General features: G+C 41.9%; 7 protein-coding genes, 2 long non-coding RNA genes and 1 other non-coding gene across 32 annotated transcripts; 4 read left to right on the top strand and 6 right to left on the bottom strand.

Moving 5' to 3' along the window:
* Positions 1-12,217: 12,217 nt before the first annotated feature.
* LOC129212878 (uncharacterized) lies at positions 12,218-50,409 on the bottom strand. 5 transcript variants are annotated; one of them, XR_008579309.1, is made up of 4 exons: positions 48,873-50,408; positions 46,662-48,083; positions 44,402-44,558; positions 32,732-32,865 (listed from the first exon to the last, which is right to left on the bottom strand). It is a non-coding gene; the product is annotated as an uncharacterized LOC129212878 (long non-coding RNA). The 5 variants fall into 5 exon arrangements; XR_008579310.1 differs by lacking the exons at positions 32,732-32,865; positions 44,402-44,558 and adding an exon at positions 12,218-15,254 and having other exon boundaries at positions 48,873-50,406; XR_008579311.1 differs by lacking the exons at positions 32,732-32,865; positions 44,402-44,558 and having other exon boundaries at positions 45,331-48,083; positions 48,873-49,050; positions 49,210-50,407.
* A 5,013-nt stretch (positions 50,410-55,422) lies between these two features.
* Positions 55,423-60,421, bottom strand: LOC129212879 (uncharacterized). Its single transcript, XR_008579312.1, has 4 exons — positions 60,029-60,421; positions 58,393-58,446; positions 56,707-56,938; positions 55,423-55,538 (listed from the first exon to the last, which is right to left on the bottom strand). It is a non-coding gene; the product is annotated as an uncharacterized LOC129212879 (long non-coding RNA).
* Positions 60,422-78,081: 17,660 nt separating this feature from the next.
* PTTG1 (PTTG1 regulator of sister chromatid separation, securin) lies at positions 78,082-103,267 on the bottom strand. Its single transcript, XM_054841631.1, has 8 exons — positions 103,086-103,267; positions 87,337-87,531; positions 82,347-83,110; positions 81,411-81,510; positions 80,950-81,125; positions 79,949-80,042; positions 78,622-78,771; positions 78,082-78,234 (listed from the first exon to the last, which is right to left on the bottom strand). The coding sequence occupies exons 4-8, from the start codon at positions 81,487-81,489 to the stop codon at positions 78,155-78,157; spliced, it is 579 nt and encodes a 192-aa protein (XP_054697606.1). The 5' UTR covers positions 81,490-81,510; positions 82,347-83,110; positions 87,337-87,531; positions 103,086-103,267; the 3' UTR covers positions 78,082-78,154.
* SLU7 (SLU7 homolog, splicing factor) lies at positions 82,694-94,884 on the top strand. Of its 3 annotated transcripts, none has more exons than XM_054841627.1 (16): positions 82,694-82,761; positions 83,318-83,494; positions 84,137-84,290; positions 84,585-84,665; positions 85,606-85,770; positions 86,537-86,602; positions 88,051-88,098; positions 88,610-88,741; positions 88,990-89,087; positions 90,462-90,529; positions 90,732-90,871; positions 91,757-91,918; positions 92,374-92,478; positions 92,663-92,737; positions 92,992-93,096; positions 94,111-94,884. In XM_054841627.1, exons 2-16 carry the CDS (start codon positions 83,331-83,333, stop codon positions 94,288-94,290), a joined length of 1,743 nt encoding a protein of 580 aa, XP_054697602.1. In that variant the 5' UTR covers positions 82,694-82,761; positions 83,318-83,330; the 3' UTR covers positions 94,291-94,884. The 3 variants fall into 3 exon arrangements, with proteins under 3 accessions (XP_054697602.1, XP_054697604.1, XP_054697603.1); XM_054841628.1 differs by having other exon boundaries at positions 82,725-82,742; XM_054841629.1 differs by lacking the exon at positions 88,051-88,098.
* On the top strand, positions 102,394-111,314 carry C1QTNF2 (C1q and TNF related 2). Its single transcript, XM_054841630.1, has 3 exons — positions 102,394-102,886; positions 107,575-107,823; positions 109,139-111,314. Exons 2-3 carry the CDS (start codon positions 107,583-107,585, stop codon positions 109,750-109,752), a joined length of 855 nt encoding a protein of 284 aa, XP_054697605.1. The 5' UTR covers positions 102,394-102,886; positions 107,575-107,582; the 3' UTR covers positions 109,753-111,314.
* A 7,050-nt stretch (positions 111,315-118,364) lies between these two features.
* Positions 118,365-146,834, top strand: CCNJL (cyclin J like). Of its 6 annotated transcripts, none has more exons than XM_054841573.1 (6): positions 118,365-119,290; positions 119,824-119,935; positions 132,692-132,902; positions 142,378-142,677; positions 143,510-143,669; positions 144,712-146,834. In XM_054841573.1, exons 2-6 carry the CDS (start codon positions 119,858-119,860, stop codon positions 145,145-145,147), a joined length of 1,185 nt encoding a protein of 394 aa, XP_054697548.1. In that variant the 5' UTR covers positions 118,365-119,290; positions 119,824-119,857; the 3' UTR covers positions 145,148-146,834. The 6 variants fall into 6 exon arrangements, with proteins under 6 accessions (XP_054697548.1, XP_054697546.1, XP_054697545.1 ...); XM_054841571.1 differs by having other exon boundaries at positions 118,365-119,686; XM_054841570.1 differs by having other exon boundaries at positions 118,365-119,686; positions 119,821-119,935.
* LOC129213024 (U6 spliceosomal RNA) lies at positions 130,328-130,434 on the bottom strand. The gene has a single exon (XR_008579338.1). It is a non-coding gene; the product is annotated as a U6 spliceosomal RNA (small nuclear RNA).
* Positions 146,835-146,915: 81 nt separating the features above from the next.
* FABP6 (fatty acid binding protein 6) lies at positions 146,916-194,596 on the bottom strand. 7 transcript variants are annotated; one of them, XM_054841578.1, is made up of 7 exons: positions 193,778-194,596; positions 193,390-193,462; positions 192,632-192,719; positions 153,960-154,064; positions 152,926-153,101; positions 150,911-151,000; positions 146,916-147,035 (listed from the first exon to the last, which is right to left on the bottom strand). In XM_054841578.1, the coding sequence occupies exons 3-7, from the start codon at positions 192,660-192,662 to the stop codon at positions 146,946-146,948; spliced, it is 492 nt and encodes a 163-aa protein (XP_054697553.1). In that variant the 5' UTR covers positions 192,663-192,719; positions 193,390-193,462; positions 193,778-194,596; the 3' UTR covers positions 146,916-146,945. The 7 variants fall into 7 exon arrangements, with proteins under 7 accessions (XP_054697553.1, XP_054697554.1, XP_054697558.1 ...); XM_054841579.1 differs by having other exon boundaries at positions 194,332-194,596; XM_054841583.1 differs by lacking the exon at positions 193,390-193,462 and having other exon boundaries at positions 193,778-193,810; positions 194,438-194,596.
* Positions 194,597-194,632: 36 nt separating this feature from the next.
* Positions 194,633-226,806, top strand: PWWP2A (PWWP domain containing 2A). 5 transcript variants are annotated; one of them, XM_054841569.1, is made up of 3 exons: positions 194,633-195,362; positions 208,223-209,190; positions 224,079-226,806. In XM_054841569.1, exons 1-3 carry the CDS (start codon positions 194,674-194,676, stop codon positions 224,090-224,092), a joined length of 1,671 nt encoding a protein of 556 aa, XP_054697544.1. In that variant the 5' UTR covers positions 194,633-194,673; the 3' UTR covers positions 224,093-226,806. The 5 variants fall into 5 exon arrangements, with proteins under 5 accessions (XP_054697544.1, XP_054697541.1, XP_054697543.1 ...); XM_054841566.1 differs by having other exon boundaries at positions 208,223-209,920; XM_054841568.1 differs by lacking the exon at positions 224,079-226,806 and adding an exon at positions 220,826-223,729.
* An 11,473-nt stretch (positions 226,807-238,279) lies between these two features.
* Positions 238,280-271,216, bottom strand: TTC1 (tetratricopeptide repeat domain 1). 2 transcript variants are annotated; one of them, XM_054841927.1, is made up of 9 exons: positions 271,170-271,216; positions 270,214-270,543; positions 258,855-258,915; positions 256,924-257,036; positions 254,863-254,899; positions 253,002-253,150; positions 247,761-247,859; positions 246,889-246,943; positions 238,280-238,922 (listed from the first exon to the last, which is right to left on the bottom strand). In XM_054841927.1, the coding sequence occupies exons 2-9, from the start codon at positions 270,532-270,534 to the stop codon at positions 238,789-238,791; spliced, it is 969 nt and encodes a 322-aa protein (XP_054697902.1). In that variant the 5' UTR covers positions 270,535-270,543; positions 271,170-271,216; the 3' UTR covers positions 238,280-238,788. The 2 variants fall into 2 exon arrangements, with proteins under 2 accessions (XP_054697902.1, XP_054697903.1); XM_054841928.1 differs by lacking the exons at positions 247,761-247,859; positions 271,170-271,216 and adding an exon at positions 271,126-271,166.
* Positions 271,217-271,606: the final 390 nt, after the last annotated feature.

The following is a 271,606-nucleotide window of genomic DNA, read 5'->3' as shown; positions in this document are numbered from 1 at the left end:
TAACGGGATTTCCAAGATAGTTTATTTCAAGACATATTTAATAATACCGTCAAGATGCCTGTTCCATTAGTTCTAATGTGAATGCTTCACAACAGAACAGCTGTCTCACTTTTTAATGTATCCTCTGGCGATATTCAACATTTCATAGACTTGGATTATAAAACACTAAAATTAATGGGGGGGGGGGTGTTTGTGAAATTACTGCACACTTTTTATTTTGGTCTGTGATATTATTATAATAATGATACTGCATATGAAACAGTTCTTTGAGCTACACAGAGCTATACTACGTGACAAACTGAAGGTGGCCTCTCATACAGAGGTGAGCAGGACCTGACTTACCAAGTCTGTTGGCTGAGGAACAGACGCGTCGCAGGCTGCTTGCACTGGTCAGTGAAGAGTCATCTGGCATGTTCTCAACAGAGGCAAGTTGTTCGGGGCTTTTTTAGTACAAGGTGCGGGAAATGCGTACACACATCTACACTTTTTTTGTGTCTGTCTTAGCACAGCAAGTTGGAGGTGTGGTCTTTGACAGTTATAGCTGATTATCTGCTTAATATCAGCAATAACTGTTCAGTTTGAAATCCAGAATTATTCAGGTGGGATAGAGAGAGGAATTCAGTTTGTTCTCTTTTCTTATATATCTCAGAAACATAAAACCAGCTTTTAAACCATGTAGAGATAGGCGTGCATCATGCGCCAGCACACAAACCACTTTTCCCAAGGATGAATTGTGTATATTTTGCCGCTTTGTTGGCTGATGCTGCAATGTTTAATTCATTTGTTTGATTGCAGTTCGAGGTGGTGTGCAAGTACAGAGCTATTTGCCTTAGGGGTAAGGTGACTGCAGGCAGGATGTAGCATGATTAGGTACTTGTGAGCAGCACTGATGAGTAAAAATATAAATGCGGAGACAAGAGACTCTTGAAGATAACTGTCACAGAGGGTGGGATTTAGAGAGCTGACCAAATAACACTGAAGATCTATAAAGTACTTTTGACATTGCCGGTGATTGGAACTTGCTGCAATTATCAGTACATGAGACAACTGTGAACAGAACTTGCTGCCCGGCTCTTTAATGTAACACCTGATTATTCTCAGCTGCATAAACAAGACTGAGATTGAATAGAGTCTGAATCATTATTTTTCCAAAAATACCAGAGGGGTAGCTGTCTGTTGTCTGAAGGCATTGAAGGGCGATGGTTATTTATCCACCATCTCAGTGCAGCTCCTGCAGTATACCCCCACCTCCAGGTATACTTTGCAGGTTTCTTTCCACGTTAGTGCCCAAAGAACTCGTGGTTATTGTGTTCTTCAACAGATGAGCAGGGGCCTATAAATGATCATCACTATAACTAAAAGGTCAAGTTTTGGCTCCATGGAAACTGACTTTTGACCTTGACTTCACAGAAACCAAGTCATTAGCTGCTGCTTTGTTGTTGCCATCGGTTCAACCCCACAAAGCTGAGTCAAGGTCATTATGGGATTATGGACTGGGCAGTTTAACACATCCTTGCTGCCAGCCCTGGGGGCTATTTCTCTGCCATGGTTTATTGGCCTCATCACGAGGGTGACACAACAGCCACAGATAATCTCTTCAACTGCTTCAGATAACCCTGACAAGCAACTCTCAGTCAGAGCTCTGGTTATGCTTTCCGTTGTTTAGATCTTGTTCTCCATTTTGCCTGAGTCCCTGTAAGAGTTTGAAGCCAGCCAGAAAGCAAAGCTGGGCAAACCCTTGGGTGGGTTACCACTCAAACGGCAATAAAACCTTTCCAAACAGAATCGCAGTTTAGAGAGCCAACGTTGGTTTATTCAGCACTGGGTGCATGGGGGATGTCTCCTCCTAGCGTGCCCACCTAGCCTACAAACGTACACATATTTATATTCTCAAAACACACATAGTTACAATTACATCACATAGTTACATAGTTACTTGGTTACCATTGGTGTAAAACTTTCTCGCTGTGCTTTTAAAGCTATAGACTTAAAGAAATTCAGAGAGCATGCCCAGTGAGGGGTGGTTGTACCTTGGAAGCGGGTAGCTTTGACAATGGAGGTGTGTTTTGGTATTATAATTAGATTATAATGAACAAAGTTCACCCATAGGACATGATTTTGACAGAAAATGAAATATTGCTTGGCTCATGTACCAACTACACAATTTATCAGCTCCATGGTACCACCAAGCTCTCAGGTTCTCATTCTTAAAATGCTTGTATTAGTAACCTGTTAGGTTGGGGCTGTACAGGGACCATAGCAGCCAGACTGGTTACTAACAACACAGTCATTTGACCGTCACCTTACTATTGCTAATAATCTCATCACCTTGTTTACAAAGACTGTACACAACCTTTCCCATCACCATAATTAAAAAAAGTCAAACACATTGGTTACAAGTGCATTGCTTTATAGCTGCTGTGCTTATAGTACCGCGGGCTGTTCCAGCGGGTCAGCAGACACTTCAGTCTTCCTCGGCATCGTTCTTTGCGTGAGATGGTGGGCATCCGAAGAACCTCAAATGCAAATAATGTATTATTCCCAAACACTAAAAAATATTTAAAATAAGTGGCCACTACGTTGGAAGATGAGTCCAAACACAGCTGGGGCCTTCCCTTTGCATGCTGGTATTCCTCCTCATTGCTTACCTCAAACAGAGCAGTTGGGGAACTCCTGTACATTTACTGGTTTTATACAAAAAAGGACAAGTGTAAATCAGTAGGCTGCAGGCAGGTCAATAGAGGTCATTTAAAAGCTGATGGATTCAACCGAAATTTTATTAGAGCCCATCTTGTTTTGTTAATACTTTAAGGACTTTTGCCAGGAAGAACATCTAGCTGTGCTCAATCTGAGTGGTTCCTCTTTCACAATGTTTAGGCAGCTTGTGGCCAGTAATGTCATGGTCTAAATCAAGATCTGAAGGAGAGAGCAGATTCTTCATTCTGTTGCTGTGTATACGGGACAGAGCAGGAGATGGACTAATAGGTACCAAGATCTGGAGTGCACCATAATGACAAAGGAGGAACATGAACATGTCCAGGGCCTTCTGGAGATTTCCAAAGTAAATCCTTAAACTACTTTCAAGCATTGTTCAGAGGTCACTCAGGGCTTTAAGTGTCTATCTAACATGTTTTAAGAGTAAAATGAGTAAAGTATACATCCACGTATGTTCTCGGTTAAGTGCAAAGGACTGTGAAGAATGGCCCCACGCTTGTAATAGGCTAAAATGACTTTGCTTTTAATCTGGTTTTGAGAGGAGGTAATGCTGTAAAGATTCAAATATGATTTCTCAAAAATTTTGAATGTGTATAAATTACGGGAATCTCTTCTTAAAATCCTTTGCTCCTTTTCATAATCTTCAGTTTCGCAGTAAGGAGGGAATATAGTCCAGAGACATCAAAGACCCAGACCTGTGCTTGCAGCTATTGGTTCTCAGATGAGAAAAACCAAAAGCTAAAATTTACAGCCCAGAGGAATCTAACTCTCCAGCACCTTTCAATAAAGGAGTCCAAGCACACACCAAATAAATATTTTAAATCCTAATACTGATTTGGAAGGCAACTTATTTTAAAGGAATATTCTGGCACCACACTTGCATTTGACTTGCAGTCATTTAAAATTTAGACTGATACGCAGTTTCTTGAGATTACTCCACATAACTGGTTATTTGTGATATAGTTTCACAGAGATGTAAAACACTAGAGCATCTCAAGATCTCTTTGCAGTAAGGAGTTACAGACAATCCCCATCAGCTATTTATCTACCCAAGTCTTTATTAACAAAAAAAAAAAAAAAAAAACCACAAAAAAAACCCCCAAACAAAACCAAACCACCAAACCTGCAAGCAATGAGATTAGCACTATAGTGGGGCTTGGTTGAAGAGAGCCTGCTTACTGGACTTTTGAAGATTCATCCACTATCCATCATCAAAATGAAGCTTTTCTTTACTTCTACTGTATAGAAATACATCACAATAATGGTAGGGATCCAGAGCAAGCTCATATGCTGTGATAAATGACAAGACTTCCATGGTGTTCAAAGCATTATCAGAATCCATTTCATACCTCATCTGTTATTATAAGCATAAAATGTGCAAATGTTCTCCGCTGCTGTAAATGTCAGCATGCTGGGGGCAAACGCTTTGATTTTCTATCAGCAAATAATGTTAAATTATATAGTGTTTAATCACGCTTAGTGAGAGTGATGAACTTTAAGAGTGAGTTTCTTTCAAATCACTCCATCTTCAGTTCTCCTGGAAACGGACATCATCATTTATAAAATTTATATAAACCCTGAAGATAACTTCTCCAGCCTGGAGGCTGCACGATGGTTCAAGGCTGATGGCAGAGTACTAAAATACAAAACCATTTAGACATCAAAATTGTTTTGATTGAGGTGATCAGGTGTTTGAGCATAGAATTTGCAAGCTAATTTTGAAAATCAGAACCCTCATATAAAATAATTCTGGCATCTTTTAGGGCAGTGAAGTTATTTGCATTTATAGAAGAGTCTGTGTTACCTGGTATGACACAACCTCAAGACTGTTAATTTCTAAATAAAGCAGTTGCATTTCCCAGGCCAGATTGTAAGTGGTTGTAAGGTAGGAGTGCTCCGCTGGAGTAACTGGAGGTCTGTGGCTTTATACGTGCGGAGAATCTCACCTACGCTCTCCGCCTGCTCTTTCTGAAAGGAGAGGTGCAGGTAAAGGTATGGATGCAATACCTGGAGGAGACTTTTACAGGGGGTAAGGGAATATAAATCTTCAAATCCCAAAGACATAGTGAGAGGTAATACTGCTAGTATCTTAGCAACCGGAGAAACTAAAAGGCAAGCTGTACAGGGAGATCAGCTATAGCCCATCTTTAAGAGCTCTCTCTGGTTTGTATTATGTGTTTCTGAAACTGGATTTTTAACCACCGCATTTGAAAATACAAATTTTTTTGTTGGAGAGGTTCATCTTTTTGTTGTTGTTTCTGCTGAGGGCAGCTACCTTTTTATATCTGGATCAGTAATCGCTAATTTATTAGAGCAATTTTATTAGCACATACTAGACTTGAAGGGCAGGTTGGAAGAGACGGTAGGATTCTCTTGCGAAAGGCGGGCTGGGTGCTGTGCTGGAGGGAGCGCCCCACCGCCCTCGGGCATCAATGGCGAAGCCTCTACCGCATTCAGTGGCATGGAGACAGGTCCTGCACATACTAAGAAATGGGCAAGCCTTTGGTATTTTCACATTTTTTCTATTAAATTGGCTTCATCGCTTTCACTACAGTCTAGATTTTCTAGATCTCTGTATCAGCCCCAGTATATAGAAATAGGTAGTTTTTTCTATATTAACTGAAATAGAAACATATATTTCACAGCAGTCACGTGGGTTATGGCAAAATTCTTATCATGATGCAGAATTACTATGAGATCAGTCCATTTCTAAAGCATCAGCTTTCCATATAATGCTTTTGGTATAAAAATGCAGAAATCTGGAAGCAAAATGGAATTTGTGGAGTTAGTCAAATACTAGGATTATAGATGCATACAAATGTCAGTACATTAAAGCTTCGTATCCACTTTGCTGCACTTTTATTGTAAGAGTTTCGGCACCCGTTGACTGCTATTATTCCTATCGTGATAGGATAATGGCTACAAACATCAAAAGTTTGAAAACTATTTTATTGAAAGTATGTCCTTAAATATGCTCTATTTGTTGCATATAATAATATTTTATGCTTATACTGGAAAGTTACAGACACGTAAAAAAAAAAGCAGAAAATAGGTTAAAGTCCAAATTGTGTTTGAAAAAAGCAGATGGTCAAAATCAATGGTTTACAGGCACATCGCCGTTTTGCAATTTATTTAGCTGTGCTGTTCAGTGATTAATGAAAATCCTTTTAAAGGTTGATAAGGGATAAAAATTATTCAGGATCCCCTAAATGCTCACATTCAAGAAATATTTTGTCTGCTTAGTACTGTTTATCTAGCTCTAATCAATTGTCAGCATCAAAAAGATTCTTTCAGCTCACAAAAGGCAAAACAGAGAATGTATTTTAAAAATACAGTTATTAGCTTGTGTATAGTTCTTTCTTTGTTAAGCCAGTACAAGTCTACTAAATAATCAGATCCTTGGGGAGAGGGAAGTAACTCACCTGTATTTCTGAAAAAGAAACTGTACGTAAGTGGTTTTAAACAAGTTTCAGTAAGTCTTAAGCTCTCTCTGTTGCAATTGTCTGCCTGTCACCAACACTAAGGTCTCACAGGTCTTGTTATTTACTGAACATCCATCCCTCTCCAGGCTTTTCGGGGCCTTTTGTTTTGTTACCTGACTTGGAGCTGGCTCAAGGGCATTTTTTAATTAGTATCTTCAGGTTAAGAAGTCACTGGCTGGCTACCCCGGCTTTCCTGCGCCAGCCCCTGGGGATGCTCTTCCCCCAGCGCAGAGGTCCCAGGCTCAGGCAGATGCAGGTGCCGGGAGCAAAACAGAAAGAAACCGAACTTTGGGGAGTGTGTATTTTTCTAGACTTAACTGTGCAATGGACGGTTTAATAGTCTCTCCCTCTGCAACAACATTCTTAAACGAACCCAAAATACATAAATACCGTAAAACCACCAGGTTGAGGCTGCTGTGCAGATGACATCCTCCAAGGGGGTCTGGTCCTGGGCAGCTCTCACTTAGGAAAATAAGCATTCTGCTTCGGGGATCACCAGTTGCAGGTGCCGCTCGGAGATGCTGACCGAGCTGAATACCTCCCAGGAGGTGGGGAGCAGGCTCTCTGTGGGTGCCCTCCCACTCTGTAAGTGGGTAAGTGGAGATAATAATCCTGTGCCCTACCTGGCTCAGGTGATATGAGAATAAGGATGCTTTAAGTCGCCGGCGGGTGGGATGCGGGCAGAAGTGGGGGAGTCGGAAGAGGGCAGGAAATATCAGTGCCAAATAGAGAGAACCCAGATCGGCTTCATCGGGAGAAATCCCTGCTGTTGTACGGTGGTTCCCTGCAACGTTACAAGAGCTAACAGTGAGTGTTTCAAAGGGAAATCTGAACAGATTCATGAAGTGCGAGTTTTAAACGTTATTAATTTCCATAGTTAACACCTCAGAAAATAAACTGGAATTAGCTTCTTGTGCATGTACAAATATTTATCATCACTGCTGCATGTCCTGCCGGTCTACCAGCTGACATCCATGGCATTCAAATTCCTTTAAGTCTTGCCAGTCAATATTAACAAGACACTAAATACTCAGATTGCACCTGTCCATTAGAGTAAATTGACTAGTTTATTGTCTTCACAGTCTTTTGAAGAGTGATAAGCACCAGCTTTGAACAACTTCTTGGAGAAGATTTCTTGATTATAGCCTTTGAATCCATTCTGGGAGGCGGCTGACAGCTGTCCTTTCTGGTTTGGAAACAATCAAATTAGACTGACTGCTAACAGATGATGCTACTCGGAGAAAAAGCTGATGCGATGCGATAGCAGATGATGCCTCAATTCCTTTATTCGAACTGTAAGGCAAAGATTGGCAGGAGAAATTAGTGTTAATACCTGGAGATCCATAAATAGCAGAGAGTGAGCTGCTCAGTATGACTGGAGGTGATCTTAATATAGAAGACAAAAGTTTTCATTTTAAATAATTCTCCCGAGTTTCCACTCAGGGCAACAGGCAAGTGAGCAAGGGGTGTAATTCAAACCGTTCGGGGTGAGAATCTCAGCCCTGTCATACAAGGTACTAAAGGTCTTTTTCTTGTGGGATCGGCTATGAAAGGAGATGCCCATTCATTGAGGGTTTGCATGTGAAACAGTGAGAAATATTCCCCATACTTTTTAGTACTATCCAGGTGCCTTTCCACCCCCCCCCAGCAAGAATTACTTTCTGCAGACTTCTGCTGCACCCACAAGCACAGATTTTTACCTGCTCACCTACACTGGGAATAATCCCAAGCTTTCCAGAAAGGGAATTCTCATCAGCCAGATGGGCAGCAGCGGTGGTACAAAGGTACAAAGGGTTTCATCTTGGCCAGAAGTGCTTTTATTTATATATATGTGTGTGTGTACATATATATGTATATATATATGATGAATGGCTAGAAGAACAATGGCTGCATAAGGAGGTTTGATATCCCCAAATAAAGGTGAGACGAGCCATGGGAGCCCACAGTGCAGTTTCTCTGGACTCACGCTCCGTGAGCACCAAGAGCCCTGCTGCGTCGGAAGGGAGGGAAAACGAGGTAGAAATTTCAAATATGAGCTCGCAGTGGCCATAAACAAGGGATCCTTGTTTGTGAAAGTAGGCGCATCTCGGAGGGAAAGAGGCTACCAAGTTCTGCACCTTGCTCTGAATTTGTACAGATTTCTCTTTCTGGGTCACTGTTCCTTGCACAGATGCCGCCCAGCTTTATGTAAGCTTTGTGAAATGAGGTCTCTCCTCATTAATTTTTCACTTGCAATCCCCATCCATTTCTTTTCCTTTGCCTTCTGATTCTTCTGCTTGGATGTTTTCCTTCTGCTTCTTATTTCTGAAGGAGGTATCTAGACATGAAAAGCAAGAACAGAACAGAGCCGAGCTAATTAGCAGCTGCTTTAAGCTATTGTTTACCCTGCCCAGGAACACATCTCAAATCAATGCCAATTTGGATCACAAAAATGTTGCTAGAGAGAGCCAGGCCAAAGCCTTGAAAGCCCATCGCAGCCCCTTTTCAAGCTCACAGTTTTGCTGCAGAGGAGCCCCATGAGAGACGTTTCCCAGCTCCATGGGTCCTGCCTCAGGGAAGTTGTTAGGAGCACGTTTCTCACCAAGTCCATGTAAGTGGAAACACCTGGCGAACACTCCGGGTCAAGGTAGTGTTGTTACTATTTCAAAACAGGGAGGAAAGAAACCAGGAATTGTTTAAGAAAAAAAAAAAAAAAAAAAGGAAAATTATGTGAAAAAATAAAAGAGTGTTTGCTCTTTTCATCCATTTCCCTGCGATAAAGCTCTAACCTTAGCTATGATGGTGCCAGCCACTGGGAATGGGCCGGAAAAAAATATGCTTGTTCTGATTAAGGATCCCTGTTGCCAGAATTGACTCCTCGGACCTGGCTTCACGAGCACATACGTACACACGTATGTTTCTGGTGTGTACGCGGGACCTGGGCCCTCTGTACGCACGAGGTTTCAGCTCGTCTCCCTGCATGCGAAGGAGCGTTACGGAGACGCCGCGCTCCCCAGATCAGCTGTACTCCCTTTCGGTGCAGGCAGGAAAACAAAGAATTAGCTACCTCTTTGATTTGGGTTAGAAGTTGTAAAAATGTTTTTTTCTCGATCAGTCTATGAATCTTGTTGCTCATGCAAATACATGAATTTGCTCTGATTTCCATGAAAACAACATGGAAAGATTTACATTGACTTTATGAACCAGCTTAGTTATGAACTAAATCATAACTGGTGAATAGTATAATTTGAGCTTCCTTGCAGTTCATAACAAACCTACAATGATTTGCAAAGGTAAAAAAAAAAGCCTCTATCAAAATGAAAGCTGGATGTTTGGTTGAAGTCACTGCATCAATATTGCGAGCTCTCATTTGTTCATCAGACTGAGGTATGACAGCGTCACCTAGCAACTTTCGAAGGGCATTCAGACTTGATGGTGCTGAACTCCATAGAAAAGCCTATAAATAAATTAATTTACAAATTAATACTTTTTATGACTGTCAAAAGCGTCACATTTGACATTAAAAAATTAACACTGTACAAGAGGAAAGGAACCAAAATATAATTTTCATCCTGGCAGTTATGTAGTGGGAGGATTTAAACTGAGTAATCATGAAATACTTTAACCCTGGGAAGCAAAGCTGTGCACGTCCAATATCCCTGCTTTGAAATATATACACGCATGCCCATCAGACTTATATACCTATATGTATGCATGTATCTATGTATTTATTTTAGATAAGTTCCATGTTTTTCCAGGTACTTATGTTAACAAAGAAGAAAGATTAATCTGTAAAGTTTTGCCCATACTATTTAATACCTCCTAGTATGTACAATTCCTTATTCTTCAGTAAGTTCATAACCTCCCCCGCTCTGCCAGCCCACCTGAAGGTCATGGCAGGGAACGCCATGGTGGTCTGTAGCATCGAAATCCAGTAACTTCCCATTGAATTACTGCTGGCAGAGCTGCCCGGGTGGAGCAGGTAATTCTGTGTCCACGGAAGAGCTGAGCCAAAGTTAACAGGCGCGATGGTCAGCAAAACTTAGGCTGATTTTGGCTGATGGCTCGGCCGTGGTGAGGATCATGTCAACCAGCCAGTCTCTTTGGTATGTGAATTAAAATTAGGAAAATTTGGAATTAATAAAAGCTAAATTAGCCCTAATAATTTGTAAGGACGAGTCTTGAGTAGTCCAGCATCAGAGAGGCAGGGTCTAGGCTCTCTGCTGCACAGCTGAGAAGACAAAGTGTCCCTTGCGGTGAGTTTCTAGGTTGGATTTGAATTATTAAAAGCTTTCACAGAAGAAAAAACTTTAGACGGGGAACTTTCCTAAGAATTATCAGCCATGTAATGCATCAGTGCGTTTCCTAAAAGTAAGGGAAAGAGAAGTTGCATATATTCTAGAAAAAGAGAGAAGTTGCAGTGCATTGTCTGGCTATTTATGATATTTTCTCTTTACCCACACGGTGTCTGTGGGTGAATTAGTTGGTCCCTGCATGTGTGCTCACCGCTGCAGTCACTGGTTGTCTCTGAGTTTACACTTCCAGCCGTCCATCACCCTCCAGGTCACGCAAAGGGACTTCACCAAGGTGGGAAAGAGCAGGTGCTAATGGGATCTGCCTGCAGGCTTGTCTGAACTGGCTCATCCAAAATAGATCTAAGCAGCCTAACAGCGCTTTAAATCAAATCTAAGCCTGGAAAAGAGGAATCAGTTTGAGTGTTGTTTGTTTGTTTGTTTTAAAAAAAACTTTAATATCAGCAAGAGTGGAAAATATATTTTACAGGGATTCGTTAATGGCTCTACCCCAAAACCTTTCTTTTCTGCTTTCCTCCTGTCTCCTGTGACACTTGGGCTTAACCTGCATTAAAACTGCAAATCAGCAGCCTGGATACCTGGCAGCTCCAAAGCAGCCCAGCTCCTCTGGGCACGGCGCAGCTCCTCTGGGCGCAGCCAGCCCCGTCACTTCTGCCCTGTGCAGGCACAAGCAGTACCTTTGCTGCTTTTTGGGTTTTTTTCCACAAGCATATCCCTGGTTTGGCAGAGGGGCAAACGACTCCCGCGTGCTCCCTTCCCAGCGTGGTGCGGGTCAGTCACTGGAGAGAGGGAAGGGTAGCCAGGCAGGGCAGCCCGCTGCCTACCTACTCACCAAAAGCCAGACAAGCGTCAGAGCTTGATTTCTGCTAGATTTAATTTCTTGATCTTCATGCATATCTTGTAGTGTCAGGGCCAGGGCAGGTGTTGCTGACTATTTTGGCACCAACCAACATCTTTCCTATACGTTGATAAACCAGGTCCCGGTCACACAGGTTTTCCCCTTCCCACCTGAGCGTAAAGTTTGTTCCCAGTTTCCTGGACAAAGCTGCCAGTGGTGTCAGCCAGAAAGTCTGGCCGGGAGGACAAACCATAGAAAAATAATGTGGTGAGGCTTTCTGCTGCTTCTGGGAGGACTCTGGTTTCTTCAGCCTCCAAGAAAACCGATGGCAGGTGGATGACCTAAAAGCCTGGCTGGCAGTCAGGTGGGCAGGAACGGGTGGTTGCCTTTGGTGCCTGCTGACCCAGCACAAACAGATGTTTTGTTAAACATCATTGGCACAGCTAGTCGTCTTTCAGCAGCCCAAAATAACTTTCAAATTTCGTGATTTCTGCTCCAGCATTCAGATGCTCGTGGTGCTGGGCTCATCCTGCTCAGGCAGGGATGAGAGCATCTCACCCATGCTCCGCTCTGCACAGCCCCAGGGAGCCTCAGGACCAGGAGAAAAAGGAGCAAGAAAAAGAAATGACAGACTGAGGAGCTGGTTCCTCAGCAGGAGAACAACGTGCTGTGTTTTGCAGCATAGTCCATGGGACGTGGTACTCTGACGTGCCCCAGAAGGTAAGCACGGGCACCTGAATACAGCTGGGAGAGCGAGCCCAAGTTCATGGCAGGACTGTTTCAGAGCGAGCTGCCTCTGGCAGGAACTTGAGGAATCACAAAAAAAGCCACTGACTCCTCGTGTCCAGCCCCTGTGCGGGGGCAACGTGGCTTTGTGCACGTTTGTAAACCCACCAGGCTGCCCCGTGGCTCCCCCCTGCAGGACGTGCCAGCAGGATCAGACCTGTAGGGCAGCAGGTTTTACTCTCAGATTCACTCGACAAATGTAATTGAGGACACTGACTATTCCTTGAGTGTTTCAGCATTTTCAGTTCTATCTTCATCAATGTTTGTTACCGCAGCTGGGCAATGAGCCGAGCTGAGACACCACCTTCAGCACAGGTTTGCAGGGCACACGGACACGCCTGCGTGCCAGGCCTGCGAAGTGCGGCAAGGGTGGCGGTGTCTAGGACAAGATAAAAGCACTCTTACTAGCTTAGTGATTAAATATGATGATTTTTTTTCCCCTTAAGAACATAGATGCCACAAGGTCTGACACCAATGTATACATAGCTATTTATGCTGCAAAGTTCCCATAGCTTCACGAAGCAAAAATTTTATTGAGCAATTTTTCTCTTACACTGGCTATATAACAAACATATATAACAACTGATGGTAATTACAGACTATCTAACTCTGTCATTGCTGCATGCAGTCAGAACATTTCCTACTCCACAGGCTAGGATGACACCAAACCAGATCAGAGAGGCAGTTCATGCTCGTCGTGACGCTTTCTCTCTCCCCATTCTGGCCTCAGCTCCCTTCCAGACATGGGATATCTTTCAGAAGAGAGAATGAGCAACTTGTTTTGTCCTAAAGTCACCAAGCAAAAGCCTTGCTGCCTCAAAACAGAGTGCAATGAAAGGTAAGTTGATAACACTCCCCAAAAATAACTGTTCCCCATAGGCGCTGAGGTTTTTCTGTTCTCTTTCCACGCTCTCTGCAGGCGGGAGCAGCCTGGGACTGAGCAGAGGGCACCAGAACAAAGTGGTTTGAGACAGACAGCAGCGGAGGGTTCCCCTTGGGATCGTCAAGAGCGTAACATGGGATCCGGCAAAAGAAACAGTGAAAAACACAGTTTATTTGACTTTTTTTTTTTTTTTTCCTGACAAACTAATTAATCACTGAGGGAATCTATCTGTATGGCATTTGATCTGGCTTTCTGGAGTTTGTGGTTCCACCTTCCATCTGTAACAGAAACTCTCTCTGCCTTTTTTGTTTTTTTTTAAATTAAGCTTTCCCTTTCTCACTTCACCCCTCCTTTCACTGACACAATAAAATACCATTTTCTACTTTTTTTTAGCATTACATTTCTCCACAGCTACGGGAGAAAAGCAGTGTTGAAGCAAAGATGTAACCCCAGTGGAATTTTGGATTTCTTCATCATAGGGAAGTTCCCTTTTAGGAGACAAATGGCTTCATTTCGGAGGAAAAGAGTTCAATTCATTGTTCAAATACTTTGCAACCCATAGGCCGATGAGGTGATGAGCTTCAGTTTAATATGTTCTCTCGTGGCTGTGTCCTAGCACAAGGTAGTTGTGTTTCATCTCTTTGATAGGAGAAAAGTGGCAACTGTGCAGGGAAAATACAGCATTGATAAAATGATTCCTGGTGGGTGGGAAACAAGCAGGGACGCCCTGAAACGGGCCTCGCTGACTGCACAGTGCGGTACCTCCGTGAGCTGATGGGCACCAGCCGCGCGGTGGGAACAGAGATGTCTGGAAGGCAAAGCAAGCCCGACGTGCCTTCGTCTCCAGGCGTCGTGTGCACAACGGCAACAGAAAATCAGTTTCCGTTCTAAATGGATAAAACCTCTTTGTATTAATCAAATCAATGCAAATGATGTAATTTAGATGACTGGCAGCTGTAATGGGCTGTTCGAAGATACTCTGCCAGCTTAAGTGGAATTGGGAACGCAATCAGCTGCCTGGGCTGAAGAAACAGCGCACAGCTGAGGTTAAATGGACAGAGATGAGACAAACCCCACTGAGTATCTCTGGATTAACGGGGGGGGGGGGGAGGGGTTAATGGGTCTTTCCAAGAGAGACCTGCTATTGAAGTGTCCCCACTTCTGCTCCCTAATAGCAGGGCCGTACTTGTAGGCATCCAGGGGCTCAGATCAATTCACAGTCCCGGATAAACTTGGCTGCACTGGTGGAGAAGGCAACTCCCTTGTACCCCAGCTAAATCCATCACTAAGATTAAACGTACGTGGTCTGAAGGGTCCTGTCCGCAAGCTTATTCACAGCGTGTCTGCTAACATGCTGACACCGCATTTCCATCCGTAGTTACTGATGCCGGGCTGGAGCTGCAGTCAGGTAATGCAGCGACAGGAGAGTCGCCAGTGAGATTCCCCGGAGAAGGAGTTTCTCCTCGCAGCTATCCCTGCTCCGACATGCACGCCTGTTTGATCCACCTCTGGGCAAAGGCACATCGGCTGATGTAAGCTGCCAGTGACGACGATCAAGGTCATCCTCTGACTTTGCCTTGAAATAGGCTATGTACTCCTTAGGCTATTTATAACCCACACAGAGGTATTCGTCTGCTTAATCAGTCTCCTGACGCTGTGAGTCACTCCACAGATGGGTCGAGCTCCTACCACGCACCAGAGGATGAGCAGCTACTCTCATGTCTCTCCACCTTCCTGCCCTTGCACCTGGAGGCACGGGACTAAAGGTCTTCTGCAAGCCCTGCATCGCCCAGGAGGGTGCAGCCACCACCGGGGTTTCACAGCAGGAGGGATGGAAGTGGAGGGCACTGGTTAAGGAACTGGCTGACGTGGGAGAGAGGGACTGAAGGCAACACCAGCCCAAAAGCAAGCTGAATACAGCTGGACGCTTGCATGGCAGTGAGCAATTCTTTTTGTCCTTCCAGAGAGGGCTCCCGTTGTGTTCTGCGTTAAGTAACTTCTGGGGCTGAAAAGCTGTCCTCGCCAGGTACCATGAGGTGCAGAGATGCGTCTGTTCCCTGTGCCGCTCAGGGCTGTGGCTGTGACCCTGAAGTCTTGTTTGACTCAAATCTTGTTGGTTCAAGGACAGTCCATGGGGCGTTTCTCCAATTCTAACATCCCGATGCTGAGTTCAGCTGAAGTGTCAGTCTGTATTTAACAGACTTCATCTACGGTGAAAGGGCCCCCAGCTCACCCCAGAGCACAGTTTCCCTGGGGTTCTGTAATGGAATAAGAAAAACACTTTAAAGACAAGAAATTATATTGAGCTGTCTTACTCCAAATTAGATTAGCATTTTAATGGTGTTTAATTAGTTAGTTGCAGATTTTTTGTACAGCAGTTTATAATGTTGGGAAAGTGTATTTTACAACATTGCATATACAAATAATGAATTGTGCAACACAGATGTTGCCTCTAATTGTAATATTTTAAGTGAAGAGGAAAACACTCTGCTTAGCTTTTAATTGGGTTTATTCCAAGCAGACACAAAAATAAAAATTTACTTGTCTTTTAAGTAAATACCATCTGCAATATATTTCTATACCACAGTCTAGCGCAAATCCTATCTGCAGCCTGCTACGCTCCTGCGTTACCTTCTTTATGGTGGAAAGCTTGTTGGCGCAGTGAAGGCGAGTCCGTGGCAATGGTTCTGTGGCAGCGTAGCTCTGACGTGAAGCTGCCCCCAGCCTGTTTCACCCGACGTCTCAGAGACGTTTTGGGCTAGCGGTGCCCTCGGCCTGGCAGCAGGAGCGCACGGCAGGTGTCTGCCTGTAACCCCTGCCTGTACGTCACCCGGCATGGGGGAACAAGCGGCGAGACCGGCACACCGCGGGCCAGAGAGGGAACCATGTAATGACGTGCTGAACCACACACACCCGAGTTTTATCGTTATTTGAGTGGTGTGAAAGCAGTAAGTGCTGCAGGAAGCAAGCTAAAAGCACCCGTTGCTTCTTTACGGCTAGCGTCTCTCAACGTGCTGCACAACCAGGGAATTTCTTCCTTTTGTAAAAAAAAAAAGGTAAGTCCCACTGAAATAAACCTGAATACTGGCTAATTTATTTTCCCATTCCCATTTTGTGTTTCCAGCACACAAAAGATACCAACTTAAATGCCTAACACCTGAGGAATCAGGCCACATTTGTCACTGTTTACTGATGTACAATTTGCATATACACATTCACTTCCAGCAGCACAGTTACAACGTGTGTAAAGCAAGAGGCTTAGTTCCATGTCAGATCATTACGAGAGTTCTTTATGCCCTGGGACCAGCGGCTGGCAGACGGCATCGCTGTCAGGAGAAGGCTGAGCCAGCTCCCAGGCACTCCTGGCATCAGGTCTGCTCATTACCAGAAGCCCTTAAGCTCGGCCCAAGGGCGGAAAAGCAGGAGGTGCTGCGTGCACGGCCACTGAGCTGGCCCCTCGGTCGAAGAGGACGGGACCTTCCTCCTTTTGCTGTGACAGTTTAAGCCTCTCAGAAACATCGAGCCTAAAAGATGTAGCTGCAGTACAACCTGCGGCAGCTTTGCAGGCTGAATTTCCGCAGTGATGCAATTCCCCCTCACCTCACCAGCTCATCGGACTCGCTGACACCCTCCTCTGCGGGTTAATGCTAGTCTCGCTCATCAAAAGTAGACCTGCTGCAAAGGAGCCTCTTCATGGGTGGGTCTTTTCTATATGTACACACACGCCCTCCCTTGCAACGCAACAGGAGACAAAAAAATAACGTTACCTACCACTGCTTTTCTTAACAGGGAATTTTACATCTAAAGCCTCATATCTATTATTCCTTCCAGACTGATTTTAAAACATCCTCGAAGCCAAAGAGGCTAAAGCCATCCTGAAGGCACCTTCAGCTGGTGACAGACTGATGGGCTCCGGGCTCCTGCACATGAATGTCAGACACTGGGGAAAGGAGGTGGGTGGCTGTCGTCATCCCCTCTTGTTGCACTTGTAGTACTGGTCCATCTCTAAATCAAGGAGAATTGAAATCTGGAAATAAATTTTAAATATGTTTATTTCATCCCTTGCTTTCCCTTCTACTTAGTTCTTGTTCTTGGGAAACGAGAGGGGAGAACGGGAGGAAATTATTAACTAAAGGGCTGCTTGTGCTCTCACATTGAGTAAATCATTTTAATCTGTTTTAATCAGCTGCCTCTGAAATCTTGGGGGTGGTTACAATGCCTGGGAGCATTCAGCTTGCACTCACCGTGGCTGAGGTGCACGCGGACATTTCTGCTTCCCTGGTGCCCCCAGCTCCAAGATGCAGATGGCCGCGTGTCAAGCCCGAGCACCCCGAGCACCCCAGCAGTGTGGGGTGCCCTCTCTGCCGGCGAGCTCCAGCCTGGGGACCCAGGGACCCAGCCATCGGTGCTGCTCACCCACCAGCAGCTTCTCCTGGAGGCCAGCCCTCCCGAATTGCCACGCAGCAACCTGCACACAAAATAATTAGCTTACAGACACTTTCTTCTTCTTTTTAAGAAATCTCATAGAATTCCAGGTAGCCCTACTTTTCTCGTCTTATTAATTTTGCTCCAGTTAAATGAAAGCTGATAAAATAGAAACTGCTGTAAGACCCAGAGAAAATTAGGTTATGTAACCTCTTATTTATTTATTTATTTAGCATGATATCAAAGTTGTTTCTTATCATTCTTCAGGTACATTGTGCTCAGGAATAAATTAAACTGTCTATTCAACAAAGAGGAGCTGCTTTTTCTACTGCTAATTTTCTCTCTCAATTCTCACTCTATTATTAGGGAAAAAAAATAACAAGCTTAGCTGAAGCCAGAGGAGACCTTCCAGCTCTGCACATCCACACCGTGCGATTACCTCGCGTAATCCAAGTGGTCCATCTATCGGTCTCTGGCCGATACAACAGCGTCAAAGTCAAAAGTACAATGATGTTTTTCTTTACATAATTACTTGCTGATGTTGACAAATGGAGTGACAGCTGTGCCCTTTTTAGGGCAAGATTTGTGCAGAAATCAAAGTCACGTAAATAATTTCCCTGGGTGGGTTTGGTTTTTCCCCTCTCCGGTCCCCCCCTGCTCTGCGCCCGCAGCCCCGGCCGTGTGCCGAGCTCCTGGGGAGCAGCCATGCTGGCTGAGGCCGCAGGTGGGCCCTGCTCCCCCGGGGGCCAAATCCTGCTCCCCATGGTTTCGGCCGCATCTTGAATTGCTTCCACTGCAAAGTGGATTTGTTTTGGTTTTTTTTATAAATTGCGATGGGAACAGCCAGCAGAGACCTCTACACCCCTGAAACTGAGAGGGGGCAAGGAAGGAGGAGAAGGGGGAGGGTAGCTGGAGACAGAGCTCCCTCCTTGGAAATACAGTGGGGCCGTAGGGTTTGGCGGGTTACAGCCCCTTGCAGCTTTGCCCCTTGCAGCACCCAGCCCGGCCGGCACGGCAGCGTGAGCAGCATCCAGCCACCGCTGGTGGTGTTTGCAGGCAAAGCGCAGCACTCCCGCGGGGCTGGGTCTCTGCTGGAAGCATCCAGCAAGGTGAAGCAGGTACCAGCGGGGTTCGGGGTACAGCCAAGAGGTCACCTTGCTGCCCTTCCCTGGGGCCGCAGGCTGCCCTCCCTGCCCCGTTTCCCCCGGTCCTGCTGCACCCCGGAGCCAGCGATGACTGGTGCAGGAGAAAGCTGTTCCCTCACCACACATGAAAAGCACAAAAGTACAAAAAAAAAACCCCCCTAGGAAAATCCTCCTCTGCTCCTTAATGAGTTCACGGTCAGCAGGGCAGGTCTTCCAGAAATCACGTTGTATTTCTGGGGATGGCAGAGGCACAGGTGGACGTGACTTGCTCCGGGTCACCAGCCCAGCGGTTACTGGTGGTTGCAACCACTACAAGTTTAATGTCATGTCGACCTGTCTGGAGCCGTTTTATTGCTCCGTTTTACCCAGAGGGCAGCAGGCTCTCGAGTCACCCCCGCAGGCATGAGGAGGAGCCGGGGGCTCCGAAGAGGCAGCTTGCTGGGTCATACCGTTTCCTCACCACGCAAGGATGCGTGATGCCCACAGTTTTGGCGAACACCAAAGAGTATGGCAAAGCATGTAAATCATGTGTGCACACTGGGGAGGGGCTGTCTCCCTGTGCATGCTGTGAAGGGCAGGACCACATAAGTAGCTCTATCGCATGACATCGCACTGCAAATATGTAAGTGTTAAAACAGTTAATCAGAACCTGACCCAGCAAATAGATGAGCAATTCCTGAAAGGCACCAAGGTTCAGCTCCTGTACTAATACTTGAACGGTCTATGTTAATCTTAATTAGGCAGAAAAGTCTACACTTACTAAAATTGTCAGCTTTCTATTTTATGTGTGTAAGGGCAAGAAAGAAGCCAAATAAATGTGTGGGTGACACTGCTGAGGGAAAGCACAAAGTACAAAGGGACAAAAGTCTTTTTGTGTCTTTTTTTTTTTAAATATACTAAAATATTTTTTTTAAAAAAAGGCTAGTATGCCATCAGGGCTCCTGAGTATGACAAGAACCTGTCTGCCATTGCATGGCGTGCTGCTGTTCCAGAAGCACCAGAGACAGCAGAAGGCGCCATGAAGGTCTCACCAACCTGCCACCTCCAGCGCGTTATTCCAGTGTTAAGCTGGAGGAGAGCTGGTGTCTAATGGTGAGAGCAGGAGAAAGAAGAGAAACTGAAGTGGGGGAGGGACACATGGCAGGTGGCAAAGGCTCTAGAAAATAAAACCAAATTGCTAAGGAAGGAAAGGGGGAATGGGAGAAGCCAGATGTTTCTTGGCCCAAGATAAATGATACCAGAAATTTTACCCAGCGTATAGCAATGAAATGTTACAGAACAGAAGCATTTTTCTGTGTGTATCTGTGGGTGCTTATATGTGCTTCGGTGCATCAATGCAGCTAGAAATGGCACTAACAGGTAGTGATATTTTTTCATCTTATTTTTAGCGTGACTTTCTTGTCTTGCTTCTTCTGCTTCACACCTGCTGGCCTGAAAATGGCAGTTCACCAGTTCAGATTTCACCATCAGCTTTGGTAGTTATCACATCCATACTTGGATAAAGGCTATGAAAGACTTCTGTTTATATCAAAAATAAAATCAATCCTTTTCTTTCTTTGTTTTTTCTTTTTCCAAATGACAACAAAACTGTGAACACAGGTAGGAAAATAATTGATGCATTCTAAGAAACTGTCAGGTGTGAAAAATGTTGAAGGCTCAACAACCCTATTAATGCTATGAGAAGTTGTTAGACAGCAGATTTATGTAGCAGCACCAACACAACATAAGATATATATGACAGAAATTAAGACAACAAAATTCTGTGCAACTACTCTGCGTTTTTTTCTTCTAGAAGCAGCGCTGCAACACGTGACCTGAAACCCAGCAGCTGACGGAGGGACATGGGGCAGGTCCACCTGGACAGAGACCCCCACCAGTAATAAGCACCCCTGGGCATTCCCACGGCGCTTGGGGCAGCATAGCTGGAGGCGGCAAAGAGAGGGCAGAGCTGTCTTTTTGTCCTTCCTCCACATTTCTGTAGCTAGCTCATTTGCCCAGGAAGTAGATGAGAGAGAGGTTTAAGTTGTTTCCCCGCTTAAGGAGCTTCCTCTCTCCTGCCCTAGGCACTCTGTCCTGCCCAGGAGCTAGGCTAGGTGCCCACATCACCAAAGGGACTGTCAATGCCCTTCTCCCGTTACCAGCCATGCACATGGTTGGCCAGGTCCAGGCGCTCCCTTTGCCTCATCCCAAAGAGGGGTGGGTTCCTATGGCCATGCTTCTTTGTGAAGCTGAACATAAATACCCCAACCCAACAGGAAGGTCTGGCCCTGTTTGCTTTCCAGTATTTGTAACCAGGCCTAGAGAGCTGAGGGCACTTTTCAAAGATTGTCTGTGCTGCCTTTGGTGCCCCCGGAGGAGCTGGTTTCAGTGATTACCTCTTTCCATCTCCCCATCCCTCAACACCGTGTCCTTTATTTTAAACGGCACGGTATCCTGCCCTGATCAGGTTGAGGAAAGAGACCTCCTTTTTCCATCCAGCTCTGGATAAGCCCACGGAAGAGTATCTGCTGTGTTTGTCTATAGATAAAGCACCATGACAGAAAAACAAACTTTTCTATAATAGCCTAAGATTTTTTTCTTTTAATCAAAAACAAAACAAAACCTCTGAAATGCATCAATTTCCCATTAGAACTGGAAATGTTCTGACATCCTACAATATTGCCTTTGCATTTCACTGTTCTGCTGGCATTTCAGAAGTTTAAAATGAAAAATTAGCTTTCAAAAAGTAGGATCTTCTTGATTAGAAAAACTTGTTGAAACTGTAATGGAAAGATCAGAACAACTTCATTAGTCTTCATTAAATAAAATAAATGTTATTTCTATTCCCTTTACATACAATCATATATTACAACTATTAATATTGCCGAGATGTTTCTTTTGTCCCAGAATTTAATGTATAAAGCTGCAAACCTCCTTGCATGAAAAACAACTTACGATCACTAGAATGACGTGCAGTTCATCTTTTTTACGTTCATTAATTTTCTGTAAATAGAGCACAGTCGTTTTGCATTGTTTGCACTAATGGAGAGCTCAGAGCAGTTTACCCTGTTACTGCTTATCATTTATTTGGGTGATAATTTTAAAAAGCTTTTAAATTAAAATGATAAAGATGGTTAGGGGGAAAGATACAGCCTTTCAGAATGTTTTGTGTATGATAGATTATCCCAGCAAAAAAGATGGTTCTCATTTAAGAGACGTGCCAGGGCTGGCTGCACACCTCAAGCAATTTCTCAAGCCTCCCACCTCGTGTGAGGCATCTTGCCCAAAGCCATTTTGGAGCATAATTACACCAGCCTCCTGCTTGTCCCTGCTGCCGGGGGCTCAGCCTCATCCAGCCGGTCCCTGGGGCACCTGCCAGCACACCAGGGTGGCTTTACCCTGCTGCCGGGGCTGCGACGAGCGACCCACCGCGGTCTGCTCTGCTCTGCAGCTTGGGGTGTCAGGCAGCCGCCACCAGCAAGGGGCTGGTGACGCCTCCTGCTGAACCCACCACAGGCTTTGGCCGTGCCGGGTCCCTGGCCACCGCTCAGAGCAGGAATCAGGGCAGAAGGAGTCAGCACGAGGTATAGCTCCTGGCATACTTGGACTCATGTTTGCACCCTCTGTGCACGTTGTCCAATATGCATGGTCGCATTGTGAAAAATACCTGTGTTTGTGACGGGGACTTTGTAACCAAAGAGCCTGAGGAAAGGAGGGACCCCTGGTGCCTCAGCTGCCACCCTTCTGCAGTGTTCAACCACACAGACAACTTCCAATGCTAGATTTAATAGTACGTTCCCTAGATTCAATAATTTTGAAATAACAAGTAATACTTTTGTAATTCACACTTTGCAGAAGCGTGCCCAGCAGGTCAAGGGAGGTGATTCTTCCCCTCTGCTCTGCTCTCGTGAGACCCCACCTGGAGTACTGCATCCAGCTCTGGGGTCCCCAACACAAGAAGGACATGGACCTATTGGAGCGAGTCCAGAGGAGGCCATGAAGATGATCAGAGGGCTGGAGCACCTCTCCTGTGAGGACAGGCTGAGAGAGTTGGGGTTGTTCAGCCTAGAGAAGAGAAGGCTCCAGGGAAATCTTATAGAAGCCTTCCAGTACCTGAAGGGGCCTACAAGAAAGCTGGGGAGGGACTGTTTACAAAGGCTTGTAGCAGTAAGACAAGGGTTAATGGGTTTAAGCTGAAGAAGGGTCAATTTAGATTAGATGTTAGAAAGAAATTCTTTACTGTTAGAGTGGTGAGGCCCTGGAACAGGTTGCCCAGAGAAGCTGTGGCTGCCACTGGATCCCTGGAAGTGTTCAAGGCCAGGTTGGATGGGGCTTTGGGCAACCTGGGCTAGTGGAGGGTGTCCCTGCCCATGGCAGGGGGGGGGGTTGGAACAAGGTGATCTTTAATATCCTTTCCAACCCAAACCATTCCAGGATTCAGTGATTCATTCAATTCATGCTCTGGTCCCATTCCAGTTGCTCCTCAAAGCCCTCCACCCCCTCAACCAACGTGGCAATGCAGACCAGGCTGGGCCTCCCGCACTGCCTTGAGCAAGAGATGGGACATTGCTGGTGGGGGCTGTAGTGATGGCTGTCACCCAGAAATGTTCGTTTTTGCTCCAAGTTGTTAAAAGGAGACAAATAACTTCACAGCGAGCAGCGCTGTTGAGTAAATTCAGCCTGGACAAAGTGAGTGCCTCCGGTAGCTCAATAAGGATGGTCCATTGTAAGACACAAGGTGTGGTCAGTGTTCCTGCACCTAGCAGCACTCTCTCTAGCTGGCGTGGGGCTAAGACGTAGCTGAGGGAGCTCACCTATTATACCCAAAATACACTTATTCCCACTGTCAACCTTATGATCTTTGCTTACCAAGTCCTCCTGGGTCTGTGCACTGTTTGCATCAGGTGTCCCGATGCCCATGGGAACTTTTTGGCCATGCAGTGTTGTTGGCATAACAGCAGCTGTGACACTGGCTGCATCCAGCTCCTCTGGGGAAGTGTTCGTCAGCTGAGGTTTATCAGAATTTGCAAAAAAATAAAAAAGATACTTCTATATTTCTGGCATTAATGGTTAATTTGTGTTGCTAGCTAGATCTGCCCATTTTATCAGCCCAGGCACTTTTTGAAGAGGGAAGCTTGCTTAAAATAGTGGAAGTAGAGATGACATGAGTCAGTTCAGCACACAGCAAGGCAGGTGAGCGTGTTTTGCCATGGGCAGGAGCAAAGCCATTGATCTAACAGGTTGATCTAACCTAGATTAGAAATACTTTTTTTTTTTGTTTGAAGCTGTCTGTGACAGACGGCACTGGTTTGACATGTTAGCTCTCCACCTAGCATGTCCCTCTGTTCCTACAAGGGCTTCAGTTGCCTGCCAGAGAGATTTGGGGTGGGTAGGAAAACCTGGCCAGCTCTGGGGAATGATTTAATTTCCTCTTGCTAGTCTGGTTACAGGCTCTGAGACAAGGAGGATGAGGAAAGGCAGGACCATCTCAAATAGATGCCCACAGAGGCAGCCTATCTGTTTCTGCTGACTATGGAGGGAGCCTAAAAGCCTGGCTGTCTAACTTAGACACAGAACTTGTGGGCCTAAAAAAACAAATGAAATAAAAAGCCTCCAATACTCTCTTTCTTCCCATTGACCTCCTCATGTATATGCATCAGAAAACAAGCTGCATGTGTTAGCACATCTTTGCTACTAAAATCAAATCAGGTGCCTCCCGTCAAGACACAGAAGTGAGCACCTTAACCCTGCCACGTCATCTTCCATCTTGCTGCCTCCTCACCTGAGGCTGATGGCACAGGACTGCGGTGTGTTGATGGCCACTGTGCAGAAGAAAGCAGGTCTAAAACATTATTACATTTGACTTGCCACTTATGCCTCACTCAATATACTTTACATATTCATTTTTTCAAGCCTTTCCTGCCCATTAACTAGGACACCTTGCTCTTATAAGGCCAGCCAGATCACTCATCTAAATTTACTTCAGCTATCCATCAGCATTCATTATCTTATTACCATGCCTATATTATTGTTCTTGCGGCTTAGCCTGGCAATTACTTACTAACCAAAAAAAAACCAATTCCAGCAGACAACCCAAACAAGTCTCATTTAACAAAATATCTTTTGTTTTCCTTTTTTCCCAACTAATACATGCAAGACCACTGTAATTTCCTCTGGGTAATAGGCTTGCTTTGACTAAGCTTCTCAGGCCTGTATTTCCCTGCTTGCATTTTTTGCGAAACTTAGTAACAAACATTTAAAAAAAATTAATCCAGTCAGTAGCATGTTCCCTTTTCATCTCCAGATGCTGGGAAAAGAGGTAGGCTCTCGCTAATCTGAAACAACTAACACCAAACGCCATACAGTCAGCTGAGGAAAATCCTTTATGCTTATGTTAGCTTACAAAATCACGGCCGTTCCAGCATCTGGATGCTGAGAATGCTTCCATGCATTATGTAGCCAGTGAGGCACTGCTATAAACTATAAACCTAATGTAAATTTAATATGCAGTCATTATGCAAATCAGTATTCTGCGAGCTGGGCAGAGACAGAGGGGTCGTCGCCATTCCCCATTTTTTTCAGGAAACACTAAGAGCAGGTCAGAGTTTAGTATCCAACATTGCTAAATCCAACCTCTTTCATTCCTCATTTCAGCAGATTTAATAACGTACTTCCATAGGAAAAAAAATGCAGACTATACTTCCTAGCAGCAAGACAGTAAGAAAGAATTGAATATTATTTGGTATGAGTTGTAAATTGAGTTCATCATAAAGCACTTAGGAGTGGGTTTTGCTCGCAGTATTAGATTTGGGAAATGGCATATGGCATATCAAGTGATTAAGGCTCTAAACTGTACATTTAAGGCCTGCACTTAATGAAGTTCTTGAGAGTTTTGCAATTAATGGGAGAATTGGGCGTTTCATAATCTATTTAAGTGGAATATATCATGCACCATGATCATCTCCACAGGAAACAAGCTGTCCAGGCATTGGCGTCCCCTTGGAGCCCAGAAGCCCTGTGAAAGGCGATGGGCACCGTCCCCTCCTGCCCATGCAGGCAGAGCAGGGGGCAATGGGGCGCAGGCAGACGGACATCTGCACAGATGGCCAAGCACTCTGAGTGACGCAGCATGATCTCCCCAGTGCCCACCTTCTGCAGCCTGACAGCCACCCAGCACCGTTGTTTGCTTTATACAAAGAGCCTTTATCATTTTGGTTTTGTGCGCTTTTCAAAAATTGGTGCGAACGACTTCATCCTGGGAGCTCCGCTCTTGCACAGTCGTGTCCTGCTCTCTTTCTTTTCACGGACAACTTATAAATTCCTGAAAATAAGGAATTTTAATGGGAGTGCTGATTCAGCCTGAACTTTGCTGTACCAGCACAGAGTGCATTGAAAGGATAAAATAAAAGGACTTTACAAACTCCAGCTCTGTGTGCCTGATGATTTTCTCTAGGGAACAACCTGGCAAGTTATCTGACAATACCCATCCAGAGAAGCTTTTGGTTTGCCTGTGTGCTATGCATGCCAATGAGGTCTGGAATAAACAATCCATGCAGCAAAGTGGTGTATTATTTATGCATCGTCACATCCATCTATACAGAAAATTGGCCCTAAATTAAAAAAGCAGGTATCAATATTGCCTACGTGCTGGCTCCCAGGGAGAAGCTTGAGGGAAGAAGGCAAAATTTCAGTAATAAGGGCTCTTTTCCTTCTATCGATGTAAACAAACAGCCTGTGCCACTGGAGCAATGTTTATGTTAGCAAATACCCTGAGGTGTTTCACAGAAATCAATCTGTGGAGAAAAATTGCCTAAGATAATAAAAATTCAGCAACTCCCCAACTGAAGCCCAGGCCGTGATACATGTTTGGGGCTGGGGGTGAAGGGTGAGGAGAGCAATGGGTCAACTCTTTCAATTTTTTGGAGCACAGCTCATGAAGCCATATCCTCCGAGCCCTGAATATTATGCCGGTTACAGCTTGGTTCGATCAAATTCAAGGACAGGAGAAATTGCAGGAGGAAAAGCAAGTGGAATTGGCTGCGAGCTGCAGGAATACGTGTTTAGAGAAAACTTCTGCAGTGGAGTGAACTGGGAGGAGACCACTCGTACAGAAACCAAATGACTTGGTAGGTAATTTTCCATCCTCCTCCTGTGGTTACTTATTCTCGTTGCAGCACAGCCAGGCCAGGCATGGTAACCTGGAAAGAAATGTCATCCTTAGCTCTGTCACCTCAAGGAGCTTCGTGCCCTGCAGTGACTGTGATATAGAGGACAGAATTATGGATTCACTGTAAAACCAAGCAGGGTAAAACTGTGCTTCACTGTCAGGCCAGGCAGTGGATGAAGGAAGGAGCTGTCTGTGATGATGGTAATTTGTGTGGCTATTCTGCACGTTGGCCAGGGGGTCTAGTAAAAACAAGTGAAAGAGTCAGCTATCCTTAATTTGAACAAGCAGAAAAATCCAAGTTTTGCTCTGATTTTCATATAAAGCTCCCAGCATTCCCACAGCAGTGACATACCGCCCTTACTCATGCCACCTCCTTTTCCGTCCATCCGTCCCCCCGCTACTGAGCATGCAGGGCTACAAGCATGCTGGCTTCTGGGGTACAGGACTGGTCTCTGATCACTCAAACACAAATCAAACACAAATCTCTGTATTTTCCTTTATCTGCTCCTCAACTTTCCTCTCCGCCTCAAAAATCACAGCAAAGCCAAACCTCCACTGTGCAGAAACACTGGGGAGTTCACGAATGGTTATGAATAACTCTGAGACCACTCTGACCTGGAGCCGCTATAGGGTCCCCATGCTTCATGATGCTCATGTCGCTAGACAGAGCCGTGAAAACCCTGACACTCCATCCCCCAAGTCCAAACACCCCTGAAATCCCACAGATCCTTTAAACATTGATCTTACCACTAGTGATGTCCATGAAACTTCCTGGGCGGGTGGTCTATATAAAGTTCAGGTGAGGTATTCCCTTGGGTCTGATGTAATGAAGCCTTGAGCCACTCTGTACAGCTGGAAAGAGTCAGAAGGGAGCAGGGTGGTATGAAACAGAACTGTAGAGACAAAGTCTCCTCTGACCAAGAGGTGACGGTGCCTCTGGAGAGCCAGCTCAGATGATTGCTTCAGCTTTTCCTTGGTCATTCAACACTTCCAACTCTGTAAATCTCAGGTTTCCTGATCACACATGTCCTTATGAGGTTCTCGGTGATAACAAAGGGCAAGGCTGGTGCTGCTTGCAGCGGTGTCAGAAATCCCATGAGAACTCATTGCCCTCTTGCCAGGCCCCTCATATTACCAAACCTGGGCAGAAACCAAATATATTGGGGGGGCAGGGGAAAGGCGTTGGGTTAAGGACGAATGATCAAAACTTTCTTTTCAAACCTCAAACTTGTTTTTTTGACCAATTATGAATGAAGATTGAAGTTGGCTTTTGTTCTATTGATTGATAAAGGGAATGATGGGTGAAACTCATAGTGGAAAGGACGTGAGATTTTTACAGAGGTGCTCAGATATGATTGATTCATATCACAGGGATTTAGAAGGCTAAAGAAAATCCATAGAAAGGATAGGGAAGGTTTTTCAGATCTCAGAGACCATCAAGGCCAAAAATGCACTACTGCTTTTGGAACGTGAAAACCCCACACACTGCAAGGAGCCTCTGGATGCCAGCATTGTTAGCTGAACTACTCTGACTATAGGTTTTAGATTTTCCTTTGCACTACCTGTCCCTCATTATTTCATCATCCTTTTCACTATAACTTAAGAAAAACAAGAAACAGGAGACTCACAACTTACAGTCCTGCCACTCACTGCGCTTTGTAGCATCTTCTGAGTATATTTATTTAGAAAGAAAGAAAAAGAGACTTTTGATAGTCAGGAAAATCTAGAAAACACAGTCCCTGCAGTTACACAGTCCCGGTCCTTAGGCCAGGTTTGTGCCAAGGACTGAGCAGTTCCTGGCAGTCTATCATCAATCACATCCAGATCCCAACCAGATCCAGTTTTAAATTTAGATGTCCCACAGGCTTACCACTTTTTCTTATGTGAGTGCCTTTAACTTTTGACATTGTATATATCTCAGGAAATCAGAGTTTTCTTTGGGTAGTCATTTCCCCAGCACCCTGCTAGACTTGTACCCATGTACAAGGAACTGGTCCAGCAACACCCACACCGCAGCACCGCAGCGCAGAGTTTAGCCCCCCCACTGTCTGTGGATTGGCCATGGCAGGGCTGTGCCACGGCTGCCTTTTCTTTTGATAATTTTTTTATAGCCAGCCAAGTTTTACAATCACTTTGATTTTCTGCAAGTCTGGTATTTGGCCAGTCTCCCTGTGCCCTCTGAAGGTATGTGTTGCCCCAGGCAACTTTGGAAAGCAAAAAAGCAAAAGTGTTTCAAAACACGTTTCTCTAGGACTGGGCAGTTCAAAAGCTATTTGTCCCTAAAATGCAGTAATTAAACCCAATTTACAGCTCGGTGCAATTCTTGGATGGGTGAGATTAGCTGGCTGGGTCTTGCCCTAGCTATTAGGCTGTAAGATGAAACTATGTCCTGGGCGAGCTGAGCAATGACATTTGTGTCTGCAGGAATCACTTCTAGTAGTGACTCCCGAGTTCACCTTGGCTGAGACGCACAGGAAGCTGCCACAGATAACCCTTCCCCACTGATTTGTGAGATGGCTCAATGCTGCCGCCACTGAGGAGCCCAAAGCGTTTCACCGGTTTTGCTAAGGGGACCCCTTGGCCGACAGGCAATACCACAGGAATTTGCTCACTATTTTTGATCCTCTCTCCAAAGGCAGCTCCCCTCAGATGATTTCTAACTTTGCTGACTTTCTTTAAACTACATCCCTCAGCATGAATAAAAAAAGCACTGACAAATGAGTGTGATCAAGCTAACTAGTCCAGCAAATGCCTGAGAATATGTTGATTTCCTTAGTCTCTAATAACATTTAAACCTAAGAGGGTTTCATCCTTTTCAGCACATTTAGACTGTATTTCTTTTCCCATTACTTTGGCTAAGATACAAGGTGGATGATATTCAATTTGGGTGATAAGGAACCAGAAGGGGGTTGTTTTTCTGCTCCTGGCAGTCTGGCAACCACTGCAGCCCCGCTGGGAGAGCTCTCCTCTTCCCGCATCCCTGGAGAACTGCCCACGACATGGAGCCTCCGGCAGGCTCTGCTCTCCCATTCCCAACCCCGCAGCACTGCACAAGCCTTTGGGGAGGGGGCACGGCCCCTTCGCAGGTAGGCAGCACGCCTGAAAAGGAATCACAGCAATGCTCAAAATCTCCTAGAGGATCTGGGGAGGGTCGGCACCTGCATAGGTCCTGGGGGCTGCACCCCTCCCCGTACCCCAGGGATGCCCATCAGCCTGCCCACGTGCTTCCAGCAGTTGCCAGCCTCCCCCAGCAGCTCAGGATCTTTCACTCCAGTACTTACTTGCAATATCTACCAGCTCTCACTATTTAAAGCAATCGGAGATTTACATCAGGAGACTTTAAATATAGAAGTAATTTTGTGTAAACTCTTGCCTTTATTGCAGCCCAGAAAGGAGAAGGGAGGGAAAAGCCTTTCTTTTTTTAAACTTGGCAGGAAACAAGCAGTTAAATAAGTGAATACTATAAAATGAAAATCTTAAAGTGATTACAAATATGAAAGGAGTGAATACCAAATTGAAACAGCCGTTTAATCAAGATAAAGTACAGAAATCCAGCAATTGGCCTCCTTCCATGATCCTGTAGCGCTGTGCAAAGGAGGCAGCTTACTGTAGCATTACCAATATCTCAGTTGCTCTACTGCTGATACCCCAAAGTCTTCCACCCTTTGCAGCTTTTCACATGCAAAATGCCTTCTTTTATGGATCACCCTTGATGTAAAGTGGCTTTAATTATTCAAGAACTGAAATAAAGATGAAAAAGCAATTGCATTTTAATTGCTCTAATAATGGCAGGAAGCTGCACTGTGACTTAAATACTGAAAGGTGACGATTAAGATGCCTTTCCTTCAAATACAGCTTCTTTGTGTTTTGTGCCAGTCTTACGCCCTCTCTCACCCCATAACCAGTCACACCAGTGTACACCAGGTTTATTCTTACATTCCTGAGATGGTTTGGTCTGTTAGACAGTGATATCTACAAATTGGAATTTTTTACCATAAGCAATTTTCAGGTTGAGGGATTTTCTTGTAATATACCAATACCAGACTTCTCAGCTTGAGATACTGACCCCAAACATCTACAGACTGGGCAATAACGGCCCTTTGGAGATGGGTGCCAGCAGTGGGAGGTTGCAGCAATGATGTCATATGGTGGGGAAATCAAGTTGTTGTTTAAGGGGCAGCTCTGGCTGCCTGACAGTATGGCTCTGGTGGCCCCTGCCAGGGAGAACCTTGACCGGTTTTCCTTGTTATGTGCAATTAGCACACAAACCCCCCAGGATTTTGGAATAGGAGGGAAGGGCATTAAAAAGGATTTGTTTTCTCTTTGCTGTACTTTATGTGTCCGCTATGCTATAGCGTGGGGGGGGGGGAACAAATCCCGACAGCCAGCTGCAGTGGTGGGAAACAACCTCACCAGGCAGCCCTGGGCAAGGAAGCTTCAAGACCTGACCTAGGCTGACATTAACAGCACTTTGCAAATTAGTGTGAAGGCTATTGCTCGATACCTATGTATCACCTCTGAAGGTCTTGGTTATCACAAAGATGGTTTTTCCTTCTGCACGAGGAAGTTTTCTCCTTTTGTTGCCATCTCTGTCACAACAGGAGCTTTAATTCCTCACACCAGCTCCCTACCAGAAACCAGAGTGCTCTCTCCTGCACACAATTCCTCCTGTGACTACACCACCCGGCACTATCAAGTCAGACAGAATAAGCTCAGGAGAAGAAAAGATGCAGGCGGAATATAGAGTGAGGCTATTGACTTGGCGTGCCAGACACGGGCTGGAGTCGACTCCAGATGTGAGCTGAACAATAACGAAAAGCTTACACGTTATCACCTTTTAAAGTACATGGAGGGATGTCCAAACAATTGCTTTCAGTGAATGATTTCAGGCAGTCATTAGCCTCATACAGAGAGAATAACACACATAAATACACAGGCAAGTCTATTGTGCACAGAAAAAAGTTATCAAAACAATTTTAAAGAAACAATCTAATATATGGGGGGAAATGAACTTCACTTTCTCTCCCCTCTCCCTCTCACTATTCCTCTCCTTCTCCCCTTTCTTTCAATGCTTATGATGCTCAGTACGAGTTCAGTACTGATGGAGATTATGCAGCATTTTCATAAGCAGTCCAAGAAGAAGCCTTGAGGTTATAAAGATGTTATTATTGGGGTAGCTTATTTTTGCTGGAAGAATCATTAATTCAAATTGTAAATCAAAATGGAAGCAAATTCCTCTATTTATTAATTAAATAATTGCTCATTTAAATCAAAGTGAAAATATACCAGATACTGGCTATGCCTCAGCAGGCCCCTGCTCTGTGAGTATTAGACTACTGCAGGTTGGACAGACCCCGTTCCCAGCAGGAATGACACGAGAAGGAAGGGAACTGTACGTCACAGTACATCCTTTCTGGTCCCTCCGGGTGTCCAGCAGACTTATGGCCCTGGCGGTGCTGCTACCTGGACAGGCTGCGCCGACCCCTCGGTGCAAAACTGCAAGGTGAGGAACAGCACAAAAGGCTTCTACGGGATGAGATGAAGCTTATTGAGAAAAGATTTTGCTAAGTTAAAAGCAAGAGTAAAGTAAATATTATAGACATTCTTCAGCCCTGTGTAATGGGAATACTGCCATAGTTAAGGCTGAATTGCAATTTGCATTCAAAAGTAGGAAGAAATTACTCTAGTTCGCATTTCAATGAATGAAATTCATCTAATGAATTAGCATATGTTGCTGTGAGACAATTTCCCGTTTCAGAGGAAGCCAAATTTTGTGCACAAGGCTTTAAAAATAAAAAATATTTTCTGTTTTTTTGCAGCAATACTCTCAAATGTTCCTTCCATAAAACATTGCCTCCTCCCTGCACATCACTGGGGAGTCCTGCCCAGGGGAACCCCCAAATTCCTGTTGCAACATGGAAATTTTGTGCAGTCGCTTACCTTCTTTCCAAGCAGGGGAAAGACTGATGAAGCTGTTCAAGCGTCTGTCAACAGGAATGTGCCGTTGCCCTGAGGAAGGGGGGTGGTGTGGGGCCAGGTCAGGCTGAGAAGGGGCAGCAGCTGTGCAGGCAGAGCTGAAGCCCACCATGAACAGAGGGGCTGATCACCACATCTGAAATGCCACCATGCTTCTCTCCAGGAAGCCTGATGCCCCTGCAAGGCAGCGAAGCTTTATGCATAAAGCATCCTGTAACGCTGTTTATCACTGGCTGTACCTCCAAACTCCTCGGTAAGGAGCCAGCCAGCACAGCACCTTGGCAGCATGGGATGCTGCAAGCTGCTACACGCTGCGAGGACCCACAGCCGGTCCCCTCCCTCCTACCCTGCTGCAGCTTCATGCTCTGCTCCTTGCAGGATACTTTTGGGACACTTGGTAGAGTTTCAATCTCACGATTAATTGGACACATCAGACCTGAATATAGCACTCAATAAACCAGAAGGAAATAGGGGAGATGGTGCCAATGGTCAAATGATCTGGAAAACCCAACCCATGCATGTGCTCCTACGTCAAATTTAGCACCCCCACAAGAAACATCTCTGCCACCAATGTAAAGATGCTTTGAGCACAGGCACAATTGCCTCCCTCTGCATGCAGCTTAGACCCTATGGCTGGCCAGACCCGCTCTGCTGGGCTGTGAGGATAAAGGTAAAACTCACCCGTGAAACACTTCAGAGCCCCTGAAGTATTTTTCATAACACCCTTAAATGACAAATCACCTGTAGTAATTGCAACATTTTCAGGGTCACCTCAAAAGAGGGTGCTGCCATGATCCAACACAGCTGTAAAACTGAGCTTAGCCTCACAAAAGCAAGCTTTCTCACAAGGTACTTGTGCTTCCTGCTCCTCCTTCAAACACAAATAAAATAAATACCTTATTGTTAGCATTAAAAATTCAGCACCTATATTGTTTAAGCCATCAAACCTATTATGAACAAAGTGCTTACATATTTTAAAGTAATGAACCAAGCACAGCATCTAACAGTGAGGCCATTGCATTGTTCTTGGCAAGTGCAGTAGAAGGATGAAATTATATTTGTGACAAGGGACATCACTCGATTTGAGTATCAGCTCAATTAAACAGAAAATAGCGAATGCATCAGCTCTACACCACCTCCGATGGCATGCTGAGGAAAGTGTTTGGTAGGGTCAGTAGGTAAGAACTGAGCAGAATAATTCTCCTCATTGCTGCCTTCATGGGAAGTTCCAAAGTAATATGCATTTACAGGGAAATTTAACTGAGTCTATGGAGATTTATTCCATGAGAATTTTCCTTTCTTCCATGGTAGTTGTTTGGGTTTTCTTTTCAGTTTCAGATTATGAAAATGATTATTCAGAGGGGAAAATAGCATCGTACAGATGCCACTGTGCAAACAGTAACTTTCGGAGGAGTAAAACATTATCATCAGAGAGCATGGCAATTTGATTTACAAGTGAGCAGACAGCAAGAGAATAAAGACTAGCTCTCACGGGGTGAAGCCACCTGTAGCGCTGACGTGGGCTGGTTGTGCAGCCACTCCAGAGCCTCCTGCTGTGCTCACCAGCTTGTGTGCAGTCTCTGCCATTTGCAGAGGACACAGTGCTCTCTAGCAGGTTAACCACGGCAGATAGGAAGCTAGCCCCAATTTCCCCTTGGCTAAAGCTTCCTTGAGGCTATACAAAGCCTACTCTGCTAAAGGATAGTTCAAAGCGCTGTATGTTACACTAATACTCCCTAAATTCAGCTCAACCATTTTAAGAAAAGTTTATGTCTCTTTCTAGAGCCCTCTGCACCTCATCAGGTTTCCACTTCTAAGGCAGAGACCCTTCAAAACCCTGTTCCAGTCTCAGCCTCTGCTTGTGACTTGCCTCCACACCTCGCACGCACTAGCCTAAGGCTGTAATATAATCAGTCCACAGACAATTTCAGTAAAGACATAGGGGAGAACACTTTTACAGAAAGCATCATCAAACTGTCAGTGGCCTCATTAAGCAGAGGGCACCTCAGTCCCCAGACACACAGGGAGCAGCACGTGGGCCATTAGCAAAGCCAGGGCTGCCCAGGACACGGTGCCGGCTGCTGCGGGGCTCACGGCAGGATAAGCCTCACTGCCCTGGCAAAGGAAGAGGCAGAGAGCAGGGAGGCTAATTAGTTCATACTTTTAATTAATTTACCATTCCTAATAGATGATACAGACAGAGTCCTGAAGCTTTGCTTATTGACAGGGTAAATTTATTACATGTCAAACGGGCAGCGTATGCTTTCCCAACTAGCTGTGCCCATGTGTGTACAGACTGAGTTCCCATGAGCTGGGTCTAACCGAGAGACGGTATTTTGGTCCCCAAGGCTCATCCTCTTCTTTTCAGACTGATCATTAATCTGGTCTCAGACAGGCTCCTCTGTGCTGGACTGTGATGTGCTGTGTGCGCGCACACTTTGCCTGTGTGCACACACTGCTGGGGTTTCTTGTTATTGCTGGAAACAGTCATGTTTGAGTCTGCCACTTTTTCTTCTTTTCTGCTCCCCCTTCGGCAAAAGAGGGAAGGAGTTGTTCACTGCCTGCGGTGAGAGTGGGCAGAGCTGCTGGCAGGGCAGGAGCTGATTTCAAGTTCCTCCCAGATCCTGACAGCAGCCTTTCGTGCACCGGGCTGCCAACACCAGTGCTGCTCCTGCCACAGTCAGACACAGCTCCACTGTTTCTGCCCTGATTGCCCATCCTCCCAAAGCACAGGAGTTGCTTCGTTTAAAGCATGAGAGACATCTCACCAAACATAAAGAGATGGACATGGATTTGGAATTAATCTTCTGGACAAATGTCTGCAGGACCACATTTCTGCTCCAGTCTGCACAGCCTCAGGAGGCAGGCTCTGATACCCCCTAAGCTGTCACACCCCCATCAGACTTGTGGCACAAACCAGCAGTGTTTAGTCCCGCAAATTAGAAGCTCACCACATTAAAATGTCTGCCACGCTTCCCGGCAGCTGAGGTATTGTGGTTGCTTACAGGTGAGCCAGTGGTATGCTGGATCTGTAGTTTAGCACTAGAGAGCTGCCCCTTCACAGCACTGAGAGAGGATAGAAATCCAATGTTCGACTTAAGAATGGTATTTCTGTTTCTTCCTTGCTGTGTGAGGGGAAAGGGGAGAGAAAGAAGAGGTGAGAGACTCAGACCTGAATGTTTCCAACAATAATTAATAGCAAATCTGGGCGGCACACACGGAGAGCTCCGTGGCATCCATGCAGAGGAGCTTGTTTGAGCCAGAAAGCTGGCCTCTGAGACTGTTGAATCAGCTGGGAATATTGATGTGATTAACAATGATTTGATTTGGAAATCAATGTGAAGGAGATTGTTTGCTTGCTTTGTCCAATTTAGCCCATGAAATACTGGCTTCAATACAGGGAAAAATTCAGCCGAAGCAGGAAGGGGATTTTGAGGAGGGGTGGAATGGGGTGTGTTTGTTATTTTGTCAGACATCCGTCTGGATTCTAGCTGGTGAAAACTTGAGCATTCAATCAAATGTTTTATGTGTGTCTATAATAATCCGAACAAAGGAACAGCTGACAGCTCATGATCATTTAAAGATAGACCAATTTCTATTTAGCAATCTTGTGACTGCATTTTCTGTATCTACGTGCAAGGCTTCCTAATCATTATGTGGGTTTTGTTGCAGTTTGGCTGCAAATGAAACGCTGTGAATTTACAGGAAACCCAACACAAACACTAAGTCTTTAAGAGGAATATTAAGAAGCCATTCTCTTGGGTCGCAGAGCAAAGAGGCTGCATATGCACATCTATTAAAGGTTGCCAGGTATAAGTTGTTGTGCTTATATTCTAACCCTAGGAGGAATGATAATTCATCACAGATAATTTGTATTAGAAAGGAGAGAAGCATTTTTTTAAATGTTAGTCACATTAAATTCTTTTCCACTTTAGCTTCAGGGAGCTGCTTCTGCCAATAACTCCTGGGAGCATTGCAAGAACCCCTGAGTGAAATTTTTGTGGTATGGGCTGGGAAGGCAACTAGTAAGTAACTGATAAATGGTCTCTCCTAACATTAATATGTTTTTTGAAATACGTGAAAATCTCAGTGATGAACTCCCAGACCCCATATGAGGGTCTTATTCCGCCACATTAATTTTGCAAGTAGCCACTTGCTCCACAGAAACCACTATAAAAAAATCAACACAAAGAAGAGCAATAAATGACACACCAGAACTGAAAGCTTGTCACCTTAGTATTGCCCTTGGGAAATTTATCCTCCTCAAAAGCAGCAGCTTTGTCAGTTATGATGTAATTATTTCATCACTCACTGTGGGAAACTGAGTTTTTTTCCCCCTCGCCATCCAACAGGTTACTCAGATTCCCATGAAACACTTGGTCTTTCCACTTAGTTACCCTGGAGCTGCAAGCCTCTTCCTGGCTTGAGTCAAAATTAGATGCCCAACACCCAGTCAATTAAGAGCAAGGAAAGTTGATGAATTACGACAGCGAGACAGCCCTGCCTTCTGTGCAGGTCCTTCCCACAGCCCGCGGTCGGCACAGGCTGAGAGGATTGCGGGACATGGGCTGTGCCAGGCAGCTCTGCTACTGCAGACAGAGCTGGCTGCCGATTCCCTCCCTCCCTGCCAGCCTCCCAGGCAGCACCTCTTTTGGGGCACAAATGGAGGTGTGGGGGCTGTTTGCTTTGCTGCTGGAGGCTGTGTGAGTTCTGCTGCGCAGAGAGCTGAGAACTGGCTTACTCAACTGCACAGAAAGGAGCAGGACTGCCTAAATGGCTTATTGGAGTCACCGATATCTTGGATACCCTCTGTTGAGACTGCTCACAGACATCCCTGGTTACATGCCCTTGCCATCCTTAGGACCAGCTTCTCCATAGTAGCTGTTCTCCTAAAAGACTAAAACTTCAACCTCCTCTGAAAGTCCTCACCTTTCTGATCCAGTCCTTGACCTGCTAGGAACAAATTACCCCCTTTTGACACAGGAAAGCTCATCTGCAATGTTACCACCACAATTTTGGCATGTCCGTATAGATCTGGACTCCTTTGACCGAAGAGTCCCACCAGCTGACCATACCTCAGTGCCCTTAAGCAGTGGGACTGCTGCAGCTCTGCCTTCTGTGCCAGGACACATTTCCCCTTCAAACTGCTGAGGAGAGTTGAAATAGCTACAGACCAAAGGAGTTGCCAAAATATCAGCTTATAGAAGATGCTCTGCTGCTTAGAACAGATTAACACATTTTACATACAAAAGCACTGAATGGAATCATTGAGTTACTCTATATTTGGACACTGGGCAATACCAATGTAATCCAAAGAGAAGTAGGAGAACAATCTTGCAGTGGAAAATGCCATCAGCAGTGAGGCTGAGCCCAGACTGCAGCAGTTAGCAAGTTAAAATGATTACAGCAGTTTGGGCTGTGATCGCCTTAGACCTTAGAGGTTTTTCACTAACCTTTCTCTGCAACTAAATTCTCCACACAGTAGACAATTCAAGTAGTGATTCAATTCACTGCAGTCTCCTCCGTGAGTCATTACTGAAGCAACTCTTAAACAAAGGTTAAACACTTTAAACAAATGTCTTTACCTTTCAAGATGGGATGCAAACCCCAGTTGGTCACAACTAGACACTCAGACAAAAGGGACTTACATTCTCACAGGTGAGATCTGTCTACGTCCACTGATGCATTTTTATTCAGCAATTCAATGCTATCCTTCAGTCTCTTTGTGCAGCTATTCAGTGAGGCTCGTTATCTCTCTGTCGTATATTTGTAATATTTATTCACAGAAAAAAGACCTAGATGATTTGGATGGCAGCCACAGCTTTTCAGATCCAAAAAATACCCCTACCATTAAAATTATTAACTATTTGGAGTAGTTCTGCAGTACTGGCAGCACAAGGGAGTAGTTCTGCAGTACTGGCAGCAGAGGAGACTGTTCTCTCTCTTGTGCATGAGGAAGGAGCATTTTTTGGTGTTTCTGTGCATTGTGGAAAGGCATTCTACCCACGGGAGCACAGTGCCAGGTGAATTGTTTCTCTTTCTGTAATACGTTCTCCTAGCAAAGCACCTGAAGAGCTGCCTCTTTCTCTTTTATTTCAGCAGCGTGGATGGAGAGTGGCAGCCACACAGTACCAGCCCTCACTGCACTCCACACCTCCATGGTGACAAGGTCTTTCAGCCCCTGTGCCCCATCTGAGTCAGCTAAAAGCCTTCTTTTGCCACAATACTGCCCCGAAGATCTGCACCCATAAAGATGCTCTGCACCAGGTCTGGGTTCAGACTACAGCCCTGGAGGCAATCGGCTCTGCAGCTCAGTGTTAAGCTCAGCAGCTATCTAGGCTTCTACACAGGCCCAGTTGTACTTAATTCCAACACCATTCGAAACTAATACCACTGCTGCCCTGTAATGCAATAGCTGAGCCATATCCAGACTTCGCGTGTGTGTGAGATAAACACAACACGGGCTCTTGGCTTGCCTATTAAGGTGTTTGCCCTGTTGTTCTTACCGACATCAGCACTGCTGACAAAAAGCAAGCAATGCATTTTAATAAATCTGGAGAGCTGTGTTTGGCTTCCCAAGTAGCTCTGCAGTCTGCTTGACGAAAGGGAGCTACATGCTGCTGCAAACCGGGCTTCTTCGGGGAAGGGGATGAAGCAAATGTTTCTGAGGTTCAGATGAGCAATCTTCTGTGCAAACAGACAATCCCTGAAGCAAAGGCAACTGCAGAGCGATGTTGATTAAACAAGCCTGGGATCACTGAATTTCTTCTCCTGCAGGGTCCAGGAAAGGAATGGGACAAATTCCCAATGCCAGTCAGTGGAAGTAATGGTTTTGAGAACACCCCTTACTGACTCTACCCCTTGTTCCAATACCACCTGTAAATTCTTAGCAAAAACTAATATTCTTAAAGCAAACACCTTCTCTTTCACAATTTCTACATAAGAATTAACTGGCAAAGGTTCATTCTGTTTTGCCCCATAAATGCTTGACAGACACTTAGCAACCTCTTTCACTGGAGGTCCACACTCCAATCTGCACCCCTTTCCCTTCCTTCCCTTTCTGAAACCAAGAGCCTTTTTTATTTTTTTTATTTTTTTTTATTTTAAATAGGAGTGCATTAACACAGATCCCAATCCAGACTACACAGGCTTTGCTGTAGCGCCTGGGTTTGCCGGGCCAGCGCGGCATGGTGTGGTGTGGTGCGGTGTGGAGCGGTGTGGTGCGGTGTGGTGCGGTGTGCAGTGGTGCGGTGCGGTGTGCAGTGGTGCGGTGTGGAGCGGTGTGGTGCGGTGTGCAGTGGTGCGGTGTGCAGTGGTGCGGTGCGGTGTGCAGTGGTGCGGTGTGGAGCGGTGTGGTGCGGTGTGCAGTGGTGCGGTGCGGTGTGCAGTGGTGCGGTGTGGAGCGGTGTGGTGCGGTGTGCAGTGGTGCGGTGTGCAGTGGTGCGGTGCGGTGTGCAGTGGTGCGGTGTGGAGCACTGTGGAGCGGTGTGGCGTGGAGCGCTGTGGTGCGGGCCGCTATCACCGCCCCTGCCCGGCCCGGCAGCTCGGCGCGGCTTGGCGCTGCAGGCGCTCCACACCCCCCCGCGCTCTGCACGGTCTTTGCTGTTACATTTCTGCCCTCTAATGGGTAAAACGAGTTTCGCAACTTTTCTTGCTAGCCTGAGGAAAGGGAGGAAAAGCCCCGAAATATTCAAGGCATTTAATTCTTCCCAGTCTCGCCGCGGCTCTTGCCCAGCTCCCACCCGCACACGGAGGCGAGGGCCAAACACGCCGGGAAAGCTCTGGTGCCTCTGAAGCAGCGGAGCCAGATGGCAGGAGACAGAGCTTAGAAGGCTCCTATAAATATTTGTTCTGCTCAAATAAATATGCACGTTTTCAGTTTCTCAGCCAATTTTGAGGAGTTTGCATCAAAGAACTAGGCTTTATCACAAGATTTCTTGGACCTTAAAAGGGCTTTATGCAAGATGGTTTTATTTAACCAGAAGTTCAGAGCACCTTCCCCCCCCCCCCCCGCCGCCTTTTTTCCCCCGAGGATGCAAACTGCAAGATTAAGGGGAAAGAGAAAAATCCCTGAAGGAAAGTAAAACCAACCAGTAGAAATATGAGGCCAGAGCTTGCCCTGTGTCTTCCCAGGATGGAGCCATGAAACTTTAAACACTAAGAAAATTACAGAGATGAATTTCAAAGTTGCCAACCTACCAGATTTAGCTGGAGAGCTCCTATGAAATGATGGAGAGTAGTGGGTCTTAAAACTCTTAATCTACTAAATTAGAGAAGGATTGGATATGTTGGAAACATTGCATTACATCTGAAATAAGGAAGCCAGATGGGTGATAGACAGATTTTTCAAAGGCTCCTATAAATACTTGTACATTTTTTTCAATGTAAGACACCCTACAAGAGCTTGTCCTGGCAGCTCCACCGGGCCATCGGTGCGACAGGGCAGAGCAATGCAAGCAGCCACAAGCTGCTCCAGCAGCAGCAGCACCATCCGGTGAGCGATGAGGAGGTGCAGTGATTCAGTAGGTCCTTCAAAGAGTTTTTGAAAACAGATTTCATAAGTTGTAACTCATGTATTTACTTAGTTAATTCCTTAATGTTGTTAGAATTTGTTTCCATGTTTTGAGTAGTGGGGGAAAAAACCTCCTTTTTTCAGTGGGAAGCTACAGAACAAAACAAACATTGTTGGTTCCTTTCCAAATTGCTTTTTTCATTCCATTATAGTTTTGCAGCTAAAAGCACTGAATTGCTGAAAAGAGTTAGATCTATCTACATCTTCTTGTCCTAAAAATTGACGGAGAAAATTCCCATTAAAGTGAAATCTAAGCAAAGGTGCACTGCCAGCTGCAAGTTCACTTATATAGGGCACAAATCCTACTGAAGCAAATTATCCCAGCATCATTCCCTGTCTTTGGCCTTCTAATTCGTTCACTTTCTCTAACTGCTGAAAGAAGCCAATTTGACATTAAAACCAACAAACAAAAGAGAAAAACACAACAAGGTATGCTATAACTTCTATTTTTTCTTAAGTCAGGAAGATTTGGCTCATGGTATGACTGCCTCAGTACAATGTCCCGAAGTAGATGGTGTTAATGCTATTTTACTCCACAGTCTGGTGTTGATCCTGCTGTATCCGCAGCATACGGATGGCAATGCAGCGAGGCCCTGTGCATCTGCGTGCTGCATGTGGCACTTTCCAAAAAAAGGCAGAAGAGCTTTAATCCTCAGGGCTGACCAAGTTATTCTCTGCATAAGATCCAGTGGAACAGAGGATGGACGTGGCTGGATGATGACTCTGCAGCCCTGTACCTCCAGCCTCTTTCATGCTGCCCTGGTTTATAAAAGACCTCGCTGGTACTCAGCAAAGGACCGGCACACCCCAGTTCTCCTCATTCCTGTGCCTTCACCTCCATGCCAAAGCCATGCAGGGCTGTGCAAATCCTTTGATATGTGGTTGTACTGTGATAGGGAAATTTTACAACATAAAACTGCTAAAGCCCAGATCCAGCCCTGAACCCAAGCACTGCATCTCCTTGATGTCTATTAATGCCTCTCAGCACATTGCATGGTCTAGACTAGAGGATTCCTTAAGATCCCACCCAGCCTTATTTTCTTCGATCCTTCTAATTTCTTATTGAACCAGAAACTTCCCATTCCAATACAGATGTAATTCCAACACCTTTGGCAGCTTTTCCAACCTCCGTTAGAGCTTCACAACCCCAAATAAAGTGTAGTTGGTTTAGCGCAGTCAATGGACTGCAAAGTTTCATCATTTAATTTAATCTCTTTTGCAGTAGTGCAATTCCCCTTCAAGAGCCCTGCCTATCTAATAGGCGTATATTCTTCTGTGTCCTGGTCCTGTCTCATCTGATCACGGCAACAGCCGTGGCATACAGATCAGACACTGGATGTCCCTTGTGCCAGGAGGAGGGTGGAGACAATACCACTCATCTGAAACACGGAATAGGAGGGCCAGAGGGTGTTGAATGCTTCACATCCCTTGCGTGTTTTCTCTTAGATGTATTGTAAGAAATGTGATCAATTAAACTCTTTTTTCTACAGATTAAAGAAACACAAAAATCCTCTTTGAATACCTTGATAACACCTCCTCAGCTGGCTCATTATAACCTATTGTGAGGCATTTCCAAAAATGAACATTTCCCTGTATGGGTCAGGAATAATCCCGTTGATATGGATAAAAGGTGCCAGTACTCAGTTATAACAACTTGTGCTGGCTGAGGAGTGTACCTGTCCACACTTCAGGCACCTTCCAATGCAAACCAGTAGCTTCAAACCTGCCCAAGCAAAAAAAACAACCACCCCCCCCCCCAAAAAAAAAAACCCAAACAAAAAAAAACCCACAAGAGTGATGGGGCAGTCACGCACCTACAGTGGCAGGAGGCCAAAAAACCCATCACTAGGAGCAAACTTCCCTGCTGCAGCGCTGGGAGCTTCCTAGCAAACAGCCCTTACTGTTTCAGCTGTAATTACATAAATCCCTTTGATGCGTTTGTGTCAAAACCATTGATCAAGAAAGAGTATTAATTAGACCTAATCCACACTTCGGAGGCACCAGAACATATCATCACGGCTCAAGGGGGTTTAGGGCAGCAGAGTGTATGTCTCAGTAAGGCTTCCTTAATTTTATCCTCATGATTTTGAAGGTGTGAATGCGCAGAGAAAAAAGAAGAGGGAAGAAAACAAAAGAAAAATAGCAGGTTTGCAAATTTAACTCTTCCGAGGTGCAGGCAGCACACTGAGTTGTCTGTGAGGTTAAAACCTACTGTGGCTGTACCTAGACAAACAGTACACCCTGAAAGTTTGTGCCTTTGAGAAGAAACATTGAAATATCATTGAGGTACTTAACAATCCAACGGCAAGTACAGCTATTTGCTTCTCTGAGCAGGCAGACACCTGGCAACTGCATGGGCAAAGGGCTAAATAAACCGCCTGGGTTATTTACTGCGGGAAGGCAAAGTCTGAGATCCCTGGCAATGCTCCGGCCCCACCAGCCTGATCCCAACACAACCGGTTGCCATGTCCCTCCACTGTGCCACTACAAAACCAGCTGTCTGCTAGAGACAGCAGGAGGCCAGGTGCAGATAGGAGGAGCAGGCATTTGGAAACTGCCCCAGGGCTTAGGATCTCAAGAGTTAAAGCAACCAGAGGAATCTTAAACAACAACAAAAAAGCAAAAAAAAAACCACAAAAAAGAGCTAAGCAGCAGCTCTCACCACAAAAATGCAGTTCCAAAATTAATGAGATTTTGATAACCCCCCCTTTAAAAATGGAATATTTCCATTTTAAAATGTACAAAGACTAAAATGTTCATAAATATCCTATTAAGAAACTTCTGCTGCTGTTTCAGAGTTTCAATTGAAATACAGTGCATGAAGGTTGCCATAGCTACAAGCAAATTTTTAAATAACTGTTTTTCATCAGAGCAGCTGCAGTATCGTGCAGAAATGAGGGTGAAGTAGGGAAGCTGGAAGGAGTCCGACCAACTTCAAGCTCCTAATCAAGTGACTCTGAGATTTTCACAAACACAGCATAGAAACTTTTAATACGCTTTCTGCTTTTTAAAGAAGATATTGCCCTTTGTTTTTTGGCAGCACCCCAGCAAATGCTGTCAGCGCTGCGTGAGATCTCAGTCAAGATAAGAGCTTTGTTTTCCTGCTGGAAAAAATAAAAATTTCCACTGCCAAGCACCTACCATGGTGCAAGTGCCCAGGCACTGAAGGATGTGCTGCGGCCTCGGGTCTGCTCTGGGAGGGCTTTCTGCGTGAACCGGTTCATTGGCAGCAATGTGCCTAAAAATGCCATGAGAGCTGCAGATTTCTGTATCCAGAAAAAACTCTTCCTTGCCTCAGCTTGCACAAGAAAACACAGAAAGGAGGAAATGTGAAAAACAAGCAAAACTGTAAAATGTTAGCAGGAGGCTTTTGAACTGGGACTGTGATTTAGGTGGTCCTGCACTGATGGTAGTCGGGGATTTGTGGGCATCGGGAGGCATGTTCCTCTCCTGTAAGATCTCTCCCTGGCAGGAATAGGCAGAACAACTTTCTGAGCAACAGTGCAAGCAGAAAAAGGACATTTCTGCACTGTGGGCGTCTGTTCAGAGGAGGGCTAGGCTATGGACAACACTGACAGCCTCCTTTATACTCAAGCCTTTCAACCAGTGATACTAACTATGGCAAAATTCCTAGAAAACTTCAAATAGATTCATTTTGTGTCCTCAGCCAAGTATGTCCCTCTGCCCCAGTCTATAAAATGAGAATAAATAAAGAATAAAATTTCTCACAGGAATACGAAGAGATTTAGCTCCAGCACAATAGTAATTGAATTGCTAGCTATAGAAAGTGGAAATGCTTGGCTGAGTTAGGGGTTTTTCCTAAACAACAAATTAACAATCATTATTTAATACACTATTATGACTCTGAAAGAATCATCCCAGTGATGATTATTCTTATACAAATTGGTTCATTTATCTATGACCTGCTTCTAAGAGGTCCCTCCACATTGCTGCCTGGTACTTCAGCAGCGATGCAGGAAGGCTTGTGGTGCTCTGCCATCACCTGCACAGCAGCAGAGTTCAAGGTTTGCAGGCAAGCAACAGATATTAATCAATACAGACAAATCTTCTGGGCAGTGTACTTTTATTTCAAATCTGATTGAAAAATTTCCTTCACATCTTGAAATGAAACAGCTGCCTTTCCCGATGACTGTAGGTTTTTTTGTTCCAAATATATAGTTTTTTCAACAGGTAGTAGACAACAAATTTTTTGTGGGGTAAGAGAATGAGAGGGGAAAACAAAGGAGGACATTTGGAAAAAAAGCTTTTAAAAATTGAGAAAAATGAAAGTAAAAAAAAAAATCTTATCTTTGCAGGTTCTTCAACAAATGACATTCTTTGACCAATTCCAAATGTTATCCTTAAGTGCTGAGGCAGTGTAAGTCCTATCTTTGGCACAGAAAAGAAGTTAAAAAGTCCCCCATTTTAGAAACTAGATACTTAACGGCAGCCATAAACATCTCAGTGCCTCAGTGGGATAAGGGCCGGCTTCAGCTGGCTTTGTCCAACAGTCCTCCTCAGGTCAGCAGTGAGCATTCAGAAAATGGAAAATAAGGATGACTACCAGAGAGACAACCCAGCAAATATGTTTCATAATACCTTAATGCAAATTTAAAAAGTGTCTCTTTGCCAGTGCAAAAATAGGTTAGTACAGTAGAGTGAGGGAGGGATGCCAGTGAACAGAGATGTCTGTACCTGAGTGCATGTATCCTGTCAAAAGGACAGACCTTCCAGGATATCTTTAGGTATTAACTTTTCTGATGTAGACTTTTTTTAAAGGAAAGAAACGGAAGATAAAAAAAGCACAACCTGCTGTATAGTTGGGCTGCCAGAAAAACAGATTGTGAGTCACTGAAAACTAGTGACCTTAGTCAGCATATTGTGACTCCATAGCTTTTAAGCCCTGCTGTTTCTTTTCCAACGCAGATGAGAGGCTTGTCAAAGCTGTAGTATCCATATATACACATGCACGCTCACATTAAAGTGCTATTTCTCTCAGCTATGCAGACATCAGGATTACTGAACCTGACATAAACTCATCATTTTCCTGGAAGCAAAAAGGGATGTTAGCCAAAAATATGAGCCGCAGTCAGCACCAGCTATCTTGTCTTGGGGTACCAAAGGGCAGTAAGCACAGAGCCATCTCTAGAGGAGTGTGCAATGCACAGCCACTCATTTGAAAAGGCCTAAGACCATTTGCTGAGAATAAATGCCTGTCTGCAGCCTGCACGAACGCCTCTCATCAGCATTCACTGGACAAGGCACGCACAGTATAAAGGAGAAAAGCAGAGGCTTAAGGAGATGATGATGGGTGGGAGGCAGCAAAAGGGAGCCATGCTTAATGCCACAGGGCACTTTTCTCACCTTACTTGCAATGCAAAACATGCAAACACCTACAGACCTGTTATTGCGGTGCTAGCTCCTCTCTCCCTTTGTCCGCTCCCCTCTCTGTATTGCTTCACCATTTGTTTCCATTCTACTTCTGAAGTCCTGCACAAGCCCCTCCAGCACTCAAGGTTTGCTTTTTTCCCCACCAGATTCAAGCACTATCTTGAATCAGAGAGAAAAGAGTCCTGGGGGATGAGCTACCAAAAAAAAAAAAAAGGAAAGAAAAAGAAATCAAAAAGGGGCAATCCCACAATATACAGGGAAGAAAAGGAAAAAAAAAAAAGAAAAAAACAAAACAAAACCCAAAAACAAACCACAAGAGAGAGGCAGGGAGGGATCAAGGACCAAGAAGTGGGGACGGACTGTCAGCCAAGGGAGGGGGAGGCAGCAAACTGCACACAGTGGCAGTGGGTGACACTGGGGCACGATGCTCATACCAGGAGAAGGGTGTAGGTGTTTGTCCTCATTTGTTTGTTGTGAATAGTAAGCTGAAAGCCACAAGTGAAGAGCAACGAGCATGCAACAGAATTCAGGGCTGCTTCTCCATTTTAAGTGTTTGGACGGTTTATTCATCTGCAAAATGTAGGTAGCCTTGCTGGTCTGCCAGAGCTGTGCCGGGGGGATTCAGCCCATTGATTTATTCAGAACAAAATAAACAGAGTAAGATCTGTGAATAAGCACCAGAAGGTGGCACAGATCAGATTGAAAAATATATAGAGAGGGTCTATCTTTTTAGCAAATGCTTTACTTGCTCGAAAATCAAGTTTCAAATCTATAGCAGCACTAACAAATATAGCTGAATTCACCTGAATGATTCTGCCAAGAGGAAAAAGAGCACAATCAAAAATCAGAATTTCACTCCAAAATGAACCATTTAGAGGACCAGATTAAAAAGATCAGTTCTGTAAGTCAGGGAACAGGAGATGAGAAAATCCTTCAGAAGAGATGCAGTCGTCGGAGTCATGTTGCTTTCTCTTCTGGTGCTTGTGCACAAAGCTGCTGAATTCAGTAAGGACTTGTATCAATTAATACACATAACATGTCGTACATCTGACAGAGCATCAGGAAATGAGTCACTGAGCCGCTTTACCTTCGGCACTGTGACACTGCAATACTGCAGTGTGCTGAGAGGCACGTATCCCTGTGCGGGCTGGCTGGGGCGTGAGCTGCAGGCTGGGGCATCCTGAGGACTGCCCCGGTTACAGTGAAGTAGAATAAACGTGTATTCTGCGAGGCAGCATAATTAGGCAGACGGAAAGTTCATTGTTTTGAAACCACATGCTAAAAATACTTTCTAGTCTGCTGGAAAGACACAGCACTGTCAGTAGGACAGTCTGGGTCTTGAAAACTTACTGGTTTAAAGATCCCAAGAATATCCAAAAAGAAGGTGCTTTGTCATCCAGGGCAAGCAAGGTTCAGGAGTAACTCTAGTAGCCTGTAGCAAAGGAAGAACACACTCAGTGGCCGGTCACCACGGGGCTGAAAGGCAGGCTTCTGCTTTCAAAATATCTCTGTGCCTAATCGTTTTAATCTGTTCTTTCTCACCCAGCAGCAGTTGTAGAGCACAGAAAACACCTAGACAGCTTTGAGAGAAAAAAGCCTTGAGAATAACAAACTCTGGGAACAGCTCTTTCCTTCACCATTTTTCACATGAGCAACTATGATCAGAACGTCTACTTGCTCAGGACACAAATATCAACTACTTTTTAATTACACATGGGTTGTGCAACTGTTTTCCTAATGCAAGCCCAATGTTCGTGGAGAGCTGGAGCTCAAGAGCTAGACAGAAGTTTCACGACTTTCGCTTAGACATAGGCAGTCCATGGCACTTGGGGAGGTTCAGCGCCGTGCAGACGTAGCTACCAACTATAACTAGTATCTAGTTGGTATAGTTGGTATGATATCCCATTTGCAGTTCACCGAAGGTGTGGTAATCTGGTGTGTGAATTTGTATGGAGTGAGGCACTCCACTCTGGGGGTACACACGCATGGCTCAGACCCACCACGGGGAACCCCCTCACCCTTCCTACAAGTACAATCGCAGGCGTGAACCACTATCAGAGTAACAACAGCCCTGTATCTGTTCTTTCACTTACATGATGGTGACTTGTTCACCCCTCCATGTTTTAACTACTTAAGCTTAATTTGAGATAACATCAATAGCACTATTATTAGTTCACAATTTACTGTAGACTTCTGAGGAAAAAAAAAAAGCATTACTTACACCACATTTTGAGGACTGCCCTCAAAGAGATGGGACTGCAAAGACTCCTGTAACCAAGGACCGTCTTGATTTCATCAGTGGCCTTGTGTGGTTACCACCATACACACACCATCTTCTCTGCTGCATCACTGCCTGGAGGCTGGGCTTCATAGTGAAGGAAGTAGATGAAGTTTTACACCTTCAGCCAAATAAAAAAAAAAAAAAAAAAGAAACTTCAATATCATCCTTTGCTTTGTGTGTTTCTCCCTCTTGTTTAATGGATATTCCTGCAGCAGGAGCTGGTGGAACTGGTGAGCTCTTCCAAGAACTATAATCTCTAGACTGGTGAGCATGATACCTTTCAGACAGCCACAAAGAAACTCTTCAAAACCTAGAATAAAAATTTATATGAAAAGCACATCAGTATAAAGGTACATCTGTATCCACAGGCAACAGTGATTATATCTGATTATTTTTAGTGTAAATACATTTTCAGAATAAAAGGCACATGACAGTTTTAAGCTACTTAGCTGAATGCGCTGCTCCTGCACCTGTGGGATTTTAATATTTCTATGCTTTTAAAAGCACCACAGGGATAAGATCAGTGCATGATCCACTTTACTGAGTTGGAAAAATGTAATTTAGGAAGGTGTTATTATTGCAGGAAAGAGGTGGAAAGCTCATTGGTAATAATAACTTTTTACATGCTTAAAGACCACAAATATTACTTTTCCTGATGGCTGAACAAAAAATTTGAACATAGATCCTCTGAGGAAAAAAGAAAAAAATCAACCTGTGACTTGAATGAATCCCCCAATAAGGGAATGCTTATGCTGCTGAGCCTTCAAACAGCACACACACTGCCATCACTGATTACACTAGATGCTCCCTGCTCCAAACACTTTGGGAGCACATCACCATCTTCAGCAAAGCAAATCTGTGTTTATGTGAGTGTGCTGGTGACTGGTACAAATGCATATTCTTTACAGTCACAACTCAGTGGTTTTGTTGTCTGAAAATGGGTCTTTGGCATAAGACAAAGCAAGAGAAACTGTACAGCAGCAGTACCAGACAGAGGAGGTTACAGCAGATTATCAGTAGGTAAACATGGCCTTCAGACCGGGGAGGTCCAGGGCTTGACTGACCTAGTGCAGCTCACCATAGGTGCCGTTAGGAGCACTGCACCTCTTTGCAGTATTTGGGGACCGTCATTTAATCAACGATATCTCAGGGACTTACATGTAACCTTCATAAAACTGAGAGGAAAGAACAGAGTGAATTAAACAGTGAGCAGCAACACGAAGCATATCAGCTAAGGAAAGATTCAATCACTACATAGCTATTTAACATGAGAGAGCCTGGCTTTTGCAATGAAACCTCCCTGTTAAAAGTGATTCACATCAGTTATTCTTTCTCTCCTACTTGCTGCTATCACCATCCAGAAGAGTCAGCGAATGATCAAGTGCTTCTTTGATCTCCTGTGTATGTGAAGACAGAAATATCCAAGCTGAAGAACTGAGCCCCATGGGTCTGACAGCGGATTCAATTACAACCCATGGAATTCAGTTCTCAAAGCTGAGAATACACGACATTCATTTTAGGGCTGTCCTGACACACAGTAGTATCTCATACTCCTGCTTGCTCTCTCCAGTGCCTGGCCTTCTTCCAGGTGCTGTAAAACAGAAGAGTGAAACCTTCACTGCAGCCAAAGCAACTCTACCCAGACTGTAGGTCAGATGCAGAATAATGGCTTGAGGGCATATATATTGAAAAATAGGCTATTTTATGTTTTCTTTTGGCACCAGAAGTGGCCACACACATAGACAGAATGTGCCCTAACACATAGCAGAATTCCTAGTAATAAAAAATGAAATTTATAGCCAAGGAGTATAACAGTATAACATTTTGCACTTTTCTGGAAGCCTTTGAGAATTTCAGAGAGGTAAGTTATAAATTTCCTTCCCTTTTTTTTCAGTACAATGACACAGACATAGAGGTAAAAATCTTCCAGAGTTGCACAGCAGTCTCTGTTAACAAAATAATTCATCCAGAGGCTCAAAAGAAGGAAATCTGGCACTGGTGCGGCCCTTCAGAGTCATCAGGGCCTGGGTGGCAAAAAGGCAGGCAGAAGCCCCAAGTGTTGTGGCTGCAGGGTTCTGCCCTGACACAACTTTGTCTGATGTGACAACCTCACCCCAAGGCAGAAATATTGGACTACAGATAATTATTGTTTCAATGCATTGAAGATCAAAGCTGACGTCTCGGACAGGAAACACCTCATTGCTTCTGACAAACCTTAGAGAAGTCACAAGTTTCGTTAAACTTCATACCCTGAACTTCGAATATTTGAGAAAAAATAGATTGGATAAGATGTTGGATGATGCATTCATCTGTAAATTAGATGTTATGTCTTCATAGCACCATGTATAAACAGTGTTGTTTTAGTTATAAAAAAAAAAATTCAGATTTATTTGGAACATTTTAAACATATTTCTTTATGTTCCAGTGAGATCAGGCATTGCAAAAAAATCCCTTTGGGCTCAATGAAAAAAAAAAAATTTGGTCTGTAATAAAATATTCAGAGGTCAAGGGGATTTCAGATTAAATCTTTTAGCTTTAAAAACTAAATTTAAGTAAATTTACTTAACAGAATGGTTCAAAGAGAATGAATTATTTTGTTTTAGCATTGCTTTTCTTAAATTATAAATAAGTATAATTTTTTTTATTAAAAATGTTGAACAAAAATTAAAAAGCATCAAGGAGTTTCTAGCTTTTCCCTGAGAAAGTAATTTGATTCAAAGCTGCAAAATATTTCCAATTTTCCACCTAGGAAAAGCCCAACTTAGTCCAACCAAAAATTTGCCCAGCCCTGGCAGGAATTCAGAGCTCCCCCAGTAAAGCTCGCTACTCAAGCTGAAGACAGGGGTACCTGTGACTCTGCAGCCAGCACTGCGTGGATATGAAAACCTTATTCCTTGTACAGCCTGTCCTAGAGCAATTACCATCTGGTTTTCTAAATAATTTAATTTAACTAGGAAACCACTCAAATTTATCTCTAAAACCTTCATCTCAAATGAACAACGTATGTCTGAGAAAATTGCGATGAATGATTCTTGATAATGCCCAGTGTCACTTTTTCAGCTAAATTAGCGACACGGGCAGCCAAATCAGCAGAGCTCAGCGCAGAGCGCGTTGTTTGGCAGGATATCCAACAGCTCCGCTGCTGTGGTATCCAACAGCGTGCCCACCTCTTTAAGGTTGTAATTGTTTTCTTAGGCTGTTGATTCAGTCAACCAAACAACAGAAATTAAAAATATGCTTCTTTAACTATTTCTCTCGCTGGGAGGGAAACCTCTGAACAAACATTTTTGCAAAGTAACTGTCTTGTGGTACCCACAGCCCAGTTCAGTCCCACCAATGTGTCAGTTGACTCTGTGAGACTGCCATTACAGGAAAGAAAAAACAAATTAACAAACAAATTAACAAAAGTAACATCTTGTTAAGGCCCTCAAATAAGAGGCAACTCATTCTGCAATTTTGAAATAGGATACTGTAGCAATAAATTTTGCCTGTCTGACTTTTCTGATTGGTGACTGGAGTGCTGCTTGCTACGAAGACCCTTGCTGATGTTAAGCAAGACTTTTGCCAGCAGCCCAGCCCTTCTGTCGTAATCACTCCTCCAACCTCAAGCAGGAAAAAAGAAAATCAAACGATCATCAGTGAAAACATAATATGGTAAAACGGAGAAAGGGTCAGGAAGAATAAAGGGTGGAAGTGCCCAGCCCTTGGGGCAGTGCCCCCGCCTGCGGTAAGTGCGCAGCATTTCTATAGAGTTTCTATAGGAGCTGGCACTACCTGGGCACCAGCGTGGTCTGCACGCACTGCTGGGGACACCTCACCTGGGCAGGGTTTGCATTGCACAGTCAGGCGCACTAACGACAGGGAAAAATATGAAAAGCCCCTCCACGAGACGCAGTAAATGGACCTGTGGTAGCTCTAAGCTAGCTCAGGCACTGCTGGTGGCCCCACTGGGGCAGCCCCCACCCAGGCCAGGAGGGCAGCTGAGCACTGGGGTGCAGCGTGGGGTGCTGCGTGGGGTGCTCCCCAGCCCCGTGCTCACAGGAAGCTAAACCCACCTCTCCCACTTCTGGGCTGCAGAGCTGCCAGCTTCCCGGGAGATGAGGATGGAGAGCAGACGTCCCCAAGGCAGGGACACAGGTGAATGTGCTTTAAGATTGCGATCTCAGACCTGGGAACCTGCAGCACCTGCTGCAGCAGGCAGCTCCGCTCCTTCCCAGAGCTCTGGGATGGACCTGTCCCAAAGGGCTCCCTGGGGTGGACAGGCCAGCTGAGCTCTCCACCAGCACAGCCGGTGTTTCAGCGAAATCCCTGAAGGGCAGGTATGGACCGGTGCACCCTCATAATTCCACAGTCATTTTCAAGGTAAGTTGGCTTTAAAGTTTTTTAACTAAGTAGGAGAAAAGGTCAAACTCACTCTCAATTTGCCTGCAGAGTTTAATATCATCGCAGTGCATTAGTTCTCTCTGATCTTAAAAAAACACAACACTAGTTTCAGCCACATTCTGCTTTGACCCTTTATCAACATCACGTGTGCCATCCTCCAATCCTTTCAGTGTCATTCCTGGAGTTCCCCCCTCCCTCTGAGAACTCATTTACTCAAGGATTAAATTCATGCATTTGCAAACAAGAAGACAGCCCATAAAATTATATTGTTCTGCCTTTGCAAGAGCAGTGAGGAGGTGAGTCTTTTCAACAGGCCATAAATCTACCTTTTGAAAAAACATTATTTTTACCTATTCCAGCAAGGTCACTTAGTACCTCATAGCTTGGAGATCTTATTACACCAGAATTAACTATTCCTACAGGACAGATACTTAAAAGGCAATCATGATATAAAGTTTTACTGCTACACCAAAAGGCAAACCTTTTTAGAGTGATTAAGTAATGTTAAGTGCCTGAAGACTATTCTTCCATAAGTTTCCTTTTGAATTAAATATGTTTTAACAGGAAAAGAACATAAAGATCCTAAAGCCAGCAAGTTAATGGAATGTGTAAATTCTTTGCATTTTCCTTATCATCCCCTACTTTTATTCTCTATGTTGCCATTACTACTTTTCTTTTTAATACAACATCTACGTTTGTCTGAACATACAACCAAAGATTGAGACTTTAATGCTTCTTAACCAGTCAATGATCTACTGCAGCCTCACATGAAATCCAGATACTATTCAAATGAGCTCATCATGGGTGGTAATTAATTAGCACTGATGGGGAACTTGAAATAAAATATGAATATGGTCACATTTCATTAAAAGCATAATGTATCTTCTTCACCCTTATTTAGTTAAATACATTTTCCCCACAGCTAGTGGAAAAATACATCTCTCACAGCTACTCTGACATCTGGTTACTTGAAACAAGAGGGCAAAATGGAAGATGAAGTCATTCTAGAGATCTTGAGATTAAAAAAAAAACGGAAAACTCGCAGCCAGGAAGGATGACAGTGACAGCAGAGGCAGCCATACACTCAAACTCAGCAGAAGCTTTCAGGTTAAAACTGGCCCCCTGTGTCGCAGGGCATGAGAGCCGAGGGTTTCGGAAGCAGGGCCGTGGGCTGCACGCTCTGCAGAGCAGTGGGGCGTTTTGCTGGCTGGGCAGATCTTGTTCATCCCCTGTGACAGCACTGCCAGGTGCAGCCGCAGACCGGCCTCACACCCGCCTGCGCGTTTGCTGGTAGGTCACCGGTCAGCGAGAAACTTCTCGGCATGATGAACCCAGATCTCAACATTTAAAACCCAGGCCATCAACCTGTAAAACCCCTACCTGACCTTTCTGGCCTTCTCCATTTAAAAGTTCCCCATTTCTTGACTTTCCCTCTTTCCCGCATTTCTGCAACTTTCCCACAGAGGAAGGGTCCGCAGGTCCCCACATCCCCCAGCCGGGCTGGCTGCTTGCCCTGGCCCGTCTGACCCACTCAGCCCAGGGCAGGCAGCCTCCCCTGCTCCGCACAGTAATTCAAATTCCTTCCCCGACTCGTTGCTCTATAGGAGCTGCATGGTATGCTGGGCCTTGGTGAGCCCACCTTGTCCCCACCCAGGGTTATACCACACCAAAACCAACCAAGCCCTTTCTGTACTGACTGGGTCTTCTTCCATCTCTCCTACTGACAGCAGAGCAGCTCTGCTCACAAATTAAGGATCAACAAAAAAAGTCTTGACTCCGTTGCTTAGGTACAAGGCAAACGCTGCCCATATCTTAACACACCTTAAATATTGTTAATCCCTTTCAGTAAAGCTAATATGCATGTTCACAGGCAAGGAGTGTTCACATGCAGAGAAGTCATTAATCTTTCTTTGCTCTATAAAATTATGTTCACCACTGAAAAACCCAAGACCAAAGTTATGGTGCAGGCTGAAAGAAAAAGCACACCTAAGCTTTGTTCTTGAGCTAAACTCTGCCAGTATCAAACAGTTCACATCAGACACAGATACACTGGTGCTAAGCACACCCTGCTCCAAGATTACATCCCGGGCTCTCACCACATCAGCGAAGACCAGCGGCAATGTCAGATGAGGAACTGCCTGTAGGTAATTCCTTCTCCTGAACCCTTCAAGATGATGAATGCATCAAGTGCGTAATGCCTTCAGCCCAGCAACTACACAGACACTTTCATTGTTCCCCCACCAAAACAGGAAAAAAGAAAAAAGGGGAAAAAAAGAAAAAAAAAGTTTAAAAAAATCTGGAATGGTTAATTTGTATTTGAAAAAAAAATTCACATCTCATGATGAATCAGTATTAGCCCAAGCACATATTTCGGGCTTGGCAGAAGCAAGTGCATTTGTTCCCAATATGCTTTCTGAAACTCTCAGTTATTTTCTGGATGCATTTGTAATTTCAAGCAGTAGTTATATTTCTACTGCCAATGTCTATGTCACGAATAACAAACATTCAATTTCCTCTCCTGTAGAATTATTCCACTCTGCTTATCTGGAGGTTCAATTCTGTTGTCTCCATTTTAATCACATTTTCCAACAACACGGTACTTTGTGCAACAGAGCATTTTCCTTCATGAAAGATAAAAATGATTGCACATTCCATTTCATTTTTTGACCTAAAACTTAATGATGGTTTTTGCATTTTTTCACTAATTTAAAGAAAAAATACATGGCAAAATACATACCAGGCATAAATCACTAAGAAAAACATATATTTACACCTAGTTGACCATCTATGTACGTTGCAGCTGGTTAAAACAGTAATATGGAAAATTGCATAATGAAAATGTTATTTCATATTTTTAAAAAGTTCTAGCCACCAGCAATAATAATGGAGACTTTAACACTAAGTATTATTTTTAGTAATCTCTACAGCATATACGTAAGTATAGTTACAACATAGTATAGTTTCAGTTATACTCACAATAAGCCATAATAAGTCAGAGCCCTGGAGACAATTTCAGCAAGTTTTTTGCATTGAAAAATACAGACATTTATGGGCTGCATACTTTTTTTTTAATATTTTCTCAGATGACAGGATGAAACACAGTGTAGAGGAATGTAAACAATCTAAAACACGTATCTTGCACGTTGACACAACTGCAGTAACAGCTGTATTAACAGTGCCCAGATGTTGTAAGAAACAGGAGGGATAGCTGGAAAGCCAATTTTCAGCATGCTAATAAGGGTAATGAGAACTGAGAAGGTGAAAGCCCTTCCAAGTCTGTGAAACTCCATTTCTCTCTATTCTTTATAATTTCAGCAATAAATTTTTACTCTAAACAACCAAGAAGTTCCTGACGAGCTGACTAACAATGAGGACGAAGGAAAAGGCCTACCTCTTTGGATACGGAGCTGTCTCCTAACCCAGCAATGCTTTCTCCCTTGGTCAGGATCTCAGATCACTGTAACCACGGCAGATGCTGGAGGTGACACGCACGCTGTCTCCCAGCCTGTGAAAAGGCAGGCAGGGTGGTGAGATGAACTGTTCATCTGAACCAATTCCTGATAAATGTAGTGGAACGGAGCGAGCTCAAAATGACTGGTCAATCCATATGTTTCAGATGTCATCTAAATACTCAAAAATAGAGGAAGAGGAAAGAAAAGTAAACACAACAGAGTAGATGGCCATTTCTTGTTCCCTTCCAATTTCCACATTTTTAATAATTCAAAAGAACTAGCAATGTCTCAACGGCTGAAAGTACACAGATATTTACAGTATTTGTCACTGCATAACTACTATACTATATAATACTAACCCAAAACGGTTGGGCTCTGTATAAGCAGTTAAAAAACAAACAGGCAAACATCAATGAACGACCTTTTTGTAACCCTCCCATTATTTAAGAGAGGAACGTGACGATCACCCAGCAAGGAGTTTATTCTGTAATAACTGTGATGTTAATAATCCATTAGAAGGCACAGATTTTTTTATCCTTCAGACAGGTTCAATATACAAATACTTGAAATAGATTACTGTATTTGTATTTTATATTGTAACTATACTGTAGTTATTGAAAATAAAGTAGTCTATGAATAGCAAACAAACTTTCAATACATACACGGCCTGTTTCAATATTAATTCACTGAAATAAATCAATGTAATATTAGAATAATGAAACAGCTCAAGAAGCGTGGAAACTGGTCACAGTTGATTCAGACAAAGGTATGTGACGGTTAATAAAGTAGTCTGAGAGCAATGAATTGTGACCCAGTTAAGGCACCCGAACCACTGCGAGCTATTCAGACAGCGTTACACAACCTGTGGGCTGTGGACCACTGCTGTCAGACACCAGAAACTGGTCCATGAACAATCTCATTGAAGATGATGAAAAAAATCACATCTTTCGCCACGCTGTTGGCAGCGATGCACGAGTGCTGGCAGACAGAGTTGGGAGCCAGTTTCGGGATGCTGCCAGGGACTGCCTGCAGGTGCAGACGGCTCCTTTTTGGGCACATGAAATGGTCCAGGATTTTTGTTTCAAAGGGGGTCCATTAGAAAAGGCTGAGAAATGCTGACACAGCCAGCCTGCGGGGACCTGGCGCTGCCTTCCCTGGGACACGCTCGCCTCCAATTCAGGATTTGAAATCTTGTTCCCCTTGAGCTCACCAGATCTGATTTTAAAGAAAATAATTTTAGGTGCTATTTAGATTCAACATAGCGACATATATTTAGCCAAGTGTGTTGACTACAACTAATGATTGCAGGGAAAAGTAAAAGACATTGTTTGATGCATGCACAGAGTTTTAACATAAGATCACTAGAGTTGCCAGTAGGGACTGGGCTATCCAGTATCCGCTAAAGGATTAAATGCAGCTTTGGATCAATTTTTTTCAGACTTCTTGTTACCAAATTCTCCCAAGAAGGTCACAGGTAGTCACTGACATATTTGAAACCTCTGTCTTGCAAAAGAGCCCCCATTGCAACCTCAAGCCCTTGTCCTGCTATCACGGCAATCCTCAAAGTCCCTCTCCCGCGGGAGCTCCAGGTCCCACCTATCCAAGAACAAAACTGTTTTAAGCACCTGTGAAGCCCTGCTCCTGAAGCAAATTCAGATGGAGTGCAGATACCTGAAAAGCTGCAGAAGAGAGAGTAGCTGAAGGTTTGCTCACGACATTAGGGACTTGGTTCAAAAATCATACACAAAATTTCATTACTGAAAATTTAATTTTCTCCTTTCTTTTTAGTTATGGAAAAAGATGGAGAATGTGTTTAATTTGACCAATAAAAAGACATAAAAGTATACATATTTATCATCTAAGTAATTCACATTTCATCACCATTTCCCACAGAAAATAAGATCTCAACATCCTCCCAGATGACTGTGAAATATAGCCGGTCCCGATAATGGTCTGCACCAAAGCTATGGCAATTAGCAATTTTTTCATCCACTAGCTAAAAAGAAGAAAAACAAGGCAAAAGAAAAATGGCATTTGGCTGAACCTGGAATGATTTTTTTAAAAATTAATTTCTGAAGAGAAAATACATTCATTTTAGGTACATTACAAGGTATTTTTTGGCCTAAAACAAACAACTTTGTTTCTTTTTTGCTATTATTATTATTGCATGAGGGCAATTAAAAAAATGAAAACAGTATTTTTAAAGAAAAAAATTAAAGTTTAATTCTGAAAAATGTTAAAATATTTTTACTTTTTGCTTATTTGCTCGATATTATTTGCTGCACTCAGTTGAGCTTTGTAAATAATTTCAGTTCATTCAAAACTGTGTTTTTCAGCAAGCAAACTATTCAGAAAAAGACAAGAGTAACTGCCTGTCTCTAATCAGGCTAATAGATGGAGGGATGGGAGCTGCCTTATCCTGCAGACTCCAGAAACCCATCTCTGTACCTTTCCATCCCAACGGGGAATTTGTTGGAAATTCCACCACAGAAAATTGTGGCGTTTCCTCCATCCCTTTTTTCCATACTGTAAAACAAACTTTTGGATGCCTAGATAAGCTCAGAGCACGTAGATGAAAAAATAAACAAACCGTCTTCAAAAAAGTAAAGGATCAATGCGAAAGAAAAGCAGGTATAGCCAGTCAAACCCCTCGGCTGCAATCAAACATTGTACTTTCAAAATCAGTGGCATTTGATGGAGAGAGAGAAAAAATATGTACACCAACTAACTCACATCCTCTCCCCATTTAAATAGTTGTTATTTAAGTGGGTTAAGATACAAATTTAAAAGAAAAAAATGAATATACATAAATGGTAATGCAAGGAAAATATTAATGCACTTAATGCTACCACCACCCCTTGTTTCTGAATTGCCATTGGATTCAGAATAAAGTCATAACAGCGCTGGAAGGACAATAGCAAAAAATTCCTGCCCAGTGAAGCGAAGCATTAGAAAATGCGCAGCTTCCCTGATATAACAGTATTTAAAAGTCATTCTAAATTTCTCATCACTTTAGCATAAACATAACTCAAAATTACTTAAAACACTTGATCTTGAGTCTGCTGCTGTTTACAAAATGTAAATCCATCAAAGCTGACAGAATTACTCTGTTTTAAAGCTGGAGGAATTGAGGAAGAACTTGGCATTTCGATTCAATCTTTAATGTGCAATTTACCTTTCACTCATACAAAGCGTACTGGCTCTCAGGCAGAAGATAAGCATGTAATAAATCAGCTTACTTTTTTTTCAGCTCTTACTCACAGTGGAATCCCCAAAATTCATTTTATTTTATCTTTTTCCCACTCTTCAGCTTTTTCTCTTTCATTTTCCTTCCTCCTCTTCAATCACCACAGGTTTGCATTTCTCATTTTCTATTTTACATCACTCCGCTTTGTTCTCTACAATGGAAAGACAGGCAGAAAGGCAGGCAGGCAGACAGACAGACAGCAGGGAGAGAGATACAGCCAGTCCAAGGTAACAATCTCGGACACCCACATTCTGGAGGATCTGTTTCTCTCTCAAAAACATTTTAACTTTATAAAGGGAAGGGAATCAAAACTCATTTGCATACGGGTTCATTCCATCTATTCAGCTCACATGTTTATAGCTCTGGAAAGTCCCTTTCTGATTCCCTGGTTGATAAAGAGCCAGGAAGGTAACGCAACAGCAGGGAGAGGTGAGAACTGTTTTGCTGACCTTGCAAGCGGGGCTTAAATGAAGCGCTCCATTCGCCTTGCTCGGAGGACCCAACTGGGAGATTTGGGTGCTTTTTATCCTTTAGATTTCAAGGCTCAGACCATGCATGTAGAGCTAAAGATTCAAGTCGGAGAAACCCCCACTCTTGTGCAGGAGGAAGCTCTGGTCAGGCGCTCAATACTTCAGCTTCCTGTCTGTACACTCCGCGGTCTAATCTGGGGAAATCCTGAAAACATTATCAGATGCCTGATAAGCTCTTTAGCTTTCAAGTACATAGTGATTCAGTTTCGGTCAAAACCTCATTTGAATACAGTTTTAAAATCTAAATAAAAAGTGAGACCCTAATGGAGAAGAGATTAGACTTGTAGTCTAACATCACTGGTATCCAGAATAATTTGACAGATGTTTAAAACTGGCATAAACAAATCTACTTTTCCATACCTGCTTCAAGATGCTCTGTGTGTGCAATTCAAGCTTATTAAATAGGAGTGGAATTACATCTGCGTAATTAAATGGCTTTGTTTATCCACAAATAAATAATGCAGCAGAAGCAGCGGCACGGATTGCTTACTCCATCCATCCTGATGCTGTTCACCATTGACTTGAGGCAGATTGTTTCTGAGACAGAGTGACTGCTTGAAACTCTGGTGCCCACTTATCTGACAGGCTTCTCCAGCAAGGCTGGCAATCCTTGTTTTGTTCAGTGTAGACACACGTTTCCCGGGCATTAGACAGATGTTTCCAAACCCATTTCACAGCCACTCATCGCAGGCTAACAGCAGGCTCTACTCTTTGTGGATTTAGCCCTGGAAGAGAAAATCACCACCACTGCAGTCTGAAGCCCCCAACGTTTCCCCGTTCAGACGGGTACTGAATCAGGATTCACCCACAGGAAATCACTCCCACTCCACTGGTCTCCTTCATCTCAGTCAGGCCAGGAGCTTTTCCTGGATACGTTCATGGAGGTTCTCCTTCACAAACAACTTCTGAAGATGTTGGAGGAACTCACTCCATCTATGAGTCTGGAAGCAACTAGGAACATTTTCCCAGGTGCTGCAGGTCTGCAAGCAGTCAGGGTTTAATCTGCTTTCCACTCCCAGAGCATAAAACATATCAAATGCTTTTCATGAGAGCTCTGATGTTTTCTGCTGCACTGACCCTAAGGGTTACCACAAAAACAAGCTCATGTATGGACCAGCTACTTTGGAGAAGAGGAAAATTGGGAAGACATTTATTGTTAATAACCACATTCCTCCAGGTCAGTACAAAGGCTCGGGTTGTCCATATTCAGGGCAAAAGTATGTACCATCTTTTGTTTCATCCCAAGATCTGGTTTACAGATCTCCAACTAGGTTAATACACGAGATACATTTCACGAGAGCAGAGGTTTCAGACACAAAACCACTCATCATTTTAACACCCATATTAAAATATATTAACACTGGAAGGCAGATCCATTGACGCTGAGTACAGATTCAGCTGGGAAATAATCCCAAAGTTTCGAAAGCATCTAGAACTTGGATTTTGTTTTTCAGCAGCATGAGAGACCTAGTGCTGGCTAATAAAACACCATGCCTGAGCTTTCAGATGCTGCCCTGGGTCAAGTCTGGGCACGGAGAAGCAAAAGCCTTAGTAAGACTTATCAATAAGGATGCTTAAATGAATTTGCATGAGTCATTGCACAGGAAGAGAGGAACAGTCATACTTCAGGCTGGGATTCAGCTGTATTTGCAGCGCTCACTGGTACAACTTTCAAAATGCATCCTTGTTCTAGCCCCAGGTTTAAAAACCTCTTTGTAAAAGACACTGAACTAAATTAATCTGTTCCCTGCTGACCAATACATCCTTGCTGGTTCTTTAAGTGACGATTATTCATGTTTCCTCGGTCCCAAAAGGTAGGTTTCATTATGTGCGTGTGTCACAGCTGGATAACCTAAAGCAGAAAGTAGCTAAACACAACCTGAGTCCCACGGCGAGAGAATCACATTCCTCAGTCCTCGGCACATCTTCCAAGCAAAAGCAGAAAAGTGACCAGTAAAGCCTAAACATTTACACAGGCCTTTAGAAGGGAAAGATGACAGGACAGTCACGTGAAACAACAGCAAAGGCTAAAGGGGGGGCAAAGAAAGCTGGTACCCAGTGACTGTTAAGGGAAGAGACAGACAATATACTGTGTACTGCTCTTGACAGCTGACATCAGTTAGGATGGTTATTATCATTTTAGCATCTCATCTAGAAAGTTTTGACTAACTTGAATTTGTTTTTAGACAGGAAGTCTAGATCTTACCCTAATTCAGTGGCTGGAATTTCTTGAGGCAATATTATGTTAGGCCAAACAAGATAACACTACAGCCCTGAGTGCAGCACTATCAGAAACACAATGCTGGTCATGCAGTGCTTTCTAAAGACATAAAATCACAGCCCAGGTGCTGGTATCATCACCACCAGGTAGTTCCAGCTTATCTGCTTTATTTATTGGTGTTCACTGTATTCTGTATAAATATAATGCTCTGACTTCCTTCTTTCACTGGGAAGAAGGTCCTCCCAGAAGGCAGGATCTCTCCCAAGCTAGTTAAAAATCTTTACAGCAGTATAAAACATGCAGGCATCAGAGATAAATCAGGTCCTGTATATAAAATATCTTTCACAAAAATATAGCCTTCAGAAAGCACAGTAGACATATAGTCACTTCTTGTATGATTTCATAAATCTTCCATCCCTGCTTATAGTATTTCTTTGTGACAGACAGTGAGATAATACCGTGAGTTATGAATTCCAAGAGGAGCTGGAGCTTGGTCCCATTGAAAACTACGGCAAAATCCACATTACTTTTGAAGAAACTTGAATTTCTCCCGCAACACTGTTAAAAGCAAACTTTCGCTTGGCTTCCCTTGAGAGATAAGTTCTGTGGGTCTTTTTCTACAATATAGAGCTTTATACAAGCATATATATTATTTTTTACTTTTGTGCATCTAGTTGTCAAGTTTCTTTAAACTGAATTGACTTAGGAATTTTATGAGCTCTTCCACTGATTAGTCTCATTGCTTTAATACCCAATACACTGATTCCAAAGAGATTGGGCTGACAGAGAAACCTAGGAAATACTTTATAAATCATGCACCTTTCACAGACCACATTTACAAAGGCTATGGTCATATCACAAGCCAGGTAGGATTTGATTAGCCAATTCTTATTTTGCACTGTGATGGGCATATAAATTAGGACAGAGTGCTCGCACCTCTTATGCAAGCAGTGAAGAGCTATGTCAGGCATACTTGGGCAGCAGGGTCAAGAGGGGATGGTAGAAACAGCCTTTCTGCACGTTCCTGATGACCCGTGCAGCCTCCAGAAGCCGCAGAGCTCCTGGACATGGCTCACAAGAGAGGGAGGAACATGCCAAGACAGGAGAGCTGCAGCTATCCTCCATGACATGTTTTTCTAAACTGGGAAGCGTTCCCAGTAGGAAATGCCTGCAGAGATTAATACAAAGGCATTAACCTTCCCCCCAGAGTCTGTTTGTGTACGTGAGTGCATGTACATGCACATATTTCTTATCCTAAAGGAAGAATTTTGCTCCATAGTTGCACAGAGGGCTTGGATGTGCCCTCCACCAGCCCACCACCCCTGCAGCTTTGCTCTGGGTCCCCCACAACAGCCAGATTATCTGTCCTGGAGTCTTAAAACCCTGCCAGAGTTATTCTACTCAGGTTTATCACTCTCTCAATTATTTTGCTGTGACTGGCTTTAACATCTGTGAAAGCGAGACTGTGAGAGCCAGCACAGAGTCAGACCCCACACAAACTGCAGCGCGCCCACAGATCTGCCGCCACACCTCAGCCCTGGCTTGCAGCACCTCTGCTGCCTCGCTCCTGCCTGTGATAAATCCTGGGTTCGCGTGCACCCTGCGCTTGTGACAAATGGCTCTCCCGCAGATGAATGCAGCATTTCAATGGGTAAAAAATTAAAAAAAAAAAAATCTACTGCTACCCTATGAGCCAGCTTGAGTGAAAAGAAATGATGCAAAGTAGTATCAGGCAGCACAGTACATTTTCTGTAACAAGCTTCATAGATGGCTTCACTCGATGCTTTGCAGACAGAAGTTAAAGAAAACAGGAAGGTTTAAAATGAGTTACGAAGGCAGGAAGTGAGTCAGCCCTGAGCAGGAGGGACAGCAAACAGCAACCCCTTCCACTGCAGACTCCCAGCCTCGGGACACCGGCCCAGACGTCCAGACCCAGAGTAAATGAACCTAAGAACAGAAAGCATCAGCAGGGCAGGAACAGAGAGGAAGAGATGCTTCTTCACTGACCACAGCCCAAAGGAGGGAAGATTTTCACCATGCAGAGGATTGTCTTCTAACCAGTTTGCCTTCTCCTTGTAGAAGCAGCCTAACCACCAAGCCAGCAGCTCATCCCCTCCCCGTCCAGGCACACCGAAGCCTCCTGCATGCTTCTGCTCAGGAGGAGCAGCTAAGAAGAGTCCTCCAGAATAACTCAGCGGGGATCAGGATTTCAAGTCCCCTCAAGCATCTTGAAATTTGAACACTGGCCTCTCACACACACAGATGAGTATCGTGCTATTGGAAATAGAAACACCAACACCTCCTCCTTAGTTGCCATCCTATTCTGCCTGCGTCTCACGTGAGAAGAAATTGTTCTGAAAATACTGTTACATCAGCCTCCACAGAACAAGGAGGCCAAGGAACATCTTAGCAGGGCTTAGGGATAAATGAGACTCTAGCTGCTTGCCTAGAAACAGATGCTTATCAGAGAATTCATCTGGAGTAAACAGAAGAGCCATAAGCCATTACTGCTACCGCAGCTCAGCAGCATTATGGCAGGAGTTCTGAGGATCTGCATTTTGGGGATAGGCCCAGGTCCTTTTGTAGGTGTATCTCCAGGAACACAAATTACATCTAAAAATAGAACCTGGGTTCTGAAGTCACACAGACAGCTTTGAAGATTATACTCTAGATATTTGACAGTATTGCCCATCCCACAAAAATGCTGCATTCCTGGTTGCAGTACCAGAAAAATCACACTCAGCCCTTAAGCCTGGACAGTCGCGCAAGCACCGAGACCCCAGACTGGTAACGAATTCCCACCAACTTTGCAAGCTCCTAAACAGGGGAAAATAGTTAAAGAATTAGCAGTTCCACAGGTAGTGCATCAGGTTCCTAGTATGTTGGCCTCTGCTTCAAGCATACTGTTGAAGCTAATAGGAGGACAAATCATTTTTTGCTCTCTGTATTAAAAATAGGATGCTAGTTCCAACAGAAAAAAAAAATCTGGAGAAGGGCAAACAGAACTGGCTGAGTTCCAGCACTAGAAAACGCCCTTGCCCCTCTGCTTCTTCCGAGAATAATCTGTAAAGCAGCAAAGCACTGTAGCAAAAGACTTAAGAGTCACAGCAGGGTCACATACACCAGGTTAGGGAACCAGGACACAACTGAAGTACAATATGAGCTTCCTCGAGGCAATTAGATTTCAATGCAAAGCATTTCCAGATCCTTCCTAGTTTCAAAAGAAACTCAGAATAAGGCGTGGGAAGATGGGCACAGAAGAACAAAACACTTCAGAGAAAGGTTTACTAACACTGAAAGAAGCTGTTGAGAACTTCTTATCTGAAAAAAGGCTAGGGTGAGACTGGGTAGAAGGTAAAAAGCAAAATCCAAGTACCTGGTTGCGACTTGCAAGTTTTGAACTTCTTCCAGTGGAATAATTTTCTTAGAAAAGTGCTGTGCTGTTGGAATCAATTTCCCACAGGAATGTTTCCATTTTCATTTTGATTTTTTTCTCTCACACGTGCTTTGATAGGTCAGCACACTTCTGGAACCAGGGGACATTGCATTTACAAAATGAAGTTTCATTCCTAAGTTTTACAGAGTAAGATTTTGTGAGTCAGCTTGGGAATTAGAAGTCTTGGTTTCATAAGAATGGGACACTTTAAATGACAATTTTAAATACTTTAAAAGAATTTATAAGCTCCTTCACAAAATCCAGGAAATGAAACATAATAGGCTCTATTCCAAGCAAAGGATCATGCAGCTGCTAAAAAGAGCTCTCAAGGGTTCTGTATTTTTCAAGAAAGAAGGTGATGGGCAAGGACCTTAGGAAGAAAACTGCATGGACAAACCTTTTAGCTGAAAAGAGGTTCAGAGCAAAGAAACCGTCACTCACCATTTGCTGCTGGATATGTTTAGATGAACAGAATTTGGGGTACGTTCCCTGAAAATGAACAGAATCCATCAGAGAGAATCACAACTTATTTTTCCTGCTTGGAGTTTCCACAAGCAGCAGGTACAGAGAACCCCAACTCTGGCTAATCAGATTTTTAAAAGGAGGTTGCTACCATGCTGAATGAAATGCAAAACCCTCTGAACTAATAAATTCCAGCAGCACCTTGTATTTGATTAAAGAACAAGATGATAGATTAGCTAAACACGATGTTAGTTTATTGATTCCTGAAGCTGGAATGGTTCTGCTTACCTGGCTTACAGAAAACTGAAGCCAAACAATAACTGATTCAAGCTTGGTTTTGTTGTTGATTTTTTTCTCATTCCAAAACTGAGTCATAGAGACTTTGCAGAACTTGCACTGGAACAACAGCCAAAGACAATGTTCCTGCTGAGGAAACAGTTCCGCTGAAAGCTGATACCCCTGACGGGGACATCCCAGCGCAGCACTGTTTGTGCCTGCTGAGATCTGCCACTGCCTGTCCCTCTTGAGCCAGACGATTCACGCACACGTGGCACGGCCGTTCTACCACTGCTGTGCAGATGTGCTGCTCTTCAGACCCCAGCAGGGACCTGTTCACCACACAGACGGCTCACACCTGCCCAAGCTGCTTCAGAAGGCAGACTCACCCACATTACCCCACAGGCTGCAGAGCCCTGTATTGCTCTGCAAAGCAGTAAGGGGCTGCAAGGCCCTGCAGTTGGGATTTCCCTGCAACAGTCCCAGGGACATCCCTCGCTGCAGGGACAGGCACACATCGGTGTCTCTGTTGATAGCTGGGAGTTTACTAGAGAAGGAAGAACAGGACACTTCGTGTCTCCAGGAACTCTGCTCACCCTCCCCTGTGCTCCCACTGAGGCACAGCTCATCTTCTCTCCATCTTCTGAGGTGCACGCTCATGCTGTAGCTGGAAAAAAACCACTGTGCAGAATGTGAACGTTTCCAAGGATTTTAGCTTAAACCCACTGATATCCAGTATCCCAGCTAGCTATTTATGGAAGATTAACAGCAGCATCTTGCTTGGATGTCAGAAGAAATTTGAGCAGCAGCAGTGGAGAGAAAAGTGTCAGAAAAATGTTATCAGGCACTCTGTTGTTGCACAGCAATCACATTGTCACAGTTCACAAGAATGTATGTTTGTTTGGGATTTAAAGAAAGGGTCAACCTGTGTCCTGTGGGAAAGCAAGGGTCTATAATTCAGGATCAAGGAGGATTCTCCTTCTTATTGGGATCCACATCGCACACACAGACTGCTGTGGCCACAGAAAGAGACAGCGATGGGAAACACGGGGAAGCCCTGCCGAGAGCCGTGGCTGGCGAAGCACGCGGAGCAGCACTGTCCGCAGAAGCCATGAGGCAGAGGCCCTGCGCCTCTCAGCACTGGGCTCTGCGCTGCAGCTGCACCCTGCAACAAGGCCTCAGAGATGCAGCCCCGCAAAGAGAGGAATTTTGGAAAAGCTGATGTCTGTCCTTTCCCGCTGTCGGGCAGCAGGGCCTCCCTCTAGCGGCTCAGCTTGCCAGGAACGGCTGACTGACAGCCCGGAAAACCCTGCCTGCCAAAAGCCTCATCCTCCCCGCATCCCCTCCTGCTCAGCCCCTGGGCTCGGTACAGGGGTGCCCCTTCCTATCCCCGGCTCCTTTAGCCCCCTTTACCCCTCCTCACACCCAGAGCTGTCAGCCATGTCCCTACCCCTCCCCTCTTGTCTTTCCACCGCACCCACACCAAAGCCCCTCAGATGCTGTTACCAAGGTCTCTGCATCCTTCCACAGCCATCCTGCTGATCATTCACAGTGATAACACCCTGTTTCACCAGTGAAATACACGCTATCCTCAAGTAACCCAAACTGTGTCATCAGCCTTTTGTCCTCTTCCTTCCAAGCTCCCACCCTGACTTTTCCACCTTTACTCAGGGTCTAGCTCTGCCGTCCACTGGAGACTTGTTTGAATGGCAACACAGCAAGTTCAACACCTCGCCAGACAGTAAAGGCCCTATCTTGTGACTCCCATGCCAATGCACATATTCATGATGTTATAGGAATTATGAACAATTATCTTTGCAATAAGTACATAGAAACATGTCCACACTTAAATTCGTATTAGCTTCTGTATTCACAAGTGAAGACACACACACTGAGCTCATGCTCATCACTACAGTAGGAAGGGCCGAGCTTTCCCCACAGGCAGTGGTCTGGCAGGAGGGGTCTTTCCTCCAGAAAGGCAGCCTTGTCCTTCATGCAACCACAGCAAAGGGCTGCCCGTACCAAAGGGATGAGGTCTGTCTCTCCTGTCAGCATCAGAAGCTCCCAGCTGGTGGCTGCAGTGAAGAAAACCCACTTCTCCCAGTCCCACCACTTCCCAGGTATCACAAGGGGCTGCCTGTGCAGCCCTGACACAGCCCCTTGCTGTTAGTGTGGTGGCATCCAATTATGCCTCCACTGCATGAAGTTCACTCTGCAGCCAGGAGAAGAGCCAGAGAAACACGGTGTGTAAGCCATGAGGCTCAACAGGTCTAGAGCAAGGCAAAAGGAAGCTTGGACATGTCCCCCTAAGCTGCAACTACCCCCTCCTGACCACAGCACTTTTGAGATGCCTGATTGTTTTTACTCAGTGCTCTCCAAAAATTTTGCTTACAGAAATTTTGTCTGAATTAGGAAAGAGCAGAAGATGCTAGATCTGGTCTGCAGGAAACACTGGAGCAGATTCCACAGGGCTGTTGAGCAACCACATGAAGGTAGGGCTCAGCCAAGGTGTCAGCACTGTAAAAGGCTGGATTTACAGCATGCACCCCAAAGGTGATTTTTAGTTAGAATCATAGAATATCCTGAGTTGGAAGGGACCCATAAGGACCATTGAGTCCAAGTCCTGGCTCCACACAGGACCAGCTCAATCAGACCATATGACTGAGAGCATTATCCAGCGGCTTCTTGAACTCGGTCAAGCTTGGTGCTGTGACCACTTCCCTGGGGAGCCTGTTCCAGTGCCCAACCACCCTCTCGGTGAAGAATCTTTTCCTGATATCCAACCTAAACCTCCCCCATTGCAGCTTCATTCCATTCCCTCGGGTTCTATCCCTGGTCACCAGAGGGAGGAGATCAGCACCTGCCCCTTCGCTCCCCCCTTGTGAGGAAGCTGTAGGCCACCATGAGGTCTCCCCTCAGGCTCCTCTTCTCTAGGCTGACCAAACCAAGGGACTTCAGCCTCTCCTCATACATCTTCCCCTCTAGACCCTTCACCATCTTTGTTGCCCTCCTTTGGACACTCTCCAATAGTTTTGTGTCCTTTTTGTACTGTGGCACCCAAAACTGCACACAGTACTCGAGGTGAGGCCTCACCAGCGCAGTGTCGAGTGGGACACTCACTCCCTAGACCAGCTAGCAATGCCACGCTTGATGCACCCCAGGATACGGTTGGCCTTCCTGGCAGCCTGGGCACACTGTTGACTCATGTTCAACTTGCTGTCGACCAAGACCCCCAAGTCCCTTTCAGCATGGCTGGTCTCCAGCGTCTCATCATCTGTATGTATAGCCAGGGCTGCCCCTTCCCAGGTGCAGAATCCAGCACTTGCCCTTGTTAAACCTCATGCGGTTGGTGATTGCCCAGTTCTCCGGTCTGTCCAGATCTCTCTCCACCCTCAATGGAGTTATGCTGGTGTTTTACCTCTGGACTGCTGGGTAAAAAAAATGAGGTCAAATTTACCTTCAGAGCTGCCCCAATCCTCATTTTTTCCTGCAGGACCTTTTCTCAAGTTGGAAATATGACAAATCTGTTTGCTACAAAAAGAGGCTGTCTGACAGTTCAACTCCAAAAGACATTTTTATCAAGGAGGCTCAGGGTTAATTGTGAAAATTAAGCCAAATGCATATACCTGAAGCCAAACTAAATGCCCGAATGTAAAAGGTTCTTTCCTAAATGTTTAAATAGCTCAAAAAACAGCTGTTTGTCAGGAATTTTCTCCAGGAGTTGGCTTCTTGAAAAAATATTCAGCCCCAAAATACTATGGTTGTGAACTGAAACATGAGTGACATCTAAACTGGGCGCTGCTGCCAGAACATGCCTCAATGGTACAGCAAGGTAATAAAGGTTTTTCTCAGGTCAGAAATCAGTTTTTTCCAGGACATTGTTGGCTGTTTTAAGATCTATGAAGCTTATTGTGCTGGTTCTGCCTGGGATAGAGTTAATTTTCTTCACAGTAGCTAGTACAAGGCATGTTTTGGATTTGTGCTGAAAACAGTGTTGATAACAGATGTTTTCACTACTGCTGAGCAGTGCTTACACATAGTCAAGGCCTTTTCTGCTTCACACATCACTCCACTGCTGGGGGGCAGGGGGAATGAGCTGTGTGGTGCTCAGCTGCTGGCTGGGGTTAAACCACAACAGTCCTTTTTAGTGCCCAACATGGGGCTCAAAGGGTTCAAGACAGTGACAGGTTTGATTGAAATGTGCTAAATCAGATTTATAGCAGTTATTGCTGTTTAGCTATTAATTGGCAGGCTCCTGTGCTTGCCATGGGGCTTGCTTGCCTTACCGGATATTGGAGTCTAGTCCTTGTTAGCAGCTGCTTTTTGCTTTCACTGCTTGCTGTAGTGCTGTACAGCTTATCATCTGACTCTGCTGTGCCTGGGAACACTGATAAGAGCAATGGTGATGTACCTGGGCTGGCAGATGGCCAAGGCATCACTGCTGTTTCTGTGCTGCTGTACTAGACACGCTGGAACTCTAGTGTGAGCTTGAGTTGAAGAGACTGACCTGCGGATAAGTCCACACCAAAGCATCTGTGAATATGGATAAGTCCACACCAGAGCGGGTACATCTTGAAGAGTTTGTGTCCATAGTTATATCTGTGGTGCAGCAGGTATACCTCTGAAGGGATTGTGGCCCAAGGATGAGATCACACTGGAGAAGGTACACCGCAAAGCATCAGTGGCTGTGGATGAGGTCATGCTGGAGCACCTCAAAGCACATGGCTATGGATAATCCCATGACAGACCAGGTACACCCCTAGAGGGACTGCAGCCATGGGTAAGGCCATGCTGGAGCAGGTTTACTTCTGAAGGAACTGTGGCTGTGGGTAAGGCCACACTGGAGCTAGAAGTTGAGTTTAAGATACAATGAGGAAAATGTCACCAAGAAGGATATGTCTCCATACACATCTTGTCTATCACCCTGCATTGTTCTGGCTATTCTTTGAATCTTCAGTGTCCCATGCAAAAAATCCCCAAACTTTCCCGCTTTCAAATACCTCTGTGTATAGCTACACCAATCACTATACCATCTCAAAGGAAGCATCTCTAATTCTGCTTTAAGTAACTGAAAAAAGAATACAAGAAAAAATCTCCATCACCAAAATGGTACCTCCATCTTACTTGATCTCAGAGATCCTCAGAAACTCTTAAGACAAGTTCAGCATTTCAGTGATATCCTTGCAGACTGGATCTTAGATCTTTTTCAGTGCTATGTAAGTCATCATTACTAGTCATAATGAGATCAAAGTCTGATCTTGCTCCTGGTTTAAACTTTTCCAAAGTTAGTATTTGGGATTGGTTCAGGTCACTTCAGACAGTGATATCAAACACAAAGGACACACCTGATATATGCCCTTAAACAAAGGATTCAGATCTGCAAGAAAAATACTGACTCTGAACAGTTTTCAAAGCAAGTATATATATATTATAGAATCCAAGCTCTCCCTTCTCTCAGTCTTTACAAGTTCTCCTCATGCATAATCATCTCAGTTTTGTCCTGTGACTAATAGAAATAGGAATCACTTCTACTGGAGCCTGTAGCAATTAACTTAAACTGGCTATGTAATACAGAGAGACTTACAAGATGCTTTTACCCATTGGCTACATATTTTGAGCCACTGAACACCAACATCTGAAGGCCTCCAAAGGCTCCACCTTCCATACGGCTTATGGAAATACTTTGGCTAGCACAAAAGACAAACATGATATGTAGAGCTAGAAGTATGCCTTCAGCTCCATGAACCTCCCTCCAACTTCATTAACTGAGACTACCTCATCTATTAGAAAAGCATGAAATACCCACCCCAGTAAGTTGTTTGCACATTCCTTTTTCATCCTGGCATTCTTCATAGTCTGACTGCAAGAAAATACACATTAACTTTTCCCTCTAATTTTGTAGGTTGTTCAAGCAAAATGGGCCCACCATGCTTTTAACTTCTTCCAAATTGCAGTTAGAAGTAAATTTAATTTATCAATTATGCTTTTCTTACATGCTTTGCAAAGTTATATGCAAAAACACATGCTTGCAGTCAGATCCCAAACAACCCGTTACTAAATATGTATAGACATCATTAATAGACATGTTGATCTGATCAGTGCCTGTGTCTCTTGGAGCACACTGAGTACCACTCTGGGGCTAGAGGCACCTTATTGCATTTCTATACAGTACTTTGCTAACACTAATAAAACTACAGTGAAACAAAAAGTTACAAGATTCATGGCTTTGCTAACCCTAGAGAGACCAATTGCCTCTAGGCTTTAATTTCTGTTCTTTTTAAACAACAAAAGATAAAAATGCCCTTGGCTGATATACTATTCACTGTAGTCACAGGGCAACAGCACACTGAATTCCTTAGTGCTGACTCTTATCCTCCTTCAATGAAGCAATAAAACCCATTACAGATGCCTGCACTGTGCATGATGTACCAAAGGCAAACATTCTCACACCACAGCTGTCAGGTTGCAGGAGTGAGAAGCCATAATACATGCTGTTACCATGGTGCTACACACTGCCAGAACATTACAGATAGGATGAATTATCTGATGTGCACTGAAGTAATTTTACTTAGCTTGCTAAGAGATTATTTTTATATCAATCTGAGCTCTCCTTACAGAAATTCAGGCAAGGATTTGAAGTGATTCTCACAACCAGAACGCTGTCAAAGAAGATGCTTTACAGAATGATAACCAACTGAAAAGGTACCTGCTCTATGTACTTGGTTACAGTCCAGATTTTCCAATCACAGTACACAGTTACACTGCCCTATTAAGGTTTGTTCAAACTGAGAACAAGCCACCAAGCAAGCACTTGTTTTCACAGCCATAGATTTAAAATCCCAAATCTCAGATCTTTGCAAGGAAGCACAAACTGCTCAAGCAAGTAAACCAAAACACTACAAGCAATTTTAAATAGGACTTTTCTTCTGCAGGGTAGTGTTCGGGCACTTTTTTTAAACTAAAATTGCATCTATTCCTGACAATATCCCAACAGAAAATAAAGCTTTTTAAGTATAAAAAGCCACATATGTTATATCAACATTAAAACAGTTAGGGAAGTTGATTTTTCAGGCACCAGTAGAAGTCAGTGTTAATGCCTAACTGAAATGGTATAAGCAGTGCCAAATTCCCAGTAGCCATCCAGCCTGCGTCACAGGAAGCCAGCACTTCATGGGCCAACACAGCTGGTTTTGCAGCTCTGAGGCTAAGAGAATCTTCTATTTAGAAAACGTAAACTATGTTTCTTAACTGCAACCTCCTCAACTCACTGCAGGCAGGAAGCTCAATCCACAGACTGAGTCTTGTCACAGCTTTGTTCTCCATGCAAGTCACAGAACACACATTTCCTTTTAACCCCAGCCAGCTGGGTTGAAAAGTACATGAAATGGGGAAAAAAGCCAGCTGAAACACTGATCTTTCTGATGAATGTTTACAAAAAGCTTTGTAAGAACAAAACCATGGACCTGCATTAACCAGAAATCCCAATGAGAACAAAAAGCCCCAGATGAATCACACTACTGTACAAAACAAAAATATTCCCAGTCACCTAAAATTTGGTGCTGAGAATTAACACCTAACCAAAATTGAAGTTAACTTTATCATTCATCTGCTATAGAGACTTCTTAACTCTAGGCTTTGTCATGGATGTGCCTGAAATTGGACATTTGCATTTATTTTTAATCTTTTAAACCAAAAGGATCATGGCTAACACTTTAAAAAGCTAATTGATCTTTAAACATTAAGTATTAGTTAGCTGTAGCAGTACTATAAAGAAAACTGATTTTTGCATTGTGTTGCTGAATACACATTTATATCCCATACACAAAATTCCTAGCAACCCTCCTGTTTTGACTCAGAGATGGGCTACATGAAGAAACATACCTTTTTGATATCAACTACTTACAGATAAAAATCTTGAAAACCTTGCTTGCTTCAGACCTAACTGCGACTGGCTTACATTGCTTGCCAACAGCTATAAAAGACAATATTTGTAGAAAATCAGACAAAATCCCCCAAAAAGGGATCCTACAGAAAATGTTCCTCTGCACCCAGAACCAACTTTCATAATTTCAGAAAAAAGATTGGGGTGGTGAAGGAAAGGACAAAACCTATGACTCTTTCCCCAGACTTTGAAAGGATAATAATTTAAGTAAATATTATACTAGTGTGAACTCATTTAGTTTTAGTATTATGTTCTATACTGCAGCAGCATTCATTCTCATGCAGACAGACCAGCAGTATTCCCACATCTGACTCATGCTGTGCTTTCTGCACACCCATTCCACTGTCTCCATAAGTAACAAGTTTTGGGGCTTCAAGATTGAAATCTTATCAGTATCAAGAGGCCTATCTGAATCATTTAATTATCACCTTTACAAACATTATACAAATGCTTGTCCATTTTGGTATGAAATCCTACAACTAGCAAGCAGGTTTTAAGTGTTTTGTGGACATGGCACAAAGCTTATTTCTAGAAGTTTGAAGAATAAATCTGGGTGCTTGATCACAGTGACTATTTTAATTCAACAAAAATATTTTGCCACAATAAGCTTCTACAACACATACAAAGTACTAGTGTCTCCAGACTAGATGTCTGTTTGTACATACAAAAAGTTACTACCTACATTTATGTTGATTTGGTGTCATATTCTTCTGGGATCTCATACCACTGATCTAGAGTTTGGCATCCCAATGACTATTTTTACCTGTGTGGTTTATAACAAGCAGCCACATGATGGCACTGTGTAACTAGTTTCAGTGCTTTTGCTACAGGCATTTTTCTGTAAAAGTAGGCTTGAACTGTTTTCTCCCAGCTCATTTGAACCAGTAAAGACAAAAAGTCAAAGGAAGATGCGTTTTGTCACTTTTTTATAGTTACTATGGCTTAACTCCTGTGGCTGGTAGACTATACCCATCAGTTTAAATCTCAGCCAAAATGGCCAAGTTATTTCAGAATTAAAATATTAAAATGCAATTAAGGATCAGCCAAAGCCAGAAATCTTTATATAGAATTTCCTTAATCATATTTTTTGTTTAGTTTGATATTCCTCTGAATTCTTTGCGGTTTCAAACCAAAGACAAGAAAATGGAGACAAAGACCAGCTATTGTATAATTCATTACCATTTAACACTTTGACCAATACCCTGACAACTTTGAGGAAGAAACAGAATGTCTGTTCTCACTTCATCAGATATCTGATAATTCAGAAACAGCAACAGCAAATTTCTAGTCCTAACAGATTAAAAGTCAGAATTTGCAACAGGTCAGTTCCCAAAAGGCCCATCTACCTCCTGTGAGTAAAAAGCATTAAGGAAATAAAACACATCTTCAGGAAGCATCCAAAACTAGGAAACGGTGAAAATGGGTATTCTCTGCTTGTTACCCTTTAGCAAGGGTAAAATCAGCCTTCATTACTTACATCACAGCAGGTCAAATGCATTCCCTTCAGCACCTACAAAACAGACAATATCTTGGAAAACACAAGGCCTCCTTTCCTGCCTGCATTTTTAGGTTTCCTAGAAACGACAGCATGAAGGGAGTATGGTTACACATTCACATCTCCTCTTCACATGCAGTCAGGTTGCAGCCATGTATGCCCCCAAGAAGCAAAACCATGGGATGCAGCACTGACCTACACCAAATTAACCCTGTTCCTCAGCTAGAACATTTTCATCTTTTAGTCAACTTACTATCATGAAAGCATATTTCTTGTTACTTAAGACACTACTGAAAGCATGCTGAAAAGCTGGTCTTGCCACTGCTTGTAGTTATGTAGTGCCACAGTGAGTTAATGGTACATCTGACATGGCCATTCCTCCTGTTCAGAGCTCAGGTGCATCATGAAGACCAGAAAGGCCTTCTTCCTTAGCAGATGGGCAGAACACAGGCACAGCATTGACAGTCATTTTAAGAATGAGCTAAAAGCTGAAGGCAGCACAGGCTGCTGTAGTCTGACTAGATCAGAGTACTGACCAGGAACTACAAAAGCATTTTAACTTCAGTGAATGCTGACTACCTCTACAACTGACTTGTCTTATGTGATGAACTGAAGTTGAGGACTTTACAATGCAAGAGAAAAGGTTATTGAACCTGTGTGCTTTAATTTGAAGGATAGGGTTCCTCCAGCCTTTCCTCACAGAACACAAACAGCATCCAGCAGCTAGAGCCACATAATGCTGTGACAATTAAAAGTAGTCTATGGCTGCATGAGAATCCAACATATAGACAACCACTGTGAAGAGCAAACAAGTTCAAGAAAGGAAACATCAGAAGAGTACTAGCTCTAGTACTGAATTTACACTTATGGTTTAACCCATGCCAGCAATTAAGCACTACCCAGCTGCTCACTCACTCCCCCCACAGCAGGATGGGGGAGAGAATTAGAAGAGTAAAAGAAAGCTTTTGGATTGAGATAGAGACAGTTTAAGAGGTAAAGCAAAAGCTGAGCACTCAAAGCAGAACAAGGAATTCATTCACCACTTCCCATTAACAGGCAGGTGCTCAGCCATCTCCAGGAAAGCAGGGCTCCAGCATGCTTAACAGTCATTTAGGAAGTGAAATGCCATCACTCCAAACATCCCTCCTGCCCCCAGCTTTAGATGCTGAGCACAACATCATATGTTATGGGATATCCCTTTGGTCAGTCAGGGTCAACTATCCCAGCTGTGTCTCTTCCCAACTTTTTGTGCACTCCCAGCCTACTCACTGGCAGGGCAGTATGAGAAGCAGAAAAAGCCTTGACTGTGTAACCACTGCTCAACAATAACAAAGCCAGCTCTAATATCAACGCTGTTTTCAGCACAAATCCAAAATATAGCCCCATACTAGCTACTTTGGAGAAAGTTAACTCTTTCCCAGCCAAAATTAGCACAACACTAGATATACAGATCAGTTTTAAACCCTTGCATGTTTAATGGATAAAGTTATGTAAACAGTGAAGTCAGAAGGGCCTCTTAACTTATCATGAGCACAGTCTAATCAGCAGGTACTAAATCCTGGATATGGTTCACAACAGTGAATTAGTCTTGCTTAAAAGCTTATCCAGGCTCTGCTTAATTGCTTGTCAGATAGCCTCCTTTTTAAAGCACTCTTTCACTACTTGTATCTTGGGTCTACTGAAAATAGACAAGTCCAGTATTATACAGGTTAGATTAGCCTTTATTAAAATCTAGAACCACATAAAATTTAAACTCAGTAAAAGCTTCAGAATATGCATTAAAGGTCATAATTTGGAGGTGGCATGTCAATGATCTCATCCAGGGTAGCAAGGAAGTCAGTAGTTGATTGTAGCAACTCTGAAAGTTAGAAATAGAGCAAATCAGTTTTTCATGAAACCCAGAATTTATATTCTCTAACATAAGCTAGCTCCCAGCAGATTAGCATAAGCTTCTTGAATGACCAAGGGAAATAGATTGATTGCATAAGCCAGTTCCACCTAACTGATCAGTTGGCAATGCACTGCAAGAGATTGCTCAGCAATATCACTTTGAGACCACTACCTCTACTACTAGGGTTGACAAGTTAAATTCAGCTTGACTGTACACCAAAAGCTGTTTGATACTAGCGTGCTATTGCTGTAGTTAGGACAGCAGTGGCAGTTCACTACTGCAGCCAACTAGCTTCCCTCCCAAACCACTAACAAGCCCTGCATGTACTGAAACTCATGCTAAGTTTCCACTTACTAGACTCCCATGAAATTTCTTCGATCTTCACAGGTGAAGGAACCATGTTCACATATCTGTCATATGTACTTTCAAATACCATGAGGGGAACACCATGCAGGTTGATATTGCTTACTTTGTGCTCTTCAGGAAGATCAAAACTCTCAAAGTCTGTTTGAGAAAGACACACTGTAGTTTAGTAACAGGGTACAGCAGCAGTAGCCTGGGAAGCTGCAAGTTCTCCAAGATTAAATGAAGTGGGAGCAGGTCCAAGACACAATCCAACAATCTACTCTTATGGGGTATTTACTTGCAGTTACACTTTTGTTATCCATAAAATCACACATACTAATACTTGTCAAAAGAAGTATGACCAGCAGGTCAAGGGAGATGATTCTGCCCCTCTGCTCTCATGAGGTCCCACATTCCCACCTGGATTACTATATTCAGCTCTGGGGTCCCCAACATAAAAAGGACATGGACCTGTTGGAACAAATCCAGAGGAGGCCATGAAAATGATCAGAGGGCTGGAGCACCTCTCCTGTGAGGACAGGCTGAGAGAGTTGGGGTTGCTCAGCCTGGAGAAGAGAAGGCTCCAGGGAGACCTTATAGAAGCCTTCCAGTACCTGAAGGGGCCTGCAAGAAAGCTGGGGAGGGACTGTTTACAAAGGCTTGTAGCAGTAAGACAAGGGGTAATGGGTTTAAGCTGAAGAAGGGTCAATTTAGATTAGATGTTAGAAAGAAATTCTTTACTGTTAGAGTGGTGAGGCCCTGGAACAGGTTGCCCAGAGAAGCTGTGGCTGCCCCTGGATCCCTGGCAGTGTTCAAGGCCAGGCTGGATGGGGCTTTGGGCAACCTGGGCTAGTGGAGGGTGTCCCTGCCCGCAGCAGGGGGGTTGGAACTAGATGGTCCCTTCCAACCCAAACCATTCTATGATTCTAACTATTATACCCTACAGCAGTAGGAATTTTTTCAGTTACAAATTACCATCTTGGCATACTCTTGAGAGGGCTACTCTTCAGTACTGCTTAGGTATTCTTTTGAATACTTGTCTACTAGTTGCTATTTAATGAATTAACCATGCACACTATAGACTCTTATTTGGAACTAGTTTCCTGCCACCATAATAATGGACTCCAACTACTACATATTAGGAGCACAGATACTGCAGTTAGAAATAAACAAGACTGAGATGCTATTTCAGAAGACACAAGCATCCTTATGTTTAAGAAAGGACTCTAGAGAAATGCAATGCTAGCTTGTTTACCACAATAGCTTGGCCAAAGCCTTACAACAAATGTCACTCACGAAAGCCAGATTGTTCATTTAAATACACTATAGTTCTTACCTCTAGGATCAAAAGGAAACATATTTTCTATTTCTGGCCAGTCCTCTTCAGCCACTGAATCACAGCTTTCTAATCCAGCAGTCTTTCCAGTAACCTTAAAAAGAGAAAGCCACATTTGAGCTACTGTATTTTCCCATTGTAGTGGCTTTCCTGTGCTATACAGGTCTACAGACAAGAATGGCTGCCATAGAGTCCTCAGTTATGCCTAAATTCTAATACCTTCAATAAATAAGCTGGAGATGAGCCAATGCTTCAGTTGAGTTTGTGTAGTGCAGTATTATATATGGTGGCAACAAGTCACTGCACTAGAACATATACGCTCATAACACTAAACTCCTGATACTTAACAGGTGAGCAAGACACTAACTCAGACTATTTTCTTTAGAGCCACTTGCTTTGCCATTAGGTACCCCCTAAGCTGTTGTACTCCTTGTGCCTATGTAGGTGTACTGTTTCAGCTAGGATACTTATTTTTTTCTTTGTACCTCATATGATACCATGTTTTGTATTCATGACAAACACAGCATTGATACACACAACTGTTTTAGCTGTTGGTGAGCAGTGCTTACACAGAACCAAGGCCTCTTCTGCTTCTCATGACCCCACCAGAGATTAGGCTGTGGGTGCAGGAGGAATTGGGAGGGGACACACCTGGGAGAGCTGACCCAAGGGATATTCTGTATCATATGACATCATGCTCAGCAATGAAAACTGGCAGGGAAATTTGCCAGGGCTACCATTGCTCAGGGACTGGCAAGGCATCAGTCAGCTGCTGCTGAGAAATTTGGGGTTTTTTTTTCCTTTGAGATTTTTAATTATTAAATTGTCTTAATCCAACCCATGAGTTTTCTCACTTTAACACTTCCAATTCTCTCCCCCATCCCACTGAGAGTGGGGTGAGCAAGCAGCTGTGTGGTACTTTACTTACTGTTGTGGCTTAACCCTGGCAGGCAGTTAACTATGCATTTCCCTTATCTCCCTTAGAAGGGTGTTGTACTCACTTTGTTTGCAGTACAAGGCTGATTTTTTGGTCCTATCTTTTCCATCTTGCTTGTGATTCCTTCAGGTCTGTTCACATTTCCAAGAGCCTTTCTGACAGAGAGAGATGTGGCTGGAGATGTACTGATTTTTTTAGGAAGTGGAGTGTTAACTTGTGTTCTTTCAGATAAAACTTTTGCTGGGGGGGCAGAGAAAAGCAAACTTTAACACCGTATCAACCTAACTCCTGCTTCAGTATGTGCGCTAGAAAACTAGTTGTCAAAAAACATTGTTTACCATTTAACTCAGGAGCATAAGCCCTATCTATGACAAAAGTACAGACTCATTTTTATAGTAATTGACAATCTTAACAGAATTGGTTGGATAAGTAGATACTAGAAAGCTATTACTGTTCAAAACAGTGATTAACAAAACATGATTTATGCACTTGATCCCCTACTAGCTTAGGGCAGCATATACGCACAGGATCCTGAAGGGAATCTTAGCTGATTCTTAGCACCAACTTCACCATTCTCCTTATCAATAAGGATTAGCGTTGCCATCTTCTGGCTGATGAGACCACTCTGGAAAGCCCATACAGGAAAGAAGTCAGTTTTGTCATTTCTTCCACCACACTTTTTGAACAAACAACATTAAAGACAATACAGTTGCCATGTGCTGGTCCCTAGAGGAGGGGAACAAATCCATACTTCACAGCATTTTGTAGTAGTTTAGCTACAGACCCTTATGTTTGACAGCATTATTAGTGCACACAGCAGGCTCTTAGTCCTAAAGGAGCTTATATGAGTTTGGGGAAGTAGCAAGGTCTCTAGCAATCCTACATCAAAAGGATCTAATACCTTTGGTTTGCTTAGTCACTTCTTTGTAGTGTTTAACTGTTTCCTCAGCACAAGGAGAGAGTACATCTAGCTCAGCAATCCAGTCTTTAGTGCAACTTGTAGCACTTGAGCAGCCAAGAGTAATGCCATAGTATAGTTATTTTACTAGCAGAGACATCTTCTCACCAGATAAAGAAGCCATTAGAGGACACCCTATACAGACATATTACTTGGCTACTGCTTTTCAGCCCCACCTGGGACAAGAGATCCGAGCGCTCCCCTGCGCTGTTAACCACCGCCGGGCAGCTCCCACCTGGAGCTTTATCGCTGCCACTACGCGTCACCCTCACTCAAGAGAGCTCTGCAGGAAAAGCTGCTTTTAATTAGCACAGCTTGAGGTCAAAAGCTTGAGCACAAAGTCAAAGCAAGACTTGCAGCCACAGAACTCGCACGCCCCTCGCTGAAGCCGCGTTCTGGTGGCAGCTCAGGAGCGTTCTCCTGCACCTGGGGAGGCCCTGCCTTTCACCGCGTCACACCAACCGCCCCCCCGGCCCTGCCCGACCAGCCGACGGAGGGCTCACCTCGAGAGCTCCGGGCAGCTCCGAGCGCTAAGGCAGGACAGCGGCCCCTACAAAGAACAGAGTCAGACACGTTCCAGGTGACGCAGGAGCGACCCCGGCCACAGAGAGCACAGCGCAGTACTCAGCACCCCAACCGCGGCAGGTTTTAAACCGTCTCCGCATCGCCCATTGGCTGCCTCGATTCACGCGCAGCAGCCGATTGGCTCAGCAGCGCCACTTCCGCTCCGGCTCACCTGCTCCACCCCGCGGCTCCACACCCTGCGTTTCGGGGGCGGGGCAGGCGCCGCGTTACTATGGTGACGGCGTGGCACCGCCCCGGTAGTGACCGGTCCTTGCCGGGGCGTAGCTGGAGGCGGGGCCGCCAGTGCATTGTGGGGTGGCGGTGCGGCCTAGCTGGTAAACAAGGCCGGCGGAGGTAGGGGGTGTCCGGGGGCCGTGGGGATCGGCTGCCGGGGCGGGGGACGGTCGCTGAGCAGCTGCTTTCGGCTCCGAGGAAGTATCTGCGTCCTCGCGGGCCGGGCCTGGGCTCCGGTGGGGCGCTGCTTCCGCGTTCCTCTTGCCTTCGGGGTACGCGTAGGCCCCGGTTTGCGCGTTGCGCGGGGCCCCGGCGGGCTGGCAGGGCCTTCCGGCAGCCCCGGCGTGTCCGCGGGCTCTGCCCGCCCTGCGGCAGTGGCTGAGGCCGTGTCCCCCTCCGCGCGGGCGGGGAAGGCCCGACAGAGCGTGTCCTGACGCTGTGTGCAGAGCTGCTGCTCTTCGTCCCCGTCCTGTGTCGTGTTAGAGAAGACAAAGATTAATAAGAACTTTTTTTCCAGCACTGGTACTTATTTTTGTGAAAAGACATATGTCGAGAATGTGTAATACGGTGCTACTGGTTTAACTGAATGATACAAAACCACGTTGAAGAACTGTGCTGTCAGATGGTATTGATCTGTAAGGCTTGTTCTATTTTGTTTATTTTTTTTCTGTTACAGAGGAATAAACAAAATGGCATCAGGGACAGTAACGAATGCCACTTCTTCAGGAGGATCAAATGATGTGAGCCTGGAGGAGCCAAAGAAGATGACAAGGGAAGACTGGAGGAAAAAGAAGGAATTAGAAGAACAAAGAAAACTAGGAAATGCACCTGCTGAAGTGGATGAAGAAGGAAAGTAAGTTTTATGAAAGCTATGATTATTCTGAAGCTACTGGTTAAAAATGTCTTTTTTCCTGTTGTGATTACAGAATAATCACCCATGAGGGTGATACATGATTTCTACAGGAGTCATTGTAGAAGTAAATAGTTGAACTTTGTGAGTTTGCTTTTAACATTCTGGTCATCCTCCGAAAACGGGTATTTGTCAAAAAAAATAAATGCAGGTTCAGTGTTTATCTACTGTGATCTACTGATGGTACTGCTAAAAAGTCACATCTAGGCATGTACTTACAAGTGGTATTTTAAAAGTGACCAAAATGTAGTACTGGGGAACTTTACAACATACTTCAACTGTTCCCTCTTGCTTCTACAAGGCTCCTTGTTTCTGAGAAATGTTACTAATTTTGTGCTCAGTAACGGCACGTAGAATAAGGTGTTTGATTCAGAGGCAGGATTTTAGGTGAGTTAGATGGCAACAAAGTCTCAATGAAAGTTTGTGTTTATCTACACAAAATTAAATTAGATCTTATTTTGCAATGTATTGTGATAATTTCATTATTTTACATTACATGTAAAGCACTGAACTTTATTTGTTAGGCTAAGTTGTTGTGGAGTTTTTTCCCTACACCGTGTATTAATTACACAACATCTTTTACAGAGATATCAATCCTCATATTCCTCAGTACATATCCTCAGTACCATGGTACATAGATCCCTCTAAAAGACCTACACTAAAGCATCAGAGACCTCAGCCAGAGAAGCAGAAACAGTATAGCTCCTCTGGAGATTGGTACAAACGAGGAGTTCAAGAGGTATGCAAAATATTTTTGTCATAAAATAAAGATTTGGGTTGATTTTATGAGGAAATAAGAGACACTGACTCCCTTTAAAGACGTAACTCTGATTACATGGTTTTGAGAGGAATAGGAGCTGGGAATTCTTATTCAGCAGGCAAGTCACAGTGTGTGGTAACAATCGTGATATGTGTTCTGGATTTGGGTAGACCACACACACTTCAGTTGTATTGAAAAAAATGAATTAATTATTGGGAACATGAATATGAATCTTGCCACAATTTGTACAATGCTCTCTTTTTTGTTGTTTAGCATTCTGTAGCAACTAGATATCGTAAAGGAGCTTGCGAGAACTGTGGTGCATTGACACACAAAAAGAAAGACTGTATGGAGGTAAACTTGACTTTTGTTGATGTTTTAATGCTTTTGAAAACAATGTGAATTCTAATCTTATTGAAAAATAGCTAGCTATAGATAAAATAAAAATTACTAGTTTTGAAAAAGCTTGTCCTGGTTTTGGCTGGGATAGAGTTAGTTTTCTTCCTAGTAGCTGGTATAGTGCTGTGTTTTGGATTTAGGATGAGAATAATATTGATAACACAGTGGTTGTTCAGTTGTTGCTAAGTAGTGCTTACATTAAGTCAAGGACTTTTCAGCTTCTCATGCTCTACCAACTGAGAAGGCTGGAGATGCACAAGAAGTTGGGAGGGGGCACAGCTGGGACAGCTATCCCAAACTGGCCAAAGGGATATTCCATACTATATGACGTCACACTCAGCATATAACTGGAGGGAAGTTGGCTGGGGGGAGGGACCGGGCTGCCTGTCAGGTTAAACCACAACAAAGCTGTTTTGCAAAAGGTTACAACTATTGAAAGGTGGCTTGAAAATTTCTGAAAGAAATTGCTATGTAGGAGAAAAGAAGGGAAAAAATGCTACTAATCAGGATTTTGCTTATCAGTTCAGTTCATGATAAGCGCTGCAATAATAGATGAAAATGTTAAGCTCTTCATGTTAATTTGCTTTAACTCAAGTGCTGCTGTGCCTTTGTTTCTGTTTCATGTCAGCTAGAAGCCATCCCCTGAAACCGTTTTAATTGCGTTCTTAATTGCGGAAAATAGAGTTAAAAATTGATGGGGTTTGTAGTCTGTTGCACAACTTTAAAATACAGAAATGAACTCCTTGCATTTCTTTACAATTCACAGGCTTATAGTGCTGAATTTAACTGGCTTTAGAAGAGCTCAGCCGATACTGTTTTTTAAAGGGATATCTGAGTGAGTTAATGTATTTTAGTCTAAAGGACTGATTCGACCATTTATTTTTTTTCCTTTCAGAGACCCAGGAAAGTTGGAGCAAAGTACACAGGTATGAATATTGCACCAGATGAACATGTGCAGCCCCAACTGATGTTTGATTATGATGGAAAGCGAGATCGTTGGAATGGTTATAACCCAGAAGAACACATGAAGATTGTAGAGGAATATTCCAAGGTTGATTTGGTATGTAGGCGCTATGGTTTACTGGGGAAAGGTTCAGTGTCTGGCCTGGCTGAGAGGAGTAACATTTGTTGTGAGCACATGTGTCTCCATTCTTGGAGTAATCAAAACCTGCATAGACACGGTCCTAGGCAACCTGTTGTAGGCAAGCCTGCTCTGAGCAGGAACATTGTCCTTGGTGGTCTCCAGAGCTACCTCCAACATCAGCTGTTCTGTGGTTCTATGATACCAGACACATGCAAAAATTCACTATGTGCTGCTTTAGCATCTCACTTCAGATGGTAAACTTTGGTACTTGCTGGATGAAGCATAAATGCTTGCAGCGTCAGTCATGAAGTACCTTAAGCACTGAAGTTCCTAACTAGATTATGAGGACACAATAATAAAACATGTTTGTTCTTAAAACACTACTGAACTAAAATAAGCTATCTTTTTCTTAAATTAGGATGCACATAATAATGGTATAGCTTCATAAACTCTAGAAAACTGTTTTATTTAACAGTATAATATAAAATAGTAAAATGGTTAGTGTATATATAGCTTCCTTTCCTTGAAACTCAAAAAGCAATACGGTAAAGTATAGGAGCAGAGGAGAAAACCTCTAGGCTGCTGATTTTTTTACAAACACCCAGTGAATTAAAACCTCATGTTTTTATAATAAGGAATACATTTAAATGACAGCAGTCACAAGAGATGCTTATGATAAGTATTACTACACACTTGCTATTAAAAAGAAATATTAAAACAAGTGCATTTTCATGATACGCAGGCCAAACGTACACTGAAAGCCCAGAAGCTTCAGGAAGAGTTAGCATCAGGAAAGCTGGAGCAAGTGGTAAGTAAACAAAACCCTAATTTATTTTTATTTAGGCCAAAAAAAAATGCAACAGGTTACTTCTGCTCTCTGATGCTTTTATTCTCTATACAGGGTCTGCTATTGTTTTTTGTGCACTTCAGTAATTTAAAGATTTTCCTAGTGCCAGCATATTCTGTGTCACATTAAAAAATTTGAAGCATCTTCTTTCAAGTGAGAGTGGCTTGGTTTGTTTTTTTTTTTTATGGGCAAAAATTCTATGTGATTATTATTATTGCTAAAATTAATGACATGGATTTTTAGGTCAGAAAAACTTGTTTTCCATGTAGTTTTGTTTATGTACTGAAATGTTTTTTTGTATTTAAAGATTGTTACGTCTGACTCATGTTGAGGTAATGACTGTTACATGACTGTGGATTGTTTTAGTCATGCTTAGCATAAATTGGAATAGGAAGGTATTTTCTTTATCTTAGAACAAAACTTGTTTCTTATTCAGTCATTGCTATGACTATTTGCAGTGTCTCTGGTTACTTGAAGTCTAAGCATATGTATTTCTCTCTGGCTCATAATTCTGCAGTTTGCATCTTCCACTAACTTCTACAAGCTCCTCTTATAAAATTCTAATCTTAAAAGGCATTTCTGATAATATTCTGAGTTTATAAAATAGGGAAAAAGTAGAGACTGCTCCTGGTCAAAAGTAGCTTTTTAATAATCAATAGGGTAAGAAAGAAAGCACCAAGCAAAAGACTACATACAGTTGGGCCTCCGTCTTCCAGAGGTTGTCAAGTGGCATTTTGTCACTAGATGGCAGAGTGAACTTAATCGCCAACCTAGCACAAACTACAGCGTTCTGATCTTCCTGATAGAAAAGATTCTTTCTGGTTTTGATGTCTGTTTTCACCACAAGGCAACATTGTTGGCTTCATATACTTAGTCCTTACAAAATGGAGCTGAAAGAAGAAAAGTATATTTGAAACATAAGTACTATCTCTGATGGAGAGGGCTAAGACTGATGCTACTTGCTTCTGATTTGTGCTCAATATTCCCATCAATCCTAACAAAATACTTGCATATGCATATCTTCTTAATTTTTTTTTTAAGCTTTCAGAGTTGAATCTTGGTTATATTTGCATGAGATTAAATATTCTGGTCTAAACCATTAGTGTTCAAGGGCATAACAAGCTCTAAATAACAGTGACAGCTCTAGAATTTGCTGTTCTTGCAAAGGCTTGGAAATTTAGTTGGGAATACAGTGAAAAGGTCTCCAACATGCGTCTGTAATAGAGACACGTACAAGCTCTTTCCTAGAACATTCAAAATACAGCAGTCTTTGTGCATGTTGTGCCAGAGGTAAATTGTATTTTGCATCCAGCATCAAAGCTCTGCTTTGATTGTCCTTTATTTCCCTGCCATCTTTGCGCTCTCCACTATCTTGTCTTCTCTGCTGATGTGCTCTTTGTTTGCTGCAGAACTCCCCAAGACACCAGTGGGGAGAAGAGGAACCAAATTCACAGACAGTAAGATGATTACCCACTGCATCACACCATGGGCAGGAAAAAGGACCTGTAGTTAGTGCAACAGTGAAACAAGGGTGGCACAAGGGTTTCAGTGTCAGGTTCATGCCACTAGCTGCCTATTCTTTTGGGCAGAGGTTGTTGGATTTCATAGAGGGGTTTTGGTTTTAACTTCTGTGTGCCGCCAAATATTAGAGATGCAAGCACATAACTAGTTTTTAATAAGTGGTATATTTTGCCCAAGATAACTTTTCTTAATATCATCACGCTTGTGCTTTTGTAACTGTTTCCATGTGAGGAAGTGGAAATCCTTTAACAAGAGTATTTCTGAAAATTGTCGAATATTAGGTTAGTATGTTACTAGCATGACAGCACACTTAAGCCCAAGAAAATGATGCTAACTTTTAACTGCATGGATTGCAGAATTTTTAATGAAACCACTAAAGTCTGATTCTCATACTTGTCTCTAGAGTGAATGTCCTCTTTTATTTAGAAGTTTCCCATCTCTTCTCAGGAAAGAGATCATAACAGTGAAGATGAAGATGAAGATAAATATGCAGATGACATTGATATGCCTGGGCAGAACTTTGACTCTAAAAGACGTATCACAGTTCGAAATTTACGTATTCGGGAAGACATCGCAAAGGTGAGCAAAGAATTCTTTTCAGATGTTCTTTTGTATTCATGAGAGTTAATTTCAAAGAAATTATACGCTCAATTATTGAGTTTGTGTATGGGTCTTGGGGTTCTATTCCTGCTCATGTTACGACTTGGTCAAGGTCATCCTTTTACACATCTTTTTTAAAATGCTTAAGCTGGGGGAATACAGTAGCAACTTCAGTTCTTTTAAAATCATAAATATGAAATATCTTGTGTACTGTTTTCTTTCCCTAGTACTTGAGGAATCTTGATCCAAACTCTGCTTATTATGATCCCAAAACAAGAGCAATGAGGGAGAACCCGTATGCCAATACAGGCAAGAATCCAGATGAGTAAGTTAAAACAGGGTCATGCTTGTATATCCAACAAAACTCTGCTAAAAATGAGTTTAATAGTTTTGTATTTTCCTTTATCTGTATGTCCTTTTAATAATGAATCCGTAGTCAGTTATGGGTAGAAGTAGTAGTAAACATGAAAAGAAATTGTTTTGTTTAGCAGCACTTTTTGTTTTAGTATATAAAAGTGGTATTTTAGTAATACTGGCCCTTAATCTTCAGGTTTAGTGTAATGATCTGTACAGGGATTTAGAACACTTTGCTGTCTCTAGAGGTGATACCCGTAAACAATAATGATGTTTACGTAAAGTATTTCAGTAACCAAATCTTAAATTTCATCCCTTGTTTCAGCACTGGAGATTAGCATGGAGTGTCTGTGGTACCTAACTAACATCTGAATTAGGAGCAAAAACTCCTCATATATTAATAGGGCCTGCATAGAAAAGGTCTGAAAGATTTGGCACTGTCTAGATAGACAATTAAAGAATGCCATAGGCTTGCTTTTGGCTGCACGTAAGGCTGTCTCATTCGTGACCCTGCCATGACCTGTGTGGTGCTGTGGACACACAGAGTAGACGGGCTATGAGTAGAAACATTTATTTAGAGTACAGTAATTGGATTAGCTTGCTGCCTGAAATAGACTGACAGTGGCTAAATGCTAGCAAATAATGTTCTTTCTACCTCCCCTTGCCCCCAGCTAGAATAATGCCAGTCAGTTCTTTTTTTTTTTTTTTTTAAGATTCAGATGCTTTCACTTCTGTCCAGAGTCATAATTTGACCTTTGTTGAATCTGTGTTCCTGCCACAGCATTGCAGACTGTAAATTTTTCAGAGTGGGAGATGAAGAACATAGGAAATTGGATTGTTAACATTATTTGATTTCTCAGCCTGTGTTTCATACACTCATTGTGAATCTCTTCAAAGGGTGTGTAAAAGGTAACTGAAAGCAGTAAAGCTGCTACCAGGCCTTAACCCAGTAAAATACAGTGGGTCTGGGCAGGAGGAGAGATTCACAAATCCAAAAGCTGGGAATCACTATGCTAGAATACTACCTACCATTCATGCATATTTATTGTGCAATTAGATCCAAGTTTGAGTCATGGTGCTTGGTATCCAGACGAAGCTCCAGGTCTGTGTTACGTTTCCATATAAACATAGGCATCAAGTATTCTGAGTTGCTGTCTAATACTTTCATGACTCTATGGGGAGCCTAGACTTTCATGTCTTGAGTTGAATGCTCCTTATTCTCCCTCCATTCTTAACTCCTAGGGCACAAAGGAGAATTTTTGTTTTCCTGTTGGTGTTCTGTGATTGTATTTAAAAAGAAATTACGTTACTTGAATGCTAAGAATCATATTGTTCTTTTCTGCAGAGTTGGTTATGCGGGTGACAACTTCGTTCGCTACACTGGAGATACCATTTCAATGGCACAGACTCAGTGTAAGTGGGGTTTGGTTTTTTGTTTTTTGGTTTTTTTTAAGGAAATGGACTTAAAAGACTTAAGGTAATGCTTCTTTCTTGGAGAAGAGAAATAAATCTTTTTAGATTGCGGCTTTCTTTCAAATTACTACAGAATTAAAGATCGTAATTTGAATGCACATGTTTTAGAATAAATATTGAGTGAAACCTCTTGTGTGCACAGTGTTTGCTTGGGAGGCTTATGACAAAGGCTCTGAAGTTCATCTTCAAGCAGACCCTACAAAATTAGAGCTACTTTATAAATCCTTCAAAGTGAAAAAAGAAGATTTCAAGGCACAGCAGAAGGAAAGCATCCTAGAGAAGGTAATAGACATTTGGTTTTACTTAATAAGAATTCTGTTGAGTTTGAAGTTTGGGTCTTAGGGAACAAATAAGATTACTAATGCTGTGTGAAAATGCATCAGCTGTTGGCAGCAGCTTAGATTTATAAAAAGATTTTTATATCTATACACGCTATCTTGTGAATTGGATTCATTATGTTATTTAATATAGGAACCATTGAAGATCTGCTGGTATTTCTTTGGATTATTGGGAGCTCTTCCCTTAACTGTCAGAATTTCTCCAGTGAAAACTTTGACAGCAGTATGTAGGAGGAGTGGGAATTTAGATTTTTTTTTTTTTAAATAATACAAGTGATTGAAAAAGGGTTTTTGCTGTTTAAAAGTGGTATCTTTTGTAAAATACCCAAGTAACTGTCTCCCAAAATTATTTTTAAATTTTCTTTTCTCTTAAATGTGAAAAGCAAAATTTTCAGACTCAAGTTTTGGGTGCAGTCTTCTAGATAAATATTTATTTTATACTTTACTACTGGCTTTTTGGACAACTGATAACTAAATAATCCATTTAGATTCTAACCATGTTAACATTCAAGTTTGGAGGGGGACAGGAAGTACTGCTCTACTTATGCCAGAGGCTTTTGGTATGGTCTGAAAAATTTTCCTGCTTTGAGTGAGGAATATCACTGTTGTGTTACCTGGAACAACAAATAAACAAAAAATAGACCACCAAAAAACTCCACAGTGGCCATAGGAGGAGCTGCATTTCTCTCTTAACTATTCACTAAAGATTAAACTGTCTCCATCCACTTCAGAAGGTACTGAAGGTGAAGATTTTGAAATGTATGCTTAACTACATAAAAGGTGGGGGATTTTGCAAAACTGTTATATGTCATTTCTATATGCATTTCAGTATGGAGGACAAGAACATCTAGATGCCCCACCAGCTGAACTGCTGTTAGCTCAAACAGAAGATTACGTGGAGTACTCTAGACATGGAACAGTCATCAAAGGACAAGAGAAAGCTATTGCTTGCTCTAAATATGAAGAGGATGTAAAGATCAACAACCATACAGTAAGCCCCAGCTTATGCAAAATTATAAAAAAAATAGATTGCTTCCCTTTGGAAGGGAATGAGGTGTGGTAGGATACAGTACAATGCAATTAATACAGCAAATACATTTCTCCTGTCTCAAATGTGACACTCTCCTTTTTCTACTAAGGATGAATTTCAAGTTGCCATGGTTGCGATGTGAATTTGAGGAATTGCGATGGCAATCTTAAACTGATGGGGAAGTTACTGTATTTCCCTTCGACTTTGAATATGAGTTGACGACATCCTGTTGCATTTCTTTTTTTTTTAAACTGCACCTGTAAGGCTAATGTCAAATTGCAAAAGTATTTCTCCTAACTTTCCCTTCTGGCTTGTTTGAATAACTTGCTTATCAGCCTATAACCTCAAGAATAAATTGCAGCCTGCCTCTTACGCAAGTATTGTGGACATAACTGCTCTGATGTCTTCTTTTGCAGTGCATTTGGGGTTCGTATTGGAAAGAAGGCAAGTGGGGTTACAAATGCTGCCACTCATTTGTCAAATACTCATATTGTACAGGGGAAGCTGGGAAAGAAATTGCTGTAAGTATTGTCTTATTTAGTCACTTGGAAAGAGCTAAAAAGCATTCATCTTCCTATCTAAGTTTCAGACTGTTTTGCTTTGGGGGGGGGGGGGTTGGGTTTTGGTTTTTGGTGGAGTTTTTTTGTCTTTCCCCTTTCAAATATGCTTAGTAAATGGGTATCCTTCCTCTTGTCTATTGTATAGAATACTGAAGCAAGCTTACTGGAAGAGCAACCCAGGGAGGAAGAACACATGACAAAACCCAAAACACTGATGGAGGTAGGTTGTTTCCATTTCTCAGGAAGGCAGATAGTTTTCCTCAGCATTTTAAGAGATGGAAAGATATGTATAACTACAAATTATGTAAGTCATAATGAGTTTGAAAATGATTAGACTGTCTTATTAGATCATTAACATCTCTATTGAAAACTAAGCTCTCAAATAGCATTAATAGATGCTTAGGACTTAATGGCTTGAACATTACTGATGTTTGCAAGATGAATCTTAACAGTAGCTGGTTTTCCACCTTACAGATCCACCAAGAGAAACAGAAAGAGAAGAAAAAGAAGAAGCACAAGAAGAGCTCAAATTCTGACAGTGAGGGTGAAGAGAAAAAGAAGCAAGAAAAACTTAAAAAGGTGTGCTATATTCTTCAGTGGTTTTGTGGCAAAAAGATCTTGAAATACATTTTACAACAATGTCAGTTCTATGAAGTCTGTAATGCAGTTCTTGTGGTATTCCGTGGGATGTTCTTTGATGCTAATTTTAAGCTAAAACAAATGTAAAATGCTGTTAGATGTTCTAACGTGCATTCTATATTTCTCTGGCAAACATGCAATAAATATTTAGTTTTGGAATAATTAGTTTAGAAGATTTAGAACACTTCCTTTCTAGGCACCTGTTACAGCTATAGAGCTATAAAAGACATTGCAGAACACAATGATTTGGGTACTGAAGAAAGATGGAGAGATCAAAGGCACTGTCAAAGCTTAACTTAGCACTTTTTATCCCAGATCTGGGCCCGGTCTCACGGTTGATGCAATAAATCCATCCACCAAGCTGTCTACCAAATGCTGCTAAACAGCCCTTCCACAAGCACAGCAGTCTGCCTCTGGCTATTCAGAGTGTGAAACTAATGTTAAACTATGGTTAATTGAAGCATTGTACAAATGCAGCTTCTTTTCAGTAGCAAGAAGGAGCAACAGTAGCACTTTGAGGAATGTGAAAACATGTATTTCAAAAAGCATTAAAAAAACCCAAAATGCAAAAAACACACCCTGACTGAAACAAAAAACCCACCAACAAACCAACCCAAACCCCTGAGAGCACATGCCTGCTTATTTGCTTTTGTACTTACTCGATCATGATTACATTTTAGGTAAAGCCAAGGAATTTCTTACTTGATTTGGACAGTTGGAAAGAGGTTGAAGTATCTTGTTTGCTAAATATCATTTTACCATCATTTTATGTTAAAAAGCTAAAAAAATTAACATTAAATGTAGTGTGCTGCAGGTGGGCTGGCAAATGCACGTTGCTTAACCCGCCATTCTGCCTGCTGCTTGTTCATTATACTAGAATCTAATACAAACTTTCATTGTTTTTTTTGCTTAACTTCTATTGTGTTTTTTTTTTTTAATTTGCTTTTGTTTCAGGCACTAAATGCAGAAGAAGCTCGTCTTCTCCACGTTAAAGAAATCATGCAGTTAGATGAGAAGAAGAGGCCATACAACAGCCTGTATGAAACCAGGGAGCCAACAGAAGAGGAAATGGAAGCCTATAGAATGAAACGTCAGAGACCTGATGATCCCATGGCCTCTTTTCTTGGACAGTAGTCACGGTGAAAATCATTCCAATACACGAGATTTTTTTTTCATACTTGTTTACAACTCTGTAGACACTTGCTTACAATCCACATGTCTAATTAAAGTGCCATAAATGAGACTTTTTTTGCACCAAAAAAATTGGTGAAAACTTTCAACAGACATAAGTTGTCTGATACGGCAATTTTATATATGTGTATGTGTATATATATATTTGTGACTATATATACACATATATATGATTATATGTGTATATATATAAAATAAATACACTTACTCTGTAAATTCTTTATTGGGAGAGAAAAGATCTGATGCTGGCTGGAATTCTAGGTTCGTTTGGCCAACTAATATATGCATGAAGTCATGCTACATTCAGTAAAACTGACTACTCAGAAGAAGTGGTCAGCAGGTGTCAATATAGAAACAAATTGCTGAAAAAAATTGATACAGCTACTGAAGCCTCTTTGTAAAGGGAGTTGCCTGTTCAATGGGTTTAAAAGGAGAAACAGTTTCTTTCTTGATCGCTTTGTAGTAAGTTATTTTGGAAATGTAAAAATTGATTGTTTTGTACAGTTTTGGTTAAATTAATAAAAAGGTCTTAAATGCCGTCCAGCCTTTTTACTGAAGAGGTTTCTGCAGCTGCTAACATACAAATTTCAGTTGCAAAGTTCTTTGGTTTTCTGTTTGATAGCAGTATTCATCTTTCTTACCCCTGTAACTTCAAGAATCCTGTTGCACGGTGTAATACCAAGTGTCAGGCTCTAATACCTTGTGATCATGTGAAGCAGCATCTGCTTTGTGTTTGGCAATATTAGTCCTTCAACTGAGAGCTTTCCCCTTTAACTATTAAAAGTTGAAGAAATGGGTGAAAAACTTCACAGCATGACTTCAGAGTTGGAAGGCTTGAAAATTATTTCTGTTATAGCCTAAGCTATCTTATTTAACATGGCTTTTATAAACACATTTAATGTGGTTATATTAATGGTAGGACAAGGAAGACTCTGTAACCATGTCTTTTCTTCTAAAAATTAAGAACTTGATTAAAATTTCCATTTTGTTGACAATGAAATTAAAGTTACTGGAAGAAAATGAAACAGTATGTTATGCCTGTAACATGTTGTACCTGTAATTTCCACTTGTAAAGCTGGTTTCCTTTTTTTATTAGATTTTCTCCAAGTCTGCTTCCCCTTTATTTTTGTTACAGAAATACTAATTCTGAACACAGACTTTATTTTATAGGACTTCTAAATCTGACTGTGGACTTTTATTTTATAAAACTTGATTTTAAAATCCTCCTAGCACTTGCAAAAAATACAACCAACTAATGAGATCAAAGATCTGGGGGTGGAATTAATATAATCAAGTATCAGGAAGGAAAAAATTTTAAACAGTAGAAATCAGCTTTTGCAGAAATTGCTTTTATGTTTTCACAAACAATGTGGATTTAGGCAGAAGGGGAAAATATTAGGGATATAGTTTTCCTTCTGCTACGCTAGTGACTCACATTCTAGGTTTCCACATTAGCTCATGTCCTGACCTTTCTAGGTTATGGATAACTTCAAGGGAAAACTGCTCTTTTCCACAAGTAATTACATACACCAAAGACACATTTAAGTGTCGTGTGTGTGGTATCACAGCCGCTTTGAGGGTTGAGTATTTTAATTTAGCATACAGAAATGCTAATAATGGAAATTCTGCATTAGTCTGCAATGTAGTTATGTATTAAAACTATCTCTGATACTCTTATTGATGATCAAAATTTTAGGTTGAGTATTGCCTGTGTTCCAGAGCTCCTCTAGTATAACCTGAATGCAAACTGTCCTTGGGTGATTGTTCGGAATTAGCTGAACGGTAAGCTGTTATTCTTCTCAGGGCTGTAACACCTGAAGTTCTGGCCAGCATCCCTCCAGCTGCAGAGACACCAACTGCCATTGTCTTAGGCAGGGCCAAGTTCAATTTGAGGGGAGAAGAGATGTCAGAAGGGTCCATGTTATCAGTCCCTTGAGCTATTTAAATACCTTTCTAAAAGTAGCTAGAGACTTGATTCTTTATAAAGGCGGCAATTCAGAAATAACACTGAAAAGAGCAATTTAGAATGAAGAACAAATAATTCACCAGTCTAGGCAGCCTGTGAAGTTCAGATTTAAACTCTTGTTTAGTGAGTATTTTTCTTACACTCGAGAAAAATTGAGAGAGTTAAAGGTGCATGTATTTTAGAAGCCAGTATAACCTGTTCAGTGCTACAGGGAGCTAAGTTTATTTCAAATAAACATACTGAATTCCACTTTAAGCATACTCACATGGATGGATTTTATTTCACTACCTGAAGACACAACTGTAACTTACTTTCCAGCTTGCCCTGTCTCGCTCTGCTGGGAGAGAGCCCGTGGGGAAGGTGGAACAGTTCTCTCTGGTGAAGCAGAGAGGCTGCTCCAGGGGAAAAAGCAATTAGTAGTGTTTTATTCAAAATACAGTTCCTTGAGCTTGTGAATGATGCAGAGGAGATCAGTCTCAACAGTTAAGAGGACAAATAAGGCTTAAAACATGTTGTCCTATTTATGTCATAAAGGTTAAATGTTAAAGAACATTGTGGATCTGATCATGAGGATTAATTTTCCTCCATCTGCTTCCCCTGGGATTTGGCATGCAGTATGACTGTGCATATCCAAAGACCGCTTCCTATTGCACAAGAAGAATTTTTCCTTTCTAAAATGAGTTTGAAATAAGCTCACGACAAGCGAATTTACAGTGAAAATGAGCATACTCTAGCAGAGGCAGCTGAAGCTGAGAACTCCTGTTTCTTGCATGCACAAAGGTAGAAGCAGGCGAGAGGAAATTCCTTAGCCTGGTAACACAGACTAGTCCAATTCTCAAACCACAATACAAGATGGACCCTCCTGGCACAGTCAGGGTAGCTTTCACTCAGTCTTGCTCTTGGCAAAGCTCAAAAATTATTTTCTCAGCTCCTTTTTCAATAATTGCTTTGGTTGCCTCATTTCTTATCCTGTTGAGCACTGGTTGTCTGAGGCATACTCAGGCTGCAAACTCTGCACAAGCCAGCTGATTTGAAGACGTTTGCATTTTTAAAACGTAGATTAAAACATCCTCTTTTTTTTTTTTTTGTTGAAAAGTTTAGTGTTCTGTGTTATCTTTCAAGGCATGCCAGAAGGTAGTGCTTTTACTGTCTCCACATGTCTTTGTAATTGGATCTTTATGGCTTTCCTGAGTGGGTTAATGAAAGAGATGCACTGTTCTAGCGAGCTAATTGTTTTAGGCTGTTGAGGGATCGGAAAAAAGCAGGAATGATAGCAATTAGTTGAGGATGAAATGGAGTTCAACTTTTAAAGAAAAGAAAGCAACAGAAGAGACAGGATTTTCTGTGCTCACTAATGCCTAGTACAACCCAGTAACTGCAGATCTCTGTACCGCTTTTGGGTATAACTTCGATTACTCTGTTCAGGGCAAAACACTGTGGCCTAAACTACGTGCAGGCAACTCCTCATTGTTCTGTTATCACTCCTGTTTGCATTCTTTTTGCCAGATACAACAAAGAAAGAGACAGAAATACCTTGCTAACTTAGACTAGAAACTACCTGAGACCAGAAACCCACCGGGATAGTAGATAGTGATGAATTTTGCTTCTGCAAAATGCATTTCAGACCTCAGTGGAACAGAGAAACAAAATCACTTTGCCTAAGAAAACCTTGCTCGGTGGACAGATTAGCAAACTCCAGATTTCTAAGCTACAAAGTCTTAAAAGTCCAGTAATTCCAGAGCATTTTAGAAACAGCCTCCATCCCGCCACTCATTTGCACTGCACTTGGATCTAAGCGCAGCCCTCGGCCCGCTGCTCTATAATCTCCCACCACAGCTCTTACGAGTGGGACCTTTTTTTCAGATGCATTTACTTCCTGAGCACATTTGCACATGCATTTGTTCTTCATTTTTAATATAAAGCCGAGAGCTGCAAATTTGGCTCTAACACCACAGCAGAGTTTTAACCCATTGCTGCTCTTTATTCATAAGCTGCTACAACATATGCTAAAAGCGCGTCGGGAAGGTGGACGCGGGAGCGCGAGACCCGGGGTTAAAGTCGCCTGCTGTAGCGCCCTGTTAGCGAGGCGGCTGTTAGAGCAGCCCAGGCAAAGGGGGAATTCCCTCACTCTAGCACTGCTCCTGGCTCTGCACATCCCGGTTGGGAAGGGGTTATACCACCGGGCTGTGGGCCGCACGGGAGTCAAGCTGCCGGAGCAAAATGGTGCCTCCAGCTGCCTCCTGGTTTTGCTCAGCTTCCCTTCTTGCCTTAACAAGTCTCACGCTGGGCATGTGCAGAAGCCAAAGCTCCGGGCTGCAGGTTTGAACAGCAGAGGCAGCACAGCCCCGCAGTATATTCTGCCGATATACTAGGATTTTCTCAACATTTTAGAAAGAGCTGGAAGACCCTTTTTAGCAAATTATCAGTTCTCCAAGAACAGAAAAGCCAGCTCTAATGCAAAATTCTCTACTTGGAAAGCAGCAGCAGGAGAGGGGATTTTATCTGTAGCTATTACTACCTGCGCAGACTGTCGCTCTGTCACTGCTTGCACGCAATGGAAGTAATTTTTCACTCGTCTCTGGAGGCTGCTGCTTTGCCCTGAAGGACAGAGGCACTGTGCCGTGACACGGGTAAGTGACATTTGCTGGCTTTCCCAGCTTGGGCCAACGCTGCCCATGTCCCCAGGTACTGGGATTGCTGCTGATGCCACAGACTCCAGAAGTGGGGCTGGAGTTTTTTGTGTTTTGGGAAATACATGGCATTTTCAGAAGGGTCTTTTCTTGTCTAACTACATTATTAGAGACCTAGGCAGGAGCCGCTTGTGGCAAGTCAAAAAGATTGCCAAGTTTCAGTTTGAGTTAGAAGGTGCATGAGACAAAAGAAAAACCCCAACCTTAACACATCTGCACTGTGCTCGTGGTGGCTCACTGGTGCTTGGGCTGGTTCCCACTTCCCTCTTCCTAAAATAAGCTCTATTTATTTTTATCTTAATGGGTTAGGACTGCAGTTCCTACGCAGAGCTAATGGTCTCAAGGGCATCCTTTAAGTTTAAACAGAGATTTGACTCATTTTTATGGGGGCTTTTGGAGAGGGACAATCACTCTCTGAAGACTGCTCACAGACTTCCAAACTCCTTTTAGGCAGGGCAATAAAAATTACTCAAATCACGGGTCCACACTAAGCCAGGAGGCCTGTCGGGTAGAAAAATGCTTTTTCCTTCCCATTAGTATCTCCCAAAAAAACCCAAAGCACCTACGCTTATCTTTGAAGAGAAGGACGCTTTAATTGCCGTTGCCCCGTGCAACGGGAAGGCTGTATTTTAAGCTGCCTCCAGCCTCTGGGTGAACTGCAGCTATTTTGGCATTTGCCCAGTCATTTTGTTTGGTTGCAGAGGCATTGCTGCAAGGTCGGTATCCGTAACGGTACAACACGTTAGCGCTCAGAAAGCAAACGAGGGAAAACCCTTCCTCGCCGGGATGCAGCCCTGTCCCGCTGTCCTGGGGTGGGAGCCGGCGGTCGCTCACCTTTCGGCACGTGCACGCGAGATAGCGGAACTGCAATCACACTTCTCACTCTGTAGGAGCTGGATGATGCACCTTTCCCTTGCCACACAACCCACGCGTTCCCCCCAACAAGCTTTATCTGAAGGGTGTGAAGCCACAGCGCGCTGTGCCGGGGGCACCGGCGGGGATGTGGGCAGGGGGACGGGACCACGCCAGCCAGGAGCAGCGCTGAGGCAGCACCTCCCGGGCTGCTGCGAGGATTGCAAGGGGCGGCACGGGCGGCACGGCTTTGCTGCCGAGGAGGGAGCACCAGAACAGGCCCCAGCAGCCCATCCACGGTGGGGACCCCCACTCCCAATCCTACGTGTGTCCCGTGGGCGTCTGCCGAGACGGACGTCAGCCCGAGCCAGCTCCCTGTGCTGCAGCAACGAGCCACCTTCCCCATGATCAATGGTGAAAACTGCGTTAGTCATGGCAGGAGGCTTTTGCTAAAAAGCAGCACAGACAGGACACTATCTCTTGTAGTGCTTCCCTGCAATGTCTAGCTGAAAAAAAAAAAAAAAAAAAACCCAACAGAACCGAGTCTCAGGGCTGCTCCGTTTCACTGTGAACGCGCAGTTTATTTAACAAAGCGTGCTGCCAAACATGTTCTCCAGCAGAGCTGTCTGGGACCCCGGGTGAGCTCGGCTCGGCGTCGCAGCACAGACATATTTTCCATCTGCCTGGCAGGAGCTTCCCAGCGCTGCCTCTCCCCACGCCAACAAACTAGGTCAGGCTCTCGCTGCCTTCAACACACTGAGGATCCGGGCACAACATCACCAGTAACTGCGACTTCCCCAGTTACACCCTGAGTCGCCCAGCAGGAGCTGGATTTTCAAGCATCATTTCACCCCTGGCCCATTTCACATCTGTCCCGAAGTCCGGGTGCCCCAGCACTGCTGTCATGGGGCAGGTTTGGGACAAGTGTAAGAGCTTTTCCTTCTCAACACCGTAGCATCTGAGGAAATTGCTGTGGTTTCCCAGGCCAATCGGACTGGCACCCTGGCAAAGCCCACGGGAAGTTTTCATCTGGTTTCGTAAGAAACCCGAGGCAGGACCCGTGAAGGGGCAATGCCGTGAGCCTTTTGGCTGCCTCCAGCCCCGCACCCGGGCGGGAGAGGCTCTCCGAGAGAACTGGGCTTCTACAAACGTTATGGAAACAGGCAAAAAGTGAGAATTCATATTCAGCCGATCACCAGAGCTGCCCCAGGGGAGAACGGCTCTCGGAACCCATGTCTGGGGGCGTCCCCACCTGCGCTCACCCCAATGCCGGGGGGCGGCGGGGCTGGGGGCAGCTCCCCACGGGCCGAGCCAGAGCTCTGCAGGCATACGGCCGCTTTTCTGGAACAGCCCTTATCCCAGTGAGACTGCCGGTGACGGCTGCGTGGCTGTGGGCTCTCCAGGAGGTTCTCTCTCCAGGAGGAGTTCAAGGGCCGGGAACATTGCCGAGCTGTCAGGGAGCTGGGGGCCGGGGTGCCGGCTCTGAAGGAGCTCTGCTGGACCATCGGCACGAAAACAGCCCTGCGCTTCCTCGGCCAGACATTCCCACCCCTCCCAGGAGCAGCTGAACTGACCATAGCTCACAAAGCACGCTGTGTGCACAGCGCATTGTTACACGCTATCTGCTCCCACCATGTTCCAACAGCAAGTGCAGGGGAAAGCTTAAAAAACCCCACCACAACAGCTCCCATAAGGATGAATTCTGGCAGAGTCAGGAATGATACTTCCAGCGTACTCCCAATCAGCTGATAATCTGCACTGAGCAGAAAATATTTACTGGCTGGAGAGCAGCAGGGCAGGATCCGGAGCCCCGGCACCGAGCACACTCCTGTCCCAAGCCCTGCGCAGGATCCTGGCCGGGGCAGAGCGGGAACCACGCACCCACACCCGGGACCCACGGGCTGCGGCCAGGAGCGCCAGTGACCCACTCTGCGTGGGCAAGGGGTCAGGCAACTCCTCGACCGCTGTTTGCATCTCTGCACCTCCCCGGGGGCTGTTAGGGAAGCACTGTCAAGTTTGAGAGGTGTGCGGCATTTGCAAATTCTGGGTTGAACGTGCTGGTACACTGCTCAGAGCTGTAACGCCGCGACTTGCTGCGGCGGGGAAACATGAAGGGACGGGGATTTCCTGCGCCTCAGCACTTCTGCGCTGGCAGAGCTAAAGCTGCGCTCCGGCTTCAGCCGCTGCTTCTGCTGTTACTGCTTTGCCTTAAGCGATTGCTAGGGGGTTATAATTACTTTGCAAGCTTAAAACAAAATCCCAACCCTTTCGAAAGGCAGAAGCGTTCCCGCCCGGCCATCCCCATGGCAAAGCCTCCATGTTTTGTCTCGCACATCCACCTGAAGCAGCGCTGAGGTACCTGCCCTTTCCTCTCGGAATTCGCATTTCCAAAGCTGCTGCTTCACACAATTTCCTTTAATTCAAGCCCAGAGTGATCTGCTTGTCGAAATTGTTTTAGAAGTGAGTTTCCACCCTTAGGACAATATTCGCTCCCCTTCCTAACGCTCCGGGATCAAGTGTCAAAGCTGCTCCCTAGTTTGAGCCGCATTACCTGTCCCCTTACAAATTCTGCTGGCGCGGGCAGCGGCTACAGCAGAGAGGGGCAGAATCGATCAGAAATGATCCAGGCAGCTCCTGAGCCTTTCACGCAGGACTGCAAGGAAGAGACAGAAAGGGAAAAGCTCCCCAAGCATCAAGAGCTTTCCAGCCATATGTGCGTAAAAATTTCTTCCCGTGCCACGTGACAGAGGAAGAGGCGCAGACCCATTACACAATAATAAAAATATGCCTTTGGCAACGTTGAGCCGAAACCTGGAGCTGCTGCAGGAAGCTAGCAATCCCCACAAAAAGGAGTAAAACGTTAATAAAAAAAGAAAGACCGAAGTCAATATTGCACACCCCTCAGAAGGACGCTGCTGCGGCAGGACGGGGCTCGGGCTCTGCGCGTGACAGCGATCTGCAGCAAAACATCTGCTGAAAATCCTGTAGGTTTCCAGCGCCTGTCAAGATCTCACTGAAGAGATTAGTCGTGGTGAGTAGATTCACTTTCCCTTTTTTTTTTTCCCTCCCTCCTCTTAACCTTAACTTTGCAAACTTACCAAATAAGGTCTAAATCACTGAGCACTCAGGTTTCCAACGCCTGCACAGGAATCCAGAAAGGCAACAGTCGCCAGTTAAAAGAAATACCCCAGGAAGGAAACATTCCTCAGCCTGTTGCTGGGAGCACCCACCTCGTACAGCCGAAACCACAGCCTCTCCCTTCGCTCTGGTACCGATCGGCTGCTGCTGTAACAGGGCGTTAGCTCAGGGCTAGGCAGGGTTTGCCACGGGCATCCCTGGCTGCCCGAGGCTGAGACGGCGATGCCAGTTGAGGCACAGAAGACGCATCGCTCTCCTTTGCCTCCCTTGACGTTGCTCTGTGCGACAGCAGATAACACAAACTCCTGGCTGGTATAACTACTGCACTGGCTTATAGCAGAAATTAAATACATCCGTTTCAGCTGCTGTCACAGCAGCGCACCTTATTTTATCTAAATCAGCCCTGCACCCCAAGGTGTGCTTCCATCCCAGGGACGCTGCAGGGCAACCACCGCAGCTGAGAATTAGGCTCACGGGGATAATGTCTGATTTGAAGACTAATTAAGACATCTTGAGGAGTGCTGGGAAATTATGAAGCAGGAAGATGGTTGTTTTGTTTAAGAAAGCCTGGAGTATTGAAAGGAAACAGAGTAGAAAGTCACAGTCATCTGTTTGCTGCTGGGTCCCCCCTTGGGCCATCAGACCACCCTGCTCCTCCCTGCCTCCCAGCAGCAATTCCCGCCAGGCTCTCTCCTCTCCTGTCCTGTCCTCTCCCCACTGTGCTTTTCCTCCCCCGGGCAGGCACAAGCCACCACCGCAGGGTGCAGGGCGGCTTCCCTGGCCAAAAATCATCATCCGGCCACCGCACGTGCCACCAAACCACCCCACACCTGGCAAACCAGATCCAACGGGATTTCAGCCCAGCTGCCCTGTACGCACCAGAAATTACAATGATCCTTTCTCCTGGGGCAAAAGGCAAAGTCTTTTCTTACACAAACACCTTTTTAATGCATATGGATCTATAGAATTGGTCTGGCTTCTTAACGGGGAAGCGGCTCAGGAAGGTCACCTGCAGCAGGGCTGGGATGAGGGTGGTCGCGCAGGGGCTTGCAGGACCCGCGCGGAGCAGGGACATTGTGGCCACCAAATCTATAGGGGAGACAAGTGCTGGTGCTGCCCCAGGCTCTGCTGGGGAGGAGCTGGGCCATGGCAGCTCCAAAGCCCTGGCCAGCCGTGCCTGCGCTGCGGACGCCTGAGCTGGCTTGTTTAAGTGAAGCTGGCCCACCGTTCCCCCGTGCTGATAGAGCGTGCTCTGCCCGGGTGCTGAGGGGCTGAAGATTTGCATTTCAGCTGCAGGTACGAACTACAGCCATGGCCCGGTTCCCACGCTGAGTTGGATGGCACAGGATCTCTTCTCCTCCCTAAGCAGTCCTCCACCTCCAGTCAGCTCTCATAACCCCCGGGCACGGTGCACACTCCTGCACAACAGGCATCGGTCATGGCCAAAAAGTTTCCAAACCCTATTAACAAAGACGTTAATTAAAATGTCATTAGAAGAGTAAGACCTCAGCTGAAACCGTGCTGCATGGCCTCCAGTGCCAGGCCTGCCGCCCGTACTGCGGAAAGATGCTGATCTGTTTCCAATTTGCTTTTTGGAGCTCATCGTACGTTCTACATCGAGGAGCAATTTTCCTTTTAAGGTGGAACAGCATGAGGTTTGTTTTCTTTCAAAGAGATTTCTTTAAGAGGTTATTTATAGATCCTCTTGTGAATGTGACTGTGCTTTGCATCCCACGCGCACTGCTGTGATGTGGGCTGAAATGTTCTCGTGGGGCCGTTAATTACCACCGAGTCAGGAGCTGCGCCAGAGCACGGCTCCAGGGAGTCGAATACTCCCCGTCTATCCAAGTGCTGGTACTACTAGCCTCCCAGCCTCGAGGGATTTCGTGTTGCCACTTTTTATCCCATCAGACCAGCTAGCTGGGTTGTCTGAAGGTAACAGAAGTGCTTACAGTACGAGACGTCAAGAGAAGAAGCTGCCCTCCCGCCCTGTGCTCCCTCTCGCCCGTTCCTTCTCTACGTGAAGCAGTCCCGGCTTTTTTCCAGGTTATGCTCCACAACGACATTTCTCCTTGCCACAACTTATTAGCGTCATCCACCTCCAGACGCCTCACACTTCTCTTCTGCCCCATTTCAGGTGGTTACTGGGAAGCAGGGATGTAGCTTTCCTTGGGATCTCCCCACTCCGTGGGCATTTTAACTTTTTATTTCCCTTTCCATGAACCAAGAAGCCTTTATTCAACTGTCCACATTACTACTGGTTGGTGATTTCCATCTCACAAGGCCATTAAAGCGACACCTTTCACCAGCAGCAAAGAAACTTAGGCATAAGGAAAGCAAAAGAGCCGAAGAACAAGATGGCTTAGCAGCTGAATCCAGCCCAGGGATCTGTTCTGCATTTCCCACTCCTCTGCATGTTCTTAATCATACATATTGCAGAACTGGGGGGCTCCCACTCAGCATTGATACGTAGCATACTGCTCACTGGATTTGGAGCGTGTAATACGCATTTCCACCCCCCTTCCGGAGCCAAATACCAGGATGAGAGCACTAATGCCAACATGATATTTATACAAGACTTTAAGCATCTGATTTCCAGTGCAGGAGTCAAACACAGCGCAACTGGGGAGATGCTAAAGCCTCCCAGTATTTGACTTAACGCCGAGCAAGACCTTGCCTGACCAAGAGGCCACCGATGGATTGAAAGGGCTGGGATAGCCCAGCTCATCTTCTCTTGCATCTGTGTTTAACTACAAATGTGCTTCAGCACCAAAGCTTAGAGAAATACGTGACAGGCAGCTTGCTTGGTTTTCAATCCTCACTTACATTCTGTAATTTCGTTAGCAGGACTTCAGGATGCGATAAGAAAGTCCACGCAAATGGATGATTCTTGTAAAATATTTAACCCTCTACCATCAGAGGTAGCTGTAATAAGGGAAAAAATTAAATTTCATAGCAGTCTTTTTCATCAAATAAGAGCATGCACCTCTTGCCTGGGGGTAGGAGTTGTATCGAAGTGATACATGGCTAATTCCCTTAAAAAAAAAAAGAATCCTTTGGCTTTAGCTTGATCTCTCCTAATCAAAGAGCTACCAAGCAAACAGTGAACCAGCCACAGATCTGCATGGGGCAGTGTCTCATTTCTCCAAGGGTACTCCAGCTACAGAAGCTGAAAGAAAGAAATTGGGCCAGGGGATGTCTTTCATCCCTCCACCAGCTTGCTTCCATATTCATACAACTGGGGAAAAAAAAAAAGCCTTCTAGTCTGGGGAGGGGATGGCAGGAGCACCTTTACCCACGGGTAGTCAGAAACTGATACCCTAGGGGAAATTATCTGTTTTACTACATCTGTAACCACGTGCAGAACCCAAATTCTATTTTAAATGCTTCTAATACCCAGAGTCTTGGGTGGGTCATGCAGGAAGATGGGCTTCTGTCAATCAGCCTGATTTTGAGCATCTTCTCTAAGCTGGTGATGCATCTAAGCGCTATTTCAAGATGCGGTGGAATCACTCAGGAGCTGCACATGGAGCATAGCTATTTGCAAACAGCTCCATGCCGAGACATCCAGAGGGATATTTCACTGTACAATAACTGCTCTGTAGCATTAGCAGGTTATGGGAATAGCTTTGTTCCAGAAATTCTTTTCTATCGCTATCTCCCCATCCAGGAGCGGAGCGGGAGAAGCCCAGGAGGCTCAGCCTCCCGCCGTGGATGCAGGCAGAGCCTGGCACGCTCCAAAAAGCTCTTGGCATTTGCTATGCTTAAAGCAATGGCTCACTTTACAGAGCCAGGAGACAAACGACAGCCGGAGTTTTCGCAGTTACCTTTCCTTCCAAGGTGAATGTCGGTAACAAACATAAACCCAGAGAGGCAGGTCAGCACGGCGAGAGGTTAGAAAACCACCGGCGGAGGCTGCGGCGGGGCCGGACACAGCTCAGGGGCGGCTGCACCCCGACACTGAGCCAGAGACTTGGCGGGCGATTCGGCTGCAGGTTGTGCCGCGCCGGGGAATGGGACGGTCTCGGCTAGCGAAGAGGCTCGATTCCTGTATCAGGCAAAACGCAGTAAGGACTGCCTTGGCCCAAAGCCTCCGCGAGCCCATCTTCTAAATTCAGCCCTGCATCGCACGATGGGCTTCGTGCTCGGTAAGAAACCCCAGTGACCCAGCCGCAGGGCAGGTCTTACTGGGGAAGTTCACACCAACCAAACCCCTTTCTCCTTCTGCCGCTCCGCTAGTCCCGAGCAGCTGCTTTCCGCACCCCTCTGCCATCGCTACTTGTGTTTGGGGGCAAAGGAGGCCCAGGGAACAAAACAAAACAAGGGACGGCCACAGATAAAGACTTAGAGAAGAGCAAGTTTGAAAAAAATATCGGTCAGACCTAGAAAACTCCATGAGCCAAATCCTTGAATTCATGGCACACCAAAACAAACAGGTCCCCCACCCTGCCAAAAAAAGCCTGATTACCTCCCACGTTCACGCAAGTCTCTACAGCACACTGTCCCGGTGGAGGGGACACCGCCGTCCCCACACCTGCTGGCTACCACACCGAACAGCCACGTCCCATCTCCTTTTTACAGCCTGCGCCATGATCTCTGCTGTCCTCCTCCTCTGGACCGTGCCCTGTGTGGCAAACCACATCCTTGGGGGCTTTGCCAAGGGAGCGCTGCAGGAAGGTCCCCAGCTGGCGTGCAGCCTGCCGGGACCCCCGGGGCCACCCGGCCCCCCCGGCACGCCCGGGGCTCCAGGGACGGTTGGCAGGATGGGCTTCCCCGGCAAAGATGGCAAGGACGGCAAGGACGGGGATAAAGGCGAGCACGGCGACGAAGGTAAGAGAAAAGCACTTCTTAACAGAAGGGTAAAGTGTAAAAGCAATAGTGCAACAGCCCACTTAACAGCAACCAGTCACCCCAAACCCGAGCCCCAGGACAGACGACATCTCAAAGGAAACTCTTCCAGAAATTTCCACTCTCCCTGCTCCAACATCTCACACTTGTCAGCTCCTGCCAGGGGGGTCTGACTCACGTTATTTGCTGATAGCATCTTAATGCTGCACGCAGTTCCTGCTGCCTTCATTTTGTTCTGAAGTGAGACTCTCCCTGTTCTGACACATGCTCACTAGACGAGAAAGCGGTGGGCTCTGGCTCCTGCTCTCAAGCGAAAGAGTCGGGTGAAAACGTTAAGTACTTGCTCCCTGGAGCACTCTAGCTGGGTGACAGGCACTGCTCTGACCATGCTCAATCTATATCAATGCAAAAATTTAATTTAATCCCGAGGTGGGGGCTCTTACATCCACCCTCACAGGCAAGAAGCATGAGGACCAGCTGTGGTGAGATGAGAGTGATTTCCCGTTGCCACGCTAGAGTGCACTCCTGATTCAGCGTAACACCAGCGTGCCAAAGCTGCATCTTATTCTCTTCTCCCACCCCCAAAACAGGGCATCTGGAGAACAGGTTTCCACCCACAGCTGCGTTTAAATCTAGACTTGCTACAGCAGGTCAAGAAACAGTATATAAATCCCCATGAATTTGTCTTATATCAGACACTACCGCAATCAGCACTAATCTGCAGTTTCAGCATCACCGTACCAGCCCAACTCGCTTCCCATCCTATGGCAGTCCCTGCACTGGGCGTCTTCTGGTTCGTGACTGGTTCATCCCCAGTTAGGCTGGGCTTTTTACCACACCTAGATTTTTTTTTTTTTTAAACAACAGTTTCATGTTAAATGTTTAAAAAAAAAAAAAAAGAGGAGATTAAAAGTACTCCATCTGCTCAAAGCTACGTTCCAAAAGCTTCACAAACCTGTCCCACTTCTGAAAAACCCAAACATTTAAAGCTTGTTCTTGGCTAGCTTTATAATTAATTACTCCTTTTCTCGAGTGAGCCAGATAACTGAACCAGCCTTTTGGTCCTTAAAAGGGACAGACTGTCCTGCTCCCGAGTCCCGTTGTTATCATGCCAACTACCTACCTAACCTAGTTAGTCAGTCCTGGCAGATGTCCAGCCCCCGGTGGTATTTCATCAGGATTTTCACCAGCAAGGTTTTCCTCCTAAACAAAAATATACTGCTGCAATGATACAACCCCTTTCCGCTTGCAATATCATCTCTTTCACTGAAAAATTTACTAGTTATTTGTCTTCTAGGTCCACAAGGCAGAACAGGAAACCCCGGCAAGCCAGGACCGAAGGGGAAAGCAGGAGCTATTGGCAAGGCAGGCCCACGAGGGCCCAAGGGTTTAAAGGGTAATCCTGGAAAAAACGGGGCACCGGGAAAGAAAGGGCCCAAAGGGAACAAGGGCGAGACCGGGATGCCAGGACCCTGCACCTGTAACACCAACAAAGCCAAATCTGCCTTCTCTGTGGCAGTCTCAAAGAGCTACCCAAGGGAAAGGCTGCCCATCAAATTTGATAGGATCCTGATGAACGAGGGAGGACATTACAACGCTTCCAGCGGGAAATTTATATGCAGCATCCCAGGAATTTACTACTTCACTTATGATATCACTTTGGCCAACAAACACTTGGCCATTGGCTTGGTCCACAACGGGCAGTACCGGATCAAGACTTTTGATGCCAACACTGGGAACCATGACGTTGCCTCTGGATCAACCATCCTTTCCCTGAAGCAGGAGGATGAGGTGTGGCTGCAGATCTTTTACTCAGAACAAAATGGGCTCTTTTATGATCCCTACTGGACAGACAGCTTATTCACTGGCTTCCTGATATATCCCGATCAAGATTATCTCAATGAAATATAGGACGAGAAACCAGCCTGTGGGAAATAGCAGGAAACGCATGAGACCTCAGTCCAGCAAAGTATAGCCTGTACATGGACATGTGTGGGATTATCATACAATTCCACATTTTTGGCGCTAACAGCCTGTTTTGGCTATTTTGATATTGACTTGATGTCATCAACTAATCCACAGGGTACCAGGACCAGTAGGACTCACCTTTAAGCAGCCTCGTGAATCTCTAAATGTCAAAGCCACCCGTTATGTTTTACATGATGATTCCAACGCTCCATGTAACTCAAATACTGGTGCAGAATGCTTTGATTATTATATTATTATTACAAAGCATCGAAGCCAACAACCGCTTCCTGAAATCTGAGCTCAGAAGCGCCACTGATGCTGGAGACCCCTCCACTGCACCTCCTCCCCCTACACCCCATAAGAGTAATAATCCTTGCTAACAGAGTTACACTTTGCCAGCTACTTAAGAGTCGGGAAGTTGTCAGCTAAAGTTGTAAGAGTAGCTCTCAGCCTCATCAAAGCAGTATTAATAAGCAAAGGCATCTGGTCGGAATAGGAAATGACACAAAAGAGCGAGCTCGTTTCTACGGTTAAAGGTAAGACTCCTGGTAAGACGCACGCTGCTGCACTGAGCCCCACCGGCGCTTCTCAGATTTCAGCCTCGATCTACCACCGCTGGAGTCCTGCGTCTGGTTTTGGACGAGCGTTGGTAAGCGGTGACCAGAGCCTAAACTGGACTGTGCAAGCCAAATACCTGCGGGCCTCCGAGCCACGGTGGAGGATCAACATTACAGATAAGACTCAACTGTCAAAGACAGCGTGAAGCTTCACTCCAGAAAGAGATTCATTGATAACCTTCTCCTTTCATCCCTGCCAGCTTTTGCTGGAAGGAGATACTTGTGGTGCTGCCAAGATCCTCCCCAAGGGCTTAATGCTCCAGCCTGACCCTATCTTACTGCTGCTTTGCTTTTTTGATATTGTATGTCAAATATTACAGACGCTCAAAAAAAAAAAAAAAAAAAAAATCAATGTTTTGGTTCTAAACTGTATAGAAAAAAACCCCAGAAAAGTCAAAAGCTGAACTTCTGCTCAGCTGAGCTTTTTTGCTTTTGCTAAGCTGAGCTTAGCAATTTTTTACCTCCTCCGATTCAGCTAGTGCAGGGCCACGTTCCAAACAGGTTCGCTATTACCAAAGAGCTCTCCTGCTATAAAGCCGCTCACTCATTCTGGCTGCCTTGCCCCAGGGCGTCCAACGCTCCTGTAACACAGAGGTCTCTGCCTCAGTAGGCGGATGGAAGGAGTCTCTTCCTCACTGTCAGATGCATCTTCTTGGTTTCCAGTCATATTTCTCATCTCCTTTATCACTTGGTGAAAATGCTCATGAACTTCCAGCTCCCCTAATCCTCATATTTAGGCATTGAAGAGATATCCCATAAGAACAAAGATTATTTTTTTTTAATCTTACTTTTACAAATCATAATATTTGCATGATTTTTGTAAACTACAGTAATAGCGATACATCTTACAAAAATCTTTTCAAATACATTTTATAAAATAAAGTCGAACAAAAGCACTGCTGGAATAGTCGTGGTATTTATAAGAGTGGCTTCCCAGAAGCTATTTCAAAACTGCATTACAGATTTCACAGACACCGCTGGGTTTAGCGATAGATTTTGTAGGGGTGCGTGCAGCAAGCTGCTCCCTGTGCAAGAAAACCTGCGAGGTGGAAGGGCAGGATCGGTCCCTTCCCCTGAAGCTGCAGGTGCCCTTTCCCTGACAGCGGTTGCTCAGATAATGTATCTGTCCTTCTAAAGCTCCCTCATTTAGGGTGTCCTGGGGTGCATTTGCTGGGAGGTTCCAAAGGCAGCGGCAGCTCAGGAATTGCATTTCTCCCCAAATGCCCAGCCCCGCGCTCCCACCCCGACAGCCCCGCGGGGGAACAACCGCTTTTTGGCTGGGCTGGGTCACACGCAGGGCTCTGCCCCGACACGGCTCCCCCAGCAACCATAGGTGTGAGGGGCAGCTCAGGGGAGGTGGTGGGACACACGGGGGGCTGTTGCCTCTCCACACCACCGCCCAGCTGTGCTGCACCCAAAAGGGAAATGGCACGGTACGGCTTGGCGCTCGCAGTCCCCTGCTGCCAAGAGACACCTTGCTTCCCTCCGCAGTTCTGTCCCCTTGGTTCAGTGCGTTACCCATCCCCAGAAGCGGGTATTTGGGGGTGGGGTTTTTTATGGTTTGGGTTTTTTTTTTTTGTAGTCAATTTAGTTCTGCACTGATTTTATGAGCTGAACCCACGTGACACCAGGTAGGTACCAGGGCTGGGAGGGGATGGGAGAGCACCGCAGGGAATAAGCGCGAGAAGAGGAGGGTGGAGGGGACGCAGCAGTGAGATCAGCTCAGCCGCTCTGCCTTCCCTTGCCGTCCCCAGAGAAGGCCCCAGCAGGGAGCGTTTCCTCCCAGTGTCAGCCCTCGCAGGGGGACCCCAGCTGGTTTCCCCAGATGAGAAGCAAGGGAAGTTATTAACTGTCTGGCAAAGTGTTCTTTTTATCCTCGTGAAAAGGAGAACCTGCAAATGAGTCTTTCAAGCCTGGAATATCAAAATGCAAATTATAAAGAGAACCACTGACCCCCGCTGAGTGCTCAGAGCAATGCGCTTGCTTTCAGCTTGGGGCTACGAGGAGGTCCTTCCCACAGGAGTGGCACAGGACCGCTGGCTCCAGCCTGCTCCCTCCACCCCCGGGACCCCAGCCACAACACCAGGTCACAGCGCTGCTCTGAGCTGCGCAGCTCAAACCCCAGCCATTGGCTGCCATCAAGGATGCCAAGCAGTGGAAAACCCAACTAATAAAACATAGCAGGCAAGAGGGAGAGGAACAGCTTCTCCAGATCGTTTAACCTCCCATTGAGTTGAAGTCATTTAAAGAAACTAAGTATTGTAAATATTTCTGGGAAAGAGGTTATGAGCATTTGAAGTGATACACATGGGTTCCTCTTGCACAGGTTCCTCTGAAAAAGATTAATTTCCTCTTATGATGCCTTATGGACAAATTGCATACTGAACAAAATGTCTTCACTCAGCCCAATCCTGCAGGAAGAATCACCGCGAGCAGCTGTGGGCTCCTCTCCTCCGGCCTCACCCAGGAGACGGAGGGAAGGGCAGCTGGCAAGGTACGAGCGTGTCCGGGTCACTACAGGGCCAATCATTGAAATATTAAAAGGAGGGGAGAAACCCACACAAAACGCAAAATGACTGGCTCAGACTTCGGAGAATTTTTAAAATAACATGTTCTGGCTTGCTCCTGCATCTTCAGGCTGCATTCTGGTTTATGCTGCCATTGTACTCCAGCCAAGTAGTTATTTACTTTGTTTTTAAACCAAAACTGAGATTTACATAAAGTCTCTTTATTCCAGAAACACCAAATTTTTGGAAAACCACCAAATAAAGAGCTCTGGTTTTCACAGCCAATCTGTCTCAAGAGAGCACCGCTCCCACGCAGGCCGCTCGCCCCAGCCCAGGCAGCTGCCTGCACCTCTGGCACGGTGGGAGGAGAGCTGGGAACGGTGGTAGCTGGGGACCAGGTGGGCAGATGCCATTGGGAAGGCAGGAAGAACGTCCTGGCTGAACAGGACGCCATCCACATCCGCCGCCCTCGCACAAGAGCTGTTATGCAGCAGCATCCTCCTTCACGGCAAGTGTCAGAGCTGCCCTTTGCATCACGTTTTAGCACAAGCGAGTCCCTCTGGTGCATCCAGCGTGCCAGGGCAGGGAGGCGAGGCAGGAGCGCCCACCTTCAGTGTTCGGTTCCAAGAGAGGAAAGGCTCAGCTGGTGCAGCTTGCGGCTCATTAGAGACCAGCACGGACCTGGCTGCGAACACATGCGCCTGCCTGGGTTCCCTCCCAGGCAGAGGAGGGTTTTCTGCCACAGGAGCTTGTCTCCACTCCCACAGAGCCCTCTCCCTCCCACATCCACCCCCGGTGCCCTGCACAGTGCACTTCCAGTTCAGGCGGAGCTGTGATTTCACACCGAGTGCTCTGCACCGACATCACCAGTGCGGGAAATGCTCGGCACTAGATGAGCTCAAGGACAACTCCTGCCTGGTGCAGCTTCCAACCCCCTAACTTGGCCTCCCAGAGCCCTTTTCTTTCCCTTCAGGGCTTGTCTACACAGAAGAACCTCAAGGGTGGGTTTGTTTTGCTGTTGTTTAGGTTTTGTTTTGTTTTTAAAAACCATACATTTCAATGCTAACAATGAAAAGAAAAAATAAACATAAAAAATATTTTCACTGTGGAAAATTAACATTAATCATGGACTCAATGTACATGGAGCGTCTGGAAAGTAACACTGCGATGTCACAGCAGGGAAGGCACCAGAGTAAGGCAGCACCGGCCGTCTGCCCGAGCGCCTGGCGCTGCTGAGCTCCAGCACTCACCCAAGCAGACCGGGCAGATCAGTGCCTTCAAGTCTTGATCACATCCTCCTTCTGGGGCACTGAGGAGGATCCAGGTGCGTTTAGCAGTCCCTCTGGTTTGCCCTGCTCCCCAGGTGAGCCCGCCCTCAGTTACACCAGTTAACACTCAACAGTCAGCACTCCAATACAAAAAAAAAAACAACAAAAAACCCAGCAAAAAACAGTCTCTTTTTTCTGTTCTTCCAGGTTTTGTCAATGCTGCCTTGCTAAGTAGCACCACACCCCTGAAGACCGTATTATAGCAGGCCCACGATAACATTACACAGCCCTGGGGGCCGCATGGCTGCTGGTGGCTCTCTGCCCCGTCCCCGCTGTCCTGCCCCCTGGCAGCCACAGCCCCGCTCCCAGCCCCTTCCCATTGCCCAGGGCCATTTCTGCACTTGAAACAAGCCAGGTCCAACAGCAGAAACTGCAGAGTTACATCAGGATGGCTCAAGCCCATGACACACAGCTCCCCGTGCCCCACTCCAGCACTGCTGTCACCTCCGTAATGGCCCTGTCATTCCTCCCTGCGTTTTTCAGCAACTGTGTACAGGAGAGGCCGTGTCCCCTGGGTGCTTCACAGCCAGGTCGAGAAGTGAAAGACCTCTACAAGGAAGGGTATGTTCATAGAGTTTCTAATTTCCACATAAACCACTGGCTGAGAGGAGGAACAAGGAAATGAGCACTCAGACCAGGAAGGAGCAGGGATGAGGGGATGGTGCTCTTCAAGGGGAAATTTGGGGGGGGCTGGCTTATGCATCGTGCCAGGTCTCAGGCACAGAGCTCAGATATTTCAAGCTGCTGGGCAGCAACTGGCCCGTGAGCCTCCCCAAGGCAAGGCACAAGCATCCCGACTCAACCCACCCAGCATCAGCAGAAAGCTAGAAACTGCAACCATTTAAAAGCCTTTAAATAAAACAGGCTCCTCAAGCTACATAGAAGCTCAGCAGTATTTTCCTGAAATCCAAGAATACCTCTGTAATATTGTTCTTTCATGCACCATCACAGGCTTAGTCTGGCGCACCCAACAGCAGCTCACTGGGGTTAAAGCCCTTCACACCGGCCATGCTTAATAATAACAGCTCCTAAGGACAGTCCCAATCCTGTAACACTGCCTTTAAAAAAAATAAAAATAATTCATAGCTTGCTTCCACCAACAGCAGAGGAAAGCAGGTTGCAGCTCTCCCAAGCCATGGACCTCTCCACCCAAGTGGAGAGGGGCAGCTCTGCTCTGCCCTCCACCATCTGCAAGGGCACTGAGCTCCTGTGCCCCTGATCAGCTCACTAATGGTTTTGTGTTAAACCTGACCCAACTAAGTCAGTAAAGCGAGGGTACAGCTCCACACGGCTCACAGGATCTTCCCCTGTGCATTTTTTACTGGCCCAGGCCCTCACCGCCCAGTCCCACCAGCGCTGGCTCTTGGAGGGAACAGAACAAGCCAGCTTTAGGTACAACTCCACAAATCACATCATCCCGGTTTAATGCTGCTGATGGAAGAGTCCCTGCTTACCTCTTGCTGCTCAGAGCCGTGCCTCCTGGCTGCTTGCTTTGTGCTGGCTTCAGATCTCTCTGCAAACCAGTATCATTCTCTAAAATTGCAGAGAACTAATCCAGTACATTAGGTTCAGTAAGATAGAGCAGGTAACAAAAACGCATGAAGAGTGACAGAAGAACCATACAGGCAGAGCAATGAAAGATATGGGTGACTGTGGAGAACCAGAGTTGATAGAGCTCTTGCCTTCATCAGCAGGAAACCATTACACTGTGCAAAAGCACTCAAATTAGCTTAAACTAGTGCTCAAGCTGTGGCTGAGCCAATTTAGCTTTGGGATGCTGGTGAAATGGGAGGCACCTGGGCAGCAACAAGCTGGGCTGCTCACCTGGGGAAGGAGGAGCCCTGGGGGTGCTGATCCTGTGCAGGTACTGGGTGGGGGGTGTCTCTGTCCCTTGTTTGCACTGGCCTCCTTGCTGGGTAGGAGGGAAGCTCCTCTCCACCTCCAGTAGCAGGTGAGGTTGAGGTGTAGAGGGGTGAACAGGTGGCTTCTTGATGTCTTCCTGATACACACAGCCTCACTGGCAGGAGCAGAGACACAAGCAGATGCTGGTGCTGCCTGTGTTTTGCATGGAACTTGACTAAAAAGTCCGATTTTTGTACCCAGGCTCAACCAAGCGTGGCCCAGCTCCTCACTGATGCAGGCACAGCCTCTCTCTGTGCTTGGTGCTGTCTCTTTACTGCAGTATTCCCACTGTGTTGCGTCCCCAGCTGAGCCCCGGCCTCTTCCGAGCTCTTCCTGCCAGCAGGTGAGATACGGGTTGCCTCAGCCATTTTTTGGTTGCTTTGCGGTTGGTGTCCTCAGTTATTTTCAGATAGCTTTGTCATCTAAAAGCAATTGCATTGCCCCAGCACCCAGAATGGTAGCACTAGTGGTAAAGATGTTACCTTGCTTAGTTAAACTGATTTTTAAGGGAAAGTCACTCACCATTAACAATTTCATTGACTTACAAATTCAACTTGTGTCAGTGAAATTTTACTGACTCTGCACCTGTGCTTTACCCAACTGTGACTTACTAATGATGGAAGAGTAACATAAAACTTCTCAAAGCTAATATAAGCTCTGTGCAAACATTCTTTGGGAATCTCCATGGGATTTTACTTTTATCTCTCCCAGTATGTTTTTTAAAACATTTGAAAATTAAATCAACACAGTTCTGTTGTGGCTAAAGCCTCTATTTTAGCTCATATTTACCTGTTATATCAGAACCTGATGAGGATTGGGATGTTCCCATTGGATGGAAAAAGATATACTGTAGCTGTAGTCAACTTTTACAACATCAACGAGTTAATAATAATGTTGTATGTTGTTCATTTGACTATCAGGCGGAACAGTACTGGATTCCCTGGTTTACGTAGGTGGCCTTGCTGGCACTCCCTCCTTCAGAATAAAGCAATTCCGAGGTTCAAGGCTATATCTGAGTTCTTATCGAGTCCAGAATTACTGCTCTCTCTAATTTGTTACTGTGAATGTTTTATGATAGCAAAGACAATGCTGGTTGGGTTGGGTTTTTTTTAATTAACAGAGCAGTCTATTTGAGCCCTGCTAACAGCCATGCTATGAAAGGAGAACCTTATTCAGTATTTGTTTCCATTTTTAATATCAATGCAGTTACTGAAGGCAACTTTTGATACATCATATTTAATTTATTTTCAAATGGAACAAGTGAAACACATGGACCATATTCTGGAAAAATAAAATCATTTGGCCGCAAAATTAAAACCAATGTTGTATGGAACAGTTTTCTATTTCATATGGAATTTCAAGATTTTAAATAATTCAGATTTTAAAAAAATACAAGAGTTTTAAATCAATAGATGCTATGGATATGAGTTTCTGAAAATCCATACCATGTTCACCTTAGTGAAACTTTATTTCAAACAACTGATACTCTTTCTTTCAAATACTACTATTGGTTTGATTTACACTGTAAAAAAAAAATTGAGAATTATGTCAACATAACACATGTATATAAAAACTGTTATAGAAAATTGATACATTATTGCATGAACCATGAACAGCCTACTTGTAAAGAAATGCTCTGGCTGTTATTCAACAAAATAGTTAAGCACGTGGTCAGTTTTAAGCAAAAAGACAAGATAGATTTTTCTTTGCCTTAATTTAAAGCACCTAAGTACTTTGTTTAAGGGACACCAGGATGTGCTTAAAAGAAAATAGAGGAAAATTATTTCTGATGGACACTTGGTGGCAGCTTTTATCTGTAGGCTTAATAGCTATCACCACTTAACTTCACTGCTTCCCTTTTACAGCAGGGGACAAGCCAGCAAACATAGACTATAAACAACAGGGGTATGTTTGCCCCAGAAGATTTGGTCAACAACTTTCTTTGATCACAGAAATATTTCCCCAGGAACACTAAAATCAACATAAATATTTATTTTTACTGAAGCAGGCAGATTTTTGTTCCTTTCCTTTAAGAAACCAACCGAGGAACAAATGTTTTATGATATTCTTTTGCAAATTCAAGTGCAGAACCACTGGCAGTTATTTAAAAAAAACCCAACAAACAAAACACCTAATGCTAAAAATGTAATTTAGTTCTGCGGAAATGGGAAAGCCATTGCTAGGCCTGGTAAACTTTCTCATGAAAATTCTTCTTCCTTAATGGATCAACAGTGAGATTTGGGTATAACTCAGGTTGCATGGTGACTTTTTTGGTTCCTGGAATTGCTGAAGCGGAGTGCTAAGAAAGACTTGCCGAAAGATGTCAGTTCAATCTGCTGAAACATCCACCGGACTATAAACATGGCCCTCAGAGGCTTGGGAATAAAGCTATGTGGTGCCTGACAGTTTCTTGGGCTCTTTGGGTATAAAGCTTGGAAAGGATGAGGGTCCCTGGGCTCCCAGGGCACAGCAGTGACTGAGACACAGCCTTGAAGCTTTAGCCAGGCTGAGCTCCGATGGCAAACCACGAATCTCCAAGTCCTGTGGCAGCATGCAGGGTCACGCCGTAGCTGGTGCTGCGCACTGCTGCGTAACAAGGATGGGACCTGTCCCGAAGTCACGAGCTGTGGGTTGTGTCTGAAGTACGGAGACCATGGGGAAGAGCATCCTCTGGTAAGTCCCAGCTCAGTGCCTGCACAGGACAGACTTGCTTTCTGGCACTGTGAGAGGGAAACCTTGACATGTGGCCTGAAAGGGAGCTGTGCTCCTGCCAAACCCCACGCTCAGACATAAGCAAGCACTTCTATCTACAGGCTTCTGGCAGCTTAAGATAAGGCGTCTTGTATTGGGAACCATAAACAAGGAAAAAGTCACTCTCTTCTGTTAATACTGAGGATATTTATTGAGTATTCAGAGCCTTCGTTACTGGGAGAAGCTTTGTATTCCATTTTCTCCGACAATTTTGCTTGCACTACTCTTTCCAGTCCAGCCAGGAAGACCCAAGTCAGCCGCGGCCGAGAGTTGCTGTTCTGCCCTAACGCCCCCCTGTCCGGCAGCTGCTGGAGGGGGCTCGGGGGGCTCCCCTCGCCCGCCCCGCAGGGCTGGGGGCTGCAGGGGGCGCGTACAGGTGCCACAGCTGCTGGAGGGGGAGGAAATGCCCCTGCCTGGGGCAGCCGGCTGTTAATTAGCGCCAATTAACCTAAGAGCCGCACCGGCGGCGGGGGCAGCGGTACTCCCGCCCCCTCCTCCCGCTGGCCCCGGAGCTCAGCCTGGGCCGCTCCGCGGAGGTTGCGCCTCCGCGGGCAGCGCTTCCGCCGGCACAAAGCGCCGAGCGATGGCTCCCGCTGCCGCCGGCCGCAGATGGGCGCTGGGCGCCCGCTGAGGAGCCGCTCCTGGCCCGACGGGCTGCTTCCCCCCGCGGCCCCGCTCCCGGCGTGGGGGCCCCGGCGCGTTCGCGGCGGCCGCAGGTCTGCGCGGAGGACGGGGGCGACCCGCGGTGGGGCCGTTTTGCAGCGCCCTAAAGGTAGTAAATAGCTCAGTACGTTAATGAGGATTAGCGGTAATAGTGGGGCGCGGGGGCTGGCGGGGCCGCGGGGAGGGCCGGCGGAAACAGCCGCGGGGCTTCGGGCGACTTGTCCGGTTTGTTCTCCCTCCCAGCAGAGCGGCCCCGTCTCTCTTCCAGACCTTTGTCTGGATGGGAAGAAAAAGGATGGAGGAGCAGTGGTGGAAAGGGGAGCTGGCGGCAGACATCCATCAGACCTTGAGGACGAAGGTTGGGTCCCACTTTGTTCCTTTCCCTCCTCCTTCTCGCTCTCCCCTCCGCGCTTTCCTGCCCTGCAGAAACGCCCGGGCACCCGCCCGCGGAGGAAGGGCTCTTAAACTGCCCGGGCTGAGGGTATTGGAAAACACGCCTTCGGCAGGTCTCGAAGGAGCAGCTTTGCACAGAGCTCTTCCCTGTACTCAGCTTTTTGATCCAGACTTGTTCCAACCTAAACCTGTGAAATCTGCTGCCTAACAATACATGCCTGCAACTCTTCAGTGGCTTTAACTTAGCTGGGGTGCTTGTGACTCATGGCATTACATGCTAAGAGGATGCTGATGTTGGCCCGTAAAAAAAATCTGCATGTTGTAGGACTTGGAGAAAGAGCGTTGCTGCTTTTCCAGCAGATAAATGCTAAAGTTCCAGTAAAAGGTAGGATCCTGGCAGACTGTAGAGGAGCTGAAAGATGTACAGACATGGCTTGTAATGACTTTTCTATAAGTTAGTGTTTCATTTACACATGGATTAGAAACCCAGTAAAATGTCCTGCAATAAGCAAATAGTCGGGTCACTGTTTGATGAACTGGCGTATGGAGAGCAGGCAGAACTGAGGCTGTCCGGTTACTTTTCACATTTCCTTCAGTAGACTCCCAGCTCTGGAGAAGCTCTAAATGCAGTTAGTTGGGTAACAGGAGAGAGCCCTCAGCAAATATTGACTCCCTGCACTTGACACAGCTTTTAAGTTACTAGAGTTATGGCTAGCAAAGTTAACACTCTGGATGTTCTGTTCCTCTTGTTATCTTTACAGGCATTTAGTAATAAATTATGTCAGGTGATTTAATTGCTATCAGGTCTCTGCAAGGGGGTTGGTTTGTTCTCATGTCCTCTAGCTGAGAGCTGAGGCAGGTCTCCTGGCCCTGCAGTGTGGGGAGGAGTAAGTGAGAGAATCCAATTGATAGGGCCTTAAAAGGAGGGGGGGTGTGGGGGTGTGGATTTTTACTGTATTTTTCTGAAGTGTATCCACTACCTTTTAATCAACTATTTAATTCTTCAGCCTGCTTTCTGGATGCATGTGATGACTCCAGATTGCTGAAACTTCTTCTTTGTATATGGATACTAACCTAGGCCAGCTGAAGTGACAGGAATTATTTAGATTTAAAGAACTTGCAAAGAGGGAGAAGGGTCTCTGGGCTGCTCATTTTCTGCTCTGAGGAAGGTCTATGACTTTCTGCCTGGATAATTTTTATACTAATTGTGACCACCTTGTAAGGATGATTTTCCTTTTTGAAGGAAGTACTATATGAGAATACAGAGTGCAAGTATATTGAGGAAAAATAATCACACCCCTAAGACTGTTTTCAGTTCACTTTCTGCGATTTTTTTTTTTTTCTCCAAGTAATTCTGCAGAAACGACTTTTAAGTGTATTGCTGAGGTTTGCTTTTTTGATGTCCAAAGTGTCAGAATTTACTGTAGAATATTGTGGAACTCCTCAAAAGGATCCTACGTCAAAGTCTGGGAAGATAAGTAGTTTTGAGGTACTGAAGTCAGTTTTGTGAGCATGGACCATGTTTTAGGGATGCCTATGGCAATGGCATAGAACAAAATAAGGTTCAGTAGTGGCATCTCCACTAGGGTATCAGTGTGTTAGTACATGAGCATGTTAATACTGGAACACAGAAAATTCAGGCAATGCTACCCTTAAGCCTAAATGACCTCTCTGGTTTAAGATACTTGCTGAGGAATCCTAGTCTGGAACAGTGTGTGTGTCTGGTCTTAGTTTTAGCATGTGACTCTGATAGGGAAGTTACTTAAAGATGCTTGTCAAGGAGGTTGAAATGCATGTTGCAGGCTATCCTGCTTTTTTTGAAGAACATATTTAAAGTCTGGGTTTAAGGTGAGGAATAAAACATCTCATTTAAATAACAAACTCTTTTCCTAAAACAACTGAAGGATTATTAGGAATGCTTTTTTTCCAAAATAATTTAGACACACAAATATAGGAGGGAGATGTATACCTACTATGAAACCAGGTTTTATGTTAACAACTGCAAAAAAAAACGTTATGCCATCCCCCTAGTTAGACTTGGGAGTTGTTCTTAATCTCACTGAAAGTTGGTGTCCTCTGTGACAGATGATGTGTGTTGTATCTGATGGATGTGTTCTGCATGAGAGCAGATACTGAATGCGTGTGGTATACCTGGCTTCCAGTTCAGAGAGGGCTGAAGGATGCTGTGAGGCTTTGTGACTTCCCAAAGGCTCTAGCTCAATGTGGAGGAAATTAATAGCCCCTGAATTGTCTGACTAGTGAAATATCTGTGCTGTGATTATTGGGATGTAGTGTTCAGCTTAGTGGGACTGTATTGTGTTAGTTATTGAGCGTGCTGGCCTAGTGGAGCAAAACGCTTAAATTCCGAAAGTGCTACACGCATCCTTAGACTTTAAATGAGAGGTTGAAGTATTCCCCTGGAATAGGCCAGAACATTGAACCTGTTGCAAGACTGAGCCAGGAAGGAAAATCAGAACTGGAGCCTACTGCATATGTTTGTACTAGGAAAGTCTAACACACACCAACCCAAAAAAGGTGCTGCGTGTACATGCTGATATTTTCTGGTGCTTCAACTACTTCTCCAGTGTCCCTGTGTTAGTGATAACAGAAAGGAACTGGTTGTGCCAGGCAGCTGACTTTCATGTCAAAAATCAGAGACCCATCTCAATGGAAGTGGAACTACTGCAACATCTGCGCAAAACTCTTCTCTCTGCTTCCATAGCCCTGGATACTCCAGAAGTGTGGAAAGCTGAGTAACAAGTCAGTGTTTGGGTTTTTTGTATGTTTTTTAAAGCTGAGGAAGTGCTTTGTTTTAGAGGGCAGCCTGAGTGTCCCTTCCAGAAAAAAGTGATGTCTGCTTGCTATTCTTCCCCCATTTTTGTGCTTATGTTGGGCTGTTCCCTTCCAGGATATGTTCATTTCCTGCAATTAATGAGAATTACTAGATCTGTCTGCATTTCCTTTTTTATTTATCTCTTGCATAGCTTTTCAGAGCAGGGACAAATTTTACAGGACTTGTTGTTTTTGAATTCAAAAGGTTAATAATTGTAACTTGATCTTTTTAAAGGCAATCCAAATTACTGTCTGCAGTTACTTTCAGGCAGGTGAGGAGAGCTGATCCTCTTTCTACTGAAGCAAACAGTCCTTTGCTGTTAAGTAGTAAAAATGTCTGAGTGATTTCCTCTAGGTGAAAGCTCCTCCACACCTGTCTCCCACCTCCTCTTGGAGTTTAAAGATCTTAATGAGGAAATGCTGTTTACCACTATTATGTATTTCATCTATTTTGACATGCAACATTTCCCTTGGCTTTGTTTGTGGTGCCAGCTTGGACTGCAGTCTCTGAAGCAGGAGTGTAATCCATACAGGGTTTGTTGTGAAGGGCCCTTTTCTTCACTGGTCTTTGAGTACTGTCACCATAAATGCATTTCTTGTAGCTTTAAATCATCCTGTTAGAAGTAATGCAGGATCCTGTTATTAATTTTGTTCAGTAAAAACTTCAGTAAAGACACAACCTCTTTCTCCTCTCCCTGCACCCAGCATATGTCCCTGTATTTTCTGTAATTCTGCCAAAGTGTCTGGTTTACTTGACCTGTTGATAGCAGGAAGGTAACAGGTACTGTTTTATCTTTTAGCCTGTAAGTCCACTCTTGTCCTTGTTGTTTTTAAAAACTGGTCATTCCTCCAATGCTTAATTAATTAAATGGTAAGTTTGATATTTTCAGATCTGCCCAGTACAGCCTGCAATGCAGATTGGTGCAGACTAGACAGTTATACTCCGAAGAGTGGGAAGGCATTAGGGCGTTGCATAGGTGGTGCTTCTGGATTTTGTTTTAAAAACAAAATCTAGATGAGAATTGCAGGGATCCCAGATACCTGTGGATATGCGAAAGGTTTTGGGCTCTTTTCCATTTCATGGAATAAAACATGGAGGATAAAACATTAACCTCACCTTCTGATGCACCTTTCCAGTTTGAATTGGCTGTAAAAGAAAGTAGGTGTAACAGGTATTGAGGTATATTAATATTAGGTTTTTTATCCAAGACTGGTGGCCCAGCAACAAACGCATAATCTGTTCACTTAACAAAAAAACATACACAAAAAACTCTAGCTTTTGAAACTGAGTAACAATAGCATTGCTAGTTGCTAGCTGTAATTTGCTTGTGTTAGATGGCAGCATGTGCGTGGAGCTGAAAGGAACAGGTGTCCTGATAAAGTACATGGTTATTCATGATCTGTCGTCTTTTTTTCCATAAAGTTGGAATTTCAATTTTCGCACTCCTTTCTCTGATCCTTCTCAGATTAGCTGCTGAACTGCCGAATGCTTTGAAGTGTGTAAGAAGGACTTAATGAAATGCTTGATAAAATACCACAGTGGAACATGTGAAATAATGTATTTTCAAGCACAATACTAGTTAAACTTTCCCGCAAATCTTGAATGTTTGAGATTGGTGTGAGGATGCTGAAGGGTGGAATGGATTCAAGCACAAAAAGCTTTCACATACAGTTGAAATAGTGTCTTGGTCTGCCACAGGTTTTTTGTGTGACATCTCAGTAGTATGCCTGAAGCTTAATTTATGTGTCTGCACTAAGCTCAGAGCTCAAAGGAAGGGAGTCTGCACTTGTCTGTAGATATTTTGAAAGACAGAGGTGGCTGGTAGGGGAGATGCATGGAGAGCACAGAATATAGTCTGAGATGGCCTTTTATCTAGGTAGAAGGGGGAAAAATATTGAAGGTGCTGCTGTTCCTTGAAAGAGTAAGTGAAACAACCTGGTGCAAGCCAAAGTCACTGAGTATGTTGGAACTTGAGGTTCTGTTTTACGTGGCTGGAGTTCTGGCCCTTTGTGGGAGATGTATGTGAATTTGCTGCTCCTCTTGAGTGTGCAGGAACAGTGGTAACCAAAGAAAATCTTAATTTATCGCGTTTCATTCACATATCAGCGGAATGTGTCAGAAATCGGTCAGGGAGGCTGCTGGCAGCACTGATCTAGGCAGTGTAACAAGAGAGTTTAAGCTGTTGCTCTGTCCATGTGCTTGGTCACTGCTGAATGAGGGGGAAAATAAACTATATATTACCCATGTACCCTTCCTTATTAGAAAGTATCTGGATCTTAAATTTGCACTGGAACTAATGAGAGGTACTGTCTGACATCCTCTTTGAAACCTGGTTCTGTCAGGTTTGTTTCTTACTCTAACATACTGAGTCCAGATGCTGTGCAAGACTAGGACTTCTCCAAGGGTGAAGACTTGCCTAAAAGAATTGAAGGCTGCTTAAATAACGGGAAACACCATAACTTTCAGGACTGAGAGGTACGGCTACAGCAGGGCTGAAAAGAGGAGTAACAGATTGTGCAGCGAATCCTAGGCTGTCCTTTATTGCTGTATCTGCTAATAGTTACACTCGTTATAAGACAGAGTGGCTCACGCTTGCACAGATGAGGCCAGCGTGGCTGTTTCAGAGACTTTCACCACACGTTTTGGCTCTGTGAGGAAATACATCCTGCTGGCCGTACCCTAAGAGCGCTGCCTTGACAGTTAGCTTTGCCCTCCCCTTTGAGTCTGCATGGCCAATTTGAAGATTAGTAAAAGCCAAATGCATCAGCTGTACTCTACTATCAGACTGTTCTCAAACATGCTTAACTCTTAACCTTTTGGACCTATTAATTAAACTGCAATCTGCTGCCTAAGCATAGAAACACTTACCAGCAAGCTTCATACAAGTGACTGTGTTACTGGAAGCCATAGTGCTGCAGTCTGTGCAGAGGCAGGAGGATTGCTTCTGGAGGGGAGAGAATGGTATGACATTAGTAGCAGAATTAAATTGGTAACATGCTACCTAGTCTACTGCAAAGAAGCATGCAGAGGGCTCTTAATTTTCAAGCTCCTATAACAAAATAGTATAGTCTAAATTTTTCTTTGTGTATCATCTTCTTGCCCGCATAAATAATGCGTTATAGAGGATGTAGCTTTTAGTGGTTTCTCATGAGTGGTGCACTAATTGTTTCTAAGAGATCAATTTGGCACCTTTCTTCCACAGCTGGAAGACTGTTTGGTTAGCACACAAAACAGGAAGGAGTTTGTCTCTCTCAAAGTACAACTGTTAATAGCCTGCCATAGATAAGCTTTCCCTTTATTTTTCATCTACAGGCATTTCTTTTTCCTGTTCTAATGGCAACAACTTTACAGTATCCGTTATTCTTACAACAGGAAATCTTAAGAATCTGGTGCAGGTCATGTACATGCTATTTTTCCAGAGCATGCAACATACAGAGAACTAAATGATTGCTAGTTACCTTGGTTTTTACTATTCTCTGACTTAAATACTTAGTAGTCTTTGTCCTTTTCTTTTTTCTTTTTTTTTTTTTTAATTGAAGTGCCTTATAGCAACATCACACAACTGGTGTCTTGGGTTTATATACTTTTTCCCCTGGATTAAGAAGAGTCATGGAGACTGTGTTGAAACTTTAGTTAACTACCTTCATTGGATATTTCTGTTCATCATTTGGAAGCTTTTTTCAGATTTTGGGTTAGGATCGGTGGTTAAGATCTGTGAGCTGTGGTAGCAGAGTGCATATTCTTGATTCTGTTCATATATCCAGAAACAAAAGTAGATAATAAGATTTAAACAAGAATAATAATGAGAGAAGGAGTATGAAGTTCATAGTAGTAAATGGAGCCTGTGTGTGTGTAGGGGCGTATTGTAACAGCTGTTTCTAGATGAATGGGCTTTACTGTTACTGAGTAGCTCTGGTTTAGGTGCTTCATTTTGCTCCAGAAATGAGAAGGTAATTTACCTGGCTCTCCACAGAGGATGCAGCTCTCAGGAGATGCCTGTGTGCAGCAGCTGGGGTGGCCGGTGCTGAGAGAGGGGGAAAGGCAGCAAGAAACGCAGGAGCTGTTGCATGTTGGACCCATGGCACAGAACAGATCCTGACTGAGGTCCCAGTGCTCTTGTCACCGAAATCTGGGAATAAACCTCGGAACACCAATGTAGTGTTAAAAGGCAGGCATTCTTTATTGCAGCGCTGGATGCACGGGGGATAGCTCCACCCAACATGCATGCCAGGTAATCACCAATACACAGGTTATATAGAATCAAAATATACATATTCATTATATTTCCAAGAAAAGGCAGTTTTATGATAATTATTTCTGGGAAATCATTTCCATATTCTCCTCCCCGTTACGCATGCTCAGTGATTTGAGTCGGTGGTCCTCAGGGGTCTCTGGTGGTCGTCAGTGGTCTCGCACCTGTGTCTGTTGGATGACCTCCTTTAGGTGATTCTGCGCAGTATGATTCTCATTACTATCTATGTTAGTTTGCATAAAAATGTATGCTATGTTCTTCTTTTGCAATCTGCCCTTTTCAATGATTGGTCTTTCAGATCATACTGTCCAATTAATCCTTGATATCAAGATGGGCAAGGAACTTCCAAGCATAAGATCTTCTTGGCCTCCTGCTTCTTAGGAATTCCTTATCCCTCCCAAACCTTCTTTAGTTTTCAGCACATTCTTTAAGTTCTCTATCTACTATAGTTACATTATAACTTTAAGTTAAAATTTTACAGATATAATCAAATCATCCTAATTTTTATATAATCAACTTTTGATTGCTTTATCAAAATATATGTAACACTCTGACATGGTAGAAAACCAGATTCAGTTAACATCTCCTTGAATTCCAGAACCCGAGGCGTATTTGTTACAGTGTTTCCTTTTCCTTGTCAAAAAGTCTGTGAGTTCTTTTAAAATATATTTATGAATTGTACTTTTGTTCCCAGAACTGATCATTATTAGTGTGACTTATTACCATAATGTCACATCACTTGCTAACTTTTCTACTGCTAATATTTTTCTCCTGGCTGCTTGTCAGTTCATTACTGGCTTTTTATTTAAAGGGAAAACAGTTTTACTGAGAAGAAATTGGAGGGGGAAAAAAATGTATGCATGGAATTTCTTGCCGCATTGAACACCAAACCATCTGATGTGGTACTCTGATGAAGATAAATGCTGGGCAGACTGGCCTGTACCAGCTGCCGCCTCAAGGGAGCTGGAGGAAGTGATCCTGTGAAGCTTTCTTCCTCTCCACTTCAATTGCCGTTTGGCTGATTTAGTCCAAATGGGCAGTGAAAACCTAACCTTCGTGTAGATGCTCAAAAGCTTTAGTTTAAGTTTCGTTTGCCTAGCGTCTCCTCCAGGGATGGATTCTGAAGTGCATTTGCTCAGTCCAGTTACAAAACCATCCGAATGTTGTCCCCTGAGCTCAGGTAACAAATGGTGCCAGCTGCAGTGGTCAGGTCACTGGTGATGAGCTGTGTCTCTGCGCTGAATGAATGGCTAATGTCTGGAGCCTGGCTGTCTTTCAGATGTGATTGCTGAGAAAGATTTGTCATCTTTAACACCACTTAAAAATGTTTACACTGATTCCCTTCTTTTGGAAAGTCAGATCTTGAAGCTGGTAGGAGGTGGAGGCTTAAAAATTGCCTTCACTCTTTAGACTGACTTTCAATCCAAGCCTTACATTTCAGGTTTTGAGATTAAGTGGTGATCCCTTTAAATGCTGTGCTCTGCCTTTCTGGAGGCTTTTTGTGGAGACACACTGATCAATATGTTGAGCAAAGCTTTTAAAGTAATTTCCGAGACACCTGTGAGCCTCTTCTGTGCTGCTGCTTTTAGCATTTCAATGTGGCAATTGCTCAGTAGCCCAAAGCAAATTTGTTGAAGAAGATACAAATGAACAGGTCAAAGATAAGCAGAAGCAGCATATGAAAGGGCAATGTCAGCAGACAGCAGGACTTTCCGTTTCTTATCTAGTGCTTTACTGGAGATATAGGAAAAAATCAAGCAATGGAAACAATTTATTTTATTCTTGCTCTCCAAAAGTTCATTTTTTTCCATAGAGTTGTGTTTGCTGATCCTGCATCAGTTTCCTCAAAGCAGAAAAGGCATTTTTTTAATTCAAAGGAGTAATTATTTTTCCTGATGAGCTTATGCTAAAGAACCCACCTGTGGGGGGTTGATGGACAGGGATGCATACCCACTGCAGTGCTGATAACTGTAAGCCTGCTATGCAGCTTTCACTGTTAAACTATGTACCACCGGCTTTCCTCAAAAGAAAATCTCATCTGCTCAGTCGGTGTAAAAGTAGTCCTACTGAACTACTTGTTAGCTGCCTCATGCTATGTGGTGCAGGGCAAAGCTCTTGTCTATACGCAGATAATTACCCTGGATCAATTAATACCTAGGAACTTGATCTTGTAAGAAACCACAGCATGTGGCTCTGTTCTTCCTAACATTAATCCTGAAGCTGAACCTTATCTGTGCTGTTAAGTGTTATATGGAAGCGCACATGGGTTTTTTGGTGAACAAAATGAGAATGCCTTTCCCTTATGCCCTTAACTAGTAACCAATTAAAAAAAAATTAAAAAGCAGATATCCTATAGGGGAGTAAATGTCTGTGTTTAAGCCAATAGGATTATTTTGCTACTGGTTTAATTCAGTGCTTTGACTCGTCTTTGAATTTTCTAGCACAGTGGGCTGAGTAGGGGTAGTTCTGGCCTCTGAGCATCTGAAGTTCAGATGCAAGTGTCTGGATTTCTGCTTTCATTCTGAGCCTCTAATGCTCACCCACTGAACTGTAATGTTTAGACATGACAGATTCTTTGACTAGATATACAACTGGAGTTACTGTTTATTTCTTGCATTTGTTATGGTCTAAAAAGCAAATTTCACGTTAAATATTTGTCCTGGTTTTGGCTCAGATAGCACTATGCCAGCTACTAGAAAGAAAATTAACTCTGTTTTGTATTTAGGATGAGAATATTGTTGATAACACACTGATGTTTTCAGTTGTTGCTAAGTAATTGTAGCGTCTATGCTAATTCAAGGACTTTTCAGCTTCGCATGCCCTGCCAGGTGCACAAGAAGCTGAGAGAGCACAGCCAGGACAGTTCACCCAGACTGGCCAAAGGGATATTCCCTACCATACAATGTCATGCTACGTATAGAATCCTACCTGGGAGGTAGGATCACTGCTCAGAAACAGACCGGGCATTATTTGGTTTTTTCACCTTATGCATGTGGTGAGCAATTGCATTTGAGCATCACTTGTTTTATATATATTATTATTACTATTATTCTCTTCCTTTGTTATCCTATTAAACTCTATCTCAACCCATGGGTTTGGGTTTGGTTTTTTTCCATCCATCTCCTTGGGGGTGAGGTGTGAGCGAGCGGCTGTCTGGTGCTCAGTTACCAGCTGGAGTTAAACCACGACAGTCCCTTCTTGGTGCCCCGTGTGGAGCTTGAACCCGCAACCCTGAGATTAGGGTCTTGTGCTCTACTGACAGCTAGCTGGGCAAAAATAGGGAATGTGTCATGAATTTGCGTGTCATCCTTGCGCAGGGGCCATGCTAATCTTCTCTGTAGTGTTCAGATTTTAGCATATGTGCTGCCAAAGCAAGCACGAGATGGCTGGAAATGTATCCCGTGCCCCATGCCGTTGCCTGGAACACTATCCTGGGCCTTGAAAAACAAGTTCTGTGGTGACGTGGCACCCCGGAAAGAATTGAGTCAGACAATGGAACTCACTTCCTAAACAACCTCATAGACACCTGTACCAAAGAGCATGGCACTGAGCGGGTGTATCACATCCCTTGTTATGCACCAGCCTCTGGGAAAATCAAACGATACAATGGGCTGTTAAGGACTACACTGAGAGCAATGGGTAGTGGGACCCTCAAACATTAGGATACACACTTAGCAAGGGCTACCTGGTTAGTTAACACTAGGGGGTCTGCCAATGGACCTGGCTCTGCTCAATCAAAACTTCCATGTACTGTAGAAAGAGATAAAGTCCCTGTACTGCACATGAAGAACATGTTACAGAAGACAGTCTGGGTTACTCCTGCCTCTGGCAAAGGCAGACCCATCTGCGGGGTTCCTTTTGCTCAAGAACCTGCATGCACTTGGTGGGTGATGCAGAAGGATAGGGCAGTCCAATGTGTACCTTCAAGGGGATTTGATTTTGAGTGAGAATAGCTGATGATTTAAATTCTGTGATAATTGCTACATAATACTGCATGTCATCACTACTATGATTGCTATATGCTGTAACAGTATTACAGTAAAAATTGCCCAGACTAATGAAGAATGAACTTTGATGAAACTGAGCAAAGTGCAGAGGTGATGAAACCAGAACTGGCTTCAGCAACTTCCTTGAGATTGACATCTTCAGCCTACAGACTGTGGGCATGGACTGTGCCAGATGCATCAACTGCAAGCTCTGGATGCGGCATGCAACGATCCAATATCAAACCATCTTTCCTGCCCTGAGACTCTTATAACAGATGGAGCCCAGAAGTCATGGGTGAAATTAACTCAATGGACATTTTAGAGGGATGACCCATAGACTAAGGGCATGATATCTGTGTGTACATATCAAAAGACAGGAAAAGCGATGGTGGTTAACTGGAATGTATTGGGAAGTACAGAACCTGGGCATGATGTAGATGGTATGGAATAAGGGTGGATATACCTGCTGAGACACAGGCTGACCTCAGAGTATATAGAGAGTATAATTTTGCAGTCAAAACAGGAAGGCCATTTAAAAAATAAAACTTGAAGCTCCTACCAGTCACCTGGAAGAACAAAATATTTCAGAGGTAGACTTTTCACCTGATCTTATACAAAGCCCAAGCTATTGTAGACATATTAAAAAAACATGGTTATTTTAACTGATGTAAGCACTGAGCTTGAAACCATTTCTGCTAGAACATTCATGTTATGGGTATGCTATGAATTCCTGCTCTGAACCTGTGTATGTCAGTTGTACTGACAGATTGGAATCTCTGTATGTAAGGCAATCAAAAACTCAAATTTATGGGGGTTTTCTGGGTATAAAACAATGGGGGGGAACATGTTCCATTGTCTCACTGCTTTATAAAGTGTTACTGGTGGGCAATTTCTTTTTAATCCCCCAGGGAAGGCTGTCCTAGGTTTCAAAGGGCTGTTTGCCTGTCCACAGCATGTGTCTGTTGAGTCCGGAATGTGTTTTTGCAGTGACTTTCTTTAAAAAGGCCTGGGAAGCAATCATCCGTAACAGCGCTCAGCTTGCTGTCTTTGTAAGCTGCTTCTCGTTCTGCAGCCTCCCTGGTTTCCAGTTATATGTGCCCCTCTGAGCCTGATTGTGTAGCTATTTTTTCCTGATAAATTGAACCTCCTCATGGAATGTCTCCTTCCAGGGGATGAAAGGAGTGTGGGCAGCCACTGCACTGGCTGTGCAAGGTGGTACCTCTTGCTTCTGTAAAAGGCTAGCCAGTGCAGATACTTTCTCTGAGCCTCCTGATTTATTTAGTAGAATTAACTGCTCTATGTGTTGCTTTGTATTCAGCTATAAAACACATCTATCTTGCAGATAGACAAGAAGTTTGGTGTTCTGTGGAAAGCAACAGCAGCTTGTTTCTGGGTTAAACTGTAACTTAGAGTGTTTGACCATGTGTTTAACGCTTGTGAGGAAAGTGGATGACCGAAGTATTAGAAGTTGACTGTCAAAACATGCACTAATCCAGCCTTGTTTTGATGTCAATCATAGTGCTGTAGCTGCTAAACGTTTGCAGTAGCAGTAGGTGGGTGTTGGTTTGGGATTCCAGACACTGAAATGGTATTTGTTTCAGTACCTCTCTTTCCCCCCTCCCCCCCTTTTTTTTTTTCCTTTTCTCTTAGGAACTTAAGTTGCCTACGTATAAGGCTCATTCACCACAGATTGGGATGCGCCGATACTTCATTGATCTCTTGACTGTCCTCAGCAACCGTTTCAATCTCTGCCCTACGGCCCGGCATCTCGCAATCTATTTATTGGACCTCTTTATGGATCGCTATGATATCACTGTCAAGCAGCTGCACGTCATTTCATTTGCCTGTCTTCTCCTAGCAAGTAAGTTGGCTGCTGTCTGTTAAAGCTTTTTTTTTCTGAGCAGATGATTGTTTTCCTTATACATCATGTGCTGCTTTCTCTGTGTTAACAGCTTCTGCTTACTTAGGGTAAGGCCTAATGAAGTCCAAGTCAAGGCATAAAGCAGTCTGTAAATAAATGCTGCTCAACTGCATAGCTAGCACTACACAGCTATATGCTGGTGTTAATGTGCAGGGGAAGTTTTGGCAACTGAAGCTGGGTCAGTGGAAGGGGATAATGAAGATGAGGGGGTGATGGGGTGGGAAGGAAGTGGCAAGACTGGGAGAGGTTTGTTCCAAGGAAGAGTTGGTAGTAGGGAGTAACGTCTGTGTAACAAGCAGCCTCTCCTGAAGATCTGTCCTTGGGCAATCAGTGCTTCTGTTGTGATCACTGGGCATAATCAGTTCCTTGCAAATCAGAAGTTACTTCTACAGAGACCAAAGGAAAATTTGCTTCTCAAGGCACTTAGTGGATGTATTGATGCTGGAATGCCTATCGCTTGTTCTGGGCACCTATCAAATAGCTAAGCGTTTGCTGTGTAATACTAAAGTTTTAGTACTGGCATCCATTTAGCAAATTTGAACACTTGTCATTAATGCTTTCTTGAAATCTTCTCTGCAGCCAGAGAAGGGTGTGCAAGTGGAGGAAAGCAAGACTGGTGCCTCAAGGAATTGCAGTCTACCCTTGCAGACTTACGAACTCTGTTTCTAGGTTACAGAGAAATTATTCTGCCGTATGGGAGCCATGCAGAGCAATGCGCTATTGTGCACAATGAAAGTTATGCAAACTCTAGCATTAATGGCTGAAAAATAAGGTAAAAAACACTATGGAGAAGCTATTGAGGAAAGAAGGCAATACTACACGTTTACTTCTCAGGACATGAGATTGCTACTGCTTTTCCTTGCTGGTGGTTCTGAAGAGCTTAATCTGCAGAGATAACAACAAAATAATAAAAAACCCTATACACTTAGTATATTTAAGCATTGCTGTCTGAATCCAGAGAAGATGGTGAATTATGTGGAGCAGTTACTGGTTGACATTGCAAAAAAGGCCAGTATTAAAATCAGAACAAAGAATGTAAATGGTTGCTGTAGGTGCAGTCTTAGAGCAGCCCAAGTGACTCTCAGATATTTTAGTTCTGCTGACCTGAACCTTTGGTGAGCTCCTTCAGACCATAAGATTGGCAGAAAACAATCCTAGCTGAGGAAGTGGTTTTTTTTATTTACCAGTGAGATATTTTTCTGAGGTGTCAGACAAGCTTCAGGCTGGTGCAGTGGAGGGGAGAGGGGCTAGGGCTGATTTGTAGATTGTTGTGAAACTGTGCCCTTATTTTCAGACACATTAGACCGAAAGAAGTACCAGGTTCAGGTAGCCTGGTGACTGCTGTCTGCTCAGAGGTGTACTCCAGCTTTCAGACCATCTCTTTTTCTTTTATTGGGTAACCTTATAACTACAAGATGCCTAGCAGCATTGCTAGTTTTTTGGGATTGGTTTTTTTATTATTTTCCCAAGTGCATGCATGAATGTTACCTTTAGGAAAAAAAGAATAGGATTTTCTTTCTGACACTTTCAAATATACTCCATTTTTCCCCAGCATAAAATCGATACTTAAACAGCTCTTCTAATACCTTTTCATTTGCATTTAGAGGAAGAATTTATAGCTGTAGTTTACCTTTCCAGTGCAATGCAGATAGGATGAAAATGGTACCCTCAAACTGTATGAATTGCCAGAGTTGGTATACAGTAAGATCTTGGGCAAAGGTTCAAAGTATGAGATTGGGAGAGCTGGACTGCTGACTTCTGTAGCTTCTGGGATTTAAAAAGAAGCAAAAACGCTTTCAAGATTTTTTCTTATGTAAATGACTGAAGTAAAATGCAACTTTAGGCCGGGTCCGTGCAACTGTGAAGCAAAAGGAAGTTCACAAACTGCCCTGTGATAACACTAGAGGGAAATGTTTTGCAACTTCTGTCTGTTTAAAAAAAAAAAAAGCAATTTGCTTAAAAGAGCAAGCTGAAGTCTAGTGAGCTAATGAGTGTGAGAATCTTTCTAAAATTAAGATTAGAGCAATGCAGTAGCATGTATACATCCTGTTCTGGAATTAAATCATCCCTTACAGGGAGGGGAAAAGATCTATTAGTGCAAAGGCAGCTTTCCTACCAACATGTAGAAACAAAACATTGAAAGATGAACCAAAGCAGCTTTGCACGAAATTAATGCCTCATTAGCTTGTATAGATAAGGTTTAAAATGCTGGGGCTCGGTTTGGAGCCTATTGGGAGCATGGTAAGCTCTGTTGTTACTGTGTGGGCCATCTTAATGTGCAATAAAGATACTCTTTTTTTTGGTATATGTAGTTCAAAGTGATGCAAGTCAAGTCAGGAAAAGCCACTTTACAGTAAGTGGCAATTCCTGTGTTTAGTTTGTTACTTTCAAAATTATATGAAATAGAAGAAAACTTGTACTATGATTTTTTTTTTAATGTTTTGTAATAAAAGATTCTGAGTAAATCAGAAGTATCAACTTGAAGTCACCTGGAAAGTTCTCATTATAGCAAAGAAGAATAAAACTAGTCCCTTGCCTGTTAATGAGAACTTCCTGCAAAGCATTAAGGTAGGAAGTTGTGTAGTTTTTCAGCAGAGGATTGCAGCAAAAGTGCTCTTCAGGCTGTGTTGACAGACGCTTGTACTTCTAAAAAATTGTATACCTTTACTGTAGAGAGCAAAAACCCAATATTTTTAAAAATAGTTGTGGGGTTTACATTATATCAAGATGAATGTTTAATGTAAACCATCTTTCAATATTTATTATAAACACATTTTGAGAAACTGAGTTTTCTTCCTGATTAGTTTCTTAGAAAAGAGCAAGAGATTAAGGGTAGTGTGCAGACCACAAGCAAGATGAGGTGTAGTTAGAGGCAAGATTACTTATTCCTGCTAATTACTGTGTGGGTTTTTTGGGGAGTGGGAGGGGCATAATAGAGAAGCTTTTAGACACACAACTTTTGAAATGGAAGCAACAAACTGCTAAGCTAAATGCAAGTTGAGGACAATTCTTAAGCTCAGATAAATAGTTGTAAACTTGTGTTTAGCTCTGAAGTTTGCTTCTATCTCAGATCTAAAGGATCTCAAAAACTTGTCTCTTTTTTTCCCTTTACCTATAAACATTGCCATTGCCTATTTTCGATAGCATACAACAGCAGTGCTCTCGTGATGGAGAACATAGCATTTCGCTGGATGTCCTTTAGTTAGGTGGAGCTAATTTCTCTTGCTATATTCTAGAAATGCATTTTGACTGGCTCATCAGTTTCCCCAGACATTCCCCAGATGCTGATTACTTCGGTAATAATTGTGAGAGAGATGAGGGAGTGAGAAGATAATACTGTTCCAAACAAATGGCACTAGCAGCCAAGTAATGTTCAGCCTGGACTTACTGCCGTTGAGAGGAATGTGGGTGTGCGTCCCTGGAGTCATCCAGTCGTTCACTAGCTGGAAGATGTATGTTTCTTTGCAACGTATGCACAGTGGGATAATTGGAGAAGGCCTTTGGAAATTCCTGCCAGATAGCTGTTCTGAAGAGCTAAACTGTAAAAGCTTTGAGGTTTGCTAATGTCATCAATGGTTATTATTTCCTCTGAATCAGTTCTGAAAAAGAATGGTAAAAATTGTTCACAGTAATCTAGAGGTGAACTGTATTGGGGGAGGGAAGAAAAGTTGCTGGAAAAACTGATGTTACAGTTACTTTAGGAATGTGTTTAGAATAGTCTGTATCTTTCACTTGCATTAAGGGAAACTTTATGATCTAAATCAGAATCATAAACTAAACATGTTTTTGTAATACAGAGGGCCTGGTCCGCGTGTCAGGTACAGGATTAGAAGACAAGGAACCTCCTTTTGAGGTCCAGCTGTGGTAATATAAGAGGTTGTAGGTTCCTGCTGCTGCATGATCATTAGTGAAGTCCAGTGGTTTTAATGCTCAAGACAATCCTTTTGTCCCTTGCTTGAAGCAGACTAGTGATTGCTCAGGTTGACTGCTGTTAGGTCAGGGAAATGCTGGCTGTTGGTGAGAAGTAATGCTGGGCAGCTGGGACTGGTGGGCTTCAGGCAAGCCAGCTGGGTTTAGAGCAGGATGGTTACCAGTATACCTGCACAGAAGCCAGAATTGCTGTCTCTGCTCCAGGCTATGGACGGATGCTCACTTTGCAAACAGATAAATGACTGAAAATGTCACTACTTCTCTTTTTCCCCAAAGCACCCCAGTACTTTGAGTAAGCAGTGATTTTTCTCCAGACAAAATCAGAGGGCTGATGCTTTTAGTAAGTGGATTGATCTAGTTTAACATTTTGCCTGAAGGGAATTGAGGAACTTTCAGTTCACCTCACCTGGCAGCTGAGAAGGCAGCCTCTTGTAGAGGAGCACTGTTGAGCAGCGGCAGGTTGTAATGTTCTAAACTCCGTCTTCATCGGCCAATTTATTACAGAAAATGATTGTGATATTTTAAGGTGCTCTAGCCCCAAGTGTTCTGTTAGAAAAGGGGATTGTGTAAAGATATCCCATCTGCTTTAGTGCTATTTGGCTCAAATTGCCTGCTGAAAGCTGTGCAAACCAGCTGCCCCGAAGCAGATGAGATGCACTGACACAATCCATTCGGATGGTCCAGCCGCAGGAGCAGTAAACTCTGGGGAGAGAGCAAGCACCCGGGGAGTAAGTCTTAAACTGCTGCAACTGTTTCTTCTGTGAGTTTTGTAACTGGGGTATACAGGGGCTGTCCTGTTACAGTGTATCAGCACAGTTAAAGCAGTGCAGCTTCTGCTTGTTGCTCTAAAATCCTTGCTGGGTCTTAAAAGCTGTTCCTCTCTTCCCTGCAGAGCTGACCCTCTTCAGTAGCAGGTGCTTCAGTACCTGATAAAAGCCACGTCTCCCTCAGCCATTCAGTGGCATTGAATGTTCCAGCAATTGTAGTTCTTATGGCCTCTCTTCCTCAAGAGGGTTCTGCTGCTATGGAGACATGATAACAGTTTTTAAATTTAAGTATTGTTTTAAGCAAAGCTAGCTTACTGTTCAGCACATCCAGTGCTGCATTGCTTTGCAGAGTCCTTGGGTCCTTCTTGTGTTTTTTCTGGCTTTATTTTGCCCAGCTCCTTAATTTGCCAGTGGATTATCAGTGGCTGAGTTAACTTAGGACAATAAATGAAATTGGAGCAAGAAAAGATGTCTGTGCTAGATGGGCTGAGTTTAGGGCATGGGTAATCCTTTGTCACCTAATTCCCCATTCACTATGTGGAGCTGTTGTCAGACATCGGGCAGCTTTTCTATATGACTGTGCTTTGTGATCTGTTCTCCATTGTCCCAATTTCACAAGCAGGTAACTGTTCTGACAAAGACAGCCGAGCTACTTATTTTCAATAAAAGATAATAGTGGGTGTCAGTCCAAGATACAGATTAGTGTAAAACTTAGTCTGTAGTCTTAATTTTTTTTTTTATTTCCCTGTTGCTGTAACATATGCAGAATATTTTCTTCAGTAATTAAACTTTACTATAGTAAGGCATTAAAAACTTGTGTGACTTGAGCTAAGTGGTTTGCATGTGTGCTAGGTATTGTACAGATAGATGAAAAATCCCTGACTGTTCCCTTTGCAAGACACTGCAGAAAAAGGAATTAGGCGGGCTGTCTCTAAAATAGCTTGTCTTTTTTCTTGCTTTGCTAAGAGGACAGTTAGAAGCTGTGTTTGTACCTGGGGGTGGCATGGGAGAGAGTGTCAGAATTTTGTTGTACCACCTTCTGGAACAAGGTAGGAATAAAGAAAAGTAGTCCTTCAGCTGTGTAAGCAGCCCTAGGTCTGGTCTTTGTGCTAGGCTCCATGGGCTTGACTGGTTGATCCTTTTTTTGGATTGATTTTAATTGTTTATGGAACAAGAAGTACTTACACTTTAATGACTCTTTAAATTGGCAGTCCTTTTTGGTTTTTGGTCTTCTCAAGGACTCTGAAAATGTAATAAATTGCCTGCATGTACTGCTTTTGTTTTGCTACCCATACAAAGCCTCAGGAAGATCATCTACCCAACTGCCAGTTATCAGTCTTAACTGCGTGCCGCACAGCTAGGTGCATGTAGGGACTCTTGCATCCCGCAGTGGGATTAATCAGTTCTTCAGGGTGCATTTGATAGCAGTGACGCTCCTCTGAGACCTTTAGTTTTTCCTAGTGAAAAGCTCGCATGGATTGATAGGCTATTTTGATAATGTGACAAATGTGCTATTGAAGTGTACTCTTTATAACTTAGGCCTGTTCCCCTTGACAATAGGACTTAACTCTGGCTTTCATTCATCAAAACAAAAGTGTGAATGTGTAACATAAAAAGCGCTCACTTTTTTTTTTTTTGGGGGGGGGGAGCATCTGATTGTAGAATTCAGAGTGGGACAGAACATGATCTAAAGTAACTTGGAAAATCATTGCATCATTAATTACAGTAATATTCCACACTCTTAAAAAAAAAAAGTCCCACGCTGTCCCCATCTATTTAGATTCTACAAGAAAGTTGGTCACAAATGTAAATCTATATTACGTGTTCCTCTTCTTTTATTCATCCTATTGACCTCAGTAGGCTTCCTTGTATAAAAATTTGCAGCATCCATATACTACTTAAGCCTTTAATGCAATGCTTAATTTATGATTGTTACCTAAAAATAAAACTATTTTTGAGGGCAATAGTGACAACTAAATGGTTTTATCAAAAACTGGAGCTCAGGACACAACAGCAAACTTTTAATTTGAGATGTCTACGGTGGCATTTCAAAAGCATGCAAAGGAGTCATAGACAGTTCTCATGAATTTCAAACTACAGACTCCGGGTGATAATGTAGCTGAAACAGTTTTGTTTTTCTTCCCAAAGCGTGATGTTGATTAAACCAGGCAGTGTTATTTGTTTGGTCAATGCTAGACTTGCAACTGTCTTGCCTGAGCCTTTAATATTCTTGCAGCAATTGTGTTTGGAGGTCCTGGTTCTCTCAGCATAAACATGCTGTGCATAGAATCTCAGTTTCTGGTGTAACTGAAGGAACAAAAATAGGAATAGTATATTCTGATATCTTCACGTTAGGGAACTGGAAAAGGACACGCTGCATTTTAAAAACATCTTAAACTTGTTCTTTCCCAGCTTGCCTCTGGTCTCTTTGGTCTGATGGAATAAACTTTTGCTGTCATCTCCAAATTTCAACTTAAAAATAGGTGGGAAGTGCTTGTTAAACTTGGAAACAAAATGTTTAGGGCAAGGTGGAATTGGGAAAGAAAATGGGATCAAGTTGCTTGTATGTTGCTTTGAAAATAGCTCATGTTCAAATTTTACAGTTTATTTGAAGTGGAACTTCTGAGTTCATTTCTCTCCCTCCCTTTCCCAACTCAGTTTTGGAGTCTTTCTTCAACTTACCTGGCTACATTTACACTCAGTGTCTACAATCTATTGCAGTGGCTGCTGTTATCTAACATTAAAGCTAGGAACTAGTGTGTTGAAAAGCAGAAGGGGGAAATAGTAAATAACTAGTAATCTAAATCACTAAATTTAACTGTTGCCAATTAATTTTAACTTTAAAAGAAAAATGATTTTGATCAAGTGAAATAGCTTTGCCCTACATCAGTGTGATACCTTCGCAACACTACTGTGTTGCTCTCCAGACTATAGTGTAACCTTTTGAGACTTCCAAGGTTGAGCGGGAAGAAAGAGGGAACTAGAACTTACGGAAGCCAGAATGACAGATCGCGTCCTTAGTTTCCTGGGCATGTTGTGGTTTCTTCTATTTCCGCTAGCATCCTCTTAAATTGCTGTATCAGGCTGTGACATCACCTTGTGGGGAAAAAAACAAAGGGTTAAATTTTCTCTCAAATTTCATTTTTCTTAAACAGTTTTAAATTCAGGTGACAAGGAGATTCAGGAACATGTATATACAGACTCCTGAATTTTTAAGGTTTTTTCTACTGACAGCGCGCCCACAATCCTGTTCTATTTCATATGATGGATTAATTTTGTTTTTCATTGTTATTGTTATGCTCTTTTATAGTGGGGTGGCTGCTATGTTACACTTTGAATGCATTTCATATCCATGATACCTGAACAGGTTCAAAGATGGAAAATCCATTTTTAAACGTGTTAAAAAGACACTTAAGCTGCTAATAGTACAGAAGATTGTCAGGTTTTTAATACACTTGAGATGCTTTGGATGGAATTATCCTAAATGGATAGCAAGATCTTTTAAAACAATTTTCTAGTGCAATACTAGTTTTAATTGTTTTTAGATTTGATGAGAATACTCTGAAGCCATATGACATGCTAGTATCTTGTCAATTGGCCTGTGTTGGTAAAGGAGGACTCTTACAGATACAATGGAAGGACAACTGAAGCAAGAATCAATTATGGAGTATACGCCCTCGAGAACAAAGAGGAAAAATAACTACAGAGTACTTATAAGTAGCTATGGGTTTGGGTTTTGCAGCAGGGTTGTTCTTTAAGCTGTACTGGAAACTTGTTACTGTTGATTGATTTTTGCTAGCTCTTGGACAAGGAGTGGCTAGTAGATAGGTCATTTTTGGCTTGGTAAACCAACAGTGTGAATTTAAGAAGACTTAATTGCTTTCTTAAGTTTGCAGCAAAGTAACACCGTTGCTTTATTATTGATTGATCTAATCCTGGGAATCAAATCTGATATTGGATACTTTTTATGAAAGAAGGGTAAATAGAATGAGACATTTTTTCTGTACAAAAGAACAGCACTTTGGTGAAAATTGAGTCGTTCTAGAGACTACTGCTGTTTCAGTAGGCTGGTAGATACAGTTTAGAAAAAGGTGCAGCTTTGCTCAGCTATCTTGACTCTGAAAATGTATGCTCTCTCCTAACCCCATAGGAATTATTTATGTTAATCACTTGGTTACAGTGTATTTTTCCTAGCCTCTCAGTGACCTTAGCTAACGAGGCCCTCCAAGACAGGAAGGAACAAAGAGAAATTCTGAAGCAGCAAGGGCAAAGGTGGTGTTGCCTGGGGGTTTTTAATGTCTTCCTTTTTGTAGCATGTGCATTTAGCTTCCATACCCAAAGGAGCATTTTTTCCCCTCAATATTAGATCTTCTTTTGCTGTATATTTCCCATACTGCTTGCTTAACACTTGACTGAATGCCCTTTAGCAAACTGCTTCCAGTTATTGTCAGAAAAACTATTTATCATCCTAATGAGTTTATAATCTTGGTTTTGGCATCACTACTATGCAAACAGTTAAAACAAACAAACAAAACCATGAAAAGGATATAGGAATATGTTGACCAGTCTGGCTTCTTTCCTATTTCTGTCACTGTACTTTCCTGGCCTTTTAAAAAGCACCTTTTATCATTAGACTTTCTGGTTTGGGGAGTGTTCTTTGGCTTTTGGACACTCAATCATAACAATAAATCTTATCTGAAAACCATCTCTTCTGGCAGGTAAATTTGAAGAAAAAGAAGATAAAGTTCCAAAGTTGGAGCACTTAAATAACCTGGCATACATGTGCAATGTGAATGTGGTATTGAACAAAAAAGAATTGCTTAGAATGGAAATGCTGCTTTTGGAAAACTTCAACTGGAACCTCTGCCTACCAACACCAGCACACTACATTGACTACTACCTCTATGCGTCCACTGGCGAGAATGACCTTCACAACGGCTGGCCGATCACCTCACTGACCAAAATCAAAGCCTTTCTGGAGAAATATGCATATTATTTCCTTGATTTCTCAGTGCAAGGTAAGAGGCTTAGTTTTATGCTAGAATCATCTTCCATTTAGCAAAAGGCACAAATCTGAAAGAGATAAGGGCTTTAAAAGTTGTCATAATATGGATTGCACAAAATTAACTGTGAAGAGAAACCATTCTGCGCAGATATTTCAGATGGTCAATGGTATGGTGTCCTTTCCTTGTGCATAAGCCTCTTGTCTCTTTTCAGAAATCTCTAAATGAGATCAATTTTTTTCTTCAGCTTAGAACACTAATTGGACAGACTGTCAGAAGTGGCATCTAATTATTGATCTGCCATGGAGTATGAAATACTGTCAGCTGCAGACATATTATTATACAGTTCAATGTATGAATCTTTTAAAATGCTATTTTTTAGAGGATCCTGTGCTGCAAAACATGACATATTTAGAACGATGTGACTTTTAGTGACTTGGTTTGCAGCATGACTTCCAATGTCTGTCTGTGTGAGAGGCAGCAAACTGCGCATCCTCATAATCTGGGTTCAACAGTAATGTAAAACTGTGTGTGATTGTCAGTACCTAACTCTGGTTCAGTTGAGACCAGTCTACAAATGTCAGCATAATCTATTTTCTGGCTTTTTCTGAAATGAAAGAAGCTATAGTGAAGCCTTGATAATAGTTACAAACAAGTAGTACAGAGATCTTTAGGAAAGCTTCATCCAGTTTTTGAGATATTTTTTCTGCTCCTGAGTTAATACTCGGAGATGTGTGGAACAACGTTGAGGATTTAATTTTGTCCTGTTTTGCCATTTATATGCATAATAGACTCACTTAAGTGATTAGTAAGAGTATAATCCTTGCTTTTTTTTCTTCTTTTGTAGATCACACTTTCCTCCATTTTCGGCCATCTCTGATTGCTGCAGCTTGTGTGTGCGCGTCACGTATCTGTATGCAGATTTCTCCTGCCTGGACAGCACAGCTTGAATTGCTAACATGTTACTCCTGGGAACATCTTGCCCAGTGCATTGAAATGATGCTCATGTAAGATCAGAAAGAATGTAACCTGCTTGTGCTCTTAGGAAGATGTTAATACACTTTTAGTTTTTTTTTTTTAAGTAATTGTTTAGCTATAATTAAGGTAGTATAGTATTACATTGGTAATCTCCATCTTCAGTTGGGGAGAGGAATAAAAGGGAAAAATCAGGTCACTTTACTAAATACTGTATTCTAACAATATTTGCAATGTGTAACGGAGCGCACAATTTAGTGTTCAGTGTTTTCTTGAACTGGTTGTCTGTGTGATTGGATGGAAGCTTTTACAGACGGTTGATGAAAGCTTTTTTCCCCTTGTTTTCTCACTGTACTTGCAATATACTTGCTGCAGAGAGACACTAGTGTATCTCTAACATCAAGTAGGGTGACATTTCAGAACTATTCTTTGTCTTTTTTCCAGTAAAGGATATGACTGCAATGCATCAATACTGGTCTGGTATACGAGCACGTAGTCTTAACAGAAAATTTAAAAAGCTTAATAGAATGATTTAGGTTGGGAGTGATAGTGGACCTTGGTGGTAACTTCTGAATTCCTACTTAAAGCAGGGTCAACTGAAGTTAAATCAGACTGCTTGGGGTGTTGTCTAGTCAAGTTTTGACTATCTCCAAGGACAGAGACTTCCAAACCTCTCTGGGCAACTTGTTCCAATATTTCATCATTTTTCATGATGATCAAAAGTGTGAAAATGTTTCTTCCTAACAGGACTTTCCCTTGTTCCCTTACAGCTATGCACTTCAATACTCTGCGAATACTTACACTATTTTTAAATGTTATGGACCTAAGGTTCCAAGATAACTAGTCCATCAGTAAAAAACATACTTGTGATGTATGTAAAATGATCCATAAACCTGTTGTTAGTGTGTGAAGATTGCAGCAGGATAATTAGAAATAAAGTGTGAAAGCAGCTGAGGATCACCATATACAGCTAGGGCCAAAAAGCTGATGGTGTTGTCTGACTGATGAAAACTTTGGGATATATGCAAGCTCTGAGAACTTCTCTCTTTGATAAATCTTACTTATTTGTTTCAGATATTATGACAATGATATCAAAGAAGCCAGTAACATAAAAAAGCAAGTATCAATTCAACATGGAGAAGAGGAAGCAGCGGGAAATCTGAGCCATCAAGCCACTACTCAAGTTCTCTTCCAGCAATCTAGTTATCATCCGTTAGCCCAGCATTCAGCTACGCTTTCCCAGTTCCAGTCACCAGTGCAAGATTTGTGCTCTGCTTATCGTGACTCCTTGCAGGCACACAGGCCCAGCGGTCTGCTTGCTGGGAGTGCTGACTCCCACGCTGCTCTTCAGGCCAGCCTTCGGCCGTCTGCCCAGGTTCTACCCATCCAAACGCCCATTGCTGTGCAGGTGGCCTTAGGAACAGAGCCCAGACACTGCATTTCCACAGCTTATGGCAGTAGTTACTTCAGTGGTCATCACTCATATGCAGCTGGTTGTTTTGACAGATAAATACCGACGATGGAAAAAGGTGTTATGAGTAGAAGGTGAAGAAGAAACTGTGTGTGATACAAGATGTGTATCTGAATGAAAATCACGAAGGAACAGAATCCTTCTGACTCGCTCATTCAGAGGACGTTGATTGGATCCACTGATCACTGAAACCTGGGTGCCTTTCTGCCAAGGGTTGTACCTCTGGCTCTTAGTGAGAGAGACAAATAGAAATTCATTAATATACCTCACTCAGTGTTGCTTTGAGAGGCATCTGTGTAGAGACTCTGTGGAGATTACTTCCTTCTAGTCTTCAGTTAGTGACTGTCAGAGTTGGCTGAAAGCTCGTGTTGAAGAGTTATGCCGGGCTGGAGGGTTTGTTGAATTTCTGGCCAAGTAGCAATGTACCTAGAGGATGTCATTGGAAAACATGGAGTGCTCTCCTCTCTCAGTGATGCATTGCTTGAACAGTGGCAGCTCATACTACTGGAAGCTTCTACTAAAAAGTACTGAAATCGGTATCAGTTAAATGTGAACTTCGTTTATGCAAAAACCTATGTGTAGAAGCCTTTCTGTTTTCTTTGAGCAGGAGTGATAGTTTAGGAGTAAGGCTTTAAAATAAAAGGAAAAAAGAAAAATGGGCCAGAAGACTATCAAATCATTTTTGACTTTAAATTCTCTTGGAATCTAAATGTGGTGCGCTGAACAGAACATCATTCTGGCTCCAAGTATTTTAGAAACAAAAGTGAAACTTTAAATCAACTCTTAGATCTTTAACATGCTGCTGCTTTTGAGACTGAAGATTATTAGTAAAATAGTTCATGAGGTTTATCAGGGATTTAATGTTACTTGAAGAAATGCTCTTGAAAGGTTCACTCCCATCAGTTAGTTCATCTTCTGGGCTCAATGACTTCTGGCAGTAGGTCAGGACAGATGAACCAGTGTTAATGGGGGCAAAGATAGGGAATTGGTTGACTTTACTGTGAAATTAGGGTTTGATTGCAGTGCTAGGCAATGCTGAATGTTTTTGAATACTGTCTTAGCATTGCCTTAGAAAATGTAGCTGGTAAATGGCAGATGCTGTTGCTTCTTTGCAATGAGACACGCCCCTACTGTCACATATCCAAAGGTTTCTTTCTCAACTGAAACCAGGGATGATTGTTCAAAAAACTGTACAGACTTTTTTTTATGTTACAGTAGATACTTACAAGAAATAGACTCCTGCAAAGGTGAAACTTTAGTTTTGATATATGCAACCACTATTGTAAATGTGTTTGAAGGCAGTACTCTTGGTTTGTCTTTTCTCTGAAGGTTCTCAGGATAGCAATACAAGTGAAGTGCAATATGCTTTTACTGACTTGGGGCAATTTTTCCAAGTCACGTGTCACACTGCTGTTTTAAATTATATTTTTAGAGAATTCTTTTTAAGGGTGTTTTAGCGTGGAGGGGAAAAATTAGCCTGCATGCTAATGCGTGTCTGTATAACTGTCTTTCAAGAATGCAACTTTTGGTATCAAGTTAATAATTTCTTCCATCCAGCAGGCTAGAGGAATCTTCTTGGGTTTGGGTGTTTTGGTTGTTTGTTTGTTTTTTTTTTAAAATGCAAACTGTAAATGAAGAGGCAGTACTCTTCAGATATTAGTCTAGATGTTTAGAGAATTTAGTTAATCTTTTATTCTTTTGGCTTTGTATTTATATTAAACTTTATTTTCAGAAGACTTCAGTGTATTTTTTTGTGTCATTTGACAGGTAAAGAACATGATATATGTGGCAGTACTTTTGTGCGGTTGTACGTTCAATCTTCTGGTGACTGTATCTACTAAGCAGGAATTGTCCATTGAGTTCTAGGTTCTGTTTGTGCCATTGTATCATGGGTGGAGTTGGGGCAGATTAAGTCCAACAGCAGACTCTGAAAAGGAAAAGATTTATGAGAGTTGGCCCAATACTGCTTTGATTGACAGTTCTCCCCAGAATGCTTTAAATGTTGGTGGCAATTCCACACATTTAATTTCCAGGCAAATACTTTTTCATGTGACTGTAATTTTTTTTTCCTTTGTGAAAACATACCTCCTCAGGAAGAGCAAACGTAGTTCAGCCAACCTAAAGACACTTTTATGAAGACTTTTTGCCACAATTACTTTTGGAGGGAGCTGCAGAGGTGCACACAAAGCCGAGTTAATTTTTACACAAATGGATGCAAAACTTCCCACCTTGGCCTTGTGCTGTTTGATGCTGTCAGTTGCAGCGCAGTCATAGATCAGAATTTTTACATGCTGATTAACTTGTAATTCCCTGGCAGACTTTGAAGTAAGAAAGGCTGCTACAAATGCAAATGCAGTGAAATGTGGCTAGGAATACAAAACATGGTATGGCACTAGTTACCCCCCTTACATGGGAGGACATTGCAGATGTAACCAAATGTGAGAAAGCTGATGTTAAAATTAAAAAACTCTAGTAGTGAGGCCTGACAAGACCTGCAGCAGGGATACAGATGGAAAAAAGTCTGCTAATGTTAATCAGGCATCAAAGGTTAAAATGAACTTATTTTAAAAAATTACAGCTGCAGCTTGCTGCTTTTTTAAACAGGAAACGGAAGCTACTACCATCTCCCTATTTGTGAGAAAGCCACAACTTGGTGTTTGCAAAGTTGTCAGTCACTTTGATTTTTTTTTTTTTTTACACACTGTAGCGAACAATTCAAAGTTGATATAATGCTCTTTGATCAGTGTAATCAACTCATCAGTAAAGTGTACAGGTGTTGCTTAATAAAATTTCGTTTAGTGCTTTTTTTTTTTACTAGCAAATATGGGCCAAACACTGATGGATTCTTAGTGATAATTTTGCACAAGTTTTTTCTTTTTTTTTTTTTTAAGGGGTGTTTATTTTGCTCTCTGTACTGCCATTTCAAGATAAGCCTAAAGACTGTCCTCCAGTTGAAAACGCAGTATTGCTTTTTTCCTCATGTGAAAGCACCCCTTATATGCTATCTGAAATCCCCTCCTTCCTTTCAAAGCTTTGTTGCCTGTATAATGGAGGGTTACTTGATCACATGCAGAATATGAAAACAAAAGGTGCTGGTGTCACACCACTAAAGTAGTTGCTTCTAGAACTGGAATAGTGGCTGCTTTGTTTTCAAAGCAGGGAATCACCATGTTGTCAGCATCATCTTCTTCAGAGCAAGTTCTTGTGGGTGTGAATGGTTCAGACAAAACACCACCATCCCTTAGTTCTAGTATGAGCTTTAGTTTTGTGTAATACTTGCCCAGTATTTACCTGTGCCTAACTCTATAGGTTATTCTGTGATGGGTACATTCTAAATCCAGATGTTCTAAGATGTCACATTATTATTCACAGAGGAATACACAAGCTGACTTGAACTGAAATGAGGAGTAAGCCTGAAAAGATCCCTTACTTCTCAGTATGACCGTATGTAACTGAAGAGGCTGAATTTCAACTAAATTCTCTTAAGTCTGTAGATCTGTGTGTTGCAGGTACCAAAAGAATGTCTCAAGATTGAACAGGTTTCAGCTGTGATGTGTGCTTTTCTAATTAGAGTCCAGCATTATGCTTTGCCTTGGAAACAGGGTAAGTAATATATTGAGCAATGCCTGGTTGTAAGATGTGCAGCCTGTTTTGGGTAAACCAATGGAGCCTGGAAGAAGCCTTGTTGCAGCTGGAAAGCTTAGTAATCTCCATTGAAGAAAAACATAAGTAATTAAAAGCCTTTCTTTTACTTCAAGATACTTGAAATGATTGGGATTATCAGTCAATGAAATTTTGTGTACACAAGACAAGTGCCCTGGCTAACTACTGATTAGCTTGTGAGGGCAAGCAGCTAGGTGGATCCAGAAGGCAAGACAGCTGGAAAAGGGAGTCTGAAAAGGGAAGAGCTTTGTGGACAAGGTGTTGGCCAGAAGTGATTCGGAACAACAAATCCAAAAACTGTGTTATATTTAATTCTTACTGTGTTCAAGAAAATGGGTTTTCACATGCACTCTATGTAAATAGCAGGATTGCATTGAGAAAATAAGACACCCTAAGTTTTCCCACAGGAGTCTGTCTGTAAAACCTTAAATGTCCTCTAAGAATTTGGGTCAAGAGGCAATACTGATGAGAATGAGAAAATTATGCTAGCAGTGTGAAAGCATATCTTTTAATGAGTGATAAACTGACTTTCTCTTGTTTTCAAGTTCCTAAATTTCTGCTTTCCAACCAGCAATAGGGCAAAAGACTTCATCAGGTCTTGCATTTTGATGTACGCTTTGGGCAAAGTATTGTCCTCTAGACAGAAGCTGAATAGAGCTTCTATTAAGTAGGTGGTAGACAACATTTGAATATGCCAAGTATGCATCATATCCTGAAACACTTAGACTGGAGAAGCCGCATCACTAAATGCTTTGTTGTATCTTTTGATTTTTGTGTTCTGATTTTTCTAAGTATTTGTCAGATCTTTAGGAATGGGGTAAGCATTAACGTTGAGGATAACATGACTCAAAAACAATTCTTCATGTTTGTTATACAAAGAAAGAGAGGGAAAGACAATTAACACTTTTATTTATTTTTATTGTTTGGTTTTCAGTACACTGGAAGAGACTGGCTTTACTGCCTTAAGCAATCTTTTTGCTGGTCCTTTTGTAGACTGCACCAGAAGCAGTAGAAATCTGGAATAAAGATCAAACCAAAAATTTGGTTGAACAGTGTTATTAGAGCTTCAGTGTCACAAATGAAAAGACTTGCTGACTGGCTTACAGAACCTGTCCTTTACTGAAGCAACATTTATCCTTTGGTAGATGACATAGCTAGAAACTAAGCTGAATGTCCTTGTCAACTCTGAAATACACAGTGCAAAAATACACTTACACAACAAGCAGACCTTCTAAACAGGGGTTTAGGGATAACTTAAATGTATCCCGTGTTAGACATGGCTTCACCAACTCCAAGTTATCAGGGTTTCAGACAAGTGAGATAATTATTCTCCAAAAGCAATAAATGATTGACACTTTTCTTTCTTGCTTCACAGAGTCACTTCTGGTTAGTCTCTGTTGAAGATGCACTCAGACACATGTAACTGGCACAGACAAGTCAATGCAGGAAAAATTTTGAGAATCAGAAATCATGTTTGACAATCCTATCTAGTTTACATGTTTTACTATAAGTATTGTAGTTTCAGTAATCTTACGAAGCTATGTTGCCATTTTCTTGATAAAATAGGATACTACTTGAAATCCAACCTCTGCTGTGTTTTGTTCTGGTTTTTTTTTTCCTTTGTTAAGACTAAGGAAATAGGGTTCTACAGAAATTCTGCAAGGAGTTGCAGCTAGATAGTTTTCTAAGAATGAAACAAAGTTAATAACTTTATAGAAACATCTAAGTAGTAGGTGAAAAGTTTTATATATAATTCTTTTCTATTCTTGAGGTATAGGCACAGCGAATACAGTCAGAGACATGGCAGCTTGGGAATATTTCAGTCTTACAGCTATAAAAATGTATGTGCCCAAGATGCAAGATCTACGTTTCAAGTTTATTAAAAATATACGATGAGAAGTTTGTTCATTTAATTTTTTGATTAAACCTGCAAAAAATGGTAGAAAATTATCTAGAGTGAAGGAGAAAATTATTTAATAGTTTTGCTTTAAAGATTTTTTCTAAACTCAAAAGTTTAAGCCTGTTGCTCTTGAGTTTTGTTGTTGTTTTGTTGTTTGGTTTTTGGTTTAGGTTTTTTTTTGGGAGGTAGAGTATTTTAGTTTATAAAAATACCCCTAACCTGGATATTTGAGAACTCACCTCTACCAGCTTTCCTCCAGAAATCTCTGCAGTATGATGATAGTTGGGAAAATCAGCTACAATTTTCCCATCTTCCATTTTAACAGTTGCCTGTAATAGAGAAAGGTTTAATGTTCCCTGGGGTTACTGGCATTTATATTATCAGATACACTGCAAACATCTGTACATGTGATGCTTAAAGTTTTTACTTTTAAAGTAGTAGTTGTATATTACACATGCAGCTTCATGAACAAGACTAAAATCCTTGTGCTTTAGTTCTTAAATGTTCACAATATAAATAGAAAAATGTTCCTCTAACAATACATGCAAGTTTCATAATCTACACAACATTCATTCATAGCTCTGACTGATCTGACTACCGACTATGCTTCTCCTTCAGTCCTCAGTGTTTTATGTGGTTCTCTTGTTTTGACAGTGAAGTAAAAGGCATGATTGTACGAGTTAATTTTGAAGTGGCGTTCTTAGATGCTAATAACCTGCCTGCAAGCAGCACAAAAGTCACTGTGGACAAGTGATGTAAATCTTTACCCTAGATGCTGAGTTTCATACCTCTAACTACATGAGAATTTATCTCGCTCATTTAAGAAGAGGTGAACATAACTGCACGGTCTGCAGTCACACCTTTACATTATGATATGTGCCAACTGCTGTAAGAGCTGCTTCTGTATGGAAGAAGTATGCCAGGATGCTACCATGAAGATCACAAATACTACAGCAGCTCAACTGACTGCCAAAACTAGGTATGTAGTTCCATCACAAAATGAGTCTTGTCTGTGTAACTGGTCAGTCTTGCCTCTGCTTTTAGTAATAAAGACAGATAAGCCAGTCATATTTAGAGGATGAGAAAGTAATTTGCAAAATGAAGAGATGAGTGGACATTTTTTACCAGGTACAAGAAAACCATCTTACTAGTTTACGCACTGCTTAGCAACACTATAGTAAGAGGCAATGGTTTCTCTGCTGAGAGTCATTTACTCTGCCTCCATCTTTGGCTGCTTAATAGGCTTTAGACTGCTGAACTGTCCAGGTCCAAAAAGAAGAGAATGGAATTTGTATTATTTCAAAATTGTTAAGTTTGCAATAAATTGACCAAGTCGGATTGTGTTTTATTCTATCTGTTAGGTTTCACAAAGATTTCTCAAAGCCAAAGACATGGGGTTTCTACTCACATAATCAGAAAGGTCTGACTAAAAAAGCATTGTGGAAATCATGCAATGCTATTGCTATTCTCAGTTTGTCACAGGTCCCTCATGCAATTGCTGGTTTTCCTACCTCTTCAATATGTATAAAGCATTTACCCAGGAGTCTATTATAGGGTTCTGGACACCTCAAAAATACAGAGTTTACCTGTCCCAAACTGTCATCCCTTTAAATAGATGAGAAATGAATAAAGTAAGTAAAGCAACCAGTTTACAGCAGGTTTTGTATCAAGATTTTTTCCATGACAGGAGCAGATCAATATTGTGAAATCTTTCTTCTCACTAGAGGCTGCTTAAGTTGCAAGTCGCTCTGTACCTCCAGCAAGGAGGAGGATATGGAGATTATTCTGCTTCCCCCTCCCCCTTCACTTTACACAGTCTTGTGTTTAAGGCTCAGGCATAGGTGACTTCAAAAGGTTAGCACTGCTGACAGGCACGGGCACAGCCAGCAATTGCAGCACTCTCCTCAGCGTGCTGCAGTTGCTGTATGGTGCTGGTCAATGACACAGCTGCCAACCAGCTCTTGAGAGTTTTAATGAGCATTATGTTTGCTTGAGCTGTGACACCAGTAGATGCTTGACTTTCTACCCTCTTTCTTTATTAGTACATACAGTTCTGAAGCTCTAGCTCTCTTTAAAATCAGATTTAGATGTTGTGCTAGGGGCATCAAGAAATGGGGGGAAAATTATATGTTTCTAAGCTATGATACATGGAAAAAAGCAATTTAAGGAATACATCCTTGAGACATATTTGATTTTCACCCTAAATTAAAAACCAACTGAAGCAGCACAGAACTGAAGAGCTAAATTAATTTACCTTGAATTTTCTCCCACCCATTGTTTCCATGTCTGCTTCCTTGCCAATTGTGAATGTGTTGGTCGTGGTGCGGCCTCCTGGGAAATGCTGTGTCCAGGTGAAGTCATTTCCATTCTGCACCACCTCAGTGATTATTTTGCAATTCCTTCCCATTTCAATCTTGTCACTGGGGAGACCTTAATCAATAGAAACATACAGTTTAGCAAATCTAATAACCTACCAGCTGTATTTGAATTGAAGCATGCTTATAGGATGCTTGTTCTCAGGCACTGATGTCTGAGCATCTGAGTTTTGTTGTTGGTTTGGTGGGGTTTTTTTACAGCAGTATCAAAGCTCAGAGTTTAAATTACTGGTATAAAGGAAGATATAGGTACGTCAATACATTTGCTAAAATAATGTTTTGGTCTTGTATGCTTTTCCCTGAGAAATGACACACAGACTAAATTTACATACAAACTATATATAAATATTCCCTTCTACTTAATTGACGCATACAGATGAGTGGAATTTAATGTGTATAAACTTGGTCCCTTTGCTATATAGCTGCACATACCTATTTGCTATTGTTCTTTAAATAAATGAACACAACCACTGAACTTATGCGCATATAGTGTCCCCCCAAGAGACTTTACAGGGTAATCTGAAACATGTTTGCACAGTCTTCTGAAAGCATTCAGAGAAACCTGTTCCTGTGTACAATTTTGACAAGCATTTTCATATTAACTTTATACTCTCACCGATGAATACTAAGGATACAAAAAGTGATCTTCATGATCATTATACTGCACACATCTTGGCCCACCGTTCTGCTGCCACCGAAAAGGAATACTATTCCTGTAGAACAGGACTGTTTCCTATGGCTGATAGTGCTTCTTGTAAGAATGAAAACTGCATTTCCTTGCCGAAGTGCAGAGCACTCCTACCAGTTCTCAGCCCCTGTTGATCTCAGTACATTTCAGAAAAAAACTTTTTTTTTTTAAAGTATATTTAACTAATTTATAACCTTTAAGACTTACACCCCAAGACATACTTACCAATCTTCGTCACAAAGTCATCATAGTTCTCATCACCTTCGAATTCATATTTGCCTGTGAATGCCATGTTGCCCTGGTGATGTGGCTGGTAGAGCAGAATAGCAGCTGGAACAAAGAAGAATGGATAAGTGCAGATGGCTTGAGGCCCTCCTTTTTATAAACCAGCCCAAGCTGTTCAGCCCACCTATACCCACACCCCTTAGAAATAGACTTTTATGATCTGTGTGAGTCACTAGCCTGGATGCCATTGACCTGTATGAAAATCAAGGTTATAATTCAATTATATATCCTTAACAATAATCTGGAGATCAGCAGAAATCAAGGACAAAAGCTCAGTTTTGGTTTTAGTGCATATTTAAACAAAGTGATATACTTTTACCTTGAAGATTCCACTGACATTGCAGTCAGGATGGAATAATGCTAAAATATGTTATAATGAAACTGCTTCAAAGCAGTGTCCTGAGATCACAGCCTTGCTCTATTTGGAAGCACACCCTATATTAGTTAAAATATGAAAATATGAAACAAGCTGCACAGATTCCTAAGTAATTCCAGTAGGATATGGGCAATTACAAGATTCTGGGTAAATTACTGCACCTGCACATGTCTTACCTTATCTCCACACAGAAAAAAGAATTATGAAGTATTTTACACTACTTGGATGTAAAGTGCATTAGATTTAGTACATGGCACCATGGCAATATCAAGAGACAAATAGTGCTTTGTATTGCTTAGCAAATGTTTGCACAAAGTACAAAAAATACACTTATTTTGGAAAATCAGAGCTCTGATTTATCTAAGATAACCATATGTTAAAATTCAGGGAGTCTGCTGGGTAATTTAGAATGCATACAGGAGATGTCCTATGCCTAATGAATCCATTGCTACACACAGATAGCAGGGTAGGAAATTCCCAGCTGCTGTGTATTGGCATAGCTCCACTGGCTGAGGATATAGACCAACAATTTTTAATCTGAACAAAAACATTCCTAGGATTTATGTGAAAATGGTGTCATAGATTGGAATTTTATTTTTTTTTTAATTAAAAGTAATAAATTTGGGAAGGAGCTGAAAATCTACTTTTCCCTGGTTTTATAGAAGTCTGGAGAAATATATAACAGCATTCAACATTTTGCTGTATGCAAAGCGGGTTCCATTTCTTAAATGCAATTGATTTAACCCCACATGCTAATGCGAGAACATGTCTATTTAGAATCAAGAAACTAATCAGAAGAACAGGAACGTAGGCTGGGTGATTAAAAACATGGAAAACAAAAGTCCACTAAACTTCACTATTGCTCTCCTTGGTATACTCTCAAATTAATGTATTCTATGTAACCATTTCTGTATTTCTAATTAATAGACTTATCCATACTCCACTCTGTCAAAGAATGAGACAAATTTCAGTAATGGGAAGAAATTTCCATAAAATGTTAAATATCATAAATCATGGTACATCATTATTGTAAAACTATACAAATTAGAAGCATTGCTACATCTAACAGTTGTATTACCAATACCATTGTCTTTGAGTTCACACAGTCAGTTGTACACTCCCTCAGCCTGTGCTCTAAATCCTGCATGTTGGAGAGTGAAGATTAGTTGGAAGCTGTTCTACCGAGCTGAGACAGAATGGTGCCTCTTATTGAATCCTCCCTCCTATGGGTCCTCTCTCCTATGGTCACATACTGGCTGTGTCTGGATGTAGCCTCACAGATTCGGGACTGGATGTAGATTATATCATACCAGCATTACATTCAAGAGGAGCTAGAAATAAGACAGCCTGTACCCAACTGTTTTGTCACAGCATACCAGTGTGCACAATAACTCCTTAAATTAGCATCTGTTGGTGTGTGTGTGAAGGTTTTATTAAACTTTAAATATATTTGCTATATATACATATATACTTAATGGCATATTACTTGTCAGGGTATGTTGCAACTCAATGAAAAAATTCCTCTCTAATTTGTATTAATTTTTTATTACACTTACTAAGCTGCTTTCTTTTATGCAAAGCCTCTGCTGTCTGTAAGTTATACAACCATTAAACCAATTACAGAATACACAGGGCACATGACGTTTGAATAGGAAAATGTTTCCTGTCTTAGGAAAATTTTTGGAGTTTCAAAACTTTTCCTTATAGGGGACAAATGAGAGGGATTCCAGAATGACAGATTGGTGAAAAGTCTGAATCAGGCAAGAAGGGGACTTCTAATGGAAAAGAATTGTCTGATCAGAAAAAGCTTCAGAAAATTTTGAGTCATTTTTGTGAGAGTTTATACCTGTGGACTGGAAAAGAGCTTACCTCATGTTCATTAGTTGGGAATTTATATTATTTCTGGAATTTTTTTTAACCTACTTCCTCTTCTGAAGTCTGAAATTAACTTCAAAATCTTACATCTTCTTATGAAAGAAAACTTTCAAGTATAGATGTGTTTGAAGTTGACAACGATCCTTTTAGAACTATTTGTTTGTGTGTATGCTCCTGGCAGGAAAGCAGTTTTCTAGAACAGATGCAGAAAGTGAACAAGAATAAAGCATAACAAAATCATGGTCAATTTGTAAAATAAAAATGGAACAAATGTCCTAGGAACTACTGCCTTCCCACCCCTAACCCTTCATTCTCCCCATATTTACTCAGCTTTAAATTGTACCACGCTGTGCAGTGGCTGACTATATTGTGCTGGAGTTCATGACGCCACAAAAGCCATACCATCTGCTGTCTGCATGCAATTAAAAGGATGTCTCCATACTTGAAATAGAAGAGAGCCGTATACCTTCCCTCTGTGAATGTTCTCCGTGTCCTGTGATTAGCATTCAAAACACAGGAGTGTGGGAGAAAAGTACGAAACTGGGGGTTTCTGTATCAATTACAAATACATAAGATTCAGGGAAGGAACAGAGAAACTTGTTTCACCCCAGTGTTTCCTTTGCACTTTTGATTTAAAAGTGTCTGCAAAATGACTCTGACTGTCCCTCAATCATATTTGACACTTAGTTTTTTAATTAGAACTCCTTCAGCTTAATACCAAGATTGCTGAACTCAATGGCCAATTGTGCAGGAGCAGACAACTGACAAGGAAACTTTATCAGCTGGACCCAGATGCCTAGGCCATATCTATATAGAGAAAAACAGCATTAGCATGGAAAACAATGAAGTGGTTGCACATGCATAGAAGCCTCAGTTCTTATTGCTATGGTAAAGCTAAGTATATACCAGTTAAGCTACCATACTGTAAAATCTATGCCACTAATAGAGGCAAAACCCCTAGTAATTTCAGTCATACACAGATTCGAAAATACCGTTTAGAGAAAAGTATCATCAAGCCTATTTCATACATGAGAAAGCTGAAACACTAAGAAAAAAAATGAGCTATCAGAGCTTATGACATAGTGAATGGATGATGCAGCCAGTAAGAAATCCTAAGTCCAGGCATTAACCCAACGTCCACAGGATGACACATTAATGCAAACATTCTTATAATAAAGAAGCCCTTAGAAGCAAACCATGAGAGCTCTGAGCAACCATTTACTTTCAAACAGTCACCCAGGGAGTTTTACACTTGCTCCACTGATGGGCTGTGAGAATCTTTACAGCTGCTTAGCACAACTGGCTGAGTACATCCCTAGTTAAGGTTCGTGCCATCTCTGTGTGGCTCTGTGTGTACTGAAAGATACCTGGTGTCCAGCCCCAACTGTGCTTTTGGAGAGCAGGTGACCAGCAAGACTGTCCTCAGATTAGCTGAGCACCGAAGGCCTCTGTCTCGCACTGGGCTCTCAGAGCTCCAGATAGACATGCACAACCCTATGAAGAAGGTAAATTAATTCAAGCCATAAACTCTTCTGTTTACATAACACTTATCGGGGGACAATACCACTGGCGTAGTAACACCACATGGACCTTGGAAGATAGATCAAACTGGATAAGAAAAAGCCACAGTTTGTGAAACAGGAAAAAGATAATCAGATTATATGAACAGTACTTGAGCTTTTATGTTCTCTCTCTATAAAGATCAAATTCTATTGATAGCTTTCTTGTGATGTGATATAAAATGCTGACATCTACATAGTTATACAATACTTAGAGCTTGCCTGCAGTGGGAATGTGGTGGGCATAGAGCCAGGGCGTAGGACAGTAAATTACCCATGAATAACTATTTGACTGGGTGGGTCGCTCTTGCCACACACTAAATATGAGTTTATTCACCTCCAAGGAGTTGTATGCTACGCTGTACATGGGAGTTCCAGAGCAGGTTGCAAACATCCATCCAAACATAAAGATAAGGCTACACAGTTAATAAATCTGTTTACTCTGCCTGGCTGCTCAGGATCAGAATTAGTTTAGAACAAATTTTGAGCAAATGTGACATCATCTGTACCTGTCTGTGCAGAGGAGTTTTTAATGTGCATTGCAAATTTGCACCCATGTTTCTGCTCACTTATTCTGAAAGAAATCCTTATTTTCATTCCTGCCTTTTTTTTTTCATTATAAAATATAATGAAATTCAATAGTGTATTGGAGAATGAAGAATTCGTTTAAGTAGTCTTCCAAATACTGAGTCAGGACAATGTTTATTCCAAGAATAAAAGAATGGAGGGCCTCTGACTTTACTGAAGTTACGGTCACTTGCACAGTTGCTAAGGTTAGTCACCCAAGTCCTGATCTCTTCAGTTTCAGCTAAAACCAGTATCCATTTAATGACCTTACACTTTGCATTTACAATATTCGTAATTCTTCTGCCTCTTCAGAGCTGTGAGCATGTGACGTTGCTTTTGTATACCTCTACAGCAGTGCTTCATCCTTGGTGGGCTGGTCGTTGAACTAAATGTCACAGAGAACTCCAAAATTATCCAGTAAAAAAAAAGAATAAATTTATGTCTACATATACATGTATTTTAAACACATTATATGTACTTAATCTATTCCAACTACTACAATGTAGAGCCTGCACAGTACTGCAAACAACCTTAGTTATGTTATACTTCTGCTTAACAGAACTCAGTTCAAATCCAACTGAATTAACAGCTATAACTAAGACCAGTGGAAAAATAAAAGATATTTCCCTGGCATAAGGTGAGAATCGTAACACAGAAAGGCAAAAGAATAAAAAGCTCCAGGGGTAAAAGCTGAAAACAGCTCTCAGAAAGTGGCCATTATCTTCAGTGTACTTGGCACTATCTGTCATTTTCAACGGAGAAAGATGCAGCTGTTCTTTATGTAGGTCAAAGAAAATATCTTTATTCTATAGGAGACTGCGTCTGCCATCTGGTGGCCAACTGTCAGGGCCCCTTATGCCAGACAGCGTGTCCTACACTGACTGCCCACCTCACCCATGTAAACCCCTGACTTCAGTTAGGGCATGTCAGGGTTTGCAACTAGCCCGAGCCACTACTGAATCTCCAAGACAGATTGCCGATCTCCTCATTCTCTAACTGTATTAAAAAAAGAAGTAATTCCCCCCTGAGCTGGTTATAATCAGCTCAATAAGAGATGTAACATTTACACAATATATAAAAATATATCGGTATTTATACAAGCAATTATCTTCATATGTTTCATTTTGGAACATAGTTCTAAATGAAGGTGATTTCCTAAGCATTGGTTTATGGCATCACTGACATATCATACAGCATTAGCCTTTGCTTAAACACAAATACATTTGTATTGCTATCTTGGCAATCAATAAGACACAGGACTGCTTCATACAGATTTAATTAAACATTATAGATCAGAGGCCAAATGCTGGCTCCCCTGAATTCACTGGGAATCATCTGCAGTTGAACTAACACTTCAACACAATTTAATTAATCTAACGCTATGTGCAAATGCTATTTGTGGCAGACTGGCATTTGTGAAACCCACTGAGTGGATTCAGCTGTCATAGCAAAACACAAATAAAAGCGGGCATGCTTCGATGGAGCAGCACTGTTTGCAGACAGAATGCAAGGAAATGGCATAACCCTATTTTGTGAGGTCTAAGGTACACAGGCTTTTTACACTGAATTTGTCTCACTGAGCGGGGAAAAAAACCCAAAACAACACACTCACAGTTGTGCTCACCTAACGTTGAAACCTGAGTCACTGATCTAACATCAACACATCGTAAATCTCTTATTTGAATGTACGTTGTCAGGACTATGGGCAGGAATCAAACTACTAGTGACAATGAGAAGTTATGCCGAAAGGCTCAACACCGAATTGATCAGGACTACGTGAGTTGCTACTGTGTAGCTGTTGCAGAGAGTTAGCATTAATAAGCTGTCAAAGAAGTAAAACTCTTGTGGAAGCTTATACCCAAAGGAAAAATTCATCTAAAGCGAGCAGTTAATTCCCTCTGTCTCCCAAGTCAGCTACCTCTGATATGCAAAATAGCTGAGTCTTCAAATGCTAGTAGGAACAGAGGGAACTTTCAGGAACCAAATCAAAGGCCTTGGATGTCTTTACTTTCAGAATTTACTTGCCACAAAGTCATAAATATAACGCTTTTGCATTCTTTTTGTCATGTTGGAGTCACCCTGCCCTTGAATGTTTCCCAGCATGCTTTAAAGTTTATTAACCTTTCAGATGTGTTGTATAAAGCCAACTGAGATACACTCAAAGACAAAATGGAGATAAGGAAAGTAATTCCATTAGCGAATGAACTAGGCTGAGTGACTATCTTTGAAGGGCTTTTAGAACTGGAATGCAATTGAACAAGGAGAACAGATTCAGAATAAAAGTAGGAACTCTCCAGTGAAAAGAAAGTTACACTTAATGATTCTTTCAGAATGAAACTTGATCACGAATGCTTGTAAATTCTTAATACAGCTGTTTGTGATGATTATTCAGCAACCCTCCATAGTAAATGGCTAATGATTATTAATTCCTTTGGTATTCAGAGTAATCATTCATAATGAATTCAGAATGAACTCATTTGGTGTTAATGTAATGTGTAATTCCATGGGAGTCCTATTATAATGTTGCCTTATTAAGTATCCATTTAGTATAGTACTAGGTGTTACTATTCTAAACTCCTAAGCAGGAGAAGAGTAATTACCAGCAAGATGTGGCTGAATTACTGAAAAGCTAATGCTTGCACAGAGTCCAAATATTTAACAGAAATGCACCAGCTAGCTTTACAGGACTTCTACAGGTAACACAGTACAGACTGTCCTTGCCCCATATGTGACTTTCTGATGGGTAGGATCTGCATGACAAAAACAGGAAGGAGAAGATCCTACCAGAAGCTGAGAGATGGAAACATTTGCAGGGGAAAAGGCACAGATCTTCCAAAAATTCAGTATTTTTGGGTCTCCCTAAAAGGAAATTTGATTATTTCCTGCCAAAACACTCTATCAGGAAAATTTTTAGTCTGTTTGGATCTCCAGAAAGGTAGTTTCCAGAGAGCAAAATAACCAAGTGATTCATTCAAGCTGTACAAGCTGGCATAGCTTCTCTAAGAAGTGTTTGGTTCTGCTGCCCCTGACTGGTGTTCCTGATCTCTGAGTGCTACCTCAGTGGGACTGCTGAGGTCTAGTCTGGGCAACTAAATAGATAGAAAGCTAAACCTAAGGAAAAAAAAATCAGAAAAAAAAAAGAAGTGCTGACTTTTCAGGTGGTTTCATCAGTTTTTAGCTGATTTGGTTCTCTGAACTGTGTCAATTGCATGGTCAGGCCCTGCCAGTACCAGCAGGAGGTACAAAGAGAGGAGAGGCAGATGAATGGCACCATCATCATCATCATGTAGCCCTTTCACCGGCCTAGGTGTGACTGCAAACCACACAGCCACTGAGAGCAGCCTGAGGATATGACAGTGCTGCTGAAATTGCTCAAGTGATTCATTCCTAGCTGTTCTTGAGCCACCTCCTGCTTCGTGCTGGCACAACCCTTTATGCAGTAGGGCAGCAACCAGAGCGAGGGCCTGATTTGAATTAAAAATACCAAAGATAAAATAAAAAGGTGTTTTTCAGCTGGATCAGTGCTCTGATCCAGTTCTTCACATGATCACACAAACAGCTGTACTGGCATAATGCAAGTATTGGCATGGAGAAGAGAACAAGCAGCTGGTGGAATATCAGCACAAGGTGGCTATGCCACTGAAAAACACTCACTGTAATCATAGTCTGAGTTATACTTTATGATCTATATTAAAAGAATACAGAAGTCCAAACTGATAGTTATAAACAAGGTTCTGGAGAGGAAAAGCAGAAAACTGCTCATGCTAATTGAGCTAGTGATGCGTGCCTAGTTCAGGTTCACTGAACAAATTTTTTGCAAGCTGAAGGCTCAGTACAAATTTTCTCATTATTTCCCATTGTCTCTTCAGAGTCCAACACCCAAGTAAATCAAATCAGCACTCCTGGACTCAGAAGCACTAGAACAAAGGACTAGGAGGGACATCGCTGTTACTGTTTCAGTCTCTTCTAGAATTGATAGCGCTCTATACAATTTCTTGTCTTTGTTACACTAGCAGGCAGTATAGTCCCTGGTATGTAAAAATCTTTTAATTTCTAGTTTAAATTAATGCATGGTTATTCAAAGCCTGTTTGTATTTGTGCCAGCATTGCCCCTTCTCTTAAGTAGAACTTCTTAGTTTACCTCAAAGTCCTTTAGAGAGCAGTTACATCCTCTTCTTTGCTAGGGTAAATAAATTGGGCTAAGCCATGTCAAACTCTGTTAGACACTTCTGAAATGACAGATTTTTTTTCTTCCTCTTATCATCCAATTATTCCTCTTCACTTACTTCAGTTTCAGATAACTTTTTTGGAACACAGGTGACTGGGACCTATAACATTTTCCAGCTCAACAACAAGTTCCATTGGCACAGTTCCCACCTTTTAAACTAAGATCATTAATGGACATGCTAAAATGTTTTGGGTTTACACTAAGATTGACACCAGGAACTTCTTGTGAATCTAATTGTTTTTTCTTCAGGATTCTTCCCTTTAATTAGTTATCTAATACTAAATGTTATCAATTGCATCCAATTCAATGGTAATGGAGACTGACAGCAGAAATAGGAAGCTATCTTGATTTTTAAGTTTTTTGTAACAACTCCAGCAGAAGAGTTGAAAATTTTTGTTATGCCAGTTTTGACTCATGTGATCTGAAAATGCACAGTAAAACTAATTTTTGCTACTATCAATTTGGCTCACACAAAACTGTTAAGATTTCTTTGAAATATCATCTTTGGATTAAGAGCCACTATGGAACATTTCGAACCTCAATGGTTTTAATATAATACAGACAATTTTTAAAAGTTGCTAAAATGAAAGATATAATTCAACCTCATCAGCAGAGTCTTCTGGCAAAAGCAAACTGAGTTAAAGATATTCTCTCTACGTATTTCTTTGTCCATCTATTTCTACTAAAAGTCCCTAACAGAAAGTAACTATAGTTCCAATAAGGTTAGTAACTGACAACCCTAAAGATAGGAATCATTACAACTACTCTTTTGGACTTTTCTAACCAAAACCCAATAGTCATCTCCCCTTTATCTATGTAGTTCATGTGATGTGTTGTAAAGATTTTATTACTTGATAGTATCTACATGGTTGTACTTGCTGACACATCAGGACAACATAGCTCCAAATGGCAGCTTATCTTCAAGGTAATCCAGGCTAATTTGGAGATTTCTGTCACATGGCTGTGGTCCTCTAAGCAATCCTCAGCCATCACCAAAAGGAGGGAAAAAGCTACATACCAAAATGCATGTGCACTGTACCTGCGAATAAAATTAGTGGGAACTGATAACAGGGAGGGTAACTGGAGGCAATACGCTCTCACGACCACACACCAGCACCACCACCAAGAAAAAAAAAATTAAAAAAATCAAATTCTCTCTTAGCCACAATGTATTTGGAAGGTATCATGCTCTGGAAGCCTCCTCTCTACAGCTACAGTTACCTACAAAATTTGTATGGTAACTTATTCAAATTAGGCTTAGAAGGCAGCAGGATGAACATGGGATGAAACCAGGACTCAGTGTTTCAAGAACCTATCCCACTTCTACAGCATAAACCGGAGTTCTGCATGGACTCTGGTGGCAGCAGGCCTCTCACAGTAGCTAGACAACCTGGTGAAACCAGTCCTAGAGCTTGTGTTTTCATATGCACTGAACTGATCTCCCTATTTTCCAGTGCTATCCCCACTTCGCACATACCTCTTCTGCAGCGCCCTTCAATTGCATTCTAGCAGGCAGCATTCACTCCACTGCAATAATCACGGAATGATTTGCTCCACCTAGGAAACTAAGCAACTCATGGTTTAGTGTACATGATGTTGATTTAGGCTTTCTGGCAGAAATGCTGCACAGAGCTTGCCTTTAAGTTTACTGAAGTCAATAAAGAACAATACGTAACACCATGTTTTAACTTGTTTTCTGTAGGAATTCTGCTAAGAGCTGCTCTGTTTCCTCCTAAATAAATCATGTTATAAAACAATAAATAATTTTTAAGTGCTATCTGCTATACAGAAGAGAGAGGTTTTCAAAATCTACAGAGATATAAGGAACATTCAAAACAGAAAGTTCTTTAAAAAAAGTAAATTATAAACAAATTATTAGCATTTCTCAATTCTACTCACAGTATTGGCTTATTAAGCATAGGCTACTGGTGTGTAGCCTATAAGAAAGGAAATGACGGATTTTTAACAAACATTACCTACTTAGTCAAAGACTACTATTTAGTCTTGCAAGACAATGTATTTTGTTGTATTAATTGAGAATCTAACAGGAATTGAAGGTGTTCAGGATTTTACAGAACTTTGTGTCATATAACACAAAAGATTTCTTCACCTTGGCAAGGAGTCATTTAAAAAAGTTACCATATTTTGAAGCACAAGGACATATGATTTTTCCACTTGTCTCTGTTTCTGCCTTATACCGTTTAAAGAAAAACTCATTAGTTTTAAGTATGATTTTGAGGAAGAACAAAGACACTTAAGCTCTTAAGCTTCTGTCTTTTCCCTGTTTTTCCTTTATTTTAAGGAATCAATGTGCTGAGAGTGACAGCAATCCAGAGAGACATGTAAGGGTCTCAACCCCAGCACTATGTCTAGTCTAAATTGCTCCAATATTCATGGCCAACCCAGTTTTATTGAGCTGTCTCCTTAGAAAATATTTCTAACTTGCGGTGTAGATGCTGAATTACATTATCTCTATTCAACACGCAAGCTTCTACATAGCTTACATATAAAAAAATTTACATTTTTTGTTGGAATAATATTTTTACATATCATGCTGCTTCTGGATTTTTTAAAACCACAGTTAATACTGGAAAAAACACAAATATTTATTTTTTCTTTGCTCTAACACAACACATTTTTAAAACATCTAAAATGTTTGTCTTCAAATCCATTAATGCATTATATACCAGTGCCTTTCAATAACTGTACCTTGATAGCAGTCCTACTCTCTTCACCTTTTCCCTCTAGTTTGGGATACTCAGAGCATTTTCTTTAATATATTGCAGAGTTTACTCCATGATACATATGATGAAAAATGCAGGGTAGCAATGGGTGCTGAGCTAGGGGTTAACTTCAGCTTCAGTAAGACAATTCCCCATTTAGAAATACAGATATGTGTTTCATATGTCTTGAAAACTTTCTAGGTCATTCCAATAAATTGAAATACATCTTTTGATTTTGGAACAGACTGCTTCCACTGAAAATGCCAACACAACATTTTCTTATTTCCAACATGGAAGATTTTTTTTTTTTTTTTCTCCTTAAGATACTGCAATTTCACAACTTACTTATTTTCATGCATCTTCACTTCCGTAATGTCAACATCTCTGTATCTGGACCATCAATGGTTACTGAAGCAAATACACAAAGCTGCAGAGCTAAAGAAAGGCAAAATTCCCCACTTGGCCTGCCAGGGGAACTCCTTCTACTGCAAGGGTTACTCAGAGTTCAGTATGCATGGAATAAACACAGCATACTTTATTATGCATCCTGCTTTCCAGACTGCTGCTCCCCAGCCCTTCATCATTAAAGCAACAGTATTGTATTTTAAATACAGATTATGTAGTTTGCCCCAGGTCATATGAGATGGGATTAATAGCCAGAAATCCTGATTCACTGCTGTCTGTTAAAACAATAGACACTCCTCCATCTTTTGGATATCATGGTTTCTCCAGCACATTGCCCTGCATCTCCACCGATTTTTCAGAAGTGTATTAACCTCCATCTATTGCACTTGTAAAGCCTGCTGCTTTATTTGTGCCCATAAACCCCATGCACAGTTAAACTCTGCTATTCCAAAGGATTCCTTCAGTTGCAGTTCCTGAATCTCTGTTAAAGGGAACATTAAATTTAGATACTACTATTTTTTTTTGAAGGCACGACTGTTTTGCAGTTGACTTTTTCTTATATTTTAAAATCACATTTACTAGTTCCATCCCATCTTCTTCACTTTCTCAAGCTTTTTCTTTATTGTCTTCTCCTGCAGCTCACCTGGAGAGAAGAGTTAGATGGAACAAATAGCTATCTGGTGATGGTGATAAGCTACTTGCTACCCCAGTAAGCCAAGCAAACAAGGATTTTGTCTTAAAGAATCTCAAAGGCAGACGTGAGAAAATGGTATTTAAGTGATTTTTTTCTTAAGCTAATGTAGTGCTTATAAGGTGCCACACTGAAAATACTGATGCAGATTACTTGTGCAGGAACAGAAAGAGTTTGAAAATGTGCGAAGCAGAGAAGGATGCATTTCTTTTCTTGAAATATGAGAAAAGCCAGTTTCTTTTGCCTATAAGTACTTTTTTGGGCTTCAGCTATGCTTTGATGTGTATGATTCACAGTAACATCTCACAGCATATTTTACAACAATCTGAAATTGTTTATATTTCCTGAGATACATTTAACAGGAGAAGTAAATATACTTTTATAGCAGAGCAAATACGTACATCTCACATGCCATTTCTTCACCATCTCCAAAACAAGCAGATCTTTGCATGTGCTTGTTCTATTAACTGCTTTTACTACATCTAGCCTTTAGTGTCCCTCTTCAATGGTTTTATTTACTCTTGAGTTGGTCAGCAATAAATTTGCTGTTATTAATCAAACCACATTGATGTAAAATTAGGTAAATGAGACTATGTTGTTAATATGTTAATATCTGTGATTTTATCTTAAGCCCTGGAATAAGCCATATTTCTCTTAAAGCTTCCTTCCAGAATCAGAAGGAAAATCTGGAAAACACTTCAAAATCTGAACTTCCACTTTGAAGTTTCTTCACTTCAAAGAACCAAACAACAGCTGTTTGCCTCTGAAATGATGGGAAAGCAGCAGGGAAGAAAAAAACCTAAACAGTGACAATTGTTTATTTTTTAAACTTCATTTTTCACCTAAACTTAGATTTTTGAATGGCTCCATTTGGTAACATATACAGGTCACTTATTCTCAGGATGCTTAAAAATTTGGATGTTTAGTTCAGTGACTGGACAGGGTGCCAACTTCCCAATATTCTGGTTCCTCAGAAAATGCTTTGACAAAATTTGCACAAAGTTTAAAAACCAGTTGCATCCACCATTAATGCAGGATTCTAGTGCCCAGGATTATCGCTGTGTCTCCCTCTGGTGAGCATGCTGGGATATTTGTAACATCAATCTGAATTTCTGTGAATGTTTCTCCAGAGTAGGCGTGACCTTTCAGGGCAGCCTCTGAAAATCAGGTAGAGACATCTGTGTCATAAGCCATACTGCCATCTAGTGATAAAGCCTTAATTGTGCTTCTTAGCTGACTAATGGACTTGTGTGCCAAAATCTGTAACTTATAAGGGTAGTTGCAGCTTGTATCCTAAAAGACAGGTGATTTAAAGAAACCTAAATACTTAAGCTCTTCCTGCATGATACTGGAATTTTTGTCATATTTACAAAATTCCAGATATAGGCAGATTGCTAAGTATATTGATTGAAAATGCTACACTGCACTTGTTTAACAGCAGGCCTTCCACCCACCTTCAAAGCTTTTCTTTTGCTAGAAGCACCTGATGAGATTCTGTAAACAAGCCACTATCATCTTTGCTTGAGTTTACTCTCTGTTAACACAAAGAGGCTCTGTTTGGCTCCAGGTTGCTAAGGACTGCCTTGCAACACAACCTTGCCTTGGTTCAAGGTGGGCTGCCTTTTGCTTTCATTGTGCTTCAATTTTTCAGTTTGCTTTTTGGTAGAATGCAGGGTCCTTCATGCAGAATAAGCCGTGATAATGATTCCTGCACGCAAAGACAGGATGACGGCAAGATCAGGCTCTATCATAAAAATCCCTCTCAACTGGCTAATGCAGAGAAGCGTGATGAGGACATTTTGATATTGATTTCAACTGCAAGGTCTGCCTCTGAGGATGGAAATATAAATTTCTTCAGCCCTTTGTGATTATTAATTACTAATTCTTTACAGTTACAGTATTTTTCTCTTGAAGCTGTCAATATCCTTTACAAATAATATGTTACAAATGCTAGAGGAATTGAGCTAGTACTTCTCTCAAGGTCAGGGAGTGATGTCTGTGCGTCCACTACTGATTAGCACATCTGCAAATTAGCTCTCATCTTCTCTTATGATTGTTGAGTTTCTGTTGTGATCTGTTGTGACTATGGGATAGTCTTCAAGGGTATGCTGGATAACAACCACTATCCTGCTATATTCCGGAGCCTGTGAAACAGGCAGGCCGAGACAATTGTTTGAAGAGAAATAAATATCATTTATCCTGTTCTATTCATCTCCTTCGAATGCTAGGTTCATGCAAGTCTGTGATTACATGCCAATATTAATTACGTTATGACTTTCATTTTGGTAGGCAGGCAGGATAGGGGAGAAACAAAAATGGTGAAACAAAGGAGAGAAGATAGGAAAGAAGGCTAACATATGGAAAAAGTAGAGCTAATACAAAACGGGAGCAGGTCTCCCACTGAACCATCAATAAAACACTTTATAATTAACAGCAACGAAAGCTATACTTAGAGGATTAAATCTCTGGTTTGCCTACATTTTGATGCCTAGCTTTCCTCTTTGCCACCTGTGGAAATGCTAATACTTAAGGGTATGATGTTTGAGGAGAGGCTGAAAGAACTGGGTCTCTTCAGCTTGGAGAAATGAAGACAAAGGGGAGACCTTATGGCATTCTACAACTACCTCACTGGAAGAAAGAGAGAAGATGGAGTCAGACACTTTGCAGAGGTATGGTGATAAGAGGAGGAAGAACAGGGATAACTGAGAATGTGAGAAATTCTATTAGCTATTATGAATTTTTTTTTTTTTTTTTTAAAACCATGAGGCTGGAACAGGTAGTCCAGAGAGGTTGTAGAATCTCCATCCTTGGCATCAAGGAGAGATGGCCCTGACCATCTAATCTTTAAGGCATCATGCCTTTAACTAGACATGTTTCGGATGGAGGGTCGGACTAGATGACCTCTGGAGGTCCCTTCCAACAGAAATGATGAATCTATGACAATATAATCAACCTTTTCTACCTTGGCCACTGAGCCAAGTAAAAAATGGCCTTTGTCAACGAATGAAACTCACAATGTAGTAGGAAAATACAAGCATAAAATAGATTCCACTTGTTTGCCCCATCTCTCTCCAAAATTATACTTGGCACAAACCTGGAAAATAATTTTCAAATGTTTTAAACCATTTCTAAAGTTAATTGCTTTACTAAGGATTCAAAATAGTGTTGATCACCTTGATTCTTTCTTACAACTATGCAAATGAACGTTGACGAAGTTAGTTTACCAGAACTCTTAGCTTACTAGAAAATGTAGCTTTATAACAGTAATTTGGTCAGATGATAAAATCAACACAATCTTTTGAAAATATTGCAGAAAATGAAAAACATATTGGAAATCTTAAAAAAGCATCAAAAAGACCTCATTGAAAATTAAAAAAAAAAGTTTTTCCTGCAAAGGAACATCATCCTCTGAGAGGATATTTGTCTCAAAGGTCCTAATCTTTGTGAAAAGATGATTCACTATAAAAAAATACATCTCCACTGCTGCACAATGCCTTAAAGTTATTGCTATCTCAAGGAACTGGCATAGAAAAAAAAAATTGAATTTTGCTAATCACACATGCATGGATTGTCATACAAAATCCGGGTGCATAATATGGATTTTAAAGCCAAAGGGAATCTATTGGTTTTCACTGTTGATTTCTATACAGCTTTTCTACAAGTGATTTGTACTTTTAGGCCCAGTTTGTAATAGGTTTGGTGGGGTTTTTTATCTGCACTGTTGCCATACAGCATTACTATTTGTAACCCAAGTGTTACTAAGAGCTCTTTGGCCAGAGGCATTTAGACCTTCGGTGCCCTAACTCTTCACAGCTGCATCGCTGCCTCCAGCTTCCTCTCCTAGAAGAAATGCTTATTAGATTATTGGTACATGCTGCTATTCTTGTGCTTGCACAAAGGCTGACCAGAGGGCTAGATAGAAGATGTGCTTTCCCTCCCCTCTTCAGGCTCCTCAAAGCTGAAAAGTAGTTTGCTCAGAAAAGACGTATGGACTATGTAAGTCCCTTCATAAAGGAGTAATTCTTGCAGAGAAGCACAGAATCACTAGGGTGGCTATTGGCCACTGAGTGATGTTCACAAGGGTGGAAGCAGCAGGAGAGTTTTTTGTCCAGACCCTGTAATTAGGGACTGAAGGAAAGCAGAAATGTAGACTGGTAAGGGGAGCTGCAGTGAGAGGTTTCCACATCTCTTTTATATTCCTGAGGAAGGGTGACCAAGCTAGAATTGATTTATATGGGGTCATCACAGCACAAAAAGTCAGGAAGAAAAATGGCTTGAACCAGCTTCATAGTATCTTGCTGCTGTGCAGTGGATAAGCTTACTAGCAGGAGACAGGCAAGCTGAGAACACGACGACTGCAGGTCCCCCCTCTGCTTAGTCACTGGTAATTGGAATCACAACTAACTGAAATAGCAGTGAACAGCAAAATCCTTTCAGTACTAATTTTCAATCTTCTGTTTGAGAAAGAATCCTTCTCCTACAATAATGGTATTTTTTTTGAAAGGTTTGGTTTTGCCTGGTCAGTGCCTCCTCTTTTAAATCATTGTGACCTACATACAGACATGATCCAAATAAAAAATTAAAGAGAAAGAGAGCTTTATGTGGCATTGCTTGGCTGAGCCAGCTCTGGAGTTGCTGTGGCCTCTGCATTACTTTTTCACACAGGGTCAGATACGAATTTATATAATTTTTGTTTGTTTGTTTTCCTCACTATCATAATGAGTGTTTAAATATCTCTCTCCAAAAAAAAAAAAAACCCAAAACCAAAACCGAACTAGAGTTTACCCCTGAAGGTGGCATTGATGGGCACACCCTTGCTAGTGTTGTTATCCTGGTATTTAAAAAAAAGAAAGCCTGGAGTTATGCCTCTGTCTGAATAAAACACAGGACTGAGGCACACAATGAAGTTACTGTGAGTTAACACGTTACCACCAAGCCACAGTAACTGATACACGAGTTCCCTCAGCTGCTTGCCAACATGCAGTACATGTTAGCTTAAATCATTTTCACCAAGACACTTTGATGAGGTTTGGATGGCACAAGAAATTACTCTAGGGATATGGAATCCAACCCTTGCTATAACTTACATTTAAATCAAGATTGGTAGGATCATTACCACCTGATGACTGTTCATTAAGCCTGGGTGAGATAAATTTGGTAGTAAGTTCAATTCCCAGTGGCTGGAGACTTGCTGCAAACTGATTTCATAGCACAAAGGTCTATTCCATTTGGAATAACTCAGGCTATGAACTGATCTCTGTCTGGATCACTGGCTGGAAGCAGAGATGTGCTGCTGTTACAAAACGCGCAATTCACTCCCACAGCTGGCACCATTTTGACAAACAAAAGAACAACCAAGAACTGAAGTGCCCTGAAGGATCCTCTGCTTTGTGATTTGTCCCTGCAGGTCACGGCTGTATCTGCCAGTACAGCAAGAGGCTCCTGCTATACCTGCACTTTGGGTATAAACAAAGTGCAGATACCACTGCTGTCAGTCTGGCACCTTTCACTAGCCCGACATTACTCAGCAGTTAGCTGAGAGAAACAACAGGCATTTCAGCACAGTGAAGGAGAAGCAGCTGGCTAGAGGATGAAGGAATAGAAAGAAGCAATTATACTATTATGGCTATCAAACAGGCCCACATCACTCTTACTTGTGCTTGGGGGTGCAAGGCCAGCTCATATCCACCTTTGCTGCTGATTGTTTTTTTGACAGAAATTGCTCCCTAAACAGTCATGTTCAGTGGTTATTTGTCTCCTTCCTTCTTCCTCTGATTACAGCCAGACTGGAATATCCCTGATCCGCATAGAAATGAATATTTTAAAAGTCAGTGCTGTTCTCAAAGGGGCTTGTGCACCATTAGGTCTCCAGATTTACTGCACTAGCAAAGAACAGTGTAGTAATGAGGTAGCAGCAATAGGCTACAAATGAGGAGAAAAGAACTAAAAGAAAAGGATTTTGTCTTGGTACATACCTGACTGTAAATTAAAATTATCACTGAGGTCTTGCCTTTAGATAAGGAATTTTCACCAAATTTTGTAACCACACTCATAGACCCAACTCTATATTATAGGAACTCTTCTTGATTCTTGACTCAGCACATGCACTGTATTTTGCCTATATCATGAACAGCTGGGAAGCACTACTATCAAAAAATAAAGCATATTTAAACATGAGTTTTCATGTGTTACTGTGTTATATCACGTCCTCCTGTTTTCTAGGTCTCTGCATGACAAACTGCTAAGAGCAGTTTGTGCAAAATCGTAACTATTCCCTGTGGTATGTGACAGTTGCACAGATTTTCCTAGAACTATTGAGAAAGCAGTTATTAATTGCAATACGTGTACCCAGGCCAATACAGTTGGCAACAAAAATGCTAATGAATGCAAAGAATTGTGTTCTCACTGTGTAAGATGTGTCACAGCCTCATCATCTTCAGAGTTTTAAGTCTATTGCCTATTTCCGTGTTGTTAATTATCCTAGCCTCCCCTCAAAAGGATGTTCAAGTCCAAGCCACAACTCAAATCTATTCCCTTCTGGGTGAATTGCTTTACATTAATCCAAAACCAATCACACAACATAAGTATCAGTCCATTTTTCCTCCCCATTCATAGCTCTCGTACCTCTTTTCTGGCCATTCACCAGCTCTTCTTCACAGAAGAGCCCTGAAATCCAATTATATTCAGCCTTGACTCACTGGGTGGACCTTCTCTCCCATTGAACCATATGAAGCTTTGTGGTTGCTTTATGCCTATAATGACTGTCTCTACTTGCTTAGGTCTCTGAATTGACTCTCTTTTTCCCATCATTTGGGAATGATTCAAGAGCTTATTTTGGCTTGACCAGATCTGACTCACCCTGGGTGACTTCAGAAATTAGAATCAAAGGGAGATTGCTGTAGAAAAAGCAAAACTATAGTCAAATTGTAACTACAGTCTCTCTACTGATGTAAAAAAAGAATTCCTGGCCTCCAGTCTGAATGTAGAAGCAGTATTTATCTGGTTTATCACTGGTCCAAGCTTGTGTCAATGAGCCAATTTGATTTTATTCTGAGGGAAAAAACATAATAAGTATCATAAATCCCTTTTATATTAAATTTATACCAGAGGAAAAACCCCTTACAATTAAAAATTTCACTGTACCACAGAGCTAAAAATTTAAGAAACCCATTCATACATATATACAAACCCATGATGAAAACCCAGAGAAATTGTATCAAATTTAATTGAGTGGCTTACACAAGCATTTAACACTTTCATATTTCATACATGACACAGTTGCAAAGTCTGTTCTATGTCTGCAAGTACAGAGCAGGCCAGGTTATGAAATATGCATAAAAGGACACTGCTAGGTGAAAAACATTGGGCAAAATTCCAAGGGCTTTGCTGTGTACTTGTTCAGTTCTTTGCCAGGCAAACTCCTGTTGAAATCAATGGGAATTTTGCCTGAGCAGAGATCAAGGAATGTAATACTGAAAAACAAGCAAACAAACGTATTACAAAAAAGTTGATTAAAAATACAAAAAATGGTATAATATTAAAGTCTAATGTACTACTTATGATTATGCAGTTAGTGAGACATGCAATCTCTAGGCTTAAGTTGTGAAAATAAGTGTTTGGGGTTTTTCTGATTAGATCCATTCTGATCAACATTTGATAAGATGCTACTATTGTGTGTGAGCTGTCAACATTTCTTTATTAAAAAAATCAAAACAAAATTTCTGTTGAAAAATAAATAATGGATTTGATTTAGGTTTGGAAAAATTCAGTATGTAAATCCTAAAGGAGAAGAATTTGTTTACAATTTGATCACAGCACCTCATCAGCTAAGGGTGTCAACGCCAAGTGCTGTCTACTCATTTTAAGGACCTTAAGAACTTCCTAACTTTTTGCATGAAGGCAACTCTTTGGGAAAAAGAGAAGTTACTCAGAGTAACGCTGAAGTTTAAATAGGTAGTTTTTCTTCTGGAGCCATCAGCAGTTTAGACATCTAACCTAAAAAAACCCTATAATTACCTGTCTTTTTTCGAGAGACCCTCAGTGAAAGTAATTTGATAGCACAAGGCAACTGAATAACTGTATCGATCATATTATAACAAAAATGTATCCAATCAGAAGTTGCTCTTAAATGCATCTTCCTCAAAGGTATGGAGGATGCTTTGTGATGGTTGATTATATTCCAATTACTGAATTTTAAACAGTACTGTTTTTTATATCTTTGATTCTTCATCTCAGAGTGGATAACATATTTTCTCCTTCCTTCTTCTGTTCCTTCCCCTGCACTGTTAAGACATTTGGCTGCTTTAGCTTTTATGCAGAATTCTCACTGCAACTTCTCCATTATCATTAAGAAATAGCATGATTTAATTCTCTTACTTCTTTTGGGACACAGACCCTTGCATTGTATTGTATGATTCACCATACCTTATTTATTACAGAAATGTGTCACTTGACAGGATACATCATGAAATTCAAGTTGCATTTCAGAACATTTTTCTTATTCAAATGGATGCCAAAGCAGACCAAACTGACCACCCCCAGACATGCTGGACATTTAGATTGGATATTAGGAAAAATTTCTTCACTGAAAGGTTTATCAAGCACTGGAACAGGCTGCCCAGGGAAGTGATTGAGTGACCATCCCTGGAGGTATTTAAAAGACATGTAGATATGGTGCTTAGGGACATGGTTTAGTGGTGGACTTGGCAGTGCTAGGTTTACAGTTGGACTTGATGATCTTAAAGGTCTTTTCCAACCTAAACAGTTCTAGGATTCTATATACTAGACTGAAGTACAAGAACCAGTGATGGAACATTCAGTAAACATAACATCCCAACAACACAGTAATCAATGACAGAGGGGGTGAAAGTAATACTAAATGCCAGTGGTGCTCCAACATTAATTATCTAGACTGCAGACCTCAAAAACACAAAGAGTGAGTTTTGTATAAAATGCAGATTGCTTGGAAACAGTGTTGCAGTTTTAAATCATCAATCTTCCCCCCCCCCCCCCATAAATAGAATGACATGGTACAGTTCATTTGTTTTTCTAACAGTTTTCCCTCTCTTTTTATTTCATTAGTTAGGTTGAGCCTAAATAGAGGTATCCTATAATCTTACAAAAAAGCAGTTGTTAACACGTCCTTCCTTTTCAGAATGAAGTATCTCTATCGTGGTTTAATTTCTATGTTTTTCAAACTAGTATTAACTATGTTGGGAAAATCGCCTTTTAAATCAGTTCTCAACATTTTTGCAGTCTAACTATGCCTACTAGAAGCATGAAGAAAAACAACTACACTTCTAACCAACCATACCAGTGAAGAGAAATAAATTTAGGCTGGCAACAGTATCTCTTCCTAGTAGCGTATGTACTATTCAGCATGGTGGTTTTAGCTGTAGTGGGGAAGGAACTCCATCTGTTAAAATAAACTGTGCTATACAGCCACATCAGCATATCCTTGGTAGTGCAGACTTGGCCCTTATTCTGTGATAAGTCTCCACATGGAGAATTAGATTAGTACAACTATAGAGAAATGCAGCATAGCTACACCAACATATTTCCTCACAAGGATGGTGAAACAGTTGTTGAAGGCTTGCATTTTTCTTTTTATTATTTGCTGGGGGTGGGAGGGGAGAGTTTCAGCTGGACAACTCTAGAAATAAGAGAATTTGTGTTATAAAAGTTACTAATACTGCATTGTCCTTCATAAGTAATTCAAGATCAGACATTACTGCTATTACCACAGTGAAATAATATAGTGTGTTTAAACATTCTGCACCTATTTTCATGCATTCTACTACCATTTAAGAATCTGCAGTACCTACTGAGCACCACTATTCAAGTTGCCTTCCCTAAGGCAGGCATATTACTTCACAACTTACACTCAAGTATTTAAATTAGCCAGCAACAAAAAACCAACAACAAAAAAACCCCAAACAAAACCCCCAAAAAGTGTGGTGACATTAGGCATTTGCCTAGAAAATACAACGTTACATGCTTTAATTGCAGCACTGAAATTCCTGGCCTACAGATACTGCAAGATACTTTGTAGAAAATACTATACAGCCTCAGATTCCACACCAAAAGTTGATATTAACCAGATGGAAAAAGACAGGATTTTGGTACTTGACAAAAATGCAAGCATTCCTATAACCTCAAGAATATAAAAACTGGGCTTTTGCAGCTTTAGAAGTCACTTGACCAATTGAAGAATTGCAAAAATCTGAACCCCATTCCAGCTTTCTGACAAGAGGCACATTCACAAAGTCCTGAATTCAGCCTTGCTGTCAGACTGCACAGACTGCAGGCAGCTCTGGAGAACTATGTGATGTGGATAAAAACATTCTGTGATACAACACAGCCTTCCTGCTTTGGTCCTTGTAATGCCCACCCCTATAATATAACAGTTCGAATTTCATTGAAATGCTCTGAAACTCTGGTCAACGTTCCAAAATCACCTGTCAAAACTCTTCATGGATTCCTGCTAACAAAACAACCCTCTCTGAATATAACCAAGAATCCAGTTCTGCACATTATGCTTTGGCAAAACTTCATTGACTTTAACTGTCAAGTAGAACACAGACAATCACGACAACAAATGCAGGAGCTAAACCGCAAGATCCAGCCACTCTTATCTTGCGGGGTGCACTTGAAAGGAACAAAGTTTTGCAAATTATCAAGATTAGTTCTAATTACATTCATTTTCTGCCTTTAGAGTTGCCAATAGATAGATATGCAGAAGTCATGGCTAAACACAGGCTGAATGACAGAGTGAGAGAGATGTTGTTATACCTTCGCATTTGTAATGTTATGGACTTGTCTGTGACAGGACCAAGGAAAAGGATTTCTAGAGTTTCCATTTTGACTGCATCACTCCAACTCCACATCCCTAAAACTTTGGAAAAGCAACATTCACCATCTTGCAAGTTTTCCCACTAATCACCTTGTGTCCTTATCATTGACAGGATAATCAAGTCTCTTATGTAAATCATCTCTGACATGGTTTTGTGGACTAGCTGCCAAGCATTTACCCTGACACAACAAGCCACAGTGGTTTATTGATTACAGTATCAGAACCACAGCCTATTTTGTTTTGGGGATGATGGAATGTTTTTTCTATGGCTATAAGGCTTCAGTTAAAGGGAGTCTCTGCATTAAGGCAACACAATTTCCCAACCATTGACTATCAAAAGCACATCCTTGAAAGATAATAGAGCAAGCTCTTAGCTTGAACGATTCTTTCTCTTGATGTGCAAACCAATTGCAAATAGTGTTTTCTCAGAGTTAGAAGTTACAAGATAATCTGGTAAGAGCAATTAAAAAGTGACCTGACTTTATCAAAGGAAGTGAATTGCCAAGGACCATGCTGAGTATTGCTAATGAGCTCTGACAGGAAGACTGGCTGAGCCTGAATATGCCATAAATTGATCCTACCTGGAATTTGATTAGGTAACGGTAAGAAAACATGCATATCAGATATGCATAAAATACAGGTGATACACTTTTCCTTGTTTTGAAATACACTTAGCACAACAGGTTCTACAAGTCCACAAGAAAACAGAACATGAGACACTAACAAGAATAAAGATATGTAAGAGAACACAACATAATATATTGAAAAGAGCAAAATGGTGTAAGATCTAGAAAGAATTAGAGTGGCCAGAAGTGCAGATATCTTAGTAATCAGGATCTAACCTTCACGTTTTCATTTCACTGTGTTAATGATTGAACTCTGCAGTCTTGTGGCCAGACTGTGTCTTTTAAGTGCTCTTATTTCAGGGAACACTGAAAGTCACTGCATGCCAAGCATATTTTGCTGTCAACGTGCAGGGCAATGTTTGTGTCCTGAAAGCAGTACAGCATTTTCTCCCTTGCATACTTAATGCTCACAGGGTTTTAGCAAAGAAAGGCCTCTACAACTTTAAGCTAACCAAGCCTGGTTAGACAGTGGCACAAATACAAAAGTGCTGATGGAATTAAGGCATGTGACAACACAGTGTTGTTATAGCATAGTTATCCTTTATTAGGTGAAGGAAGGTATTGCCCACCTGAAATGCCAAGTACCACACATTTCTTGATCCAAATGAAAAGCTCTTCAGCACATGGCAAATGAAGAGATTTGCAAGGTTGACTTTACTGTTAAAAGACAGGTGGGATGCCAGCACTCAGCTCCAGTTGTGGAATGCTACATGCATACCCCTAGGCTACTGGCAAGATGGCAACAACCTCCCCAGTTAGTCCTCATTTTGGGGGACAAGGTGAAAGGGGGAGAAGGATCTTAATTTGAATAGCTAAAAATTTGTACTGCATTCCAAAGAAAGTAAGGACATCAGGACACAACAACTCTCCCGTTCCACGCCCCCCTCTCCAAAAGGATGACTAAGAGCAATCTCTGTAGTTTATTTCCCTATATATTCCCCCTTAATACCCGTGATATTTTAAAGTTTACTATTAACTTGTCATTTTTATTAAACACTAAGGACCACTCATTATTTTTATCAAGAATGCAAAAATATATGGAGTAGACAGGGACACATTCAGTCTAAGGCACATTTTCAAGATCGGAAGAGCCAAAAATACTTGTCCGTGATGATAGCATTTCTTGACTTGGTAAACCATGCTCAGATGAGGCCTGAGGAAGTAAGAGGCTGGATAAAAGGGAACTCTGTGGAAAGACAGAAAAAGAGAAACAGGCAGAGAAGGAATGAGAACCAAGAAAATGTTACAAAAAAAATTCCAGGGGAAAAAAAAAGTTTGGCATTAAAAATTGCTAACTGCAAGTTTTTATTCTAATTTTAGTGAGAGAACAGAGTGTCCGATAAAGAGATGAAATGTGTACATCAGGCACAGAGACATTAGCATACACAAATGGGCCATGACCTTCCCAACTGTTGTTAGTGCTTTTTTTGAGTGTGTTTGCAGCCACTATGAGGGACAAACTAATTCTCAGTGTAATTGGTTTAAAAAGTCAGTGGAATTGTATCAGAAATAAATATTATCCTGAATATCTTTATACTGATGTGATTACATCGTATGGGAAGATTCCAGCTCAGAGTGGCTTTTTCCTCCCCTCACATGAGAGCTGCAGCTCTCATTACCAGGTGGGTTTTTCTGTTGTTTGTTGTTGGTGGTTTTAACTGAGAGCTTAACTGGATGGCATTGCTAAGCAGTATGCTACAGCTTTCAATACTTTTGTTTGGCCTTTTTAAGCAAGGAGGAAAAGCTTGAAAAAACTTAGATACCTTGTCATTTATGCCACACTCCTCCCCTTTGAACAGTTTCAAAACTATCACAAGAGAGGCAGAAAGAACCAAGTTAGTGTGGAATCCTAGGGCAGTAGGTAGACAGTAGATAGCAAACTCAAAGGAAAATCCAATTACAAAACCTACCAGTTATGAATGGCATTTGGACAATAAAGACAAGGATGCGAGACAAAAGTTACTCTTATTCAGGTAAACTATGAAGTCAAGGTGACTTCAAGAGGTACTGCCAATTATAAGCACACTTTTGAAACCTACCTCAAAAATCCCAGTACAAATTTGTTCTATTTTGTTGACCTTACTGCAGTGCTTAGGTCTGATTTGTAGCCAATCCATATACAATAGTTGCATATAAGGCAATGTCTAGCTGGAAAACACATTTGCCTTCATCTGCCATTTTACTGAAATACATCCGATTGGTCACGTAAAACAATTAGCAAGAAAGCTGAATGTGTCAATAAGTCTTAAATTAAGGAGAGAAAATAATTTGTAATTTATGGAATAACTAGATGCATCTGAAAGACTAATTATCTGGTTACTATATCTTTGTCAAGGATAACATTTAGCACATACATGGCACTTCTCGTCCTCAAGTTGTTTTTAAACATTCACTATAATTAAAGCACATTACACTTGTGTGAATGAAAAGTTATTGTCCATATTTCACAGCCAGCAAAGCTGAGGCTACAAATAAGTGACAAAGAGAAGGACACAATGTTAAAGATGTGTTGGCAGCTGTTTGTGTCCGCTCGGAAAGTACAACAGCTCCAAATGATTACTAGTTAATTCTATTTCCTCTATTGTCCCATCTTCTTCAGCTCTGTCAGCATAAAAACCTAAATGAGAACAGACTATGTAGGATTCCCATTTCTGTAAGTAATTAAGGTCAGTATTTTACTGTTCCTGTTATTCCTATTTGACATGAGATTTATCACCAGGGACCATAGGTAAGGAAAAGCCACACCTCAACAGCTGTAAGTTCTCTTGATTGGGGGTCAACAGAGCTTGTCTACAGAGGTAGAACAACTTCAGAAAGAGTACTGTGTTTCCATAACCAAAGAACAAAGGAGTTGCTTTGACATATTATTTAAGGCAAAAGAGACTTTTTTTCATTTGCTCAGAAGACTGCTATTAGAAATTCTAAGTTCATTACCATGCTAACTTACCTATACTTGAGTTTAGGCCTCCCAGTTTATCCTAGCTCCAGTGATAATGTGACCAATGCATTACAGGCATGTCAGTAGCATGCGTGTCAACCCACAACCTACGCCAAACCAACTAATTATTGAACAATACAGCCTTTAAGCCCCCAACATAAGAAGGACATTGAACTGTTGGAGCAAGGCCAGAGGAGGCCATGAAGATGATCAGAGGGCTGGAGCACCTCTCCTACGAAGAAACAGGCTGAGAGAGTTGGGGTTGTTCTGCCAGGAGAAGAGAAGGCTCCAGGGAGACCTTATAGCAACCTTCCAGTACCTAAAGGGGCCTACAGGAATGCTGGAGAGGGACTGTTTACAAGGGCTTGTAGTGATAGGACAAGGGGTAATAGCTTTAAGTCAAAGGAGGGTAGATTTATATGAGATACTAGGAAGAAATTCTCCACTGTGAGGGTGGTGAGACACTGGAACATGTTGCCCAGAGAGGTTGTGGAGGCCCCATCCCTGGCAGTGTTCAAGGCCAGGTTGGATGGGGCTTTGGGCAACCTTGTCTAGCAGAAGGTGTCCCTGCCCATGGCAGGGGGGTTGGAACTAGATGGTCTTTAAGGTCCCTTCCAACCTAAACCATGTTATGATTCTAAGAGCACTAAAAATTAAAAAGAATTGTATAAAAGGGATAGTGTGAATAAACAGCTCAAGAATTAAACAAAAGAACTAAATACACTTGAGAGACCGTGGTCAAATTATTTTCATTTAGAAAAAGATTATCTCATTCAATGATTTTCCTGTATATTATTCATAGATGGCTAAGAGAAATATCTATAACAAAAGGCACAAAACAGAACAAAAGCCTTGACAAAATAAGAGATATTAATGATGAAGAGGTGCAACTGCAGAAATAAAGGATTCCATTTAATTGTCAGAAACTAAATGGGTCTTTGATGCTCAGCAGACACAAACTGAAGTCATCAATTTGAGAGCGCTACTCTTAGGTTTGCTGAGTAGCTGCCTCCAGCAGTTACAGGAACATGGTGGTGTTTATACCACTGTCAATGATTCGCTATGTGACTACAGAGGAAAAACAGTTCTAAATTTTCAAAATTACCATTTGCTTTGGACATTGAGGATTTTCACCAATTGATTTAAGGGCTGTTTTCAAAGGCCCTAAATGCCTATAATGATATTCTAGTAAATGGGTTTAATTCCTACCCTAAAGGAAGGAGGCATTCATCCATCACACTTTAGAATGTATTTTGTATTTTGAGATCAGTGCTTTAACAGGGGGATATCAAAATGTTTCTTATCTGTTGTGTACCCAATACACTAACATTTATGAAGGGGAAATAATTAGAGAATTTATTCATTTGCTTTTTCATATAACAAAAAAACTCACTCATCTTTAAAGGAAGGCATATCCTGTTTCACAAGGCAAACAAGCACATCGCATATAATTTAAAGGTAAATGTTCATGTATTTTACACTAACTACATAATACTATATATAGCGATGCGTGTGTTCAACAGCAAAAATAATTTTGGGGAAGAGTTTAGGAATGGCACAGAAAATCCTGAGAAACTTTTCAACAGTACTTTCACTTAGTGCAATTTGGTCCTTTCCAAACAAAAACATTTAAAAACAGTTATGATCAAACACAAACAACTTCCAGCAGCTTAACAGATTACAACTAGTCAGCTAAACCACTGCATGAGACAGTGGATGTCAGTCTGTCACAAAATGAACAATAATAGCTTACACAGCAGTAAAACACACCCCCTTGCCAGGGCTTGTAAAAGAACTTTCTCTTGTAGAAGAGAAACAATGTTTAAAGTAACGGGTGTTCTACCTCACCCTTGGAGTGGATTCATATAGGCTACTACATATGTAGCAACTTGGGTTACACTGGCAATGTGTTAAAACCAGTGTTACTTAATTATATGCCCATATAATTTACAAGTTAGTTTACAAGTCCCACTTGAATTAGGTAGTATATGGGCTTAGTAAAAGATAGGAATGGAAATCAAAAAGGGTAAGTAAAAGTCTCAATTTTCTTTTCAACTTCCTTATCAAGGTGGTGTTTTTCCCACCTTAGTTCATTCTTAACACAAGAACTTCAATACTCAGTCTTACATCAGCTAAGAAAGAAAAACAAAGTGACAGTTATGTCCTTCCGAAAACATTTTCTTTCCACTTCCATATCAAGTGGAAAGACATTTTCTTTCCACTCCCCTCCCAGACATGTACGCAACAGTAAGTAATTGACTGATTGCCTATTTTCTCACAAAATCAAACATAATCCAACTTGTAAGTAACAGTTCTGGCTACCCCATCCAAATAGGACACTTTTTGTCCCTATCTTTGTCCCTTTATTATTTCATGAAATACAAGTTTGAATATAGATGTACTCCACTTCAGATTTCAAAAGGACAGTGAACATCCTAGATATTTCTTTACCTGCAGTAGCATAGACTTCTTTGGCAACAATGAAAAGAATTATTTAACATCTAATTGACACTCTGCAAACAACTAATATTAAACCAAAATACTCAGCAAAGAATCCTAAACAAAAGATATGATGTCAGATATTTTAAAACAAGAGTAATATAATTATGTGCAGAATCCTCTGTTAAATAATAATATTTAGTACTTGTAATTAGAAGTTTAATGTCTACTATTATTTGATTATTGCTTTTTCCAGGTACCCTGACATTCAATACAGTTTCTTCTCTCAAAACACAGGTGACCATCAGTAAATAGTAAATATGGTATTCAGAGGTGATGCCCAAACACTTCTAGCTCCCATTTTCTGGTGCAAAGAAATACAGTTGCTGTGCTCATCCAATAAGAAAATCAAGTTGGATGTGATCTGATAGAGACAACCAAACCACAAACTGTTAAAAAACTACTGATGAGCTAAAAGGAATTTGAAAGATTTGGTTTACTTGGGAATTTCCAGGAAACATTTGTATACTATACTTTCTTGCTGTTCTCTTTATAAGAGTTAAAATACTCATCTTTTATAGCTCTAACATTTTAAATTCATATTAAACATATTCCTGCCACATATTTGACTAATACTTATTGCCACAAACATTCCAAGGAACTTACTTACAACCAGCATTCTTAAATAATTAAAGGAGAAATTAATGGAACAAGATAAAATCATGGATTAAAAAAATTGTATTTGTACCTTAATTTAAAAACAAAAAAGAAGGAAAAAAAAAACCAGAAAAAGGAAAAGACAGCAGTTGCATGGGTAAGAACAGGAGTCAGGCAATGCCAAAAGTATATTTGCACACACATCTTTAGTCCCTTAATATGTATTTGTTTAGATAGCATTTAAGTACCTGGTTGCATTTTTCAGTACTGTATCACTCATTTTTCATACTTTTAGCCACACAATTTTCTCCATTTCTGAGGAGATATTCTGAAACTCACTTACATACAAAATATTCATAAGATATATTGTGTTATGTGAAATATAATTTGTGATCATTTAATCACACTGCAATTTTATTTTGCCAACTGGAATGATTGAGACTTAGAGCTACAGAGTGTTTGGCTTTTGATAAATTAACCATTCTTTCATTTCCATTTATTCCCCTAATACTTTTAAGACAGAAATCTAGAAATCTGTCCCATAGGTGTCCTAAAGTAATGAGAGAACTAGAGCTTAGCACGTAAATACTTATACAATCCTAGTTACAAATAGACCTTTTCATCCTAAAGAATACCTAAGTGTCCATGCATAACACATAGAATTCATTAAATTAGACAGTCTTGACTGGAACACAGGAGCTAAGGAAGGATGACATAGATCCTAAGAAGCTGGTTTATATTGCTCACAGTATAAAGCAACATCAAATCTTGCAGCACCTGCCATTTTTACAAATGAATATCTGGGTGACTCAGAAGTATCCTAGTGATTCTAAAAAACATTATCGTGGCTTGATGTAATACCTGTCACAAGATAAGAGAGGACATGATGGCAGGGAATTAAAGCCAAAAAGAAGCTTCTAAACCTTCGTCTCAGATGGGAAAGTTGCTAAACCTCAACCCTGTTCCAGAGCAGAACTTAAGACATTTCAACCACAGCTTAATACCTAAGGCTACTGCATTCAATTTAACTGGAAAAAAAAACCAAAACAGACCCCAAAAAACAACCAAACAAAACCAAAAAACCAAAACCCAACACACAAACCACACTACTGAAAAGAAAATATCCAAGTCATCAAGACTAATATCCTAACTCTTAGGAAAAGTATGGGGAGAACTTCAGTTGCTTGTTTTACGTTTCAAGTTAAAGACAGTACCTCCAGAAACACTCCAAGGGATACTCCCCAATCCCTATTCTGGAACAGCTTCCTTGAAGGAATTTTCTTCTTCATTCTTGGACAGTTACTTTAAAAATACAGAGAGACAAAAGTGAGTTTAGTCCTAGAGCAGATCTGCAGGTTCAAAGAGAGCCATTCAAAGGATGAAACTTAAAGCTAAGGCTACAAAACATACCAGTATTAGCAATGACTGGCCCTTACAACAAATCCTGGAATTGTTTCTTCTGCTATGCAAAGTAAAAGAAATAACTCAGCAATTAAAACTGGCACAACTGCAGGGCTCTCCACACTGACAGCTGTAGCACCAAAAAGCATCAAGGGCATTTCTACTGGTACTTGAAGAGATTATGCCACAGCAGCAAGCGTATCTGTGAAAGACAGTCACAGTTAAAAACCGCACTACGAAAATTGCAAGTTGCATGGCCAAGCCTCACTTTGGAAAGCCTTATTCAATCAGAACAGAGTATCCATAAAGGGAATCATTCTGTAATAGTTTCTGCAAGCAAACTCTTCTGCTATGTGAGCCGTTAGTCAGTGTAAGATGCTGATTTAGCAATGATTCAGGGAAAGACTGTTACTGACTCAATTAGTAAATCACTTGAGTATTCTGTAGGGATCTCCTACCCAAAGTCAGGTAAGACCCAGTCCTGCTTGCTATGTCAGGACCATACTTCAATGAATAACTGATACACACTGTGCTATAAACTTCACTGCAAAATATAAATAAAGAATGAAGAAACTTATACTCAGAAAGTTTTCTCTTCAATCTACAATTGAAGGGGTAAAGATTTAGAGAATACAGAACAGGTATCTATTAACTACTGGTAGAATGTCAAAGTGATCTATGATGGTACCACCTCCTAAGGAGGAAAGAAGTTGGAATCTAACAACCACAGAGACTGGCAGCGTAAATTCTTAAATTAACATGGGACACAAAACTAAACAACCTCTCTGCTAAATTAAGCTTTCAGCAACCTTATAGATTCTGAAAGCCATGACTGTGTTTTAGAGCAGTAAGTTACACTTAAAGACAAAGGAATCTGAAAAACTACAGCAGAATTTCACAACTAAATGTCTACATAAGACACAACTAAATGTCTAGCAAGATACAGTTACTTCTCCATCCCCTATCAAACCTAGGGAGCTTGACTAGAAATATTTAAACACTTTGAGAACATACCTGACTTTCCTACAAATTCATCATCTTGAAACTGAAATATAAGTTTTTACTTGCAAAAATCTGCAATTGTGAATGGACACGCGATCAAGGTGCTAAAGCAGCTGCCAGATATGGTAGAAAGGAACCCTTTACAGAAAGGTTTGTCAAGCACTGTAACAGGCTGCCCAGGGAAGTGGTAGAGCCACCATCCCTGGGGGTATTTAAAAGACATGTAGATGTGGTGCTTAGGGACATGGTTTAGTGGTAGACTTGGCAGTGCTAGGTTAATGGTTGGACTTGATGATCTTAAAGGTCTTCTCCAACCTATACAATTCTAGGATTGACAAATACTCATGACAAGTCAGAAAAATTAAAATGCATACATTACAGTTAAGTCACAAAATTAGAAATAACTGACCATATCCAAATATACAAAGACTTGCATTCCCCACAGGAAAGAACAAAACTGTTTAGACTACTTGAAGCAAATGTATTTCTTTACATTAGTTTTTTTATACAACCTTATATTTATGCTAAAACACTGAGACTCTGGCTAAAAGATCATCTAAAACTTGACTAATATATCCTATTGTGTTCACTACAAGTCTTAGACAGGGAGATCTTTAAACAGGCAGAAAAAAAGAAGGAAAAAAAAAATCTGAAGGAAACCTGTTTTCAATTTCCCTAGATCTTAAATTCAGTAACACTGTCCCCAAGCATGCTGCTCTTGGCACTAAGAGGTCATCCAAAGAGAATACACTAGCTAAAGTTCTGCTCTTTGCAAAACATGGAAAATGCAAAGCATATTCTTTTAGAACAGGAAAATTAAACTGTCCTAAAACCATCAAGGAAAATTAATCAAGAAATGTTGAGGAAGAACACTTCTATAGGTAATACTCAAGTCTGTTTAAAGAATGTATACAAGTAATTTGATTCCTGAAGAGAGTCAGAAATTGCATTATGTTTCATATGAAAACACAAATATTGTTTTAGCTACAAAATTATTCAGAGAGCCTAAGGCCTTTATGCTTTCAAAAATACTTAGATTTAGCACTCAAAGTTGAGACAAAATGAAGTTAGATGCCTCAACAAATTGGTTGCTTACTGCCCAGACACTTGTTAACATTTGTAGAACCTTCCTTACCTCTTGAGAGTTACGTCTTCCTTACTCTTGGCAGTACAGGTGATAATCACACTTTCAATGTTTAAACTGTGAAACTAGAGTACCCATACAGTCAAAAGGACAGATGATCTTCTGACATCTCTTCAGAGCTAGCTTAGCATCCCTTTCTGAACCACTCTCCTGAGAGCCATTCCTTTCCCTACTCACAGAGCTCCTAAACTGGCCATTAAATTAGGTCATGTAAATACCTTCCCCTATATCTAAACCACTATCAAAGATGAACTTTCTTAGTCATTTAGACCCATGTTAACCAATTAGCATCTCCCAGACTGAATCCACCTGGTCTATCAGAGCAGGGGAACGGAAGAGGTACTTCCCTGCCTGCCATGCTTGAAGAGGTGGTCAGACAGGCAGCCAGCCAGCCCATCATGCAGTTTGTAGCTCCAGCAAGAGGGAACTGGAGTATTTCAAACCCTACTCAGACCCAAGGCAGCTCATGTGCTGACAGAGCTGTGTCTTAGCCCAACCCCCTCTTGCAGGTACACTGATACATCTCTGGCCCACAGCACTAAGAAGGCTGAACTGTCCTGACAATACTTTTGAAAAGGATACCCTGCAAAATCTGCTCTCTGATGTCTTTGTCATATCTTAACTAATTTTGATTTACTGAGTCTCCAAGACTTAATAAAATTGATTGATCTAGCTAGGCACTACATAATTGTAGCATATAAATAAATGAATTCATTGCACACCCACAACTTTTAATACTGATAATAAGTAACTGTAGAAGAGGACTACCGTATATGTGCAGGAAAAGAACTGGCACTTGATCTACTAAGAATTAGTTATAATCAATAAGTTAATCATTTAATAACAATGATCACTGTTTGAGAGACACTATAGACCTAGTTTTGAGTGCATGATAATTTTTTTTATTTATACTAAAATAATGAAAGATCTTTTATTAAAAGACAGTTATAATGTACGCATGCAACACTAGAGAGAAAGTTTTAAATGCCAAAATGTGAAACAATAATAGTATTAGCAATTTTGCATCTTCAAAGTTGTTTTATTTTATCTGAATGGAAAATTGTGTGGATATACAATGTAGATACCACCAGTACCTACAGGTGCACAAATTTCAGAAGATAGCAGAAATCAGTCAGATTACAAGGTAAGACATGAAGTAGTTTCCCACTCATGTTTCTTTAATTAATTTAATTTTAAAATTATAAAATAATTGTGAGACATGTCAGCAGTGAGCTAATGCCAGTGCTTCGCCCCAAGGGCTTATTTATAGTTACAAATTTTTTTGAGCAACCCCAACTATGGTAATTGATTTAAATCAATTCTCCATATGGACATTAGATAAAGCCCCAATCGTTGACTTCATCTCTTGTTCACAAGAAATTTAGCATATAATTAACTTTTCAAATTGCAGGGTAGACTTCTGGGGCATGTGTGCATGCAGTGAGATTTTACAAATCCTTTAATGATCATTCATAAACCTAACAAAATGAGCTCTACATTCTTATGGCTACAAAAATCAGTTACCAAACAGTACAGGAATGACCGATTATTTTCTCCTCCCATACCAATTTGCTGTAATAAATCAATAATGAAGTTTCAAAACAGCTTAAATGTGATTAAAAATTGTTTTAAGAGCACTAATTTCCTAACTTGTTACAGAAGTGATAAGTCTGCAGCATTCAATCAAGACCAAATCTTTACTTTCTGTTTGTTTGCTTATATTCCTCTTCATTGCTTACAAACATTGACTTTCATTGGTTACACTTTTTCTTTTTAAACAGGAAAACCTTGAATATTTCACAGCAATAGCAGATCATGCCTTGGAAACACTAAAAAATGTTAAAATTACTTTTTTAACACAGCATAAAACTGTGGTCCCTAAACCCTGACTTGTGGAGGTGTCTGTGAGACCCTCAGATCTTCCTCAGGGTCACAGGAAATTGTCACTATAGGAATCACAGTTAGTTATTGTCAGTATGATTCAGATTGACATGGGGAGAAAAGTATAATGTTTCCTGCAGTACACTACTACTCAGTGTTGCAGCTGAAAAGCCAGTAAAGAGTGGAGCTATTGGGTGTATATAAACTGCAATCCCTTTAATGTGTGGAGTCACAAAGTCTCAGCAAGATTGTTAGAACTTCAAATTGTAAACTTCTAATCTAAAATCCTTAGGCCTCAGCCTAGATATTAGGAAAAATATCTACTAACCTACCAAGACACTATAAAGACTTCCTATAAATCCACACACTTGTTTAGAGCTTTCATATACCTACACTAAGATGAGTTGCAGCATGAACAGGCATAGTGACCTTAAACATATCCAGCTAGCTTGGATACCAGCAACGCCACAAATTCCAGCTACTAGGCAATTACCAGGGTGCAGCCCATTCTGGAAACTGCTATCACAGTTTCACTGTTATTGGTAGCTAAATTAGCTTCAAGGAAGCTGAGTATTTGTAGATATGCTACAATCATGCTCTTTGGCTTCACTGCAAACCTGATTATACTCCGTTTATGTATACTGCTCCATTACAACCTTGCATTTTGTGTTGGTTCTTTCATGGTAGTGCACTTTTATGGAACTTGATGCCCAGAGAATGATGTTACTGCTATACATCATCTTAAACCATACACACCCTAACCCAATGCACTTATTAACTGAAACACACATACATGCTGTGACTATTCACAGACTTTAAGATTTTCTGTTCATAGTTAGGTCAGTTCAATAACACTGATTTGTTCTGTCATGACCCAAATGTATCACTAATACTGAGCAGCACAGTCCTCTAAACAGTCAGGTCTGCCAGACCTGATCCTTATCGCGTCCCAGTTTACGCACAAAGAAACAATTCTTTCACCCGTGTATACCCATGCATACAGATACAATCGTATATACATCTTACAGGCATCATGCAACCACATCTCATCCGTTCACTCACTCAACCCAAACTTACTACGACTTCTTCAGCTACCCAGCCTGCCAATATGCTGTTAACACATCCTCACAGAGCCTTGCATTTTTCCTGACTTCAAATTCATCATTTTAGTCCCTCCAATTGTATCAGTGCCTCTCCCTAATTCATAGCTTTTTATTTCTACTTCTGTTCTTTCTGCCACTTGCTGAACACATGGAGACTCATTTTAATCTACAGAAAATGTGTTAGTGCAATTTGTTTCATTAGTTTAATTCATTTTATTTTGGCAGTTTCTAAAGGTTCCAGGATAGAAACAAGGCCCCAGCTATGCCAATCACTATGCAAACCAGCCACAGAAAAACAAATCCTATCCTAAAGAGATTGCAGGCTTGATTTGAAATAAACAGAAATTAAATGGTGATCAAACGAATTTGGGATGGAAAAAAAAATTATATAGCGAGCGCTTTTTTGTGAAACTTACAAGTTTCAATCTGCATCTACATGCCTACTGCTAGTATACTTTCATTTAAGGGTTACCTGTGGTAACATATTTCTGTTGGCCATTAGAGTGGCATACAAATGTCCTTATTTACCTCTTTTTAAAAGCACATATAGTACCTTTCAACATGCAAATGACAGGCAACAGAGCTGTTTACATTCTATTTTAAGACCCCCCTAGTAGTTTAAACTGCTTGGGTCAAGCACATAATCTCCTCTGTTAATGCAATGAAACAATCCAGAGTGTTAACAAGCCATACACCCAGGTTTGTTTCCTATGTTTAGCATAAGGATTGCTGGGGACTCCAGCAGATGTAAAAGATGACAGTTAGCATTTTAATGGCAACTATCTGCCACAAGCAATACCTGCTGAAAAGCAAGGTGGATTTCAGCAAGCGTTTACCTTGCTGAAGTTTTGCAAGAGGAAATCTTCCATTTTATGCCCATCCTCTACATAAGTCTGGGCTTAACATAACAAAAAGCCTGCTGGGCTGAGCTATTGGATCTCAATGTCCCATCAGCTCAAGGGCCTAGTAGTCTCTTTGTAGTAGTCGGTAATTTCTTGTAGGCTCAGAATTTATTGCCATTCTTTTATGCCGTGGCACAGTAGCACCAGAGAAATGAACTGTGGCTAACTGAACTGACCCTGGCTAGCACAATTAAAATCACACACCATACAAAGTATCTACACAAATGATGCTGTTTTATAGTAAGGACCATGACAGTTCTGGCTTCCCCTGCATGAAAGCTGTCTGGCAACTTTGCTTTTGCAAACTTGTATCTGAGTGCAAGTGTTCATAAGCTTCTGAAATATAGTACGATGTCTCCTGAGAAAAAATAAAAAATAATTAAAAAAAAAAGTAATAGAATATATGACAATACATATCCCTGTACCCTGGCAGCCCTTCTAGCTAATGCGATGCCTTTTCCTCACAATAATAGTCTTGGAATGAACAAATAGATTGCTACTAGTGTAAGGCAGTAAAAAGGAGAACATTCAAGCATTCAAACAGATGATCATATCTCTAACATGCAAAACAGTCCTGTGCATGCAGAGTATGGTTTGGTCTACTGTTGAAATCCAGTTGGAGTACCTCCAAGCACAGTGAAATTCTTTGCGTAGGAGAGCAATGTAAAAACAGTTCTGTTGTTACATATGAGCTATCTTCACTAATACGTTTCTTTAATCTGTCCTAGGACTCATCTGAATAATGTAAAAAGTTTCTGGGAAACAAATCTTCATTTTCTACATGTCATATGTTACCATAATCACACAGAATGAAAATACTTAAAGAACAGCAGAGTCCTTCTGCTCCCACAACTATTTCTTTGATACCAAGCTTCTTCACAATGACAACTCTTTATAAATCATTCACATCTTCTGTAAACCTTTCAGAGCCACTATTGCATTCTCCTTGGCAGAACATACAGAAAAACTCTGAAATCTCAGATCTGAATTAAAACTGAAATCCTTGCACAGGGATAGCTGTGAAACTAAGGTAACTCAGTAGAAACACTAATCTTCTCATTATTCTCTAGAATTTTGGCAAAGAGCATATTCAGCCTTAGGGGCTCCTAGACAGTTGCCATCTTTCACAGCATTGTGACCTCGGGATGCAGAATACAGATCTTTTACAAATATGGTCTAACAAAATTGTTTCAAAATTATTTAGGAAGCAATAGTAATGGTAGGTAGTTTTGGGAAAGCTTACCAAATCTGATTTCTTTTAAGGCACAGATCATACACTGAATCCATCTGCTGTTTCTCTGTGATACAGACTGACAAAGCTGCAAGCATGGCTGGAAAAAAAAAAATTTAATTCAGTACCTACTACTCCTTCCTCCGATAAACATATTCTATTCTACACATCCACACTACCAAACCATTCGTTTAACAGATATGGTGGTAAAACATACAAAAAATTAAGCAGTTTTATCTTTAGCAAAATCATTTAACTATATTTCTAATGTATTTGTCTCCAGAAATGTGTCAGCTGTTCTTCCTAATTTTCCTATATATTCCTTACACACTTTACACCACCAATAATGGAAACATTATGTTCATCAGCAAAGTAAACCACTATCACATACAAAAGGAAGAGTCTTTATGTCTGTTACGTAAGTCAGACCACTATGATCAGGACAACAGCGTAGGTTAATCATGCCTTTATTACTTACTAAAATCCTACAGCTAGCAGCTTGCAAGATCATGTTTTACTTGCATAGAGTTATACATGGCTTTTCTGCTATTACAGAAAACTGTTTATTCCATGTCCTCGTTTATTATTACTGAACAAAATTCTTTGCATTACTGTACTCCGTTACCTACATATAACTCACTTTTCCCACAATGAAGAGGAAAAAAGGTGAGGGCAGTACCAGGCCTTATATCTGATCATGGATTTTTTTCTCATGCCTCCTGCAAAAATTTCATTAGTTCTTCATGCCCATTATTTATAAGTTTTTTTACCTGACAACCCGGGGTGTAGCTGTTTCTGTTGTAAGCATACGGTTGGAAGCAACTTTGAAGTCTGCCAATGTCACTAACATGAAAGAATAATAATACTTTATTTTTAAAGAAAATCTTAATAGATTTGACTTGTTACTTTTCAGAAAATTCCATTTGTTGCTGAATAACATATTTCTCATAATAGCACTAGGAAGAATAAAACTCTTCATGCTTTAAGACCACTTTTGTCTTTCTGTCTCCAATTGCTCCTACTTTCTCATCTATCCTTCCTTCTAACAAATCCCTCCTTTCTGCAAAGGACTCAGCTTCTCAAAGTGTAAAATCATACACATAACAGACTAAAACCTTTCCTTTTTAATTTTTGTTTAGGAAACACACGATTTCCTACCTGGGGGGAAAAAAAATGCCCACACAGTGGCAACTGTCGATCCCACGGGAAGAAAAAACACTGGTTCAGAACACGTTGAGGGAAAACGTTAACTCTTTTCTCCCCTTCTCACCACTGCATCTTTCACCTTTATCCGACGTACCTAATTCATGCTACTTAATATTTTAAAGTGTTGATTTACTTCACAAAAGGCACCAGGCCCTCTGCCTTCCTCACATCTTCCCCTCTCCCCAGCGACCCGCCGGCTCACCACACTGTTTCTCCCTCAGCCTCCTGCCCACAGTACGGGCCCCGCTCGTCCCCACAGCGTGGGGGCAGGTAGCGCCACAGAGCAGCAGCACCCCCCGCCTGCACCCGTGGGGCAACGGGCACGGCACTGTACAAGCCGTGAGGCAGAGCCTGCCCCTGCCCCGCGGGGGTCCCGCTCCGGGGCAACCTAACACCCCTCGCCATCTTCCCTCGCGCCCTCTCCCGGCCACCCGCAGCACGCAGGCTGGCCACCGCACAACTCCTGCCTCGCGCTCCCCTGACAGACGCTCGCCGCCGCCAATTACCAGCCTCCCGCGGGAGCGGCTCCTCCTTCTACCAATGAGATGGCGGAACAGCCCTAGAGGCCCAACCCCTCTAATCTGTAACGGCCTGTACAGCACTAAGCCACACCCCTTCTTCCTCTTCCCGACTCTTCATTGAATGAAGTCCCCGCTGGCCAAAGAGAAGTTCCCGCTGGGCTTGACGGACTACTGCGCTCTCCAGTAGAAGTAGAAAATTGCGCCGCGCCCACCAATAGACTGCCGGATGCGAGCCTAGGGGGCGGGCTCTCCCTCCCAGGCGGGCGGGGAAGGCCGCGGTTATCGATCCCGCTGCTGGAGGGAGGCGGCGGTGAAGCAGCAGAGAAAATGGCGGCCATGGCTGCGGAGGCGGCAGCGACTGCAGCGGTGCCGGGCGATGGGGGGGCTGGCGAAGCTGAGCCCGAGATGGAGCCTATCCCGGGCAGCGAGGCCGGCGCGGACCCTCTTCCTGCCGTCACCGAGGCCGTGGAGTCGGTGGTGCCTGATGGGGAGGAGGCCGATGGGGGGAAGGTTGCTCCCGGCGAGGCCGAGGAGCCGCCGCCTGTGCAGCTCGCCCGGAGCCCGGCCGGGACTCGAGAGCCGGAAGCTGAGAGGAGGACGGAGAAGCTGCCGTCCTCCACCCCGGAGGTGGGCTCGCCCCAGGCCGAGCACCGGGGAGCGCCCAGCCCGGAGTCCGCGGAGGAGCCGCAGCCCTGCCCGCCGCCTGCTGGGCACCCTGAACTTCCCGAGGAGGAGCCGCAGCCCTGCCCGCCGGCTACTGGGGGCTCCGCGGAGCCGGAGCCCGGGGAGGAGCCGTCCCGGCCGGAGGAGGAGGAGCCGGATGCTGCTGATGCCGCCGCCGTCGAGCCCAAGTCCCCGGTGCCCGTGGCTCCGGCCGGAGGGGAGGCGGAGGCTCCGCTGCTGCCTGGCTCCGAGGTGCGGGTCACCCTGGATCACATCATCGAGGACGCCCTGGTGGTCTCGTTCCGGCTGGGAGAGAAGCTTTTCTCTGGGGTCCTCATGGACCTCTCTAAAAGGTGAGATCTCATAGGGGAGCCGTGCCGAGCCCCCACCTAGCCACGGGGGCAGCGAGCTCGCCCAGAGCTCGATGGGGGTGGGGCCCGGCCCCTGCCGAGGCCCTTGTGGGCTCGGCCCGCGACAGGGAGCGGCCTGGGCAGGGGCCGAGGGGCGCGACGGCAGCAGCCTGCGCTCCGCTCCTTCGCTCTGGGAGCCCGGAGCCGTGGGTCCGCCTTGGGCTCCTGCCCCCGCGTCCTCCCTGGGGAACGGAGGCAGCATCCCATCCTCCTCCTCGACCCCCCTAGTAGGCGGTGGGGGGACCGGCGGGGCGGGCAGGGCCCCCTCCCGCTCGGGGCCGAGCACCGCGCTCCCCGCCCACCCCCGGCCTCAACGCGCGGACGGGGCAGCGGGGGGAGCAGGCCTTTCCCGGGCGTGGGCGGTGAGCGGTGGCCAGCGGCTGTCCGGCCGCCCGATTTATAGTGCTGTCCTTAAGTAAAGTAGTCCCGAGTGGGAATGGGGCAATGGGAGAGCCGGGAGAGAGGCGAGCACATGGGCAACATCCTTTTGACTCGGTCGGGCTTCATGTCGGGCCTCCAGCATCCCTGTCTGCCGGGGAAAAAGGACCTGAGCTACAGATGTTGGCATTTTTTCCAACCTTTGTACAAACGTACTGACCCACAGATCTCTTTTTTTTTTTTTTTTTTTTTCCTGTTGGCTTGTGTCTTACATTGCCTAGGTAACCTTATTTTTTCAGTACAGACTATTTTTCAGAATAATGGTTTTCAAGCCAGGCTATTACAGTCCCGAAGTACAGTTATTAGTACTGATTGCCCCTTGTATGCAATGAATGGGGTGAAGTTTAATAGTTCTTAAATACCCCTTTTTGGGGAGAGGGGAACTGCTATGTATCATAAAATAACTTAAAGCTTGTTAGACTGTGAAGTTTAGGGTTTGTTTTTTTCATTGTCGTCCTATAGCAAGGGGTTCCTGGGAGGCCAGAGTTCATCAGTGATACTGTGTATTTTATAAACTAACTATTATTTACAGGTGAAAATACCTCTTTGGCTTAGTGTTTGTTTTCTAGACCTGTAAGGACTGTGCAAGTACATGAGAGAAAAGCAAAATTTGACCAGGGCTATTATTTAAAATAATTGGTATGCGAAACACACAGCGCTTTTTTTCCCCAAAAAAATTTAAGCTGCATCTGTGGTCATACGTCTTTATCACTCCCTTTTACATTACTTTGTTTAATAACTTCCTGTAATATCAATATTGTCAATGCTTTCTAAAAGGAGAGGTATCAGGGACCAGCACTTTTGTCCTGGGCCTAGCTTCTTGGTTGGTTTTTCGAAACAGAAGGCCATTTCTGGAACCCAAGTTCTGGATAATGTCACGAAAGTAAGTTTTAAATTTGTCAGTTGTTGTGGTTTGAAATGCTATGTTATCAGTTTGTCTTTTGAAGCCAACTACTAAAATATGATCTGCAAACTGTACTCACTTCTGTGAAATATTAAATGTCTCAAAGCAGGCGAGGAGGCGTTACAACTGAAGTTGTAATGCTAGTTAGCATCGATTCTTTTGTAGGTCTGAAGTTATACTGGCAAAATTATAATGTTGCCCTGGTTAGCAGGGTGACAAAGCATGTGCTTCTGTACTTCTGGGGTCTATGTGTGTGAAGAAGGAAAATACCAGCTTCTCCCTTACTCCTGAAAGAGATCATATCTTACTAAACACACGTTGACCACAAACATCCCCTCATTTGCCTGAGGCTTTCTTGTGCACTGAAGATCCTTCTCTTAGGCAGCAGATCTACTGCAGCCCTTTGCAGTAAAGGTCATCTGCAGCAGGCAAACTGTCTGTTGCTTTTGCATTGTGGCTTCAGTGGAAGCGTGCATCTCAATGTCCCCCGCTTTTAAGCGCAGGCCCTGGGGCAAGTCTCCACAGTAAGAACTGTGGAAAAGTGATACATGAAGGGTTGTGCTATTACTCCCAGATGCTCTTAAGCAGTGGAACCACTTATTCCTTTCTCTTCATTCATATGATCTTGGACTTCCTTCAGAGGTGCTTATTACATGGGGAATCCAGAAGGTGAAGTTTAAATTCTAAAAGCCAAGCTCTTCAGAGTGCCTGGACAAGAAGAGTTGAATTTCTAGACATAAGGTCTATAATATTTAGTTGGTGACAAGTAAATATGTGTAGATGAATAGGAGTCTCTGTTCAAATGTCTCAAAGCAGGAAATGCAGTGGTAACAGAACTCTAGAAATAGTCCAAGAACTTGCTACCTGTAAGAAATTGAAGCATTGTCAGAAAACAGGTGTTACATGAATGCCCAAGATTTAAATTTTATTCTAGACTTTATGACTTTAGTGGTGACTGAATGATAGTACTGCTTAGGTATCAGCTTTTCTTTATATCTGTTTATTTTTGTTTTGTGTAACAGCATGTGGACTTGTAGAACATTAACTTTTTTTCATGAACTTCCTTCTGTATCTGTGGCAGGCCCTGGAATTCTGAAATTTTTCCACTGGACTGAAAAAAAAGAAAAATGAAGGGTAGGCTTAAATCAAAACCACCTAAATTCCAGCATGCATTTATGTGAAAACACTGGGATTTCTAGTATGGAAGATGAGTGGTTACTGAAAGCTGTCTCAATCAGCTTATTCAAGTGCATGGGAATAATCTTATAAACTTGCCTAACGCAAAGGGGATCAATATCTTAAGACTGCCAGTTCTTATTCAATAAAAGTGAAATGTTGTGTTACAATTTACTCATTCAGTAGCTTCAAAAAGTGGCTCATGTTCACTGCATGTGCTAATAGTGGTTTCGTCATATACTTGGAGGAAAATAATTCCTAGTTCTTTTTGGATCTTAATTTCTGCTTTCCCCTCCAGGGCAATGAAGGTTGTACTTCTGTACAGTACTAAGAAGAGTAAGTTTTAATGACTGTTTTAAAAACCCTGTCCACTGGACTCTTTTTAGCCTTTTCAAGTCATGTTCTGAATTACTTGAACTTCAAGGTGAAAGAAAAGCAAAAATATCCCCATATATTTCTGGTTTTAAAGGGGTTGTTGTTGGTTTTGTGTTGTGGGGTTTTTGTCTTTTTTCCTAATTCTCTTTCCATTGTTGAAATGATGCGCTGACTTTGCATTTTATTCTTGTGGATTTTGATGTGAAGTCAGTGGTGTTGGTATTAAAGGTATCATTTCCTCTTCCTCTCCTACCTCCTGTAAATAGGATGTCCATTTAGGAGTTTCTAACACAATAACACAAGCACCTCAGTGTTCAGTGGACTTTATTCCTACATTTATTTGAGGTAAGGAAGTATTTTGTCTACCTGTACTAATGGCAGTCTCGTGTACCTGTCAGCAGCTGCACAGGAAGTTTTGAAAATCAGCAGAAAAAAGGAACCCACATCTACTGAGTCCCAAATCAATTTCTTATGCAGTAAATCATCAGTTAAAGAGGGACATATCCCCACTTTTGTTACTCTAGAGGCTTATTGCACAAATTAAAAATGCGATCCTACTGTTAAACTTTATTGCTACTGTTGCCATTATCTTTTAAGTGCCTTATTGCATGCTAGGATGAGGTTCTGATGTGAGATCCTCAGTGTATGCCTGATGGAGTCATGTTGATAGGAGAGATGGGAAATGCAGCCAACCATCAGCCAGAAGAAAGCAATCCTGTCTTATTTTGTCAGAGTGGATGGTGGAATGCTTCATGCACAACTGTAGTTAATTTTCCATGCTATTGTACAAATTGTCACTGAAAATTTCTCATTAGGTATGGGGCTTAAATAGGGCTTGTAAGCTTGCCTGTATCCAGCATTTGACTAACACTGTGTTTGCTTAGGGTATGTGAGATGTTAATGCCACCTGCTGGCTCTGAATTAAGTGTAAATCTTGCTCTGCACCTGGAGGAAGTAGACAGTAAGGAAATACCTGATGAGTGTAAAATTTGTAAATCTTAAATGTAGGATTAAGAAATCCTGGTTTTAGTTTGCTCTTCTGGAGAGAGGATAATTATCTCTGCATGTTTTTTCCACTTCCCAAAGATGAAGGGGAGGAGGGGGATTAAACTTATGTTCTGTTGTTTTGCCAACAGTCAGGACTTGGACTTTCTATTGCTTTATCATTTGACTAAAATTTTCCTTCTAATCCTATAGATGTAATGGACATACCTCTTCCTATTGTCTTTTTCCTCTAAGTTATTTTCCTTTTGACTTGTGTGTGATCGTAATAGTTCTTGAGGGGGTAAAGGAAGAGCAAAAAGTTTTGTGACCTAAAACCCTTCGATTATCAAAAATATGCCCAGTGTATTGCTTATAGGCAGGTGTTTGAAATTCTATCTTAATTGGGTTTGGTTGTGACAGATAAGGGAAGACTCCCTGCAGCAAGGTATTCATGAACTATATGACGAAAATAAACTTTTATAGAAGCTTTAAATTCTTATAAACCTAGTAGCAGTTTCCAGTTAACAGCATTCTTTCTTGGCAGCTCTTGAATCCTGTGCTTTTCCCAATTTATTCATTGAACTTTCTACTGCAGAAGAATAAGGATAAATAATGAACTGTTGCATCCATTCCCTAGTTTGTATTGTCTCAATCTGCAGAACATCTGTTAGATTTTTTTAAATAGTTTACATTTAGCACTTCTTGAAACTTGCAGTCTATATGCTCACATTTTGTTAGTATAAACTCCACAGGGTGAATCAAGTGTGTTGTAACCATATACACCAAGAAAGGTGGGAGGGGAAAGAAGGTTCTCCCAAGTTGAGAAATTCAAGATCCGCTGATGCAAGAAGGAAACAGCAGAAGTCTGACTTGAAAAAGAAGTGGCATGTTTCTCCCTGCTCTTATGTTCTCTTCTACTAATAACTTCTTTCATAAATAGGGACAACATTTAGTCGTCCTTGTCTGGGAAAGATTTAAGTTCTATGTACTGATGTTCTAAGATATAGTTCTCAACAGTAAAGAAATGTCTGTTAGGGTTGTGTGTGGGCTGGGTTTTTTGTTGTTTGATCTATTTTGGTCTTTTTTTTAACTTACACTCAGTTTCCAAGGTTTTCCTACAATTCATCACCCGTTCTTTTGTTTCTCAGAAGTGTAAAGGGGCTTGGTGAAATTCTAGCATTTAAGGAACAGCCATAACACTTCTTAGATATTTGCTTTTATCCCCAGAACACTGGAAGCATAGGTGTGATGTGAGTATGGTTAAGAGAGTAAATTACATATAGTTTTGCTTGTGACTGACAGAATAGTATAGTGTCAAATTTAGCCTCACTTAAAGAACAAGGTTGGATCAGAAGACCTTGTGATACTGCTTTCAACCTAAATTTTTCTATGATTTTGCAATGTTTCAGCTTCTATATGAAAACAGTTTCTCTTGTGTCTCCATCTACATCCAAGACTTCATTGAGTGTTATTTGTGGTCACTTACCAAATGCTTTTTGAAAGGCTTGCTCATTCCAAGTTTCCACTTGGAAAGTGAAAATGGCTGACAAAATAAAACTGGACTAGCTTTTAGGATGTTGCTAGTATAGGTATAAAGCATGTTAAAGCTGCTGCTTATACTGAAAACACTTGCCAATCTGCTGCTGATTTTGAGCCAGTACAGAGTGTGTTATTTTTCACCTTCTCAAACCAGTAAGCTCTAATCTTGCTGGCAAATAGGGCATCTGTGGATCATGCCTCAAACTTTCCTAGAGTAGCTGTAGTCTACTACTGTTCTTTATTGGACTGTGATGCAACAGATTAAACTGTCCTTTCTTCTCATGGTATGCTTGTCTGTATTCTAACAGCACGGGTTGCCATTGCTTTCTGGGAGTAGCTGGAGTTGACTTGGCTTGAAGTGTTGAGAGACAGGGTGGACTGATGAATGTTGTCCATATTGACACTGAATTGGCTTAAAGCTCATCCATTAATAAATGGTATCTTTCTCCCACGTGTCTTGGGTCTGACTGGTATGTGGGTGATCTTGAAGTGTATATTCAGGTATTTTATCTTAATCATAAAGTTTTGCAATTCCAAATATATATCAGCAAAGTGTCTACTTTAAAATGCAACTGACACTTGAAACTAATAATGTCAACAGATGTAATAATTAACAGATAATTTCAGTTTAAACAGATTTTCACCTTTATAAGTATGTTAATAAAATTGTGGTAGTTAGCGGGAACTTAAAGCATTCTTTATTTTGAAGTTTACTCTTATATCCTTGATAGAACTCCAAGTTACAGAAAACTGAAGGAAATTCTGCGAATTCACTTGTAAATCCTTTCCAACAAAAAGGTGAGGGGTACCTTCCTACTTCTGCCAGGGGAAAACACCTCCTGCATACTCTTCAGGCTTATCAACTTTGAGATTCTTCTGTCTCTGCAGTGGATAATTCTTCAAAGTCTGACTACATGGACTTCTGTGGTTCAGTTTGCTGGAAGTTGAAGTCTTTCAAAAGGCTTCTGACTTCATGGGGATGTGTACTGTAAGCCAGTACAGCCTTTGGTATATTTACACATTGTTTGATATCCATTAGTTGGTGCTGATTGCCAAAGGAGATCCAGCTGCCAGTGGTTTGGAATGATTTGAATCAGCTGCTGCCCTGGATACTCCTAACCAGCTTTCTTGAAATACTCTTCAAAGCCCGTTCTACACATACCCTGCTCTTGTCTGTCTTCTGCCTTGAAAGTGTGCCAGAAATAAGAGTTTGGATTTCAGGCAAGTGTACCTGCTTGAAAAACACTGAGCTTAACGTTGATTAGTAAAAGTCTTTGAGTAGGTAAGCTTCCTGCTAGTTTGCTTAGCTGTGGATTGTCACGTGTTATTTAATTTAAACTATCATATTTTTAACCAAATTTTTCTTGGTGCTGAGAGTTTGTGATGGTGATGCAACAGCTATTCTTGATGATGTGTTATTTCCAAAGAGTCACTTACACTGCAGTCCTTTGCCATGTTTTTAGACCTCTAAGTGAAACATGTATTTTCTAGTCTGTCTAGCCTAGTGTTATGTTGCTCAGAAGGCGAGTAAACCATTGAGTTGATAGTTTGGCTTATGCATATGTTTTGGGTTTTTTTTTCAGTAAGGTGCCTGCCACTTAAAGCAATGTGTTCCATATTGTGCTTTGTCACACCAAGTAAATTGTAGACTTAAAAATAGGTTATTGCATAATCTGTGTTTTGAATACAGGTTATTTTGAGGAGTTCTGAAATACTTTGTGTTCAAATAGCTATGATCTAATTGTATATTACATTGAATATTATAATTTAAACCCTTAGTTTAGGTACATGCATGAAATATATATTCTTAGCTCCGCATTATTTCAGCATATTATTATACTCCCAGCATTCAGAGTCTTTGAACTCTTATCCATGCAATAAAAATTGCTTCTGTTGTTGCTTGTCTTGGCTTTTGCAAAACATTAAGGATGATATTGAGTACAAGAGTAATGCGTAAAAAGGTAATCGGAGAGTACTGTAGTCTGACTTCGGTGGTGAAGATGAGTTTTGATCATAGTCATTTACAACGGAGTTGATGTAACACTTAACACTGGAAGTTACTGTGCTTTGACATTAATTCAGTGTGTTTGCAGACAAATGTGAAATACTTCTGAACTGGTTCAGTGGGTTCTGTCCTTTGGCTCTTCTTAGCAGAACGAGGTGCTTTTTAATTTTTGTTTCTTTTAATAGAGAAGTGGAAGTTAGACATTGGAGGCTAAAGATGAGACCTTAAGACTTTACGTAGTAATGTAAAAACACTTTGCCCCAGGATGTATTGTTTAGATGTTTATGTACATACAGTTATGAATTTAAATGGGATTTGTTCCTTATCTCTTGTTTATTTTCTAAAACATGCTCTTTAACTGTGCTGTGTTTAACATACAAATTGAACAGTAATATGTATTCATTGTAGTAATTCTGCTCTAAAACTGAGATTTGGAAAAAGTGGTTTTACTTTGCTTGAGGTACTTAAGTTTATATATCTGTAATACAAATCAAATGGCTTTAAGTGACAAGGCTTCTAGGTTTAATACCCATACTAGCGCTTACTTAATTAAAAAAAGATGCCATGGCTACCTATTCATTAACTTGCACTTGACAAACTGTGCAAATCCTGTTTTTATCTTATTTCTGTCTCTGCATACCCTAGTCAATTGAAAGCTCTTCTCAGTGTGAAGATCACTGGACTACCAGAATTGACCTTGTTTACCCCATTAGTCTTATTTAAATATAGTTCCTGATATTCCTGTTGCTATTTATGTCTTTAATGCATATGTATATTGAAGTGATATGTATAGCAGAAGTATGATTAGATCCTACTGATTGCTCTGGTTACTTGTAAAACTTCTTGGAGATAAGTTTCTTACAATGGATCTCAACCAATCTCTTTTTAGAGGTGTCTTTTCAAAGCAAAAAAGAGCTAGGAGACCTTTGCAGGAGAGGAAGCTGGCAACACAGAAAACTGGTTCTAATTCTGAATAGGTATGGAACAGCAGTCCACTGCTTTCCAGAACTGCCTTAAATTAGGCTGAAATACCTGGTTCTTTGATTTTCCTAACACTTCACCTTTAGAGCCCCAACCAACAAATCCTTCTTTTCCTTCAAGTGATAGTCTGAGGCAGAACTGTATTATGTTACGTATGAGTGCGCTGTACAACGAACAGCTGGAACTTATGCACAAATTGATTTTGTTTTTAAGCAAACAGTAATTGGAGTATGTCTTTCCAAGAATAACCTTTTCTGGAGGAAAGTAGTATTATAGTAGGGATGGGTGATATTCAGGATCAATAGATTAAAAAATAATGTAGTTTGTTGTTAGAATAAAGACAAGATGATTCCTTATAGTATTTAAACATGAAATATGTGACAAATGAAATATGTAGGTAGTTTCACTGATGTAGTGTAACTGAAATGGTTTCTTTTAAGGGGTGATATCCTACTGCCCAGTTAGTGACTGACCTGTGGATCAGTAAGTGTCATGGTACAACTGAGTTATGTTGCTTGGATTTTTAACCTTTTTTTTTATATGGTAGCTTTTTAGTCCGTCTTCATCTCTGTAGTAGATGAACCAAATGCTAGCTTTCACAATGCTTATGTCTAACCTGCATACGCGTGGCACTCCTAGCTATTTCAAACATGTAGTTGGTGTAACAAAAATTACTGTGATTGTATGAAAAGTACTTGTCTAGTTGTTGGACCTTGAAGGGGTATGAAAATAGGGCTTGAAATTCTAGTATATGCAATAAATACTTGTGTTCACTGTTGAGCTAATTAGATGCTGTGTCATGCCTTGTCTTGAATAAGTTTAAGATCACATCTTTATTCTACTTCTTCTCTTAAGAAAAATAGGCCATTCTTTGTTTTGCCTTCACTCTCTTCTTACCTTGTTTTTCATTCTCTCCTGTATCGTTTACTTCTTCATTCCTAAGTTTTTCTGCTGCTGTTATCTCTTCTTAATTCTCATATCATTCTTCCATGTTGCATGCTGAAGAACTTAATTCACCAAGGAGGAACAAAGGTCTTCTAAAAACTGAATGGTTATGGACACAACCTGCTGTTGGAGGAGGCCAAAGAGAAGGCACCATACACTCAGCTCTTGGAAGTAATATTCAGTCTCTGGGCTTACCAAATTTATCTTGTACTTCAGGTGGACTATGTCTTGACTGGTCATATCTTTATGTATTGACACATCATTTACAGGAATAGTGTCTTCATTTGCTCTTACATAACTGGCACTAGACAATACCTGTGAATGTTCTCTAATTCTACAATTAATTAATTTTTAGGTAGACGGGGGTAGGAGATTCTACTTCATTTGTTAAAACAGTACCTTTTATGAGACAGACTCTGGCTTCAGAGCTTCAGTCTGGCTTGGTTTTGTGTCTTACTACAGCAGGTTTGCATCTTAAATGAAAATTCCCCTTTGGCTGTCCTGTTCTTCAGCCGTTTGGCCTGTGTATTATGCAGATGCTTGAAGGAAAGGATATTCTAAGGTGCAGTGTTAATCATCGATGCCTTCATGGTGTTAGTCATATGCTGAGCTTTCCGTTAGGCTTTTTTATGCACTTGGAGTGCTAATTGTGCTGACTCTGCTTGTGAGGCAGTAGAATGAAAATCCAGGAAAGAAAGATGAAGTACTTAAACGGGATCATTCTGGAGAACCTCCTTGCTGTCCTCTTTATCCACTTCTTCCCTGGTCACTGCTAATAATGCTTCATTTCCTAACATGGAGTCAACATAAATGCCTTCTAGAAGAAAGGCTAGCATATTGGACTATGGAAATGGCTTGTGTGGGGCTAGGAGATGCAGCTCCTGAGACAGTGAAGAGAGATGTAAGTGATGATGATCTGCATGGGTTTTGCCCATTTTATATCACACTCCTGTCTGGTTCTACTTTTGTGGTGTTAGGGATTGAAATCTGCACAGCGGAGGTCTTGCCCTGTCTTGTTCTCAACTCTTAAAGTAAACTGACTCTTTCCCAAATCCTGTAATCTTTATTGGGTGGTGAAAGATGGGATCTGGGTCTTATTGCTCTTAAAGAAGCTGAACTTCTTGATGCGAGTAACACTGAAAATATTCCTAATTTATTATCAGCTGATAGTTTCTTTTAAAGCCCTACTTGGAATTGAATAACTTACTCATAATCCTTAGTGGAAGGAAAAGTGTTTGTGGAAAAGCAATTTCTTTACACTTGGTGGACTTCTGGGACTTGAGAAAACTTAAAACTTGGTTATGAGTGAGTCCCTTGTGGTTTAATGCCAGACTGTGGGCTGGAGAAATGCCTGTATCAGCTGCTAAATGTTTGTAATTCACTGTGGCCTTCACTAGCGCAGTAGACTGCATTTAATTATGCCGCTCATTTCTGGAGGGACATGTGGAATTCAACTGAGCAGGTCCAGACCTCAGAAACGAACTTTTGTGGGGTGGTGGGATACGTTGTGGTAAAGAGCCCTCCTCAGCCTGCGGATAAGGACAGACCTGCTCTAGCTGCACACCTGGGCTCCTGCCTCTGTCTCTGGAGTTCAAAGGTATGAATGTAACAGCACCTAGGTGCAGGGTAACAACAGTGCCTGTGTTGATAATAAATAGTAAATTGTCACGTGTTCAACTGCCCTTCTTTTTCATCCTGACAACGCGTTAGGTTGCCCCTTGCTTATGTTGTCTGCTGGTTCTGTTCTTTTGTAATGAAGTGCAAATGGGATGGATAATTTAATCTTGGATGGGTTGTTTGCTTCAATTGCAACTTTTAAGTGTAAAAAGAGGCATAACAGATAAGCAAAAGGACAAACAAGTGATGGCTTTTGTTGGTGACAGTGTAAAGAATCTTCTAACACATATGATGACATTTTTTCAAAACCGATTTTGAAGAAATAAAGCCAACATGTAGACACTTGTATAAACTGCGTGTTTCTTGCAGGAGTGTGAATGGAAAATAGACCGATATTTAGCATTTCTCTTAGGTTGAGAGGCAAGCATAGACTGTAAATAAGCTTCAGTTCAGTCAGTTAAGAGGATGTCGCAGTTGAGCAGCTGCAGTGCAACATGAACTAGTGTTAACCTGAGGACAAATCTTGGGTAATTACTTCATTCTTCTGTCAGGTTGGGTGTGGGGTGGGATAAACATAATGGTGATTGTTTAGTGATTCAAAATGGATGGCTTGGCATTTGAATTGCAACCTTGTCTATCGTGTTGTTACTGCATTAAGGTCAAACTATTAAAATACCGACTAATATAAGCCAGACACTAGTGTGTGTATGGGAGCTGGAGTTGGGCCGAGCTCAAGAGCAGTGAGCAGCCTTGTGAGAGCCCTGTGCAAGGCTGGTGCCTCAGCTGGTGGATTGTGGAGTGGAGCAGAAGGAAGGTTAAACAAGCTTTTGTAATCCCTCCTACTCTGTTCTGGGGATTGAAAGATACATTGTTGTAAAATGAATGTGTTTATCATTTGAGTTCCTCTGGGGAGAAGGCAGGCATAATGCCTTGCAAACCGATAAAATGTTTCCCTTGTAACCAACCCTTTCTACAAAGGGTTGTGCTCTGTTTGGGCAACATGCTACTTCGATTAATCTCGGAAAGTTGAACTAATGCCTAAATCGTACTGGGATTTTTCATTCTCTTCTCTTGGAGCTGATCAGGGTGGTGAGAAGGTCTGTGTGTGTCAGATGGGGCAGCAGAGATCTAGAGCCACCTGGAGAAAAGTAGGCAAAGGTTTAAAATATTGCTTGCTTGCAAATCAGGGAGGAAGGCTTGTACTGTGGTGTAATAAGGGTAGTTTTGCTGGAAGAAACTCAGACTAATAGGCTAGCAAGGTTTGGGCTGAAATGCATCAGATGATCAAGTGCTAATGTTCTGTGGATGTAGAATGATGGCATGCTATTCAATGCAAGTAGTTATGCAGTCCATATTTGCATCAAATCCGAAACATATTTGGCCTTTTGTGCTATGCTAAAACCAGAAGAATTTTGTGAAAGTTACTTAAGATGCCTTCTTAATAGAAGTTGACTTATGGAAATTAATCTTGGATAGATTTGGAGTTGATGGGATGAGTATGTAGTTTGTAGGTTTACAAGCATTTTCTAAAACTATAAAGTTAATTCTTTTACTGCTGTCTCTAGGTGATATTTTTTGTTACATTTTCAGGCCATCTTGTTGATGCAAGAGAAACTAACAATAAGGGAAGTTGTCTATTTCATGTTCTCTACTGACTTGGTTTTGGTGTCCTGCTTTTTCAAAGCTTGCCACAAGGCTAGATATGAAGCTTTAATTTTCCTGGGACTCATGTCTTCCAAATGGCAGCTACATAATGTGGATAGGTTTTCAAATGCTTTTTAATAAATGCAGCAAAAGATCCCTCAAAACCTTTAATTTTTTTTTTTTTTTCTCTTTAAGGTTTGGACCCCATGGAATCCCTGTGACCATATTTCCTAAAAGGGAATACAAGGATAAACCTGAAGCCATGCAGCTCCAAAGCAAACCATTCCAAGACGAGGCACAGGTGAAGTGTGAATCTAATGCTGCAGTCCCTGATGACTCTTCCCTCGCGCAGCCATCAGAACCTAGCATAGCTAAAAGCCTATGGACTTCTAAACCACCTCCTCTCTTTCATGAGGGAGCGCCATATCCTCCTCCTTTGTTTATCAGGGACACGTATAACCAGTCAATACCTCAGCCTCCACCCCGGAAAATTAAGCGGCCCAAACGTAAAATGTACAGGGAGGAACCCACTTCTATCATGAATGCTATCAAACTACGACCCCGGCAGGTCTTATGTGACAAGTGCAAAAACAGTGTTGTTGCAGAAAAAAAGGAAATTAAAAAAGGTGGCAATGCAAGTGACTCTTCAAAATATGAGGATAATAAAAAACGAAGAAATGAGAGTGTGACTACTGTGAATAAAAAACTTAAGACTGATCATAAAGTGGATGGAAAAAGCCAAAATGAAAGCCAGAAAAGGAATGCTGTGGTCAAGGTTTCAAATATTGCCCACAGCAGAAGCAGAGTAGTTAAAGTTTCCGCACAAGCAAATACTTCAAAAGCGCAGTTAAATACAAAAAAAGTTCTCCAGAGCAAAAACATGGATCATGCGAAAGCTCGGGAAGTCTTGAAAATGGCCAAAGAAAAGGCACAAAAGAAGCAGAGTGCAACCTCCTCTTCCAAAAATGCACATTCAAAGGTCCACTTCACGCGGCGTCTTCAGAACACCAGCTCAGGTTCCCTCCCACCCCGATTGCGTTTAAAGCCACAAAGGTATCGGAATGAAGAAAATGACTCTTCTCTCAAGACAGGACTTGAGAAAATACGGAGTGGCAAGATGGCAACTAAGCCCCAGTCTCGCTGCTCCTCCACCCGCTCAGCAGGTGAGGCCCCTTCAGAAAATCAGAGCCCCTCAGAAGGCCCTGAAGAGGCTGGCAGTGAGGTTCAGGACACAAGTGAAGTGCATGTAACTGTTGATCAGGATGAACACCAGACATTGGGCAAGAGAGGCAGCAAAAGCAATATAACGGTTTACATGACCCTTAATCAAAAGAAATCTGACTCTTCCAGTGCATCAGTTTGTAGTAGTGATAGCACAGATGATTTGAAATCTACCAACTCTGAGTGTAGCTCTACTGAAAGCTTTGATTTTCCTCCAGGCAGCATGCATGCACCTTCCTCCTCCTCCTCCTCCTCTTCAAAGGAAGAGAAAAAGCTCAGTAATTCCTTGAAAACGGAAGTCTTTTCCAAAAACGTCTCTAAATGTGTCACACCAGATGGCAGGACCGTATGTGTAGGGGACATTGTTTGGGCCAAGATTTATGGCTTCCCTTGGTGGCCAGCCCGTATTCTTACCATAACTGTGAGCCGGAAAGATAATGGCCTTTTAGTTCGACAGGAGGCTCGTATCTCATGGTTTGGCTCCACAACAACATCTTTTCTTGCTCTTGCACAACTGTCCCCCTTTTTAGAAAGCTTCCAGTTGCGCTTTAATAAGAAGAGAAAGGGTCTTTACCGCAAGGCCGTCACAGAGGCAGCTAAGGCTGCTAAGCAGCTGACTCCCGAAGTTCGGGCCCTGCTGACACAGTTTGAAACGTGAACTTGGAAAGTAAGGTAGGCAAGAAATCTGGAGGCTCCACAAAATTCATAGCCTAGTTAGAGAACTACCGTGAAGGACTTGCCAAGTCAGAAGTTGCACTCGGTTGACTGCTCTTTTTATACTAAAGTTGTTCCATTTGTAGCGGTTTCTTGACAGTTAAACAAATTGAACATGCAATCAAAATTAGCCTAAAGTGAGAACTTCAGTATTTTTCAAGTGAGAATTTTTTTTTAAAGAAAAAAACCTCCTCAAACACCCAATGCATAGGAGCCATAGCCTCAGCTGAAAGGCAGCTTATTTGCAGGGAATTTTTTAGTAGTTTCTACCCAGTATATAACTAGTTGCTGTGTGGCAAAGGGTTAACACAAGGGATGAAAGTAGTAGCTGTGACTTTTTTTTTTTTCTTTAGGTGGCCCATCAGGGAAGTGTAGAAGTGTAAGCCTTGTCTAAATGGTCTTTAAAGATTATTTTAAATAGTCTCTAACGTATTTAGTCTGGCCAGCGCAAATCGGTTCAAAGCATGCTTAAACACCTTGAGGAGGCATGCCCCAATCCACATAGGCCAGTTTAAATGGCATTAGATGACTTGCTGAAATTTTTAAGGAAGAAGAATTCATGTAACTTAAAGACCAGATTAAATGGGGTTTTATCATAGTGACCACTTAAACACTCAGCCTTTCTATGCACATGGGGGCACAAATATAACACTTCAGGGTCTGAGAAGCTGAGAGGGATGCCTGTAGCTCTAAGACAAAGCTGAGAAGTCGCTCAGTATTTGGGATCAAGGGCTGTTAATGCTGCATAGGTGTGAATCATAACTTCTGGTCTTTCTTCCTGAAGAAATCTTTCAGGCCATTTGCCTGGAGGTTTAGATTAAGAGAGGCTTTGTTTTGAATGTGTAAATAATTGATTGCTGAAATTGGTCAGATTTTCTCCTGACTGGTTGTTCCTAAATTCTTAGGATACGTCCTAGAAAATTACACTTTGTGAATTGTCAGATGTGTAATTGTTGCATTTTTGGATGTATCTAACTTCATTTTTTTAATATTTCCGTTTAAGGTATCTGTTTGCAGGTCAGAAAATGAGAATATGTAATTGTGTAATGCTCTGAAATGTACAAAAACAAACTGTAAATAAAATTGACTAAATCTGAATTATTTGTGTGTGTTTCTCAAAAAGCTTTGAAAAAAAAAAAAAACCCCAGGATGTTAGAGTACTTTATGTATGCCGTATTTAGAGGACATCCTTTTAAAAAGTAAATTGTCCTTTTTCACGCATTCTTAAAGATAACTGCTTGATGTAAAGTACTATTGGTATACTTCAGTCTTAATTTTGAGATTAAGCAAGTATCTGTCCCTTTTGTTTTAAAACTAGCTCTGTAGAGGGCTTTCTGTAAAGTTTATCAGATTCTTCCCTTGATTAGATTTTGTTCCATATATTTGAATAAAGACTGTGGATAATGTCACACAGTGGGGAAATGTTTTCAGTTTTCTCCATCTATCAAAAGCTAATCAGACCCACCCTACACTGCTACTTCAGCTTTTCTTGCATGTCTTTTGCTCAGTGTTGGGCATTTTCATGCAACTGACTTTACTTTTTTTTTCCTTCTAGTTTTGATCCTTATCTGACCATGTGAATTACTGTCTCTTCTCCAACCCACTCCTGTTTCAGCCTTGCAATGCCTTGTGAAGAATCTCTCAGCGTTCATCCCAAAGCAGTTTTCATCCTGTTTTTTCCCTAATTGCCCATGTAGGCAATCATGACAGAAGTAAAAAAATTAAGCTTAGACTGAAATTGGATTTTAAACAGACATGAAAATGGGGGTAAGGATTTAATCATCAAACCCTTAAAATGTTTTTAACTTAAGATTAAATTTCCTACATTCCTGATACTGTCTGGTCTTTCCAAAACATTCAGTTTCTTTTTACCTTCTTAAATTATTCTCTTGTGCCCATAGAACTACTGGAAGTCTAAAGTGTCAAATACATGGCCGTTCAAATTTTCCTCAAGTTTACGGTCATCTCTGTTAGGTGCTAATTAAGCTTCCAAATATACCAGCTTTACCTTGGCATTCTAACAGTTACCAAAAAAAAACCCACTGGTCAATGCTTTTTGAATGTGATAAACACACAATAAATTTAATAATGTGAAAATTTGGGGGGGGGAGGAATCCTGTTTCACTTCTATGTATTCTTTCCTGCAAACAGAAACAGTTACTTTATTTAAGTAAATAAGTCGTACTTTGTTATTAAAGCAGACTGCTTTTTGAAGTCAAGAACCCGTACAATGTGGTTTAGATGTCTACACTAGTTCCTTGAGGCTTAGAAGCTCAAGTGAACTGGCTAGAAGTTAGTTGTTCTGAGCCAAGTAGTGGTAAAACCAATATCTACGTAGTTAATTTTTCTTTAAAAGACCAGGAAGCCTTGTACTCTTAACTTACATAAAGTTAGAATAGTACTAAAGTATATCATAGTCAAAGTTTGCTCAGGTGTTCGCTAGTAAGAAGGGAGAGCAACAAGTATGCGAGGGATTTCTTTAGATGGTTTTATGTTCAAAAGAACTGTTAATGCATTTAAAGAGTCTTAGTTTTGATTTGTAGTTGATCAGTCTTTTAAGAAGTCTTTCTTAAGTTTTGTAGTGAATGTGCATTATCACTTCAAACTTAACTCTCAACCAAGTAGACTTTTTTTTTTGTTACATTAGGTTGAAAATATCCTATTCGTAATTGTCCATGATCTTCCTTTCACTCTGAAGTAGCAAACACTTTAGACAGAGTTTACAGTGGAGAAAATGAGGCTTAATGTAAAGTCTGTTTACAGTAAGTAACCTTGGTTGTGGCAGTATGGATGCTGCATGCAGATTAGCTTTGAAGAGTTAGACAAAACTTAGTGCTGTTTTACCTATAAACTGCAAAAACCCCCAACGCTTCTATGTGCCTATCTGCTCCCAGCAATGCCTACACTTTGAATGTGGACTACTGCTCTGGCAGTTGGGTCCACATCTACCATCTCTGAGTTAGCTTGGCAGTTTAAATGACTTATCAAACAGCTCCTGACAGGAGCACGCCGGTACAGTGCCAGGATAGTGCCTCTCTGTAACTAAGCTGTGCAACGGTTGCAAGTAGCCTGTGTCTTGAGAAGACAAACACCAGTAGAAAGAGTGCCTGTTAGTTTTCCATCAGCTTTGTATAATAACTTGCAAATGATGTCTTTTTCAATTCATGAAATTCCACAGTGTAGTTGAATATGTGTGGTCTTTGAATTTAAGGGGGAAAACCTGACAGGTGGTGATAAGTTTCTAGTACAAGCCTGCTTTTCCTTTGAAGATCTCTAGGTTCAGTTAAAATGTTTTGGGAGAGAGTAGTTATTCCAAAGCTTATAAAGATTTCCTTTAACAAGAGTGTTTGAAGGTGTTATCCCTTCATGAGTGAAGCTAGAAGCAAATGTGAAATGCTTGTACGTCTCTGAAGTGGAGTTCTGCAGGAAATTGAACAAATATTTGTTATTTTTCTAATCAGAGTTGTAATTTTATGTCAACACTTAAATGAGATAATCATCTCTGATTATATGGTATTTTCTTTTAGACAGTGCTGTCTTTACTTTGAAACCCACGTAATTAACAGCTGCGTCACCAGGAGAGGTGTGTTTAGTGGGGGTGATTTAGGTCCACTGTGCAAGGTTGAGAAGACTTATTTTTTTCAGCATGTTGTAAAATACTTTTTTTTTAATAGTTTCTAATTGTGATCAGGTTTAAGAAATAGCACACCAGTGGAAGCGAGGTAGCAGTAAGAGTTGCTTTTTGCATTGCTAGCCTTAGATTTGTTTATAGTTCACTCTCTTAAGTACTGAGACCGATTTCCATTCATGTCTTTTCTAAGCTCTTGCTAAAGTGCTCAGCGTAGAATAGGAACATGAATTTTGGAAAATAAATCTTAGTAGCTAGTCCTCAGTAGTATTATCATCTGTCCTCATGGGTGTTCTGTGAAGTACAGTGAAAAAATAGACCTGCCTTCTTGTCTGGAAAGAAGGAGGCTGACAATCAGTGAAAGGCTGTTTGAGTTCATCTCCTCGTTCTTTATAATTGTATTCTAGTAAATGTCTACAAGAATAAGCAAATTCAGTCAATGCAGTGGGATCACTACACTAATTTGTAGATAAAGACTGTGAACTGGAAGTCAAGTCAAGTGAGCTTAAGATTAAAAGGGTGGTAAAATGGCAGTATTTTGTGTCATAAGCCATTTGGTAAAAGTGTAGGTACACTGTTTAAAAACAAACTTAAAAATGATCTTGCCATCCAGAGTCTATAGTGGTTAAAGGCTGAGGTGCTTTCTGTTCGTAGGGAACCTGAAGGAAAAGAGGAACTTGTAGTGAGCTAGATGTGATACTGGAAGGAGAACTACGAGTTGGCTGTTTGAGAATAATACATTACTCTGCGAGTTTAGTGAAAGGGAGTAATCCTGTCCTATTTTAGTGAGTTTGTGGGAGAATTTTGGTGAAATGTATGTCACTGTCCCACAGTCAGCTGTTTGAACTTTATCTAGAATCTACTTCATGCTTGCGGAAATGGAGTGACTTGCTAAGGGTATTTGTCAATTTAGGCTGTGCTTATATTAAGAGTGTGTGTCTTTTTTTTTTTTTTTAGGATAGGATATAGTAGCATACCTTTGGGGGATATAGACAGGCTATACTTGCAAAAATATAGTAAAATTATACATATAAATTAACAACAGAGGTTTTGCATAACTAACTTGCTTAAAGCTGCTTCTGACATGACTGTAGTGATCAGAGATCATCCACGTTTAACGTCAGGACAGGTAGAGGCCTGTAGCATTGAAAACTTCTGTAGTAGCTGTCAAGCTGTCTAAAGATCCATTAGATCCAAGCTTGTGAGATGTGGATGTAAGCATTCAGCTCCAAATTAATCTGTAATGGGAAGAACCTCTGTTTTGATACATGTCCGTAACAACTATGATGGCAATTTCCTATTCAACATTTAAAATACCTCAACTCCTGTTCTTTGTGACAACTTTGTATTTTAGTTTAACTAGTTCCCTCCTATGGTGTCATCCTGTGAGTGTATTTATAGAGTGTGGCCATTTAACTAGATAAAATAAGATCCCCTTGTAAGATGGCTTTTCTATTCCCTGCTCATCTTACTGGCATTGCTATGCACCTGTTCTAGTTTGAACTCATCTTTCTCTGACATTGGTGGCAAGAACTGTTTACGGGAATGTAGATGGGGTTTTACAAAACTTACTGAACGGCAGTCGTTCTTCACTAAGTCAGAAATATCTCTGATTATTGGTTTTTAGTTGTTAGATCCTAACAGCAGTTTAGTTTCCTATGATTTACTCATACATTTCCATCTTTCTTCTGTAATACCTGGGATGTGTATACCTTTCCAGACTGTAATTTAGATTAATTTATGATTTTTTTTTCTTAAATTGAACTGTGACACACCTGCCCTTCTGTGAACACAAGGCAAAAGAGCGGTTCCCAGGCCTGGCTGTGGAGGCAGTGATTTGGTGACTGGCTTGCTATCATGCTTTTTCCCTGCACAGCTTTGTTGTTGGTACCAGATTGGGCAGTGGGGGTAAGTCCTGGGGCAGCACTGCCAAGCTTATTGCCAGGTACCGATGCCTGAAGGGAACTCAGATGCAGGGCTCCATTTTTTCCCCCAAGAAAAAGCAATCAATGTTGGTGTGAAGTAGGATAAGCAGCAGTGTGGAAAACGAATGTCATTGGTAAGACCAGGGCTTTTATACCTGAGAAGACCTGAGCCACCTCGCACATCCCACAGTGAGACAAATGGGAGTAAGAGATGGTCTTGTGTGCCTGCATAACCTTCCCAGATAGTTTCTGTACGCACAGGGCTGAAAGCTGTGATTTCCTGCGCTTGTGCCGATGGAGACGTATAGGCTTTGATCTTCTCTACCTACCTACCCGTGGTCCGAGGGGATAATGTTAACAACACAGGCTGCAGGTATGAGTTGACACAGGGAACAAATCAGGATCCCCTGTCGTGAGTTTAAATTTGGACTTTGCTCATTTAGTGTGTGAAGACAAGTGAATCTGTGGGATTTGTTTGGGCTACGTGTTTGAGAAGTTATTTTCAAAATTGGGACCATGCATATTTTGAAGAACTTCTATCCTAATGATTTTATTCCTCAGTCCAGAGAAGGAAGAAAGAGCTATTGGAGCTGACCATATTCGGGGTCTGCAAATGAGTGCAGAGGCAAAGGGGAAATGCTTCTGCTTAGTTGCAACTAGGAGAAGAAATAATATTTAAAATTACAAGCCAGGCACTAGAATACTTATTGCAGTTGTTAGAGCGAAACCCTGGGTGTTGTTTGGAGAGTTGCATAGTTTTAATAATTACAGGTTTTTGAAAACAATAGATAAGGCTAACCTCTGTCAGGAATGGGTTTAATTCATCCTGCATTTGGGTATGGGATAAGGTAGATGATCTATCCTCACCCTGTCACAGTGCTGTCTTCTGTAATTTTGTTATTAACAATTCTGATTTTGGGAAAACAGAATCTTTGTGGAAATATGCATATAATGAAGGATTCTGCTTCATGCGTCCTGTTCACAATCATGCAGGAATCATGCCTGGTGTAACGGAAGTATGGCCTTCTAACAACAGTCTTAGCTTCCACATGTAGTAAAACTGCACTGCATCTCCTGCCAGGGGCCTCTTCTATGCAAAATCATGTTTGGATGACATCATTTATATAGCATGTCAATTTTAAATTAGAGGGGGGTTTTTTGTTTGGTTTTGTTTGTTTTTAAATAGATGTAGGTCAGTTTTCATGTTTGCTTACTAATGGTTTTGATGGCAAATATGCAATATGAATAAGAAATATTCTTATACGTGCCAGCCATGTGCTATGAATCTGTGATTTAGAAGGCAAGCTGTGTTCTCACTAGCTTGTTACCATCACTAAAAGATTCTGTAACAAAAACACAGCATAATTCTGGTGACAGAATTGTCTTTGCCTGTTTTTAACAAGTGGTTAAAGGGGAAGAAGGTACTTGCTTTGTCAGTAAAGGAAGCAGATACAATTCCAAGCAAATATTTACTTAAATGCTAATTTTGCATCATTTTTTACTGAGTAACATTTAGGAGTTTCATTTGGCTTTAGGAAACACTAGTGTTTAATTTGACTTCTGCAGTGGTTCAGAATTTTAAAGCATGTGGTGCCATGTTTGGTAATTAGTAGCTCTGGTGAAAAGGAACTAAATTCATAAAAACTGGATTTTTCAAAGAAATTTAGTTAGGAACCTCAAGCTGCTCTGCATGACCTGATTAAATGCTTCATTTGACACATAGGTATCTGTATGAATGGCATTTCATAAATAATTCTGGGCTGTTTCTTGGAATCTGGTTCTTTAGTCATCTAAAACTGAAGTCATCTTGATACTGATTTTAGTAAGGGGCATATCGTGTCAGCTTTTCAGAGACATCACCAACCACTAAAATCAGCCCTAAAACCAGTTAGTACTTCATACAGGAATGCAGATGAATGTGGTAAGGAACACATGCTTACGTTTGCTAGTACTAGTAATGGTCTAGTTATTTTTACGCTCCTGTTGGTGACACGTGTGGAACATCAATTGGAAGGTGACTGACGACAAAGTTGTGTTCTTTTGGCCATCTTTGTGTAGTAGACAGAGATTTTGATTCTGACACACAAACTCTGTTGTTTTGGTAAAAATACAAAGAAATGTGTTTGCTAGGGGTTGTAATAACAAGTGGTTGAAGTCTGAGCAATAGGAAAAGAATAATATCAGGTTACTCTTAATGGTTTCATGATGCTCACTTAACTTGGACATCACGAAAGACAATGGGAATGTGTGTGAAAGCTCCCAAATCACTCCAGATTCCTGAGTCCTTCAAGAAAAACAAGAGAAAGAAGGTTTAGTACTAAAAATAGTTCCTCTCTCCACCTTTGCTCCCAAAAAAAGGAAAAAGCAAGCCTGTTTTCCTGTATTTTTGCTAAGGAAAATAACAAACCACATCAGAAGAAAAACAAACAAAACCAAAACTAGGTTGGTTTTTTTTTTCTCTATACAAGTTACTGTTAAAAATCGTAGCTGAAGGTTTTGAGCATTGAATAATTTTTGGTTGGAATATCACATTAGCAATATTTTGGGGTTTTTTTGGGGAAAAAAAATCTTTCCTTGAGATTTCTCGAGTGTTGGGAGATTTGGGGACCTAATCTGTTCTAATACATTTATATGAAAAAGCTGGTTTTGGCCAGGTTTTAGAAATTCTTGATACAGTGCTATATATTTCAGGGAATTAGGCATGCAAACTGAAGAATGTGTTACTGCTCTTGGTTTTCCTCGTAGTTGAGGCCCTGTTGTTGAAGATTGTCTTGGGCTGTAGAGGTATGCGACAGTTCTGCTTGCTTTTTTAGTAATTCATTATCTGGAAGAGAAGCCAATTTTAACTCTTCCTAACTAGTTAAAATTTGAATCTGTAGCAGTAAAATAACGTGTGCTGCTTCTTCTGTTACATACTTTTGCATATAGACAAAGTATTAGTCCCCTAAAGAAGTTGCATATATGTTACTGTAACTATTTTTAAATTTGGGTGCTCTTCTTAAAGAGCTGTGTATCTTCTCCTTCACAGTATGCGATGGGAGATGCTGCTGGGAGTTTTACTTTCCTTGACCTTCTGGGTTGCCTTTCCTTCCTCTCAATGGCTGCCTGTTGTCTTTCTGCTTTTCCTTTGGAGAGACAAACAAATCCTGTCAAAGGCAGTGCTTCTCTTTGGATGTTAGCACAAAAGTTTTCACGTTAAAAAAATCAGAATCCACATTACAGACTCCCAGGAAAGCGGCTGTGTAAAAGGCAGTTGAGTGGCGCAGACGTTCACGACATCAGTGGTGAAAGGCCGTAAGCCGCATCAGTGCTTGTCCTGACACACATGCTTACGTTTATTACTCGTAGTAATTTTTACGATGCCTCCATAGTCTCCAGCAGTTGAATGAAACTGCTTCAAAACAGAGTCCAGAGTGCTGTGAGCATACCCTACAGCACTGGAGAGCCGTCCCCTCAGAATTAGGCTTTGCCATCACTCGCCTACAAATCGTGGATTACACGATGAAGTGCATGAGCTCACTGAATGATTGCTAAAACAGACAACTGGCTGCGTTCGCGAGGGTCAGGGAATTTAATGACGCGGATATTGAGCCGACAGAGGCGGCTTGCGAGTGTGGAAGCGCTGTCTGTGAGGACTCAGGGACACTTCATCCTTTGTGGCAATTCCGCTCTTTGTACCTTTTGTTCTCTGGGTCGCCAGTCCCTGCGCCACATGGCTCACACCAGGGAAATCCGCAGGGTACGAAACGTTCCTCCACAATCCACGGAGAATAAGATACGTGACTGCACGTGTGGGGCTTTATTTTTTCAGTCACTGTATCTGGGGAGCCTAATCTTGTATGCTCCTGCCGTAAACCTTTTCTATACAAAACACTGCTATTGATCCAAATAAAACAATGTAAAAAGTCATATTTTAACTGGGCAGATCAGTCATCCTCTGCTTGGTTTTCGTACCTTATAGCAATCCAGCCCAAGGTTATTCCTCACTGCTCTGGGCTAAATCCACATGCAGCACTCTGAATTGTCCCAGTGAAGCTGACTTCAAAGGTTCCCATACAAAATATTTCATATTCATTAATTTTGCCAAACATGCAGGTAACAAGTGTATGGTTAGTATGCATTGATTGGAATTGTGACATTCTGCAATAGTTGGAAACACTCTCTTGAAATTTATAAACCTCTATTTTTTTAATCTACTTTTTACCCCGGATTTTTGCCTCCGAATCATAACATCCTTGAAGGCAACTGGTCCATTTGCTTTTTCACCTATTATCTCCATTTTCTTCCAATGTATAATCACTTCAACAGTTGCCACTGGCAAGAAGGCTTTGAATTTCAGTTTAAAGACTATGTGAGCAACCAAATAGGAACAGTTTTTATAATACTTGGACTAAAGAATCAGAAGCAAAATACAGAGAAACTCCAATGTAATCTGCAACTGTGACTCATTTGCTTCTCTTTTAAGCTAATTTAATTACTATAATAAAGGAATTCTTAGTAGTTTGACCATAACAAACGCAGTCTACACACACAGTTTTGTGTGAAGATACAAAGCTAAAAGGTGGCACAACCTCATCTTTATGGTTTTTACCTGGAGGGGAAAACCAGCGTCTCATCCGAGTCGTGTCCTAAAAAGGGGAGGAAGAGCTGGTGGTTTTGGCGTTTTAGAAAGCAAGACAAATCTAAGACGTGGAAGAAAGTAATGATTAACTGGATTCGGCTACCAGTTGTATCGCTGCAATGGCAAGTTGTCTGCCTCGCTGTCACACTTGTTTGTGTTTTTCAGTATACGAAAAAAACCTGCTTTATCACAGGCTGCGTTGCACAATGCCTGTAAAATGCTATCAATATTGAATAGATAGTGCTCTAAGTTTGCTTTTTTTAGTCTAAAATACAGAAAGGTCACGGTCACCATGAATTATAACCCATTGCTTCAGTTTCCACTTATGCTAGGTCGTTACTTTGTCCAGCACCATTTCACAGTATCACTCTGGCTTCAGCACCAAGTTTTTCAGTGGGCAGTACAGTGTTCGCGTAGGTGTTTGTATAGGTAGATGCTTTGTTTTGCTCTCTGCTAGTCTGTTTGCTGAATGATGTGTAATTTCCCTTTACCTCTGCTTGTGAAGTCCAGTGAAGCTCAAAACAGTTGGTATTCTGTGAGTCTTTAGCATCTTTTCATGGTATGCTGTTTTCTGAAAGGCAATAGTAGTACACCCAGTAAGAATTCAGGCAGGCAAGGAGATTAATTGTTTTCTTTTTTAAACCACTGTCAATTCTTTACTCCTGTTAACTGGATTTTTTCTACCATAGGTCTCAACAAATGGCAGCATTTTACATCAGACTGACGAGTCCTGCTGCTCCCTTACAGTGTCTGACAGACCACTGTGGATTCACACTGGGGGCACTGAAGTTATCAGTGACATTGGCGGGTCTGTCTGGTTTAAGCCCTGCCTAAAGTGAAGGGTGCACTATGCTATCAACTAATCATATGCAAAGCAGGTTAGAACAGAGGTAACGAGCTACCTGTTATTTTACTTCCCTCTTCTATTTTGAACGCTTCGGATACAGCTGTTCTCCCTCATCTAACCTGAAGTCAGGATTGATATACGTTTTCTTGAAAAGATCTACACTGAATTTCTCTTTAGGCTTGCCTCTTGAAGTTTGCATTACATAATCGGATGAAATAACTTGATGAGTATAATGTAAACATTAAAAAAAAAAAAAAAAGAAAAAAAATAAAGATTTTTTTAGTCCCTAAACCAGCAATCCTCAAACTTTTTTGCTATGGGGATCACATCTTAGTAGGATCTACCTTGTGGGCAGTTCATCTGCTGCCTGTGATTGTAGGCACAGCTTCTTGCCTTTGCTGACGTGTAAAAGTAAAATCAGCAAAGAATTTAGTAACATTTTAGTCTTTTTAAAGAAGTTGAGTATCTGAAACAAGGAAAAGAATTGAAAACATGAGCAGGAAGACCTTGGTGAGAAAATCGCAGATGACATATGGACCAGAGTTAGGGAGTCATTCTCCTAGGAAAGTGATGTTTGGGGTTTTGGGGTTTTTTTCCTCCTTTCCAAAGCCCTGATCTGAGGGAGTAACACTTAACAAGCATGCTTAATTTTCAGTGTGTGCCTAAGTCCATAAGGAAATTTAAAGCACATGTTGAAAGCCAAGCAGATTCTGAATATCGTTGGGAATTCTATCCCAAATATGTATTTACTACTTAGATCTGTCGTGGATGTGTGCATGTCTCTTCTTTTTTTTTTTTGACAGGGAGAGGAAATAGGACCGTGAGGAGAACATACAGTTGCTGTAAAGGGAGCTTGATTTACATGAAAAAGTCATAATTTTTACTTTATTAACATTAAAAAGTATGATCCACTACCATACTATTGCATTAGGTCTGGGATTAGAAATTTGATAGGCATTGGTTTCAGTTTTTTATAAACTGAGATTTGCTGCTGGTAAAACAGAACACTGGACCCCAATAGAGCATAAGATTGGTAACATTTCCGGAGTCACTAGGGATGGCGTGTAAGTGTCAGTGGGAGAAGCGGAGCTCCTGGTGCTCACTAAGGGCCCTCAGGAGTCTCTCAACGGTAAGAACTGAAGACTAAAAGAGAGCTGTAGGACCTGACACGGGCAGGAACACCAGAGGCAGGTTTGTAACGAACAGACTTTGCCAAGTATTGATTCTGAAAATCACTGCAACGGCATCGATTGTTAAGTTGGTAGATGGAGTGTGAAAAGTAAAACTGCCTGCCATCAGAATGAGGGAACACCCGTGTGACAGTGAACTGGCCGTTTCCTTAGACCTGCTAGTAGTTGTATGCGTGCTCAGATAACTGAACCAAATTCTCATCCTCTTTATTTCTTTGTAGATCACAGAAGTTTGCTGGCTAGTAATAGCATCACTGAGGCTTAAATTTGGAAGTGCGGGTGTTTGGACATACCGGCTGAACTGTCATCCAACTTTTTATGGGATTTTTGATATTTCTGAGTAGAGTTTGGTTCTCTATATATACTACAAAAGCTTCTCTTTGCAAGACTTCGTGGATACATGATGCTAATTTAATATTAATCTTATTTTGGAGAATTTCTTATTGGCCATCTGCTTTAATACCCAATGTCGGTTGTTTTGCAGCCTGGAATACTGTGGTGTTTACTTACTGTTGGTGCAGGTAACTACTATTGAATACAGCAGAACTTTGTCTAGCATCCTTCTTCTTGTAGAGGCTCTGCAGGTTTCTCTCATGCATCTTGGAGTGGACCATAGCTAAATTAGGTTTAATTATGTATCAATTCTGAGTATCATACCCAAATGAGGACCTATTGGGTATTGGAATGAATGCCTGGTAGTCTACTGTCAGCATCCAACGGCTCATTGCCTGGATCTGTTAAATTTCATGATTAGTTCTCATTGCTTCTGTTTCAACTTTTCCAAAATTTCATTCCTATTTTAATTCTACTGCATTCTATAGGATATAAAATGAATTATTTTTCTTTGGTTTATGTTGTCCTTTTGGGGCATGGTGAGTAACTGAGCAATTGAGAAACTCCAAAGTTATCACCTTTGTCTTCTCCAACTCCTCTTGTGGTAGGATCGTTTCCACAAACTCCTCTCTGTACTTCTCTTTTTTTTTTTTTTATATTTCTTTTTGATATTATTTAGAACAGTTGCCTGTTTAGAAAGAACTTTAGGGTTTTCCTGTCCATGCTATGAGTCTCTCTTAAAAAATTCAGTTGTGTTATTCACAGTGCTGTTGTCAGTACTGGAAAATGTAGATGTACCTCTCAAATAATCCTAGCAATCAAAAGCTCAACAGAATGGGTTGAATCCATTCCTCAAAAGGAATCAACAAGACTGGTCTGGTCTGTTGGAACCTTTTCTGTTCTCCTGTGTGTTTTTTGAGCAAAGGGGTTGGAGCAGATGATCTCCAGAGGTCTTCTCCAACTTTGGTTAGTCTAGACCAGCGTTTTCTCCTCAAGAGGCAGGTCAGACTGTGCTGGTTCTGCGCTACCTGAAATGCTTACTGACTGGTGGTGGTCTCATGCCATAGAGAGTTGGACTTGGACTGCTTCTATCTGCTTTATCACCGTTTTATTCCAGTTCTTTGGAGCAAATGGGAAAACACAAGCAATAATGGAAAGGAAACAGAATTAGCAGCTTTATACTTCAGTGCTGCCGTGCACACTTTGGTCTTGCATGTGGAACGGCATTATTGTGAATTACACATCATTGTATAGACTTTGTATATTAATCTGTCTCCTTGGTTAGCTATCTTTAAACATCTTTAAAAATTGAAATTCTCTCTGGATGCTGAAATGGGGTGAGATATAACATGGTTTGGTACGGTAGTTCCTCCTAAAACTCCAGTCAACTGAGGAGTTTGTTCACTTGTGTATGTCTTGTGATAATGGAAATTTTTTTTTTTTGTCTTCTGAGCACAATGCACAAAGCAGGTGAACCGGTAACTTTTCTGGCCACCTCAGCTTTTGCTCACCTACCTTTGCAATATATACTGGAAGGCGTTTAACCATTTTCCCTTTCTCTCCCCTTTTCAGCTCAGAGACACTAGTCAACTGCTGTTTTCATGGAACCTCACTACACTGCCACGAAGAGCACCAGCTCATCAGGACTGAGAGAAATCTGAGACTGAATTGTCCTATTTTTCCTCTGAAATCTTCACCGAGTAGTAAACATTTTTTGAAAGGGCAAGGGGGTAAATATGTTAAAGCTCCCCCTCGCACCCTGTTAGGGCACCTGTACCTAATGTACATTTTCTTTAAAATGTAAAAAGATGTTAGGAAATATTTTATAAAACTTTTTTGCAATAAATGACGCATGAAATTATTAAAGACTATATGACACTTACATGCAAGGAACCACTTGAATTATTAGTATGAAGAATCACTGCAAATAACTGGGTTTTTTGGTAATGTGACAGTCACGTTTGTATGTTTTGATAGGTGCCAGTGATGGAGCCAATTGCCTGGGAAGTTGACTGTAACTTTTGAACTTTTGTTTTAATTCTTAACTTTAGCATTGCAATTTTCCATTCTATGAGGCTTAGTTAGTATTTAGTGCAGGTGTTAGCAGAGCTGTGATCTGTGATCAAAAGCATGTCCAAAACCAATTGTATTGTAAAATATGAACAGTCCTGCGATATGAGACCAATATTTCCCATAGAGGTGATGCAAAGGACAGTGACCACAAACTCCATGTATCTCTGTATTATGGGAAAGCTCCTTCTGTGTGAATATGGTTGCATTTTATTTATGCTATTGTAACACTTAGGGAATTGAGGATTGTGGAATAACGTTAAGAAGGGCTACAGCGCAGAGAGCAGCGTTTTGCTTATAATCCTATAACAAGATGGGAATCATGAATGGAGAGTGATTAAATGGAATGGCATTTCTATTTCTAATCATGGGTTAATTTTTCCTTTTGACATAAATATTTTTCTGATAGGTAACTAGTAGAGCAAAGGTTTTATTAGTGTTCCTGATGGTTGTTGATCTGAGTTGCATTGACTTCTTTGAATAGCTGTAAATCAAAAAAAAAAAAAACCAAAACCCAGTGGGTTTTATCCATTTTATTCCCCTCCCCCAAAGGTGTTTGGTAAGACTTATTTCAGTGGAGCTTGTGAATGCTGGACACACTGCTGAAATACCAAGTTATGAAATATTAATTTATTTGTCACTAATTATTTGACATTGTGTGCACACTTTCTCAGCAGTATCATTTCTCACAAAGTTCTTAGCAGGGGATTTATTATATAACCTGGGAAAATAAATATTTGTGCACATAATTTACTAAAAGTCAAATTTTTGTTTCTATAGAAGTGAAAAGACTTGTAGTAAACTCTTTTTCCTCCTTACTAATATCCTGATTCGACTGAAAGAAAATTGAATGTCTTTGTCTAGATCATTAGAAAACAGAGATACACAGGCATCTGTGTCAGCACAAAGACAGCTTCACAGCCTTCGTGTACGGAGCCTGAACTAATCACATAGAATTTGAAGTTAGGACAACTCTATTGTTTGGCTTTGATATTGGCAACAGGTTTATACTTGTTAAACAATCGGAGAGGGGGGAAGTGAGAGGCTGGGACAGGCATCCAAATCCAGGAGGGGTGTATTGGTGATACACGCATACTGAGGCAGTTCATGCTTCATGCTGGTTCGGTTTCTATTTTTCAGAGGTAAATGATTTATAAAGCCAGAAATCGAATACTTACTGCCTACTTCTTAAAAAATAGCTGTATAATGCTGTACAGCAGGTTTAAATTGTACCATTTTTCATAATAAACTACAAATATTTTTTTCTTCATTTGAGATTAATATTTGTTCTACGGTACTTTTCCTTTTCACCAGTCGAAGAGGATCAGCAGCCTGGTCCTGTTTGTGGCCTGAGATTTGACTACAACTTAGAAAAATTAAGACATCCAATTTGAGGAAAGGAGAGGCGATTTGATGTCGTGTATGTACTAGCCTTTCACCTCCAGAGACCAAACCCCGATTGTATTGGCAATGAATGAGTCTAACAAATTCCATTTTTATCCACGCACAAAAAAACCCCCCCAACAACAAACCCCAAACAAAAAAGGAGCCACCAAACAACATGGCACAAACCAGTTTCTGCTCAGGAAAAAGGCCCAGGACTGTAATAGCAGGGTTATTGCACATTGGATTGAAAACTGATTGATGTTGTAAGTAGAAGCCAGTAGTGCCTGCCTGTGTGACATCTGACTCTTAACCAGTGCTCTTATTTCCTCACCTTTGTGAGCACTTGTGCACAGCAGCTGAAATATAAAAAAATACACTTAAGAGAGATGCAGGTCTCTGCATTGGAGAATATGGGTATATAAGCAAATAGCATAAAAATAGACAAGGTAGCTAACTGTATTTGCGTTTGTTTTCACAGAAAGTATTGCAGCCATTTTGTTTGAAACCAGATTTTCATTTTGAAATGAAATTGTCAGGGATATTCTAATGATAGAGAATTACAGTAATGTATTGCTTTTCACTTTTTTGCTTTAGTTGCTTAATATTTAAGCTTTGCTCCGTGCTACCTTCTTGTCTGTATATTGAATGGTCACTATGCCTCTTTCATTTTGTAGACTTGAATGAGGAAAATATGATTCACCCTTTAAGGTTTGCTGAGAAGTAAATGATAAAGAATGTTGTGTAACATTTATTCAAATAAAGCCTTGATTTTTTTCAGTGCTCTTTTAAAGGGAAATAATGTTGAATAATGTTTTGATCTCATAACTTCCTTGTTTTATCAGTCCTTGACCCAAAAGCCTTTGATTTATGTTAACTTTGGTTTTTTGTTTTGTTTTTTTTTTTTCCTGAATTAAAGAAAAGATTAAAATGAGGTTACTAGTCCACTACTGGAAGTCTGTCACCTGGACAAGTCTCTATCCAACCTCACCTTTCACCACAGTGGCTAAAGGATACCAAGTCATGTCAAGGAGCCGGACGCTTCCCACAAGCAATAGGAAAAAAACCTTTTCTTTTTCTTGTGTAATTAACAAGAAAAGATGACATGTACATTGTAGAGACAGATACAAAGAAGCCCTGATGGCTCTGTTCCGTGGCTGCGACTGAGAGGCACTAAGTCCCAGTTAACGGAGGAAGGTGGATGCCATGGGAAGAGCTTGCTGCCCCGCGCAGACGTGATTCCAGCGTAGCTGGTGAGTGCCGGCTGAGCTGCGGAGCCGAGGCGAGCTCAGGGCTCTGCTGGGCAGAGCAAATCTCACCGCCCGCAGATGAGAGCAAAGCACAAAGCATCTGAAACGCAGAAAAAGTGCTGGGCCTTTGAAAACTGCGCGCTGCCGGCTGATCTTTGGCTGGCTTTTGCTTGCAATACTAATGGTTTCAGACAAGCCTGTCCCTTGCAGGTAAGCGTAATTGGGTATTTCTCCATTTAGGGAAGAACCGCCTTGCACCAAGTTGCATTCTCTCGCCATGGTGCCCTATAGGAGGGGGAGCAAGTTGTGCCGTAACGGCTAACTCCTTTGCCGCAGCTCGCCATCGCCGGCACTGCCGTCAAGGGAGGGCAAATGTTGCTTCCAAGGGCAGAATCTGTAGAGTTGCACTCTCCCATTAAACAGAAGGTAACTTTTATATAGATTGTTTTCCACTTGCGTTTTTGTTACTGTAAAGAAAAGATATCCTAATTTTAGGTGAGCTCCTAGGTTAAACAAAAAATAAGATCCCTAAGTAAACTTGATTTCTAGGAAGTCCTTATTTCAAGAAAGCTTTTTTTTTTTTTTTTAATTGCGCACAGTATGCCAGGAACTAGTGGATGATACAGAGGTACTAACCCTTTCATAAGTCAGGTGTTTTGTTGCAGTGACCTGTTGTGGATAGTCGTCCCCAAAAATTGAATTAACTTCTGGAGCAAGGGGATCATGTGCTCGTACACTGTCTGTAGCGACTGTTCTCTTGGCCCTGAGCCTCTATGATGCTTTTGAAACCAGTTGGTGCCTCCTGTAACTGAGTGAACGTCCACATCTGTCTGTTGCTTGGAGCAGAGCTCCAGCATATGTGTTTTTCTTCTCCTTCATGGGGTTGTTTCTTATTCTGCCTGGATTACAGGAACTCCCATCCTCTCTCTCGTTATTCATTCTTGCAGCAGTTCCTCTTGAATTGGTTATCCTCATTAGGCTGTGGTGGAGAAGGGAAATCTTGCTGAAATGTAATTGCTCACTAATGGCTTTTCCTTTGTGACATTGTGTTGGTAGCGTCTCGCTGTGGGAGTCTGCTGGATTTGCTGCGTGACTGTGAAGCCCACAAGAGAGGTTAGCCAGACAGATTTCAGAGTTCTGCAATTACTCCATTGATTAATCTTCACTCCAGTAGTTCGGTGACAAAAGTATAAAAGTAACCCAACCTTCAGCGATGAAGCCAGTCCCACACAATGCTGCTCAGTAATAGTGTTTACTGCTGCCCTGAAGCATCAAAAGGGTGACACTTAATGAGGGCAAAAGTGCACGGAGCAGCTGCTTGGTGCAGCTCCTGGCGCAGGAGGGTTTTGTGATAGCTTGCCGGCTAAAATGTGAGGGATCGGTACAGAGAAATAAGATTTCTTTTAGGGTGAGACCAATAGGCGGATTTCTTAAGGAAATTGGGTAGATCAGTAGCAGAGAGATGATGTAGTAAATTCAGATGCTGTCACATACTCATTATTTGTAAGCATTCTGTGGTGAGGAGCGCAGGGTGAGGATGAAAGCAGTCACGTGCCTGAAGCCTCGTCCGCGGCTGAGGAAGTCACACCAGGGATACTTTCGCATTACCCATGTGCTCCCTGGGCTAATCTCCTGACTGACAGCATCCTCCAAGGCTGCGAAGAGTGTAAGGGGCTGCTGAGATTTGCATGGTGAGGGCTTTGTCCTGCTTTTGCACTTTCTGGGAAGTTGGGAATGCCACCAGGCTGGGACGATTCTGACGTGCGAGGTGTGGTTGCACCTTGCGAGGAGCACCCGTAGTGCAGCAGAGAACCTGGGCCGTTTTGAAAGCAGCTCATCCCTCTGCTCAGTCAGAGGTAAAGCCATGCTCAAATTGCCAAGTGCTAATGAGCGCGCAAAGCGACTGTCAGCAGCACGACGCAGCAGTACCAGCAGAGACAAGCCAATGTGCGTATGGCCTTGGTATCAACTGCTGCTCTCTGTTGTCGATTTTTTCTCTTGCTGACTTGTCCTTGCTCAAGTCTTCATAGATGGATTTGTTGTTCTCCCTCTTCGTGCAGGGAGGACAAGTGAAGTCAGGGCTTTGAAGGCAGTGCGCAGCGAGCTTCAGTGTGTGTTGGGTGGCAGTAGGAAAAGGATCACGTTTGCTGGTTCACACAGTGCTGGCACCTGATTTTTATTCGCATTCTGTAGCCTGTTTTTATGATTTTGCTCCTGCTTTTCCCTTGAGTGTTTCTGTGGTCTTTGTTTTTACTCCCTTGCTGGGTTTGGAGCAGAAGCTGTGGGTGCTCCGCGCTGGGCAGGCTGGACACCCCTGCAGAAATTTGTGGGGTGTTCTGAATTTGGGGTAAATATTCAAAGCCCAGGAGGGGTAGTTCTAATTTTTAAATCCAGAATTTCAGCTAAGAGCTCTGCATCTTAAGTGCTTAGGGACCGGAATTTCCAAATGTGGTTGTCTTGGCCATTAAATATAAAACTGAGGCTGTGCCTGCTGGAGGGCTCATTCAAACATTGAAGCACTCTGAGCCATCAGAGCAAGGGGCTGGGAGCTCCAGAGCGTAAAAGGATGAATACTGGACTATGCTAAATATAAGATCCCAGAAATACTAATACTGCACAGATAGATATGCATAATCCTCTCATGATTTGCTCTGTTTGCCTTTAGAAAGAACATTGTGAATGAGCTGTGAGAACTGGGGCTGGGGTAGCCGTACACTGTACGCCTTCTCATCAACACTGCAAAAATCATCTCAGAAGCCGTTGGCTGCATCTTGCTGCTGGCTGCAAGTGCCATGGCTCAGCTGCATCTGAGCTTGGAGCAGGGACACACAAGTACGTTGGGACACAGAGAGAACTGTCGCTTCAAGGGTGGGTCAAGGGCTGCAGCCATAGGCAGTAAATCCGTCAGCTTCCAGCCTCCTCCCTTCCCAAAGTTTCCAAATACTGCAATTCTTCCTTCTTCAGGTAGAAAAGTGCCCCACGATGGAGGCCACAGCCAAACAAGCTAATGGAAATGTGTCAGTCTTCACCGAGCTAAAGAAAGATGCACTTGTCAGCAGCTGTGCTCAAATGCAATTAGGCCAGCAGAGCCCACAGCCCCGCTGCCTCTCCAGGGGCCCGTTTTATCGCTTGGCACTGGCCAGCACCACTCCAGGAATACATTCAGGAAGCCATTCCAGCAGCCAGGCACAAAGCTACCACCTAGACTAGATAATACTGTTTTCCCTCCCTCTTCTTCCTTACGTCCCACTTCAGCGACGTGTGGGTCTGCAGGGAGGGTGTTGCTCAGGAACGCCTCCCACACCACCGTGCTCGGGCTGGACCGGCGACGGGCTGCATCTCACGTGCCAGAAGTAGAAACGGAACAGAAAAAGCCTGCCCGACAATGTGTGTTCATCCCAGATGAACGGGCAGGGCTAACGCCTGAGTGCTTGAAGTCTCATTTGCTGTGGATGGTGGGGGGTCAGGTTCTTGGTCAGCTGCCGCGGGGACCCAAACTCCTGCACCCAGACACCAGTGCCTGCCCAGTCGCTGCAGGGAGCTGATGGATGCGGAGCAGTCAGCACTGGGAGCCAGGGCCAGAGTACCAGTCTCAGTCAGGCTGGGAAAGGCAAACCTGGCTCTGCGGCATCTGCTTAAGGAATACTGGCTTTGCAAATCACCTTCTCGAGAACTGGCGGATGAGAAACGGGCAGGTATGAGTACTCCAGGCTGGAGTCGTCGCTGCAGATAGTGACGTTTCCAACTGGGGGAATTACCACTGAACATGCACAATCAGAAAAATGTGGTTAATAGTTTTCAGTTTTTTCAGGCCCTTTAATCTATAAAGGACTTTGCTTTGTCAGGGTAGGCTGTAATGACTGGCTTAATGCCACAGCAGCCAAGAGCCTGACAATTTATTGTGCCTCGGCAGACGCACAGGCTGACCGGAGCCTCTGCTGATAAAAGATACTCCCCAGCAATTACATCCTTTTGAGCAGGAGGCTGGACAGGTTTAAAAAAAAAAAAAAAAGCTGCTGAACAAGAAAATGCTGGGATTCTTCCAAACAGGGAAAGCTTGTGAATGAGCAAGGTATTAATGCTGCACATTAAACGTGCCCCTACACATCTTTCTTTACCTATGGTTAAAAAGAGGTGGCACTTTGATATAATTGGTTCTTGGCTGCAGCAGCCGGCAAGAGAGCTTGGCTGTTGCAATAATCCCTTGGGAATAACACAGCTAATTAAAGCCTAGGAACTGGTGACCAGCAGCTTCTCCTTTCTCTCCAGCTATGTCTGTAGATCTCAAGGAAGTTTTGTGCTGAAATGTGCTAATGGGGGAAAGGAGGATTCGGCTTCAAAGCTTGGTGCTTTATCAAATCCTAAACATCCCAACACGATGAGCTGAGAGAGGTTTCGGATCCCTGCTTAATAACTGGGCGGGAGGGGATCGGCAGCGCTGTGCCGGTAAGTCAGTGGGCAAATACCAGTCCCACGGCCTCTTTGCTGAACGCCAGAGCATTGCCTCCTGCTGCCTCGCTTGGGGCTGCTGCTTTGGGAGACGCATCTTTTGATGTGAATGGAGAATTTATTGGGGTTTTTTTTCTTTTAAGAGATGCTAAATCCCCCAAATCTTTGGTGAGGGTGAGGGAACTAGAGGTGTTCAGCTGCTCTGAAGGCCAGCCCTGAGGACTCTCACAGTCAGAATCCAAAATTAGCTGGAAAATACCGCTTTTGCCCAAGCAGCCTTTCCCAGGGGTTTGGCAGAGCCCGTGTGGGTCAGGGCACCCATGTTTTATGCCCCTTGAGGGTACCCTGCAAGCTGAGCTCATCTTGTGGATGTGCTTGTATTCTTTTCCTAAGGGAAACTGATGGACCTTGCTTTGCTGGTTACTCCTGATTTGCAGCAGGTTGGGCTGTCCTGCATTTTATAGCACCTGCCTCAGAGCTGGGTGCTCCGGTAATGCCAGTTAAGGGCAGGCATCTGTGCTGGGCATGGTGCAGCCGAGCTGCCTGCCACTCTGATGGGCACAAGTGGGCTAAAGGGATAGTTCGTTACCCGATGGAGCTGGGATAATTTGCTAGCAGAGGCGCTGGTCCTAGAGGAGACCTGGGAGAAGGGGGAGGAGAAGCGAGAGGCGAGCCGGGACGTGCTGCCCGGGATGCTCGGTGCTGACAGCGGAGCCGTAGGGTGTGGAGCTGGCACGGCCTGCGCGGGTTGGCAGCCGCAGCTGAGGGAGCCCACCTGAGTTTGTGGGTTAACGGGGTGAGGGGAGGCGAGACCGCACAGAGGTGGGCAGCAGCATGGCTGCACCATGTACGTGGGGGAAAGGGATCTGGTGTGTCTTGTCATCGAGGTGCCAAAAAGCAAGAGCAGGCAGGAGCGATGAGGTAGAAAGACGGGACAGGGCCGTGCACCCTGCCGCGGACAGAAAGAGCCAAAAGCAAAAGGGCGTCCCTGTGTGGTAACAGAAACGACCCTGGGTTTGTTCCTCTGCCGACTGGCTCACGATGCTCTGTCGGGTTTGCTCGCGAGGGTAGGTGGCAAGGTGAGGGTTTGGGGAGAGACCTTCTCAGGGCATCCCACCTCCTGCTGCAGAGAAGTGCTGTCAAACAAAACAAACACCATTTCGACGAGGTTTCTGGAGCCCTTCTCTGTAGCTGGGTGGATAGCTGTGCTTTGCTGAGGAGATGGTACAACAAGGCTGTTTTGGGGAATAAGTGTGTGTTTGCTTTCTCAGGAACCCATTGTATGCACCTTAGAGCTTTGTGGAAGCCCCATTTCAGAAGGCCTGCGGGTCAGCCGCCGCCCAGCGTGGTGCCGCGAGGCAGACACACAAGCTGCAGCTACCAGGCTGGTGGGTTACAGAGACCCGGCCGGGGTCTGCTGCCAGGGGATAACCGCAGGAGGGAGAACAGATTGGACTGCTGGGACCCTGTACAGTTATCTATAAAACCTCAGCCATTCTTCCAATCCCTGGAATAAATGAAGGCAGATGCTGGAAACGGCCATACTTCACATCTGGGATTTATGGCACAGAGAGCTCTGCGCTGGGGAAGCCCATCCCGAGTGGGCTGAGTCCAGCTGCAAGCCCTGCTGGGGCAGCTCACCTGCTGGACTCGTAGTACTTTAGGTTTTGTGCTAACCCAGCCACCCACTCTGAACTTCCTCTGTGTCCAGGTCTGATTCGGGAGCTGGAGCCGGCGTAAGTGACGGCAGAGAAGTGGAGGGTGACGACAGCTCACGTGGGTATCCTGCTCCCGTCACACATGAAGAGGAAGAGGTAACAGAAGTGATACAGTCTGGAATTTAGTGTTGTAAATAACTTGTACTGAATTATCAGAGAGCGCATAGAGGTTCCTCATTCTTACTCCTAATATTCCTGTACGTTTGCACAGTCTCACAAATGAGAAAAAAATGATATATGGTAATGTAGTGGAATGACTTAAATGACTGGACTGGCAATTCCTGGATATCTCCTATTGAGAAAGGCGAGAGCAAGTAGAGGAAGAAGCAGCAGCAATTTGGACTAAACCAGCCACTGAGCGTGATGATAAAGCTCAGGAAACAGGACTAATGGCCCCACCAGAAACCAGAAGAACTACTTTTCCAGCACTCTGGTAAAGGAAAGATGAACTGCTGGAGACATACTGGGCACTCTGAGGTCCTTAAAATTATTTCTAGAGGGTTGTCTAATATGAGATCCTGCGTATGTTACTTTGAGCCATATTATAATGTCCAGAGACAAAAATCAGTGTCCTGGAAGTTGGTGGTTACAGACCAACAGTCTGGATTTACCCACAGATCTATGCACATCTATCTACACATTTTTTCCATTTCTACTCCTGCTTTAAAAAAAAAACCCTAAATCTAGAAGGAAAAAATAGGTAACCTTGACTAGAAATAAGAAAATGAAAAAGAAAAATGTAAATTTCTAAGACTCTAGACTAAAGAAATATTTAAAAAAAAATACAGAATGAGGTAATCTTTGGCTATACAGCTAGGAGGTTCAGCAGTGATATGAAGGCAGCAATTAAAAAATAAAAACAATGCATATCAGTACACAAAATAGGTAGTTGCTATAAACTTGATGTAAGAGAATACAATCTTGATAAGGAAAGCTTAAAAAGGCATGACTAACAAAGATAATCTATTAGGAACAAAAGCAGTGCTCAAAATGCAGTGGCAGCCTGTTGCCGACCATAAAAGTACTGGTGTTGGATATTTCTCAATTTAAAGCAAGTGGGAGGATGTGTTTGCCACGCTGTTAGCGCCCAGGCAGAACAGAAACAGGACTGAAAATAAGCCCAGCTACTTCCCCTGAAAGGCCAGCTGGCTCTCCCCAAGGTGAGCAAACCTTTAACGGCTGCTGGATGCAGAGCCAGGCCAGCGGAGCCACAGAGGGCAGAGATGACAGCCCAGGTAAATACAGCTGGTTAATCTGACAGCAGGGATAGCAATCTGAAAACAGCCTCAGAAATCCATTAATAAAGAATTAAAGGCAAACATGCAATTAAAATCCATCAAAAATAGACCTTGTCATTCAACCAAGCTTAAGTCTAATAATAAAGACGCATCACCTGGCATGGCACTCGACAGGATATGCAATATTTACAGATAACTATCTACAATATAAAATTAACGATGCACGCGTGGAGTAAGATTGTCTCGCTGACAGATCTCAAACAGTTTGCTGCTGTCCGTCAAATGGGGATGTTTCCTGTGAGAGTCTGCTCACATCACTGCTTGACCTCGTACCATTTGGCACTTACCAGTGAGTGAGAAGCAAATCTAAAGCCGCTCTTTAACACGCTGGTAAGCAACAGCATGGTGGGAAAACACACAGAAAAACATGTATTGCTCAGTAAGGCAGGGCTGCCAGACAAAGCATGACTTAATTTTGCATTTAGCTGCATTAACACAAGGAATAAAACATTGTCCACAGCTGCAGGAAAGGGGAGTCCGTGTCTCGGCTATCCCCAAAAAGGCTGAGGGGAGGTCTAAAACTTAGCTCATCTGATGCTGAAAGGGTTATAAAACAGTCTTTGAGGGTATAAACAAAGAAGAATGTCATGCCTTCTGTAGAGAGCAGAAGGGAGACAAATCTCCATGTCAGTTCCGATGTCCCTTCTGAAATGTCAAAAAATGCAAGGTCTGAGACACAGACATTACAGAAATCTTGGAGAAAATTCTTTGTAGGGAGACTTAAAGCAGCCCTGTCTTCAGCCTACAGAGAAGGCCAACAGGCCTCGTCATCACTATGCAAACACGTCCAGGGAGAAAAGGCCAGGTACTAAAAGGGATTTTATTTTGCAGGCAGAGTATGAAGGAACAAAGGCTAAGAGCTGAGGAGAGACAGCTCGAAGTGGAAAAAAGGCACATGCTTGTTAAAGCAAGGGCGAGCAACTACTGGAACAAATCAGCAAGGAACTTGTTGGTTTAAGAGCGTTTCTATTTAAAAGATTGTGTTTCAGAAAACATTTTTTTCCTGTTAGAGGCTGTAAGCCCAACACGTGTGACTCAAAACAGCCTGGCACTGCGGTGGAGTTGTAGCCCATTACATCAGAGGGAAGTACCACTTACCTTTCTGGTGGCAGCTCTGGTGACTAGTTTAGACGTTAAAAAAACCCTTAAAAATAAAAAGCAAAATAAATGCAATTGGACAATGCAAAAAGACTTCTTTCAAGCAATTAATTGGAATTTTACCTAGAGGAGAACTTCCTGTAATGGCAGGTAACATATCAGAGGTTTGCATTGTAGCTGGAGAGTGGCACTGAGTAGGTATGACCTATAGGTTTGAGTCCTCAGTAACAGTGTGCCCAATTCCCAGCGACACCAACCCGCTGCTCTCACACAATGCAATTAAATCACAAACACAAGTGTGGAAAGCAAATCGGCTGCCATCCTTCAGTTTCTTTTTTGTTCCCTTAAGTTTAAAACTATAGGTACACACAAGGCATCCGGCAGGGAAGTCGCACACTTGATGTTGTTCGCATAGCAAGTAGTAATTTCTAAAGTTTCGTTGTGCTTTTATTTTCCAGAACAAGTTAACCAGCCTCCACCCAAGAAGGGGATTTGCAGCCCTCCAGCTCTTTGAAGATGTGAAGCAGGAACAGAATGGCGGGCAGAGCATTTGTCACTGAACTCATGTGTAAGACAAGCAGCAGGCTGCTAAAAAGCCACCGCTTGTAACTTTGTACAACAGCCACACACTGGGAACTAATAGATGTACACACACAGTGGGTGTAAAGATGGCAATTAATTGGTAATAACAAAGATATATAGAAAATTTAAAGTATTCGTAGTAGCTTCAAAGTGGCTCCATTTATGTATGTTTGCAGGGGGTGTGTCCCCTGTAGCGAGTGAACCCCGGCACAGACCCGAGCTGCATCACGTTCAGCGATGCAGGACTTGTGCTAACCTCGGTAAAGGAGACCAAACCAGATGAACTCCTTTCCCCTCTTTGACCCCTGGGGAAGTCAGCTACTGCAGCTCAGGCCAGCCTTGTGCCTGGCTCCGGGTGCAGATGGTACCGCCTGCAGGACAGCCACCCTGTCCCTTCTCAGGCAGCATGGAGCCTGCACAGCACGAACCAACACCTCTACCTGTCCCGTGCTGAACCTGGAGCTTTAGAGAAGCATGGTTCAGACACACGTGAGGGGCTCGGTTTGGGCACAAACCAAGCTTAAGAGCTTCAGCCCAGCACTGCCTCCTCTGAAGCAGCCTAGACACCTTTGCTCCATAGTGTTCCAGGTCTCAGGAAAGATTTTTAATGTTTATACGAGTTCCAACACTCTGCCTAACTCAATAAGCCTTCCCTGCATTTGAAGAGTTCAGCAGGCAGAGTGGTTTTACAGCTAATTAGCCTACCTGGACCTGCAGAGCCTCTTAGGCACAAGCACAGTTCTCTCCCGGGTAAGCTCAGCCCTGCACTGGGATACTGGAGTGTGATGCACCCGGGCCCTGGCTGGCAAACTCCTCCACAGCAGCGCTGCAGCTGCTCCGAGGAGCTAAATCTTTCCTTAAAACCTCCCGTCACACGCCTACCACTTTGCCCAAACTTTATTAGTAAGGAAACTCAGCCTTGCACATTAGAAACTTTACTCCAGTAAAGCACCGCATAGTTACAGTTTCAGCATGTGGAAAGCCTAGAGGCTGGCTACTGTTATTTAGTTAAATGACATTTTAATTATGCAGATGTTAAAGGCTGCACAGGCCTCCCCATGAATTGGGGCTTCTCTCTTCTTTTACAACAACATTTTAATTCCCATAGACTTAACACACACTCACTACAGACTCCAGATAGTTTACAAACAAAAAAGGTAACCACAAAGTCAAAACTAAAAATGCAGCAGAACAGAGTTAAACAACAATAAAAAACCCCTCCACAGCTCCAGAGACACAATAAAGCACCATGAACGCCTTCGCTTGAGAAACTATTCCTTTCAGGCACATCAGTGTAAAGGCTGGAGCTCTGTAATTTCAGTCCTTAAGTACACACACAGAGACTTCCTGAAATAAATTTAAGATGACAACTAATAGCTAACAGCCAGCCACCACTAATTATTTAATTAATCATGTATTAAAATCTGCATGGAGACAGCTGAAAAAAATCTGCCTCCAATGTAAACATTTCAGCATCAATATACAAAACAGTAATTACAAAAGACACCCTTCTCCAAAATCTGAATGAACTACTTCAACAGCACCTATATATATATATAGGTACTTCAAAGTCTTCAAGGGCTGGTACACAATGAAGATCTTTTGCAAACAACTTTAATATCACTTGTTTGCCATTACAGATATCTGTAATATGAATCTCAGACAAGCAAGTTTAACTGATTTTATGGTACCATTACAAAAGTGTGTGTATACATACATACGCACAGAGTCATAACATTTCCTTGTTACCTTCAGAAAAAATAATAAAAAGTAAACAAACTGTAATGTAAGAGTGGCCTGAGGTTAATCAAATGCTTCAAATTAACGTCTTGAGAGAATGTTATTTGTGGGTGGCTACAAGCACTTTTAAAAACAATACCCCCATGGGAAGGACTTAAATAAGGCAAGAACTTCACAAACCAAACTGACAGAAATACCAAGCCTTTATTACAAAGAAAAAATATTCCACAGAAGAGGCTGGCTTGCTTCCATGCATGCTGTCAGTCCTATCCACCTGCTGAGTGTGGTGAAGTGCTAGATTCATTAATTCCAAAGCCTAATGGTACCTTGGGTTCTCGGTTACAGGTGCATCGGCATTTTGATTCAACTGAATTGCTTGCTAGAATTTTGTTGCCAGCATTGAACAGGCCAAAATAATGAGCCCGACAGTTGGACAAGCCAAACACCACAAGGGAAGAAAAAAAATTACAAAAAAATATAATAAATCACACACTGGGCACTGTTATCACTAAGAGAAGTCATATGACTTGCTTTACATCCATATTGTAGATAATTTCACAAGCAGGGAAATGAATACGCTTGAGTCTTATCTTCACTTGGGGAGTGTGAAGAATGTTTGCTGAATCCTTTTATTGGTACGTGCAAGCACACGGTCACGAAGCCTGAAAGCCAGCAGAACTAGATTGAATTAATGTTATCTATTGTTGTTTGGATTTTGAACAAAATTGATGGAGTATGAACCAGTTGATGAATCCTGTTTTATCTGGAAATTTTCTGTTGACAGGCCAAAGGGGCGGAGAACCAAATTCCCAAGATCCTTCAGTTTGCCTACAATGAAAAGGAGAGATAACATAAGTGTTACGCCGAGGGAAAACTCCCATTGAATTATGCTCAACTGCACAGGCCAGCTCTACTAATTTAAGGTAAGTCCTGTGGAAATCTCTGCAGTTTGTTGAATATTTAGGCTCTGACATGAATTAAAAAAACGTATCTCAACGGTGATGTAGTTGCTGTCAGCTCTGGGGTTGAAAAGAGATCTCTGTGCTGGTTGGGAGCAGCGTGCCAGGCAGCCCGGATGAAGAGCTAGTGGCTGCAGCCAGTCACGGCTACATGGTTACAGCTCTCCAGAAGCACCTTATTTCCTCAGTTACAAGCTCTTGAGGCACAAGAGTGTAACAGCTCACAACAATGCACTAGTCTCCTCTACACTTACGCTTGGATCTAACTCTGATAGAAAAGTGAATGTTGGCAGCTAACACAAAGTTTTCAGTTCGGGTCAGTTTTGATGCCACTAAAGCTCTATAAACAATCAACTGTGTTATAACAACTCCATTTCCTAGACTACCAAAAGAAACAACGAAAGCCAAAGTTCAAACTGCTCATTTGTAATTATTAAAAATCCCTTTCTAAACGTGTATATTGATATAAAGAAAAATAAACCAAAGTCATCCTTGCAACTGTGTCTGCACCTGCAAGCTAAGCAGTTCCACCTGAAGCATCCAACTTTACAGCCATTTTGCCCACAAAAAACTCAGCATGTCATGTGACATCATTAACTCACTTTCAAAACTACAGTTCTCCAGGACTAACTTAGCACTGCTAACAGCTCTAAGCAACTATTATTTAACAAGCATTGTTAAATATACATGGGGTGTAATAGTTAATATCTAAAGGCTTCTATCAATATATATGTGTATATATACATGCTTTCTGACTCTAGAAAATGAGTCTTGCTACTACCTATAAAAGGGGAAGGACAACAAAAGGACATCCTTTTTAAAAAAACTGTATCTATATTGACATGATAAAATAGATAAAATGCATAATCTTGAACAAGAAGCAGAGATAACAACTGTGATGTTGGCTAAACACAAGCTAACTGAGCCCCTGGCATGACAAGACAAAGGAGGAAGATGGTCAGTTTTCCAAGAAAAGCATTATTTTCCTCCTGGCTTCAGTGCAAAATTGTAGACTAATTTCCCAAAGAATAAACAGGAAAAGTTTTGACAAGTTGAAGCCTACCCTAGGTTTGCACCCACAGGCTGCACACCACCTTTCAAGAAGCCATCTACCTTTACTAGATCTTCATGGCAATGAATTTTGTTTTGCTGGGAGTTTTGTGCATGCACACGGTGGAGAAAAAGTGACAACGATAGCCAGCACACAGGAAATCCAGTTAAGCAACTACAGTACTCACAATCACGTAACTAAAATGTGCAAATGCCACACCTATTCCTACTTGTGTGTGTGTGCTTTCTGCGAGCCATCTTAAGTCATGAGAAACATCTCTGTTATTCTAGTCATCTTCTCCTTTATTTCCATTTCTAAGCTAACATATTAGAATCTAACTGCAAAGCCATATGAACACTCATCATTTAATTTCTTTGCTTTTCCTAAGTTCGTTTGTCTGAAACCCCTGTTTCTGCCCAGCAGTGCAATCGTATCACTACTGCTATTAAGTAAGTTTCCTCACTACTATGCACCAGCCAGAATTTAGTCCAGGCTTTGTTGCTAAGCCATACTGAAGCAGTAACTTCACAGCAGTGATAAAGAAGTGCAGAAACATAAGGAGCAAAGCCATACGTAAGTTCTTTACAGAAAGAGACAAGCAGTATTTATGTTGCACAATGGAGTACAAACAGATCAAGAGATTTGCCTTGCCTGACACCGCATGCCTGCAACCGAGCTCAAAACAGATATCGTATCCAAGTCTCAACTTATCCCATGGAAGCAGGCCCCTTATCGCTTACAATCTGGCAACAGTTCAAGACAGGCTAAACACCACCACCACTAACCCAAATATGCTGGTTTTTTTTTCCAATCACATTTCCAAAACTGAATTGGGGGCGGGGGGAGCTTATTTGAACATTTTCAGAGAAAATACAAAAAGAAACAATAGCTGGGAAGAATGTAAACATTTTAATCTAAGGAACAACTCAGTCCTGCATAAAGAAACTAACAGCTAGCATTACTACAGTACTCCCAAATATACCAAAGTAATTAAGATCTTGCATCAAAGTGCTGGTTCACAACTGGGTATCTTGACCAAGCAAGATTGGTCTTTGAGAGTCAACATGGAAACTCCGTGACCTTACACACACAAAAAAGGCCACCTTAGCCTACAAAAGCAGCTATTTGGTGAGACAGAATTTTTCTTCAATTTGATTTTTCTTCTCCCCCTCTTTGGATTAACAGATGAGGTGGTTGAGTCATCTGGCCAAACTCACTCCAGTGAATGGCTTAGCTAGGATTAGCTGCTTTGTACAGGTGGTGGTGGGTTTTTTTTTAAACTACACCCTGTTTAAGCTAAGTTAATAGTTAAGTTCATAATTTTATATTGCATCCTAAACCCATTTTGGTTATAAAACTATAAAGTTGTTCACAGCATTTCTACAACTGGGATGAATAGTTGCAATTGTACCTCTAGGAAAACATTTGGTCATTGCTTAGCTTCAGGTTCGGGGTGAGAAGTGTCTTTGTCCACCGGTCGCAGAGTCCTGGCATAGTCTGGCATTGCTAGAGCCAGTTGTAAACAGTTTGCAAGTTATCCAGGCACTGCAGCTGGCTCACGAGCAGACAGATGAGTTTGCCTGTTTCAGGAAACTGTGAAAGGTCTTTTCTAATTGGAGTTAGTACGATGGCTCTTTTCCGGTCACACTAGAGCCAATAAACACAGAACAACTGTCTTGGTATTCTTGCTTGTAGCTAGGCCAGCTCTGTGGGAGAAGCTAAAGACTATATGATGTATTGAATACTTTATTCTTCATCTCACTGTGACTGAATAATTAAAACAATATAGTCATAGGTCACCTTCCTGTTCTATCACTTAAATCCACATACAGCAATGCCTTTTGGTACAGCCACATTTAATAAATTGTTAATGAAGCAGAAGAAAGCCTTGCCTTTTCCGGGAACTCAAGCCTAAAGCACTGCTCCTGCTGTCTTGGCACACATAAACCCATCATTGTAGGAAAGCATTATTTCCTCCTCCCCCACTCTCTTCTTTCATCCCTAAATTAAGATCTGTAGTTAAGTCCAACCTCCCCCTCCCCCCCAAAGCAAAGCTCTCTTAAAACAGAGACTGTGCCTGAAGGAAGGAAAAAGGCATGTGGAGCTGTGACTCAGCTGCAGGGTTCTCAGCAGTCAAACACTCCCTTGTCCCTGAGCAGGGTCACATTCTCCTCTCCGAGACCATATTTTCATAGATCTTGTTCTTTATATTTTAGAAAGCCTACGTCTACTTTCCACCTGGAACTCCAGCACATTAAGTTTCTTCAGCAAAGCAATATTCAGAGGTCAACAAGAAAACTAACTGGTAAAAATCAATTTAGAGCTCAGAAGTCTGGGATTCATTACTCACCTAAACTGTAACATCCTGTTGCAAAAGGCAGATGCACAAAAAGATTTTTCATTATTTACATTAAGATGTAACAGCCAAAATTAATTGCTATTCAGTCTTTCTAGCAATAATTCTAGTATAGCTGCTAGTGTTCATGTGGCATTCAGAAGTTGAAAAGCAATATATTGTGTTAAGAATTTTTTTGGATAAAAGACAGATTTCCTGATGAGGTCTCATCTTTGCATAACTTTCTGTATTACCAAGAGCATTTCTTAGGCAATTAAAAAAGCGAGGGCAAATCGTTTCCCTTCCCTAAATGGTAAGCGAGGACTGAACTAAAAGTAACTATATATGAGCTCTGGTTTGACTATTTAAAGTGACATCCCTATATGCAATACTGGGGTTTAGCAGCTTAGTTGCAAATACAACATACCCTTCAGTATCAAAAAAAACCCCAAAAAGAAGAGACTAATTGTTTAGGCACTAAACCTAATAAATAAATGATCTCATGTAGCTGGAACAATCTCTTATTGGCAGAAAGGCCCAGGTAAGATGCTCTGATAGTTCTTCCCATTAATCACATTGATAATCAAGTACATTTCACTATTTTCTGGAATACACTCATTTATAACTTAAACTGAAAGTCCCAATATTTTTTTAATTACATTTAATGAACTCTGTATGTAGAGGATGGGTTACACAGATTGGCATATGTTCCATCCCATTTTTTTTTTTATATCCAATATACTTGGCTCCCCTGCAGCCATGCAGAAAAATGTATTGTCATCCTAGCAAGGTTTAGAAGCTTGGGGGCTAAAACTATTCCAAACTTCCCCTCTTCTCACACCCTCTCCCCAAAGGAGCTGGTCCTAGTTATCACAATAATTAGTTTCTCTAAACAAGACTAGCCATTGCACAATAGCTGGAAATCTTTGGCTTTAAAGTCAGAAGAGGAATAAAAAAGAATGCAGAAAATGGTCAGTAGATGTTCACGTCCTGGGCAATTATTAAGGCACAGGACACTCACATTATGAAAGCGTAAAGGGAAAGAGCCACAGGGATTTAAACCTACATTCAAAGTGTGCTGTAAGTTAAGCTTCCTTTAATGTGAGACTCAGAGGTTAGTTCAGACTGAGCAAACTTCAGCGGCAGCACTAACCTGCAAAGGCTGAATGGAAAATATGAAAATAAATACAAATGCCAGCTTTGGAAAAGTTAGACCCTTGCAGAACACAAAGCAGAAATGAGCTTAGTTTGGCAACAAAATGTGCTCTTTCTAGTGACATCAGCTTCCCCAATCACATGCACTACCACTTGCACACAAGAATTCATAGTTAGGTAGTCTGGAAGAAAAATCCAGCCAAGAATGTGTGCTCTGACTTATTTACACACGATCACTTAAGAAGTGGTTTCAGCTTCTGACAAACTATGTGGCAATGAGCTGTAGCACTGGAAAACAGGAAACACACTTGGGAAAGGAGGAAGATGAATTCCATTTATTTTGATTTGTTTGTACACAGCTCCAGTTTTCATGGCAGTGTTAGTTAATTGGGTATACCAGGACTTAGTTTTAGTTGAAAGAATAAAAGCCTGGAAAAATGATGTTACTGGCCGATTCATTGACTAAAATAAGAATTCAATTCAATATCCAAACTTCAAAGGAGCCAAAGCATGAAATTCTAAAGATTTTGTTAGTTATTAAAGTTTAGTGTCAGTGCTCCTGGACCAGGCCTAGTCTGGAACTATTAGGATGCATCTGACTTGCTCTCCTGGACCCAAAAAATCTGAGGTACAACCCTGAGCTGACTGCCTTGTGAGAGGGCAGGGGAATGAATCCTTGCACATCTGGCACTTTTTAACCAGTAGTCAGCTAATCTAACAGATTACCACAAGCACTTGTCTATTCTGACACAGTCCTCCGTAAATAGCATTAACAAAGTTCTTGAAAAAGAGAAGTTGAAACAGCTTAAAACAAATACACTGTACAACAAAAACAATCAAAAGAAATTTCTTCACCACCACACTGTATCAGGTTTGTTGTCTTTCACTCCTTCCACAACTCCCATCTAATCCCCCTTCTTCAATTGTAAGGGTTTTTCCTTGACCTCAGACAGAACAGCAGCATTTTGTAAACCTTGGGAAGTATTTCCTTTCCAGCCCTTCATCATTAGATCCATGATGACATCATTGCTTTCCCTCTTACTGACAAGATCCAGGGAATTTTATAACACTTATAATTAGTCTGGTTACTGCCTGTATTCCTAACTTAATTTCAAGTGTTCTATTAAGAGAATGTATTATAGAAAAAAAATCCTCAATTTGTGTTACACTAGTGATCACAAGCAGTGCTAAGAATAAAATACTGCCTGCCCAACTGACACCACATTTTTAATGATACAAGTGATATTTTATATGAATCCTATTATAGGCAAAGGTTATGGATGGACATAGGGTAATACGCTGTACTACCCAACTCTCAGTCTGGTTTTCCTGGCTGTTTACACCAGCAAACATCAGTGTATCTGCTTGCATGTATGTAACATCACTAAAGATGCAATTCCTTTCTCTAGAATCCCAACACAAACAGCCTGAACTGGTTCCCAAAAGACCACTTCAGTTCTGAAATCTTAACTGCCACTGGATGAACACTTTTAAAAAAAGATCACATCTAGTCTGAAAACTGGGCAAAAATTAGCAGTATAGAACTAGGTTTGCAACGACAGTTTATAAAGCTGAATTTATTATTTCAGTATAGTCCCTTGTGATTAGTGAGGCACTTTAGACATCAGTAACAAGGGTACAAAGGGAGAGATCAAAAAAGATCAGGAATTGTTTTCATATTACTTTGTGTTAAAACCCATCCCGTGTCCTACCAATGGGCATGATCCTTCTGGAGATTTTCTGCATTTGTCATTTATTTATAGCACTATCACAAGTAACCTTCTTTATTTATGGCTTAAGTACAATGGTGGAAACTGAATCTGATAATGTAGCTCTAGAAAGTATTACTGCAACTTTACTAGGTCAAAACAGGTACAAAGCGAAAGCAAATCAGACTCTCTGCACAGCAAGAAAAAAAATAAATTAAAAAAAATCAGCTTCAGCATAAGCCCTTGGAACAGCCTCTTCTTCCCAAATATTTTAAGAATTAGTGTTACACTATGCAAGACAGACTGAGTTTATTTAACCCGATTCTCTGCAGAATAGCAAAACACTGTCTTCCCCTTTCCCATCCCAAACCCTCAAAGCCTACTCATCTTAAAATAGCATTTAATCTACTACTTGTCACACCTAGAATAAGTAAACAAGTAACTAGTGAAAGCGATTTCTGAAAGAGGTTAGGTACAGTTAGTTTCTCTTTATCATATGCTGTTGGTTTGTCCTTGCTCTTTTGTGTGGATTGTCTAAACAGTACAAATGAAAAGATTCTATAAAAAAACCCCCTCATTTTAAAAAGCACCAGAATGTCAGATTGACTTAGGTAGTGTCTGAACCTGTAAGAATTAAGAAACCCTGTTAACTAGGAGACAGTAGACAATGTTGACATCACTCTTTTTTTGGGCAGGAGGTTGCCCCCAAAACTGTAACACTGAGTGGTGCAAGGGAGTGCTTTATACTTAATATTACACATGAAAACCAATCTTTCTTGGGCTATCTTACTTAAGTAGTTATTCTTTTGAAATACATCAATCCAGTTAAGATATTATCCAAGCAAAACCATACAACATGACGATGTGGGCACATACATTCAAATGAGATATTAATTAAATTCTCTTTTCTACAAAGAAGTAGAGTCAATAGTGTCCTTTGGTATAAAATTGTAAAAAGTGAAGAGATTATGAGCTCCTAGCAAAGCCAGGTGCCTGTTTGTAACATTAGGTAGGTCTAATTCAGCTTCCACACAAACAGAAGTGAAATACTATATAAATCAAGATAAACATGAAGACTTGGAGGTCTATAGGTTGGAAGTGCTACAAAAAGAATCAAATTTATTTCTGCAGATACAAGATCAAACATGGTCCATTATTACAGCTGGTTGACTTCTTTTACGTAAAGGTTTAGCGAAAACCCTATTTCATCTCTTTCATGGGAATGTTCCTTTGAAGGTTTACTTGCCAAGAGAAAGGGCAGAGCAGTTGGTCTATTTCAAACTATTTCCCCCTGCTTTTACGTGCATCAATATTATATTGGTTTAGAGGGTCTTGAGTATTTCTTTCTTTAAATTTAACTGTGCCTTTTCTGTATGGGAGAATTATTTGGCTAGAATACTTACTGTAGGTGAAACCAAACAATAGAGAACTACGAAAAAATCAGGAGTTTAGTTTAACATAGAACAAGTATTTCCTTTAAGATTTACCTTCCTTAAATTTTCTACAAGAGATTCTACTCGTGCATTTCTGTTTTTCTAGTAGACTATGAAGATTATTATGCAAGTTATATGTACACGGTACTTACCTAACATTTCTTTCTTTAATTTTTCATTCCGCTCTTCAATTTGTCTAGGTAATCGCTGTGGAGAGAGATAAAAATTGGAATCAGACCCATGCTTTCAATAATACTGTAGGTTAAGCTTAGGGAATTTTCAAACACATACCCAGGATACAGTGTTTATGGTTTAAAAGCAATCCTTATGTCAAACCACACTTTCATCTTACTTTGGAAACCTGTAATTCATCCTATGACATCAGTTCACATAAACACTAAGTCATAACTTCTAAGTACAGGTTTCATACAGGCATACATTTCTAACTGCTGAAAAACAGAGCTGATCTGTTTTCTTGGAATTTTAACTAAAAAGCTTATGAAATTTAAGAGACTTACAATTAAAGTATATTTTAGCCCTATTTCCTCTGCTGCATGCATTAAATTTGGTAAGAGAGGCTAGAGGAAGTAAGCAAGCACAGCATTTGACTTCTGAACATAAACACAGGTGTAATGAGAAAGCATCCATAAAGTCATTTCTTAGCAGCATCACGCTTCAGGGAAATCCACACTGTGAAAACATGAAGATCTTCTAAATACAAATATTTTATCAGAAGATCATGGAATTAACCATCTATGAATTTCAGGACACAGTTTGATGAGCAGCATCTTATTATGCAATATACGGCATAGTTCTAAGGAGGACAGGGTATTACAAATTAGGGCCTTGATTTGGCAGTTCCTCATGGGGAGGGAACGCTGACAGTTCATCCTGAGCAAGGTACTATTCCAAGAAGACAGTTCCTTAACATGCTTTTTGCCTTCTCAGAACTGGCACCAGTGTTAAAATCTGTTGCACCATCACAAACAAGCTTATCACATGGTTCTAGTGAGCATTACGTAACTGCATGGTCTGCATTCCTAATGATGTGAGATTCCCATTTATGCCTAGAACAGCTGTGACATCTTCCATCCTTACACGGTACTGGTGTTTTGCTATATGACTGTAAAGATCATTTTTAATTAGAACTTTATATTCACTACAACTAAATTCACCATTGTATCATTTAAATTCACATTTTCTATACATCAGTTAAATACAATATTAAACCAAACTATATTACGAATGCAGTCACTTTTTATACATCTTTTTCATATTTTTCAGAAGTACTATTTCAATCTTTTATGCTGTGCTTATTACTGTATAATTCTGGCAGTTCAGCATGCCATTATATGCATAACTACGCTGTCTCTTCTTGTGGAGGTCATAGCAAGTAAGACAGAGCTGCTGTTAATGGTGCTATCAGTGAATTAATTACAGTTGCAGACTATGGTAACAGGTGTGGAATTCACTCCTGATACACTTCCCTTGTGATAATTAACTTCTCAACATAGTTAAAGAATTCATTTCCTAATCTTGTTCCTTCCTGTCATTTATAGCTCCAGTCATCATGGATACGTTTTGTGATCCTGATATTCCTGCCACAGTGAAATAATATGTTCACCTCAAGAAAAAGCCCACTGACAAAGCTGCCTGGCTATTCCTCTCCAATGCAGGATACGCTGGTGAACACAGGTAAATACACTTCATTTTCTATAGTGATGGGGAAGAGAGGTGGTATACCCCAGAAAAAACCCAGTACTAAGGAACAGAAGGCAGATATACATGGATGGCTAAGCTCAAAACCAGCCCAGGCCCAGCATCACCACCAGCGAGCCAGATCTAATTAGCCCAGTCAGACCTCATCTGACTCCTGCTGACCCAGAGGGGCTTATTAAGTTGGGTGCAGATCCGGACCTAAGCTGCCTGCATGAAAACGTGTAGATATCCCCAGGCACTAAATTCAGTTTGCATTGTGGCTGTGAGATTGCTGAATCTTGGATGACTTTGGCATATATAGCGCATGTCTCTCACATTTGGACATTAGACTTTAGGAGGAAATGAAGACACAAATCCTTAATTTGAAACACACGCTCCATGTTTTGTCTGTCTGAATGCTACTATTCCAAAGACCTAGCATTTCTCACTCCAGAAATGTACCTGCAAGGTTAGTTATCTTGTAGAAAGGTGTCCATAAGGACAGCTATTTACCTGGTGTCTATGATACTTATCTCAAAGTACAGCTTCTTTTGGTAAATAAGTTTATCTGGCCTGCCAATCCCTCAAGCTTGTTGAAGCTAAAATTCACACAAACACTGTTACACACGTGCTAAAAACAAAACCTAAAGATTCATACCTTATAATAAACACTTTTTGGGAAAGCATCGATAGGGATTATTTGACCACAAAACATTGTAATTTCAAACTGATTTGGCATTGAAGATGTCAAAAGTAACTGAAGTGGGTGACACTAGGATTTAAATCAAAACACTGGCACTGTACTCCTGAAATATAAGTAGTATTTAGTTTTAGAGCAGCTACCAAATCAGGAATCAAAGCAAAGAACTACTGTGTATTTAATATTTTTAAACTGTCATTTAACAAGATCATGACATTTCCTAAAGCAGTATGTGAAATATTTTGTATGTACAGGAAGGAGAAAGATTTGCTCTAACAGTGAATGAAGCCAGTTTTCAGATTCTCTTGATTCATCATTTTCATTATCAATGAGGAGGGAAAATGCTGCTTCCTGGTCTGCTACATATTAGATATGTTAACCACATATGTAGAATCAACATTACAGCTGTAATGTTTTTTTTTATTATGAAATTCAGAGATTTATGAATTTAGAGATTTATTATATTATAAAAAGCGTAAAACTAGCTGTCAGTATTTTGTTAACATTTTTTCAAGAGGAGAGTTTGAAGCTTCAGTCTCAAAAGTTTGCTTCTACCCTGAAACTTGACAGAGAACAAGACCAACTCAGGGCAGAATGTCCTAAATCCCACTGCAGTGTAAATTGAGGGCATTTGTACAAAGTGTTCTGCACCACATGTGAGTGTAAAGCTGACTAAAACGAGGTCAAGGCGCAGAAGGTATATGCAACAGTCAACCTCTGTACTTCCCAGCAATGAAAATTAAGAATAAATTACTAATCGTTCTAAAATATTCTTGAAAGATGGCCAGGAAGAACAGCAGCACTGATTCTCTTCTAGCCCAAATCTCCACTGGGTACTGAGCAAGGGCTCTTCTGTCAGATTATTAGAGGCATATTCACTGAAAGAAAATCGTGGTTTTGCAAGACATATAAAGGACAGTATCTACACTTTCAGGGGGCTCCAATCAGCCAAAATATATCTATTTTCAACTCCTTACATTTTGTACCGACTACTGACAGTGCTCCCGAGTCTTAATCCATGGAGTCCTGACTGGTGGTTCATAACAATCTGTCTGATCTTCACAGTTGTTCTTTGTATGATGAGCTGCTAAAATGCACTCCTTATACACTAATGCTATCTTACCACGTAACTGACTAGATTACACTAGGCCTCACTCTGGAGCTAGTCTAATGCTATAAGACTACAAGCTACAGAAACTAAACCCCTTTGTTTCCTTTATAAATGTCAGCAGACTCCTTGGCTGAATTCCTGGATCAAATAAGCCATAGTCTCAACTAGGAGACTCTAAACAAGGCCAACACAAATATTCTTTTCTAGACTGTGATGGACCCATCACATTCACTACCCGTGCAGTAATGATGTTTGACAAGCTTGTCATTTATTAAGCCATTGCCAAGAGCTAGGTGATAAAGTGTTCTCCTGCTCTCAACCAGATGCACGCAACAAGCATCAGGGGGTTGTTTCACAGTACAATAAACTGACCTTGTCAGTCGGTGCTGCCAAAAGGGATGGCCCCGATTCCTGCACTGCCTTGACCACGTCTTGTTTCCTCCTCACTAGCATTTGCAGTAGGATTTGTCTGACTGCAAAAAGCCAAGGCAACATACAAGTATTTACTTTGGGGTTTTTTGGTTGCTGGCTTTTTTGCTCACTCATTGCTGTTTTTCCCTTTAGCAGAGGTAGTTGTCTGCCAGACTCGTACATAGGACCAGCCATCCCCTAGGGTCAGACTGAGCTAATACCAGCACTAGCACAAGGAGAGCAACTGGACAGCTTTGTCAGCAGCAGGCAGTCAGTAGACCAGTTTAGCTGTTTTGTGAAACCACACCCTTACCACTAACAGGAGTTACACAGTTAAGCAGAGTATTTTTCTGCCATCAGGGCAACTGATCCAGTCCCAAAGGAAGTAATTTCAGGCAAGGCTAATATGCTATAAAAGCAGTTTCTAATCTGTCACAACACTATAGTATGAAGAAGGGGGGTACATTAAAAATAAATAAATAAATCACCACTAATGACTTATTTTCCCAAGTGGAGAGTTAAAACAATTAAACCCAGGATGTTCAAAAATACTTCTGTATCAACATATTCAAAGTGGTTTTAGAGATAATTTTGTGGGTGAAGCAAATGATTTTTTTCTTATTTATGGAGCAGAATACATTGCAGGTTCACTGATGTGAAGCTGAACAAAGATAACGATGCCCTTTGAAAATTTAACCAGATGTAAATAAAATCAAGTATTGGCACATGAATTTGGGTGCCCAACTAAGAATTATGCTTTAAAATTGCATCCATTTACCTTAAAGTGGTAAAGAATAGTTCGGCTGTAGTTCTCCCTGCAGAAGACCAGGCTCTCTAGTACTTGCAAACCATTCACCTACCATGACCTGAAGCTCCCACTTCGATAAAAAGTGACCGCCACTGTACTTTTTATAGCGGCTACCTTTCATTAACACATGTTCCTTCAAAACCACAGGCTGGCTGGCCACATCTCTACCACATTTGTCCTTTCAACACAGCCTTCATAACCTCTTTTCAAAAAGAAGAAAAGCCAGCAGCCTGTAAGAGGAGCTTTCTGCACAAAATAAATTTCCCTTCTTGCTACCCTTGTGGAAAGACCCTCTGAACTTGTCATATCCACAGCTATTTTCCACACCGAGCATTAACATACTAAAAATCACTAGGAAAAAAAATCACTTCCTGATGGTATTTTGCACAAAGAGTTATTTAAAGCGTCAAATCAGCAGGCTGTGGCAGTGACTTTAAATCCCCATTGAGTAGGGATTATTTACCTGTTAGATTGGGGTTTCAGGAAGTGCTAGAAGTTTACCTTTTTTCATCCAAGCTGACACATCCTAAAGGGCAAGGAAACTTTTAAAAGCATTTGCTGACACTGAGATATGGCAACGATTTTGCAAGAAATGTTTAATCCTGAAATATTTGTAATTTGACTGAAAGTGGACATTGGAACACAGTACTAAGCTGCAGAATTTTTTTTTTTTTTTTTAGAATTAAGAAAGTAACTGAATCAGGAGAGAGTGCTATTTGCAACCACAAGGTGCCCTTTTCTTCAAGTGAAAGGCTAAGTTTTTGAAGATTAATAGCAGACCTCAGTCACTATTAGTAAAATAACTCCAAATGGCCAACACACACAAGGGATAGCAAAGAACAAAACCAGAAAACAGCTACATCAAGAAACAACAATATCAACATCTTAAAGTAGCTACATAGATACAGACTGATAGAATCCTGTTTCTGCCATTCTCAAAGTTATATAATCAGGTCATCAAAAAAGTAATTAATTTATAATTATGCCATAAAAGCACTTGACTGCTAATTTACCAATCAGAAAAATAATTCTACTGAAAGCAAACCAGACTCCCACTAATTAAACAGCCAGCAAGAACTATATTATAGGGTGCTTGTATTCTGATCTCCAAATTGCAGATCCTTAGTGAAGTGATGGCTACTAAAACACAGCAATGGTTCAAGCAACCTTTTCTAGCACATGCATAAATACAATTAACATCCTCAATCACAAAACTAGAAGGAAGTGCGCGTGTGTGCACGCACACGCTATTCAACAGCTAGGTATGTAATTATATGCTTACAGCTCAGAACACACATTTACTTTCACTCATTTTACAAAAGTAAAAGAGGACTATGCTTTATGGACCTGAGACGTGTCACGGAAGTTGTGGCAGTTCATGTAATCTTCCTTACGTAAAACCAGATGAGAAAACTACTACGCATTCAGACTTGGAAAAAAGTTTTTACCACTGCATATGAAGCTGCTTGCATAAACAGCACTGAATATTTAGAATAGGTGGTTTAAAGTTAGGCCAAAGTACACTAAAAAGGCTTACCATGCAAGCTTCTCTGGCTTGATGAACTGATGGGTCTTTTTCTAGGACTGCCTTATAATCTTCCAGAGCTTCATCTAGTTTTTCTGTTTTTTCATATAGTTCTGCTCTCCTCAGTAAAGCTCTAATGTAGTTAGGATCTAATTCCACTGCTAGAAAACAAAACCAAAGCACAGTACTGAAACATTTTTACACCCTTCAAATTCTTAAGTGTGTATAAAAATAACTATTAAGAATTTAATAATGTAGCTTAGAAACAAGAAGAGTCACAGTTTAAAAGCTAAGTCATAATTCAGAAAGGCATACATCTGCCTGTGAAAGTCTAGTGCAAATGATCATATTTCATTTAATGTCTACAATCTATCACAGACAGAAGTGATTTATAATGTACAAACATTTAATTTTGTAATACTAGACATGCAGAGATTCTAAGTGATGCTTCAGAAATTTTAAGGACCTATATTTTTCAGTTTTTCTATCTTTAATAAGTGTATATTATTAGATTACAGCTAAAGTTAAATATACCTAAAGATATATATAGCTTATCTCAGTTCTAGTTGAGACAAACTCCACGTGAACTATTAGTGCTCTTCTCAATTTACTCTAATATCAAACAGTCAAAACTGGGTTGGGAATCCACAAATGGTTATATTAGCTCTACAAATTAGGAGAGAGGCATACTGACTGAATTTAAGTTTTTCCTCTCCTTATTCCCTTGGCAGCCATGACCGCATTTACAGATGCGGTTAAGACTGAATTCTAAACTTAACAGTAACCTGCAAAAGGTAATTTCTCAATAATTTCTTCATCCATTTTTCATCACAGAGAGTATGAAAGACTGCCCATTTTATAACCCATTAAAATGGTTCTTGGGACAATTAAATCTAGGATTATCTAGCTAAATATTCTAGCTTATTTCTTCTGGAAGGACAAAGACAATGCTACAGTCAGCAAGTTGCAGATTAGTGTGAATTGCTCTGCTGTGCTCCAAGTGTTGCATTGCAGTTTGTAAGCCAAGTCCCTGGGGAGTGTCAAGCGATGGCAGGTTTAAGTCTCACTGCTGCAAAGCAAACCGATTCCTTTCAGCCACTACAAAATTAGCAGAACTGTTTTTCAAAATGCCCCACCACCAAAACAAGGCAAAACCCCAAAGTGACATAGGCCAGATAGAATTTGTTATCTTCAGGAATACTTTTAGCATGTATAAACTCTTATTTACTGTACAGGCAGTGCTGGCACGCAGCCATTGGATTAGTTTTTCTGATGGGTCATTTAGACTTTTTTCCCCAGCTGTCATGGGGAGTGTAACAAATATTCGAGCATGGGTGAGTTGGTGGAAGCAATAAAGCAATGCACAGCTCAAATGATTTCACCAGAAGTTTCAGAGAGAAAACTGTGCAGGACAAGAACGTGAGAGCATAAGCCCTTGTGACAAAGCAAAAGCCTTACATAAAAGGGACTTGAAAATGCTTTTAATTCTATAAGGCCTCACGGTTCTTTGGAATCTGGGATTAAATCAAGATTTGGGGGGCAATGGCAGGTGGAAGTGGGTTTAAAATAGTAGGTGCAAGGAAACAGCTTCCATAATAAAAAGATTTTCCTATTAAAAAGAAGTACAAACACCAGCCTTATTGGCAGAAGAGAATAGAAAGTAAATTATTACAGACAGGAAAAGTTTGATAGACATTTTACAAAATAGATAATATAAATAATTCTAGATTCTGGTGTCTTCCACCACAGCTTTCTATAGATTCTTTAAAGACCCTTATGCCCCAAACTACAGCTCTGCAGTAAGGCACTAACTGGTGTAATTTATGTATGAAAGATCTGGCACAAGAGCAGCACGCAGAAAGAAATGTCGTACCTTTGCTGCAGTCACTTAGGGCAGCTTCTGTCTTGTCCTAGAACACAAAATACTTTTGTCGTAGTTAAGTCGTATTTCTTGGGAAACAGATTATTTACAACTGCAAGCAAAAAGGTTTGTCTGGCATTCGAAGGAACTGGGATGTTCATGTAATCAAGGCTTTTCATACCATTGCTTCTGATGTAAAGTTCTTTACCAGTGATTAGCTTCCTCTCTGCGAAGGCTGCCAGCGTTCAAATTGCACGGCTGCCCTGCTAATCGGTCTGCACTGAACAGCCGGCAGCAAGCTACAGTCAAAAGGCTGAGTCACATCTGCAGGCCTTGGCTTAACTGAGCTACAGCTTTTCTACCTTTGTCAAGTAATTAAGGGGTTGGAATACATGGTTCCCAAGACTCCCAGCTAAATTCTTGTCTGTACGAGCTAAGACATTTGGAAAGCAGACACTGCCTTTAGCACTAATACAGCTTTCTCCACAAGGGACAACGCCTGAGACTTCCAGTAGTGGTAGGGACAAGATTTTAGTGCACCAGACAACCATGGTTAGAAGATGAGAGCCAGGCAATCTACTTATAATGAAACAAGAAAGGGGAAAAAAAAAAAAAAAAGCAAAAGAGCTGAGACAGAGTTCCTATTTTCATCCAAACTAAAAGGGCTTAAAAAAAATAATCAGGCTGTTCTGTGCTTGCATTGTTGATCTAAGTAGTAGTAATCTTTCTACATCCAAGGAATTATTTTCTCCTCCATAAAACAGAAGCTCTCTCACAGAAGAATGCCTCAGTAGCCTTTATTCTAGTGCAGAGCAAATGGGTGCAGCAGGTATAGAAGAGCAAACTTAATGGGCAAGTTAATAATATGAATCTATTTTCAGAGTAATGAACTGGTCTGTCAGGTTCCACTGATCTATACTGGTGAGATACACTAGTTTGTGCACAGTTCTTTTATCATCTTGGGCTCCTTTGGGGACTATTGGATTAGTTTCCCAGTGATATGAATAGTTAGCATCTGGATTATGAGGAGGTTTTTCAATTTATAGCTTTCATATTTTAAAGGTTCCAGCTTCTGTTATTACAGATTCCATCCCATTTTTCCCTTGTCTGCTCAAACAATTCAGTATCCCAACAGCAAGTTAGATTATTCTAGCTGAAGAATACTCTATGCTGAGTAAGAATTTATTTCTTTAGGCCTAAACATGGCTGCAAGGTACATTTCTAAACAGAGTGGTATCTGTCTCAATAGTAGAGGAAAACTGCAAGAAAGCTCCCTTTGCAAGAGGGTAAACTGAGGATAGGAGTTACTGTCCTATTTTTCTATAATAATTTAATTTTAAAAACAAAGGCAAAAATAGGGAGTAATGTCTCCTGAATTCTTAGTATCTCCTCTTTCTAAAGAAGTGAATGTTTCTGTTCAGACAGATTGTGTGCTATGCATTCCATGCTAACTGCATTGCTGACTCTGGTAACATCTGGGCACCTGTCCCTGGTCAAGGAATAGAAAACATATGAAGAAAGCTGCAGCCATTCTATCCAGACCATGCCCTACTATATAGGTATGTCCTACTATATAGCAACTGTGAAGGAAGCAGACTAACTGAATTAATAGAGCCATAGTCAGGAAGTCCTGCCTATGCCTCAAAGCATTTGAGCCAATTAAACAAAGACAAGTATATGACAATCCAGGCTTTTAAAAAAAAACAAACCACTAACTACCTACAATTCTGAACAATCTAATACATGGTCTGCATACACTAAACATGCTTAAAGACATCTGTTCCACATGAACTTTGAATTTCATTAAAATAGAGTGAAAGAAAAATCAGTGTTTTAAACATAATGCAGAGCAACTTTGAACAGCTGTTTGAACTGCAATTTTCAGGTTTGTATTCATCCTCAGTAAAACCAAGCGTACCAGCATTGCTACTGGGAGCATGACGGACTGAGCAAGCAGCAAAACCTGCAAACATCTGGTTCCTTTGCCATCCTTTATGCACCCCTAATGACTTCATTAGTGCATTTGTCATCTATTCAATACATGGTGTTTCAAAAAATAAAAAGAATATTCACCTGTTTCATTTTTGCAGCAGCTCTGTTTGAAAACAAAACAGCCCTATCTTTTTGGAAGCAGGCTGGACAAATCTGCAGAGCCTTCGTATAAGAGCCTTCTGCCTCTCCATAGTCTGCAGAAGCAACAGGAAAAAAATGAAACAGACCATTTATTTCAAATGCCAGTACAGTCAGTGAACCACATGGCCAAGATTTCTTTGGAAACATTTCTCAATATATGATGCAATATTAAACAAGAGTCAGTAGCTGTTCCCAGACAAAGTGCATTACTAAGTAGTACATAGATCAATGACAATTTGTTATTTCAAAATCAACACCCTTGTAAAAGCAGAAATATAGTCCTAAGCTTAATGTAACAAAGTGCAGCATGATGCGCATATAATTCTCATTCCTGAAATTGCTTCATTCTATTTGCGTACCAGCCTTAGAGGTGGAGTTTTTTTAGATTAAATGTATCCTTGATCTGATAGGAAGCATGTGCTAAAACATGTCACTGCACCGATACCTGTTCAAAGCAGCTATGGAAATATTTCATTTGCCACATCATCTTCAATCACTGACTTAAAGGTCAGTCACCACAAATGCATTACCACCTGAAGGTCATCCATCATCAAGTCTGGTCTAAAGCAAGGATGAGTGGTAAACCACCTGGGATTATTAAGTTATTCATTTTGTAATAAAGGTAGAGTCAAGAGTGAAAAGGCCCTATACTGACTCTGAATAATGCCCGGCCAGCTGACAAGTGCTTTGTCCTCAGAGCAACTCTTTCTGTGCACATTAGCTGGTGACCATCCAGGTGCTTAAAAGTATGTGTATTTCTGATTAGTAAGCACTTTGGCAGGCACAGGTATGCTGAAAAGATCTGCCAAACAATTTGTCAAGAAGCAGCTATGGATGAGACTTCACAAGAAGATTCAGCCAACATTACACGCTTGCTGCTTTCATGGTGCGAGCAGTTCCCTTCTGCCTGCTCTGATGCTTGCCTGAATTGGTAAATCATTCCCCAGGAATCTTGTTCTCTTAGCACACAATAAGAGACCTCCAACAGGAAGGCCACTGTCTGGTTATCAAGGTATACTTCTGGGAAGGGGAAGTTGGTTGTGTCTGTGCTGATTGAGGAAAGTATGAGTCTGCATTTCCTGGTTTCTTTGTGAATTCTCTAGCCACTGAAGCATTAAATGAAAGGTAGGTGTCAAAATCACCTCCCCCTTTATGTTTTTTAATTAAAAGCATTGGTAGTTATTTATTATTGACCTCAGCCCTGTTGTTATGTATTAACTGTTCAGAACATGGTCAGTTCTGGCATAAGCTAGAAATTTACCTACCTCTAGATTTTTTTTAATATATGTATGTACATGTACATCTCTATATACACACGTATACATGCATGTACATACATGTTCATATGTACATGTATTTCTACTTACATATGTGTGTCTATGTGTATATAGATGTCTATACATTCACACATACACATAAATAAAATGTATAATAGACAGAGTCAGTGGATAAAAAGAAACATGCAAATGTACCAAGGTATGAGAGAGTTACTGAGCCACTCAGTCCTACATCAATTCTAAGCGCACGCATTAGCAAAACTCGGAGCCTAGTGGAAGCTTTTTGATTAGTAAAAGAAACCCTGGCACTTGGAAGGCAGTCAATTCTGTATCATGTTCTTGGATTTAAACACTTCACTTTCATGAGAATCCTGCTTTAATAATCCAAGTCTTTGTGATTTAAACATAACTCTTAAGGAGGTCTGCTATCTCCTTCTGTTCTCTAGAGCTGGATGAAAAATGATATAGATGATAAATTTTAACAGTGATAGGTATGGGATCTTACTATGGGTTTTCTGCAACATCACCATGATGGCTAAGTATTAATTTAAGATCCTCTCACATCCATATGGTGTTAAAAGATTATCAACTCACCTCCTTTCTTGAACTGCTCATTTCCTTTCTCCTTCAGCGTTGTGCTCTCCTTTCTTCTCTTCTACAAAAGAAAAGACAACGTCTCCAAGTATTTAATTGAAATGAACAAGTAGGTCAGCTGCAGTTCCAAATAAAGTATGAATGGAAATCAGAATAAAATATAATCTGAAGAATTTTAACTAGTACCAAGATCACTTGCTTGTAGTCACTGTGACATGATATACTTTGTATATCCATGAAACACTGGAGTATACCAACAAGGCAATTAAAAAGCTCCAGTTCATGGACAAGAGTGTGCAGAAACAGCATTCATAGTGAATCACGTGGTTTAAACCAATACATTAGCTTTTTCGCTGGCTGTTTGCTTCTCCTTTCCAATGTAATTAATTCAATCAGTGCAGGTCAACTATATAGAATATACTTTAGATGTAAAGTCTCAAAAGTTTTGCTTGAAATAATTCCAACTCAAATTCACAGTTGCTTTCAGAGATGTACAAAGCATGCTGAACTGACTGCATTAGAAACAGGTCCATGGGTAATACTGCCCTGAAAGATTTCTTATGCAGACAGCAACTAAACCATCAGACCCAGAGACAGGAAGATTGTTCTGTTACACACTGAAAATTGCACATGCTGAGCAGAGTTGTGTTTTTAACCATGAATATTTTAACAGTACTCTTGGCACAAGCAAAGTTGACATGAATGCTCTTAGCCTCTGACACAGAAAACAGAGGATGTCATCAAGGCATCTCTTCAACCTATTTACAATGGAAGTCTTTCACATGCAGACATACCTCACACAAGTAAAACCAAAGCAGTAAAAGAAAGACAGTAACATCAAGAAACAATGCTCATGCTCATGAATCATTTCTATGGTAGAAAAATGATCACTTGACCACTGATTTTGCCCCAACACACATGCATACACAGAGGACTTAAATCAAGGTGTCCATAAACTACAGATAATTAAGCTATTAAAAAGCCAACACTAGGAAAAGGAGCAGTTTCCTTTCCTGCAGATTGTGTAAATCAAGGATTAATGCAATTATCAATATCACACAGAACATCTCCTTGGAAACAGCTAAATATAGTACTCTGTGGAGCGCTGCACCATCTCACAGCTATGCCAAGTAGCTGACAAACAATACAAAATCAGAGGTTCTCTCCTCTTGCTTTTATTGGTTTTGGAAAGTAATTCACCCGACCACTGTCACCATCTTAGTAATAACAGATCACAATGTTTTGAAAACTAGACTCAGGGGAATGGCATTCAGTTGCAACACACAAAATTACACAGTAAAATATCATCTGACCCTTTTGATACATGCTTAGATCACTGAATTTTTTCCTATCACCTATTAAATATGTTTTCTAATACTCATTGCTCCTCACATTTAAAAAAAAAAACCCACAAACCAAACAAAAACCAAAACATAGGTCAGACAAAGCATGCACCACTATTTAGAAACTGGCTTTCCTCCAGGGTGGACTGACAAACCTACACAAGTCCTTCCACAATGTCACTTGCACCAATGTACACAAGCCAGCTGGTGCTTTCTAAATATGAACAAACAAATTTGAGCACTTAAGGCACAAGCTGCATTAAAAGTACAAATTCTTTGTATATATGCAGGATTCTGCTGTTCTGCACAGGGAATATGGAACTGCATTTGAAAGCTGTACCCAAACTTTCAAAGCGCCAGACAGAATAGCTCCAGCAAGGTCACTGCCACATGTGCAGTTGACCCTCCACGGAAAGAAATTATTGAAACATATTGAGTGAAAGCACAACAGAAATAATTTTCATACCAGTGAACAAAGCAGCTGGATTTCAGCACAGAACAGGTTTGGAGATGATGATCCTACTGGAAAACATGAAAGCTCTACATAGGCAACCCTCATTCACAATAAGAAATGCTTGAAACACTAGCCCTACTGACTTCATTGCTCATGACCTATTTAGAACTGTTCTTTAAGTGCCATTAACTGATTCACTATTGCATAAGGTAGAGTTACAACTCTACAATAACAAAAGAAATTTTTTCATATAAAATGAGAGCTACAGCATGGTCACCTGATGCAGAAACCCTAAAAAATAATGGAATACTGCGTGAAAAGCCTTATCTGTATTATCATTATTTTGCATAATTTATTAAATTATTTACAAAATTATAAATTTATAAAATTATTAAAAATATTAAATATTTACTCCAGTTAAGTATTAAATACTAATATAAAAAGTGGTTTGCAGCAAGAAGGCTTCAGGAGAGCTAGCTTTATATTTAAAAAAAAAGAGTAAAAGGAACAAAAAAAAAATTCTTCAGTTGTGGAATTCCTTCTCAGGTAGCCAAGAAGATTGTGACCTATAGTGTCAACAGCACAGAAGAAAGACCAAGGTGGCTGTGTGGCCATGTTCGCTGGGGAAACATAGGCAGATGAAAGTTCTGAGCAACTGAAGAGCTTAAGGACTGTCATGCTGGGAAGCTGATGATTCATGCAACTCTTCTCCTCCAAAAGCCTGTTCCTTGGTACGTCCTCTTGCCTGCAAATCTAACTGCACAAACTTGACTGACAGAGGAGTATTAGTCACGTAACTGTTACAGACACAAACGTCGGTGACAGTCTTGGAGTCACTTCTGACTATTTGACCAGAACAGGTGTTGTCTAAGCATGTTTCAGAAGCCAGCAGCATTGCTAAGAACACTGTATATGGTATTATGGCTTACTCAGCTCCCTGGAAAGCAGCAATGCAAGCAATGCACTCCTGGTTCAAAACCAGTATTTCTGTTATAGCTTGACCAACATTTTCAAGATAGTCCTGTATTAAGGGTTTTAGGCTCATTCCAAACTGTACAAGTTTTCACAGAATTTTTCAAAAAGGTGAAGTCCAAAGGGTACCTCATGCGTCATTCTGGATTTGCATTTGAAGTACAGCCCAGAAGCAATACATAGCAGCTGACTATGCCTAAAAGCAAATTCCTCTGGCTTTTCCACAAAATGTAAAAGCACAAGTATTAGCATGCCACATCCTAAACGCAGTGCCCTCTAAAGCACACTATGTATTTGTGAAATAAATACCTAATTTATTCTTCCATATATATATTTCTTTAACAGAAATTCCTAACACAAAAGCAGTGGAAAGTCAACTATTTTGGATGAATTTACATTTCACCTGGAAGGACTGCTCCAATGGATGCTGTTAGAATCGTCTTCTATTCAAATTCAGGGTAAAAAACAAAAAAAAAACCAACCACCACCACAAAAACCTAAAGAGTCTTAGAAGACATAACCTCTTCACTCAGTATGCTGCATTTCCAGCTTCGATGGACAATTGCAAATTGACTGGTCATCAGTTTACTGCAATCATATCAGCCCGGAGTGAAAAAATTGCAAGTGACTTGTCCTTGAGACAAATTTTGCACAATGTCATTTCAGTGTCCCCACCCACTCATTTTTCAGAAAAAGATTTAAGTAGCTGCAGGGCAGGCTACCGTTTCCTCAGTGAGGGAAGTAGGTCAGACTGAACTCCTAGAATGCTCTGCCTAAGGAAAAGCTATCTTGACCCACTACGTTCCCTGAGGCTGCTCATATACAACACTGGGATCAGGCACAACTTTCCCAACTTATACTCCATTATGATTTTCTGCTATTCAAAGTCAGCAAAATCTTAAGGTTTGTTTTTTGCAAAAAACAAACCTTAACCCAACAATAATAAATTCCGAGTGGCAGGCATTAGCCTTTGATGCAGAAAGTAAAAAAAAAAAAGTCCAGAAGAAATAACTACATTTAACTAATAATATGATTCTTAAAGGATCTGATTATAAACGTTTACAGATTTGGATACTGAATTACAGTTGTCCATATTCTGAAGAAATTAGGATCTTAACATAAACCTGCTGACAAGCAAGGGGTGCTGAAGATTGAGGCCTGATCTGAAGTAACGAGAAAAGACAGCTTGGCATTCTGACAATGAAGTACAACAATTCAAAAGCAAGGCCATCAAATACAGTCCCTGGACCTCAGCTACTCTGTCAAAAAACTCAGGGTTAAAAATAAAAGCATTAAAGCATTATTCTACTATTAGAGAAGAAAGCAACCCACGCATTTTCACTGTTTGTTTTGGAAGTAACCAATATAATAGAAGTGCTGGAAGTGAAATCCTTAAATATAGCTGGTGAGAGCTGAAGGACAAACACCCTCACAGTTTGTAATGCTTCCAACTATACTTCCTCTGGCTGTTCCTATGCATTTTATTTGATCAATTGATTTAACTTTGCTAAGGAACTGTTCTTGGCTCCAGTTTTGTAAAGAGCAGCAAATGCTCTCTTTCTTCTCTGCAAGGCTTTTTATACAGTGTGACAATGCACATCTGCATCTCATACACCCTTTTGTAAGGTCACCAAGTAGCAGTCAATTTAAAATTACTGGAGTTCAAAGGGTGCACAGAAACAAGGAATTTAAACAGATAAGGAATATATTTTTCAGCTTCAAATACCAATTCTATTTCTGAGTCATCCGTTAGTAGTCATCTGCTTCCCCCTGCAGTTTTGTGAAGCTATTGCTGTGTCACGCATTCAAGGATTTGAATTTAAAGTTGTAGTCACTCAAAAAATCCTTTTTCAAATCTTGCTAGAGTTGTGACTTGAAAACTGTGCCAGATCTGCCCTCTACACTAAAGAGGTAGAGTAAAAAGCATTGCTAACACTCTGGCCAACCTCTGCTCATTGTAACCCCACTGTAAAGACGCATTACTGACAAATCACTATCCTTTTCTGAAATTGTAAGCAGCACTTCCAGAGACAATAGGTCACGTCCATCCTTGACAGTCAGTTTAAGTTAACATGCCAGACTAGCTGTGAGCATTCCTGAGTGACAATACGTGCCATTCAGTCGTTCCTGTTCCAGAGGCAACAGCCTCAGGCAGAAAAGTGGAGCTGACCACTTAACCATCACCACCACAAGCTGAAAAGGTCTCAATTTGACAGGATCAGCATCTTCCAGAGAAATGCAAAAATGAACGTAAGACTAAAATCAGATAGTAGCACTGAAAGAAAGATGAAGGTGTACTTTTTCACTCTTTCTATTAAACTGCCATCCAGCAAAAGACTTTTTTTCAGTTTAAAGATGTAACTTGAACTATAAATCACACAGGGAGAGTGTAACTCCAGATTTTATCCAGGTCCTTCTTACCAGCATGTGGAATTAATTATTCTCACAGATAGAGATATACTTCTCAAATGTACTTCTCCAAGCTTTGATTACCTCAGAAAATATAACAGGATGTTTTGTTCTATTTTGCAAGCCATAAGACAGGGCAGTTTTAGTCTAGCAATCCATCTTTTCCTCCAATTTGACCAAAACACTACCATATGTAGTACTGGTGCTGTACTGTATGCAGGATTCAGGTTATTAAAGTAGGTCATTTGAGTAGGGATCACTGTTTATTATATTTCACAAGATTGCATTGTGATGCCTTCAAAACCCAATTGTCTTGCAAGTTTTATTGCTATACAAAATAATTATGAATGCTGATGAGAATTGTTACCAAAAGATATATTCCTTATTGGTATTTGTCAGTAATTTATGTAATAAGTTTAACTGCTGTGCAGTCAGTTGGATTGTCTCATGTATTAATAATCTGGGTTTTTTTGGTCCAACAACATAATTCTTCCTGGAAAGAGCTCTAAGACCAAGCGATCAACACCTGAGGACTGCTCCAAAATATGACTCACTTTGTTGTATCCTATCTTCCATTTTGTACCTTAGCTTTTATTTTGTAAATACTATAGAAAAAACAGCAACTTTGACAGAGTCAAGGTTATTATACTATACAGACAGATGGAACTAGGAAAACACCAAATGCTGAAATGAATGACTACACCTGAGAAGCCAGTTCAGAAGAAATCCCAGATCAACCCCTGGAAAAGCAAGTTCTATATAGAAGCTATAATTTATGGAAAAACAATAGCATTAACCTGAAGCATGGGAAAGAAAGGGTGAGGAAGGAAGCAGTTTAAAGGAAATTTCTTGATTAAGACAATGTTCTCTAACACATCCTAGAACTTTTGGACAAAACTAAACAAAAAAAAGTTTTATTGTTTAGCCCACAACTGAAAAAAACCCCTCAGGTATAACTCCAAAATACTATTTCTCAAAGATCGGTTTCACTTAATTCTTACAGAGTTGCTAACAAGATACTAGTCAACAATCTCCTCTACTAGACCTGTGTTCCTTGTCTTGCTGACACATTTCCTAGCATTAAAATAGAAGTTGAGCATGATTACAGCCAGCTGTAGCTCTAATGCTTCCCAAAGAAGGGAACTGCTTTTGAGGAACCTTAGATATTTATTCCAGGGTCTAACAGCAGCTAGAAAGGAGTGTTCTATATCCAAAATAAGAGCTTACTAGGCCAGGTGCTTAAGTCTTTGCCAGACAAGGCCCAAAGAATAAGACAACATCTGTCATGATGGAAGAGCATGAGGGATTCAGAATCTTGCTGCTGGGTAAACTCATAATTAATGGGTGTCCCTCCAGAAGAGGACAGGGTCAGATTGAAACAATTACCATGTAACAGCTGTTGGGTGTCTTCTGATTAATTCTGCAGACTAGACCAATGTCAAAGCCATCACTGTCAATGACAACTAACCAGAAAAATCTGTTTGTAATGCATCAAAAGCAATTTACCGCTCAGTGCCTCTGCTGAGGCAGCAATCAGCTTGCTTTTGAAACAACAACAACAAAATCTTATAAAAGTGAATTTTATTTCAGGCTGCTTAATTCTTAAAAAGGTCAGAGTTGCAAGTCCAGGCAAGTAACCGGGCTCTAAGTTACATCTGCTTTTAAGAACACTTCTTGTAGGTTTATGTCTTAATATCCCTTCAAGTTCTGATTTTGCTTCATTGTGCAGAGAAGACTTCTTACAGAATCGGTACTGTTTCCCTGGAAGTAATTCTTGTTGCTTAAAATTAGAAATCTCACTGTATGGGGCTCTCAAAATATAATTGAGAGACAATACACAACCACTTGCTCCTTCACTTTGATCCCTGCAGCAGCTTCTGCATGGGTGAGGATTTCTACTCAGAGCTGCTACCATGAAAGCCTGCACATAAAATACACATAAATACACAGAGCAAGACCTAGAATCTGTCTTTGCATCTCCAGAATAAATTAGAAACTTTCTTTTCTACAGCCTGGTTATTGGAGAACATCGCTCAAAAGAACTGATTTATTAAAGCTGCTAAAATATAACAATGGGCTTAGGTTTTTTTAAAAAAAAAAAAAAAACAACCAAAAAAACCCCAAAACCACTATTAAGGTATAGCTCCATAAATACGATTTGAGCAGGGCTAACATCCAGCTCTCCTTATGACTTGAGTACACAGTTTATGATTGGTGCTGGAACCACAGTTCACAGGAAGCTTTTCTTATTTAGGCAAGTAGTCTAGCTGAAGAAAACCCATCTACCTCTGTATGCCATCACAAGGCTGTCCTTTGATGTCTACTTTTACTAGCACTGCCCTTGATCTAGAAATACAGCATTATTTTTCATCTGAATCGTTCCCCATAACTGGTTCGCTGCACATTCACACAGAGAGGTGTGCTAGCACAATGAAGGAAGCAGCAGGGGGCTGAGAATAACTGATCAAGGACTGCCTAAGTCGCAAACACAGCACTGCTGTTGAGTGTCTGGTCACAACCTAAACGGACAAATAAACAAGTTCTGAATATTTCTGGCTCATTTTCTCCACCTGCAAAAGAAAAAAAAAATCATGTTGCCCTTCTCAAAAACGACCTTTTGAGTAACTGGAAGGAGGTTTAAAATGTTTGAAAAACTCTGAGTAAGTGGATGTATGGCAGCTGTTTTCAGACCAAAACTGCAGGTTTTTTTTCTTAAAAGCACCATCATTTCACAGATTCTTTTCATAATCAAAATATATAGAACATTTCACTTTTAAAAATAAAAGTAAAATAAAATTTGTAGCCATCAGTTCCAAGTACTATGAGGAAAGCTGGAGTAGCAGTTTAGGAATAACCCATCCCCATGGTTTTACTACACAGAGAATATAAGGTGATGCAGGGTAAGGTCATGCAAGTGGGCTAACTCTAGCTTCTGGATTTTTCAAGCTCTGCTTATAAGACATACCAACAATATTTTGTTAGAGGAAAAAAAATAGCTATATTTTAAAGACTGCTTATATAATCCACTCAGAAAGATCTCCATGGAACATGAAGTTCACAATATAAATATTACCAATCTAATTGTTATGGAGATATTAAGAGATCAAATCCCTCCATTTCCTTAGGTATAATCATAAACCAAGCTGAAAGGCACAATTGCTCAATACCACTGGAAATAAACCTACAAAAAGATGAGAACTGCAGCTGACTCAATACTTTGTCTAAGGAAATCTTTCCAGCTTTAAACAGTTAGTATTTTGTACTCCCATAGCACCTTTCAATGGAGTTACACAAAGCTGAATGCAAGTATTCAACATTCACGATTCTTTTGCTCATGCAAAAATTGATGTGAAACATTAAATGATTACCTAGCAATACAACAGAAGCAAGAGCAGCATGAAAACTAAGACACCCAATTTCCAGGCCTGCTGCTCTTTCTGGAGTTTAATTCTATGACATAATTTCCCCCTGGTTTTCAGCATTTTGTCTATGAAACTCTCAAGCTGCCTTAAAGTTACAGGGTACTGCAGAAGCCACATCGTGACTTAGGATGACAATGCTCCTTTCTGTACAAGCAATAAATACAAGTATATAAAAGGAACTGTTTAAGCTGGAAAAGATGCAAGGGCAATGTCATAATGTTTTTTGTGTGTAGTGAGTAGGTCAAGGAAACGGATTATTGCTCTCTGTTCAGCACGTAAGAGAATTCATTTGGAGAGTGCCCAGTTTTGGCGTGTATCATGTTGTTGTCCTGTCTCCCAGAGGGGAGACAGAAAGAGGGGAGACAGAAAGAGGGGAGACAGAAAGAGGGGAGACAGAAAGAGGGGAGACAGAAAGAGGGGAGACAGAAAGAGGGGAGACAGAAAGAGGGGAGACAGAAAGAGGGGAGACAGAAAGAGGGGAGACAGAAAGAGGGGAGACAGAAAGAGGGGAGACAGACTTCCCAGAGGGAGTGCAGCAGAGGGCCCCCACAATGGTCAGGACACTGGAGACCATGACCTAAAACAGATAGCTAGAACATAGTTTGTTCAGCCTTAGGAAAAGGTGGCTCAAGGGAGATTTCATTGTTAGAGAAAATTGAGACACACTCTTGCTGTAGGCACACAGAAAAAGAAGGGCCAGTGGTCACAAGTTGCAACAAAGGAAATTCTAATTAAATATGAGGAAAAATGTTTCTACCGTGAGGGTAGTTAAAGACTAGAACAGGAGCCCAGAGAGGCTGTGCAATCTCTAGGCTCTGAGATGTCTGCATGGCTCTGGGCAGGCTGATCTATTTGATCTAACTTTGAGCAGGAGGTTGGACTAGCTGCACTCTCCAGAGGCCCTTTTGGGACAAGGGATGCACCAGGTAACCTCTTGAGATTCCCTCCCCTACCCCCAGTATTCCTTATTAGATCTCAAAGTATTACAACTGGCAAGCTCTGCCTGTTTCTGCCCCTCATTCTCTATTTACAGTAGCTGACAACAAGACCACGGCATAGTCAAGTTACTGCCACGCCCCTCCCTCTTTCCAACTTTTTTGGGAACATATAGCCAGCATTTATTTACTTGTACAACATAGATAGGGCTAGCCAACAGTTAAGAAAGTGTGGTCAAGCTTTATCAAGTTAGTTGAATTAGAAAAGATCAGCCTGCCTGTATAAAAGAGTACTAAACCCCTATAAATTCACTGAAACATTCATAATATTTTAAGCACTTTAAAAAAAAAATTTGATATGAGCCTTCATTTCTTCTTTTTCATCATGCCTCATTTTAGTAGTACTTGTCGATTACAGTAGTAATTTCCTCTACTGTTCCTGGTGATTTGGGAGGTTCCAGAACTAAAACTATACAGCTACACAATACACTATCTCTATGAAGCAATGCTTTCCTAAGATGCTGCCTACCCTCTCTTGTCAGCTGCCATTCCTTACTCCACTCTCTCCTTCCTTCATCGTAATCAGTTATGCAATATGTTATCTATGATGCAGCTAGCCTTTCAGTAAGGACTCTTTTTCCTTTATTAAAGTAAGATATAATTCATGCCTACAGGACTATAAAATAAAGTTTGCTTAAGTCTTCCCTTCACGTAAGTTACAACATGTCAGAATTTCACCTCTTCCCCAACTTCCAAAGAATTTTTTGTCACTATTTAAGTTTTCAGTACAAGTAACTGCTCATTTGGACAATTCAATCAGATCTTAAGAGGCTGGATCAGTTCTTTGAAACATGCTCTGTTCAACAGGCCAAGCTAGATGACATGTCAAAAATAGAGTGTTCAAAGAAAAAAAAAGTTACAAGAATTGTATGTTGGGACAGAGAGTTAATATCTTTACTCCCCCACCACTTGCAAACTGAAGTTGAAAAAAATTAGGAAAAAAATAATCCATAAATCAGTAGAAAGCCTTCCACCATTTGCTATGAGAACATAATTACCAGCAGAAATTCACTGCATTACTCAAGTGAGCAGTCTAATGCTGAAAGTGATTTAACAAATTTTCTCAGAAAAAAAAAGTTCTATTTTTTTTCTAATTACTTGATTACCATAATATCTTAGAACCCTGAAAACTAACTGCTGTCAAGTGACACCACTGACTGATGGTCAAAAAAACCCTGGTTCACAGACTTACAGAGGAGTAAAGGTGATTACAGAGGCTGTTGGACTTCCCATGGGACCTATTCTGTTACTCCCCACAACATTATCCAGTTTGTTACCCATTTTGTCCAATGTAACCACACTGAAAGTAAACAAACCCACAAGCTTAAGTGAATTATACGGATACTTTCAGATTTAATCCCAATTAGTTGTATTTCATAAACTAGCCTTTCAGATATGAAAACTATCCTGAAACCTGCTCCAAGTTTTGGAAAAAGCACTTTGCAGCTTATCAGGTGAAAATACTGAACACACACACAAAGTAACATGAAACAGGGAGATTTTTGTTTCTTAGAATCTCTCTGAGTCACTATCATTTTACACAGTAGTGAAAGCAGACAAAAAAATCTGCAATGGAATGTGATGATTAAGAACACCAAGGAAAGCTAACAAAAATATTTGTTACTCAAAAGAAGTTAAGAACAGTAAAACTAGACTAGACATAAGAGAATTTTAAAGGTCCATTTTCATGATGGTCACAGTCTGTTCACAAATGTGACACTGAAAATGTATCTTTTTATATTCAACATTGGTACTTTGGATTACCTGTTTTTCTTCCTCTGGCATGTCTTTTTCTAGTTCTAGTAAGTATTCTTCATCTAGTTCTGTCTGCTTCCTTGAGCTATTCTCATCATTCTGTAAATTCCCTTCATCATCCAGCATAGGTTCTTTTGCCTCAAAGGAGTCGTGACAGTCATGGAAACACTCATCTGCTGTGGGATCTTTGGCTGAAGATGGTGCATATCCACTTTCAATATTTTGGGGATTCTGTGCATCTTTGGGGTCAGTCTCTGAAGACTTCTGATCAGAAAGCTTTAAGTGATCAAGTAATTCTTCAGGTGGACTTGCATCTTTAAACTCTTCCATGTTGGACTCCTTGAAGGGGTTATGTTTTTAGAAATTAGAAAGAAATAACCCTCAATAAGCATAACATAAATGCCTTGTCAGCAAACGAAAGTACCCTTGACATCACTGCAGGGAAACTATTATCCCCCAGGGGAGGAACCACCTTGTACATGCTTTTTCTATGCACTACAGAGTGACAGGGGACCAGTACACTGTTCTCATAAATAAGTTAACTCACAAGCTCAGATTCCCAGGACGGGCACAGCACAGCACTATGCTACGGCTTTTCCTTCGCAGTGGGACTGAAGTCAGACACACTTGCCTACCTACAGGCCTCGGCACCCCCTCACGTACCCTGGCCCGCTCCTCCCCCGCGGACTGCGTGCAGCGAGCCCCCCGCCGCCGCCCCAGGCCCCGCCTGCACCGCGCTCCCCTTCAGCCCCATCGCCACCCCCCATCGCCAGGCCCCAGGCAGCCGTTCCCGGCTCTGTCATCTCAGCCCTACCCCGCCCCCTGAGACAAGGGGCCGGGCTGCGGCCAACGCCCCCCACGACACCGCTGCCTCCCGCCGGGCCGGGCCCACCCCAGGCCGCCCCCCAGCCCCGGGCAGACCTGCGCCTTCCCTTCCGGCCGCCGCTCGCCCCCCCGCTCCTCACCCTTCACCCCGCAGGTCGCTTCCTGCCGCCGCCAGCCAATAGGAGGAGGCCGCGCGCAGGCTGCTGGGATTTGCAGTCTGCTGGGGGAGTGTCACGCGCAGCGCGTGGGCGTTGTTCCGCCGCGGGACAGGGTGGCACGCGCGTGCTTGGCGTGTCTCGCGGACTCACCTCAGGGAGAGGGCGGGCGGGAGCTGAGCCTAGCCCAGCCGAGCCGAGCTGAGCCGAGGTCGAGTTTTATAACGCAGGCCGTTGGCACAGCCCTTCTGCGCACCTGGAAGGGGCTGTCTGGTAGTTGATTGGGCTCACTACAAGGTTAGAAGTTACACCTTGAAGCTGTCCCGTTAGCACTGGGGCAGGCCTCTGTTAGGCTGGGGGCAGATAACTGCGGGAGGCTGGGGGCAGATAACTGCGGGAGGCTGGGGGCTGCCGCCCCGGGT

Source organism: Grus americana, chromosome 14 (assembly GCF_028858705.1).
Source record: "Grus americana isolate bGruAme1 chromosome 14, bGruAme1.mat, whole genome shotgun sequence".
Taxonomy (NCBI): Eukaryota; Metazoa; Chordata; class Aves; order Gruiformes; family Gruidae; genus Grus; species Grus americana.
This window is presented reverse-complemented; position numbering and strand designations above follow the sequence as displayed.

What these genes read in the sequence shown, in the direction of transcription:
- PWWP2A (XM_054841566.1), top strand. Translation starts at nt 194,674, where the DNA reads ATGGCGGCCATGGCTGCGGAGGCGGCAGCGACTGCAGCGGTGCCGGGC. An exon ending in CTCATGGACCTCTCTAAAAG is followed by an intron (nt 195,363 to 208,222) that starts GTGAGATCTCAT and finishes TTTCTCTTTAAG; the next exon opens with GTTTGGACCCCATGGAATCC.
- FABP6 (XM_054841583.1), bottom strand. Translation starts at nt 194,464, where the DNA reads ATGAAGAGTCGGGAAGAGGAAGAAGGG. An exon ending in TGGGTGGGAGAAAATTCAAG is followed by an intron (nt 151,001 to 152,925) that starts GTAAATTAATTT and finishes TCTCTATTACAG; the next exon opens with GCAACTGTTAAAATGGAAGA. An exon ending in CTGGAGGAAAGCTGGTAGAG is followed by an intron (nt 147,036 to 150,910) that starts GTGAGTTCTCAA and finishes TTTCCTTTTCAG; the next exon opens with AGTCTGCTGTTGGACTTAAT.
- PTTG1 (XM_054841631.1), bottom strand. Translation starts at nt 81,489, where the DNA reads ATGGCAACGCTAATCCTTATTGATAAGGAGAATGGTGAAGTTGGTGCT. An exon ending in AAGATTCCCTTCAGGATCCT is followed by an intron (nt 81,126 to 81,410) that starts GTGCGTATATGC and finishes CTGCCCCCCCAG; the next exon opens with CAAAAGTTTTATCTGAAAGA. An exon ending in GTTTCCTTTTGATCCTAGAG is followed by an intron (nt 78,772 to 79,948) that starts GTAAGAACTATA and finishes TTTCTCAAACAG; the next exon opens with ACTTTGAGAGTTTTGATCTT.
- SLU7 (XM_054841627.1), top strand. Translation starts at nt 83,331, where the DNA reads ATGGCATCAGGGACAGTAACGAATGCCACTTCTTCAGGAGGATCAAAT. An exon ending in AATATTCCAAGGTTGATTTG is followed by an intron (nt 85,771 to 86,536) that starts GTATGTAGGCGC and finishes CATGATACGCAG; the next exon opens with GCCAAACGTACACTGAAAGC. An exon ending in AGGAAAGCATCCTAGAGAAG is followed by an intron (nt 90,872 to 91,756) that starts GTAATAGACATT and finishes TATGCATTTCAG; the next exon opens with TATGGAGGACAAGAACATCT.
- CCNJL (XM_054841573.1), top strand. Translation starts at nt 119,858, where the DNA reads ATGGGAAGAAAAAGGATGGAGGAGCAGTGGTGGAAAGGGGAGCTGGCG. An exon ending in ATCAGACCTTGAGGACGAAG is followed by an intron (nt 119,936 to 132,691) that starts GTTGGGTCCCAC and finishes CTTTTCTCTTAG; the next exon opens with GAACTTAAGTTGCCTACGTA. An exon ending in TGCCTGTCTTCTCCTAGCAA is followed by an intron (nt 132,903 to 142,377) that starts GTAAGTTGGCTG and finishes CTCTTCTGGCAG; the next exon opens with GTAAATTTGAAGAAAAAGAA.
- C1QTNF2 (XM_054841630.1), top strand. Translation starts at nt 107,583, where the DNA reads ATGATCTCTGCTGTCCTCCTCCTCTGGACCGTGCCCTGTGTGGCAAAC. An exon ending in AGGCGAGCACGGCGACGAAG is followed by an intron (nt 107,824 to 109,138) that starts GTAAGAGAAAAG and finishes TTTGTCTTCTAG; the next exon opens with GTCCACAAGGCAGAACAGGA.
- TTC1 (XM_054841927.1), bottom strand. Translation starts at nt 270,534, where the DNA reads ATGGAAGAGTTTAAAGATGCAAGTCCACCTGAAGAATTACTTGATCAC. An exon ending in CTGCTGCAAAAATGAAACAG is followed by an intron (nt 254,900 to 256,923) that starts GTGAATATTCTT and finishes TTTGTGTTCTAG; the next exon opens with GACAAGACAGAAGCTGCCCT. An exon ending in AAGCCAGAGAAGCTTGCATG is followed by an intron (nt 247,860 to 253,001) that starts GTAAGCCTTTTT and finishes TGATCTTTACAG; the next exon opens with TCATATAGCAAAACACCAGT.